The following is a 287,098-nucleotide window of genomic DNA, read 5'->3' as shown; positions in this document are numbered from 1 at the left end:
CAATTTGTTTTTTAGATGTGCGTTCATCTTTTTCTCCTATGTTTTTGCTTCAAAAATACTTAGAATCAGACTCTTGTGGAGCATCAACAAGAGAAGTGAAAGATTACATTTATTCAATACTATGGTGTCAACATTTTGATGTATGCTACTTTGACAGTTTTACACAACTACACTAGAGAAATATTTTACTTTACATTAGTAATGCAAAGATGCACAATGTATTCCTATAAGGCTAAGACTCAAATGCAGACAGCACCAGAGGCAGAGAGGTGAAGTGAAAGGTCTTTGCAAACAGGACATGGGACCAGTGTTGGAGATGGCCAGTGAATCTCATTCTTAATCCAAAGGGTTCAATATGACATCTGTTCACCCTTTGCACCAGTAACAGCCTCCACTCTTCTGGGAAGGCTGTCCGCAAGATTCTGGAGTGTTTATGGCCATTTTTGAGCTTACAGAAGCACATTTGTGAGGTCAGACACTGGTGTTGGACAAGAAGGCCTGCCTCTCAGTTTCTAATCTAATTAATCTCAAATGTGTTGGGTTGAGGTCAGGAGGTCATCCATGTCTTTATGGACCTTGATTTGTGCACGTTTAAAGAGGAAGAGAGCATCTCCCAACTGTTCCCACTTTGTTGGAAATAGGAATTGTCCAAAATCTCTGAAGACGCCAAGCCAGACAACATGTACCAGTTTCCAAAAGCTGTAGCTAACACCAGTGGCATTGATCCACAGCCCCTCAAGACTTCCACTCCAAATATGGCTTGGGTGTGCTGGTCAGCGGAACAGTCTTCTACAGCCTTGTGTGGGGATATGTACTGACTCAGACAAGAATTGAGTGGAATCTGTCCACAGTCAAAAGAGTGATGCCCAAACCATAGAGAGAGGTAGAGGAATGAAGACCCAACACGATGGACCTGGATAATAACCTTCTAATTGTGTAGATAGAGAACGATTATCTGTGTTCAGATGGTGAATTACTGTTAATTCCAACATTTTATTTTGTACAAATAAATTTATTCCAAAAAGCAATATTAAATGGATCTGATCAGTTGGTTGCTCAATGCAATTGAGCTGGCGGTTGCCTCATATATCAGGGAAATACGAAAGATCTTGGCGGCAGTTTTGGGCATGGTAAGGCTGCCAGTTTGTGAGGGGTTCAACCGGGCTGTGATCACCCAGACTCAGATGCTTAATGAACAACACCGCAAACTGGATGCTGTACTTGCACTGTATTGCAAGCCAGCTGTGGTTTGGTGGAATGCAAAGACCTAAGGGAAGTTGCTAGCTCAATTTGCAGTAGAATGTCCAAGAAATTCAGCTGTTTGTGACTTGCCATGAAGATGGACCAGCAGAGACTTGAAAGCTGACACATATTCCAAAGTCAGTCTGACACAAAAACAATCTCTTTGTTATTGAATCCGGTGCCCTGATGGCTAGCCTTGAAGCTGGCTATCTCAAATTCTCCTGGATGTTTTACAAACAAGACGCTCTATACCCGCCCGGACCTGCTCATGACACCTGTGAACTCGAACAGTGCCCTTCTTGAACTGCTGATAATATACCATCTAAGACTATGGCTGAAGCGTAGGGGGCGGCTGGAGAGTTGTATCAAACTGTCATACCATCAATGTTAAATGATAAAGGTAATATTTACATAAATGTGAGGGATGTACTCACCTTTGTGATATTGTAACTGTGTTTAATTAATAGTACTTGTAGGATGTGGGACTAAATGTAAAAAAGCTTTGAGATTGCTTTGTATCTGCTCTGAGTGCCATGGCCAAGATGTTTTATAATTTCATATAGTGTTTTTCATAATTCAGAACATTTCCCACGAATCAGGCATGTTTCAACGGATATCTAATTAGCGATGCGTTGTGTATGGTCAGGTTTTCTTCACCGCCAACAGACTGAAAAATGTGCATAATTCAAATTCAACTTGAACGTTACTTTTCTCTGTTTGTAAAATGAATGGCGTCTTTGTTAACAACGGTTGCAGTGTATTTATGGTGAAAGGATATGCAAAATCACTCTTTGCTGTTGCTCAGCAGTTGTATAACACAGTCTTTCACAAGGCCCATTATAAAGACTACTTAGAAATCTCTGTGCGGGGTTGATATGTTCAGAAATAAAAACAATTATAAATAGAAATAAAAACATAAAAACAATAAGACCAAAACTCCAAAATGATCAAAACTCATCAACACTCACCACCAGTTAAATATGAAATACTTTCACCAAACTCCATTGTTCTCATTATTTTAAACCAAAATAATATCCATTAAATAAACATCAAAAGCAAAATATACTGCACATCTGAAACTGATGGAAGTTAATTAGATGACAAAGAGTTTAACGACCCCTGACATGTTTGGTTAAACTTGGTGAGATCACTGAAGATGGGTATTCAGCAGTTTGACATTCATGGGAAATGTTTGGTCTCTGCTACATTTAAACTAATTCTTGAAGATATTTTAACAATGTTATTTCTATTCGTACAGGACATTGTCGCTTTTATGACTGTTGTATGTTGTAGCAAACATTCAGTGATGTTATTTATATAAATAAGAAGATCATATAAACTGGTCTATTCAACACAACTGGTGATAGCCATCAAGTGTAGCTGTCAGCTGAAGGGAAAAAAAATAAGTAAATGTTTGAACTATACCATAAAAACAACCGGTAGGCTTTGAAAATTACAATAGTGGCTCAGCCACTATTGTAATTTTCAGTCAGAGATATTAGAAATTAAGAACAGACTTGCAAAGTGGAATTTACCAACATAATCTGTAAAAAAAATGTTTTTGTCTGGAGCCAAAATCAAATGTGAACTAAAAAACAGATCAGGAAATACACAGCTCTACTTTACACTGTGTTCTTTGTAAGCACTGTGAGAAGACTATGGCCACGTACCGTTGCTAGCTACTAAGGCTGAAGTTGGTTTTCAGATTTGTAATTTCCAGTGTGCCCTAAGTCGGCCTTGAATGCGCTATACCAGGTAAAACACAATTTAGGCTTAATATTTGTAGCATTTATAAAGTTTTGTGTTGATTTTCTGTTGCTTGGTGGCCTTTTTATTGTACAGGATTGAGTTTTATTTTTAACAAAGGTGGAACAGTACTGAGATGAGACTCTGCCTTTGCTATAGGGGAAGCATGTAAATACTTTTAATGTCGTGTGCAAGGCGACTCAAATGTGCAGGTTATAAAATGCGCTAAATTGATTTGCTTATGAAATCCTTCACATGTAACCTGCTCCCTTTTATTCTTTTTTAATGCATTTTGATATCTGGGGTGGAATATAGGCATAAAACAAAATTACTATTTGTTTTTAACTCCTCTGCAGCACAATTTAAATAACTGGCATAAAGTGGTTCAGAAAGGACAGTGTAAGACCCATTCTTATTGGTACCACTTTACAATAAGGCTCCACTAATAGATGGCTAATAAATAGCTTGAAGATATTTTGATAATTAACATATCTATAAGCTATGTTATAAGCACTTTATTACTCATTCATAAGTGTTTATTATACATTAAAAGGGTGAACAAGAGACAAAAGTGTCAAGTTTCCTGCCAAATAGTGAGTTTAATCGGTTCAACTAAATATTTATTTTAGAGTTGCTGATATTAAACATTTCAGTCTACCACCTTGTAAACAAAACTGGTCAGTTTTGTCTCTTGCTCACCCTTACTTAATAAAAAAAAAAACACTTAGTTATGTGTTTACAGATGAATTAATAACATATCTATAAACTATTACCCATCTATAAGGGGAGCTTTATTGTAAAGTGGTACAGTTTTGTTTTAAAATGTAAGGGCACTAGCAAAGCTGCTACATTTCATCCAAGCTTTATATCAGATATAACTCACTCTTTAAACGTATACAATGTCTTTATATCTCAATACTGATGTCAGGTTGAAAGAGGGAAATGGACATGAAATGTAACACTTAGTTTCACAGCAGTTCGAGATCCATCGATATGGCAGGATAACAAAGAGTGGACAGTCATCTGATTTAACAGTCAAATTAAATCCCCACAGGAGCCATTTTAGTTTCCTGTCTGCAATAAACCCTGATCTGATCCTGGTGAGCTGGCCTGCTCACAGGGTGCCTGTCTTTAGGCAAGTTTGCTGCTGCGAAATTCCACTGATGCGCCTGGAGAGAAAAAAATAGGTGAGCTCATCTTTGTATCCTCATTTTTTATAATAAATATCAATGCAGTTATTTTCTCGTAGGTCTTCTTCATGTTGCATGTCTTTAACGTTGAAGATAGTTAACACAGAACTCACACAAAACAGTTTTGATGACACATTCAGTTTTTCCGGGTCTTTTGGAAATTTCCAATGAAACATATAAAATCTCTTACAGCTAATACCTCTGTAGCTGTTATTAAGCAAGCTTTTTAGTATAATAATTTATATAATTTAGTATAATATGAACAGAGTATATAGAAGTGTTCAATGTATTATTGTTGTTTCTACACTTTAGTAAAATCTTTTGTTTACGGCATTTTGTTCAATGCTGTCACCAGGACAGCTCAACTTTTTAAGTCGGTACATGTATCTCTACATTTTTCCTCATTTTATCTACAAAACTAAAACAATTCAGGGCTTTTCATTTATGCACTCTAAATGAGAAAAAGCCAATGGAGCCAGCTTCGCGTCCAAGTGTCTGACGGTAACTATGTGACAGACACACGAAAACATGCGAAAATTATGATCCATGGAAAAGTCACTTCATATTTTTTAAATGCATCTTTATAAGAAGCCTGTGACTCATACTAATAAAACAATAAGTTAGTTTATACTAAATAAAGGGATGTAAGATGTTTATTCTGCTTTTCATGTATTCGTTAAAAAATTGTTTTGAGCAGAGCCCCAAAAACTCTTATCAGCTTGAATGTCACATTTACTAGGGGACTTCATTAATTCTTTATTGCTTTAAAAGCAATATCAATTGTAGGGTTCTTTGGCACCGTGTTTGTATCAGAAATGCTTTCAAATGTTATTTTCCGAAACAAACGTGTCAAAGGATGTCATTTAAATGAAAGTTTTTGTTATGCCACAATGTAAAATATTTTTTGTTTAACTGTTGAGCTATTAACACACTGAAAACACCGTTCTTTAAAATTAGAAAGCATGTTTCTGTTTTTTATGTGATCTATGACCTGTAAATATTCCAATGCGTCACACCCAGCTGTCATTTAAAGGTAAACCGTGTTCAGTTATTTATATCCCAGATTTGTTCAGCCATAACAATGGTCTGTTTTGCCTCGTTCTACAATATTTAATTACCATAGTAGTTCTTGAAACAAAGGTAGAGTCTGCAATTTTTTCAGAAGTTTCCCCAAGTCCCTTTTTGAATAACTGCGCATGAGCAAGACCGTCTTACCTTGCTCTTTTGCTCCTCTGGGGGATCACATGAAAAAAAAATCTTCCAAATCCACTCTGGTCTTATTTCTTTCTACTGAGACCTTCCTCTTCTTCCCATAAAGTTGTACGCATTTTGCTTCTTGTGATTCTCAGCCATGTTCAAAGTATATGGTGTGAGCAGCGGAGCTACAATGAACGGCTAACACCGAAGCTAACTGCCAAGCTATAGAAATGCGCAGCCAGCAAGAGAAATCTAAGAAGGAACGAACACGCACACTGGCGTTACGTGAACGCATCAGAATGATTGGCACGTGGGACAACCAATAGATAAGGTGATCCCCCTGGAATTTGAAGGAACAATCATCTAACCCAGGGGTGTCCAAAGTTTTTGGTATATTGGCCAAAATTGTTAAGTCAAATTCACACAATTTTTTTCAAACCCAAAGAATTATGTTAATGTTTTACCTGATCTACAAAATATGATTCATCCATCAGTTTTCTGACATGCTTATCCCTCATGGGGTCGCGAGGTATGCTGGTGCCTATCTCCAACGTTCACTGGGCGAGGGGCGGGGTACACCCTGGACAGGTCGCCAGTCCATCGCAGGGCAACACAGAGACAGACAGGACAAACAGCCATTCACACACACACACACACACACACACACACACACACACACACACACACACACACACACACACACACACACACACACACACACACACACACACACACACCTAAGGAGAATTTAGAGATGCCAATTAACCTAACAGTCATGTTTTTTGGACTGTGGGAGGAAGCCGGAGTACCCAAATAGAACCCACACATGCACAAGGAGAACATGCAAACTCCATGCAGAAAGACCCAGGGTTGGAGTTGAACACAGGCCCTTCTTGCTGCGTCACTGTGCAGCCCTCAAAATGTCATCATTTTAAGTAAATAAATTAGTCAGATTTTTTTTGTAGGAAATGAATGTGTAAATCATTGTACATCCAACATTTAAAGAAGGGCTTTGCTCATTTGTTGTATTAAAAGATGGTCATCCAGTTTGCAAATTATTTTGAATAATTTCATTTGACTCTTTAACAATAATAAACATTGCTCTTTTTGGTCTAGCAATATAAGAACAGTATTTGGCTCAGTTGTTCTTTGAAACACTTGCTGTAATTAGCCAATTTTAATAATTGAATTCAAATCAGATTTTAAAGCACCAAAGTCTGCATTTGAGTAATTAAATGTCATTGGATAGATGTTACTATGAAGTTAAAGAGAATGTCAAAAGTGTGTTTATTAAAAGATGAATACTTTGTGTTGTACTTAACATTTTCAATTGTAGGATTTTAATTTTTCTGTAATAAATTTTCCGAAGTTAAAAACTAAAATCTTCCATCTCCATCAGCACAGGTGGCTGATGGACCAAATCTTTCTTGAAATGCAGTTGGGAAGGGGGGAGGGGGGCACCCAAAATAAGTACAGGGGCCACAAATGCCCCCGGGCCGCACTTTGGACATACCTGATCTAACCAATCCCTGGACCGAACGGCAGGGATCGGTCAGAGTTTTTACTGGCCTACAGCTCGCAGATATCGTGATCCTTTTTCTGAATACACAGCACATGCACAGAAACATAATACAAACAGGCAACCAGGCACAACGTTTTGCTTGGTGAATTATAGCAAGCCAGTGAACTGAGTCAAACAGTTTTGGTGCTATTAATTATTTGGTTACAGGGGCAAGATGTGGATCTTCATGTTGCTCTTCGTGCTGACCTTAAACATCTGTCAGGTTTGTCTTATTCTAATAGAATGTACTAAAATTCAAAGGCAAAACATCAGATCGAATTAATGTGTTTGTTTTTCCTTTACAGACTGCTGCAACAGGTAAAGAGGGTTCCTTTTGAGTTGCAGTCACACTGTTCATTATCTGGCTAGATATGTTGCTGTATTTAATGATCTGCACATGAAGAAATTACCAAAATGAAGTCATAGCACATCACATTCTGTGTCACGTACGATGCACCACTTATGTATAATGTGTGTGTTGGGATAACTGGTGTAAATTTGAGTGTTCAAGTGTGACAGGGTAAGCCCATTACTTTTTTCCATATCACTCTCACCTTAAATATTTGTCCTTATTCAATAATCACCTGACAATCTTGGGATGATGAGGATAATTCAGCTAATTACTAACTGCCATGCTTCTGGCAAGCTGGGGTAAATAAATGTTCCTTAGTGCAGACGTAGCGTCTGCATAGTTTAAGATGATAATAAGCAATGTTGTCCTGGCGTCACTGCTGCAACAGTTGTGTAGCGCTAAGGTGCATTCTGTTGCAATAATATATATGTGTAGTATACAGCATTTGGCATCAATAAGGTGAAGCATGTTTGGCAGAATTTTTTTATAAATGTTCAAAAAAACATTAGCAGTCTGGCTTAGCCGCAACTCAAAATACATTTGGGTGTGCTTCGGTGGCGCAGTGGTTAGCGCGCATGACCCAAGTATGGAGGCCTTAGTCCTTTGCCGCATGTCTCTCCCCCTCTCTTCTACCCCCTTTCCTGTCAGCCCACTGTAGGAAAAGCAAGTCACTAGTGCAGTGAAAACCTAAAAATAAAATAAATAAATGCATGTGCTGCTGCATCAGTCACATAAAGGCATTTTCATTGGGGTTCACTTAAAGGGACCTGTCTTCATATACTACTGGAATACAAGGTGTTATGGGGATATTCTTATTTATTTGAGCATCAGTGTTTCTAATGTGTCAGTATCTCATTTGTATGTTTCAGAGAACTCAACGCAGATGTATTACGTCACACTGATAATAGACAGAAGTGCAATTAAGAGACTCAATGAGAATCTAAACTTTGCAGTGAACGACAGAAACGTGAGCATCGAGGACATTAGGATGACAACAGGTATAAAGAATCAAAGGAGGTTTCCAATTACTGTACTTTCAGATTTCATATGAAAACATTACTAATTCCCTTCAGTTTTACATTTTTTTTAATCTTTTTTTCCCCCCTTCACCCACCCCCATAAGTGTGTGAAACCAGTACCTCTAACAGATCATGTGAGTGCAGAGAAGGCCACAGATGGAGTGATGAAGTCTGCCTCCAGCAGTCTTGCTGTGGTACGGCTTCGTGTCCCCAGCCAGCAACATCAGATCAGATGTGCATTTTAAACACCACAGGCATGAGAACTTTTATTGTTTTTACCCAAACCTTTTTACTGTACATATGTGTCCTGTCTAGAATAAAGGCTGCGATAGACTTTAACGTTGAACTTTTTGTCTCAATAGTTGGTGTCACAGGGAAATTCACACTGAAAGGAGATAATTATATAAACTGTCTGAAAGTTCACACATCTCCTCATTACACGAAATGCCATGGCGACCTAAAAACAACGGTAAATAAATGTCTATAAATAAACAGTAAATATATTCATCTGACTCGTTTAGAAATCCTTAAATTAATTCAGTTGATGTCTTTTTAGATGAAAGAAGAATACAGTAAAATAAAAGGATTCGACAGTCTTAGCATAACAGGATTCAGGTACTTCCTTTGTACATTAATAAACAGAAAATCTACAGGCATTTATTTTGTAAATGTTTAAGAGAAATCTCTTTTTTGTTTTGTTTTTCAGTGTTGGAAGCGTTGTGGCCAGCTTTGCAATGAAGGTCGTTTCTGCCAGCATTTCGAAAGAACTGATTAACAAATCCATAAGCCTGGGTAACAGACTGAACGGTTCGCTAGTTTTGGAGACGACAGGTAATTACTGTGGATCTTGCTGGATGGATTCATATTAGTGGTATTTCACAACGGCTTTCCTGCTTCCCCAAACATAAACAGTAAAAAGCCTTTTCTACCAAATATTTATCATGACTAAGGGTTGACAATATAAAAATATAACATGGTCATAAGTTATTTAAAAAGGCTTTTCCACTTTTAATGTGATATTGATTCTGCACATTTTAGCTAAAAAGAAAATACAAAATTTGAAGGTGCAATAACCAGCCTGCATAAGAGTGCACATCCTGAAATCACTACTTACTTGAAGCATCTCTTGAGACCGTTATTTGATTTGGTTTTCCTTGGAATCAGTGCATTAGCATTACCTTGGCCTGCTAATATTTTCCCACTTTGCTCTGTAGAGGTTCACATCAGGTCAGGTCTTGCAGGAACTGGGGGAAATACCGTCCAGTTAACAATACCAAGTCCAACTAAAAACATAACCCCACAGCATGATGCTGCCACTACCATGTTTCACTATAGCTGTGCTGTGCTGTTAATATTCTCTTCTAAGAAATAACTTATCCCTGGTAACCCAAACCCTTTGTCCTGACATGCAGAGGAGATTCTCATCACATGTGGAACTCAACCTGTCCTGGTTGAGTTCCCAGGCCTTTAATGTTGCTCTCAGCCCCTTGGCCGCTATTCTCAACAACTTTCCATCTAGTTTTTTGTAATAAATTTTGTAGAAACTTAAATTTTTTGGATGCTTTGTAACTTCTTTGCAAACTCTGGTTTTAGCTAAAGGCCACCTGAACTTTATTTCAGGTAAATCGGGTTCTATTAAACCAATGATAATTCTGAAATCAAATACAGAGATCCCCCCCCCCCCCAAAAAAAAAGAGTTCCACATTTTCCATCTAGCAGATTCATGTGTTATTTAATGAGAAATACAAAGAATTATTGTGCTATTATTAAGTATGCCAAGGTCTCAATTTTTAAAATTGACAATCCCCTATCATGTGTACACTTTTAAACCCTTTAGCGTTCTGCTCAACAAACTGGTAGAGCATATTTTGAAGCTTTATATCTAGCTCAGGCATACACTGAAATTGACATACCTTATTAAGTCTTTTCTACCAATTGGTTTAGACTTGTAATACTCAAAAGCTCCACTAGAATGCACTGTGTAATTGAAATTTTGACCTGTTTAAAAAACGTCCACACAGGAGGTTAGGAGTGGGATGAAAATGCTAAAAAAAGAAAGCTCTTTTTGTCAAATATTTTAAAGATAGGCAAACTTTCTCAACATGGAACAATGTCAAAGGCTTTATTGAACATTCTAAAGTAATATTATATTGAAAGGCAAATCTTATGAGGGTTAAATAATTTTCTAAAAACACATGTTACCAAACGGTTGATTTATCCATTTATAATAGGGGCAGAGACACAAAACTAATGTAGTTGGAAAACACTTTCTTTTGTAAAGTACAGTGATTGGATCACATATACATGCATTTTATTAATTGTTACATCCCTTATTGACTTATTCTTATGCTGACATATTACAACCACTTTATTGATGCATGGATTTACATCTTTTATATTTGTATATATATTTTCCCTTTTATCAAAATTCTAGATGGACAGCAAAACTTTTTATGCTGCAAGGACAAACTATTTCCAGGCTCTGACACCTCTTAGGTGTCTTCTGTAACAACTACTCCACAAGCTTTGACTTAATACAAAACCTCCATGCAAATCTGGGGGTCAAATGCATTAGCACCGTCAGATCAAACCCAATGGGCGAAGCTTCACTGATATCAGACAAAGAACTGATGAAAAACGATCGTGGGGCATTTGATTTCAGTTCTTCTGAAGGAGTGCTTGCTATGAAATGGTTTGACAATAAATGTGTCAACATTCTAAGCAATTCATGTGGGATCATGCCTGTTGGAAGTGTTAAACAACGGAGTAAATACACCCACACAAAGACTGATGTTCCATGCCCATTACTTCTTCATGCCTACAATCAACACATGGGAGGCATTGATCTCTCGGACATACTGGTACACATGTACGAGACCCCAGCAAAATCAAGGCAATGGTATTTTCCACAGTTTGGCTACGTTCTTGACCAGTGTATCTCAAATGACTGGCCCACTCATAAGAGAGACAGCGCCCTACTGAATGAGAAACTGCTCTTTTTTAAAAGGTTTTGTCTGGCAGTTGCTCAAAGTTTGATGCAAGTCAACAAGCCACCATCTTCTTCTCTACCACAAATGTTCCATCCAAAGAAACGTTACACTCCAAGACCTACTCAGCCCCAGCCAGATGTGCATTATGATAACGTTGGACAAATGCCACTTCACTGTGACAAACGAGGCCGGTCCAACCTCTGTCCAACAGGAGGGTCAAGGTGGAAGTGTCAAAAGTGCAACGTTTCTTCTGCCTGAATGCCCACCAGCAGAGCTTTATTGCATATCACCAAAAATAATAATAATAATTGATACTAAATAAGGGTGATCCAATACCTCAAAACTGCAGTTATATTTGGTTATGATGCATTACAACTATTTTTTGTCTGTTCTTCCTACTCTGTTACTAGAATAAAGAAGATTATAAGAGTTTTAATAATTATTTGTTATTAGTAATTTTATGCGAAGTTTTACCATAAATGGAATTCTCAACCGTTTGGTAGAGGCCTGTGATTTAAAAACTATGAAGATGTTTGAAAAAAAAGTTTTTGTACTTTGATATTGATGTTCCAAATGAATGAAAAATGCAAAGAAATTTTTTTTTCATTGGAGTTTTCTTGGTGTGGACCTCAAAGGGTTAAAATCCATCATATCCTTTATTTTCGCAGGTATTGTCAATTTGGAAGTACCAGATTACGAAGTGCCGTATGAAAACAATGCTGTTGTGAAGTGTACAACCACGGAAGACCTTAACGCTGATCCAAAGTGGAATCTGAAAAGAGATAAAGAAGTTTTTATCATAACTAATGGCAGAATCTCAACGGTGACCAACATAGACCACAGAGAAAGCAACATCAACCTGACTGCCGTTGATGAACTCTGGGAAGGTGCGTTTGTTCCATCCACAATATTTCAGATGTTTTGCTCCTCAAGTCATTCTAAATGATTGATGATGATGAATAAATTGATTTTGTTTGATTAAAGAAATTGAAAAGTGGTATGGTACTCAATAATCCACTACATTATTTTTTACATGTAGAACTATTGTCTTCCAGTTCTCTGAGACTTCTTTATTTATAAATGGAACAAAACACATTCATCTCTGTCCAGTCAGCGGTCCAGTAATCGAGTGGCAGGCATTCAGTGTCTTGCAAAACTGGAAAATGTCTCCAATTTTGCACATTACAATCACAAACCTCTTTTTTAGGACCTTATGTGATAAATCAACACAATATATTGCAGAATTACATTGTTAAAGGGAAATTACAACCTTTTAAATCCAGCCACTGGAGTGAATCCTGTGTTCGGATAATTTTTAGCTGCAGATATAAATGAAAATCTACACACTGAAATTTTGCTCAATTTTCTTTGTAAATTAACTTGAAGGAGAAGGTGTGCAAACATTATTTTTTGAAGTCTTTCCACAAATTCTCAATTGTGTTTATTTTTTAACTTTGACTTGACAATATTAACAAATAAATGTTCTTTGATTTATAACATTTCATCATAGCTCCCTTCTGTTTTCAAGTCTTTGTAAGTCTCTCTCAGGTGACTTATATTTAGCTCAGTGCCTGTCCCCATCAACTCTGAATCCTTCTGCTGTTGCTTTTAGCAGAAATGCTTCCCAGCATTCCCTGTTAGTTTAGGTGAACATTCATGTCAAGGCTGGTTTGCAGCTACGCTGTAATCATTGTTTTCAGATGATGAACTGAGTTCAGTGATACTTCATAAGTATCATAACTCGGCCTCAGACTCACTGGATTAAGGGACTTCTGAAAGTTTCCTGCTGCACTGGGATTTACTTAGGACCATCAGTGTAAAGAGGGCTGTTTTTAGACTTCTATATGAAAACCACATTAAAAACCACTTTCATTTTCCTTCCACTTCACAATTATGTACTACATCATGTTGGTCTACCACACAACATAAAAAAAAAAAAAAAAAAAAAAAACACTGTTTATGGTTGCAATGGGACAAATGAGGGAAAGGTTTAAGGGGTTCAAGAACATTAGCACGGTAGATCTCTTGATATGACAAAAAAAAAAAAAAAAAAACTTCAATAGAGGGAGTATAAATCCCAAGGATTTACTTGTATTTTGCACCCAAGCAGCACAATTTTGCACCCAAGCAGCACATATATTTTACAACATGTAAAATATATGATACGACTTTGTGGACTAAAGCAGTACTTTCCAAACCTTTCAGCTTCTGAGTCAGACCAATGTATGATTATACAGGCAGTTCTACTCAGTCAAACTTTAATGGCAGCACAAATGACATCAATCAATGATCAGCTTTGTTGTGTAGTTTCATTTCTCTAGAGGATCTCCAGAGCATAAACTTATTAATCCACTGCCCAGACCCAAAATAATACATAAATAAATACAAATGCAATTTTCAATAATATATTACTTTAATTAGATTGTTCTCAACTATAATAGTTTAGGAGGAGTCATTCCTTGTGTAATATGGAAACTTAAACCTTGAGTCTACGTTGCAAAAAAAAGCTGTAAAACAAACATTTGGGATTTATAACAATGCTCCAATAATTAGGAATCAGTTTTACTAGTGAAATGTAGGTAAACCCATAAAAAAGTCACTGAATCCAGTGAAAAGATAAGACCCATCTGTTTTTGTTCATGTGTGGCGGTGTAAAGCTTCAACTCATTGTCAGTGTTTAGCAAAATCGGCTGTTTTTGGACCATAGAATAAAGGTTTGGAATAAAATGGAAATGTTGGTACAAGAAAGGTGTGTTAAATTTTTTTTCTGTCCTTTGCTTTGGTGAAGAAATTAATAGCACATCCCAGGCACCACTATGAAGAAGCTTTTTACTGAAAACTAATCACATAAGTGTTGTTTAATCCCACCTCATTGTTTTTTCCTCAGGAGAGTACATATGTCTCTTCGAACAAAAACAAGGCGATATAACCATTAATCACAAAGCCAACGCTTCGATGGATATATGCCTCAAACCAAAGATTGACATTTCTGCAGACCCAGCATTCCCCCTGTGTGTAAAAGAAACAGATGTTTTTCTTGTAAAACTGAGTTGTCAGATAAAGAAAAGCAGTGAAAATTACGCAGTGAGCTGGGATAGTGATGTCACTCCAAATCCCATCAGTGAAGGTTAGTAAATCTGATTCACGTTGTTCATGCTTGCTTGTTATTTTTTTTGCAATACTTACCTACTCTTATTTCTGTTACTTTAGAAAAGGAAGACAAACTTATTTATACAGCTCAAAAAGCAATCGACTGTAGGAAAGACAAGACAAATCCTTTGGCGGGTGTAAATACATCATGTTTCTTTAATAATTCCTGCAATCAAACTCAAAAGCAAACAACAATGGTCAATGTCATTTATGGTACGTATCAATATTTTATTTGTCCTGCATAATAATCTCATTTCCATTAGCTGTAAGTCAAAATCAACATTAACACTAATAAACACCAGAAATATATTACTCTATTTGTACTTTATCTTTGTTTCATGTTTTGGGAGAAAAACATTCTTACAAGAAATCATTTAATTCAAATGACACAGCAGTTGAAAAGTTAATCCAACAGTGTTTGCACACATCGCTCTAACATGGTTGAACTTATGTACTGTTGTGTACTAAATAATAATAAAAAAGCTATTTTGTCATTGTATTTTTATTTCTAATGAACAGTTGGGGATTTGTACTGCCCAGCGGAAGGTGACTGGGGAAACACCAAGGTTGATTTCACTGCAGTGAAGAAATGCAGTAAACAGGCTGGAATAAGAAGGCGAAAGTGTATAGAGGAAGATGGGTGAGATTTGACTTCTTTCACCATCAGATAATGCTTTCTTGCTTTCCTAAACTTTGAAAGAATTAGAATTTCTTTCTGGTAAAAACGAGCCTTGTGAAACTTGTAGTTTTCAATGTGACATTTAATTGTTTGTGTTGATCAGTTCCACTAACCTTCAGTTAATCCTTTCAAAAGGAAAGGGGTTTGGAAAGACGAAGTGTCAGAATGTGTTGAACAGGAGCTCAGCAATGTGCTGGAATCTGCTGAAGTATGTGGACTTTATTATCTTACACACTTTCTCTTACTGGACAGAAAAGCTAGTTTACAAGTAACCAACTTAATATAGCAGAACCTTAAGTTAGAAATTAAGCAGCCTTTTGTAGTAAGTATGTATATACCTAAATAATATTTTTGATCGCCTTTAGGGTTATTTTACTCTGACATTTACTTAAACATGTAAAATTAACATTCCTTTTTACAAAAAGATTGTTTTTTACTTTAGATGTAATAATGTGCCTCAGCTTGCTGGCTGAGTGAGTTGCTGTAAGCTTAGATAACATAATAATAATAATAACCACTCATCTTTATTGTTCTTACAGATTAGTGACATTGGACTCGGTGAATTGGCTTCAAATGCTGCAATTGTATTTAACCGCTTTGAGAGTGTCACCAAGACATCAAAATTACCTGGTTATGCCAACATAAACATATCAGTCAATGTACTTAGCACCATGAAGGAGAAGTTATCGAGAACAAATCTGACAAATCAATCAGCAATTGAAGTGAGTATCAAAGAGTCTTAAGGATCTCTAAATGATTCAACAGCATCCAGATTTTGCTGGAATAGAACATACTATAATGCTTTATTTAAAGTACTACTGTACGCTCCTTTTCAGCAAGATTGTACTGTAATATTTTTTTTACATGGCAATTCTTAAGAACTTATTAAAAGAAGGTGTAATTAGTAAGCTTTCTATTAACGTCATATATTAATTTCATTACAAACTGACCTTGCTTACATAGTGATGAGTTAGATTTTTTTTAACATTTTTATTTAAAAAGTTTTTACATTTTTTAATATACTACAAATAAAGCAGATTTACAAAAAGTGAGCTGAGAAAGCTTAAATCTTGAATTCCTCTGGTGGAGCCTGGTGCCTATCTTCAGTGGTCAATGGGTGAGAGGCGGGGTAAACCCTGGACAGATCTATGTTATTATTTTGTTTAAATAGTTATTACTTCCAACGACCGGAGTTTTTTTTTTTTCAGTCGACGGAGGCTAGAGAAGCTCTGCTCAGCTGTCGCTTTTGACATGGGCATCATCGTTGATACAAGAACTGGCAGAATATTGATCAACAAGGGTGTTTTCATTGCCTAATTTGTCAGCTGTAGTATTTTCTTATTAAACTTTGAAAAATAGAAATAAAGTAAAAATGTTGTCTTCCGTTTTGCATGATGTAGTTAAACAGTTTTTGCAGAACTTCTGCTGACAAAACAACCATTTTGCCTTTTAGTTTTTATAATAATTATCAATATTATCTTTAATAAAAGAAAAAGTGCAAGACGAGAAGTTTTCATCTCAATAAAAAATGGTTTTGTGCCTCCTGGGTGTCTGGAGAGATTATGTGACAGCCGTTTCTGCCTTGCATCCAGAAATAAAAACATTGCCTCGAATGTTATCTTTCTTTTATGGCAGCTTCCAAACTGCCAGTGATACACACACAGTTTACTAATTTAAATCTGGTGGACCAAACCGGTATTGCACATCTTATCCATTGCAGACGCAATCTTTGAAGATCACCCGCAACACGGGCACTTACTTTACCTGCAATTTTTTTTCCCCATGCAATTTAACACTCTTTTTTTGGAAACTAAAAGAAACTAAAAAAACTCAGAAACAGTTGTGTTCCAAAAGCTGTAAGGGTTATCGCTCTCTGCTGAGAAGCATGTGGTCAATCACATGTTACATTCACCCAACTGGTAATGTCTATTTGCACATTTCTGTAAGATTACTGCACAAAAAATTACTGCGGGAATGAACGCATCAGTGAAAGAGGGCTAATTCATGTAACATCACAGTAATTCATAACGTTCGCAAAGTGACTGATAAGCCCCCCCCCCCCACCCAATTATTTTTTTTTTTTTATAAAGTCTGTGTTTATGTGTGTTATGTTATCTGTGTACATTGAACTAACTTGGATGTATGTTACATCAAAATCCTTAAAATTACTTAACTTTACATTTCTTATGATGCCAATGAATCTGTATAAGTCTTTTATATAGATTGACAATTCAATACTAACACTAGTTATACGTTTCAACTATCTTCTAGAAGATGACCTGCAATTCTGCTTTTTTTTTCAGGATTTTCTGTTCTCCTCCAGTCATCTGCTGAACGAGAGTCTTGCAAGCTCATGGAACGCAACGACTCCTGAGGGCAACTCGTCTTTTCTGGCTGAGAATTACTTGCTTGCGGTGGAGAAATTGATTGAAAGATCAGAGATCATAGGAAATCCTAGAAGGAAAAATCTGGAAGTGGATGTGTGCAATACCACCAAATGTAACATGACTGTTTTTGATGCCAAAGTTTCTCTTAAAGAGAAAGGGGTAGTGAAAACAGCTGGATTCCAAAACCTGCAAAACTATTTGCCCTACGACAACAAATCAATTCTCAACAGTATCATTGTGTCTACAACTGCAGAAACCAAAACCAACATTTCGATTACGATTGACTTTACGCTGCTCAAGCCAAGGCCTCGCAATGTTATGTTACACTGTGTGTTTTGGAACACCAACATTAAAAACTGGTCAACAGATGGATGTGAATGGCAAGGTGCTGACGAGGTGGGCCGCTGCGTTTGTACACATCTCTCCTCGTTTTCCATTCTGATGTCCAAGGAGCCCATTGAAGTCCCTGGTTTAACTTACTTAACCTATGCAGCTCTGTCAGTATCAGTGGTGTCACTCATCATTTCACTTGTGATAGAACTGATTGTCTGGAGCGAAGTGGTCAAGACGAGCACTTTATATTTACGCCACACTGCCCATGTGAATATTTCTCTGTGCTTGCTGATCGCTGACCTCTGCTTTTTGGCGTCTTCCCAACCGAAGGGTATTTCAGAGCTCTGGTGTCGAACCTCCGCCGTGTTGAAGCATTTCTGCTACCTGGCCATGTTCTTTTGGATGTTTTGTTTGAGCGCCACACTTCTTCACCAGGCAGTCTTTTTGTTCCACAAGGTGAGCAAGAAAAACTACCTGAGGTTCTCCTTGGTCATAGGCTACGTTTGCCCCCTGCTCATAGTTTTCATCACGTTCGTTACTAACGACGGCGGAAGTGAGGGGAAGTACTTCTTAAAAGAGTCCTGCTGGCTGGTTTACGACGGAATGTTCAAGGGCACCATTTTTACGTTCATCATTCCAGTTGGAGCCATTGTCTTCATCAATGTGTTCTCGATGCTCGTGGTTATCATGAAGCTCATAAGCCACCACAGTATCAGTGAAGTACACAAGAAAAATGACATCTCACCAGAGAAGGAGAAAACAGCGGCCAAAATTGTCGTGAGGTCAGTTATCCTCCTGACCCCCATCTTCGGTGTGACGTGGATCTTTGGATTTGCCATTTTGATCATTGATCTTACAGAAGGAACAATAGCTTTAGCCGTCAATTACATCTTTACCGCGCTCAACGGATTCCAGGTAGGGCCAAAAGGATTTTTGCAATTTGACAAATAAACAAGTTGGCGTATTTTTGATACAACTCTCTTTTGATTCCAGGGTTTTTTCATTTTGTTGACAACATGCCTTGGCGACAGAATGGTAAGGCAATGACAAATGAGCCAGATAATGATGTTGCTTAATTATGTTACACTGTCTGAGTGGCAAATGTTCCAATTTGTATAATTATAGCTACTTTAAAAGGTGTATAGACTGGTGTTGAAATATCAGGTGTTTTTTACTTTTTTTAATCTATAATGTGACAGATTTCCTGTTTTATTCATCTGAAAAGATAACTTGCTTAAGGGAAAGGGAGGAAAAGGCTGAGATGGTCCGGCTGCATGTGTGCACACCCTGAACTTGATTGTTCAAGAACCTTCTGAATTAATTACAGCATTCAGAGCTCTTGGGTTTATCTCTACAGTCAATTATGTTTAGCTATCCCCATAAGACGATTGCTCAATTGCATATTTAGCAAACAAAACATTTTTTAGATCAAAATGATCTCATTGTACAAAGGTATCAACCAGGAGTAGAGTATCAAAAATCCAAAGCTTTTTTTTCCTTCCAAGCAACACCTCCAGACAACACCAAAATATCCCAAAACATGTGGCAGAATGTTTTTATGGTCCGAGTAAACCAAAGTTGAACTTTTGACCACAAGGCCAGCAAGCAATACAAAAACACAGCACACCAAAATAACAAACACCATATTCAAAGTAAAACATGGTGGCGACAGGATCATGCTAGTGTCATGAGTTACTTATATCTTTATGGAACTGGGATGTTTGTCAAGGAGTAGGATTTTATTTAACCAGTCAGGTTTGACCCAAAACCTTCAGAGGTCTGCCTGAAAGTTAAAGGCTGATGGGGGATTTTATGTGGGTTTGAAAATATCTCAAAACAAACAGAAATATGGCTTAGCTAAAGAAAGTTTGACGTTTTGGAATGGCCCTATCCAGAGTTCAGAGTTAAATCTGACAACAAATCATTGGGGTCCCTAATAAGGGCAATCTGTTATTTTGGCGAACATTGGCGAGGTAAAGTGGGCAAACATTGCCAAGCCCAGTTCTCCTACCAAAGAAAACTGAATTCAAATGTTGGTCAACCACAGTATTGGTTTAAAGGTGTGCACACTTCTGCAATCAGGTTGTTGCAGCATTTTTGTTCTAAAGGTTTGTTTATTATGTCGTTAAATTGTACAGGATATGTGTCACATTGAATGTGAAAAAAGATTTGAAATAATTTATTATGTCCTCAACTTTTTAAGTCTCCAAAACCTGGCTTTCTAATAGGGTTGTGTACACTGTTGAAAGCAGTTATAGATAACTGCCACTTTTCATCATGGTTAATCTTAAAGATTTTCGTGCCATTTGATCAATTTAATAACTTCCTACTATCATTCATTTCTACAGACCCGTGAGGCTCTACGGAAGTACTTACGGAAGAAAGTAGGTGCACAAGCACTAGAATTACATGTTTGTACATGACTGTGGCTATTTGTTCCCATCACATTTTTTCTTCTTCTGATCTCCAGGCTCCAGCATCCAGTGTCAGCGAGAGCACCACCAAATCGGAGTTAACATGGAAGAAATAAAACCACCTTCATCGTGTAAAGCTAGTTTCACATTTGTGCATCACTAAAGATAACTTCATAAGAGCACATTGACCTTTTCATGTGAATGGTTATTACGATTTGTACATACAGTATATAAATGTATCACTGAGCCTTATGATTGTTTGTGTTATCCTTTGCATCAGCTGTATATTTGTTTCGGTCTTGATAGGTTAGCTTAGTTTACACAAATACCAAGTGTGATCAGAATAACATTGCAGGGCATGTTTTAGCTGGTATGATAGAAGCGAAACATTAGGGCAAAAGGCTTTTCACACGTGGATAGATTTTGTTAAAAGAGATGTTTTGGTTAAACCAGATTGCAGTCTACGTCTTATTGCAGCTCTTAGCAACAATATTTTCTTCGTGTTCTTTGTCTTGCTGTATCCACTCCTCATCTGTGTCATCTACTGAAACTCCTGCTTGAGCCGCTTTCTTGCGGTAGGCCTGGCCCTCAGGCTCTGCTCTGCAACATATATATACATATACGAATGCATAAAAAATTGCGGCATTAAATCATGAACATGTGTAATGGTTGCCAATAATAAAGCGAGAATGGGTTAAAAGTGGGCTTTGTGTCATACTTTTTAAGGAATCGAACACAGTCTTGGTGTCCATATATTTCGGCTATCCTTACAGGTTTGTCTCCACAGCAGTCCTCCTTGTCTATGGGCGCATGGAGCGAGTGCAGCAGCCGCAGCGCAGCCAGCCGACCGGACTCTGCAGCGAAGTGGGCAGGAGTCCACCCGTGCTCAGTCCTCAGACACGGCCTGGCTCCGTGCTCTATGAGGATCCTGATGATCTCTGTATCTCCTGTGAAAAGGTGCAATACAAAGTGATTTGAAACTAACCCTGCATCAAAGCACTTTGCATTGTCTTTGTACTGAATTGTGCTATATAAATAAATTTGCCTTGCCTTGCCTTGAAACATGAAATAAATTTAAAAAAAGAAACAATAGGTTTTCTATTCAAGGATTTTTTTATGGTAAATGTCATGACTCCTCAAGCAGGTGGAGAAGCAATTTTGAACAAATAAAATGGGAGACCCGCAGTTATTTTATACAACTCTAATAGCCAGTGTTGGAATATTCTACTTACCAATGATGACTCCTTTCACCAAAGTTATACTGACTGGCCATCAAAGCACTGATTGTATAAATCAGAGCACATTAGAACAAATGGCTTTTCAGCATACAGCTGGGTCAGCCAGAGCATAGGATAGCATTATATAGGCTCATGATGTGATCATATTCTTAAACCTGTCAGTCTATTTAATTCCATACATTAGACTGCTTTATTTGGAAAGGTTCTGGGCTTTTAGCAAATCAAAGTCACCAACGTTAGATTAAAAAGAAAGCTGATACCATTAAACCACAGGTCTCTAGGCTGCTTCTTGTGGATGAGGAATTATTTGATAAAAGCAAAGTCCTTTTCAGTTATCTATCAATTTTACCATATCATCACATAAGGTGGAACTAACTCAGTCGTCAAATAGTAGGACGTGTGAAGGCATGTTGCGGGGGCATTTGATTAGCCTTGCCTGTTTTGTCCAAGGCAAGTTTATTTATGCAACACGTTTCAATAACAAGACGATTCACAGAGCTGTACATAAACAGAAAAATATTACATAGGAAGTAAACATTACATTAACAAAGGAAAGAAAACATTACTAGACTTCTTTAGTTTCATTGTAGGTAACAAGCTTTATCACTAACATTCAAAGCTTAATTCAATCTGAAAAACTCACACAGAAAGAAAAGGCAATTAGAAGAATTTTATTGATACAATATTTTAAGAGTTTGGCGCTCAGACCTCAGCAGGAAAAATTCACGCTGAATTATACTTCAATATGCATAAGCAGGCGTATGAGAATAGGGATGTTTCCCCCTAGGCCTGAAACTGGTGGTGGACTGGAGATAAACAAAGTTTGTTCAGTCCATATGATGTCCAACTTGATAAACACAGGTTTGCATGAACTGTCCATGATGAGCAAGCATGAAGCGACTGTGGAGAGGAAAAACTCCCCTTTGGGAAGAAACCTCTGGCAGAACCAGGCTCAACATGGCGGTCTTCTGCCGGACCGATTTAAGGAGTGACAGGGAATTCCATAAGAGAAAATGACACTGTGATAGGGACGAGGTTGAAGGAGGACCGTAGGAAAGACAGGCGGAGCTTGCTACGATGGTGGAGAAGGGGATGGAGGTGGGTTGAATCCGGTCATCAGAGTCCAAACCAGACACGCGCAGCCACCGCTTGCTCGCTGAGCAGAAGGCCGATACGAGGATGTGGAGTTCTTTTAAGATGAACCCAGGATGCTGATTGGCTTCGAGGAGGAGCAGTTCAAAGCTGATTGGCTTGTGTCGGAGGCGGATGAGTCCCTGATTGATGGAGGTAGGCAATAGAGTTTCTTCAGTCTGAATTTTCGCCTAAGCTCCATTTGTTTCTATTCACTGCATTGATATAAACAGCGCTCTGGTTGCCTGTAGATGAATAATATTAATAAACTTCTGAAAGAGTATAAACCTTAGTGAGAACCACTACAGAGCAAAGCTGAAACTCAGACATTTACCATCAGGGTTGATTAAGGCCTCCCTGATGAAGGCTTTTGTACAGATCAACCCGTTTCAACGGCCAGCTCTCGCAAGACATCCCCAGATGTGTGCCTTACCACAGTTCCACCAGCTTCATGCTTTGTTTGTGCTACTACATGCACGGTGGACTGTTGGAGCTTATCAGAGGCAATGTGGGCATTGGGGGCAACGTATGATTGTGACTGCTTGCCTCTGACTGTGTGCTAGTTTATTTGTCATGCTTGGTTTTGGGCTGCCCTCTGTTCCTAGAACATCTCAGGTTTCCATTAACTGTGAGGCCCATCTGACCAGTCAGGCTCCCTGCCGGTGGCGGGTGCCTTCTCCCGCTGGTGGGTTGGTGGTTTTCGGTGTCCGGGGCCGAGTTATTTTGTATTCACATTTTTTCCTCTACTCTATTTTTTTGTCACTTTCTCACCCTTTTACCCTCCCTGTTTTTTTTCTTTTCGTTTGCATTTGTTTCCATAGAATTGTGAAATAATCCGAAAATAATCTCCAATAAAGTTTTTGAATGAATGTGGGGCGGTGCATTATAGCGAAACTATATATAGTTGCACTCTTTTGGCACTAACAATTCAGTGCTACACTACCAGAAAAGGCACCTTAAAAAGGCAGTCTACCTTTATCTAGTGGTGCTTTGCAGTTTATTTTTTATTTTTTTGACGGGACGAACGGACCTTAAAACAAAAGAATGGCAGCCGTAAGGATTAAACTGAAATTTATTTTACAAAAAAAAAAAAAAAAAAAAGTCAAGGCAGAACAGAAACATTTTGCAATTCTTCTGTTGTAGGAGCAAATTAGAGCAAGGACGACATGTGAGACAGCAGGGACGGAGAGGACCGGAATAATGGAGTTCCTCCTAACACGCTCACCATTAGCTGCTGCCCAGTGCAAAGGTGTCTTGGAGCTCCAGTCGATGTCTTTCTGATTGGGACAGCATCTCTGCAGAGTCAGAATCTCTTTCACCTTCTCCGTATCTCCCGCTGCTACGGCCTGGTGCAGCTCTGTCATTGCTCTAAAGTTGCTTAGCAACGGCTTCCAAATTCAAAATGGCCGAGTCTTCACCTGAACCCGTGAAAAGGGAAGGCTGCCACCTGCTGGATAAACCAGAGCAGCGCCGTATCTAGATTAGAATAATAATATCTAATTTATAAGACTATGGGCCAAAGGAAACAGGGAGTTTACAAAAATAATACCCACCCCCAGCTTTGTTCAGGAGACCATGGCGTCCTCTGCTATGACATGTCGCAAAAAATTCAGGGTAACCCACCCCCAAATAAATTTGTTTTGCCAATAAACTAAACATGATTGTCTTATAGTACTGTCTACATATCCTGGTCACTATTTTTGGGATATCTGGGAAACTCTGGCTTAATGGATCATCTTGTGTTTGTGAAACAGCCCTCAGGTCTAAAGACTTGAGTCTTAAGTTTTCATCTCATGTAATGAAGAGATAAAGGAAGTCAGTATGTGAGCTACAGACTGCAGCTACTGTGTATGTTTTACTGTGGAAGGATAAGTTTGATTATTAGCCAGTGTTGATGGATTAATATGTGATGTTAATGGCTCAATCATTTTATACCTGCAGCTTCAAACAATGATCTCATGAATGCATCTCCAAATTATCACTGTATTGATGACTTTGGATCTTTTAGGGGAAAAAATACATAACTTGCCTTTAGCTAAAGAGATGCAGGGTTAGAAATGCACTAGACGTCATGGATTTGATGAGAAACTGTTTAATTCAGTCAGACTTGAATCAGAATTGGAGCAGACTTGACTTGGGGGGGGGGGGGGGGAATGACATGAACCTCTCTGGTAGGGGACAAACATGTGGAAGAAACCCCAATTAGAATATTTACTTAGTGTGGCTGCAAGCACATCCCTGTCGCATAACTTAGGAATTGATTGTGGATCCATGCAACTAAAAAAGGCCAGCGGTGAGTTATTCTGTAATCTTTACCAGATTTTATACAAGCAAAATGATGCAAAAAATATAATTTAGGTAAAGTTAGGGTCTTTCAAAAGAAAAATGCCACCATGAGTGGAAAAGCAACTTTTGCAGTTTTAGCTACACAGCAAGTATGTCATTTTCTAGATTAAAAACAAAATGCACATAATTAGTATATAGAAGCTAATTAACCATTTAAAAACATTTTTGCACAATAAAAAAAAAAGGAAAAAAAAAAGTGAATTACTGTTGCCTTTCTAATGTCACCTGAATGTCATCTCTCGAAAGCAAAAAGTTTGTTTAGATCAATTACCAAATCTGACTCATAAGATCTGACCAAATCAGAGGGGGGACCCACACAACCACAGACGTTTCAATTCAGTTTTCCATGAAGAGCTTTATTTCATTTTGCTAAATTTCTGAAAGACAAGAATGACAGCAATGAGCAATCCTCAGACATTTCCATGAGTCTCTTTTTAGAAGTGATTGCGAGTCATGACCCATTTAGATCTTCGATGTTGACAAACACCAGAAATATGAGGTTCATCCTCAAATTTCCTCATTTTACTCCTCAGTCGTTTTCTGAACATTTTTGTGTCCGTGAATACACGTCTTTCATTCCTCTTGAAACTGGGGGAATGTTTGACTGAGCGGGACCACCTTAGGATCAGTTGATTGGAGGTTCTCAGTCACAACAGCACATTCTTCAGTAAACAGTTTCCAGTGTTGCTGCATGGATGCATTTATTGACACACCCTCACATTCAACTTGCACTGAATACTGAGGAACTGGGAGGTCTGAATGGCTCTCCACACTGAATACCATCAGTTTCAAGGGTTTATCAACCAGAAGATTGTAGAAAAAATCATAAGCTTGGTCAACCCAGTAGCCCTTTGACTCATCAAATCCAATCAAACGACAAAGAAATGCCTGAGGCACCATCTCCAGAAGACTCTGAGGCAAAGGTCTTATGTCTTGGATGTCAACGTCTGATTCGTTTCCATAGTCAACAAACAGGACGTGCCGTGTTGTGTCGCCTTTTTGAACTACCAACGCCCTGTACCACAGCTTGTCATCAGGAAACAAAGCAAGACAATGGCTGCCTGCTTCAAAACTCTGAGGGAAAGTCATAGCCTGTTGTCCTTTACCAGCCTCCTGGGCTAGCTGGGACACTTTGGATAAATCCTCTGCGCTGGCGAATTGACACCAGAAGAAATTTGGCTCTACAATACAAGACGCATAAACCATTTCGGCCTCACTTCTGAAGAGTTCTGGTCGCTTATATGCATATGTGATTGCATTCTCTTTGAAAGCCTGAAGGTTTTGGATGTTGCAGGTGCTTTCAAAATATTTGATTGAAGTTTTAGTTTGTGCCGAAACATCCACAGAAAGCACAGTAGGAAGTGACTTTTTTTTCTGAATGACTTTATGTGCCACCATATTGTCACACTCTACTATTACTGTATGTTGAGGAACTGCAATCTCTGAACAACTCTGCATGGCCACAACTGTCACTTTAAGCGGTTTGTCGACAATGAGATTGTAGAACTCATCATAGACCTCTTCATCCCAAGAGCCACCGGAATCCACAAACCCGTGCAAACCACACAGAAAAGCCTGAGGAGCCATCTCTAGCAGGGTCTTGGACAGTTTTCTTACGTACTTTGTCTCAACGTCACACTCATTTCCATAATCAACAAAGATGACGTGGACCGTTTTTTCTGCTTTCCCAGTTACTTGAGCCCTGTACCACTGGTTGTCCTCTGAAAACAGAGCAAGACATGGACTACCAGGTTCAAGATGTTCAGGTGAAATGATGTCTTGCTCTGCCGCAGCCTCTTGAGCAAGTATTATCACCTTGTCAAGGTCTTCTGTGTTGGCACGTTGACACCAAAAGTAATGTGGTCCAGCAATGCTAGAAGCATATACATCCACAGTCCTGTTCTGGGAAATATTTGGCCACTTGTACATGCAGTACACTGCCTTTTGCTCTGGGTAAGAGTGAGAGGAAAGCAGAGTCATTTCTAAGTTGCTGTGAGAGTTCTGAGTTTCTGTCCCGCTATCAATGTTCTCAAGAATGGTGTTGATTGCCTTTACTTGTGCCGCCTGTGGCATAAAGGCATATGTGGGACACTTCTCATAGTTGAGGTCAGCTTCTTGTCCATTTGTCTTTGACACTGGTGTTCTTGGGAGTTCAGGTGGGGAACAGTTCTTATTTTGCACAGTAGCCTTTTGAGAGACAGAGAATTGATCGGCAGTATTGGAGCTCATAGCAGTCGTCTTGGTCTGTCCGATTTTTTTCACTTTCGCCTCAACTATAGCATTTACATTTAGGGATCCATCAAACAGTTGTACCAGCAGCTTCCCATTTTTCTCCTTGTCCATGACTGAAATGGTAAAAGTGCTCCCCACAGCGAGGTCTGCAAACCACTTGTTGACTCCTTGTGGTACAATTGCAGGAACATTGTGCAGTCCAAGTGGGACAGCCTGGACAGGGACAGACCTGGCGATACTTGCTTCAGGAGGCAAAGGGCGGATATCAGTTTCAAGAACAGCAAGAGTGTCCCCATAGTCGACAAAGTTAACCTTGAGATTTGGGGATCTTTGTACTATTAGACCTCTGTACCACTGATTATCAGTATACTTAACTAAGCAAGTGCTATTCAGCTTAAGTGGAGAATCTGAGCTTTGAGGCTCATCAAGCAGCCTTGTGACACTTTTCGAGATTTTGTCCAACATGTGAAGATTCCTGTACAACTGGCCGTAGAAATGATTGACAGACTCAGAAAATGTCACCAGGACCTTCTCTTCTTCACCCACTTCAATATTATGTGTGGAATAGATATATCCATTTACTGGGCCTTCAGGGTGAATTTTCTTCCCAGCTTTAGACCAATAACAAGACTCAGCCAGGTGCTTAGGCAGACTCTCAGATCCTGATAGGATGTCTGCCATGTTAGAATTTAGACCATCTTCGGATGATACAGCCTTTTCACGATATTGCAATCCAGTGCCAGATGAAGAGCCCACATCCATGACGTTCTGGAAGTCCTTTCTTGTAGTATCATACAATTTGACAGCAGTGGGATCGGTGGGATTTTGCAAGTTAAACAGGCAATACTGAAATGCATGCCCATTCCGCCACAGGAAAGCTGGATCATTGGGATCCCCTTCAGGCTTTAAAGATGGACTGAATCCTGTTGATACAAGAAAATTGTTTTTGTAAGGTATGCAGAAATAGCAGCACAGATTGGATTCAATAAGCAATAGGAGCAGACACTTTCTGTATTAAGCCTATTTTTTAATTAAGTGGATTGAAAGATTTTGGTGAACCACAAAGCATCGTTATTGTGTTGTACCTAACATTTTCAATGTTAAGATGATTTTAACTTGTCTGTTATAATTTTGTTCTGACTGCACTTTGGACAACAGTTTACCAATATAATAAACAAAACAGAAGAATCTCCTAGTTTTAATGAGCACATTTCTCATTCCAGTTTGTTCAGTTTATTTTTCTAAAATAAGAGCAATTTTGTGTTGCAAAGACTGAATGCAAGATAGGTCAAAAGAAACGCAACTGATTGGGCTATAAAATAAAAACACTTTGATAATTTATCACTTTCATCATTTCCAATTTCCACTCCACCTGGAACATTACCACTTTAAATGTAATTCTTTTAAATGGCCTATTGCTGCATCTGCCATATTCAACAGTCCAGATTGTAACTTTCATCCAAACCGGCCATAGCATAATTGCAGCAGAAAATAGTAAAACTAAAATGTGACAAAAAGGTGGCACTGAAAAAAAGTCTAATTTTTTATACCGCATCCATCCACACAAAGATTAGCGTTCCATTAATCGATAACCCATCTCAGGGTCATTTGACGTTTGTCTTATTCTAAAAAGAATAACGAAAATGTAATTTAGAGAAACACTTTAGTATCGTTACCTCTCAATAAAGATAAGATCCATGTAGGCATTCTGCCATTTCTTTTTAAACTAAACCTTTATTTAACCAGATAAAAACCCCATTAAGGTAAAGACCTCATTTTAAAAAGAGAAATTTTTAAGCTAAGGTTGTTCAAATAAGATGACTTTATAAAACTGGAAACTAAATTAAAAAGCATTTTTAGGAAAGCTGATATTTTCTATCCTTAAGACAGATACAATTTGTATTGTTAAGTCTTTTGTAGGTATTTTAGGCATACTTTTCTTTCCTTACCACAGGTGTGTCCAATGTGTGGCCTGGGGGCCATTTACAGCCCTTGGAACAATTTTCTGCAGCCTCCAAATACTGTTCTAAAATGACACAAATGTGGCCCACCTGCAGGATGATTCATGTAAGTGAACACTTTTTCAAGTTTTAGGTGTTAATTCTTGTCAAAATCTTCTTGGAAAAAGTTTAGAAACAACAAAAAGCTTATTTAAAAGCAGACAGGGACACACCTATCATTTAAACTTGGCTAAATACAGCAAGCTTTTCTGAAGATGACGATCAATGTTCTGGATTGATGCCTTTTAAAGAATAATTACCATTTTTCCATCAGACCACTTTGCTCTTTTCAGTAAAACATGTGTTTATTTTAGGTAAAAAAATAAAATTTAACATTCTCATTTCTCATTCATTTTACTTTTATAGTTTTTTAAATGATCATTTTAAAAGGAAAACATGTGGTGGCCTTCGAGTACTTTAAGCTTGACAACATTGGCCCACATGGCAAAACATAAATAAAATACGGCCACCTTTGACTCACCGTTTCTGCTGCTGGCTGTACGTCTCATCTCGCTCCTTCTCGTTGGACTGGGCTTGTAACGTAACGTGCTCACGTGACTTTTTAAAGGCTTCGGTTGATGACGCCTGCCGAAACACAAACATCGCGTTAACAGCGGGGGGTCACTTTCTATATATTATAACACCCCGCTTATTTGAAATGTTATTGTTTCACAACTTCTTTTTTTAGCGGAACGCTATCAATTAATAAAGCCACACTGCTCTATTTTTTGAAGCGCGCGCGCTCGCGCAGGTGGGCCGCGGGCCAATCAGAGGCCGCGCTCTGAGTTCCGTGTTGCTGTGGTTTCCTTCGAACAGTCCGAGCAGGAAGTGCGAGACATTCCCCTCTGGCCCCATGTTATCGTGGACGTCTGCTGTTCTCTCAGGCTAGCGAATCATGGTAAGTGGGCTGCTGCTACTGCCGCTGCCTGTTTGTGAGCCACGGAATGGCTGAAGCTGTGGAAAAGCTGTTCCGTGTCGTGACTATGCTTTGCTTTATGACTGTTACGCTGATTGTTTCTGCGCTTAAAAACAATTGAGCTGTGTGGTGGAAAAACAACACAGGTTCACCTGCAAAGTGTTAATACTGTATAACCGGCTTAGCAAATGAAGTTTTTAAAGGTTCATAAGTTATATTTCATTGCGGTGAAGCTTTAGGAAGCAGTGGCTTCCTGCTTTATAGCAGAATGTTCGTTTTACCTTTCTTCACAGTTTCACTGTCTGGAAGACTGGCTTTTGTTACTAATTATAGGCAAGAGTACGTTGTTGCTTGTTTAGTTACATTTTAGCATGTAACAGATCTAAAGTAGAGGTGTGAACTACTCAGAACACAAATTTACTTGAAATGTTACCCTTTTACTGTCTTACTTTATTTTTCTTTTTAATCCAGTAAAAATACTGCTACTAGAATTATGACATGAAAGAAATATTAGCTTTTTTATGAGCTTGCTGCGGTTGTTCTTTTTAAATATATTATTATACTGGAATTGCAAAAAAAGTGAAGCGTAAATGTTTTCTATTTTTATTTTTGTCACAATAAAGGTCAATATATTTTGGCGGATTCAGTGTAACATGTCATCACAGAATCGCTCACGCGTGTGTGGGAGTAGCAAAAAAAAGATAATTCAAATGTCACCTAATTTGTAGCTAAGACTCCACCTGTGTGTGGTCTTATCCAAATATGAATGCAGCTGTTCAGTGAAGGCTTTAAGAGGTCCGCAGCAGAACACGAGTAAACCAACAGCGCCATAAAGACCAAGGAACACAGCAGACAGGTCAGGGTTCAAGTGTTGGAGGAGTTAAAAGCAGAGTTCAGGTACAAAACAGTGTCCCAAACTGTGAACACCTCACATAAACATCTCATTATTGTTAATGCCAGATTTGAGAGATTTAGCAAAGACATCCCCACAAGTGTTCTCTGTAACATTGAGTTCTCGGCTCTACAGCTCACAAAGATCCCACGAGTTCTGAAATAGGTGGGTCCCTAAAAGGCAGTGTTTCGCCCACAGTCCTAAATGATTGTGCAGAACAGGTGTAGTATACAGACATCTTCAGCTCCATGTTAAAACAGACACAGGAACCAAGGATATTCAAGACATCTATTGATCTAGTCCTTAAGACACCACTGGCATTCCCTTCAAGGGACTTCCACTAGTTGCCATGAGCCGTTTGGAAGTGTTAGTACTCAAATACTGTTGTTCTTGAAACGGTGTCAACCCATTACAGTTAGCTTGTTATCCAAATGGGTCAGTTAGCAAGTCAGCAAAGCACCTTGCAACACCAGGACTGCAGCAGATCGTATGTCCGGATGCTTTCTCTTGACTGCATTTCTGCTTTTAATACCCTACGTCCAGGAAAGCTTATTGATCCGGGGACCCCGACTGTCACCTGCAACAGAGTCCTGGATTTCCTTTCTGGCAGTCTGTAAGGGTGAGAGAGGAAATGTGTCCATCCGGATTACAACCAGCACAGGGCCTCCACAGGTTAAGCTTCAGTCCCGAGCTCTTTCTTTGCCTTAACACCAATAACTGTTGTCTCAAACAGGGATGACACAGCCGCCCTGGGCCTCGTCAGGTTGGGAGGGTGGAGACTGGGTACAATGCGGTGGTGGAAAACATATTGGCCTACAGAGAGAAGAATGACCTTTTCCTCAATGTAGGGAGAAACAAGGTAGCTTGTTATCGATCCCCGTAGAAAGACACATAAATTGCATGCCCTCACCATCAGTGGGGTCGAAGGAGAGAGGATGGACACACACAAATTCCTCAGCCTTCAATGTTGAGCTGCGGACACTATAGTGACAGGGAGAAAGGCTGTGGAGCAACTACATTTCTTCGGACTGCTAGGGAAGGCCGAGCTAAGCTGCCACCCCTTTATTTTGACTTATAGATCACAATACCTGGACTTCCATCCAGACACATAATATACGTACACAGATGCAAAAAGACGCCACACCACATCATAATAGCCATGCTGTACCCTGCTCACTTTATCTTTAATCACATACTCCCTTTATACAATCTAGGGAAAAGCAGAGCAGACAATATCATCTTACACACACAACTAGGGATAATTAAAAGTTTAGTTTTTCTGCCACAGTTGGACTGATGGGAAAGATCTAACTGACCAGTGTTGTCGTCAGATGTGCAATCTTCTGCGTGTGCAATTTATACCGCAATAGCCAATAATTTACCTTGGTATGTCCAATAATCTTTGTAGAATGTTCCATAAGAGATGTTTGTTATTGCTTTCAATGTAAAATAGCTTTGGGTTTAATGTAAAATGTTGCTTACTTTTAATGTTTTATACTTTGTGCTTTTATTGTATTTTCTAAGTCTTTTTAAATTTTTGGTCTTTCTCATTTTATATACGAAGCCAGTGTGAAAGTCTTGAACATGTACACAAACCTGTCGGTGCACCAAAACTGGCAGGCCAGGCAAGGAGAGTATTAATCACAGGAACTCTGGACATCCAAAGCTCACGGGGAAGGATTCCTTGATGCACAGCTATTTATTTTGAGCTCCCCAAAGTCTGGCCTATATTGAATGACAGCAAATAGAAAGTAATTGTTGAAAGAAGGCCATAAGATGTCATAAAGTGTAGGGGCCATGGCAAACGAGGAAGAAAGCGCTCTGGTCAGATTGGGCCCAGAGTTGGAACTCTTTGGCCCACTTTAAAACATTAAGTGTGTAAGGAAAATAACACAGCACGTCACGTTGAACATGCCATCATCGTGCCGACACATAGTTATAATGGCAGCAAAATAAATTGTGCACAATACTTTTCTTTATATGGATTCATAGAGTTCATAGAATCTTATAAAAGGCAGTGAAATTTATTGCAATGTCATAAGATGAGGAAAAAGTTCTGGGAGTGTGAATGCTTTTGTGAGGCACCGTTAGTAGTGGCTAGGGGGGAGAATGATCAAGAACTTTGTTGTTTACCTGTCCTCTTTGGAAAATAAATCTTTAGAACTGTAAAGTCTGAAGGCTGAGCTGAAATCTAGGGGCCCAAGCAATAACCATTATTCTGTGTAATCTGCAGTGGGAACAATATGACCCTCCTCTTTGGGCTCATTTCACTCTTTTTACTCTGATTTGCAGGTTCTCCCATACTCTGCCAAGTTTCAGTTATTCAGTTAAACACACAAATGCACCTCTGGGTGTAATAATAAACAGACGATTTCTTGAGATTGAAGAGCAGGCATTATCTTTATATCCTTGTGCAGTAATCCACACCATGTAAAAATCAATGACTTGCTCCGATGTGCTTCAGTGACCCTTTCACAATGAGTAAGCGAAAAGCCGGCGTGATCATTGATGCGACGGCTTTGAAGAGTCGGCGAGTGACAGCTGCGGGTGCCGAAAATGCAACGGACAAAAATCACCAGGGATTATCGTCAAACCTCTTCACTCCCTCCACTTCGGTAGGCGGCTTTGTTTTATTTTCTAAATCTCAAGTCATGTTTTGCTAGCCTCGTGAGACCATCCTGATCTCGCGAGCTTTCAAGGTTTCACTCGCAGATCAGTCTGGATACTCTCCGTTGAAGAAAATTTGGAGCCGTTCACCAAACGAACGTCCAATCAGCGTTGGCTTTGAGGCGGGTTGAGGTGTGACGCAACGGGAAGCGCGTCAGTTCAGTCTAAACAACATGGCGGCTTCAGCCGATGAAACTAGCGTTAGCGTGGCTATCGAGCAAGTTTTATCGGAATTACAGAGTATTTCTTTGCTGAGCTAACGAGCCTTTACCTGCAGCAGCAAGAGTAGCTTGGCTTGTGGTTGTGTTTTCGTCGTCGCTCTGTTACGAGCGACGACGAATCTGATTGGTTCATTTGGCCCGTCTATCACCAACATAGGCCAATCAGCTAACCAGTATTTTCGCCCCTTCCCAACATTACTTCAACGGAAGGTTTCCAGATGGATATGCGGAGCAAATCTATCTGGCGGAGTCAGGTAAATGTTTTGCATCTTTGCTTCTCAACATCTCATCAGCTGTTCGCTATCTGGTCTTTTTCTCTGCCTGTAGGGGGACATTGGGCTGATTGAGAGCATCACTTTAAAAAACTTCATGTGTCACCACTCTCTGGGACCGGTTCAGTTTGGGCCCCATGTGAATTTTATTGTGGGCAACAATGGGAGTAAGTGCATCTTTAACATCCTTTGAACTGTTGTTAACTTTAACATTCAGACACATTCGAGTTCCAGGTAGGTCTATCTTTGAATAAATACAGCATGAATCATTTAGCCGCATGATATCATAAATGGAAACATTGTACGTAACAACTGCTTTTCTCTTACATTAACCAGTGCATTATTTGTTGTATAACTGACCAATAAAATACGTGAGTACACTCAGGTTGGCTATGAATTAGATCTATTTAAATATCATCATACGGTTTCTATGATTTGAAAGTTTTAGTGTCTTGCAAATAACGGTCACAGTGCTAGGCACACTTATTTTCTTACGCACTCCCACGTGTTGGTAATTTGGGATGATTTGCATGCTGCGTTCCAGTACGTCCTGTAGGTGTGTGCATAACTGCGTCATGCTTTACCTGCACTGATTTAATAGGTGTTGGCGGTCTTGTTTCCCAGGTGGCAAAAGTGCCATTCTTACCGCCTTGATTGTGGGCCTTGGTGGAAAGGCCACCATGACAAACAGAGGGGTGTCGCTGAAGGATTTTGTGAAAACCGGAGAAAAGTAAGTCGGTGATAATTCTCGTTAGTTTGTCTGTAGAAATGCTGCAGGTTTCTTAGCATCCAGAAAATCATGGTGGTATCTTTTGTCTGCTTAGCATTGCAGATGTAACCGTAAAACTGAGAAACAGAGGAGCAGATGCTTATAGAAAGGATCTGTACGGTGACTACATCATTGTTGAACAGCGCATCTCTAGCGATGGATCTCGGAGCTACAAACTTAAGAACAAATCAGGTGATTTTTTATTTTTTTTTCTTCACAGATGCAGAGAGTTTTTGCAACGTAGTAAATGTATTTAATCCATCAAGTCTTGGATCTGTCAACACTACGTCCTGCAGTATAACTCATTAGTAATTCCTGATACCTTTTGGCAGAATTCTCCCCCTGCTGAGCTGCAGATATGCTGTATGCTTGGCACCATCTGTCTGTTTTGAAGTGATGAGTTGGGCATGTGAACATTTATTTTCTGAATGGAAAAAAAAAACAACCTGTCTTCACTGACCTTAATTGTTATTATGAATTTGTTGGAGTTTATCAGAAAGAAAAAATGTTCTTCATTTTTGACTTATCTGCAATTTATTCGTAACATTTTTTTTTATTTTTCTTTGCTAAAGAGCTTCAGATACAGAATAAGTCACACTTAGAGGCTAGAACCAGAGAAAATGTAACTTCTTTGCTTTAAAGGCGTATGAAGTTTCTTTCTGTTAAAGTTTAGTTGGTTCTTACCACTGTTACTACATGGTCACTCAGGATGAGGAATTGCTTCAAAGTAGAGCTGCATAATACACTGACTTGCAATAGTCATTGCAATTTTACAAACTCAGAGGACTGTTTGGATGCATTCAATTGCACGAAGCAAACACATTCATATATCTACTTGGCAATAGTTTATTCCTTGATTTGAATGGACTTTCCTGTTCAAATAATGAAAAACAAGACTGAAACTGGTCAGAGAGCGTGCCAAAAGTAGAACCAAATGAGCTCCATGAGTTTCCAACATGTACTAGTTGAGTCCTACATGTTATGACAGTCCTCTGTTTTCTCCATATGTCTGGACTAAGGATGCGCAGGACAAAATTCTTTGCTCTCAGGGGTGTGGCTTCTCACTTCATGATAAAAACCAGCACAAAGCATGTCCCGTCTGCCGGGTCCACACCACAAAACGTGTTGACAGAGCAGAATGCATGCGTGTTTGTTCAGATAGTGCCGGTAGAGTCTACCGTGTCACAGCAAGACCCCCTGCTCCCCGGTTTCGTCCAAGTCCACCGAGAGAGGCTTTTTGGTCAAAGTCCTCCCTTCCTGCTGGGCAGGCCATATGGACTATATGAATGGGTTAGCCAAGATGGAGCAGGAGGCCACTCCGTCTCAGTATCACCTAGAGCCACATGATATTGACGTGCTGGACCTCTGCCTGGAAGGCTGTGGTCTATCTGAGGACAATGACGAGTTTTCAGCGGGTCAGTGTATGGTTGCGGCTGCTTCTTCTCTGTAGGACCAGGAGGACACTTTGTCTCTCGGTCTTTGTCTAAGTGCAGCTGAAAAGGCCCACTCCTCAGAGCCGACTACAGTTAAAATCCTCCTCCCCTTGTTCCCGGATCTTCTCTGATTTAATGTCGTCCTCGAACAAGCCGCTGTTCAGGTGAGTTACAGAGACTGGCTGCAGACTGGAAATTCATTTCTCAGCATTACTGTGAGTCCAAGTACCCTAACCTGATTCACAATGGACAAAAGCATGGCTTGATGAGAAGGTGTTTTGGAATGACCTAGCCACAGTCGAGACTTACAGTCATTTATTTACATGGTTAGTTATGGGTACTAGTGGCCTTTATTTGACAGAAGGTTGACAGTAAAGTGGTGTCGAGAAAGAGGGTGAAGACATGTAGCAACAGGTCCACGGGCCAGGACTCTAACTCGGGACTGCTGCCTAGAGGACTGAGGCCTCCAAAAGTGCTGCCTGTTCTACCTCAGCAACACCACCGTGCCCGTCCAGACCTGCATTTTATGGAAAATCTGTGGGGTCCCCCAAAGATTGATACGGAAAGGAGATGTCCTCACAGTCTTCACTGATTATTGAGAACTTTAGTAAAGTAGGGAAGGCAAATATTACCAAGTCACGATGGCAGATGCTTAAGGTCTCCTACCAAAGAGGATTTAATCATGAAATTTAATCAAGCGTTGCTGCAGATAAATATCAGTTCAAGGGTATTCACACTCACTTTAATCAGGTTATTGAAGCTTTTCTAACAAAGTGATTTGTTTTATTAGTTACATGAATAGTACAGGACAAATGCCACACTATAGATACTAAGTTTAACAAAGAAATTAGCATGGTTTCATTAGTGACTAAGATCCTAAAGCTCAGGGTTAGTGGTGGGAACATGGTGATGATGGAATGAAACCAGAAAAGTGAGGAAAATATTGATTAAAGGCAACTCAGTTTGGTTTTTCTATATTCTACAAAATCTCGTAGTGATATGTTATTTTAATGTGCAGCCTACTCTAAAGTCAACGATTTGATGCAGTCGGCAGAGCTTCCTTAGAGCGAGAACTATATTACAATCAATAGAATGTGACACCTCTGAGATTTGGACAGAATTGGTTCTGAATATTCCTGCTGGATTGGTTTATATTCAAATGGAATGGATATTTCATTCACTTATTTATTCAACTCTATATATTATATACTGTACTGTGTAAAGATAAATCCTGAATCTGTCTTTGCAGACATTAGGTCACTGCTATTTCTATGTTAGATTCTTGTACTTAAGAGTGTTTTTTTTTTTTTATATGTCTTAAATCTGTTTTTTTCTAAATGTCTTCTGATGCTATTGTAACTCAAGAATTTCTTCAGGGCATAAATAAAGTACTTATATCTAATTTAATTGATTTGAATTGGAAATGGACTACATATATGATTTGGAGCTGCTTGTTTTCTGAAATGCCTTGATACGGCATTTGTGACGAGTTAGTGGCATAAAAATAAAATAAACTGAACTTAATTCAATTATATTGAGTTAATGAAGGCTGAGATGTTGAAACTGGCAATCGTCAATTAGCATTTCATGAGCTTTTCTTCATTTTAAAAGGGACATTATTTGTCTTTTCAACATTCAGGTCAACTTGTCTCAAACAAAAAAGAAGAATTAATAGCTGTTTTGGACCACTTTAACATCCAGGTAACAATTATAAATCTGTTCCTAAAATCATCTAAGGATCCTCTGATGTTTCCATAAATTTAAGCAATGGGGGACGTTGTTCTGTGTGTTCCAGCTGGATAACCCAGTATCCATCCTCAGCCAAGAAATGAGTAAACAGTTCCTGCATTCAAAAAATGAATCCGACAAATATAAGGTAGTATTACACCCTGTTCATCAAGAGGTCAGATTTCACTTTTGTGTTGGTTAGCGTTGTTTTTGCTTCCACTTCTATTAACTGAAGTTGTGTTGTTTTATGATTTCCAGTTCTTCATGAAGGCAACTTTACTGGAGCAGATGAAGACAGATTACATCCACATCAAGCACACTGAAACAATCACACGGCAACAGGTTGAGAGGCAAGAAGAGGTATAGAGCTGCATTTATTGCCTAAAGCTTTTAGTCTTGAGTTGTTAAGTCTGCCAGAAATGATGGATGGATGTTCTGATTTCCCAAGCTTCTTAAAATTATATTGTGAAGTTATTCTATAGTTTAAAAATGTGGTAAAATCTACTCACGGATGTCTATTTGTGGGAATAAGCAACATTTCCCCTATAGAAAATGAACTGAATTTTCCTTCTAAACATAATGCAGTGTTGAAAATCATTTTTATTTTAGTTATATATTTCAATTTAATGTCTTGCTTTTGTTAATCCTCACAGTCGAGCGTGGTTTGGTACACTGCCACATATTTAACTTAAATTAGTTCAGTTCATTTAGTGATGGCACAATTAATCAGAAATAGTTAAGTTAATTTTAGTCTTATCCCATCATACTTTCATATTCATGGCCAGGTATATGCAGTCTAATTGAATCTTAATTATAATACATTACAATCAGATTCAGTGGGTTTTAGGAAACCCAGCTGATTCCATAAAGTATTGAACTAAATCAGGTCAAGTAGACAAAATTGTTTTAGAAGCAAACCTCTGATCCTTCTTAACAAAGAGGGCTAAAATCTAGAAGCTCAACTGATTATGCCATATACTATACAGCTGAGTATGTACCCAGTGTTTGCTTTGTCTGTTAAATCACCTTTTGGTTGATGTGTAGCAGCCCCCATTTTCTAATTCTCCCTTGTTAATGGAAGCACTGCTTCAAGTTGACAGAGCTATGTATATAATGTATGACTGCAATAAAAGGATCTCTAATTATTTGTCTCATTACCCCTTTCTACTCAAGTCATTTTTTATTGGCAATATATTAAGCTATATTTAATTATTTACAAAAATGTTCTGCCCTGCTGCTTCTACTTATTGTCTTTAACTCTGTTTTAAAAAGGTGTTTGAGAGACAAAATTGTTGCTTGCTGCTGATACTTAACCATGTCAATGACATTTCTACAAAAAAAAAAGTATTTATCTTTGTTTTGTGTTCAGTGTCTCAAGGACTTAAGGCAGGAGTTCCTGCAGAAGAAAGAGCGATACGAAAGCTTGTCATCGTTCAGTGATTTGAAGGAGAATTTGGAGAACCTGAAGAAAAAGATGGCATGGTGTTTGGTAAGAGGTTATCCTACGTCGATGTCTTCAGCAGACTACTTTTATTTCGGTTGCTTTTGGGCTGGTTGCTCATGATAGTTATATAGATTTCCCATCTGAAGCCGATAGTGCATAAAGAAAGCTTGACAGAAACCAAGAGCAAGGCAGCAGAGCATGAAGATTTTGATTGTATTGAAACAGCAGCAGCTGTGGATGGAAGCAGCTGAAAGTCTTTACTCTCTACACATTCTGTACTACAGTCATTTAGCTACCCACTCTGAGGACACTGCCTGTCACACCACCTAAACTCTTAAAACCTGCCTGCAGTTAAAAAAAAAAAAAAACACTTCAAGCAAGAACTTTATTTGTGATGTATGGAAACGAAGTTATAATACCGTTAGACAACCATTTGGCAGCTGCAGTCAAACTCTCTCTAATTGATTTGGCTCAGAAACTAAGGCCCTGTGCACACGACAACCATCAATTGAGAAAAGGGATAGTTTTCCTGTTTCTCTTTACACGTCTTAAAAACATTTGAATTATGATCTCCGTGCACGCAGCACCTGTAGAATCATTAAAATGGTGTCATTTCCATGCCACGCTACTAGTTGGCGGTATGTTCTTTGAAACTCAACGACCTGCGTATGCGTACAAACACTTCCAGCTTAAAAAGGTGCCAACTAAGCACTATTCCCTTGACATCACACACTGCATCTGGATTCAGCGCGCTCAGAAAATAGAATCCAAGCTGTACTGCAAACAAAATAATAATAACCTAATAAGTTATTTTGTACCATTTTGCAACTCTGGTGAGACGGTGTCCCACGTTCCCACTCTGTGAGCGCCAGGTGCTGATCGGAGCGCACCACTGATTGATTGGTGGGCCAGACGCCTTCATTGGTGAAGGCAGGCGGCGGTGTGCGTCTTGTTACTCCTGCTGCATGTCAGCTGTTTGTCTGACTGTGTTTTTGGGATCTGCTTATCTGGGATCGTAAGCGCCATTTTTCAACCAGTTTGGTTGGTTTGTGAGCGCTACAGCTGCTGTTTGTTTCTGGAGCGCTGCTGCTCCGCTGGTGTTATCAGCTGCAGATGGAGTCCTTTGCAGTGCATGGCTTCTGCTGCTTCTGACCAGCCTCGTTGTTCTACCACCGTTTTTGAAAAGCAACTCGGGTTTGTACGTTTCGTATTTTATGAGCGCATGCCTGAGGACTACAACTATATATATAAATGGCTTGGTAAATGGCTTGTACTTGTATAGAGCTTTATCAAGTCCATTGACCCCAAAGTGCTTTAAGCTTGGTTCATACTCGGCGCATTGAACAGGGTGGGAGGGTGCGTATGGCAATCATGCTGTCCCCACCCCCGAGCTGCCTCGGTGTGAGATCGTGCACCTCTGAATTTTTGTAACTTGGTGCTTGCATGGGCAAGCCTAATTCAAAATGGGAGGGATTCAAAGGAGCCCTCACCAAACCTGTGTTGTTTTTTTTTTTGTATAATTAGCCTTTACAACATAATCAGTCATTCACGCACACATTCACAACAACTGGAAAGGTTGCTCTAATCTGTTTCCGTTTTCTATTAAGAGGCGGAAACATCCACTGACATATTTTCTGTTCAACAGGTCTGTTTTCTCTAGAAATTCTTTTTTTCTTTGCAACAAAAGTTAATGGTAGTAGCATCGTCTCCCTGTTTTAAAGCATTATGACTCCATAGGCTATTTTTTCTTTTCGTCTGAACGTAAGTTGCCTAGTAAACCTAACTATCCTATGAAGACACAAAAGAGAGTCTGACTGGGATTAGTTAACTTCATAGATTACTGAAAGTATAATTGAGTCTACTTTTAAAAAAATTGAGACAAATGATTCTCTATCTGCTGTTTTGAATGAAAGCGGACAATAAACTAACTTAAATGAGATAAAACAGAAGGTTGCCTGTCCTTCTCACTGGGCTCTCTAATGCTTAACAAGCTGTACCTTAACACTGAATGTTTATCCCCTTTAGGTCAGGGACAAGGAGCAGTCCGTACAGCAGCTGAAGGAGGAAATTAAGAAAGAAGAAAAAAACAAAAGACATCAGGAAAACCTCCAGCTCTGTCAGGTATGTCCAAGTCTGTTTATTAATGTACAGAGCCTTTACAGCCAAGTGTTCTGACTCTCACATTAATTTGTAATTTGGTGACACAATGGTCTTAAGGGAGCTTTTTCTCCTGTTTTTTTTTCTCCACTTTTTGCAGTCAAAGCTCGTACAAACAGAGAAAATGCTGCAGGTCATTAAAAAGAGGACGGACAGTCTACGAGAGGAGCAGAAGTCCCTCAGAGAGGATAATCTCAACTTCAAACAGCAAGCAAAAATAACTAACAAAGCTCACAAGGAGCAAGAGGTATTATTTGCACCCTCTCTATTTATAAATGATTCTGTCAAATAGATGTGATTCTTTTTTCTTTTTCTTTTTTTTTTTTTTAATGGCTATTTTTGTTTCTCAGCTTGTTTATTTCCGGGCTCTTAACAAACTTAAACAAACGGAGCGAGAACAGAACCTTTTCCAGGAGAAAATGAACAAGGCCAAATTGAGGTGCGGATGTGTTCAAACATTTCATTTTTCTTTTGGCTTAGATTTATAAAAGTCCACACAGCAACTTGAAAGCTTTCTTTTGCCATCAGTGAGAGACTGAACAACAGTGAAAGAACCAAACGCTCGAAGCAGCAGGCGACCTTGGGCGAGCTCAAAGAGCAGCTGGCAGAGCTTCAGAGGAGCTGCTCACAGCTGAATGAAGACATCAAGAAGAGACATCAGGCACTTCTGAAAGGAAAAGAAGAACGGGACAGGCTGAGGTACAAGACGTAGTTCCTTCTTTCATCAAACCTCCTTACTTAGCATACAATGTTTGTTTTTTTTCGTGGCAAGTGAAGCTTCATCACTAGAGCACCCTTCCTTTCTACTAGAGTTGAAGCAAAGAGCGTGCAGTTTGCTTACGAGTCCAAGCTGAAGAGAAAGAACCAGCTCCTCGCCAGTCGATCCAACAAGCTCAAGCGGTTTGGAGATCTTGTACCTGACCTGATCGCTGCAATCAATGATGCAAGTGCTGAAGGACGCTTCATCAAGAAACCTATTGGACCAATAGGTAACTAACCCTTTTCACATTTTACTGACTTAATATTTGCCTTTTGAAGTAGTTTGTACTATTTCCTTTTCGCAAGACTCCAATGTATAAAATAAATTTACTTGTAGAGCTGAAATATTGCGCCTTGCAAAGCCATTCATACCTTTGCCATGTTACCACCATAGACTGCAATGTATTTTAGATAGATTTTAAGTTATAAAACAACACAGAAAAAGCTTTTTGGATAAGAAAATTTTCAAAAGTGTCTGGGTGATATTTAATCTGACTATAAAGCCAGTTGTTTTTTACAGAGGTTTGTTAGAGAACATCTGTGAACAAATGCCATTTATAGGACAAAGGAACACAGTGGAGATGTGGAGAAGTTTAAAGCAGAGTTAGAGTTTAAAATAATATCCCAAGCTTTGATCGTCTCACAGAGTACTGCTAAATTTGTTGTTTGCAAATAAAACAACACCAATGCAAACCTACTAAAACACGGCGGTCTGGTGTTAATGAAAAATGGCCATAAGAAGTGTTATAAGCAGTTTCAGATAATCCCAGTAGGGGATAGAGGTGAAAGAAGCTTCTCTGATCAGGTGAGACTAAAATGCACAACGCCGTGTGTGGCGGACAAATAAAAGTACACGTCTCACACAATTTCCATGGTTAAACATGGTGGTGGAAGAATCATGCTATGGGCATGCTTTTTTTTAGCAGGGACAAGTAAGTCGGTCAGTGTTGATGGGAAGATGAATGGAGCACAATGCAGGGAAGTCCACAGGGAAACACAGTTGGTCTGCAAAAAAAACAACAACACAATATAGACTGGTGTGGATCAGATCAAAAGCGTATTCATGCATTAGAATAGCCCAGTCCCACCAAAAACTGTATGCATGCTCATCGACTACGGCCGAGTAGCAGCAAGCGGTGGCTCGACAAATATTGGCTTAGAAAGTTTCATACAAATGCACACAACAAAATAGTGATTGAAAGATGCTTAATGCACTCCACATTTTTTCCGTTGTATTTGTAAAAAACTCATGAAATCCTAATAAAACACATTTATGTGTAGTTTGATGCAGAACTAGTGGCAGCACTTTTCTCCCAAAGGTCCCATCAGATGGTCTCTTATAGTCACAGATGATTATGGTTGTAAAAGAGGAGAAACAGTGGTTAATAAAGTAAATTCTTTCTATTAACACAAGAAAATGTTACTGTTTGTCCTCGAGAAAGGAATAATGAGAAGATTTATCTATTTTTATGTCATCGTCATCATGAGCTGTCAATTAATCAGCTAGTACAACAAATCTGCTTTTGAGCTTTGGATTTAAATAATTTCCTGTTGTGATACCAAGTTTAGATAGTCGGTAGCTTCAGTACGTTCACACTGATGGTAAACATATATAATTTCAAAGCTGTAAGCATTTTAGTTAGCTCGTACTTTTTGCAAAAGTCTTCACATCCATGAGATGTTTTCGTTTTGTGATGCTGCAAACACAAACTCTGATGTTTTTTTAGTAGGATTTAAGGCACAAAGTAGTGCATAGTTGTGAAGTGGAAGAAAAGTGATTCAGGTTTTTACAAATAAAAATCTGAAAAGTGTGGAGTGCATGTATATTTAACAATGCTGAGCTAACTCTTTTGGGTGATGTTTCTACCAGCCAAGGGACAGACAATTACGGCCATGCTTCTTTGCAAAATAGCAAATGCAGACCAAATGTTGAAAGCCATGCATTAATGTCCTTCTATTTCACATAATAAAAATAAAAATATAAAAAATGCACCAAGGTTTGTCGATTTGATGTGTAGAAACATGTGTGGATATATTTGCAAAGCAGCTTATGGTTGATTTGAGCACATGTGCTTGGTCTCAGGGGCGTGCATCAGCTTAAAGGATCCCACGCTGGCTGTGGCTGTGGAGTGCTGCTTGCGGAGCTTCATGAAGGCGTTCTGCTGTGACAACTACAAAGATGAGTCGGTCCTCCAGGGGCTGATGTCACGCTTTTATCCTAAGGGCAACAGGCCGCAGATCATCGTTTCCCCGTTCTCTGATAAACTCTACAACGTTCATGGGCGGTGAGAAATCTTTTGTTTTCCTGTACGCTTTGGCTCTCCCACATTGGAACTCCATGACACCTGTTAAACATAGTCTTTAAACGTAGTTTTCTGACTGGTTTACAGAAAGGCATGTCACCCAGATTACCCCACGGTGTTGGACACAATCACAGCAACAACTCCGGACATCATCAACTGCCTGGTTGATATGAGGGGGATAGAAACCATCCTCGTAATCAAAGTTAGTCTCTGTCTGAGTCCCGTTTGGGGGCTGCTGCTGCTGTCACTTTTTGTTTCTTCACCCTCTGGCTCACAATGTGCGTTGACATCTGCTCCCAGGAGAAAGACAAGGCGAGGAGGATCATGCAAAGAGGCCGGCCCCCAAAAAACTGCCGTGAAGCTTTCACTGCTGAGGGAGATCAGGTGTTTCCGAACCGCTACTACACCTCCGAATTCAGCATGGCTAAATACCTCGGTGGAGATATGGAGACTGAAATAAAGTGAGTACTGCGAGCTTTATTCATGCCAGAGGATTTGCATAACATTTACAGTTTGTAACAGAAGCCAGTCTCGGTCATAGATGGGCCTATAACCTTAAAAAAATGCTCTATGCTGTTTAGTCTTCTTCATATCAAACTGGAATGAGTTACAGAGTAGCTTTACGTTATTTTGGAGCTTCAAAAACTGACTGTTCTGCAAACTCACTGGGCAGAGAGCTCAGTTTGTCAACGAAATATGAGGTTGGGAAGACAGCATGACTGACCTGGCTTGCTGAATGTGACTGAGCCTCACCCAGACCTACAAGGAGCTGACGTGGTATACAACCGGATTTGTACTGTAATTTTCATTAGCGCTATTATTAATAGTATGCCATTAATAATATCCATCCGTCCATTATCTATACCTGCTTATCCTTGCAGGGTCACATTGGGGGGGTCGTTGCCTATCTCCAGCAGTCACTGGGTGTGAGGCAGAGTTCACTTTGGACAGATTGTCATTCCATTACAGAGCAACATAGAGACACGTAGCCAATATCCACAGGGTACACACACACATAGAATATGCAAACTCCATGCAGACATACCCCAGACTGGGATTCAAACCCAGGACCCAGTGCTACTAACTTCTCCTTTTGCCCAGCTCACCATTAATAACAGATATATGAAAGTATCTCGCGTGCCGGATGTGGTTGGGAAATGGCTGATCAAGAAAGAAAGCTGAAAATTGCAGCTGTCCACAAATGTCTTCTGAACAAATATTTTGCAGTCAGATGGAGCGAACACTGAGCTGTTTGGTTGCAATAATGAGAATAATTTCAGGAACCCTTCAGAACACAAAAGAATTGCCAAGCATGGTGATGGCAGCATTGTGTTGGGGTCTCATTTGCTACCATTGATGGATGGATGGATGGATGGATGGATGGATGGATGGATGGATGGATGGATGGATGGCATGAAGGAAAAGGACTTCCACCAGATTCTTCAACTTCACCTGAGATGAACCGATAGATGATGGAAACTTTGACAAAACTGTCTACTCTAATAGGACAATGGTCCCAAATAAACATCAAAACTGTTTTTTTAAATTTTGAAGTGAACACATTATGAATTTTGTCAGAACTTGGTGGAGTGTTGGACTGAGAGAAAATCCTCTATGTGTGTCGTAGTTTGCTGGAGTCAGAACTGGAGAATCTCAAAGCTCACCTGTCCAGGTTTCAGCTTCAGGTTAACTCCGTCACTGAGGATATAGTAAGCATGGAGAACAGCCTGAACAACACCATCAAGACTCTGAAGAAGACTCAGGTCAGTGTGAAGCAACGTCACATTTTCAAGTCTGGATTTACTTTGTACCCAGTTGCCTGTTTTTGTTTCCTTTTGTGGATTTACAATCTTTTTTTCTTATCTATTTTCTGTTTTGACTGGATCACAGGCCTCTATGAATCAGGCCAAAGCAGCTATAAGTGAGCTGGAGACTGCTAATGAGGAGCAAAGTGATGACTTCACCTCCTTGGTGACCCTCAACTTTTAATCACTTTCTAAATCAGACTTAATCTTTGTGTTGTGCTGTAATAACGTCTTCAATCCCACTGTGCAGGAAGAAGTTGCCCAGGAGAACCAGCAGAAGATTGATGCGGAAAAACGAGCCGTTCAGGAGGCAAAGGCAGAATTGGACAAGAAACGGCAAACTTCAGAAGAGGCCGAATCTAAGTACTCCTCTGTCAGAGATAAAATTGATCAGCTGTCAGAGGAAATGGAGCCACTGAAGGTAAGAAAACTGCTTTAAAACTAAGACATATTTGACATTTTCCCTCCCGTGGGTTCCTTTCCTCAGTCTGTCCTCTGCTGCTCTTTAGTTCCTGTATGTCAGATCGCTGTATTGTCCAGTTTTTAAACACGTGGGTCTCCTGATAGTTAAAAAGATTCTTCTTTTGTTCTTGTCATCCAGGACGAGCAGCTGAAACTGGAGACAGAGCGTCTAAAACATGAGCGTAACCTCAAAGTGTTAGAAAAAAAACTGAAGACGCACATGGACAACATCCAAGCCATGAAAAGTGTACTTTCAGAAAAAGAAGAAGAGTTACAGGTAACAAGACCTCTGTTCGTTTTATTTTTCCGCGTTTATGCTTTTTATTTACTTTTTTCAATCTGTTTTGAGGTACACCAAGTTTCTGCACTTCAGCGTTTCAGGGCATTGCATATCTACCTATAAAGGGCAGAATTTTACCAGACCTTGATGTGTTGACAGGAAATCGTGGAGAAAGCTACACAGATCAGCCCTGAGCGGCAGAACGTCACCTGTAGCACCAATAGCATCGACACAGAAATCACACGGCTAAAGAAGAAGCTCAAGGTGTATGAGAGCAACCACGGCGAGCAAGAGCAGGTGATCAGGTGAGAGGCAGCATGGTAGCTGGTGCACCCACGCTTCCACTGTCATTGTCTCATTGACAGCAGCTACAGACAGACTATTATTGTACATACCAAAAATGCAATTACTTTGCTCTTGCTTTAAAGGTATATAGCCATGTAATATGCTTATTAAAAATACCAAAAACCGTTTGATCATGATAAAATAAGGTGGAGGCCTGGTGTTATCACCATTTTTGCTGTTGGGCACAGTAAACAGATGTAAACAGATGTGACGACATCTAGTGGCAGTAGCGCAGAACTATCATAATGCCGGTTTGCTTAATTTATAAATCAATTGTAAATAATGCCAACCCAAGCTTGACTCTCTGCAATGCGTCGCAATAAAGCGGCAGCTCATCGTGACCAAAGACCACCAGTTATTAATTAAATACACCAATCAATAAAACTTTAAGCTCCTCATATCAGAACATTTACTCAGGTCAATGAACTCTGCGATCACATCTGAGCAATCAGCAGGTTTAGCGTCCGCTTCAGTGAACACCAACGTTCATACTGCATTCATAGAGATTCCGTCTTGGAATCTTTTTTTTTTTTTTTTTTTTTTTTTTTGCGCTCCCCCCCCCCCCCCCCCCCCCCCCCCCATATGTAGGACCATTCTTCATTGTTTCACTGGGAGATGCTAATAGCCGTTAGCCGCTACCTTGTTTTATCCCCCCTGTGCACGTGCAGTACGTACTTCTGCTAAAAACATAAATAAACAAGAAAGGCTTTATGTACTAACAAACTGAGCAAAAATGAAGTATAAATCACCAAAATAACAACTAATACACCACCAGGGTGTGATAATATTTCATGAAAAATTTGTATGCAACCAAAGTGAGCTACTGACGTTTAAATTTAAAAAATGTCAAATAACGTGGCTATGCACCTTTAATGTCCACCAAAGTGGCACAGAAAATACCTACAGCAATAGCTTTAGCTTTGTTAAAAGATAATGCAAATGATGCTGTGTGAAGAGAGAGGCCGAGAGGTTTTTCTAGCCTTAGATGACGACTGCCCCATCGGCCACTTCAGATTTGCAAGGGATTCGCTTTTGCCAACGACATTACAAGGAGCCCTGGTCTGCCCGGACCCATACGGCTGCTGGCCACTCTGGGGTTCCTAGCACCAGAGACATTTCAAAGGGAGCGGAGCCATTACCTGTTTGTCAGTTGTTTATTCCCATAAAAAGCAGTTTAACAAACCAGAGCTATACAGTTTACAGAAAGAGCTGTTTTTTCAAATTTAATTAGAGCTGTTAGCTGCACACAAATTGCTATAAAACAACCATGACAGGATGTTTATGTGTAGAGAAAGTATTTTCATTCAGTCAGTGAAACAATTTTGTGTGTTGCACAAATGTAACTACTCAACACCGAGGTGGGGGGGGGGGGGGGGGGGGGGTTCGACAGTGGATTCATTCATTCTAATAATTAGCACTGCTGGGAGCAAACTGAAAGCATGCACGGTGCAGGATGGGTGGCCTCTAGTGAGTAGATTCACCTAATTGTCCCAGTTTTCATGCTGATTTCAGTCTGTCTCTTAGGTTGGAGCTCTAGGTGGTGATAACATGTTATATTAGCAAGTCGGAAACATGCCCTAACAATATATTTTTGTACTTTTTATGTGTTCAAACACTAAAGAAACATATTCACAAATGGATTTTAGATGTACCAAGTAGATGTGCTTGGATTAATGAAAACCAACATTTTCATTCATTTGGACGTTTGTAGCTTCAGTTTTCTTTAATGTTTCTGTTGGAAATCCAGAGAAGTCTTTGTACATAAGGTTTAAGGTGGAATAGAACAAATATATATGGAGCTGGATTATCCAAAACACGTCAGACCTGGACAGGAAAATGAAGACTTGGTGGGGAAGCTATGAGCCTTGATCCTTTGAATGATGTACAAATAAAGGTGTTAATGCTCTGCCAGTATGTTTCAATGTATGTTTCAATGACAATAAAGATGATATTACTATATTACTATCAAAAAGAGGAAACAAAAAGAAGTCATACAGGAGCAAAAAGGCCACATGGTTTTATTAACCATCACATTAGTGATTGACTGCTATGTTTATATCCTCTAATATGCCCTCTTTTATTTCAGTGTGTGGCCTTGCAGAACGTTTACACCTTTATTTGTTCATCATTCAAAGGATCAAAGCTCGCAGCTTCCCCACCAAGTCTTCATTTACCGCATTCCTCTCTCCTCCAGGTGCCTTTTAGGAAATAGGACTTCCTTGAAGATTCTGGGCTCAGACCCATTTCTGGGTCACAGGCAGTAGGAAAGAGAGAAATGAGAGAAGCCCCAGAAAAAGATCACCGGGGGTAAAAAAAAAAAAAAAAATAACAACAGCAAAAACCAGAAAAGGAAGCTGCTGCAACGCACACATAGACAAAACAAAGACAGTCAAACTGGGGTACGCAAGAGAAAAAGCTAAACTAAGAAGGAGAATTAATAGAAGCAGCAGTCTGATTGGATAGGCTGGACCTCTGCTGAGTCTCTTTTATACCTTAATCAGATCTGCCTCTTGGCTATTCCTAAATCATCTCCTGCCCTGGTTTCATGTAGTTCAAGTCAGAAATATTTACGCCATGCCAACTTCTTCCCTCCGACCTCATTATAGAGAGTACGCTGAGGCCCTCGCTCTCTACAAGGAGAAAACCAACCAAGTGAGGGATCTGCGCAAGTTCATCGATCGGCTCAACAACATCATGTCAGACAGGCAGAACAGATACAAAATCATGCGCAGGTAAATAACCAACCTGACCTTTTTTTTTTTAAATGAGGACATTTATACTCATGGAACAGTTTTCACATTTTGTTATGTTACTTCCATAAATGTCAGTTTACTCTGTTGGGATTTTATGCGACAGAACAACACAAAGTGGTGCATAATTGTGAAGTGTAAGGGATAGATGCATGCCAACATTATCTGGAAAGTTTAATACACATTTATATTTAGCCACCCCTCTCAGTAAATACTTTCTAGAAGCGCCTTTCACTGAAATCTTTTCACTTAAGTTTCACACATCTGCAGAACTTTTTTTTCCTCTTCTATGCAAAAAAGTTCAAGTATATTGGATGGAGAGTGTCTGTAAACAATCAGTTTCCAAGGTTTGCCAGACTCTAAGTTGGATTTAGGTCTGGGCTTTGACTAGGCCATCATGACACATAAAGATGCTTTGATCCCAACCATTTCATTCCAGCTCTGGTTGTGTTTTTCTTCTGCGATTGGCCTGTTTTTAGCTCCGTCCATCAGAGTGAGTTCAGGGCGATTATCAGTGTTGGTTTTCCACCCCTCAGAGTTCTGCATGTTCTGCAGGGGAAAAAAAGCAAATGGGACTGTTTGCAGCTATTTTTTAACAATCACGTTCTTTTGCCACTCTTGGAGAAAGGCATCGTTTGTAGAGTGCATGGTAGTCCTGTCAACTGATTCTCCCTCCTGAGCTGCCATGAGCTTATTGGCTGCTCCCCTCTCCAATGCTCTCCTATCTATTTATGTGGACGGCCATATCTTGGGGGGCTTGCAGTGACGTGAGGAACAGTGCTCAGTGGCCTTTACTGATTGCTTCTGAAAGCGATTATTGCACTGAATCTTACGCAGGAATATTAAACCCTTTACTTTGATACCCCCAAATGAAAGCAAAAGCACACCAGATGTTTTAGAATCTTATTTCTAGAAATCTTTATTATTTTTCCTCTCACAATTACACACCGCCTTGTTTAAGTCCATCACATAAAATCTCAGCTAAATACTCCCAATGATTGTGGTTGACCATTTGCACACCGACAGGGGAGTCATGCCTTCATTTCATGTTTTTCTTTCCACCTATTAGGTCCCTCTCAGTGAGGTGTAAGCTGTACTTCAATAACTTCTTGATCAAGATGAACTGTTGTGGCTCCATGATCTTTGATCACAACAACGAGACGCTTTCCATCTCAGTACGTGTCTTTAAAGCTGCTTGTTCCTCATCATATATAGTTGTGTTTGGCTTTGTTTTATCATGTTTAACTGCTCCTTGCTTAATAGTTTGCTGGTCTGAGCCATATTTAAGTTGAAATGTTTTACCAAATCCAGTTATACAGAATAAAAGACGCCTGCTTGCAGTATATCTCTTAAGTAACTGACTGATATTCAAGAATAATTCATGCTTTGATTTAAATGCTTTAAGAAGGGCTCTGTTAAAGTATCCTGGTTGGTAAAGCTTCCAAGATAAGGAATTGGCTTGCAATAAATCTTTAAAAAAAAAAAAATTTGAAATCTATTTAGAGTAATAGCCAAACCTGTCTGTCACAAAGGTGAAGCCTCCAGGCAGGGACAAAGATGGTGCGAGGGACATGAGGTCTCTGTCCGGTGGGGAGCGCTCCTTCTCCACCGTGTGCTTCATGCTCTCCCTTTGGGAGATCACAGAGTCTCCGTTCAGATGTCTCGATGAGTTCGACGTCTACATGGTGAGTGCACTAAAATCTGCCGACGCAAGCAGACTCATGTATATGCAGGAGAGGGAAGGAAAAGAACAGCGTGATCAGTTGGCTGACTTCAAGCCTTTTCTGCAGGACATGCACAATCGCAGGATCTGTCTGGACCTCCTCTTGGAGCTCACAGAGCGGCAGCACCTTCGGCAGTTCATCTTCATTACTCCCCTGAACACCAGGTGATGCCTGATTTCATACATACTGCCTGTTAGATTTAGTGAATCATTTTTTTTTTTTATTTTCTAATATTGTCATTTATCAGCTGGATAAGATGTATTTTTGTGGCACCAGGGATTCTTGTAAGAATTCAGATTTCAGATTTGAGTTTTTGACTTTCTAAATGTATATAATTTCAGGTAGGACTTAGATATCAAGCTAAAAGGCCTGATATTTCATCAGTTCTTGTGTATCTGTTTAATGGGACTGAAGGGATTGTTTTACATTTGAAAATCCCTCCAAAAATAACAGCTGTGGACCACTTTAATGTTTTGCACCATAAATCTCTTATTTACAGTTATGTGTTCAATTGTAGAACTGTCTCCTTAGAAAAGACAGTTTCCTTTTTAGAAAGACTTTCTCACCTATTGTGCTTCATCTGACTTCCTTTGAAACAACTTACTCCAGGTTGTTTTTGTACAGCCCTTTCAGTTCGACACACACCTGTACCAGATGAACGCGTCTTGTTTTAAACGTTTATCTGGAGGAAAGAGCAGAGTCCCCAGTCCACCACGCAACATTAAGAATGGAAACCAAGACATAGTAGCGTGAACTCGCGGCTGTCAATAAAGTCCGCTGTTTGGAAGCGTTACGTTTTGTAATCAGCTACAAGTCACGACGGAGAAAGAAGTGTGAGCCAAACCAAAACTTGGTCATTATTTTTCTACAGCAATAAGGTGCAGAGCTCCTGGTACGCTAAGCGTAATTTCTCACCAGGAACAATGTCTAGCGGCTACACACGGTGTCAAGTTGGCTTTCCTTACCAGATGTGCTTATGTGCTGCATTCAGGTGCAGCTGGTACTATCAAAAATGTCTATATCAAAATATGTGTTGGTAAAATCAGATTATTATCACTGATTTTTTTTAAACTAGTTATTCATTGTTGAATAAAGTACAGAAATAATCAGCTATTTTAATTCATTTCCCTTGGTAGGAACGTACTAAAAACATATCAATCCTTTACTCTAAAACCAAGGTACACACTGAACAGAGATTTTTTTGTGTCTTTAATTTGAACTAACTAACAAGTGGCTAGCTAAGAGTCATACTTGTCTAGTAACAACTTCTAAGCGTCACTAAACAATTTTCTTTACTTTCAAAGCTTCTTTATTTCTGTCATTGTAGATGTTTAGCGTTATAAATTTTTTTGGCACCACCATTTACGTCCCCACTGAGGAAATAGATTTCTCTTTTCCTGGTGCAGATGAGTGTCAACTGGTTCTTCAAACCTGGCCCACCCTTGTTTATATCATCAGCCTTTATTGATGTAACCGTAACGTTTGATAACCAATTAAAACTGTCGGTTCTCTTTCAGCAACCTTCCCAGAACAGCCCTCATCAAAATCCACCATCTGCGAAATGCTGAACGAGAAGATGGCCACACCAGAAATAAAGATATGTAACACATGAGACCAGTGCTTTTAAAGCAGAAAAGGAACCTACCAATAGTTTGTGCTAAAACTTTTCAACGTCATTTTAACTGCAGGCGTTTTCAGAAATGGATCATTTCATGTAACTTAAACAAGTAGAATTTAGATATCAGGTGTGTGATGTCGTTTAAATTTTCTCTATTTTTCTTTGTATGTAAATTATAAATATTTAGATGGAAAACTAGACTTGGAGTTTTTAAAGCGAGTACTGTATTTCTGTGGTTTTACACGTGTGGTGTTTCAGAGAAGTGTTTTTAAAAGGCCGTGCACCTGACAAGTGCGGCTTCAACGTGTGTTTAAATGTTTATTTATAAAAATCTAGTTTTGCTGAATTATGTCTTATATCTAAGCGAAGCAAAGACCGTAAGTGACCTTAGTGTTGAAGTTTGGAATGTGTTTGTGTACAAGTTTTGCAGAATTTTACATTGTAGTAGCTTTATGAACAATCTAATCAGAATGATATACTCAGAGGGATTATTGTGTGATTTGTATTTCTTTCTGCTATACAGTATTTGAAACTGAGTCCGGTTTGTTATGTATCACGTCCCACCTCATTCTCCACAGAGGCGTCTCACATACTCCAGTGTATTGTAGATGAGTCAGCATTTCTGTTGCTTAGAAAAATAATGCATTTTCCTTACCTTCAGTATCTGCTACTCATTCATGTTCTTTTATCTGCCTGTTCGACCCCTCCTTTGGGCTGGCGCTGAGGAAGGGCAGGTGGTCTCAACTTGGTCTTGGACAGATTTCCTGTTTTTTCCTGGCTTCTTTTGTTTGTCTTAAAAATGTAACGGTTTTATTCCTCTCATAGTTTAAACTCAAATAAATGTAATTCATTTATTAAAGAAGAACGTGGTAGCCTTTATTCCGTAAGCTGACTGGCAGTGTGCAGCAGCAGGTAGGGGAGAGTCAGCACCATGCTACTCTATGCTCCATGCAGCATAGAGTAACATCCAAAAGTTTTAAAACTACATTTTAGTAGTTTTGAAACAATAACCAGCCCATGTGTATTACATTTTCAAAAGTCCAGGTTACAAAGTAAAACTTTGGATTTTAAGGGGCCTAGTCACATTTTTGACCATAAAAACAAAACACCAAAAAACATATATTCATCTTCAAATAAAACGGTATATGTTACACGAAGATGCCGTTTGTCCTGATGGTGTTTAGTCTTTTTGTAGCGCAATTAGCAGATATAAACAACAGAGTTTCCCTCACTGTATTTTAAGCCTGGCGGGCCGCAGGCTTTACAAGCGTCAGTTGTTTATTTATTTCAATTGCATTTTTATACACCAGTGATACAAAGATGGTATATAATAGGGAGGATTTTCAAAATTGTTTGATTCCTCAATATTCGAGAGAAACATGAATTGGTCAGTAAAGCTCCTGTATCTGCAATAGTTTAGTAGTAAGCCTTCCGGACAACATAAGGTAACGCTAGCTGTTATTAGCTAGACGGACAGCCCAATGAGGGGGAACGTACTGTTGGTCTATGATCCCCCTTTCAAGCTGTGCTGCACCACACAATGCGGTGTATTCCCTCTATCCGCTCAACTTGGTCAAACACCAACGGGATCTACAGGATTAGCGGTACTTAACGTAGAAGTAAAATATCATAAACCAACAGGGTGCAATAATCTAATTGGAAAACCTTTGTATGCAACCAGAGTGAGATACTAGCGTAGAAATTTGTAAAGTCGTAAGTGACTAGGCCCTTTTAATGAGGGAACTCTATAACAGAGCGATAAATCTTTTTTCCCCCACAAATTTCATGTAAAATTTTCAATATATTTTATAATTGTGTTATTAAAGACAAGAGGATATATCCCAGTCAGATTTACTGTATCACTGCTAAACCTCTTTGATCTGATTATTCTGAGTTAACATCCAGAGCAATGTTGCAAAAATGCTTGCGACTTTTTACAAATTGGAGAGACTTTTGTGAAACCTAAAATAAATATTTCAAGAAATTCTATAAATCTGCATCACTTTAATGTGTGTATTTTGCTTTCCACAGAGAGTTATCCATTCACGTAGTTCTTCCAGTGGAACATTTTGCATCCAGACGAATGACAAATCGAAAAAAAGAAAAAACAACCACCTTGACACACTTGGAGGTGTAAACATTTTTTTTCTCTTCACCTAACTTTGTGTTCAGACAAAAAAAAAAACATAATTTCAGATTTTTATGATTACACTTTGCCTTGCAAAAGTATTCACATCCCCTTGATTATTTTCATATATGAACATGTGAAAAGTTCAGCCACTGCAACTTAATTAGCAAATAAGAGTCAACCCTATACTGTAACCTCAGTATCTGTGTCTGCGAAGGCCTAAGAGGATTGTTAGAGAACATTTGTCAACAACATCATGACAGGCCATCCAGCTGCCAAATTGTAAGCATATGGCTGTCCACAAAAAACTGACAGGCCAAGAAAGGGTTGCATTATTCAGAGAAGTGGCCAAGAGGCCCATAGAGCTCCACCACAGCTCTGGTGGGCGAATCTGGTAACCCTCTTTGAACCTGACCTTTAGGAAAGAGTTGCAAAATTTTTGACCAGAAATTGCCTGCAAAACAAACACCCTGAACAATAAAATATGGTGTTGGCAGCGTAATGTTGGGGGAATGCCTCCCTTTGGCTGGGACCAGGGAGCTGATCAGAGTTGACTGGAAGCTGTTGTCAGAAAAAAGGTGATTCTACATGGGGGCTGATTAACTATGCACCCCATTTGTTAATTTTACTGCATTTTACTTGCATTCCACAATTATGCTCTACCTTGTGTTTGTCTATCTCAACACCAAACCCAATAAAATACATTTACGTTTATGATCGTAACTTGACAAAATGTAAAAAAGATAGAGGGTTAGGAACATTTCTGCAAGTCACTGCGAATCTCTTAGGAATATTGCTTTTACAGTCTTCGTTTCTCAACTGAGCTGAACACCTAGGGTGTACTTTCAGACTGATCTGCTCTGACAGAGCAGCACAAACACGAAGAAGTCATTTTAGGGGACAGAGAAGAAATCCGCACTATAGCTGGTGGCCTAAAGCAATCCACATAGGCGTTGTTGTTCTTTCTTTTTTTCCTTAAACTTGTCATTTCTGTGCAGTCAGGTCTGATCCATTAAACTCCACCTGCCAGCCTGTGTGTTTCCAAAAAGCCTGTCGATGGTTTATTCATTTTAAACACTACAGAACTGAGTTTGGGTGCAACACATGCCACGTGTATAAAAGAATACAGTCAGTTGTATAATGACTTTTCAGATCTGATAGAAACATTTACTTGACAAAAAGAAGAAAAAAAATAATAATCTGACCTGGTGTCTGGACTAAAATGTAGGAATAACGTGGTCACTGAAGATGTGAGGGTGGGCTTCATTTATGCTCCAGACAAAAAAAACAAAAAAAACAAACAATGGAAAGCTTCTTCTGCAACTTCCACTTGTGCAAGTGGACGACAAGCGTACTCTCCGTCCGTGCTTGCATAGCCTACACATGAGAGGAGGAGGGCTGGGAGAGGAGGGGGGGTGGGGGGGGGGTGGTTCAAACTATCGAAAAGAAAAAATATTTCTGCAGTAACCTAACGCGACCGTCTCACAGTGTAAGAAACGTCATCATGCGCCTCTTTGAGGTTCCCGCGTCCTTACTGATCGCTGCGAACGGCTCAAATACAAGATGAGACCTTTTTCGATTAAAGGCGTTCTCCTTACAAAAAAGTTCTACACAAAGGAATGCAGTAGGTCCAGTAAACATAGATGAGGCTTTTGTCGTCGTCGTCGTCGTTAGCTGCATCGAACGTGGAGCCGCCCTCACAAGCTCCCTAAGCCTTGAGAGCGAGCTCCCTGCAGCGGACCCAAAAGCCGAGAATTTCGCAGTGCTCTTTGTTTCTGTAAACATGTTGATATGTAAGTTGGTTAAAGTTATACCCCCTTTTTTTTCCTTTTTTTATGTTTTTTAAATCATTATTATTTCTTCAAGTTTAAATCAAAACACGCAGCCTGAAAGAGAAGCCAATTATCGGTGTAATGAGGGCGGGGACTTTGACCTTTCTTGTGAAAGGGCAGCAGTAGGCCTGTGATGTGATCAAAAGGAAAAATCATGTCCGCACGAGAACATTTTTATGCTCAACGCCGCGAGTCACCGAAGCCGAAACACGGCGCAGCGTGTCGACGTGAAACCTCTTCAACCCACGGCTACGGCCTGAACACCTTTCCGACAACTCTACTGTCACAAACGCTTTTCGGATGGAAGGAGGGGTGGGTGGGTGGGTGGGTTTTGGGGGAGGGGGGCGGGGGGTGGAAAGCATGCTCCCACGTTACCGGGGGTGAACTAATGATATAATGCGTCACATACTGTACAGCCCATGCAACAATACTAAATGAGTTTTCGATTTGTCTTTTTATAGCCACCTAAAGATGCAAAAAAAAAAAAAAAAAAAAAGTTAAGAGATTATATATATATTATTTTTTTTTTCCGACACGTAATATATGCATGCAAAGAACCTACTCTTCTTGGTTCCACTGAGTGAGAACATCTGGAACAGACAGGAGTCTTTTTCTATTCTCCGAGAGCTCAACAAGTCTGGATAGTAGAGACAGTTACAATTATCATAGGAATTATCGATTCGTTACTATCATGTAAAGCATACAGTAGTTGCAGCAGTGAACACTGGGGGGGAGGGAGGGAGGGAGGGAGGGGGGGTCTAAATACTGCAGAAACAAAACCGAATGCAGTGCTCCACTGTTATACAAGCTAAAGGTTGGATGAGAATGTACAGGGTTATTGTGCACGAATCACATTGGCATGTCTGGAAATAGAAATCTGTGATATAGCTATTTTTCAAAATTATTCTGCATTTGACATTCTCATGCATACGACCACAAGAAGCAAGTCCATTGAAAAATAGTCCAAGCATTTTGTTTTTCTTATTATGTTGGGATCTTTTTTTTTTTTTTTACTTCTTCCCCTCCCCCTGTGGAAATGGCAGAGAACCTAATGAGACATTAAAACGTGTGCTGCTGTCCAGAGAGTGTGGATACAGACGGTGGGGTGGAGAGAAAGAGGCGCAAGCAGGAGGGGGTGGGGGGAGTGAGTATGGTAGGGGGGGGGGGGGGCTTCACTTCTGCATGTCACACTGCAGCAGGAGCACGATGGACGGGTCGCTCTTCGCCGCCTCCTTGAACTCCTCCAGCGTGATCTGGTCGTCGTTGTTCTTATCCATTTTGCTGAAGATCTTGTCGACCCTCTGCTCCGGTGTCAGGCCGTCCTCGTTCATCTTCATCATGATCACCGTGCCCACCATTTTGTAGATCGCCTGCGGGTGCGAGGGAGTGAGAAATTAGCCGAGGAGTGAAGCTTTGTTATCTAATGCAAGCGAGGCCTACGTGCTTCCAGAGTTGCTCCGGATGAATGTGTGCGGTTTTTAACAAGCGGTGTGATGTAACTGCAGAACCGGAGCGCGCCCTCATTCTCTAAATCCCCCAAAACGGGCTGACTGTGTACATGAAGACGTCGCTTGACTTTAAGATCACAAGTCATTTGCTTACACACACACACACACACACACACACACACACACACACACACACACACACACACACACACACACACAGTCCCAAGCGATACTATGAATGATTTTTTTTTATTGCAGTAGTATAAAACTAACCTGACTCCGCCAGATGGATTTGCTCCGCATATCCATCTGGAAACCTTCCGTTGAAGTAATTTTGGGAAGGGGCGAAAATACTGGTTAGCTGATTGGCCTATGTTGGTGATAGACGGGCCAAATAAACCAATCAGATCAACGAAGCATACGAAGCATACAAGCCAAGCTACTCTTGGTAAAGGCTCGTTAGCTCAGCAAAGAAATACTCTGTAATTCCGATAAAACTTGCTCGATAGCCACGCTATCACTAGTTTCATCGGCTGAAGCCGCCATGTTCTTTAGACTGAACTGTCGCGCTTCTCGTTGCGTCACACCTCAACCCGCCTCAAAGCCAACGCTAATTGGACGTTCGTTTGGTGAACTGCTCCAAATTTTCTTTAACGGAGAGTAGCCAGACTGATCTGCGAGTGAAACCTTGAAAGCTCGCGAGATCAGGATGGTCTCACGAGGCTAGTATAAAACGTCCAATGGTAGGAAATAATCATTTTTTAGCAAAGCCGTTGTTGACTCAATGCCTTTAAAATAAAAGTATTGGAAGCTTTTCTAATTTCCCGTTTGACGTCGCAGGAATCAGTAAAGCATGACTTTATGTTTCCCTGGGGAATAAATATCATGCAACGGCAAGTATTTTCCATTTATTTCTTGCAGGCGGAACTAATGTAAACTCTTCGCCTGTTGCAGCCGGGACTTGTTTCGCCGTTTGCATATTGATCAAACCTGTTTTCAAATGGCGACAGGAAGAACGCCTGGTTTTAATTGCAGTGTGCTCTAATCAGGTGATTCTGTTGAGCCGCCGTCCACGACACACGGTGCAGGAGGAGATTATTTCACCAATAGTTTTGACACAAACTTAAAAAAAAAACAATGCAGCAACATTCAAAGCAACAATGACCTCGGGTCTACTCTGACGACAGTATGTCTCAAACGCACCAAGAGAGAAGAACTGGAAGAGATGAGAAGGGAAGCGGGTGGACTCGCTGATAAAGTTACAATGAATGGTGACAAATTAACCGGACGTTTCCCTGGAAGAACGACGCCGAACTCTTCCAACTGGTTCAAACTGGTCGTTTGGGAGGGAAACCTAGCAAAAACGGTTTCTGGCCTGCTATCCCAAACAAACACATGTCGGCTCTTCCAAACTTCACTGCAACTTTAACTGGAGCTGTGTTCTTTGGTCAGATGAGCCAACGATTGAGCATTTTAATAACGAACACATTCCAGGTTATTTTAGTGCGAAACACACAATTAAAATATGGAAACGCCCCTCGTACCCACTGTTGAGTATAGTGCAGGATTTAGTGGTGCTGTGGGCCTGCTTCTCTTCCCAAAGCTCTGAAAGGGTGAGATCTCCTGCTGCGCTTATCCCTCACATCCACAAGCGTCCAAAAGTGGCCATTTTTAAAATCAAAGTGGTGAGACCCGGGTTTGAATCCCAGTCAGGGCCTTCCTGCATTTAGTTTTAATGTTTTTCCTGTGCATGTGTGGATTCTCACTGGGTACTCTGTACAAAAACACGTTAATTGTCACTTTGAATTGCATTCATGCTAGAATGTGAGTGTGCTTGTTGGCCCAGGGGCCTTCTGGCATTTTAAAGACTGAAAAGGAGCTACAATAGTTTGGGAAGAAGCGTTAGCATAGCGTTGCTTTTGCCACGTTCAGGATTTCAATGTTATTAAAGCCGACATTGCTGACACCTGTCAGCGTGGTGGTAACCTCATTTTTGAACAGAATCCCACAGACAAATGCAGGTGCAGATATTTTTCAAAAGGGAGAAAAGAACGTCCATTTAAAAAAAAGAAAAAGAAAAATCCAGTGCAGTGTTGCTGAGGCCTTCGATTCCATGGCATCACGAGGCATTTGAAATACCAGGAGGTTTGACATTAAGAATCCGGTGGGCTCTTCCAGTAAACTGAAAATGGGTCGTCGCTGGGTCTTTTGGCAGGATAATGATTCAAACCATCTGTCAAGATCTACAGAGGAATATTTCGGTTGACAAAAAATCTGCCTTGTTTCATGGCAGTCACCGTCCCCAGACCTAAATCTTGTAGAAAGCTGTGGGTTGAGCTGAAGAGAGGAGAGCCAAGAGGACCCAAGAAGAATGGTCAAAGTGTTGATTTTTTTTTTTACCATTTTTTTGTGTAAAATTATTCTATTACAGTAAAATATGATGCAATTTTAAATTTTATTTTATTTTATTTTTTTACCAGTAGCGCCATTCATGCGACTCCAATTGGAAAAGAAAACTTTCAGCATTAGTCTCACCAAGCTCTTAGATGGGAAAAAAAAAAACTTCTTACTCGTTGTTTTTTTGTTTTTTCCTCCCTCTGGTGTTGTATTTGTATTTACATTTCAATAAAACTGCATTTTCTGCATCACTGTGTTCTGGTTCAGCCGCCCGACTTTCTTCAGACCTCCGGTTCATATATTACCATCGGCAAATGTTCAGGGAGGTTCTGACATGCTAACAAAAAATTAAATGAAAGGTTGATGTCAAAGCAGAGTCGCAAAAAAAAATAGGAGCCATAGACAATGGACAATATGCAACAATTCAGTTTGTGAAAACAGATGCAGTCCTTCCAATAGAGCCGTGTGGCAAGGGCCCAAAGATCAGGCGCATTTGATATGACTGGAAAACAGAAAAACACGGCATATTTATCTAAGCTGGTCAATATTGTCAATATTCTCCAGTATCACCAACACAGATCAGATTCGTCTTATAGATTGTGTTCCCTGAAATAGCGTTAAGATATCCAATACAGCTGCAGCTTTGTCGCTGTGAGGCGGTGTGTGTATAGCGTTGCTGCTCTGCAGGTGTGCGGCAGAGCGACGCACAGAACGCAGCCGGTACCCTGACGAGCAAAGGCTTAATGACTCGATAATCCCTCACCTCGATTATCTCCAGCATCTCCACTCTGGTGATTTTGCCGTCGCCGTCCAGGTCGTACATGTTGAAGGCCCAGTTGAGTTTCTGCTCGAAGCTGCCGCGGGAGGTGATGGACAGGGCGCAGATGAACTCTCGGAAGTCGATGGTGCCGTCTCCGTTTTTGTCGAAGGTCCTGAAGGCGTGCTCTGCGAATTTCGACGCGTCGCCGTACGGGAAGAACTGGAAAAACAAAAGGGGGTTGTGGAGATTTAACCGGCGTAGATTTTGTGTGAGCTAAAGGGGAGAGGGGGGGGGGGGGCAGACGGGGCACACAAACCTTGACATAAAGCTGCTGGAACTCGTCCAGGTTCAGCCGGCCGCTGGGGCAGTCTTTCAGGAAGCCTTTGTACCACTGTTTCAGCTCGTGTTCGTTAAACTCTGTGTTCTTCACCAGGTCCTCCATCACCTCCGGAGTCAGCTTGCTGTTTTGCTTTCCCATGATTCCTGCGGTGAAAGAGCGTGTCAATAATTCATCTCGCCGTGTTTGAGAGAGAACTGCGCAAACATCTCGCCAATTATTTATGTCGGAGTTGAGTTTAGTCCTTAATTTTCTTTTTCTTAAAGCGGCACTCCTGCTGCAATGTGGCAGACAGGAGGGCCGTGCAGAGGAAAGCGAGGGGAACCAGAATGTTCCTCTCATTTGTCCGCGGTCTGTTTCAGAGCCGCTGCAGGGACAGGGCTCTGCGCCCCGTCAGACACTCAGAGTTCACCCTCCCCGTTAACTCCTTGAGCCGCAGCCATCAGACAGACTGCAGCAGGACCACCAGCTGCTAAAATGCTGAGCCGCTGTTAAGGTTAGGCGCTACGCTGCGTTGCAAAAGTCTTCACTCCACTTGATCTCGCTGACAATTGGTCATGTTACAACCACAAAGGTCAATGTGTTTTATCAGGATTTCTGTGGACCAACACAAACCAGTGCATCCCCTGTAGATCCGCCCTTTTGCTGCAGTGACACCCGCCAGTCCCTCAGGGTCTGCCTCTACCAGGCTTGCTCATCAGGAAACTGAAGTTCCTGCCCGTTCCTTAATGGAAAGTAGCTCAGACTCAGTAACAACCTTTCAGTTGTTGCAACAGATTCCCAGTTTGATTTGTCTGGACTTGGACTAGACTATTCTAACATTTACTTTGATCTTTTTGGGTTGTTGCAATGCTGGAAGGGGAACCTTTGCTCCGGTGTCAGGTCTTAAACACCAGTTGTGATGGACGGGTGTCCTTCAACTCGTAGATCCCTCCTCGGTCCGAATGGCTCAATGTCTTCCTCAGCATGCCATCAGGCATGTCTGCAGTGCCTCTTAAAAGGCTTATAACAAACTACTTGAGAATTTCTTATACTTTTTTTTATCATCAATGATTTCCTTCTTGCTACTTTTCCATTAAGGTCGGATTTGTGGAGCGCACAACAAGTAGTTGTCAAGTCCTGCTAGCGGGCTAATCCTCTGATTCAGGCATGCTGAAGACTAACCTGACGCCGCCAGATAGATTTGCTCCGCATATCCATCTGGAAACCTTCCAATGAAGTAATTTTGGGAAGGGGCGAAAATACTGGTTAGCTGATTGGCCTATGTTGGTGATAGACGGGCCAAATAAACCAATCAGATTCGTCGTCGCTCGTAACAGAACGACGACAAAAACACAACCACAAGCCAAGCTACTCTTGCTGCTGCAGGTAAAGGCTCGTTAGCTCAGCAAAGAAATACTCTGTAATTCCGATAAAACTTGCTCGATAGCCACGCTAACGCTAGTTTCATCGGCTGAAGCCGCCATGTTCTTTAGACTGAACTGTCGCGCTTCTCGTTGCGTCACACCTCAACCCGCCTCAAAGCCAACGCTGATTGGACGTTCGTTTGGTGAACGGCTCCAAATTTTCTTTAACGGAGGGTAGCCAGGCTGATCTGCGAGTGAAACCTTGATAGCTCGCGAGATCAGGATGGTCTCACGAGGCTAGCTGAAGACATAGAGATCTAAAAATTGCGTAACCCTAAAGAACTTGTGTGTTAGACCCCTGCTCTAACTGGACCGGCCCGTATTTAGCTCCATCCGTCTTCCCGTCAACTCTGGCTTTCCTGAATTGGCTGGAGAAGAGCAGCCCTGCAGCATGGTGCAGTGAGAAGAGCCGTCATCTTACAATTAGAAAATGTGGGGTTTGATTCCGGCTTCCTCTCCCCAGCGCTCTTGAGCAAGGCATTTCACGTGGACTGGTGCCGGCATGTTTGCGAGTGCAGCTGGGTGAATGTGGCTTTTGTGCTTTAAGTGGTAATTTTGACTGGAATAGGACCACATTTTGTCCGTTCCCCCTTCACTGGACCAGAACACCTTCTTCCGTATGCGGCTTGTGGAAATCTGTGAATACGACGTCTCGCGTCAACAGATTCTCCCACCTGGGTTGCAGATTTCTGCAGCTCCTCCAGAGTTACCTCACACCTCTTGGCTGCCTGTTTTGGCGGTACTCTGTGAGACGTTGGACACTTGCAATCTAGTTTTAGAAGCTTTTATACCTTATCTCTGACCTGTGCTCCCTGGTCCCCAGCTGGATTTACACCCACATAACCATTTTACCAGATATTCCTGTGAGATAAAATGAATTTTAAACTGTGCTAAAACACACTTTTTACAGAAATCTGTTTTCCACAGAGCAATTCAGGAATGGAATAAAAAATATCACAGAATTAAATTGTATACCTTCTTTTAAAAGAGCACTGAAATCTCTTTTTTTAAATGTGATGTCTGACTAATGTTTTGCAAATAATGTCAATAATAATAGAATCATAAAATTTTCATATTCTGTATTTATATTTTTTGTATTTCATTAATTGGACCCCAGGAAGATTAGTAATCACTTTAATGGAAACTGTGGGATAATTAGGTGACTTTTGAAGGCGTTGTTTCATAATAAATTTTTGTTTAAGGGTATCAGAATTTAGGGGGATACAAATGCATTCCACACTTTCAGTTTTATTAATCTATAGATTTAAAAAAATAAATAAACAAAACCCGTCTGACTTCCTGTCCGCTCAGCTGCAGATGTGCAGAACTGAACCCAACGCAGTTTGTGGCTACAATGACGTAACATGAATGTGGAGGGACTGTTTATATTTTAGGTTCTTATCTATTTTGTGTTTTCATCTCTTATCAAATTTCACATTAATCAGTAGAAGATCTCAGATGAAACAGTCCTGTTCTGCTTTTTTTGCTACTAGTTATAGAAAAAAAAAGAAAAGAAATGACAACAAACTGATTTGATTTGATCTTCTTCTTGGAGGGCAGCACAAATACGCCCGTGATGCTCGCGTTCTATTTCTGTGGCGCCTGTCGGTGCCAGGCTGCGGGCCCCTGGTCAGCTTTGACCTGGATCCTCGCTGTCAAAGCAGATCCAGTTCACCAAACGTTCGATCGGCGCTATCAGCTTTCCACTGCAAACACCGTCCCATGCTGACGACAATCACAACAAAGCCCGCGCTTTGCTCGTGAGCGAGACAAAGCTGCAGCGGGTCCACGCAGCGGAGCGCTCAGCGGGCTCGGCTGTAATCTGGATCAGCGGGGAATGTGGTTTTTAACGGAGCGCCCTGTGAGTAATGTTGTGCTTAAAACCAGCTGTGGACAGTCCGGTGTGCCAGAAGCTTTGGATTATTTCGTTACCCACATGATGAAGGCACTCAGCAGCGGTTATGGCAATTCCGTCCTCTCCGGAGCCCCACGTTCATGAATTATTCACTCATGATGTGGCAAATGGCATAAGAAGGCCAAAAACAGGCAGATTTTCTGATACATAATCAAACTAACGAGACAGGCAGCTATTCTGCGGCTGTAGGAATGCAGGGGTCAGTGATGGGGATGTCAAGCCCATGAATACCTTTGCATGGTATCTGTCTCTTATTGGGATTTTTGTACCATAGACCAACACAAAAATGCTTGATTGTGAGGTGGAAGGAAAAAAAATATATATATATATATATATATATATTTTTTTTTTCCATGTTGTAAAAAATACCCCAAAATTCTGGTGTCCATTTGTACCCAGATCCTTTAGTGCAAACACCTCAAAATAAAATCCAACACAACCAATCAGAGGACACCTACTTAGTAAACAGGGCGCCCCTGTATGTAATCCGATCTCAGTAGTGACACAGCTTTGACCGTCTCACAGAGCATCGTTCAGTCCAACCTGACAGGGCATCACCCTGTGAAGCAGCCCGCCAGCTTCCGCTTACTCTGGAGGAGCTGTAGAGATCTGTAGCTCAGGTGTGAGATTGTTCTGACAGAGTCAGAGTTGGTGGGAAGGCAGTGGGAGCTAAATAACGAGCAATCCCGGACACTGGAGTGGAGGTTGGCCTTGCAGCAGAACAACAAAAAGCAACATAATCGTTAGTTTAGATGAGAGCACACTCAGGTGTCTCAGGCCCGGCAAACTGTCATTGATTGGAAGGTTTTAAAGACAGGGTGTGGCGTGTAAGACAGTACATGCATATTCAACGATGTTGCTGGAGTATGGCTGCTTTGTCTCTTCTTCTTAACTTCTCTTTTTTTCATCTCTCCATCCCATCTCACTGCGCTTGAGCTGTTTTGCACAGAAGAATTGGTCTTGACATGTGCAGAGCTAGTGGAGCCATACCCCCAACAGACCTTCGGCTGTGATTGGAGCAAAGAGCGGATCTACAGATCATCGACTCAGGTGGGCTGCGTGTAAACGCATGCCACACTTATGTGATTTTTTTTTTTATTGGCACAATTTCCTGCCGCTTCAGTATGGTCCATATCTCTGCAGCAGCAGCAGCAGCAGCAGCACAGCAGGCTGGACAGCCTCCACCACACGCTGCACTGCGTTGCGCTCGGGCCTTCCACAGCAAGCAGCAGCACAAATGTGCGCCGCAGCCAGAAATCAGTGCAAAGCCCTGCGTTTTGACGCTCAGCCCCCTCCCCGGGTCTCGCAGCGCCAGTCCCAGCCCGCATGACTGGCCACCGCAGCCGCGGCTCGGTGGCTCGAACTGCACGCCGGTGCTGCCGTGGATGACCTTGAGGACGAACCGTTTGCAGGTGGAGGACGGGGAGATTGGGCCGGAGCGTCTGCCGCCACTGCGGCGTATTTAAATCATCGGAGTGGGAAAAATAAAAAAAACGCCCAAATCTTGACTGATCACGCGTCGGTTGGGAACGTTTTCTGTCAGACAGGGTGCCAGAAGATGCCGTATGCACCCCCCCCCCCCTCCCTCCTCCACCCCCTTTTGGCGCTTTGGGCAAAAACAAATGAGTTAATGGTATTAGAGCAGTCCGCCTCCTGTGTGAGCGGAGAGGGGGACGCTGCTGCATTCCGATGGAAACGACGCAGTGAGAGCGTCCCCCCCCCCCTACCCCCCACCAGATCCCCTCCATCCTGCACCCAGTCACTGTTTTGCTCTGCTCATCTAGGGCGACAGACACGTGAAAAGGCGATAATCTGACGCACCTTTTTTTTTTTTTTTTTTTTTTAAAGAAGCTACTAAATATTTTACGTCTAAAAGCACAGTCCATCTCCCTCGCTGCCTCCGCAGAGATGCGCCTAAAGGCCAATCATCCCGCCTTAATCCGAGTGACATTTTATTGTTTCATAATAAGTCGCATATCTGTCTTGTTTCTGCGCTTTCGGCTGATTCCAGGCGGAGCGCAGAGGCTTTAGTTTCATGGATGCGCAGGTGCCTCGGAGCCAGCCTTCTCCTCCATTCCCATTCATCATGTAACACATCATGCGCTCACACAGAAACCACACACACACACACACACACACACCCCGACGACTGCATGCAAGAAGAATAAAACAACACGACATGCACACACGCAGACGGCCGCCTCTTACCTGATTAAAGCCTAGATTCGGTGGTTCTCTGTCGGATTTGAGCAGCTCTGCCTTCAGCAAAGTCCAGGAACCAACCCCTCTCCTTCCTCCGATGGAAACGTTCACCTTAAAAACGGATTAGTCTCAACAACGATCGCCTGAAAAAATAAAAAAATAAAAATTCCCGAGCACACACACTCTCTCTCTCTCTCTTTCTCTCGCACACACACACGCACTCGCACACGGACGGCAGTCGCTTATGAAATTGCGGGCTTTTCCCCGACGCTGTTCCAGATGAGGCGCAGCAGGCAGGCAGGGACCGATCCCACGTCTTCGCCTTGTGTGCGGACTACAGGAGCGCGGCGTCACCCGTGCGCATCACAGCCTGGTGGGATGAGGAGCTCGCCTGTGCGCCGCCGCTCTGTTTGGCTCCAGCTGCCTGCTGTCACGTTATGACCGCAGCCTTTACCCGGCTGTGGATGGAGGGGGGGAGGTGTGTGTGTGTGGGGGGGTGTCGTTAAACAGGTGGTGTTAGTGAGGGCCAGGTGAGCGCTGCTGCAAGATTGCCCATTAAGCCGTTCCTCGGATCAATCAACTGCTTTTTTTTGGTTCCTTCATCCTTAAGGTGAATGTTTCATGCCGGCTGCGAACGCAACATTGATTTTTGGAGCAATATCATATATTGCCGTGCTAAAGTATTCAAACCAAGTTTTTCACATTTTTTCCCACAATTAAAAAAAAAAAAAAAAAACTTTAATGCAATTTGCTTGGATTTCAGCAGAGCGCCTCCTCAGCTGCAGCCTCTTTAATGGTTAGTTCTTGTGATTCTTACCCTTCTAGCCACTGAAATTTAAAGGACAGGTTAAGTTTTCTCAAAAACTCTCAATGCGATTTGGGTCTGGACTTTGACTAGGCCATTCTCACACATTAGTGTGATTTTGTGCAGGATTACCCTGTATTTAGTCGGGGTGTAGAGCAGCGGTTTTATCGCTGTACGGTGTCATATTGATTTGTTCGGATGATAATACGATGTTTGCCGATTTCCCAAAGTCTGTTACGATACAGTTTCTATTACATTCAATTAAGTCTGGGATCGATATGACGTGATATCATCTGCTCATCTACCATTGATATCAACTCACAAAAATAACTCAGAATATGATTAGACTATTTAATTTCTAAGCTTTTACAGCTTAGAAATCAAAAACTATTAATCTAATTATAAAATACAATAATAATAATAATAATAATAATAATAATAATAATAATAATAATAATAGATCACCTGTTCAGCATAGTCTGTTGTCTTGTGAATTTCAAAATAAAGGCGTATGTTAAAAATTCTGACAATATGGGTCAATGTTTTAATTTTCTCATCCATGTAATTAGATTGTTAATCACTGAATCGATATATCGATGTGGATCGATGTATTGTTACACCCCCAGTATTTAGCTCCATCCATCTTCCCGTCATCTCTGATCATGCTCTGTGTCCATGAAGGAAAGCAGCCCCACAGCATGATGCTGCCACCACCGTTTATTACCATGGGAACAGTGTGTTCAGGATGTGGTGCAGAGATAGTTTTTCATTACACAAATGGTTGTGCATCTCGGGTAAAATGTGTTCTCATCTCTCAGATGAGCACCTTCTTCGTCATGTCTGCAGTGCCTCTTACATGGTTTATAACAAACTGCTTGAGAATTTCTTATACTTTTTTTATCAGCAACGATTTCCTTCTTGTTACTTTTGTATAAAGGTCGGATTTGTGGAGCGCACAACAAGTAGTCGTCCTGTTAACATCCACTTGAGCTGTGGATCTCAGTAGCTTCAGCGTGAGACACTAAACAAAAGCACCTTAAGTCCTTTTGGGTCATGATTATTGGAATCCTAACTCCTCTAAACAATGAAATTAAATACAATAAAATAATTAATATTTATAAGCTTTGGGTTTTCCGATGCCAAATCAGGTAAATTATCAGACATTCTAACCTCATGTGTTGGTATTTCCAAAATCCATCTCCATATTCAAACATTCATTTTAGCATTTCCCTTTTTTGTTGAGAAATGGTGAAAAGGAGATCTCCCCAAAGTGTCAAAGTTCAAAGATTTCATTTCCACGTGTGGATGCAGAGAAATAGTGGTTGCAGTTGTGTTTTCTCTGGTTCTGGCTCTGGAATAAAAAGGCTTTCTGCAGGTTTTATTTCTTACTGTTGTCAAGCTACTTGATCCATTCGTTCACACAGAAGTGAGTGTAAATGGAAATCCAGGCAGTAACTGGATTTTTCCTGCAGGTTAACTGTCCATTTTGCGTGTTTTTTCCCCCTGAACATTTATACTGTTTATGTCATGGAGAAGACTTGATGCAGTCCTGAACTTCTCAGTCTTTAACACATTTCATGGTGCATGTTTCAAACTATCTATTCACTTAAAATGTCAATGTATAAAATTGGAGCCAGGAAATGCAATTCACTATCCTAATTCTGGCCATGATGTGAGCGATAAGGGCTTTAAAAAAAAACAGTGTTCGGATTGACTCTTTTCTTAGCTTGGTGCTGGTATAGTTCAGCACAGTTGGAGGAAAATATAAATTTTTTCCTGTAGTTATCCTGTGTGTTTCTGGAGAAACGTGATTGATTATTAAGAGATGACTTTGTGCATCTCCTCTTTAGTTTTATGAAGAAAACAGCATGCTATGCTTCTGATTTAGGGAAAACATGTTTTATACATCAAACTAGTATAAAAATAATGGAATGGGCCAAATACCAATATCAAGGTGTGTGGAGCTACGGTTTCACACACTTCAACCATAATTTTTCTACAACATAAAATCTGCTTGATTAAATGCAAGTGCCGGAGATACCAACTGTATTTATGCTGTTTGGAGTATAAGGTAGTGCAGCACCCCTCCCCCACCTATTGCTCCCATTTCCTGTGAGCTGGCTGAAACAAGGGGACTGCACATTACAACAAAAACACAGTAAAGCCCAGAATTATTCATACACCTGGCAGATTTAGGTTGAAAGGAATCCTTTCATTTCACAAACACATTTCTTCTGACTGAAAATAATGTTTGAAGTCACAAGCCAGCATCCCCAATACAATCTGTGAATCTGTGGAGGGAGCTAAAGATTAGGATGATGGTGAAGAGACCTTCCCGCTTTAAAGATGTAGACCTCACCCACCCAAAGAAATCTGGTGGAAACAGGCAAAATCCAGGTTAGCAATTGGAAGAAGGCGTTGATTGCTGTGACAAGATTTTACCAATTATTGGGAGAGGCATAAATGATTTTTCTAACACTGCTATTTTTATAAAATGTAAACACAAACAGATGAACTGTTTTACCAAAATGTATACACCTGTTACATCATGTTTATGAACTTTTGAGAGATGCCTACCATGTCTAATAGAAATCTTGGTTAAATAAGTTCATTTTTTATTTAAATTTAAAGGAGCATAGCGTAAGTTCCAGAGTTTTTGCAGACGTCTGCCTCCGCTGGCGACAAGTTGAAATGACACCAGTGTTGTGAACGAGCATGGGAGAATAGGAAATACATCTGCTGCCACGACTGCACAAGGTCTTTTGTTTAGAGATGTGATGTCTTTTGAGGTAAGAAAGCTATAAATACCGAAGTTAGCCCGTGTTCTCTCGCTAATGCATCGATTACGGTGAAGACTAAACAATGTAGCCAGGTGAACGAGAACACACAGCGTGTCACACCCACACGCTCGCCCACAGAATAAGACCCGAATTACTCTTATGAACTGAACATCCAGCCTATAGAGGCAACTGCAGTAAATAGAAGATAACTTATTTCACGTGTTAAACAATTGTAAGGGCCTGTAAGGGAAACAAAGAAAAATTAACCTTTAAACTTGCGCAATGCTCCTTTAAGGGGTATGAATAATTTTTGGCTTAACTGTAAATCCGACCTTAAACAATCATTGTGTGGAAAGTAAAGGATGGCCACCCAACAAGCTTATTAAGAGAACCCTGTTTAAAACAGATAGAGTTAGCAAGCTAAGAAAGACATGACTGTCAAGCAGTTGACTGCAGGCTAGCTGACAAGCACAGACAAGCCGAACTCTGACACGACGGGAGTTATGTCACGTCTGAAGTGGGTGTGTTTTCATCGCGGGTCAGAAAAACTGTGGGACTTGCTCAATGTCGTGGTATTAACTGTTTTTAGTAAAAGAAATCGATGACATATCTTTCCTGATTTTGCGTTTTCAAACACAAAAGAAGAAACTTCACAAAAAGAAGTTGGACAGCGCTATATGCTTCTTCCTAAAGGAGGTACAAACTGTTAAAGGTAGAAACAAAAACAAGTTCTGATGCAACTTTAGTAACGTGAAATGGGTTGGGCTGTCACATTGGATAGATAGAGGACACCATAAGCAGCTGATATGAGCTTTTTGTACTGGAGTCACTCTGAAAGTTGAAAATTTAATCGATGTGTAGGGTCTATATTTTTTTACTTAAATCTGTGCATCAAAATAACAATAAATAAATGCTGCATTTACCCATCTGTAATAATCAATACATTATTTTAGCAGCAATCGCATTGACAGCTACTCTATTGCAACAGTGACAGAAATAGGTTTATTTCGTACTATCCATCATAGAATCTCTTCCCAACCCATGCTTAAACCCAATATGCGTGAGTCAGATTCTGAGAAGAAAATGATGACCTAAATGGTTGCTAATGGTTGTTACCCGCTCTGAAGGTGCATACTCATAGTTAGGAAAGAAGTGATCAGTGGTGAGGGGTCTTAGGTTTGACAGTTTTGGCTTAACTCCTCCAAACATACGTCTTGCTCTTGCAGCCAAATGGACATCCTAACAATTAAGAAAGAATTAGAATCTGCATTTTGATGCCTATTTTAGAGCAGGCCAGGGCTGGTTTATTTTTTAGTAAAAGGGGGTCTTTGATATGAAAATCCTTTGTAGAAAAAGGATTGTCACGCTACAACCATCAACATTAGTGAAATCTATTGGGATTTTATGGGACAGACCCACACACAACATGCTTGTCCAAACGTTTAAGTAATAAAACTCTGAGAGAGGTGGCCTGCAGATCTGTGATCCTCTTCAAATATGTTAACGTGCTGTAGGTAAAACAGCTGAGAGACGAACCTGCTTCTGATTAATCGAGACCCTTGAGAGGCCTACAAGGAACCCCGAATGGTCCCCGGACGACATTTAGAGTGCCGTAAAAATAGGTCACCTTTGTTAATCCCCGAGTGTTGAGGAACAGATGAGGCTCTGAGCCGAAATCGCTCTCAGACGAGAGGTCCCAGAATACAAACCTGAGTCTATGCAGCGTCCTAAAAAAGAAATGATGAAGAGAAGTACTGCTCCACACAAGCGCGTTTGGGCTCTTGATTGAGTTTTAATGCTCACATACAGTACAGCACAGTCAGAAGATCCTCTGGAGATCTCACAAACACAAAAGCAAACAGTTAAATACGTAGATAAAGTGTAGCACCAGCAGAGTCCCGACGGACTCCACTAAAACTCTTCCTCGTGGTGGTTTTCAAAGTAAAACACCTTGGTTTGAGCTCACTAGACATGATTCGCCTGCAATATCTCACAGCAGCATTCACTTACAAACGTTACCGAGTTAGAAAAGGATGCATAATGTACACCGAAAGTGGCATACAAAAGCAATACTAAATTATGAATGCATCTACACAACAAAGGTAGACCTCTGGGGGTTTCAGGTGTTTTGGCAACTTTCTGTATCAATGCTAGTATTTAAATAATAAAAAAAAAATAGGGGAAAAAAACCCATAAACATTGTCTGAGAGTATATGAAGCAGAGATAACTGGCACGTAACAACCTTGCATTCTAAAACCATAGATATGTCACACAGACAGGGCCGCCATCTTCTTTATATACTGTGTTTATACAAGAGAGCTGCAATCTGTTAACGTTTTGCTTTGTTATACTGTTTAAATATCAAAGTTATAGACAAAAAAAAACAAAACAATGACAAATCCATTCATATTTTTGTACGACAGTAATGTGAAAAAATAGTATCAAAGAGATTTTCTAAACCTGTGACTCAAATGCAGCTCTGTGTTTAATGCACCATTTTTTCAGGACTGGTATAGATATGTATTCAGCCTGCTAAGCACTAGTAGACAACATGATAACTTTGCAATTATCTTTCTGTTGGTGATTTATGATTGTTGAGACACAAAACCCCTCAAGAAGCAGCTTTTCTAAAAAACTTATTGGGCTACATATGGTGTGAAAGATGAGTTTCAGAACCAAAATGGCAGTTCTACTCAGACCACACCCATCCTAGGCATAAATAATAACTTGTAGTGTTATTATCATATTCATTTTGAGCATTTAACATCGCATTTGAATAATTTTATTTTCCAAGATATACATATTATACGGAACTGAACTTCAGGGAATCAGTGATAGAACAGCAACCAGGTAGACAACCTTGAATTTACTGTGGATTTTCTCTAATCAGGCTCAAATATGTAGCTACATACACCCTCACTAATATTTGGTTAAATGTATCAAAGCAGAGACGTTTTTATAGCGACAAGGCAAGCTCCTGGCTTAATTCTGGGTTTTTGTGTGTGGCAAGAAGCCAACTTTTAACCCCAGTTTATGACGATTCAATAAATTTTAAATCATTGTTAAAAAAAGTTGAAAGTCAGTCATCTTTATCCAATTTAGATGTCTTTGATAGAGCTGTAGAATATATCGCTGTGTCACAATCGCATATGTGACAAAATATTTGGTAGGATATTATATTTCAAGTGTGATGCATGCAAATTACGTGTGCCAATAACAATTAGCCTTTTGGATAGACTTTTATTAGCCTCAAACCCCACATTTGATGCATATTATTGGAGATCGAGAGGCTGAAGCTCAGGATGAGTGGTGGGGACACTGGGGTTAGGCAAAAGAAAGGGAAGAATTATCAAATTATGGGTTAGGGAGTTCGTTCTGCAATTGGCGCTTTGCTGGTTTTATCCCCTGCTTCGACCATCTCAGTTGTTGTGTCCTTGGGCAAGACACTTCACCCAGTCCAGTGGCGCTGGTGTATGGCAGCCTCACTCTGTCAGTCTGCTCCAGGGCAGCTGTGGCTACTAACAGCTCACCACCGTCAGGGTGTGAATGGCTGAATGAATGATTGTAGTGTAAAGCACTTTGGGGTTGTTGGAGTTGATAAAGTGCTATACAAGTACAAGCTATGTACCATTAATCAGAGTTCATATAGGCGTCGCAATTTTCAGGATGTTTTTTTAGTGTCCGGATGGAACACCCAGTTGTCTCTTAATGTTCAAGCCTGACCTGAACTGTCAGCTGTTGGTAAAAGGAAATTATGGTGAGGCAATCAGCCCTGAGAACCCCGACCTAAATGTCAAGAACAGTGGTGGCAGCACCCCCAGTTTTAGCACTGTTTGAACAAAATGGGCTTGTTTTTGAAAAATGACGGACTTCCTCAAGATTCTTTACCTGAAATCATCGGCTAGCTGGACAAAACGGGATGTTCCAACAGGAAAATGATCCCCCAACCGCATCAAAACCAGGTCCATGCCAGTAAAGAAACCAACTGAAATCAATTCTTCCATTTCTGATAAGAACAGAAAATATCCTGCTGGAATAAAACCAGGACCTTGTTGATGGCTACAAAAACTGCGGCTGTGGTGAAGCATTTATTAGAAAAATTTGAGGGAAGGTGGACATATAATGTTGCCCGTAAAGCTAAAAAAATTTGTTTTCAGATGCTTTCTTCTTTTTGTTTTGGTTTATTAGACACTCTGTCTGACAATAATGATTCAGTGTATTTGAGCCTTTATGTGAAAGATTTGAAACTATGTGAAGAAAAGATAAAATCCACAATAAATTCAAACTTGAGTTTCAAATTGTTCAAATAATAAAGATGGACCAATCGGTTTCTTCTGGCCAGTACCGACAACTGATTCTCTTTGAAGGCCTGACCTACTGATCCCTGACGCTGATCAACTTGCATCCTTTTTCTCTCTAAGGTAAATCACGCTCGAGAGTGGAAAGAATGTGCTGCAGATTCTTCGATATAGGCAGCAGGTGTGAATCCATCACAACGATGTGCCCTGGTTTTATGTTGAAAGTCCAAAATCAATATGAAATTCACGCCAGGGATGGGTGACCGCTGGCTGGAACTGAACATCTGGATCAGGTAGGAGGAGGAAGAGAGGCAAATTTGTGATAATCACGCGCGACATCATGAAATTATTGGCAAACTGGTTCAAAAAGAGCGTTCTGGGCTGTGAGCCTCTGGGAATAGTGTGTGTGTGTGTGTGGTTGTCCACAAATGTTTGATCAGACTCTTTGGCCGTCCAGCTGTTTGAATTTGCTCTGTTGCTTTTAATTTTTCTATATGTTTTTCCCTCCTAACGGCGAATGTTTCATGTTTTATTCTCTCCCAGGATAAATGTATAACTGTCTGCAGGATTTGGTCCACCAATACGCCGTCTTACTCCAAATCGCACGGGTGGCAGCATTTAATGCTACATATTAAGTGAGAACTTTTGATAAAACGTTACTGTGTCAAACATATTTCTGAAAGAGTGAATATGTAAAGTAGAAGTCAGAGACAGATCTTTATCCTAAATTAAAAGGAGGCTTTTTTTCCCCAGTGGATCACAGACCTGCCTTCCAAAGAACCGACCCTCTCTTGAGTGTTCTACCGGACCCGGAGCTTGGCACAGTGTTCAGAACTTGGTCTGCTTTAGTTTGTCGATGTGAAAGCACAGCTTCAAGGCCGGCCCGAGCTTCAGTCCAAGGTACTTCATGATCATGTCGCTCTTCAGGAGCAGCAAAGCGTTTCCGTCTATCTCCTGGAAGAAGCAGAAGTTTATGTGGAAATCAGTGAGGATCCTTCTGGACTCGCACCGAGAGGCGACGTGCCACAGAAACCACTGTGAGGAAAATAAAAACGGCTACGTAATAACGTTTGTGTGTCAAAACTCCTACTGGGCATAAATGTCTCATACGTTAGTCAAATGGAGGAAATTATTTTCCCTAACCAGGGACCTTTCATTGCATCTTTGCCAACAAATGGAAAATAAAAAAGACAATATATTCATTTTGAGAATCCCAATGTTGACACTTGCACTGAAATTGAATAGTTATTGAAGAAGCAGTCATAAATAAATAGATTCAAGAAATTACCTATCAGTAATCACAATTATACATATTCTTTACTTTAGACTTCGGAAACTGAATTGCTAACAGTGAAAGCAGCAGTCCTGCTGTCTAAGTTACGTTTAGTCTCCGCTGCAGGTGCATGAAGGCAAAACAAAACTAAGCTGGCTGGAACTTTAACGATTAAGCATGGGCGAAACAATTGTGCAACCGAATCCTAAAACAACGCAGTGAGGTTTCTCTTTTGATTCTGATCGGGGTACTTCCTGGTTTGGTGTTTTCTGAGACTGTCTCAGCAGTCGAAAGCTCAAAGGAGCTACCCGCCGTGATGTCATCAGGTGCTGATCAGGGAAAGGGTTCAAAAACTCTAGATGATATATTTTTTCTATGCAAAACTGAAATGAAATAACTGCTTATAATTTTACGATGAAGTCCTTCTACGAAGCTCTTAGTGCAAAAACCCAGATATCTGAGGCTTCATTTCGCTACACGACTGACTCACGTGTTTCCTGAAAATGTCCGCATGAGGGCCCAGAGCCTGGGGATCTGCGTCTCTGATGAACCAAACGACATCGTCCACAGACCATGTGGTCGGGTCCTTATTGGCTGGAGCTTTGGATTCCTGGGATTCTGGAGACGCATTATATCCTCCTGAGAGGAAAGAGTGACGACTTTAACACTTCTAGGGGGGAATGAGGGACTCTGTGAGGACACGTTTGTGTTTGGACCACCTCTCACCTGTCCTGTTGCCATCTGGAAACATGTTGGGGCTGGAGGCCGGCTGCCTGCATATACTGATGGAGCCCGGGCCGCTGGAGAACTGCTGCGAAGAGCGGAACCCGTAGGAGGACTTTGACGAGTAGGACGAGCTTATGGAGCCGAAGGCAGAATCGCCATGGTCGACGGAGTAGCGCTTGACCTCTGGCTGGTCTCCATGATAGTCCTCAGTCACGGATGTCTCCGCTAACGCCAAGACAGAGAGTCATGTCAAGACAGAATCGGTGCGGAGACAGTGTGTCTCGTTTACGACTTCCACTCTTGGAGGCGGATCCAATACCGTCCGAGTGATAGGATCCACCGCTGCGCTGGCTAATGGGCTGATCACTGAAGAGGTTTTCACAGTGCAGACTGCGACAGAGCTTCTTGAGGAAACGGAGCACATAGTCGATGCTGTTCACCACAGGGAGGCTCAAAAGATGCTGCTTCCCGTCAAATGTGGCTGGAAGAGCAAAACGACACGACATTACACTTTATTTCTTAACGAATCCGACCATTAAACCTCTACCAAGCGTATTTCCCCGCCCCCGTCAACCCAATCTCAAATCAAGTAGTAAAAAAAGTCAAGTAAACAAGCAGAGAACAACACCTGGTCGAGGTCTTGGTACAGCACCTGATATTTTTTCTCCTCCGTAGCCTTGTGTGAGGAGAGTGAACACGGTTTTTTGCTGGAAGGCGCTGTCGATGCAGCCCTGGACGGCCTGCTGCAGCACCACGGACGGTCTGTCGGGTCCAAAGTGATCGGGAAGCTGCTGGATCTTCTTCCTGTCCAGGTTGGGGCCGGTGTTGGCCTGCTTGTTGATGTAGATGCAAACTGAAAGGGGAAAATGAAAAACAGAGGAAAGATGACACCTTGGATGTTTTAGGGTTTGTTTGTTTTGTGTTTTTTTTTATTAGTTATGGTGTTTTTGTCTTTTGAGGTTGTGTATGTACAGAACCATGGAAAAGGCACTTTTCACCTTTTGCATTGTTGACAAGTTGCTCGATAAAATCCCAATAAAGAATATTAAGGTTTGTGTTTATAAGCTGACAGAATGCGGGGAAACTTCAAATTGCACGTGTACTTCTTCGAGGTGTCTACCTTCTTTTTTCCGTTACCTGTTAGCACCTGGGCTGTGGCAGAATGGGGAATGGTGGCAGCGTCCTGAGGGATGGAGCTCATGTCAGGCTCAGGTGTGCTGCTGGGTGGAGAAATTGCCAAAGGGGTCATCACCATCCGGGGTTTGAGCTGTAGAAGAGCAGGTTTTAAAATGCGTTCTCGATCAGGCGGCGAGAGGTATAGCGGGACTTCTTTGCGTGTTTTCGCTTTGTCTGCAGCTGAACAAATTCACCCAAATGCTAAGTTCCTGTTTTACACAGGGGCACCACTAGCTAGGAGCCAGTTACCTGTATAAAGGCACGCTGCTGGTCAGCCAGCTAAAAAAAAAGCTGCTACTACGCATCACCTTTTTTTAATGTAACGCTGCCTCTATCACAAATTTGACTTGCTGAGATCATTGTGCAGCTTTAAGCAAAATGCAACCGGCTTCCTGTCAGGTAAAACACTGATTTTCAGATTTTATTGATGTTTTTTTCGGGGGCTTTTTACAATCTGGTACTGACTTATTTGCAAAATCTTTTAACAAACATGTAGTTTCTTTTAGAACAACGAGGTCAAAAAGCAAAATGTTTTCACATGTTTTAAGAAATAAAAGAAGAGCTGATTGTGCCGTTGCTTCTCTATATCTATAGAATCATTTGTCTTCCCACCTTGAAAGCCTTTTGATGGACTTACTCTTACTTTGTGTTTTTTTTTAAACCTCATGTCCCTCTTGAAAATAAAATTGTGGCTCTGAACAAGGCTAACCTGTGTAAATAAAGGAGAAATATATAAAAACAAATATTTATTAATTTCATGACTTGTTTTTATCAGATCCTTTCTGGTTCCCACTTTGTAGTTTCTTAAAGTTGTGTCTGATTCTTAATAGACTCAAAAAAGAGAAGCACAAAGAGATGCATTTTAGATTGGGGGACCTCTATCTGAGTTTAACTTTAAGGTTATTGGACACAAAGTTGTTTTTGGAGTTGTAAAAGATAAATTGTTCAAGCTGGAGGAGGTTTAAAAAAAGATTTACTTGAGCTTCTGTCAATCCGGGATTGCTTTTACTAAAAATAAACATAAATCTTGTCTGTTAAACTGGCTGCAGAGGCTTTGTCTTTTCTCTTATCATTAATAGAGTGATTATTATTTTTGGGTCTTTTGTTCAGTTATTTATTAAGTTGTCATTTAAAAAAAAAAACGAATCCCTTTGTTCACAGTTTTTTCTTTGAATCCAATGTTTAACCTTTCTCTAACTAAAAATGTTGCGGGATTGTGGGATTTAGTAAGAATTATATGACAGGATTGTGATTTTCTTTCATGTGTTGAAAATAAAAATAAAACATATTGAATCGGTTAATGACTGGCTCTGGCTGATAACCAATCAGAGTCAATCAAAGAATATTTTGCAGATTTTAATATCTAGCCGTTGGCTGAACACTGGGGCACTGTGTGTTTTTTTTCCTTTTAACTCATGGAAAAATGAACAAAAATATTCAGAAACACACCAGTCAAATCAGAAATGCACCACAGGCTCTCTGGCCAGCTCCCTGTGTACACGTCCATTTATAAACAACCACCCAGCACAGTCCCAACCCCTCTTTCCTCCCCATCCGGCTGACCTTGAAGCCTGGCTTCCTCCCCCTCTTCTTTGCCACTTTGAGCGGCGGGAGCGACTCTGGGTACCGGCTGGGGAAATCCATCTTAGCCACGCTGCGGAGGGGGGGCCTCCCCCTCTTCCTGCCCGGTATCTTCCCCGGCTGGCTGGGGATGAAGGAGGGAGCCACCGAGGCTGACTGCATGTCACCGTTGTTGTTGCTGCTGCCTGACTTTTGTGCCGCTGCAGCAATTACACTCATCTGGAGCTGCAGACAAAAGAGAAAGGCGTTCAGACCTGCACTTTGGCTTGCACATTGATCCTCCTCTGCTCCTCAGCAGCTGGCGGGTTCTAAGGAGCAGCATTAGCATCCATTAGAAGCAAGGAGGGGATTGCAAAGGGAAACATGGTTTGCAGCAACATATGAACAGTAAAACGCTCTCCCCACCCCACTTAAAGAAGCAGCACTTAGCCGGGCACTGCAACAATTAAACAACACAAAGAGTAGCCATGCATGATCTGTAAGGGAAGACCACCTCCACTCTGCCCTGATAACAACACATAAATAAACCTGATAGGCAAAAGGGGAGGGGGACTATTACCTGCTGTCCTCTACTGCGAAAGCCCAGGAGCAGAAACCTTTTGTTTTATATCCCGCAGGCCTGAGGGTGACAATAAAGCTAAATCCCTCACAAGGCAGGAAAAGCCATCAAGCTTTTTCCGTATGCGGCTTTTCCCCCCCGTCTCCTCTTTGGTGAACACACTGCTGCTGCTACTGCTCGGCGCACAGGCTGCAGACATCTCATTAGACTAATGCATTCAGCACTACCAGAGAGAGGGAGGGAGGATGGGGAGGGAGGGGGTTGAAATTGACTTCACCATGGCTACCCAGCTATGAATTACCATTAAGATGACAGCGTCCAGCCTAGCCTTACAAGAAGAAGGGGAGAAAGAGAAAAAACAGACAAGGAATGTGGCTCATCTTCCCTGCAGCAGCACACATAAACCGCAGACAATAAGCCTGCTGCAAGCACGTCCTACATATCTAATGCTTAGGAGATCAGTCAAAAGATGAGGCAGGTAAACAAAACAAGGATCGATCATCGGCTGCACTCACCATCCAAACAGCTGTGGAGATGTGGAGTATCCCTTCGCTGCGAGCTGGTGCTGGCTTTCCTCCCTGCCTCCACGAGCAGAGCGCCTATATGGAAGCAAGGCGGATTCCACTGTAACACTGTGTGTGTGTGTGTGTGTGTGTGTGTGTACAGCAGACACTGACAGACAGTGAGCGAGTGACAATATGTGTGTGTGTGTGTGCATTAAAGAGACAGGGAGGGAGAGGGGGGGGGGCACCGCTGTTGTCATGACAACAAGCCTGTAAGCCCTGCCGGTTGTCTGCCATGTTTTGTCAGGGACTCTGGCTCGGTGCAGCTGTGGAGGTGCAACCATGCACGGTTTCAGCTTTTCCTGCACCAGAAGACTTTCCTGCTGGTTACGATCCATTATGGATTAAAGGTTCCGGTGGTCTGTTGGGCAATCACTAGTGTGTTGTTTTTTTTAGACGTTTTATGATAAACAAAAGTGTTTCAGCGAGAATGCAAGAAATGTGACCATCTTGGCTAAACAAATGGAATCAGTTAGTGTCTTTTTTTTTGTTATGGATCATAACACAGTGAATGTGTTTTAATAGTTAAAGGTTGTAAAACAAACCAACCTAAGTGTAAGAGCTGTGGAAAAACTGCCAGAAAGAGCTTTCCAAACCTTTTGGTTAATTAAAGTTTGGTAAAGAAATAATCCGAAGAAACTAATAGTCAGCTAAGGCATGTTTAAAGCCAAAACTACCCTTTCAGACAATTAGAAATGCACCAAGAAATCTGCTGGTGACCGGAATCAGAATACTTTTTTCGGTATATTGTGTCAGATGTTAAAGTTCAGCTGTAAGCCTCCACCATCTCAAACCCTTTCCAGTTCATGATTAACGTCACTTCTGGTTAGGTTATGCACATCGGAAATCTTTTGGAAATTTCTCTATTAACCCTACACGTACACACCGGGACTGTTTTTCGCAGTAACGCTGAGCATGCTATCTGCTTTTTAATATATTAGACTTATTAACATATCAGACTAAAGACAATTAAAAAGTCACCCCTGTAATCTTTTTTAATGTTTGGATTGAAATTACACTGAAATTCTGCTTATCTGCAGAGCTGTTTAGCTGTGACTGCTCTCTCTCACACACACACACATACACACACACGGTGTGACTCCTCTGGCCCCAATGTAAATGAGGGCTTATCACAACAGAAAAGCTACTTAAGGCGTTTGCATAGTTACAATAATTAAATAAATAATTTTACAACCTAACTGTAAATCGGAGATTTTTACTCTCAAACCTGAAGTTGGACACCTCTGTTATTTGTTCTGAAATTATTTGGAAGAAAAATGATTAACATCTGCACATTCCATTTACAGATGTGCAAAAAAGTTGTGTAATGGAGTAAAGGAAATATGCTGTAATTCCTTTTTATGCGGTTAAACAGCATTATATCACTATAAACATTTATTGTGTAATTGCAGATATGGTTGTGAATGAGACAAAACTTTTAAATAAATAAAGTTTTGTCAAAAGCTTTGACTTTTGTCATATTTTTTTGTGACACGTTGCCAGAACATTATAGTACCTTTCTTAAACTCAAAACCCCATGGTGGAGCAGTATATTATGTTTTTCCAGCAGAAACTACAACTGTGACAAAATATGTCCCTTTGCAAAATGGATAATGAAGCAACCTGAACGTCATTAGTCAGCGTGTGAATTCAAACACAACCACAATACTAAATACAAAACTACAAAACTGTGTACAAGTGATGAAGTGTACTGTTATTTTACTATGCTAGACAAAGCCACTGACTTTGTCTAGCATTTATATGGCACAAATTTCATTAATGCTAAATGGCCATTGGTCTCAGACACTATATGACTTATATGAGTGACTGAATGACTTATGTTGGTTTTGGGGACAACAATTGTTGATTGATTTCAGTCATTAATTCACTTTAGCCAAATTCACATTATAATAAAATGTAATGTAAAAAACGATTTTAGTAGATGCCTGACCTTTGACTTTTGTGACTTACATAAATGTGAATATTTTAAATGTATATTTCCCTATAACTGTGTCATTCATGACATATTTCTTTCTTAAAATCTAACATTTTCCCTGTGTGACTTAGCTCATATAGTTTGACCTACAAAAGTATCTACACTCTTTGAACAATTTCATATTTTTATACCTTCCAAACACAAATAATAATACAAAGCTTAATCAATTGTATTATTAGCACATTATTGTGAAGTGGAAGAAAAGGGCACGATTTTCAAAACTTTTTCACAAATAAAAATCTGTATTGCTTGCTCTGAAAGCCCCATATAAAATCAAATATATTGTCAAATGTGCATTTCATCAGGATTGAACGTTTGGTGGTTGTAGCGTGATAATAAAAATGTAAATATGTCGCAATATTATTCCCGCGGCACTGGTTCGCTGTCGCCCTCTGCAGGATGTAATGGGAACTCACCACTGTTCCTCTGTTCGGCGCGCTTTTGCCAATAAAGTTTCGCTGTCAACCTTTGACCCCAAGATGTCGGCCTACATGCCGCGGTCTGTGAAGATGTCACCGTCAGCCTTGGCGGGCATAAAGTCCGTTGTTTGCTCTAGAAAGTTTTTAAAATCTCTGACAGAGCTCTGCCGGCGAGGTGAGACGCGTTGGCCGCGGGTTCGGAAATGTTTTAACCTAATTAGTCTTTCTTTTATTGAACAATATGGCTGTGAATGTGTCATTCTCCCTCGTTAACTGCACGTTAGTGTTTTCTCTTTGTTTTTACAAACTAACAGTGACGCTTTTTACCGTCTAAAATTGGCTTGCGTTTACAATTACGGCGGCGGGTTCTGGAGCATTGCTGTGACGGTGAGGAAAAGGAGCTGACCTGCTGGCTTTGTTTCGGTCTGATGTGCGGAAGGTTATTCGGTGACAGCTGGTCAGGCGGCGGCTGCGGCGGCGGAGGAGAGCGGTGTGAGCGCCGCCGGGTTCAGCGGTCCTTTGGATCACTATAATGGGCTGATCCGAGCCGGGAGCCTGCGGCAGGACGAGCACCAGGGAGCGGTGCTGCAGAAGCTGGACGAGCTGCACAGAGCGCTGAGAGGATACTCCAACAGACCCACGTCCATCTTCTCAAGGGTAAACCTGCACGTCCACCGTTTAATGAAAGCCTAAAAATGTTACTTCTTTTTTTATTAGATAAGCGTGGAAGACAATGTCAGTTTATTTTCTGAAGTGTAATAGCCAAATGTGCCAAAAAATGTTTAAACTCTGAGGTAAACATGTATGTCTGGGCAACTAGCAGCTGCTGATTAATGTATTGGCTTTATGAATTTATAATTAAACAAGACATTTGATATTTTTGGTTCTATTGTCTCATTACCTTGTACCGATTCTTGCAGTTAGTCTCCCCCTCCCGTTGATTGTTGTTGGATAGCGTTGTTCTGATTCACTATTTTTGACCCTGTTATGTCCCAATGTTGTGACTTACTCTCTCTATATATTCTCTAGTTATTTATTTATTTATTTATTTATTTTATTTTTTGACAGTCATACCTGATATCATCAAACTAAATCAATTGGATAACTGCTGGAAAAGCAAAACATAAAAATCTCATTTAAAATATTGACTTATAGAAATGGCCGTTTCTCATTTGTCCAGTCAGTTCAGCAATATGTTGGGGTCTCATGATATCTGTGTGAAGTAGAGGCTTAAAAATCACACTGGAATAGGTACTGCTTGATCAACTATTCAATAGTTGATGATCAAACATTCTTTGGACAGATGTTTGATTTATACAATTGGGGTGATGTTGATTTTTTAAAAAAAGTGGCTTTCAAATCTTTTTAATCGGTTAACTTTGAGTAAATCTTTTATTTTAATTCTTTGTTTTCCTCCAGTCACTTCTAAATAATGAAACTTTGTGACAGCAGTGGTGAATTGCTTTACTCAACTGGATGCTTGGCTCTTAAGGCACCAATTTAAAATGGAAAAAGGAGTGATTTTATTGCCTCCCTAATTTTTTAATTAAACATTCTCATTAGATTTTGGATTCTTTTTCCACTAGTTTCCAAATTGATAAAGTGATACATCTTAATGTATCAGCATGGTAAATAGCACAGCAAAACACACTGAACAGCACAAGGAGAGGACATGTTTACTGGGTCACTCACCGAATCAGAACAACAAATCAAACACTGTTTAAAGGGAACATCTTAGAGGTACATCACCAAAATTCAGTGTCACAGAGAATTGGACAATTATGATCAAGTTATAAATATTGGAAACTCTTGGTTTGGTGCTCTAATCCTGTAATTAACTTAAAACACCTGCGATGGTTTCCTGAGCCTCTAAATGGTCTCAGTGTGGGTCGGTAGGCGACACAGTCATGGGGCAGACTGCTGACCAGACAGGTGTACAGAAGACAGGAGGGTAAGCTGCAAAGGTCATTGCTAAAGAAGGTGGTTGTTCACAGAATTCTGTATCCAAAGATATCCTAAACCACAGATCATCTGCTGCCCTGTCTGCTGTGTTTTCTGAAGTCTACAGTCGACACAAGCATCTATCAGGAAACTTTAATCCTTCTCCTGACATGCTATATAGAGCTGCTGATTTCTTTTTCCAACAAGATGTGGTATCTGCCCACACCGCCAAAGGTACCAAAAGCTGGTTCACTGTATCGCCTCTGTGCCACGCTGCATTGACGCAGTAATTCATGCAAAAGGATCCCAGACCAAGCATTGAGCACAAAGAAATCAACTTTTCAGAAGTTTAACATTTATTTTAAAATTATCTGTTTTTATTGAACTTATGGAAGATAAAAATTTTCTGTGACACAGAATTTTGTGTTTTCATTGTCTGCAATTCATAAAAGTCCAAATGGCTGGAAATAAAAGCTTGAAATATTTCTCTCTGTGCGAAAAGATTCTAGATATGTTTTTCACTTCTGAAATGGGTGACAAAAATATTGAACTCGGATTATAATACAATTTTTAGCTGTACCTGTATATGCCTCAGGTACAGCAGTGTGGACTGAAACAGAAACATTTTTTGCAGGTGTAAAATATGGCGGTCCAAAAAGTGGTTTTGTAACAGCAGAGCCACTTATAGTTGCATAGAAATACACAAATGGTTAGTAGACATATACAGTCATTTATAAATAGCTACCAACAATTTGGGCACATTTTTGGAACCCCATACGAAGAAACCAGTTTTTGATCACAAGGTACCCCTGCATTCATAATTTTAATCACAGTAGCGACTATAATGTCCTTTGTTTTCTATTTTAATAACCTGTTTACACATTTACCTTCTTTGTTTTGCCATTTTCCATATAGATTATTTTAGTTGTATATGTAGGTAATCACATAAAATGCTACAATTTAGAGAACTACGTGTGGTGCAAAGTTGAAAAAGGTGTTCTTATAATTCTGCATTCCTGGTATCCATGAACTTCAAATGAAGGTCTTAGAAACGTTAAAATACCGTCAGCTCATATAGCGCCATATTGTGAGGTATTTAAAAAAAAAATACTGTTATATTACTATATAATATGAGTCAGTATATTTAAACCCACGAATGCTTTTTTTGTTATTGCCATACGCTGCCCAGTGTCAGACACATTGATAGCATCCCTAGTAAAGATGTGAAAAAAAAAATCCTTAAAGTTATTATTTTATCGTATTTCAACCTTTTAGATGAAATACGATAATCCTTTTTTTTTTTTTTAGGAAAACATCCTACCTACAATTTAAGTACATTTATTCAAATAGGGGAGAAAATCAGACGTTAAGCAATTATTGCTTTTGACAAAACCACCACCAGCGAGGCAGTTGGTGACATCCCTAACAGTCCTTTTAAAATCAATGTATCAGAATTTTTTATTTAATTTTTTTTATTTATACTTTACCTTCTTAATTGGATTTCTAGGCATTGTTGATTATTAATCCAAGACTTTCTGGCCTTCGGGGTATAAATATGACATGGACCTAAACGGGGATGGACAAAGCTTTAACAGCAGAGGAACCAACAACTGTGTCGACAGTGATTTTGCTTAAAGGAAATAATTCTTTGCATTGGATTTTTTTCCCACACCAAATACATGCGCTCAAACTAAAGGTTAGATTTTTCTCAAACGTATTTCCCATTCAAGATCTTAGTTTTAAAAATGAAACCTGGCCTTGCCAATTGAATTTTTTCTTTACATTTAATCTGTTCACAAAATTTTTCTTACTAAAAATAGCAACTGCCGTGTATATATATATATATATATATATATATATATATATATATATATATATATATATATATATATATATATATATATATATATATATATATATATATAATTTTGATGTAATATTCACATCTTAAATGTCTTGTTTTTAATATATGAATGTATATATGTATGCATGTATGTAATATGTGTGTATGTATGTAATATCTTTCTAAATTGAACTTAAAAATCCTGTTGCTGACATTTGTTTGACGTTTGTTTTTGTGTTCTCTAGTTTTTCAGTAAACCGAAGCCTCCAAAAGGCTGCTACATCTATGGCGACGTTGGTAAGAGAACTGAAGCACGAGGCCCGATCATCCGGATTTGATGCGCTTTATTTATTCATTCGACTCTAACTGTTACGTTTTTGTTTCAGGCACGGGGAAAACTATGGTGATGGACATGTTTTATTCATATGTGGAAACAGAAAGAAAAAAGAGGGTTCATTTCCACGGTTTTATGTTGGACGTGCATAAAAGTGAGTTCAGCTCCTGGTGCAGCAGTGCGTTAGGGGTCCTGTCTTTGGGGGTTTTAGTGTGGTCCACAGGGCTGTGGGATGCTGCAGAATAATTCATGAATCAGCTCAGGATACGTCAAGAACAAATACATTCTCCTCCTCCATCAGGAGACATTTTCAAAAACCACACAAGGATGTTTCTCTTTTCCCAACTTTTAAAGAGCGTCTAGTTCAGCTGCGTCGGCGCTTCTGATTGGTCAGATCTTATTCACCAAACCTCGCTGCTTCCTTTCAGGAATCCATCGGCTGAAACAGAGCATGCCCAAAAGGAAAGCAGGGAAAATGGCCAAATCTTATGACCCCATCGCTCCAGTTGCCGAGGAGATCAGCGAGGAGGCCTGTCTGCTGTGCTTTGATGAGTTTCAGGTACGTTAAAGGGCCTTTTGAAGGAAGCAGAACCCCCAAACGTTTAGTGTCTGAAGCACATGACCTCAACGGGATTATTCCATCGCCGTTTAAACGGTTGATTTATCACCAACTCTCATTCCAGGTTACAGATATAGCAGACGCCATGATTCTAAAGCAGCTTTTTGAAAATCTGTTTCTGAAAGGCGTGGTAGTCGTGGCGACGTCTAACCGTCCACCTCAAGGTAATTAGAGATGAAATAAAAAATTGTTCTAAAGTTATTTCATTTTTTTTTTTTTCAAAATGACTAAGATGGTAACATAAACAGATCTGGTATCTTCACTCTCTTTTATTCAATGAATTGTTTTAAACATTTATTGTGTGGTATCACTATAATATGACTCTATGTTGTGTGTCAGCACATTTACTGGCACCCCTGATAAAGATATGTGGGGGTAAAAAACTTAAATAGCCCGTTAATAAACCTTAAAAAATCCTCTTTATTTATTACAGCCACAACATTTCACGATGACCATCTTAGAGAACCTTAACCTTATAGAAGCAATAAGCTAAATTTCATTATTTTACATACAAAAAAAATTAAAAATAGTGATGTGAAGAACTAAAGGTAATATTTCACATGGACTATGGTACGGTATGTTCTCTCTTCTCCAGTCTCTTGTTTACATAGCTACAGACAGTGTTCAAGTACCACCTAGAGGTGAAATATTGCTCATTTCTCCTTTAAATTTAAGTATATATATATATATATATATATATATATATATATATATATATATATATATATATATATATATATATATATATATATATATTCACAGGGTAAACAAAGTCTCTGTTTAAAAATTATTGTTTTTAACAAAATCACTAGTGACACATCTATTGGTTCAGACTGTTGAGCAATAAACTGGACTCTGCATCACACATGCACAGAACTGAACTTTATGGCCATGTCGCATCATTATTTTGCACTGCCAACGTTGCTGAACTTTTATAATCAATTTAAATTTAAAAGTACACAACTGAACATTTACTGCATTTCTGCACCATTATTATTTTGCACTGCCAACATTGGACTTTTCAATGAATGCCTTTTTGCACCACTATTTTTGCATTATAAACATTGTGGAACATTGTTCTGCACACTTTTTTTAAAAACTGTTTTTCTCCTGCACTGTACATTCTTATCACTGCTGCACTTTATATTGTAATATTTTATTTCAGTTGCATTCTCATTACATTGTCGTAACCTGTAGGCAACAAAATTTTGTCTTGAATGCACTCTGTACATACAAAATGACAATAAAGTTTGTCTAAGTCCTTCAGACAGCCCCCTTTTGCCAGCAGCACAGCACTTAGCTCCTCTGAATAAGGTTACAGCCTCCAGAGGGAAGCATCTCTTCTGCTCATCCCTTTAGAGTATCTTTAGATTTGCGGTCTACTGAATACTTTCACGTGCTTTGGATTATTTAGCTGAAAGACCCCATAATGACAGATTTTCAGGTTATTTATAAAAGGTTTCTGGTATTTCGGAGATTTCAAAGATTCCCAGGACCTTTGGACAACAAAGCAGGCCCACAGCATCATGGATCCTTCACTGTAACTGGGCAGGAGGTGCTTTTCAACAGAAGTTCAGAGCAAATCTTATCAATTTAGAAAAAATGCTTCAGCTGCATACATTTTAAGCCGATTGATTGGAGTACCACTAACAAGCAATTTTGTTTAAAAAAATTATTTATTTATGTAATATGTAATGTGAGCTACAGCTAATATTTTAAATACCTTTACTTTCCATCAGATTTGTATAAAAATGGACTGCAGAGAGTCAACTTTGTGCCTTTTATTGCAGTGTTGCAGGTAAGTACTGTAATAAAACCTTAAATCGTGTTTCTGCTGCATGCAGAAGTCCCTTTAAACGTAAAAAAAATAAAATAAAAAACTCTTTCCCCACCTGCAGAAGCATTGCCAAACTCTTCGCCTCGATTCAGGGATCGACTACCGCAAACAGAACAGACCTTCTGCTGGGAAACTTTACTTTCTGTAAGTCTCGCCTGAATCAAACCAGGAAGGAGGAAGAAGCGCTGCTTTTTTAAATAATTATTTTCATTGTGTGTAGCTCCAGTGAACCGGATGCAGAGGCAACGCTGGATAAGATGTTCGACGAGCTGGCTTTCAAACAGAACGACAGTGAGTGAGCATTTAACGAGCGTCCTGCTGAACTCTGTCGCCTGCTATACAGCCCGGCTAAAGCTTATTTTTCCTTTAAATGTTTAGTAACGCGACCGCGACTTCTAAATGTTCACAACCGGAAAGTGCGTCTGAACAAAGCGTGCGGGACCATAGCAGACTGTACGTTTGAGGAGCTGTGTGACAGGGTGAGTCTGTGTTTTTATGCCCTCACTGACGCTAGATTGTTTGTCCTGACATGTATCCATGAACACAGCACGCCCCTTCCATTTCTCACATTTTGTCAGGTTACTGCCATGTTAATCTATGTTTTGGGGGATTTTATAGACCAAAACAAAGGAGTGCATAGTTGTGAAGGGGAAAGAAAATTGTATCTTTTTAGGCAAAATAAAAAATAAACACGTTTCATGTGTTTATATCACAGCTTTTCCTGGAATTACAGCTTTTAGTGTCTATCTACCACATCTGCACATCTACAGATTAAATGTTTTAACCATTTTTTCGTCTTAAGTTTGCTCAATCTCAGGCAGTTTGGATGGAGAAAGCCTTGTCACTGATTCTCAATTGGATTTAGGTCTGGACTTTGACTGGGCCATTCTTACACATCAATGTGCTTTGATGTAAATCGTCCCATTGTACCTCTGGCTGATTGTTTAGGGCAGTTTTCCTGCTGGAAGATGAACGTTTTTTTTCCAGATGTGTTTTAGCTCCATCTATCTCCCCATGCACTCTGAGCAGCTAACCTGTCGCCACATGTTTCACAGTGAGGATGGTGCGCTGAGGATGATGTGCAGGGCTGATCTTCCTCCACACACAGTGTTTTGCATGTTGGTCAAAAAGTTCAGTTTTGGTTTCAGCAGCGTTTTGGTCATGCATGGTCTTTCACCTTCACCTCAAAGATGGGGGGGGGGGGCGTAATGTGAGAAATAAAAGTATAAAAGGTGTGAATACCTCTAATTTTTTAATGTAAATTAGCATTTGTTTAGTTTTACTTCATATAAATCATTTAATGGAGGGACGTCAGTCAATCGAAACTGTTCTTGTTTGTATAAAGTGTTTGAAGTGACTTAGACTTAGACAACTTTATTTGTCATTTTGTATGCACAGAGTGCGTACATAACGAAATTTCGTTGCATACAGATTTGTAAATTGCAGTAAAAGTTAGATTACAGTTTTAGGTGCAGCAGAGATTTAAAAGTAGACATAGATTTAAAATACACTATAAAAACAATTGAAATGTAAACAATGTAAACCACTGAATGTGCAGAATTGGGTTGTGCAAGGGCATTTGTGCAAGGATGCTTTTAAGGACTAAGAGTTCGGTAGCATTTATAATGCTAGATGGAGGTGCAATGATGCAAAGTGTGCAAATATGCAAATGTTGTGCAGAGTTTATGGGTTGTAGTTCAGCCATTCAGCAGCAGTTCATCAGTCTGATGGCAGCAGGGAAAAAGCTTTTGCAGACTGAATCATAAGAAGAAAAGTTGCACCTCAACCAAATCCCAATCAAAACATTGCTTTCTGTTAATTGTTCAGGGCTAGAATCTGATTTGATTCTAAACACGATAATAAGTCAGAACAAGTCCATGCAGTATTTTGACACGTATAAAATCTCTCTTTCAGCCTTTAGGGGCTAGTGACTACCTGGAAATATCCCGGCTGTTTGACACGCTCTTTATCCGCAACATTCCTCTGCTGACGCTCAACAAGAAAACTCAAGCCAGGCGGCTCATAACGCTCGTGGACGCCCTCTACGACCATAAGGTACGCCGCGGTCGTTGTTTGGCCCTCTTAACCTTAAGAGTGAGACGTAAGCATCGAGTCTTCCCCTGGCTCAGGTGCGGGTGGTGATCCTTGCAGAACGCCCGCTGGAGGATATTTTTGTACATGATGGGGATCACAGTCACGACGAGAGCCACATTCTGATGGACGACCTGGGGCTGAAAAGGGTGAGAACTGGAACCGCTGTTTTTACAGTAAAACTGCTTTTTTTTTTGTTTTTTTCATTCATAGTCTGTGCTGTCAGTACAAAACATCAGTAATTACAGAGGCCGTCACTCAGCTGAGCTTAAACCCATCATGTGATCTGTAAAACCACTGCAACATGTACTTCAGAGTCTTCAGGGACAGTTTGTAGCCTTTTCAACAAAGCTGCACCTTTCTCCTAAATTTAGATGGAAATTAATAAACTGTCATGTGTAGAAATTAGGAGACCCTATGATGGTTTGTAAATATTTTTTTAAATAGTTTAAAATTCTGAAGAAGATTTGCCCTGTTTGAACCTCCTGAGTGTGGTGTGCTCCTGACTGAAGAGAGTGTGAACAACATGGTGAGATCCAATGAGCTGTCTGAGACCCTCAGAGAGACGATTGTAGCAGCTTATCAGTTTAAAGAGGTCTCAAAACAACAAAGATGTTGGCAAATAGATTTAAAAACAGCTTTTTTCACAAAGCTGTGAAGGCAATCGTCCCCTGCTGAAAATCACATAAACACCCTGCTTCCACAGGCTCTTAATATTAAACCGTCTCTTATATACCAATGCTTATTTGCAAACTTTTTAGCTTTTTGCTTACGATTTCTTTAGCTGTTTGTACATTCATGCATATTGCACAGTTGTTGTTTTTATTAGATGGTTCTTTTTGAATTGACTGCTTTTTATCTTTCTTTTTAACTTGAACGTTTCAATTTTATCAGATGCTAATGACTATTTGCTCACTTTGACCGTCTCGGGGAGTGTTTGTCTGGGACATTCATGCAAATTACATAGTCTCTTACATCGTGTTTAATCTGAATATGCGTTATTATCTATCAATAATTGCATTTCCGCTTTTGGTAGGTCTTTCTCTTCTGCTGCACAGGTTAACTTTAAATTTAGCTTTTTTCATTATCGGATTTTACTTTTTTTTTTTTTTTTTACGTGTCTCCTCAAGGAATTCTCATTCTTTGTTTTTCCACGGACGCATTTAATTTGTGTCTGTGTGTTATATATATGCATCCTAACCCATTGTCTTATCAAAATTTCATTATGGTTACATAAAGATAATAAAGATTCTTGATTCTAACAAGAAGTTTTCAAAACCCATAAAATGCCATCATGGGACCCACTGCAGGCCAGCACTACTGTTGATATGGGAGTGCATGCTTCTAAAATCAGAAAGAAAGCAGATGTTTAATTTTTATTTGCAATGAGGAAACCTTTGCTCTCTAAACATGAAGCCCAGACTGAAGTTTGCCAGAGAGAACTTGGATAAAGATTAGGATTTCTGGAATAATGTTCTATGGAGAGATGAGTCTAACTCTGTTATCTGGAGACCAGAATAGAAGGAAATATTGGGCAAAAATTAAATACAGCATTCCAGACAAAGAACCTTATATCGACTGTGACTCACGGTGGTGGAAGTGTCATGGTTTGGAGACAACCCTCGGCCGGCTCGCCATGCTGCAATCCACCAGGAATCCCACTCTGTTTTATTACGTACCGGAGGAAAACGTTAGACCACCTTTAAATAACATTTGAGGTGAAGCACAACAGGGCCCTGCAACGTGACGACGACCCAAAACCTGCCATTAAAGCCACTAAAGACAGGCTGACAACTAGGACGGTTAGAGGTTTAAGTGCAATTAAATCACTTTCTTTTCCACAGCCAGAACAAAAATTAAATTAGACATTGATGTGTGAACATTTCTTGACAAACAACTGAATATTTCGTGAAAACGTCCTAATTTTGTCACCTGGCTACATTTTTAGTGCTTTATATTTAAGTCAGATTATCAATGTTAGTGGAAATTTTACCTGGTATTTTGCCACCGTCTTCTTGTCCAATCCAGATAGGAGATCCATCTCTGAATATCTCTCTAATCTCATCATTCACAGTCAAAGACTGCTTCCCTTTTCATATTTAAAGAGTTTTTAGCTCCTAAAATTAAAATTATGCTGTAATTGTTAATCAATGCCAAAATCCACAGTGTGGACTGAATATCACCAAAACTTGAAGTATTTCCCACTGATATTTTATGGTGGATGGATTTCATTAAAGCATTGCCTGTTAGCATAAAGCCTTTCTGTTTCAGTAAATGTGACCTTTTTCTCTGCGACAGGAAGAGGCCAGCAGTCTGTCCATCTTCAGCGGGGAGGAGGAGAGGTTTGCCTTTCAAAGGACCGTTTCTCGCCTCACAGAGATGCAGACAGAAGACTATTGGCTGGAGGGGGACAGAAGCTTAAAAGCGAAGGTGTAACAAGTGGGAGAAGTGGGACATGCTGGCTACTCCATGAACTACACTCATATATGCCAAAAACACTACATTACTCCAGCACAAAGCCAGGGGGACTGTTTTAACAGTGTTTGTGCAAATGTACATTCTATATTTATTAGTATCTGAAAACGTTTTACCATTTAAATGCTAATTTGCACTTTGACGATAATTTGAAGATGAACTTTGGGGTGTTGTATTGTTTTTAATCCAATTGTTATATAATAAGCCAAGTTTTTAATTTTCTGTTTGGGAAAAAGAGGAAAATAAAACCAACATGGACACTTTATAGAATACTATACAATACTTTACTGGAGGTTGATGGTCCATTTTACTCTGCTCTAAGTATTTTGTTGAGATGATTATCTTAATTAACATTAAATCAATGAAAACAGGAATGACTTTTTGAGATACGAGATGATTTTTATTGGTGCTGCTTGGGAAATGTTTGCTGTAGACGGATCAGTCCAGTGTGCGTTGATCAGCTTTGATTTTTACTGAAGGAAAGATAATATAAACGTATCTACGCTAAATCTCCATTTTATTGGTATTTGCGAGGCGACATACTTTAATTTCCATTATTTTTATACTATTCATACCCCTTCTTGACATATTGTCACGTTACATCCACAGGCCTCCATGTAGTTTACTGGGATTCTCTAGATAGACCAACACCAAGTAGTGCATATTTGTGAAGTGGAAGGAAAGGGATACATGGTTGACTAGTACATTTTTAAGTCTCGCAGCAGGTTTTCTTCCAGTAACGGCCTGTATTTACAGTAATATTTATCCTTCCACCAACTCTGAACAGCTTCCCTATTGCTCCTAAAGAAAAGTGTCCCCATCGTCTAATGCTGCTGCCACCATGGTTTGATTTTGATTAAGGGTAAAGAAAGTTAGGTTTATGCTAAACAGTGTTTTGCATGAAAAAGTTCAACTTTAGGGTCATCTGAACTGAGAACCATTTTTACCAGTTTGTTTCCCTCACATCGCTTGGGTCCAACTTTATAAGGAGCTTCCTGTTTGTAGCTTTCTAAAGTTTCTTCTTGCCATTCTTCAATAAAGGAAAGATTTGGGGAGCGCACAACTGATAGTTGTCCTATGTTCAGATTCTTCTGCTTGAGCCGTGGATCTCTGGCGCTCCCCTAGAGTAACCATGGGCCCCTCTACTGTTTTTTTTTAATTAAAACAATTAATCACTTTTCATACATTCAAGTGTAGCAAAAAAGCTTTAGAAGTTAAACTTAGACTAAATTGCTGGAGACAAACACCATGATGATAAAATCAAGTAAACAGATGGATAAAACAATAATTATTGCTGATGAAACAAAAAGGAATCAAAGGTGAGAGAAATCAATCAGTTATAGACAATGAAGAACTGAGGAAATGCACTTGTGTAGATTAGATTGAAAAGGAACCACTTGAGATAAAGGTGAAGTGATTAGCTTATTAAAAAAAACACTGAAGTTAGGTGTGAATAAAATAGAGGTTGTTAGGATTAAAACAAAATAATCTACAAGAGATTAAAAAATAGCTTTAATCTTCAACTAAAAACCAGACTGAATACACTCATCTTTAGTTTGCTTTTAAATGACCCGTACCGACCTGTCTGTTTTGGTGAATAGCCATCCCTTGTTGGGTTTTCAGTTGAGTTGTGCAATACTCTACATTTTCCAATGGATTGAACGTCTTTAAAACTGCCTCCCTGACCTGTCTGCTGTGTCCCTTGGTCCTCACAATGCTGCTTGTTGGCAGATGTTCTTTAACAAACCTCTGAGGCCTTCACAGAACATCTGGAATCATACGGTGATGATATTACATACCCATGCACTCAGCATCATCCATCTTGTTTCATACAATTTGTGAAATGTGTAGTTATTTTTATTTCTTAATTTAAATTATCTTAAATTCTTAATGCCTTATAAGTTTTATTCCCATCTTTGAAACAAACTTCTGATAAAATGTGAGCTTTTTTTCCCCCCGCAGAGGTAACACTTGGTTGGTTGACATTTAATTGCCTACATGTCGGCATTAATAGTGATACGTAAGAGCTTCTGAAAACAAAAGGCTGCAGTGTGTGGGAAGTGAAAGTGAGACAACACTTAAGAATTTAATTTCCTGTACAGTGTTTGTTTGGTGCAAACAGATGGCTTTTGTCCTTAAACTGAAGCGTTTCATTGGTATTAATTGATATAACCCCCTCCCCACTCAAAAAATTAATAAGGAAAACATCAGTAAATATTGAGAACTTTGAAAAATTCTAAATAAAAATGTTTAAATATCACATATGCCAAATTGTTCCCCAGACCTGATGGGACGGGATTAGACTTTACTGATATTCAAAACATCTACAAGCAAAGTAAGTTCTCAAAAAAGTGTTTTGTGAATGTCCCCAATGCTAACTTTTTTTTTAGAGTTATGGCAAGGGAAGAGTGTTGTTTGGGGGAGCTGGTGCTCATGATGCAAAAATAGCACTTCACTGTGCAAACATGGCGGAGGCAGTGTCGTAGAGTGGGTGTTTATGGCAGCCAAAGGTCCTGCAGTATCTGATGCAGGTTTCACTGATGATGTGAATACCACTGCATCTACTACTAAGAAATAGTAATAAGACAGCTCTAGATACTGGTGATTTTCTCACACTTCACCTGCATTGCCTACTGCCGGTGGTCAGAGGGCCAGGTGGCGCCGATATATGTCAGCCTCTATCAGTCTGCCCCAAGGCAGCTGTGGCTACAAACACAGCTCACCACCGTCAGGGTGTGAATGTGTGTGTGAATGACTGTGTAAAGTGAATTGGGGTCGTTGGACTTAATAAAGCGCTATACAAGTACAAGCCATTTATATTGGAGCCTGATCGGGGTTTTGGTAATCTCGTACAAAACCTCTCTTACAGTAAGTAATCCAGCCAGTTCAGAACAAGAAGGAATGACCCAGTCAATCGGAGATATTCAAAGTCTGCAATGTTTTTCAGGCAGGGGGAAAAAAGTTAGCCTCGTGAGACCATCCTGATCTCGCGAGGTTTCAAGGTTTCACTCGCAGATCAGTCTGGCTACTCTCCGTTAAAGAAAATTTGGAGCCGTTCACCAAACAAACGTCCAATCAGCGTTGGCTTTGAGGCGGGTTGAGGTGTGACGCAACGGGAAGCGCGTCAGTTCAGTCTAAACAACATGGCGGCTTCAGCCGATGAAACTAGCGTTAGCGCGGCTATCGAGCAAGTTTTATCGGAATTACAGAGTATTTCTCTGCTGAGCTAACGAGCCTTTACCTGCAGCAGCAAGAGTAGCTTGGCTTGTGGTTGTGTTTTCGTCGTCGCTCGTAACAGAGCGACGACGAATCTGATTGGTTTATTTGGCCCGTCTATCACCAACATAGGCCAATCAGCTAACCAGTATTTTCGCCCCTTCCCAAAATTACTTCAACGGAAGGTTTCCAGATGGATATGCGGAGCAAATCTATCTGGCGGAGTCAGGTAAGAAAAAAGTTGCCTTCTGTCACATTTTGTTTTAGCTGGTCTGTTCAGAATGACACCCACGTTGCAAACATCTTGGGGTGGTAAGAGGTGGTAAAAATCAACGTTAATTAGTAGATCTCCTTCTTTTCTGGAGTAGGGCAGACCAAAACTTCTGTTTTCACACAGTTGAGCTCAAGTCGGTTAGACGACTTATCCATGTTATGTTATCCATTCAGCTGACAAGTGATTGTGTGTGTGGGGACGGGGGGGGGGGGGGGGGGGGGGGCTTGGTAGAGGTTTTGGCAGAGAGATACAGATGTATGGTGCCAGCATAGACATAAAGGCCAAGACCCTGGGGGCAGACCAAAGGGAAGCATGTAGATGGTAAACAGAAGGGGTCTGAGAAGTGAGCCTTGAGGTTCACCATGGTTAACCGGGGGAGAGGCACTTTGTTAACCTTTCATGGTGACAATCAGTTGAAGAGGCAGTAATAAACCAGCAGATCTGTGCCCTATTGAGACCAATGTGTCTGGAGAGCCAGGACAGGAAGATGTGTGAGAAAAACTTAATTATTTAGAAGTTATGCTCAGTTTGCGTCAAGGGACATAACTTTCTATGTTTAGTGATGACAAATAAGGATTCAGAACATGCATAAAAATTGTTAAAAGGCCTTTTGAGGCAGATGGATCCAATGCTGCTGCCTCGATACACGGCTTTGAAGAGGGAAGAAACACTCGCACTGTCCGCCACAGACATGCAGGAGATTACGCAATGTCTCGCTGCAAGCACTGAAGGATCTACCCTTCCTCTAGAAGTACAATCTGCTCTCTCCTATTTTTGTAACCGGCTTCAGCATTTTACTCATCAGATCTGTTGTTCGGGTACCCCGATACTTGCTGTCCACTTCTTCTCCAGGGACGGATACAGAGTACTTCTTTGGCCTCTGCTAAATTTGACAAATCAACTCTGGACTTATTCTTTTTCCCTGAATTATTCCCTCTATGCAGACTGACATAGAGGTAATTGATGCTGCTGAGGTGTTAATGAAGCCCAGGTTACTGGCTTCTCTACCCTGCTGCCTCATCTTGCTTCTCAGCTAAGGGAAGCTTAAATGCTCTAAAATTTTCCTGTAGATGGCTTTATCAACTTTGGACTTGATAAAACCAGATGGACCAACACCAACAGGTGTCACAACCCCCCAGATTATCACTAACTGTACGATCTTCACACTAAAATCTGAAGCAACCTGGATTCTGAGTCTCTCTCTGCCTACAAATTCCAGGACCTTTAAATTAGATGCAAAGTGTGCTTTTATCTGAGACGTCTTTAGACTACGGAGCAACAGTCCAGACATTTTTGTCTGTAGCCACATGGACTGAGACCGCTGCAGCCCATGTCTTGGATGTGTCTGTGTGTGTTGCCGACTCCGGCTGCAGCTCTTACATGATCGCTTCACAATTCTCTCAAGGCAGTCAATCATGTTGCTGGTGCACCTTGTTTACCACACTTTTCCCTCCACTTAACTTTCCATTAAAACACTCTGAGCAGCCAGGCTCTTTAGCAATGACCCTGTGAGCCTTTCATTCCTCATGGTTACATGTTTACATTTTGGGTCGCCGTGGGATGCAAGCTATATTCATCAAAATTAAAAATGGGGAATACTCTTTGTTTAATGAATCTTTGTATTACGAGTTGAACTTTTTGAATTCATTTACTGAAATAATGTTTTGATTGGTTGGAAATTCATTTCAGAGCTTCTGTGTCTTTTCTGAACATCGGGACACGGAGATTATTTAACAAGGTTTTTATGTTCACAGAAATGAGTTTAAGATCTAAGAAATGAGGGAAAATTAACCCTGGCCTAATTTCATAAACATAAGGATCAATCCATTTGATCTATCAGACCGGGGAGAGTTTAGGGATGGCTGGAGGGAAATAAAATATATTTCATTGAAGCTTTCCTGCCTTCCTTTGTTAACACTGTGAGGTTTTAAAAGGTGATGTCACCGGCCAGCGGACCGCTCCGCACTGTCTCTTTAATTCCAGCGCAGTGGGGGCAGGATGGCGTTTTTTTTTTTCCGCCCCTTCTCCACTCGTAGTGTTTGCGCCAACCGCAGCTGCAGCAGCAGCAGACTGAATGAGGAGTCTCTGCAGGCTGCTGTGGCCGCACGGAGGACACTGCGCTGGCTATAACCCGAGATGCCAGGGACGTACAGCCAGAATGCATCAGTATTTCTCAGCTCCTCGTAAGGCGGATTGTCTGAGCCTCGCCGCGTCCCTTCCAGCCCACCTTCCAGCAGCCCGGGGGCCCTGAGGAACCCTCCTCTCCGCCTTGATGGTATCTGGAGAGAGGCGCACCGCTCCAGCGACTGGCAGCTCAGCTCTGTGGGCTTCTGATTAGGACCTTGAGGTGGAGCGGGAGGAGGAGGAGGAGGGAGGCGGTCAAGATGGCAGCTGTGCACGGGGTGATGGAGCTGTGATGCGGGGGGGCTCGTTTCCTCTTGCCACTCGGGACGGGAGTGCGGGACGCGCGTAAGGGAACGCCGCTCGGATTCCTTTAAGACTCCGCGCTGCCTTGCTCGCGTCTTTCTCTCCAGATTTAGCTGGGCTGCGGCGCACGCTGGTCAGGGTGTGGGCTGTGCACGACAAAAGGCGATGTTTTGTTGAGGCTGGTCAGCGCAGTGGGCTCTGTGTGTGCTGCGGATCGAGGCTGATAGGCAGGCGGACACGTGTCGGGACTGGGCTGCGGGGCCAGATTTGCATACCGCGTTGCATAGTAAATAAACTGCCCCCCCCCCCCCCCCCCCCCAAAAAAAAAAAAAGCCAGCACACAACATTGATGGAATGCGAGCCGAGTGATTTGGAGATCTCCTGCGCCGCGACCGAGACATTGCAATTAACATGGCCGAGGCGGCGCTCAACCGCGACGAGCCCCCCTCCAACGTTGAGATAGATCCGGACTTCGAGCCCCAGAAGCGGCCGCGGTCCTGCACCTGGCCGCTGCCCCGTCCGGAGTCCGGAGCGGGCAAGCCCGGGGCGAATGACGCTGACGTAATCCCCGAGGAGGAGGACGACGAGGGTGCGAGCGCGGAGAGCGGCTCTGCGCAGAAAGACGGCGGCTCGGCCGAAGAGCCGAGGAGCGGCGGCGGCGGCTCCATCTCCCGGCCGGTGGCGGTCCAGCGCGGCCCCTGCAGGGAGGAGGCCGCCGACGGATCCCCTTCCTCCGCACACATCCCCGGAGCGGCTCTCTGCGGCTCCGCTTCCCAGCAGCTGAGGAAGTCCTCCGCCCGCAGGAACGCCTGGGGCAACTACTCCTATGCAGACCTCATTACCCAGGCGATCGAGAGCTCCCCGGAGAAGAGGCTGACCTTGTCCCAGATCTATGACTGGATGGTGAGGTCTGTGCCATATTTCAAGGACAAAGGCGACAGCAACAGCTCTGCTGGCTGGAAGGTGAGCACATGACGGGGCTGTCATCACAACAAAGACCACACTGTGGTCGTTTTAGTACACAATACACACACACACACACACACACACACACACACACACACACACACACACACACACACACACACACACACACACACAGCTATTGTTGAAGCAATTAGCCAGGCTTCTCTGTAAAACCAAGCAGTCACTTCAGATATAGTTTTCTACCTATAGAACATATCATGGGCAGTTTTCCTATTTGGTTTGGGGTTTTGTTTTAAGCCATTACCACTATGGGCATGTGGGCGTCTACGCCTACATGCCCATAGTGACATCATGTGAGGTGTAACTTAGGCATCCATTCACATTTCTCTGTTTTCCCTTCTTGATTCACAGTTTAAAAAAAAAATCTATCTATCTATCTATCTATCTATCTATCTATCTATCTATCTATCTATCTATCTATCTATCTATCTATCTATCTATCTATCTATAATTGCATATTGCCTATGGCTGCAGCAGGTAGTTTAAGGTGGAAGAACACTGAAAGGATTTTAGAGCAGATTGACAAATAAGCATAGGGGTGCATAATATTAGGATGAAACTTATTGTGATGTTATTGAGGAATATTGCGTTGATGTTGGTATCCTTAGATTAACCTCCATTTTCCTCTATATTTTCTTTCTTGTCCATTATCCCTCTTGTCTGCCAGTGAGTGTTTCTTGAAGCGTCCCAAGTATTCTGCACATTGTGCCAACACCTGTCTCAGGTCCTCAACCTCTTTTTAAATGCAACACGTAGTGGGTGCGAGAAATATAGGAATACCTTAGATAGAAGGAGAACACACAAAATCTCTGGGTCATTGATGTCACACACCTCAGAAGGACTCATATTTAATCTGTCAGGTGACCTCAACTAAGCAAATTGGATTCCAGCTTTCCATTCAGTGAGGTCTTACTTCACTTTGGTGAAGCAAGCTCAGTAGCCTCTTTATGGTCCGCTCAGCACTGATTCCCACCACTTTTGGTGAACGCTAACATTTCTGTAGCCTCGTGAGACCATCCTGATCTCGCGAGCTTTCAAGTTTCACTCGCAGATCAGTCTGGCTACTCTCCGTTAAAGAAAATTTGGAGCCGTTCACCAAACGAACGTCCAATCAGCGTTGGCTTTGAGGCGGGTTGAGGTGTGACGCAACGAGAAGCGCGACAGTTCAGTCTAAAGAACATGGCGGCTTCAGCCGATGAAACTAGCGTTAGCGTGGCTATCGAGCAAGTTTTATCGGAATTACAGAGTATTTCTTTGCTGAGCTAACGAGCCTTTACCTGCAGCAGCAAGAGTAGCTTGGCTTGTGGTTGTGTTTTCGTCGTCGCTCTGAGCAACGACAAAGCATGTTGACGAGTACGTCATATGCTTCGTTGATCTGATTGGTTTATTTGGCCCGTCTATCACCAACATAGGCCAATCAGCTAACCAGTATTTTCGCCCCTTCCCAAAATTACTTCAACGGAAGGTTTCCAGATGGATATGCGGAGCAAATCTATCTGGCGGAGTCAGGTAAACATTTCTGTCCCTGTAATCTAGACCACTTGTAGGAATCAAGAGCAGTGAAAGTACATACAGCTAGCCAAATGTTTTATTGGCTTGCAGCGTATGAATGCATAGCATTATATTAACCTACCAAATATCACACTGAACGATATATCCCTTTGTGTTTTTTACACACATGGATTTTTGCAGTGAAGATCAAGGTTTCATACATGCAGCTCTAAATGAAAACATGGTTTCAGTTACTGGAGAGAACCAGAACAGACTAGGTTCTTCAGCGCTCAGAAGCAGGCGAGTACACAAGAGTGATTGACACTGTGAACAACCAATCAGAGCCAGACATTCCCCCTGGCTCTGATTGGTTGTTTCTGACCGGGAGCGGTGTATTTCTGCAGATGGCTGTAGGATCATCAGTGGAGCTTGGTATTTATTTACTTTTTTCCCCCCACAGATTATCTGTCTCATATTTTACTGTGAGGACATAGTGACAGGTGTAACCGATATGTAGAAAATACATTTATGCAAAAGTTACCTACTGCATCTTTAATGTCCTTTCAGGCTTTCAACGCTAGCTGCAGTTCCCATTTTGACCTGAAGATGTCCAACATGCAGCAGTAGAGGAAGAATCTAGACCATGTGGATTTTTTCAAATACAACTACACTGTTTGACCTGGTTACTTTTAGGCGTTTTAGTTGTAATTTATTCTAGAATAACTTTCTTGTGTAGTCCTATTCAATCGTGCGTATGCTTGTAACAATGAATGTGCTTACAGCTCACACAGGCCAGCTTTTCCTGTTTGGTTACGCTTGTGAAAAGTTAGAAAATTGGCAATTCTACATCAACCTGTCTCCCGACAGGGTCTGTGGTCATTTCTCCTGCTAGACGCTGTTCAACAGGTCAGAAATGGCAGGCGTGGATTAGGGATTGTTGTAAGCCCAATAACGCCACTTTACACTTTGTTCACCAATCAACACCAGAGGGAAAAAGTAAGAAATAAAGTTGTTCATTCAGCTGAGGCAGTATGTCTGAAGACCACCGTAATTATTTAGGGTGATAAAAGCAGAACTTATCGTTTACGCATATCTGGCTGAAAATGCAATTAATGTAAAAAAATATATAAAATCCAGTCCGTTTTTTTTTTTTTTTTTTTTCATTTGGAGCCAATCAAGAAACACCAACAGGGATGTTACCAGTATAGCACCAGTTACTGTCATTGTCACGGTTTGCTTGGGGGGGCTTATCGGAGTCAAACACTTACTCAGACATTTAAAGCCGCCTTTCTTGCTACGTTTCAGACTCTACATCGAAATCTGGTGAAATGTGTTTGAGCTGATCAACTCAATTTGGGTGTTGTTCATTTCGCTGTCACGTCGCTGTGCACTCTTGGTGGTTGCCTCGCTGACCATTTCAGGCACAACACTATGCCGATTGTCTTCGGGATGACGCTTCACATCTGCATCGGCAACTGCTAAATAAATTTTCTATGATCTAGTCATAGTTTTACTCTGAGAAAATCTGGTTACGTGATTTAAATGAATTTTTGCCAGCAGGGGATTGGTCATAACTAATTTGGAACGGTCAGGGGTCAAAATCTGTCACATTTTAGTAGACAACTGGCCCAAACAGGGACCAGAACAAAAATGAATGAAGTGTAATCAAAGTTTTCATATAATATTATATAGTTAGATTTGAGCATTCGTATCCTTATATAATTGCATAAATTCATTACAATACTAAGCTACAACCAATACTGAATGTTGTATTGTTTGCCAGTATAGGGTGAGTGGTGGCCTAGTGGTTAGAGCACAGAGCTTTGGTCCCAGAGGTTCTGAGTTCAACTCCCACAAGCTGCCATTTTGGGTCCCTGAGCAAGACCCTTAACCCCCAATTGCTCCCCAGGCGCCGCACAGTGGCAGCCCACTGCTCACCAAGGGGATGGGTTAAGATGCAGAAGTGAATTTATCCATTGTGAGATCAATAAAGTTCAATTATTATTATTATTATTATTATTATTATTATAAAAGTTACAAAATAGGAGGGAGGGGGTGAATTAGCAGAGAGGCTAATTGACCTAGAGCCACTTGGTTCTTGTGCCTCTCGTAATGGCATTGTCCTAAAACTTTACAAAATATAATTAGCATCTTTTGACATGCGTTAGTGGAAGTGAATAATTCGTTACTGAGATGTGTTTTTATTATGTGTGCATTTATTAAGGAGCAAAAATACCTTCCTGTGTTCTATCTTTAATAGAACACAAAATGGTATATTAACAAGCAAATCTTTTCAGTATAAATCTGATTTTTTTTTTCTGATCTTTTACATCTACTATCATATACAGTGACTACATAAGAGACACATTTTTGAAGCAAATGTTATATAGGCGTACCTCACCGGAGTTAGAAAAGGAGTGTGGATTTGTCAGTGACTCAGGTAACACCACTACACCTTCAAAAATAAAGGGGGGGGGGGGGGGGGGGGTAGTGGGGTTGCATGATACCCCACTGAAGACAAACGGGTCTGAAAGTCGTGGGTGAAAAACAGGCAATGCAAAGTTGATTTCACTTTCAGAGAAACTGCTCACGCTGCAGTGAAACGGCCTCGCTGCTGGGCCCCTCTGCAACGGTTTGATTTGTCAGGATTAGTTTATGCCGGACCGAACCAATTCATCTGACATGGAATCAAGTCAGATGAAAGCTTTGAGCTTTCTGCAGGATTTAGATAGAGGGGAGGGGAAATAGGTTTGTAATCCCGCGCAACCGTGGCGAGCAGGCCGGCCGCTCTCTGGGCTGAATATATGCCGATTGTGTGAAACGCTGATGAAAATCCGGCTACGACACACAAGCGCCACACAAATGGATGCTAATCACTGATTAGTCTGCACAGACTCATCTGGTTAGTTAATGCCTCAGATTAGAGGTGGTCAGTTTTCATTCATCTTCCACCACATGTGTTTGGCGACGGCGGCCGGGCCAGCAAAGGGTTAATGCTGCGGTTTGAGTTGTGCTGACATCAGCGTTTCTTAGGAGATGCTTTGTCTCTCGTTGCATTCAGCAACCCGTCCGAGGTAGCTCATCTTCGTGTGTCATCAGCATGTCGGGGATGTAACGACTCAGACCTGACACGCGTATCATAACGATCACAGTGGTAACGTCTCATCGTTCGGATCCGGTCTAAAAATAAACCCTCCTCAGACGTACACATTGCAGCCCGGCCCCACTGTGTGCCACCCTCTCTCTGAATGTGGCCCGGGCTCACGAATCAATTGACTGACTATAAATTATGTAGGTCAATGTGTAACAGTGTGAGGGAGCAGCTGAGTGTTTCCCTTTGGTCGTGGCGCTGGCTGAACTGGCGCGGCTCCAGTCCCGGCTCAGTGCAAGGCTTTGCTCAAACTGTGCTGCTGTGACCGCGTGGTGGGGGGAGGCGCTTTTTGTGACTTATCTTTTAAATACCATTTGGCTCGTGCCTGTATGCAACTGAGCATCCCTTCCTGAAGCCTAAAGAGATAGTTCTGGATTCTGTTACCTGCAGTACAAGGCTCCCCTGGTGTCTTCAGCTTATATAAATCCAGACTTAGAATTGGCCCCGCGACCCATGAATATGGATTCAAAGGAAAATAATAATTTAATGTGTTGGCACATTTATTTTATTCTTATTCATTTATTGATTCGCTTATACTTATGACATGTAATGCTAATTGTGTCGTAGCGCACCACGTTTAAGTTCCTCTGTAACTCCTGGCCCTGACCCCACTTTCGCTCCCCTTATAAGACAACTATATAACAAAACTCCTGAAATTCTTTGGCTTTTAAGTTTGATTGTGCCAGGGTTAGGTATGTTAGGTTTTATGTCAGCTCTATTTCATGACTCTTTTAACTGTTGTCACATTTGCATCTGGTGATTATTTACACACACACACACATAATGGAAACAGGAGGAAATGCACCACCAGTGATCTTCCTGTGTGAAACATTGACTGAGAATGGCACATGTAAAGATGGGTTTTCAATCAAAGTAACACAAAGGTTTCACAATGGGGGGGGAAAAGGAGTCAAACTGAGTTAGCTTAAATCGCTATATGTTTGTCTACAACAGTTTTCTATTAGTTACTATAACTAGAAATGTCACATCCTTCAAATATGTTTCGCATAAACCTCGTTAAAGCAATGTTTTTGATACAGGAGGTGCTTTAAGATGTGAGAAATTTACTTTTCACCATGCCCATTTGGGAATAGCTGTTAGCTTAAAATGTTAGCATAAAATAGTGTAAAAACTTAACCTAGACATTTGTAGTAATGCTAGTTTTTTCCCTATAGTTACTTTGACCTGAATTTTTTTTAATGTTTGCAGGACATGTTTCAGACAGGAAGATTATTGTGATGGCTCACTTACTTACGGTTTCCTTTTTCTGCTCATATAATACAAATAATTTAAGTCAAGGTATGACAGTTTTTAAAAGTCACACTTCTTCTACCCTTTTTAATTCCTTTTAAAGCTTCTGGACTAATCTTTCCAAACAAATAATAGCTTGTTTATTTTGCTTCTTTATGACAAAAAGATTTCATATTCTGCTCAATATGTAGCCCTTAAAAAACACTAACTTCAGTAGCTGCTCAGGGCTATGCATTTAAACCAGACTATGAATATATATGTTGTTCTAACAGTATCATAACTGTTATAAATAATGTAATTCAGCAATATAAATAATTGTTCTGTTTTTTTTTTTCTTTTTTAAAAGCTATCAAATATGTTTGTTTTAATTATGTTCAGTGTGATACCAGGAAACTTAGCTTTTTAAGCTAATGTTATACCTTGAGAACCACTTACTGGTCAATCACTGCAGCTAAGATACTGAACTACTTCTTTAAGACATCCAATATCTTGTTAGTTGTAAAAAGAAATCAGATCAGCTGGTTTAAAACAAGTAGGATTGAGTGAGTGACACTCATGTGAACTGTATATGACCAAAACCAGTCCTCCTTTGGTGAATCGCTGCCTCTTTTTGAATCTTTTATGTTCCAGTTTCTTTGCGTCAGAATTGTTGGGATTTAGTGCTTTGGCCTTTGTTTGTGGTTGTACATCTGCCTGCTGTATTATAATACAGTCCAATTCTTCACCCCCACAAATTGCAGCGTGGTAAAAGACCACAAAGCTGAATCACAACAGCCTCTGTCAAAAATGGTCATAAAGGTTCATTTATTTACTGCTTTGCTGTTGTACTGGATTGCAGCGGACTGAACAGAACTTACAGAATGAGCAACATGTTGGGATGTGTCTTTTTAGATGCTTCCTTTTGACAAGTGTGAAATGGTTGAAGTGGTTTGAGTAAAAAAAAAAAACAACAACAACCAAGCAAAGGCTATAAATTTACTCTTTGTGATTAACCAGAAATGTTTAAAGCTGAGATGAAGTTAGTTTTGGCCACATTTGTCCCAGTAGGCTTATTTCAATTTTGATTTTTTTGCTATAAACTGCTCTGTAATTACATCAGCAGTTTTTTTTATTTTTATTTTTTAATATGTGCAATATGGCTCACTCCCCTGGGTGGCGTTGTCCTCTGGGTAGCAGGAGCCCTAAAGTTTGCTGTTGAAATTTTAGCTTTCCTTTTTTGCAAGGTATACATTGCACTTAATGGGAAGTAGAGCCCTTCTATGACGTGCTAATGTCAATGAAGCATATAAATGTGATGTTAGATTGAAGGTCTATGTTGTAGTTTTTTTTTAAATCAATCTAGACTGCATGTAATCACCTCCAGTTCAAAATCTGTAATATTGAGGTGTGCTGGTCAAACCTCGACTGAATTATTCTGCACCAAGCTGAAATTGCCTACGATGATTTAAGACTAGTCAACCCTTTTAATACTGTTTGTGAAACACACAATTTATTTTATTGGTCTGAACTGGACTGGATTATTGTGCACAGATTAGTTGTTTTTTAAAACCTGGTCTGGATTTGAAAAACCTAACAAAATCATATTTGTGAAAACTCTGTTAATATTGAGCTTTTCCAGGTGTTTGTGTACTTATATATTTATTTTTTGGGCTATAATCACTTAAGCGCTGTCGTATTGCAACAGACACAGCATTTTTATGGTTTGGGCTAAAACATGAATTAGGGTTAGGAATGTACTGGAATGGATAGAAAACAGAAATGCAAATATTATAGGCATATAATAAACAAATGTTTTAAACAGTTGATTGGACCGATAGATCAGAGGCTATCAGTTATCAGCAAACAAGACTGTTTTCATTCCTGATTTCAGGGAACCAACAGCTTATGCACATCTCAGGTTTTCAGGGAGTTAGATCCAGAGCCGAGGAGCTTAGAAAAGTCAGCGCTGCCTCAACCTGCTTAGTTCTGGGAACATTGCATAAACAGGTCTCTGAAGACCTGAGTAGTCTATATGGTTCATACTTGACAAACGACTCAGAAATGTATTTAAGCCAAAGACCATACTTGAAAGACCAACAGCAGGATTTTATACTGTATACACTATTCTTCGACAAACTGTTGTGATATCCAATTTCCTGGTGTTGGCTACGACTCTGGTGGCAGCTTTTTTGGATAAACTGCTGCTTATTCTCTGTTTTTAAGATTATATTCTCTGTTTTTAAGATTATAGTGTGCTGATTTAGTAACACTTTATGTGGTTGTCAAATTTTAGATCCAAGTCCAAAACTACACCCATGTGCCTGGCATGCTCATTGGTCTTTTGCTCCAGTGTGTATAGCTGTGATGATCTCGATCCTTGCGTTTTAGGACCAAAAACTATGCTTTCTGTCGAATCTGCAACAGGCTGGAGAAAAGTCCGACCCATCCACTCATTGATATTATGGTTACACTGACTCAGTGAGGGTAGTGGACTAAGGTGACATGGAGATATAAAGTTGTATGTCATCTGCATACATACCATAGAAGACGCTGAAGTACTCCTTAATCTGAGCCAGGGGGATTATATAAATGTTGAAGAAACTTGCCCAGAGAATGGACCCTTGAGGAACGCCATGTCATTTTCTGTGCACAGATTTATGATTGGTATATGGTGATCAGTCTGTCACTGACATTTGTTTGAGTATTGAGATGTTAGTCAATACAAAGTCTGAATATGGTTAAAATTATTCACGTATGTGTGTGTGTGTGTGTGTGTGTGTGTTTGTTTAGTTGTGTATTGGACACTGTGGGTTGAGAGTTGTATGGGCTGTAAAAAACAAAAAAAAAACAAATGGCCATGCCCAGGCCATCACTCCTGAAAGAGTTACCTCTGATTTCTAATGTATTTGTCAACTTTTAGTCTCGTTAGACCCCAAAATAAATTCTGCTTCCACAGTTCATGGTTTGAATTTGACTTTAAATTTTAATTGTTTTTAATTTAAAAACATTAACAGTTTCATTCATGGTGAGAGTGCAGAACTTTATTGATAAGATAAAGAACCGGTTTTATTCAAGAGCAACAGGCCTGTGGCTTTTTTTAAAACTACATAGTGAAAAGCTGAAATGAAACTGTGCCCGAGTGTTCAGCAGTGTATCTAACTGATGTAAAATTTTAGTTGGAGCAAATTAGAACATTACAAATCTTGGAAAATATCCCTTTTAGAACAGATACAGGTTTATGAAACTATTACCTTTTTGCCAAAAGTATTGGGTCACCCTTCTAAATCTTTGAATTTAGATATTTCAACCGCTTGCTTAGTAACATATGTATAAAATCAAGCCTCCACACATGCAGATATTTCCTAATAGTGGAAGAATAGATTGCTGTCAAGATCTCTGCGTTCTGCTGTAAAAAATCCAACTAAATACTCCACAGCCAACTAAGTGATGGGGACAAACAGCAACTCAGCCGCAGGGTGGTTGGCCACTTAAAATCACACCACGGGGTCAGCAGATGGTGAGGACCAGGGTGCACAGAGGTCACTTTCTGCAGAGTCGACCGCTACAGAACTCCAAAATGTATGTTGCCTTCAGATTAGCTCAAGAACAGTATGTGGAGAGCAGCTGCATCCAAGATATACATCAGAGTGTTCTGCAAAGTGTTGGATGCAGTGGTGTGAAGCATGTCCCCACTGGACTCTAATGCATCACCACTTAACAGTGGTGATGCATTCTTTGTAATGTTATAGATAAGATAAAAAATCCCTTTATTGTCCTACAATGGGGAAATTTGGGCATGACAGTGGCAAAGACAGAGTTGCATGCAATGTTTTTTTATAATGAAAAAACAATCTTATTTAACATTGGTTCCAAAGCAGCAGTGAAATAACTTACCAGAAATGCCGAAGTAAAAAGTAAAAATAAATATTGGAGTAAATATTGCACAGTTATTGATAATATAGCATATTCGGGTAAAAAGAAGAAATATTCAAGCTAAACAGTGGAAAAACACCTGCCTGTTTACAGGATAACGAGATATATAACATATCTCTGTTCGGTAATCCAGTAGACAAGTCTGGATTTGGTAGTTGCCAAGAAAATGGCACTTTGATTTAACTACATTGTCTTGGATGTAAAGTTTGGTGCATAAGACATTTATTGTGTGATGCTATTTTTCAGAAATTGGCCCCATTGTTCCAATGAAAGAAACTGGGGATGCAAACAAATAATCGATTTACGATTAATTGTGGAATAATTGTTTATTAGATTAAAATTAATTCAATGCGATTAACTGTCAGTGCCCGCCTAGACGGACCTTCTTTCAGTGTTGTAGTCTGACTGCCATCCAGAAGAGGCCGTGACCATTATGGTTGTAAGAGAAATAATCATGGTTGAGGCATTCCAGGAAAGGGACGTGAAATGGCCCGGTATCCGATGTGGAATTCCTTTACGCTGTTTAATGACGACAAGAATACAAAATGCACTTTATGCGCTTCTGTTTTCAAATAGAAACATTTGACATGCTCCTTAAGTTACCGCCTAGATAGCATCCATTCAGCCGTGCTGCATGGCGGAGCAGCGTCAGCTTCTCAACCAAAACTTACTGATGTGCTTGGAAGGTGAGGATGTAATGACAGAAAAGCGGAGGTTGTTACACAAAAACATTTGTAATATGATAGACCAAGACATGCTGCCAAAAGCATGGTTAATGGTGAGAGCTTTTGTGAGAATTATAAGTGTTTCGCATATTTTATTATATTCATCTGATTTGTTTCTGATCAGTAACTTAATAGGTTCCTGGTTTGTTTTATTTTGTAAATGTCTTAAGTTTAATAATGTGTGAGAAGACAACCTTTTTTTTTTGTTCAATTCAGTCAGTATTTAATACAGCTAAATTGTTCAATATATGATGTGCTTGTTTTAAATCCAGCACGTTGGAAAACAAATTAGCCCTTCGTGTTATGAAAAGACCTTCTTGATACAAGAGAAAACTCAATTAATGGTTAGTTTGTCGATAAGATCAATCAACTTTAGATTAACTCATTAATCAACAACTTGCATCCCTAAGAGGAATTTTTAATGCTTCATCATAGAAAGACATTTTGGACAATGTCATGCTCCCAATCTTGGGGGACCAGTTTGGGAATAGCCCCTTCCTGTTCTAAGATGACTGCACAACGCAAGGTCCATAAACACATGGTTGGAAGAACCTAGCAGGCCTCCTCAGTCTTCCCTCAAACCGATAGAACACCTTCGGGACAGGTTAGAACGGAGAGTGTTGCCAAGGCCTTCTGGTCCAACATTAATGTCTGACCTCACCGTTGCACATCTGGAGGAAGGGATAGAAATTCCCATCAACATACGCCTAAACCTTGTGGAAAGTCTTCTCAGAACAGGTGAAGCTGTTATAGCTCCAAAGGATGGCCCAGCATCATATTAAACACACTGGATTAAGAATGGGCTGTCATTCAGGCCCGTGTGTGTAAAGGCAAGTGACCCAATACTTTAGACACTATAGTGTATAAATTAGCTAAAAAAATCAACTCAACCCCACTAACAGTGATATAAATAACAAATCAATTCACCTGATTGTGACCTGGTGCTACAACTATAATTCTTGAGTTTTTTTAAGTCAATATACACCCATTTATGAATTCTTCATACACCTCATTTTAGCAATCTTTAACACTCCCATCCTGTTTAGTCAACGCCTTTAAAGGAACTGCTGTGGTCTTGACGCCTTGGGGTGTTTCATTAAAACCTGCACCGCTGTGATATTTGCACTGTCCTCGCTATCTCTAACTAATCTTTGCTCTCCTTTCTCCCTATGCTCACTCATCTAAATGCATATAGTGTGAGGAAATGTACCCATTTGAGCTGGTCTTAACATGTGCAGCCAGAGGATAAGGGGTGTGATATACAGGGAGGGACAAAATTGGTAACTCCGGTAAAGATATGTAAAAGGCTTCAACATAAAAAAATGTTTTAATTTCCTTAGCATCATCTCACGTTGAAAAGTGCATGAAAAAGGAATTTTAAACCATGGGCCCTCTGCTTTTGCAAATAGGACAGAACTTGGTTCCCCTATAACACCTCACAAAGTTGGAACGTACAAAGAGGGTTCCTTTATCGTTAATCTTTCCTCAAGCTATCTCTGTCTCAGGTTTTTTTTTTTTTTTTTGTTGGGTTTAGGTCTGAGATAAAAGAGGTTGGTTTTGTGTCAAGTGAACCATTTCCATGTTGAATCCCCCATGTTCCGGATCATTAGCCTACTATTTTGAAGAGTTCATGATGCTTGGCCCACAGCATGACGAGTCCTCTTCCGACCTTAGCACTGGGCATGGGTTGCTTTCCTGCATACTGGTTTTCTGTTTTATACCAAACCCACCTGGGCCATTTATCACCAAAAAAAAGCTCATTCTTAGTCTGATGAGGTGCCTTTGCTACGAAGCAGGATTAGTGGCTCATTGAGCCAACTTCAGGTGCACTTTTATCTGGTACCTCGTGTTAAAAAGCCAACCTGCTCTGGGGAAGGTCAGGCTTCCAGATTAGAGGTCAGGACCAAGAGAGTAGCAGTTCTCCGAGAAGATTAGTTCAATAGGAAACCTTTGTGATGGACATCACAGCAGAATTGACTCTTGGGTAACTAAACAGAGATTAGTTATTCTTAAATGTATTGCTGGTGGGAACTGGACATTAGAAATGATTGATTGTATTCCTTAAGGAAAAGGCCTTCACCTAAGATGCTCTTGACTTGTTTCTTATTGAGAGGGCAGATTACACTCTGCAGACTGCTACAAATCTTCTGTATGTTTTTCTCCACACTCGCATCATATTGCATAACTTTTTTCTAAAGACTGAATCATGAACTGACCCAAGCATGTTTTAACTGGAACATTTTTAGGTTTTCCACGTGCCGCTTTAGTGCAAAGAAGGTTTCAGACTGTTGGGATTCTTGCACCAAGCTTATAAAGTTATTAATGAGAAAATGTTTGCTAGATTCATGCTTTCATAAGATGGCTGCAATATTGATCAACGTATGAATTTGCACATTTGCTGTTCAATTTCTTTAGTCGGATCAACCTAAAGCAAGTGTATTTATTGGAAAAGATGGGTAGGATAACTGCACTCAAATTAAAGGTTCGGTTTTTCCAAAAACGTGTTGGAATGTAAGAAAGCATCTAAGGCTTTGACTTGGCATAGATAAGAAACTAAAATGAACATTTCCACCTTTGTTTTTAGATGCATGTTAATTGTGAACAGAGTATTTTGAACTAGTGCATTAGGGAACCAGAAATGTAATGTCAGCAAAAACGTGACGACAACATCCAGGGTCCATGTGGGTGAAGGTTCTAGTTGATGTACCGCCTTGCTTAGCGTATTGATGCCAAGTCAACAAAATACCTAAAGCTATGACAAAGTCAACAGAAAAGAAATGGCTAAGAGCCCGGAGCGCTGCGGCACGTCACCAGCTTTTTCTTCTTCTTCAGTCCAGTAACGGTATTCTCATCACATTTCAACTTATTTTCATTCCGCAACATCGTGCATCTCTTGCCATGTTACACATGTGCAGCTTTGGGCCTGTTCTGTTGTCCCTGCTCAGGCCTGTGCTGTATAGTTATCACTAAAGTCTAAAAATCAGTGATAAATACAATTCTACAGGAATAAAAATGGTGATCTTAATGTGTCAAGTGAAGCAGTCCGGAAGAGCGGACTGCGGGCTGCAGAGTCTCTTCTTTCTGTGAGGTGTGACTGGGCTGGGTATGCAGGCTCCAACTGTTTAATTTTGTACATGCTTGGGAAGATCTCCAGAGAAAACCTGCAGACCTTTCCGAGCAGCCAGAAATAGGACAGAGTGTGAGGTGCAAAGCAGTCTGTTAGGCTGCAGTGTTGGAGCTGTTCACACAGCGTTCATATGCACACACAAAAAAAACCCTACACATCCTGCTTTGAAATGTTTCCACGACTGGTTATTTCTCATTTTTTGGATGTTCAGAGGCACATTTGTGGTTGGATTTATGACTAGATATGTACACGTTTTGGACAATTTAACACTCAGGTTGACTCATTTCTGGAATGTTCTTTGGAGCATCGCTATGGATGTCCATATGTCTACTTCTTATCCTTATCTACTTTTGAATTAACGTTTTACTCCAACATACCTGATCGTTGGTTGCTGGAGGTTTTGTGGCAAAGTGTAAATAATTCTCACAAAAATATTGCCAAAGGTAGTCCTGCTTCTCTACATTTCCTACATAAAAAAAACTTGTGGCGTGTACATGCATTAAGCCCCTTCTACTCTGCTACGCAAAATGAGTGGAGCTAATTCCCTTCGGGAGTCGCCAGATGAGTAAATACAGGTCATCTTTGTGTAAAAGAAAATCTTGTTATGAATCCAAGTGTTCTGTGAAAGCCTCAGAGGTTTGTTTGAGAACATTTGTGAAGAAACTGCATCATGAAGAACGAGGAGCACGGGAGACGCGTTCAGGGATGACGTTGAGAAGTTTAACGCGGAGCTGTGCTATAAAACAATATCCCCTGCTTTGAACGTCTCGCGGGACACTGTTGTACGGCACAGCTGCAGACCGGCATGTTCGTCTACTTCGATCGACGTGGCATTATTCCGAGCAGTAGCCTAGAGGCTGACAATAACTCTGGAGAAACTGCAGAGATCCACAGCTCAGGTGGGAGATTATGTTGTTGGTGCATTCCCGTAATCTGGTCCAAGGTAAACCAAGGTCTAAATGCAAATCGCGATGCGTGACAAAAATACTAACGCTGCACATCACCCTGAACACACCACCCCCGGCTGTAGAATATCATCATGCTGGTTTCCTGCAGAAGAAAAGCGTCCTGGCAGCATGATGCTGTTACTGTGAAATGTGGTGGTGGTAGTGCTGGCGGCAGCATCATGATGTGGGGTAGTTTTTTTTAATTTCTGTGGGGGGCAGGAAAGTCATATTGGATGAAGTTAAATACAGAGCAATCCTGGACGAAAACTTCTGAAAGGCTCCAAAAATACTGGAGACTGAGGTGACTGTTCACCTTCTAGATGGACAACAGGACTGAACATACAGCCACAGCATATCCATGTGTTAAAATTACCCAGTCAAAGTCTGATTAAGTTAAAAACGTATTATTTTTCTCCAACTTTACAGTGATGTACTACATTGTGTCGGTCTGCCATGAAATCCTAATAAAATACACTGACATGTGTGGTTGTAACAAGGAAGAAAGAGTAATGGTCAGATAAACGCCGATCTGAACCTTTTGGCTCAGATCCCAAAATCCCAGATGCTGTTTGTGGCGGAAAACTAACTTTTCCCATGTTCCTGAATGCACCATCCACATTGTAAGACTTGGTGGTGGCAGCATCACGCTGTGAGGACCTTTTACTTCACCAGCACTTTGTCTTGGTGTTTTATATAAAACCCCAAGGAAATACTCTAAGGCTTGCGTTTATGACGTAACAGAATGTGGAAGAGGTTTTAAGGGGTGTGAATACTTTTGCGAGGCACTTTAGGTTTACATAATCGTCATGGCAGCCTTAGCCAAGCCAACTTTATTCATAAAACACTTTAAAAACTGCAGGCACTGACCAAAGTGCCGAACAAAAAGAATGATTAAAATAAATCAATAAAACATTAAAAAAAAAATAGACATAATTTGGAAATAATCCAAGTAAAGATGGCTACATGAAAATGTAAAATAGATGAGAAGAAATTAAAAACTGATTAATACCTTTTAACGGTTCAAAAGCCAAAGGAACACGGCGGGTCTTAAGAGCAGATTTAAGGCTTTTTTTTTAATGGCAAATCAACTGGATCAACTAATTGGATTATTTACATACATATATTTTTATTGATGAGAAAATAGACAAAATGAATCTAAGCAAATTAAATACATTATTATGGTATGCAGCAAATTAACTGCTTAGGTAGAGAACCTTTTAACCAACCTGCATGATTAGATTGATTCTCTCTGTAAAGTGCCTTGAGATGACGTGTTGTAAACAGGAGCTGTATAGTTAAACTGACTGAAGCCGAGTTGTCTTGGCATTAAAATTAAATGCTAACATTATCTAAACCTTACAATGTTTTCTTGTCCTTCCTTCCTTTCTTTCAGAATTCCATCCGACACAATCTGTCCCTCCATAGCCGCTTTGTGAAAGTCCAGAATGAAGGAACCGGGAAAAGCTCCTGGTGGATGGTCAACCCAGAAGGCGGGAAGGGAGGCAAAGCTCCCCGCCGCCGGGCCGTGTCCATGGACAACAGTAAGTACATCAAGGGGGCCCGAGGACGGGCCACCAAGAAGAAGGCCTCCCTGCAGGCCGCACAGGACGGCAGCTCTGAGAGCTCGTCCAGCCTCTCCAAATGGACCGGGAGCCCGACGTCCCGCAGCAGCGACGAGCTGGACGCCTGGACGGACTTCCGCTCCCGGACCAATTCCAACGCCAGCACGCTCAGCGGCCGTCTGTCCCCGATCCTGGCTAACCTGGAGCTGGACGAGGTGCCCGACGACGACTCGCCCCTCTCCCCCATGCTGTACTCCAGCCCCAGCAGCATGTCCCCGTCCACGGGGCCCACGGGACTCTCCGACCTGGCCGGCACAATGAACCTCAACGACGGGCTTTCGGACAACCTGATGGATGACCTTTTGGACAACATCAGCCTGACGGCCACCCAGCAGCCTCCTCCTGGAGAGGAAGACCCCGGGGCCATCAGTCAGGGCGGCTCGGTGTTTACCTTCAGCTGCTCCGGTAGCGGGCTGGCCAGCCCCTCTGGAAGCTACGGGCCGAACCCCCTCTTCAGCCCCACGTCCATCACGAGCCTGCGGCAGTCACCTATGCAGACCATCCAGGAGAACAAGCAGACCACCTTCACCTCCGTCTCGCATTTTGGCGACCACCAGACCCTGCAGGACCTGCTGAGCCTGGACTCCCACAGCCACAACAACGTCATGCTCACCCAGTCCGATCCCCTGATGTCGCAGGCCAGCACCGCCATCGCCCTGCAGAACTCCCGCCGGAACGCTATGCTGCTCCGCAAGGACCCCATGATGGCGAACGCCGGCGGCGCGGGCCAGGCCCAGAGCGCTTCAGGGCCCGGTTGGCAAGCCGGCTTGTCAACCCCCGACAACGACGGAGGCGGCCAGGCGGACGCCAAGCCGCCGCACCTGAAGTCTCCCGGCAAGAACGCCTCGGTGCCGGACCGCTTCCCCGGGGACCTGGACCTGGACGTGTTCAACGGCAGCCTGGAGTGCGACATGGACTCGATCATCCGCAACGAGCTGATGGAAGCGGACTGCCTGGACCTGAGCTTCGACGCCAGCTCCGCCCAGAATGCGAACAGGAACTCGGGAAGCTTCTCCGGCTCCAAACAGACATCCCCTCAGAGCTGGGTGCCGAGCTGAGGAGCAGCCGAGCGAGGGGGGGGAGGGGGAGGATGTAAATTTGGGTTCATCGTCCTGCATTGTGCACCTAGAAGGGGAAACAAAGTGTATTTATGTAGTATTTTCTTCCAATGTTTTTAATGTGAGGCATTTAGTTTAGTGCGGTACTGTATTTTAAGTGTCTGAGACACACAGCGGTGTCTTCGCAGCGAAGAAGAAGAATGAAAAAAAAAAATAAGCGATCAACGCCAGGAGGCTGGGAGGAACAGCGTTGACGTAAATCTCTACGGAAAGCATCAACTCATGTTAGTCTCAGGGAATCACTCATATCACCAAGTGATAGGTGAAACTGAAGATGAATTGTGTTTTCCACCTGCTTTCTCTCCCCTTTTCACCTCCTTTCACACGTACACCAACAGTTTTTGCCAAACCAGCCGTCCGCCTCCTGCCGACGGCCTGTTTACAAGAAGGAGAAGGGGAAAAAAAAAAAAAAAAAAGCTGCGGAGAATGTTACATTATTACTTTCAAGTGGAGAATACTTGATAACGCTTTATTTCCTAAGCTTTCCTCCAGAGACATTCCCAGAATGGGCTGTAAGTTTGAAAGTTTAACCCCCTAACCCCCCGTTAAGGGATAAAATCTTATCAAGACGGAAACAGGTCTGCGTTGTGTGGGTTTTTTGTACTTTTTTTTTTTTTTTTTTGTAACATTACTGTGAATTATTTTCCTCCTGGAGAGGCTCATCACTGCAGCAGATCCCTGTTCACCGTTTTCCATCCTCCTCGGAAGTGATCCTCCATCTTTAGGACAGGGACCGAGGAAAGGGGGGGAAAAAACCCGACCGTCTGCATTTGCAAACACAGCTATTAGAATCAGCGTAACCACTTTTAGACACCCTAAAGCCCTTGGTTACAACATGCCAGTGTTGTATTGGAAGGAGTTCTTGGTGCTATTTCACTGAAGATGGCAGGGAGTGGCTGCAGATGGAGCAGCCGCTCGCTCGTTATCAGCACTACACCGGGTGCTCGGGGAAAATGGTTTCTACCCTGCGAGACGAGGGTGTGTATAGTTTTAGCGTGTCTTCTTTGCCAATGAGAGAAAGAAGGAACCACAGTATTTATAATATTGCCAAACTTTCTGCATATGATTAAGTGGATATATGAGAAACTACAGTGAATTCAAATAAAAATTCAGTGTTCTTAAATGATTCAGTTTTCAGCTTAATTATTTTTCTTTCGGTAGGAACCAGATTGATTTAAAAACGAAAGTCGAACTGTTGGGTCTAAATGCAAAACGCTAAAATAACAATCCTGCACAAAGCCCCATCCCCACTGTGAAACATGATGGTGGTGGTGGTAGCATCATGATGTTCTATTCTTAATCTAATTATCGACTCCCATCACACTTTTCAGAGTTAAATTAGCAAAAATTGAAAGTTCTAAATTGAAAACTATATATCTTTTTATGTCACAGTAATAAATAAAAGCCGGATAAATTAAAAGGAAGTTTGTGGTTGTAACCTGACAAAATATGAGAAGGTTCAAAAGGTGTGAATACGTTTTCAGGCGACTGGTTTATAATTCTCTTTGCATATAGAGTGAGCTATATCAGAACACTACTTTTCAAACCAGCCTTCCTTTTGATGTAGTTAAGGTGATTTAAAATGCAAAGGTTTGACTCTGGTCTCCATACGCTGAACATTTAAAGGGGACATATCATGCTTTTAATGCCTTTCTTTTCACACTGAAATCATTAATTTGTGGTCTATATACAAAAGGGAACTGCAAGGCTTTGCTCCGAATTCCTCGTTATCGTTGCCCCTGTTCTGAGGTGGGTCTGAGAGCAACTCATTTTGGTGCTGTCTCTTTAAATGCAAAAAAGGCACTTCACACCTCGCCCCCCCTCCAGGTCGCAGAGCGTTCCACTCCACCCGTTCGTTCATTTTTGTGGTATGCTGGGAGACGGCGTAATGAGCAACCGAACATTTTGACACCACTTGTAACATTTGTGTCCTTGAGCTTGAAGTACAAACCTGTGTTGAAGAAAAAGCCAGAAGTCCATGACCTTTTTAGCAGCTCTGCAGCAAATACTGACATTATTCAAAAATAATAATGAAAAACTGAACCTCTTGAATAGTATGACACAAACAGATTAGAAGATATCTACGCAGCTTCTGGACAGAATAAAATAAAGTTTTTTTGCGCTCCTAGAGTCTCCAAGTAAACAACAAAATGTGTTTAAGGGCTAATAAAAAGTCGATTCTGCATGATATTTCCCCTTTAAATCAAACAAAAATTCATTCTGTGAAACTATTCATTAAATTTGTTCACCAAGTGGAAAGAATGCAAGTGTAATAGGAATTCTAAGTGATTTTCTTTTTTTTTTTTTACTACCTACATGCATTCTTTATTCATCTTGCTCCTACAAAAAAGGGGAGAGGAGAAAAAGGTCCGATGCAATTCTTGTTTCCAGTTTTTCGAAGAAGGTGTGTGTAAATAAAGGTGAAGAACTACTGAAAATCTGGAGGTTTGTACCTTTTGTTTCAGATTTTCTTGTAAAGGAATTGCACACAGCTGCTGACTTCACTCTGCAGGGGCACTGTGAAGGTGAATTGCTATTGGATGGGCCCTGCAAGAGCCGAGGACCAATCGCACGCTGTATCCAGGAGGAACGGAGCTGCTTAGATCGAGATGTGTTGCTGAGGAAGGTGCCCCTCATCAGCTGAAGCACAGAGGCTGATGTCACATTTTTACACTACATATGGCAAATCATTGTGTTCTCTGGCAGGCGACTAAAAAGCCTCACTAAAACACTCTGACTCCAGTGGGAAACTAGAGCCCCCTACTGGTCACAGGCAGGTACTGAGTACGTGTGAAGGGCAGGGAGAACAGAAAAGGAGAGATTAACCTGGACAAAAGGAAATGTATTGCATGTTTTTGTATAGTCATAAATGACAGGAAAGGTATCCTTTAAGGGCTGGCTTCCCAGACAAGTTTAAATAAGCCAACAGTAAGCTTTAAAACTAGAGTAATTAATCTAGGTATGTACATTTGCTTCATAAAACATGGAACACAACATGCACAAAAGGGCAAAAGTTATGTTTTAAAACACTATCCCAAGCTATGAGCATCTCACAGATCTCATCCATCATCTGAAAATGAAAAGGTGTAGCACATCTACTGGCACATGACCATCCACCTAAACTGACAGTCCAGCCATGGTCGGCATTTATGAGAGGAGCAGCCAAAAAGGTCTGAAAGGGCTGCAGAGATCCATGACGCGGGTGGGGGATTCTGTCAACGAGACAAGTGCTTAATGATCTGGCCTTGATGGAAGACTTACAAGACAACAGGCATTGCTGGAAGAAAGCCTTATGAAGCGCAGGTCGCCACAAACCAGGAGCACAAACGTGCTCTTAACAGATGAGAACGGATATAAACGACATCAAAAATTCAATGTGTGGCAGAAAACCCCATCCTCACTATAAAACGTGGTGGCAGTATCATGCTGTGGGGATGCTTGTCGTGTAGGCATAAGAAAGATGATTGGAGCTAAATACAGGGCAATGCTGGAGGAAAACCTTTCAAGAGGCCGCAATAGATTTTAGACAGGGGACGAGGACAGCAACCCTAAACGTGCTGTCAGAGAGGGAATGGTTTAGATCAAAGAATATCCATGTGTTTGCATGGCCTAGTCAAACTGATATGCTTGATTAAAATTCAAATAATTAATAATAATTAAAAACCCTTCAGATTTCCTTTTGACAGTATGTCCCACCTAATCACATTCTAAACATGGACAGAGAAACCTGTGAGCTCTCCACACAAAAAGGGCTTTTGCCCATCTAAAGGGAGCGATGCAGCAAATTTCTCGGGACGATTTCTGAAGTTTAGTTATTTCTTTTCCGTGTTTCTTATTGCTTGAAATACCTTCATTAACTCCGAATACCGGCGTTACCTGAGGCAAGAAACCACAGCCTGAAGTGTTTGTTTTTGTCTGAGCGCAGCTCTCCGCTCCTCCTGGAGGATGTCCTGCACATTGGATGAGAGGTGGAGCCTGACTGTCTCCATGGCAACAAAGATGACCTTGACCAAGATGTCAAATCTAATGAACTCATTTACCGCGGCAGACATTTAATGGTTACTCAGGCAAAAAGGACATGGAATAACACGCCGTACAAGCGGATCTCTTCAATCATAGCTGCTGTACTATCTAAAACAAAACGGTGCTTCTCACCGGAATCCAGTAAGGATCCAGTTTGAGGTGAAGCTAATGGATCAGCATGATGTCTTTGGGAAGAGTATGGCGTGAAGCCAGGCTGGGAAACCTTTTTGCTGAGTTCGCTGTTTGCTGTTGCCCATCTGCAGGGGTGCCTTCAAAAGATTTTTTAAAGCTGATAATCATTGGGTGGCATAATGAAAACCAGAAAGCCGTATCAAAATCATCATACCGTGCCATCATAGCGGGGTCGGCTGTAGGCGTCCAAAAGCGATACACTATAAAGGCCATAAAAAGCGGCATAGGGACAGATAAATGACGTACATAGGCTATGGATTATGGTTGTGAAGAATAAAAATAAAAACAACCAGGCCTGGCAAAAATCTCCCAAAATCCTTGTGGGAAAACTGTGACCTGATGAAAGCAGGCTTCAAAGCTTGAGCAACAATGTCAAAAACCTCTCAGGGCTCCCATGAAGAGCGCAGTAAACAAGAGATGCCATCATTACGATCTGGAGAACGTTTGGAGCCAGACGGGTAGTTAGTACAGCTTCCTGCTGAAGAAGACTCAGATGTTCAATAAGCATTAGTTGACAGGAGGTTCAAAGAATAAGGCCTCATGAATGGTGAACCGTGACGTGTAACAAATGACAAACTACATAATTACGTTCATGTATCAAAAGCCTGTCAGTAATGTAAAATTTTCCTGATCAGTCTCATATCTGATAGAAATCTATCCAGAAAGGCAGATTTTCTTTCTAAGGAGCCTTGATTACATATGGAATGGAATAAGGTGAATAGAGTACTGCGTAACAATATATTTATTCCCAATATTGACACAAAATCCAGCGATCAATGTAGATCTAGCGGCTAATAGAACATATTATTTAATTAATAACTTAACGATGTTGTTTTAATGATTGATTAAATGAGGAAATAAAACTTAAACATTGACAGAAAAATAGAAGAAATTCTGAAGGGAGGTGAAAATAAACATCCAGAGTGTCATGAGGTGATTAAAGTTGTCAAAATGCCGCTGTCTCTCTGAAAGGTAAACTCTGGGTTTTTGGAGTGGACTCCAAACTATGCATGAAAGAGTGAACCATTGGGCCATCAGCTTTGGCAACCCTGAACTATCACAACACCGGGCTGCTTGTGTTTGGTTCCCATATCACACTGTAGGAATCCTATTTGGACCTCAGATGGTGCAGTTTCAACACCACCTCTCTGACATGGCTCATTGGGAGTCTTCTAACGCAGCTGTTCTGGATGGGAAGGTCATGTTCTTGAATCCTAATGTGGTTATTCCTGGTTTTAAAAAAGGATGATAATACTAAAGGTCACCCTCAGACTGTCGGTTTCTCTCCTGTCTCTGGCCTTGCATGGCGTTTGTGCCCCTTAATTCAAACTGTAATCACTCCCACTGGATACGCTGGACTGGGTCTCTACTGCAAGTGCAAGAATTATTTATTTTTTTACTCAGTGGAAAAAATATATTGCAGCACTACTCATTTTAACCACCAGAGGCTGAAATGATCCACTGTGAGTCTGGGTTGTTCTCATTTGGACCAAACCATCTTGCTGCGATTCTAGCAGCAAGCCTGTTTGTTGTGTGTCTCTACCGGCTTTGCACATCTATAGACCGATATGTTTGTCAAAGTCGCTCAAACCATGTGCGACTGGATGCAGTGTGTGTGTGTGTGTGTGTGTGTGTGTGTGTGTGTGTGTGTGTGTGTGTGTGTGTGTGTGTGTGTGTGACCTCGAAAATTCAAGTCTTGGCACAGATTCATAATTGGATGCAGTTCTCTAAACACTTTGAAGGGGGCGGAGCTTGGTTCCTGGGTCTGCATTGTGATTGGTTGGGAGGATGTAATGACTGCAATTAATGACTATTAACCTACATGATAGGCTAGAATGCAAAAAGGAAGTAAAACTGTTATTTTATTGAACTTTTTATTGACCTTTCTTTCCTATCATCGATATCCGTCTATTGACCGATATATATTGTTATTGAATTATCATCCAGCCCTGGGATATCATGTACATGATTGTAGGACATCATAATCACTCAGACGAAAAACATCTATTTTAATTTTCATTGCTAAAGCACTGATGGGCAGGTTACGTATTAATCTGAAGGTCGGATACAGAATAAAGACAAAATATATATTCCTCCTTGCGTATGGGATGACCTCCAGAACATACGTATCATGGACCCATTACCTTCTCTGAGAACGTTTCAACGACTTTTATAGCCAGCTTCAAGTTAAAACAGTGTCCCTGCTTTAACTTGGGTTTTAACCAAGGTGGTTGCATTGGGCATTTTTATTTTTGTTTCATGTCAAACGATCACTGAACTTTTCTTTCAGTCTTGTGTTTCCAGTTTTTGTATCTATGTATAAAATCTTTGCTGCTCATCATAACCAGAACTCCCTGGCTGAAGATATTGTATTAAAGCAAAGAAACTACACAAGTAGGCCAAACATCCCAGTTTGAAGATTATGTTTTGATGTTTTGTTTTGTGTCTGTGTCTTATGTGTGAATTATGACTCGGTGTCTCATCAAAATTTCATTGTGGTTACACAATAACAATAAAGACTCTTGATAATTGCGCTTTCTCAAGACTCAAATTCACAGCGGAAACTATCAATCCAAAACTTTAAGGGACTAATTAGGCTTTTAATTAGCAAAAATCAAGTATTACTTTTAAAAATTCATATTCTGGCAAAGTCTAATAACCTCGCATAAAAAATGAACGCATTCTCATAACTTATAATTAGTAGTTTATAAATACATAGGTGGCTATACACCCACTAGGAGACGCCATGTTGTGTTGCCATTTCTGATTTCAGCAGCCGAAAGGGGCCAAACCTGTCAGCCATACACATTTTAACTATCTGTCTCCTATATGAAGACGTACTGTCAGTGGAGGAGTATAAACAAGCAAAGATGACCGTAGATCTGTTTTCTGTTGAAACGGAGGACCAGCCATCCTCTTTGCCCAGCGAGAGGGAAGAGAAAGTAACCAAGAAAAGAAAAAGTAGTAATAACCAGGAGAAAACGAGAGTCTTTATCGGCTATTATTACCAGGTGGAGATAATTCATGAGGGAGCGGAGATTTAAAATGGATGTGGAGGTTGTAGGCTTTCAGCTGGACAGGTAAGTTACTTCAGTAAAACAATGAAGTTTATTTTGGCTTTATGTTAGAAACAGGGTAGTGTGATTCAGCAGCTACTAGACTCTCTCTCCCTCTCTGTACATTCAGAGCTTCTAGAGGGGAACCGGAGTGATAATAAAGTTCCCGTATCACCCAATCACGCTGAAACCCCTGAAGGATTTTTCTATTCCTTCATTGTTTCAATAGATTTTTGCTCAGCAGTGAAGCTCGGCCCCGGTTCTATTTCTGTCTCTGGTCTACACAGGACCTTTTGGCCGTACCAGCAGTCGACCCTGGAGCTTGGCAGCATAACAGAGTCAACAGCACTTCATGAGTCTTCAGCACAGCCAAGATCCCAGAGAGCAGAAACAGCAAGCGGAGAGCCACATCCAAGAACAGACAGACCGCCTGCTCTCTCTGTGCAGGGCTGTGAAAACGGATTTTCCTCCTTCCATATTTCTTCTCTTGTTCCTTTTCTTTTGTTGTCCCAATTACATGTTTCAAATGATGATTTCGTTGCTAAGCAGAGAATGCTATCCAAACCTACCAGGACTCTATGTAAAAAAGGAAGTGGCCCCTAAACCTAATTAATAATTGTTCGCACCACTCTTGGCAGCAACAGCTGCCATCAAGCAGTTATGAAAACTGTCAGGGTCTTTTAGATCACTTTGAGGAATTGCGGTCCATTCTTCTTTGTCAAATTATTTTCTAGTTCAGCAGAAACAGAAAATATTGGAGGGTTCCTGAGCAGGAGGAGCCTTGTGAAGGCTCTTCTTCAACACCCCAATCCAGTGCAGACTTTGACTAGGCCACTCCTAAATCTCCATTTAGTTTGGGTGTTTAGCTGTGCAGAGGTGAAGCTGCTAGTGGGCTTTGGATGACTGTCCTGCTGCATAACCCATGTGCACTTGAGCTTAAGGTCACATCACTAACTGATTTATGAGTACTCCACTTTGGGATTTTTCGCTAGAAAAGTAATTTTCCTATTAACTGCAACGAGTTGTCAAGGTCTTAAAGCGACAACGTAGCACCAGGCCATCAAACCACGACCACCACCACGTTTGATGTTATTTTCTGGAAATGCCGTTTTAGCTCCTTCCAAAAATGTCCACTTCCTCATCTGCCTGCAGAAGCTCCCCTGACAAACCAAAAATTAATTACAGTTCCCCTGTAATTAATTTTCAGCATATATGCCACCGTTCACTGAACTCATCATCAACAAATGGCAAAACTGGCCTTTCCACGCCTAAACAGCCAGAACAGGGAGAGCAATCATAAAAAAAAGGTGCATGAGGAGCTGCAGAGATCCACAGCTGGGGTGTAGGAGCGTGCCGCTATGACAGCTATTAGTTGTGCACGCCAGAAACCTAGCCTTTATCAGAGAGTTGCACAAATCGCTGTGTGTCATAAACGCCCATTCCCACTGGGAAACTTGGTGGTGGCAGTATTATGCTGGGAGGATCTCAAAAAGCGACAGGAGGGTGGATGGAGCTGAATACAGGGCAAAGAAAAGCTGTTGGAGGCTGAAGAAGACTTCAGAGTGAGGCGGAGATTCACCTTGCAGCAGGGCGACGCCCTCAATCACGTGGGCAGAGCTACGATGGAAGGGCTAAGACGAAAGCATATTCATGTGTGAGAATGGCCTAGTCAAAGCCCACACCAAAATCTAACTGAGTGTGTGGTCAGACTTGAAAGTTGTTGGCAGATGCTAGACTGAACTCCAGCTGTCCAACAAAAAACATCAGCCTCTAAATCTGAAGCTAGCAGACAAAGAGCCAAGAGGCCGGCGGTTGTAAATGCAGCGACAGACGGCTTCACTACGTTTTGACTCGGTGAGAACAAATGCACAACACACTTTTCAGATTTTTATTTGCATTAATTTTGGGTGATCGACCCCAAAAACTCCAACAAATACAGTGAGGATTGTGGTAGCAGCGTGACAAACTGTAAAAAAAAAAAAAAAACACTAGAAGAGGAATGAATGCTTCTGTAAGGCACTGTATTTAGATTCCACTCAAGTGTTGTTGCTGTAACCTGCACTCCCCTAGCTTTGCACCACCACTTTTATATTATTGTTCTTTTTCAGACTACATATTTCTTTCTACATACGCTATAGAGTTTTTTTTAACTTTAAATAAGCAGCATTTTAATATAAATGTGCATTTGTGCATCTAACTTACAGCTTTGCTATTTTTCTACACAGACGCTCCCCGTTCTCCTTCCCTGCGATTTGCAAATCACATCCTTGCATCTGATACCTTTCTCACAACAAGTCACCGTCTTATTTCCACGCAACGGGGCTTCTCGCTTGAGGACATGCGTCATTTGCGCTGAGAGGCAAGCTTCGTGTTAGCGACTGTGGAAATGCCTGCGTGTTACAGGCAAACCAAGGACAGCCCCTTTACAACACATCAAACTGAATTAGGACATAATGCACGCCGTTAGCTGCTAGAAGGATGCGTGATCCCAACCTAAAATACGCAACATTCTGGGTCATAACCGTTTTATTTCTATCACAAATGTGAGTGTTGAGGCGGAACTGGTCAGATGACATAATGCTTAATAATAATAACAATAATAATAATAATCATCATCATCCACATTATTAGTATGATTGAGTTAAAAGTTGAATGTGTTGTTTTATTCTTAAAATTTAGCGTTAAAACCCCAGCAGCAGTTCAGATGTTTGCGTGGGGCGAGCGGCCCGCTCAGCTGTCCTGAGGAAGGCCCGTGGTGTACAGGTACGACACCGTTCCAGCCTGGATTTGGAAAGTCTGTCCCTGGATGTGGTGGCTGGAGAGCTGCTCGCTGGTCTGGCTGATGGAGATGGGCTGGCTAACCTGGCTGCTGATGTGGATGGCCTGGCTGTGCTGCTGCGAGCCCTCCTGGGCGGCGCCCGGCGGCTGCTGCATCACCTGGACGGGGCGGGCTATCTGGAGAGGATGCGGCGGGCCGTGGTGCGCCTGCAGCTGCTCCATGGCTTCTTTACTCAGGGTGATGACGTGCATCTGCTCCGGCTGGTGGCTCTCCAGCACGCCGCCGGGATGGAGCTGCGGCGTCGGGGCCGCGCCGTCACCCTGGGCGACCAGCGCCAGGTTGTGTATCTGTCCCAGCGGCTGGGTGAGGAGGGTGAGCCTGGGGTGGGCCGACTGGGCCGCTTGGCCGCCCGCGGCGACGAGGCTGATCTCCTGATCCGGACTCGGAACAAAGTTGATGTTGTTCACGCCCTCCGGCACCACCAGCTGGATCTCCTGCTGAGAGCCGAGGGCTGGCTGGTACGGCTGCAGCTGCAGGACGTCCCGCGGCTCGCCCTGCGCCGCCACCGGCGGGGCGTCTGTCGCGGCGGGTCTCTCCTTGTTGTGGGATTTGGTGTGAGTCTTCAGGTTGTCCAGACGGGTGAACGACAGGCCGCAGAGGGAGCAGGTGAACAGCTTCTGGCCGGAGTGAGAGGCGGTGTGGCGTCGCTTGGCGCTGGGGTCTGAGAAAGACTTCTCGCAGAGGGGACATTTATACGGCTTCTCGCCGCTAAACAAGAACGTAAAAAAAAAAGAGTTTGATCAGGAACACGGTGTTTAAAATGGATTACTGCACATGAAGCGTTGCTTATTTAGGCCAAACTGGTCTGATTTGGTGGCCTGCAAAACAATTCGAACCTTTTTCCTATTTTGTCACATCTGACACACTTTAAGATTTTCATGTTGGGATTTATTCTGATTGAACATAACTTAGTCCTTATTTGTGACAAGGAAGGAAAATAATACGTGGGTTTTAAGTTCCTTCGGCAAATATCTCTGGTGTTTATTCGTATTCAGCCCCCCTGAGGCGAGGCTTTGTCGAACCACTTTTTGCTGAAGTTCCAGCAGCCAGTCTTTTACTCCTCAGAAGAATTGGCAAAAGGTTTCCTGTCTGGATATAAGAAGCTGTCAAATAAAACAGCTCAGGCTCAGTTGGACTGGATTAGCGAGATCTGTACATATGTTTTTTTTAAGTCATGCTGCAGATTCTCGGTTATTTTTGGGTCTGGGCTTTGACTAGACCACTCCAATAAAAGAATGTCCTTTGATCTAAACCTTTCTATTGCAGCTCTGGCTGATGGTTTCGAGTCATTGTTGATCGCCCAATTAATTATAAATGAAAAGTACCCCCACAGCATGTGGCTGCCACTGCCATGTTTCACAATGACAATGGGGCGTTCAGGGTATTACACAGTGACAGTTTCCTGCCACACACGGCGTTTTCGCATACAGGTCGAGAAGTTCAGTTTTTGTCTTGTCTGAACTGAGGACTTGCCTCCATGTGTCCCCTACACATGAAGGCGTATGCTCTGTTTGCCAGATTAGTGGGTTTCACCATTAACCGATCTACTTTTGCCAGATTCTCTAACCTGTCTGGAAAGCTGTGGATCTCTGCAGCTCCTCCAGAGTTGCCATCGGCCTTTTTCCTTCTTCTCTTCCAAATGGTTTCTCATATCAATATCAAGTTTCTTGGTAGGTTTTCCGCCGGGGTAAGTAGTATGTTGTTGAATGATGGGTTGAAAGGCGCTCGCTGAGATTTTCCAAATCTTTCGGGGTTATTTGACAACTAAAGTGTGCTTTGAACTTCTCTGACTATGTTGTTCATCAGCGGGGTAGGAATGCATTTGCAAGGCACTGCATGCAGAGTGTAACGGCTGGAGATCTGTGGTTGTGTCAACCTGAGAAACGACAACCTTTCTCCCTCACCTGTGGATTCTGATGTGGGTCTGCAGCGTGCTCTTGGCCGTGAAACATTTGCCGCAAATCTCGCAGGTGAAAGGCTTCTCTCCTGTCCAAATATCACAGAAACGCTGCAATGATGCCGCTTAGTATACGGACAGAAGCTGAAATCGTTCGGATTTGTTTTTTTTGTTTTTTTTTTACCTGTGTGAGTCCTGAGGTGCTTCTTCAGTTGAGCTGCATCCATGAACTTGTGATGACACAGAGCGCATTCTGGTAACGATTTACCTTTAGTCAAAGAATAAAGGGAAAAAATGCTATATTAGTCTGAAAAGTGATAATAGTTTTTAGTGGAGGGGTTTTCTTACCTGTGTGAACCCTGTAGTGGCTTTTGAGTTGCTTCTTCTGAGTAAAGCTCTTTCCACATTTATCGCAGTCAAAGGATTTCTCTGGGGAAACAAGGAAATTGTTTCAAATGGAGAACAAGACGCTGATGGAAAAGAGATTTTAATAAATCACTGGATTAAAAAAAATATCTAACCAGATGGGTAATAATCAAATTTTCATCATGCTTGATAAAATGTTTTCCCTGAGTGACCAAACGTTTTAAGCTGGACAGTGCAATGCAGATGGGACTATTATAATCTGGCAGTTGTTATTGAGATTTTGGATTTTTACAACCATCACTTTAACAGTGTAAATGATGGGGTTTATGGCTTTTAGGATAAACTGAACTGATGCACTGCAAAAAGGAACTAAAAGTAAGTATAATTTTCTTGAAATTAGTGTATTTTTCTTTGATTCGAGCAGCTAAATAAGACTATTTGCCAGTGGGATGAGTATTTTTACTCCTAAAATAAAATAATTAGATAACCTGCACTTGAAATAAGACGGTGGAGATGAATTGTTCTTATTTTAAGTGCGAAAATCTTATTCCATTGGCAAATAGTCTTATTTACCTGCTCAAATCAAGGAAAAATACCCAAATTTCAAGAAAATTTTACTTACTTTGAGTTCCCTTTTTACAGTGTGTGTGTCTACCTTGGTGAAGGTTCATGTGCTCCTGCAGGGAGTGCTTGGTGGAGAGTGCTTTTGAGCAAACGCTGCACACGAACGGCTTCTCCCCCGTGTGAATGCGCTGGTGGGCCAGCAGGGTGTGCTTCTGGCTGAAGCTCCTCCCACAAACCGAGCAGTGGAAAGGCTTCTCTCCTGAGGAGGGGGGGGGGGAAAGAAACGTCGATGAGGTCAAAAACGTGCGGCCTCCGGGTCATGACCTGCTCGAGCGGAAACCTTAAATCACCGGTGTGAGTTCTTTGGTGAATCTTTAAAAAGAGATGGTGCTTGAACACTTTGCCGCAGTCCTCGCACCGCGCCTCGGCGTTGGGGTACTTCCTCTTACAGCCCCTCTTCCCGGGCTCTTTGCCTCCTGCGCCGTCGCCGCCTATCCTGTAGCCCTTGTACTTCACCGGCGTCCGTATCTTGCGTTTGCTGTGGCATCTCTGCTCCGCTTCCTCCTCGGCGGCCTCAGCGGCCCGGGTTGTGTCCGAGCTCTCGCGGGGTCCGCCCACGTCTTTCCGTGGCCGTCCTCTTTTGCGTTTGGACAGGTCCACCACCTCGGCTCTCTCCGACCCAGCCCCGTCCTTCCCGCCTCCCGGCTTGACGTCCACGAGCCGAGCGAGGGCGTCGACGAGCTCGCCCACCTTGACCCTGTGGGCGGCGGCCAGGAGCAGCTCCGCGGAGCTCTCCTCCACGGACACCTGGGCGCTGTAGATGAAGTCCAGCACGGCGGCGAACATCTTGGCCGCCATGCCGTCCAGCCTGTAGGTGGAGCCGGGGGCCTGCGGCTCTGCGGCGAACATGAGGGAGAAGTACTCGCTGCTCGCCGCCAGCAGAGCCCTGTGCGCCTTGAAGTGGACGTCCTCCACAACGAGGGTGATGTCGCAGAGGAGGTCCTTTTTACGCAGCCGGTCGAATTTGCTCAGGATGGTCTGCCGGTGTTCGTCGGAGCGCAGGGGGATGAGGGAGGACGACGGAGCCGCTTCTGTCTGAGACATCTTCTCCCTCAGGAAGGCAGGCGTCTGGCAGAGGGAACCGGAAAAACATTAAAGAATGAGGGACATAGATATCTTCCTTTGCTCTGCTTTTTTAAATTTTGTATTATGGGTGATAAGGTAAAAAGTCAAAATTACGACTTTGCCACATTTTTTCTGCAGAAATAAAAAGACCCAGAGAGAAAACGCTGCACAGGGTTTATGCAGGGTTGCCGCCTTGTGTTAAATACATTAAATAGTTCAGGCTTGTAGCACAGTCACTCTCAGCCTAATTCCTGAGCTGTGTTTTAATTTGAAAGATAAGAGGATAGTTGTTGTTCAGGCAGAGCGCACTCTCATTGAATAAAAGCTGGTTTATAAAACTAAAGGAAAGGAACTAAATGAAAATGACGTACTATATCTGCAGAAGAACAAGGAACAGCAACGGACAGTCTGCCTTATAAAAGGCCCCATAAAGCTCATTTTTTTTTACTTAAGTTGAATTTCACTATTAACCCCTCCGACCCATTTCCTTTTTCATATTAGATTATGAAGATAATATAATTTCAAATTAAATGTAGTTTTATAATTTTGCATAACAGCAGCGTTAAAGTCTGTTAATATAAAATAATATGGAGAACTTTTGGTTTTGATAAACTTCTGCTCATGAATCCTCCTCAGGAAAACACAACGTGTTATGATCGTTTGGGCTCGTTTCCTTCCTCCTCTGTAAAGTCAGGCCTTTTTGATGAGTTTTGGGGGGCTTGTGTCAAACAGATGCAACACGGGAAAACGTCACAAAGAAACAGGCCTTATTCTAAGAACAATTCATAGGACGAGTAAGGACGGGGTGATAAATTGATTTAATCTATTATTTCGGATTCTATTTTTTTAAGATTTAATTTTTGAAAATCTGGATTTAATTTCCACTGCACTCATAGGACTTCTATGAAGAGAATAGCAAGCAATGAATACATGTTTAGGAAAATATATTGTCAAACTATTGTAAAGTGAAGCCTGTTCTGAGCTCATTGTGTAAAACCACCAGCAGCAAACATTTTGTTAGATTTTCATTGTTCACAATGGCCGGGCCGCCATGTTGTTTTACCAGCTCCTTTCACAGCTTCTCTTTAGTTGTACTTTGAATTCAGGTCAACACCCAGATGAAATGCTTGACATAAAACCAAGTTTTTTTGACGTTTAACACCATCATCTCTCAACATCTGGTGGGAAAAGTAGAACATCTGGGCTTCAGCACACCCCTTCGCAACTGGCTGCTAGACTTCCTCGCCAACAGACCTCAGTCGGTCCGGGTCGGACAGAACACCTCTGATGTCATCACCCTCAGCACGGGCTCCCCTCAGGGCTGCGTCCTGAGCCCCCTGCTGTTCACCCTGATGACACACGACTGCGTCCCCAGGTTCACCACCAATCACATCGTGAAGTTTGCAGACGACACAACGGTGGTGGGCCTGATTAGAGAGGGCACAGAAGCGATTGTACTTCCTGAGGAGGATGAGGAGAGCCCGCCTGCCCCCGCCCATCCTCACGACCTTCTACAGAAGCACCATAGAGAGCATTCTGACCAGCTGTCTCTCTGTGTGGTGTGGAGGCTGCAGTGCTTCCAACCGGAGGAACGTGAGGACAGCAGAAGGGATCATCAGGTTCCTCTTCCTTTCATCAAGGACCTTTCATCCCAGCGCTGCGTGTCTCGAGCCCATAACCTCATCAGTGACCCCTCACACCCCCACCATGGACTGTTCTCCCTGCTGCCCTCTGGGAAGAGGTTCCACAGCATCCACTGCAGGTCCACCAGGTTCTCCAACAGCTTTTTCCCTGCTGCCATCAGACTGTTGAACTTTGATAATTTGCACCTTTGGTTTGCTCTACAAACATTGCTGAACTTTCATTATCCATTTGCCTTTTTGCACCATTATATTTTGCACATAAAGAATGGACGAACATTCTTCTGTATACTGTTCTTGCACACTGTTTTTCTCTTGTAGTGTTACATTCCGATCACTGCTGCACTTTATATTGTAATGCTGCCTTATTCCACCTGCAATCCCATTACACTGTCGTAAGCTGTATGCAACGAAATTTCGGTCTGTATGCACTCTGTACATAAAAAATTACAATAAAGTTGTCTAAGTCATTTCATTGTCAAACTGTGAAAGAAAGTCCTGACTGTGTTGATTCAAGATCTGTTTTTAGGACATTTGTTCTTGTCCTCCACTTGTCTCTTGTACACACACACACACACACACACACACACACACACACACACACACACACACACACACACACACACACACACACACTACAATGACTGCGCAGCACCTGTGTGAACACCTGAATGCTAATAGAAGGAATTGAAAAACTTTGAAATACCTTGACTGTAAGGGAAAACACTCAGTTGAAGAGTAAACATTGCGTTTGCGCTATTAGCCTTATACTAATTTGTTTTTACGCTTATTTTTTGGCAGTGTCCAAACGCTTGGCCTTGGAAATGTTAAAGGATAAATAGACGCATTGAAAGTTAGCAAACAAGCTAACCGTTTGAACTCAGCTCATCCCAGGCTGACGCACAAAAATAGCCACAACTGGTTAAAACTATTGTGTAAATGTGCCACTAATGCATGACCGCCAGCAACTCATCCGTCTGGCTACAAGCCTCTGAGAGCCGCAGCGTAATTAAAAGTAGTGAGCTGTAAGGACCTTACCTTCGACAGAGAACGTGAACGCGACTCGCTTATCGCGAGATGACGTAAAGCGGGACGTGCGCTGCGCTGATCTACACATCATCGTCTGTAGCTGCGAGGGTTTTCCTGTGCACATGCGCAGCTAGCGCACAAGTCAATGGTTTGTAGATCAACAAAGACGTTTTTTCTGTACCGTGTTGGCGTTAACCTGTGTGACTGCGACTTTTTAAATAAATAAGATTTTTTAAATTTTAAATAAATAAGAAAATAACACGTTGGACAAGGATGCTGTTAAACAAAACGTTTCCGTTTTATCCTTTAAATGTTACATTTTAGAGATCCAATGTATTTGCTAGGAAGATCTTTAGGTCCTGTACTTATTCGGTCATGTGGTGCAAGAAGGGAGACGATGCTGAAGTTTGCATCCGATTTACTCCTCCAGTCCCGATTCGGCGCTTGACTGTTGAATCTGGACTCCTTTTGATCCGCTCTGGTAAAAACACGTATAATGGTCAAACTTGGACTGGGTTATTTTATGCTATTTACAAATAACCCAAAACTCGGTTTTTGATTTGTTCTATTTTGTGCTTTTCATTATTCCGTTATTTTGTTTGGAAATATTGGGAAAGGGTAGCCTGGGTGGGTGCCATTCCTAACTTAGTCCCGTCCACAACGTTTTAGGTCGGGAAGTTCAAATTCTGACTAGAATTGAGTATGACCATGTCAGGCTAGGGAAAGGGTCGATTTTAGGGATTTTTGTTGGTTTAAATCCACATTACAAGGGGTCCATGAAGAAAACCCACATCACATGGACAACTCATACCTCGGAACAATTGTTATATAGCTACTAATGACAGATTATAGAAAACAAAGTTTGGGATTAAAGTAATCTTTATCTAATTTGCAAAAAATCAGAAAAGGCAGATTTTATGTTTTTAACGATTTATTTTATTTTATTTTTTACCTCAGAAATTAGTGAGAACTATATCACACAAACACAGAAACAAGCAAACTAAGCCACTGCTCTTAGGCCCCACAAAGCATCAGGAGCCATAAAGGCTTGGAGTTTTACCAAGCAGCATAGAAAGATGTCTAACTGTGAAAAACACGGACAGGCGTGGAACCGTCTGGGCCACCCATTTTTATAAAGATTTATTGAGGATGAGAATGCTGTTAAATTAATGCTATTAAATACCTAAACTGGCCCCTTTCTACGTTTTTAAAAGTAAAATAAAAGTTTCAAAAACACAAACCCCAGTGTGTTTTATTTAATCTGTAATTAACAAAAAGAAAGGTTTGACCGTCCTAAATGTTTTAGATCTCGAGCTAGAGAGGAGTGAAGTCCAGATCCCTTAAATGTGGCGGAATAGGCCTTTACCGGAACCTTCGAATCGGACGCCAACTTCAGATTCCTAGACGGGTGGACAAATATATCACACAAGGCCTGTAGTTTATTTTCTCAGTCCAGTGTTGGGGGATCTGTCTGGATCAGATCTGTTTGGATCAGATCTGTCTGGATCAGATCTGTCTGGATCAGATCTGTTTGGATCAGATCTGATGCGCCTGAAATCGCCCCGCATGCGCCCCGGACGCGTCCCCGCAGCAGGTGCTCTGCAGGCTGGTGTCCGTCCATATGAGATGGACAGCAGGACGCTGCCTTTTATGGCCCCGTTGTTAAATGGCTGTTACGCAACACGTGGATGTGTTTTGGTTATTGATTCCTGGAGCCCATCTGCTACAGCGCATCTCCTGGTTTGGCATTAACCCTGGCAGGTAAAGGTCGCGTTCAAAGGGCTGTCTTCCAGCGGTCTGAGGCGCCTCCGCTGCGGCTGTCAGAGATATGAAACGTGTCCGGGTGGTCGTGCTGGGGGCCGGGGTGGTAGGGTTCTCTACTGCAGTCTGCATCGCCGAGGCTCTCCCTCTCTGCTCGGTCACTGTTCTGGCGGAGCGGTTCAGCCCGGACACCACCAGTGATGGAGCTGCTGGGATCGCGTTTGCCGCCGAATTCCCAGGTGCGAAACACCCTCTCTGTCCTTCACCGCGCCCTGAACTGTTCCACCTGTGCTCACATTGCGAACACGACCTTCTATATCATTGGAAATGTTGATGCCATGCGCGCTTTACTGTAAAGTGGAAGGAAAATGATCTGTCATGGTCGTTTAGAATTTCTTTTTCAAATACAAATCAAACAACTGCGGTTAATATTAAAACCCCTTCGACTTTACAGCACCTTAATAAATCAAAGTTATTAGTGTAACCTGTTCACGCATCAGGAATGGTGGTCTTTATTGTAATGGGAAAGCAGGTCAGCACTGCTGGGAAGACACTAAATCAAGGGCCATCCCTGGAAAAAGGTCCCGTAGGCTGAGGAAGACTTGATTTTGGGGCGGGGGGACAACGAGCTGCACATTAGAATGGCCTAGTCAAAGCCCAGGTCTAAATCTAATTTAGAATATTTTGCTTGGGAATTGGTGTTTGTATGCACTGTCCATTTAACCTGACTGAGTGTGTTTGGAAAGAAGAATAGATAAAAAAAAAAAAAATCATCTAGATCCAGGTAGAAACATACCCCAAAAGACTCCCACCTGCAGTTGCAGCTACGGGTGGTTCTACAAATTAGTGACCGAGGGAAGCTGAAGAAGTTATATTGTGTAAATAATTAGCATTTTCATTCTACAATAAAGTTAAATATTGTATCTTGTTAATGTGTAAACATTCAAGGGTTGGGAATACTTTGGCAAGGCACGGTACTGCATGGCTGTCACATTTCATATTTGTGTGCATTTCTATGAGACAGACTCGCAGACAGAGAGATCAGAGATGTTTTGGATGCCTGAGCTGCTGATTTCACTGCATTTCTCTCTCAGACATTCCTCTGGAAAGACAACGCCGCTGGTTCAAGGACAGCTTTGATCACCTGCTGGCTATTGCCCAGTCTCAGGACTCACCAGATGCTGGCATAATGCTGAGCTCTGGGTAACGTCGCATAGATCTACAATGAAAGAAGAGACCACTCCGTCCTATTTGCTTTCATGGACTTTTGCTTTTGTTTCGCTCACAGCTGGCAGATTTTTAAGGAGGTTCCAGCCAGAAAGAAACCGTTCTGGTCCGACTTTGTGATCGGCTTTAGAACCATGACCGACGGCGAACTGAAACGTTTTCCTGATCACAGGTTCGGACAAGCGTTCACTACTGTAAAATGCGAATGCTCCAGCTACCTTCCCTGGCTCGAGGAAAGGTTTGTCCTCGTCATTAAAGCTTTTAGACTTCTTTAGATTTCAAATCTCTCTGACTCGCTACACTCTAAACTTTGTGCACTATTGTTTTTTTGTTTTTTTTTGTTTGTTACAGATTTAGAAAAGCCGGAGGCCAGGTGGAGCAGAGGAAAGTTAACAGCCTCCAGGAGTTAAGCAATAGTTTTGACGTCATTGTCAACTGTTCTGGTCTTGGCTCCAAAGTCCTGGCTGGTGACACCAGCGTGTACCCGGTCAGGGGCCAGGTCCTCAAGGTGGAGGCCCCCTGGTTGACCCACTTCATCAGAGATGGAGACGGGAAGACCTACATCTACCCCGGCATGCACAGCGTCACCGTAGGCGGGACGAGACAGGAGGGAGACTGGCGACTCCGCGTGGACCAAGGAGACACCGAGAGCATCCTGGAGCGCTGCAGCAGCCTGGAGCCATCCCTGAAGAAAGCAAAGGTTCTTAGCCAGTGGGTCGGTCTGAGGCCGAGCAGGAGGAACCCCAGGGTGGAGAGGGAGACGGTGCAGCTGCAGGGACGCACGCTGCCGGTTGTTCACAATTATGGCCACGGGGGCTGGGGGGTGACCATCGCCTGGGGCACGGCTTTGGACGCCCTGGGGTTGGTCAGGCAGTGCCTTAAAGAAATGCCTCACCAGGCTAAACTGTGAAATAATGAGGGCGTTGTTAAACCCACCTGAGAAATTTGACCCGAGGCTATTCCTCATTGTTAGATTTAACCCGTGGGTGCTTTGGTTAATCAGCTGATTCTGAAAGACCCAGCAGTTGACTTCTTCTCCAGAGATTTTACATACGCTAGGTAGACATTAATCCCAATAAAGCTTTCTAGAATGGGTGCTACTCTAAGGTTTAGACCCTCCAATGTATGAAAAGTGGGAAGAAAAAGCAAAACCTTAAGATTAGAGCCAGAATACCATCAAGGGGAACTCTGTATCTTTATTTGGGAGAGACAGCTTATCCCAGATCGTCTCGCAACACACTCTGATGTCCTTACAGAAAGTCTGCTTTTGTCCCCAATGGGGACCTACAGTGACCCCAGGGGGGGGTGGGGGTGGCTGTTTAGCCTTAAAACCTCAGCACATGCTTTTTAATATCTACTCAGTCAAGAACCTGAAACTTATTATTAGAACACACTTACCAGACAAAAACTCCCCGAACCCTCAACGCCAAGTACTCTAAGCTCACTGTGTGAACACGAGCAGATGAGCATGACTAACATACAGGGAGGGAATAAAATAGAATAAATAGTGGTTGATTCTTTTAAATGTACCTGAAACAGAAGCTCCTAGGATCGTGTTTAAATCACTTAGAGTTACTGCTGAGCTAACTTAGCACATAGGCTGACTAATTAACCACCTTTTCATTGATTTACTCTGTAAAGTGCAGCAAAAGGTGTGGTAATCTGTGCGATAAGCAATTCAAAAATTACTTCTTCTTTCCCCTAAACATTTTATTAATATCCTTGGATCCAGCTCTCTGAACAACCATCTTCTTTACCAATGACCTTTGGTGGCTCAGCCTGCTAGGGGAGAATGTTAAAGACGGTCTGATCAGACTGTTCAGTTAAGCTTCTTCGCCATGATTATATCAGCCATATCATCACATTTTTGGATTAAAAATATACTTTTAAAAATATCTTATGTAAGATACACATTTCTGGGCTTAGTTTTATTTTATAAAAATGAAGAGAAACAGATTTTGAAATCGATCACTGTGTGTGTAATAAAGCTATATAATGCATACAAACTATTGCATATTAATACATTTTTGATGTACTTTGATTGAAACATACCTATATAGTTTGAGTACTGAAATCAAAATAGTTTTTCTACATGTAATCAATGTTTAGCAGTTATATATTTTTGTTCTAATCTTCCCATACTACTTTATTTCTAAAGAACTACTGTTTCATGATCATGTAAAACTATGGTCTTACTGAAGGTTATCATACTGTGAAACTCTCATACCAGACCATACCTAGCAGTAAATAGTTTATTTTCACAGCAATACTTTATGGAGAAAAAAACATTTTAATTCAGTCTCTTTCCAAATCATTAAGACAGACTTTACACAATGTCAGAAATACCATTTTAATATACTTAGACTTGTACAAAGAATAATTCTAATGAATTTTAATAAAGAAAATGTGGCTTAAATTAATGAACAGGCACACATTTTTAGACATGCCATTTACAATAGCAAAACTGCTTTAATTGTGGTGAACAGATGGGAAATATGTCATGTTAATGGGTGAAATGCTGTAGTTTACATGTAGAAATTCTGTAAGAAAAATACATTAAATTTCTATAAATCTTACATGAGTTCTCACTGTAATCCTTTCATGCATCTTTGGATATCTTTACACAAATTCTAGCACTGAAGTTTCTTTTGGACAGTATAGAGATATTTAGTTGAAATGAACCGACGGTTTTGTTCTGATGAAACGGCCCCTTTGCTGCTGGGCTCTGGTCAGAACGTCTGCAGAGCCTCTTGAAATTAGCCGGATGGAGGAAACTATAACCGGGAACAGAAGGGCCGCATTTTACCATGATCTTGTTCATGTTTTCACCTCACACAAGACAAACCGCACCATCTTCCATTACATTTTTCCACCTGATCAGACAAAGAAAAGCCGCATCCAGATACAGCGGCGGTAAAAAGCCAAAAAAACAGTCTCCTCATTGTATGCTTGAAATCACAACTGTAGCTGAAGCAGGTTCCGGTTTTAGGTCACCAGTCTGGAAATGGAGTCTTTTTTCTCCACGTTAGGCCCCTGATTTACTGAATCCGTGGAAATCTTTGCACTTCTTCTCATTTTTAGCCGCCGAGCTTCTAGAGCAGCCGAAACCGAGCGCTTCGTCTTATCCACTGCAGGGATTTGATCGTTGCAGCCGTGCCTGCAGGTGGCTTCTGTCAGGAAGAAATCTCGCCGCACGTCCGGCTGACCGGACGTTTCTGCAGCTTGCTGCAACTCGACGGGTCTGCTCTCCGTGCTTTCTGTCTGTTTAGAGGTAAACACATTCTTTTTGTCTGGGCTAGGAGCTCTACACACAGGATGAGGAGGTGCAGCTTGCTGTGAGGCCTGAACAGACTTTCTGGCGGTCGGATCCCAGTCTTTAGGGTCTTGCCCTTTGTGCAGAGCCTTTAGGGAGATGCAACGCTGCGACAGGACAGGTGCCGGGTTCCTTCTCAGGTCTGTGCAGCTGACGCTTCGACTAATGACTTTCCCCGAGTTTACGAGTGCAAAGCAGTTCTGGGGTGTAAGAGGGGGCTGGGTGGAGGGCAGGGGAGCTTTATTTTGGACAGTGGTCTTGGAAACGGAGACGGGGTGATCTGGGGATGGGATGTGGCCGGACTCAAATCCAGAGGACGACCTGCTGACGGATCCAGCAGACTTTTTGTGCCTTCCTGAAATAACAAGGGAAGTGTGTGTGTGAATCACGCATTTCTTTACGCATTTCGTCTACAGTGGCTCGCGACCTTTTCCCCGTTTTCGTCACTTTACAGCCACCACTGTATGCGTTTTGATGCGATTTTGATGCAACACACCAACACAAGGTAGTGAGGGCATCGTTGCGAGGTAGATCTACTACACACAGCCCAGTGAAATATGCGGTTACAGTAAAATGTGAGAAACTTCGAGGAGTTGTGAGTGTTTTTGAGAGACGCTGCAGACAGAGCAACGGCAGAGCTGGAATACGGAGAGGCTGCGAAAGGAAGAAAGCTGGAATGGGTAAAAGAAAGGCAAGCGGCACCCAGTGTGGTTAAAGCATGGGTTTGTTTATTCTTCACGCTCAACCATGACAGGAGTCCACTTCAGGACCCGCGGGGAACCTGAGCTGCTTCTGTCCGACACTTCCAACTTTCACTTAAACATCATATCCTCTGCATTTTAGTGCATTTACAGTTAGTTATACAAAATGCCACGTTTTAACAGGTAGACTTTAAAGTAAATACTCTTAATTCCACTGCAGGATGCAGCTTTCAGGCACATGATAAAATATTGTGCAACATTACATTTTACCGGACTAGAAAAATATCCACACAAACAGCAGAATCTGAACAGAGCCAAGCTGACGAGGTGACACGTTGACATTCAGAGCGCTCATTTACAAGACATACAAGCGTTTGTGCTTTAACAGTTAGCAAACTCCAGGAAATGACCCCAGTAAGCACGCTACACAGCTCAGAAGTTTACACACACCTTCATGCCACAAGCATTTCATTAATTCAGGGCTTTTAATGATGCATTTTAACCTGTCTAGGGTGAAACGATAAGGTATCTTCAACTGACTGCACAATTCTGAAGTTATTGTGAGTTTTCTATAATCCACACTGGATCAATATTATACATGCTTTTATATAAGCTCAAATATATGTACTGACCCTGCGTAATGTTTGGTTAAATGTCCCTTGAGAAGCTCTATTGAGACTAAACACTTCTTCAGCCATCAACAAGCTGTTAGCATTTCAAAGCCAGTTTTTGCTACGCGTCTCTATTCGATTTGTCTATAATGACTGGAAACATGTTTGGAGGAGTCAATGTGAGGCTTTTGTAGTTACAGCATCACGATGTGGGTGGAATAATTAAGGACGACGAGCTCCAAATTCACCAACCGCACTTCAAATAAAAATCTAACATTGTTGAAACATGGAGAGAGTTGATTGCCCCAACAGGATGAGGATGTCAAACAAAACTGGTATGCGAAAAGATGAAGCAAGCTAATAATACATTTTTGGAATGCCGTCAACTATATTAAAGCTTGGTGGACTATGCAAAAGAAAATCTGGTCTGTAAGCAAGAAACCAACTTGGATAAACTACCATTTCTGCCAAGAAGAGGCAAATATCCAGTCAGATTTACACCAGAAGCTTGTTGGAAAAACTTGTTTTTCTTAAACTCCTAAGGATAATTTATCTAAATATTAGTGTAGATTCAGGTATATATTTAACCCAGAGATGCACAATGAGAAGAAAATATTAAAATATGAGATCAGTATCATTAACCCTCATTTTCCTCAATCTTGGCTTGACTCCCTTCCTTGAGCTTTAGCAACTTGGTCACCATGATATATATATATATATATATATATATATATATATATATATATATATATATATATATATATATATATATATATATATATATATATATATATATATATATATATATATATATATCCATCTGACATATATATCCATCTCAGGATGCTGAGCTTGACACCTGACATATCGTAGCCTACTCACTATTGTATGCAAGCGGTTTGTTTCAATTATGATTATGCACACAATGAAGCTGCAACAGTCTCTAATTTGAGCCGATATGCATGATTTCGATCATGTGTAGAGTAGAGAAAGCCCACAAGAAAATCTATTCTTGTCTCCAGTTCGTTGATCTGTTATATTTGAGTCAGATAATCATTTCAACCTGAAAGAAGAACAGTTAAAAAAGGCCTTATTCAAAAAACTCTGAATTAACGGGCCTCTTGTCAGCGGTGGCTGTATGAAAACTTCTGACCTGCGCTGTCGCTCTAAGTAGGCCAAGCATTCACGTTATGTACTGCAATTACCAGAAAAGTAAGTTTAGAGTTTGATTAAGCACTCTTCTCACACAACAGTTCGAATGTCACTATTTGCAGCGAAAGCAGAAAAGAAACCACCGCACGAGTTCAGACCGTGGATCGGTCTGCCAGCAAACCTGCAAGCTGCTCCACATATAGATTGTTTTGAAGGTTTTGAGGGTTTCGCTGTGAGCTTGAACTTCCAGCCTCATTAAAAAAAAAAAAAAAAACAGATATCTGTCACGTCTGTTCTGTTGTCGAGTCTTTAGTTTTTGTTCAGATACGCCTGAAAACACAGCAACAACAAAGTGATGCAGCAACAGAAAGCTGGCTGGCTGGGCATGGGGGGGGGGGGAGCATCAGTGGGAAATGTGATGATGACATAGTCTTTCCAGAAGAGCATGAAAGCTGAAGCTGGTGGGTTGGAATGCTTGAGCTTCGAGGAGGAAAAGAGCCCCCCACCCCCCCGAGAGTCTTTAGAGATGAGCCAGAGGAGGCCTGAAAATGACGACGGTGCTCACAGGCGAGACAGGCTGTCATTACCGTTCTCCAGGTTCTCGTTGCTCTCGTAGCAGCCGGAGTCCCGCGGGGAGTCGCCCAGGACCCCGCGTCTGTCCAGAAGCAGCTTCTCCTGCGAGGATCCGGACTGACCGCCGCGCTCAGGGTCGCTGCTACCTGCAATGCACACCACCACCAACAGGGGAGCCAACGGTCACATTTATGTCACGCATTTTATGTATGGGGGCCAAGAATTTATCCACAGTTGCTGCAGATTTTTATATGTAAACATCTTCCATACTTTTCCAGTCATTTGGCTTTTTTTTTTTTTTTTACATAAACACAATTCCAATACTTAACAACAGGTTAAGTATTGGATGAAAGCCATATTAAGCCAATCGCCGTAGGAAACCCTGTTTATCTGGGTCTTCTGTGCAGATTAGGACCCTGGCGTTGAGCAGACCCACCTTCATACTCCTGGAGCAGCTCCACAGCAGTGAGCAGCACAGCTCTGTGCTGAGGGTCTGTGATGTTCAGCTCATCCAGGTCCTCCTCCTCCAGCAGCTGGAACGTGTCCAGATCCTCGTACCCATTAAAAAGGAAGGTGGGGAGATGCTCCTGTTGAGAGGCGAGGAGAGATGGTTTTTAGAAAATCAGCAAGTAAGAAAAAAATAAAACCAAATTCTTCCCAAACAGAGATTTCAAGAAGCTTTCATCCATCCATCTGGAAGAATTCTAATGCATCTTATTTTTTTTATTTTGATTTATTTTATACATTTCTCAGCAAGCTCTTTAACGTAATTATAGGAAATGAGAGAAGTGGACATGCTCGAACAATATCTTAGTTTTTTTATGATTAGAAAACAGAAATATAAGGGATGGGTGGATAGATGGAGGCGATGTTTTGATAAGAAAAGGAATAAAGTATATGCAGTGCTTTCAGTTGATCTAACGGGACGGTCCACGTGGAAACTGAAGTTTCCACGTGTACAAAATAAATAGAAGTACAAGATAAATGCAAAATATTCTGGCTGTGCGACTGTGTACCTTCAGATTAATGCGCTCAAGCAGCTCCTCCACAGATGTGGGTTTGGGATGCCGGGCCTTTCTCCTCCTGCGTGTCTTTTTGGGCTTCACCTCCTCATTCAGAACGTCCACATAAATGAACTTGAAGGTGCCGACTTTACCGTTGAGCATTCCCATCCAGGTGCCCATCGGGGGCTTACTGATGATATCGATCACATCTCCACACTGCAGAAAGAGGCTTGGAATGAGCTTCTTTGAAAATATAAGGTGTTCTGTACGTACCGTGCGGATCATAGGGCGGCACCTTAAGTTTGAGGGAGTCTGTGTCGTAGGGACTCGGGGTGAAGTCCGTATGAACCAGCGCTCGTCCGCAGAAAGGTCCACGGTAAGGCAACTCGTCTTCTTCCCCATCCTCCGACTTCACGCTCTCTCTGTTGCTGTTGGACGAGTCGGTGGTGCCGACTGTCTGGCCGCCTAAGCAAATAACAAAAGTTAAACATCAAGATCACAACATTTTTCATCTGCTTTCTAAGCACACCGAAGCGGTGGAAGCGACCCTTTTCATCAGCGTTTAAACAGCGAAACCAGAACGTTTAGACTGTCTCAAAGGCGATTTAAATCACAGCACACCTGGTGCCCCGGGGCCAAGTTGAAAGCAAAGCTGGCAAATCATCCGCACCTACACCCACATCAGAAAACCTGCCGACTTACTCATGGAGCTCTGCCCACTGATGGAGCTCCTCAGGCTCTCCACAGAGCCTCCCGGCTTTAGTTTGGGCTTCTCCAGGGAGTCAGAGTCCGTCTGAGGCGAGTGAGGGCGGCTGGTTACTCTGTCTGGACTCGACTATGGCACAGAAGAACAAAAACAAGCGAGTTATTAACAGTGTTTTGCAGCGGGCACGATGATGAGCATACCTCAGCACCCCATACCTGCTCAGAGAGAGAACATTGGTATCTCTTGGAAATGTGTTTTCTCATCGTTTCCCTCACAGACTTGACTTTTTTACCCAGAGAAATCCGCGACGTCGAGGGAGACTTCACCTCGCCTCTCAAACCGCCCTCTCCAGCTTTCGTCTGTTAAAAAAAACAAATAAGAAAAAAATGTAAGCACAGTGCCTTGAAAAGTATTTCCAGACTTCAAACTCTCTCATTTTGTTGCATTTCACCCCCAAACGGCAACATATTTGACCCAGTTTACTCTGATACCCCTAAAAAAATTCAGGTGCATTATATATCCAGTATTTCAGTGACTGTGGTTGTAAAATGTGAAACAAACCTATTCATGTTTTTGAAGGCATTACAGAAGCTGGAAATTTGTTAATATTTCATTGAACTTGATTTTAGTAACGTACAGTGTTGTCGTTGTCCGAAGTGACTGCTTGAACTGAGCGACTGGTCAGGTCAAATCCTCCAAAGCTGCAAGCTCTCTGCAAGAAAGCCCAGAACAAACGAGCAAAAGTTGAGAGTTTTGAAATGAGGACAAAGACTCTGCACTTTACTCATGCAGATCACTGATCTTCAGAGAGCTCAAACTGATGGACCATGGATCTATCCCACATTGAGGTTGATGAAGCAAAGTAAATAAATTAGTTGCTGATGAGGTAAAAGGCCAAGCAGAAGCTCAAAAATACAATGTTTTCATGACCTGTGAATGCATCATACATTCAGTTAAGTCCCACCAGGAAACACTGGACAGCATAAAGTCCTCTGACCTCTCCTGGACTGAGAACACCTCCCACCTGGTGAAGAAGGCCCAACAACGGCTCTTCTTTCTCATGAGACTGAAACGGACCCGACTTTCTACTCAGCTGCTCATAAACTTCTACAGGACAACAATTCAAAGCATCTTGTGTCTTAGTGTGACAGTTTGGTATAGGAGCTGCAAAGCACAGGAGAGGAAGGATTTAGCGTGGCTAAACGCACAAGGGATTGTGGGATGCCGTCTACAGGATCTAGACTGTGTTTATGCTGCATGAGTCCAAAAAAGGGCCAGACGTATTGACACGGATCCCGCTCACCCAGGCAATACCCTGTTTGTCCCCCTTCCATCAGGAAAACGAATCAAGAACATTAGATCAAAAACTAATAGACTTGAAAACAGCTTCTGTCCTATAGCTGTGAAGGCTATCGCCTCCAGCTGAGAATCAAATAAACCAGTTCATAATCTGTTATATGTTTACAAACTCAGTACTGGTTCCACAGGTTCTTGATCAGAGTGAGAATTATTAATCTGCCTCTCATATGCTAATGTCCATTTGCAGACTTTTAGTTTCTTAGGGAGTGTCTGTCTGGTAGAGTCATGCAAATTGCACTTTTTTTTTTTTTTTATTACACGTTGCTCTGTGATTTGACGGCTTCTGAATCAGTCAGCAAAGTAGTTTATGTTTTTAAATTTTTCACCTCCATCTGTAATGGGACATTCTGGTTTGAGAAACGTTGGGAGCCTTTTAAAAATCTGAAGAGTTAAAGTAAGGGCCCACTATCTCTAGGGATATACATAGATAAGGATGTCTACAGTTAGCAATGCTAACTGCTCTAATTGAGCTAATTGCACAAGTAAGATTGCATTTTACAACCAACCGCTCGCTCTCACACAGTGTGACGTAGCCTCTCCTTTTAATATGGATAAGCAATGATTGCTCATGGCAGGAAAGGTAGGTAGAAATGTTTTGATTGTTGTTCATAAATATAACCGGAATCATCTAAAATTGATACCGGAAGGTCAGAGTTTTTAGAAATCTGTCACAAATCTGTGGTCAGTGCCTTTCTAAATTAGACCCATGTGATGTGACTCCTGCACAGGGCTTTCCCGCTTAACCCCCCCACCATATTTCACTTGCAAAGCCCCCAGTACTCACTCCATGATGGCTAAGCGAGGCCAGTGCCCGGTGACGGAGCTCTCCGTCGGTCGCAGAGCGTGCCATTTTGGGCTCCTCTTCGCTGCACCCCTCCGTTTCAGAGATGGAGGAGCCCTCGCCTGCCTCCCTCACCTCCTCTGCCATGCTGGCCTCCTGGTGAACGGGGCTCCCGCTGCACTTCCCGTAGGTCTGGAGCATCTTCTGGCTGCTGCATGTCTCCAGGCTGCTGGAGGACGGGGAGGTGGTCAGGCTGTCCGAGTCCCTGTCAGCGGTGAGCTGCTTCTGCAGAGCTGAAGCCAGGGAGTCCACGGGACAAGCCAACGGTTTTCTCTGCACACCTGGATGCAGGGAGATGCTGCCATCACCGCAGGGTAGGCCATCTACCTTTAGACTCTCTGGGAAGGCAAAGAAATGTATAACTCACATGAATATTGGTTAGGATAAATTCCTGTTTACTCAGTGTAAACAGGAATTTATGTAGATCTGGCACAATTATAAATAACTATGTTCTGTCAACTCTGCATGAATTCAGTCAGGAAATATTCTTCTTGTTAAATACTTTCTGGTTTACATGGGATTTAAACTGCTATCTTCGATGGATTTAGCTAAGATTTTACGAGATAGAGAAGTTTTTTAACAAATGTAAACCTGAAAAGTGTGATATGCCTTTGAACTAAGACCCCCTGATACCTCTAAATACAATCGACTGCAACCGACATCAGGAAACAAACGGTATCAGGAAGACCAAATGTCACAGTAGACAGACTCTTGGTGTGAGAGAGAAAGTTGTTAAGAAGTTTAATGCAGCGTTATGTTATTTAAAACATCTGAAGCTTTGAACGTCTCACAGAGCTCTGTTCAGGCCATCTTCTGAAAATAAAGAGACAGCCCATCTGAACTAATGCCCACCCCGCTCCCCCCAACAGTGGCGAGAAGAAAGCCATTTGTGAAAGAAAGCAATAACAAATCCAGCTTGCAGTTTGCTACAAACTGCGTAGGAACACAGCCTGTGACAGAAGGTGTTTTGCTGTGAGCAACACCCTAGTGAAGTGCTGTTTGTGGCCAAAATCCGACACGACACATTAAACTGAACCCACGACCACATTTGTTAAACATGGTGGTGGCAGCATCACACCGTTATCGTCGGGGGCTTTTTTTTTTTCCATCAGCAGGGACAGTAAAGCTGGTCAGAAATTACCCGAACATGGATGACGTTAAATACAAAGCAATCCTCAGACAAAACTAAGCTCTTTTAGATGCAGCAAAATACCTAATACTGTTGCAGAAGTTTGTGTACTTGCAGGAAAACAACCCTGAAATACAGCAAGAGCTACAAAAAGGACCGTACAAATTTTACATTTACATTAAAATGACCTACTTAGAGTTCAGACCTAAATCCAGTTGAGAATCTTTATTAAGAGTTATAAATTACTTAAAAATGCTCATTGGCTATTCATTTTAAAAGGAAAGTGGACAGAACTTTCAGCTTATAGATGCACAAAGCTGGTAAAGACAAACCCCAGAAAGACATGCTGATGAAAAGCTGAAAGCTTGGTTTTACAAGCTTCCAGATGGGCCTGGATCACATCACACTTTCTAGATTTACAGTTGAAAGGTTCAAGTGGGAGTAATGATTTTGACAAGGTACTGTAAACCTATATATATACACACACACACACACACCATATTTTTCGGACCATAAGCCGCACTGGGTTATAAGGTGCATCAAATATTCTTCTCAAGTGTGTAATATCACTCCGCCCCTCCGCGTACACAACTCTCTTCAGAGAGAGGGAGAGAGAGCTATCCGTTTGTCGGGAGGACAGAGTAGTTGGATTACACTGCCCTGTTTGTAACATAAGGCCAAAATAAAAGTAACTTTTTGATAGGATTATTCTTACTATGTCTACATATTTTATGTTATTTACTATTTTCATTGCATTTATCATATATATATTTACTCTTTACTACTAAGAAGTTTTAAGGTTTTAGATCTCTCTCTCTTATGGTTGCAGAAGGCCTGCAGAAAGCAGAGAAAAATGTTGTGACTATGATAAGTGTTTTATCAAATTAACTTACTAGGTTTATTGTTGCTAGCGCGTACTCTGGGCGCAGGCTGCCTTGCATGAATGCACTTCTACTTTAGACTTTACAGTCAGGCAGTCTTGTAGACAGCTTAGGGGTCTGATCAGGTAGTGACACAGTGTACCATAATGCTTCAAATATCCATTGAGCGGAGCGGCCATTGCAAACCAAAGTTGAACTTATACATTTTGACAGTTTTTTACCACATAAAATCAGTCAGTAAGCAGAGCAAGAACGGTTATCATATGTAAGGCGCACCAGATTACAAGGAAAATTTAAGGATTTTGAGTGCGTGCGCCTTATAGTCCGAAAGATACTAATATATATATATATATATATACATACACACACACACACAAGCTGAGAGTTCAGTACCATCCGTTGTGAGCCTTTTGGACTCATCTATTCTGATCAGCTTCTTTTTCACTTTGCGAGTGGAGTTGACCAATTTGTGGAGCCTTTTGAACGTCTGAGATTCCTCTTCATTATCAGACAGCTCAGCAGGCTGAAAAAAAAAGAAAAGGAGAAATCTGAAATAAAATCTATTTCTAACAAACATCTTTATTTTATTGAATTTTACTGTGCTACAAAAGATTTCCTTATTTTTCCCTAATTTTGTTCAAAAATACTCCATTAAACACAGACAGATATTAAACAATCTGACATTTTGGACAGCAACAAACATAATAATGCTGGATATTGACACTTTGGCTGAGTTTATTAGTTTCTAAACACAAAAACAGCAACGCATAACCCGTACATCCAAAATGCTGCTTCTACTTCCTGTTGCAGAACATGCTTGTATATTAATATGTTGGAGGAAACCACACTGATATTACTGTGACAGACAGCAAACCAACAAGCTACGTGGGGGAGCAGATTAAAAAAAGGTGCGAAAAAAGGCTCGGCTAGTTGCTTGGAAATACCCTCCTCCACCGTTTGATCTGGAAAGTCAGCGGTTAATCTGTAGTCTGACAAAAACGAAAGCAGCACATATGCCCCAGAATACACATCTGGAGACAAAATGACAGCTGATCATAAACAGAAAGTTCAACGTGGGAGGAAATTAGTTAAATAATAAAAGAAGTGCATTAGAAAAAGACAGGAGATCCAGACGAATCTGAAAAATGTGCCCCGAACCCGAGCCCCCCTAATCGCCCCAGCCTTGCATAAAAGAGCTGCGGCGGGCACAACAGCAGCCCTGCGCTGAATCCGCCCGCTCGTCGCAGCACAATAGGGGGTTAGCGCTTTGACAGCCATGAATAGAAGTCCGCCCGGAGCGCTGCAGTTGGGAACGGGCCCCGAGCTGCAGAGCTTTAGAGGGGCCCCGGTTCATCGCCGGGACATGGGCAGCGCCAAAGAGGGAAGCACTGTCAACAGCTCAGCGGCCTTGGCACGGGTAAAGCCGAGGCCCCTCAAGCACAACGTGCAGCCTGGTTTAGTGCTTCAGGAGCAAGCAAGAACTAAGAGGCCCACGGAGCGGACAGACTCACGTTGCAGCTGAACGAGCAGTTTGGACCGGCACCGGAGGGATCTGGCGACTCGGGGGGATCACATCTGCTTGCTGGTCTATTTTGGGTCTCGAACTCTTTCAGCTGCAAAGGAAAAGAATAAAAAAAAAAGCTTTTTGGTAAATTAAGTACAGCAAGACATGTTTGTGTAGCACCACTCATACAGGAGAACGGGGTTTACGTGTCGATTGTGGTAGATAAAAAGGAAACCCATTTAATTATTTTAGTCAAATAAACATACTTTGACCATATAGCTGTGTCCCAATAAATTAGAAGTTGAGTAATTAAATTTAAAACATTAAACACATTTAGATTCATTCCACACAGACCTATACTGAGACACAAGATGCTTTCAATTGTTGTCCTATAGAAGTTTATGAGCAGCTGAGTAGAACGTCGGATCCGTTTCAGTCTCATGAAAAAGAAGAGCCGTTGTTGGGCCTTCTTCACCAGGTGGGAGGTGTTCTCAATATAGACCTATAATTAGTTTCTTGTAATTTTGAGGACTGTGGCTTATTAAAGCATCATATATTTTGAATACTGCACAAGATGAACAACAACATGCGATATTTAAGACAAATGTTATGTCATGACAAGGTAAAGAGTGCTGACTCAGCAGTTTTCCAGCAGACAGCCATTGATGTCCTCCCCAAAAAGCTTAAGCCACAATAAGGCATTGCAGAAAAAGCTGGCTGTTTATAAGATGCTGTATTAAAGGTCCTCCAGAAACACAAGAATCCACGTGATGGTTTGGGGCGCCATGTCATCTGCTGGTGTCGGTCCAGGTGTTTTCCAAAGCCCACAGTCGGCAACCAGAACATTTTTGAGCATGTTGTCCTTTCCTCTAGACTGAAACTTTTTGAAAATGCGGATTTCATATTCCAGCAGAACTTTGACACATTGTCAAAGGAACCACAAGCTGGTCCAATGACAACGGTGATACTGTGCTTGGTTAGCAGGTAAACTGGTCTAACCTGAACCCCACAGAGAATCTAAGGAGTGTCGTCAAGATGAAGATGAGCGACACCAGACCCAACAATGCAGACGACCTGAAGACTGCTATCAAAACAACCTTGGCTTCCTGAACACCTCAGCAGAACCACAGGCTGATCAGCTCCATGTCACGCTGCATGGATGCATTAATCATGCAGAAATAACCAGATACCAGCACACGGGCATCTTTTTTATTGGTCTAATAAGAATAAACTTCTCTGGTAACAGTATTTTGGGTTTTGGTCACCTCTGGAAGCTATTACCATCAAACTTTACATGGACATTTGAAATGCATCATTGTGTCTTATGAAAACAAAGTACGAGTTTTGTTTTTGAAATAAATTACTCAAATAAACTTGTTTTAAATTATTCAGATCCACCTGACCACCGATTTCAAAATATAAGAATTATGACACCATACCCGTGCGAGGGCTTCCTCTATCGAGATCATGTTCTCCTTCACCATCATCATCAGTTGAATACGTTCTTCATCACTCATTGTGACCTCGCTGGCAACGAAACCAACATCATCACCTGAAGGAAACAAGCACAAATAATATATATAAAAACTGAGCTACATTGTTGCAAAATCTGCATGGATCAAAAGTTTGAATTTCTTTTTGTACCCTTTGAAGTCTGACGCATGACTCCCTTCTGAGGCTTGCGGAAATTCTGCCATAAAGACTTGCCCTTCTTCTTCGCTTCCCATTTCCCTAAGTGCGACATGAACTTTCTTTAATGCACAAGGAAACTCATAAACAGAAACAATTTTTATATTTGGACAATAGAAATTAAATATCAACATTAGGCAAATCATTTGTGGAGAAGCAGAAATTGTGGTTGGATCTGGGAAGTATTTCAAGTTCATCTTACCTCCTGATCCATCATCTGAGCTGGATTTGTGCACAGGAAACCTTTAAACAAATACATGAGATGTTTAGCTTCAAATTCTTCAAATTCAATTTCAAAGCCCCAAACAGAACAATACCTTTGATCCAAAACTACTCTCTTCATTCTCACTGCTCTTTGACCATTTCCCCCTATCAAGTCTTTCTATCTTCTTGACTTGCGTCAGATTCACGAAAACAAACACATAAAAAAAAAAAAAAAGGAATCACAAAAGCACACTGTGCCTCATGACAACAAGCACGATGGTGAAGGCAAATCCAACTGGTGAAAACGGATGAAACAGACGGGCTGCTCTGGGCTGATGAACAGAGGTCACAGCTCTGCGGCCATCGCTGGAACAATAGAGGCTTTTTCTTGTTCGCTTGGGGTTTTGTGGCAGCAGTAGCAGCAGCGGAGTGGCCTCCGCATTCCCCGCACACTTTCGCACTCCCTCTCTGTCTGTCTGTCTCTGGGCTGTTTGTTGTGCATGACTGCTGGCCTCACAGTCCCTCCCTAAGCTGACTTCTGTTGACTGTGTTGTTTCAGAGCATTAGTCTGCAAACAGATCAGACCCATGCTTTGTGGAGGATAAAGCAGTGGTTAGACCATTCTCCTGACAGAATACACGCAGGATCATGCAATAAATAATTATTTTTACTATAAAGCAATATGGAATTATATGTTATCGTAATGCATTGTTATAACATACCATGTTATAGATGTTCAATTTATCAAAGCAGGGTCAACATCGCAGTATCTGAGCTCCTTCTCTGAGGACTGCTTGCAATATTTGGGAGGTTGTTATATCTCATGGGACATGCAAAAATGCTCTGCATGCAAATAAATAATCTGGGTGGTTGCAATGGCTTTCACTGCCCTTAGTGCACCAACTTGACATTGATTTTATCCCACAAACTGTTAAGCTCACATGAAATGGTGGGGAAATTGTGATGAAGGGGGAAAAAAAAACCAAAATACCAGAGAACCACATGGGTTAACCACAATCGATGTCATCGCAAATAATCAACAGCTGTATCACCACTATTAATTTTCCTAATATTGCACAACCATATATCATTGTAAAAGAAACATAATACATCATAAAAGCTGCATTTAACACAACTTGAAATATGAAAACAACAGCAACAAGCTATGAACCGACGTTGCCACATGAGGTACTGCCTAATTAGAATTTATAACGTTTTATAACGTTTGTGGCTGATTTCTAATCTCCAGTTTTGTAAAGCTTTAATACCGGCTTTAGTCAGGTACAAGTAGTAAAAAACAACTATAATAAAGGAACTTTTTTAAAAAAGCATTTACTTAATTTTTTCTAGTGTTCCTGCCATGACCAGGCAGATAATTAAATTAGGCGCAGAGGCGACGTCACACTGTGTGTGTCAGACAGAGCACTCACTATACAACAGGAGTGAAATTTAGAAGTGACAAAATTATCATGAAGTTAACATTTTAAATTGGCTTTAGCATTTTAGATTAGCCTTTAGCATGGTTAATGTTGCTAGCATAACTAAAACGGCAGCCTCTGTGTATTCTCCGGAGAACATAAATCCTTATTACACATCTAAGATTTTAAATAGGCTGCAAACATTTCCAAATCCAGTACAGTCCATAACAGAGGTTGAAAACAATGCTCCAACCACTGGGCCACCACTCCCCAACCTGTACACTCAGTGGGCATGTCTACTACTTTATTTACACTTAAAATTATTTTAATTCAACCAAGACGTTTGTTTCTGATGTCAAGTGAGACAGGCATCTCTCAAATGCAAATATAACAATGTAAAAGCGTTTAATCTCTTTTTAAAAAATTATTTATACTTCATTAAAAAAGACCGACATGCCAACTTTTGTATACTTCTTAATAATCAACGGAAACATCTCGATCAACATTAGAGCAAACTTACAGTTTCTTACAGTTTCTGACCAGCTGGTTGCATTTTTTTGTTGGTATTTTGATGATTTATCTTCGCTGATGAGCTCTAAAGTGTTTGTGGTTGGAAGGCCTCCTGGCCATCACCCTAATCTTTACCTCCCAACATATAGTCTTGATCAGGTTCATGTGGTAAATTTAAGACCTGTTGTCACGGCAACAGCTTCCACAATGAAGAGGATTGTTACCAGTGTGACTGCCGACTGGATTGTTGGATTGTTGGAGATAGGCACCAGCAACCCTTGGGACCCCATGAGGGATAAATAAAGCGTGTAGGAAAATGGATGGATGGATGGATGGATGGATGGATGAATTAGTTCTTTATTAGAAATGTTTAACTTTATTATTCCCTGCTTGAAAAAAAGGATGCTTTGTTTATATTACATGATATATTACAACATTCCTAATCACTGGTCCAAAAGGGCTGCTTTCTAGCTCTACAGCACATTACATTTACACACTAAATAGTTTTATTTTAGCCCGAGATAAACATTTATAGTTGAGGAAAGGAGACGGACAACTATAGATCTAATTATCCTGCCCAGCTACTTATGACTACTAAAATTTCAAATATGTCACACATTTATCACAGGAAATTGTTTCACTTGATTTATTATACAAGTAAGAAAACTGTGGTGAATTAAATCGATTTTTTACTATAATTTGCGAAAGAAGAGAGAAAACAAATACACTGTAAAAGAAAAGATTTTTGACCTTATATAAAAAAAAAAAAAAGAGAAGTTATTTTTGAGGCGTATGTGCTTTTTGCAAAAAAAAACCTTTAACCCACTAGAGGGCAGTATGAGGTTTTCTGGTGGTGGAAACCTCAATAACAGAAATACACTTTGGTGTCCTATAACCCTTTCCAGAAACAGGCACCTAATAATAGACAGAATAATGTGTGAAAAAAACGAATATTTATTGGACTTTTTGGGAAATGCTTTCTCCGTTTAACAATCCTAATCCATTCATCATGCTGATTTGGCATTAGTCATCACCTATATCATTTTTATTTATCTGATTCACCTTTCAAATGACAAAATATGAGTAATCCATTAAAGCCTTCGAAAGACACAATAGCGGGAAGGAAGGAAGTGTGAGGGTTACACAGAAATGCTTTCTAAGTGTGACTGGGGGTCACCAGGAAGTGGAGGAAGTGCATGTGGCAGGAAGGCCAATCAGGCCTCAGCCTAAAGAAGTAGATTCAAACTATACATTACATTTTTGAATCACTATTTACTGAGAGAACAATTTGTTTTTTTGTTTTTTTTTACCTTCTCTCAGTCTCTGGAGTCGATGTGCCACTGCTGAGTCCAAGAGATTCCTAAAGAGAGGAGAATCAATGGAGTAGCACACAAATATTAAATGCAACACTCAGTTAAAGATCTGTGCACGGTTTAAAGTCTTTCCTGAATCCTGGAAACGTAAGGCCACCAGGAGATAATAAAAGTAGTGTTTGCGTCATAGGTTGTTATTTGAACCAGCAGCAATCTCCAGCCACAGACAGCAAATGTGCTGCTCTGGCAGCAATGAAATCGTAATTCTTACATTCCTCCTTATTTTTAGCATCTGTAACAGTGCGAAAGCCCAGTTTCAAGGACAGTTTTTCGGCATCCCGGTCAGTCAGCTGTTACTTTGTGGCTTATCGCATTGCTTTCCTCTGTGATAATCATGACTAAGCGCATGCTCCCAGCCTCATATCAAGGCTTTTTTGCTGACGCACAGAACAGGAAGCGGCTTCCTCCTGGGGTCTGGCACACTGCGAGCCGGACACTCACCTGGATCTGAGAGCGGAGGTGTGGCGATGTGGCCGCTGAGTCAAGCTTTCCCTGAAACACAGTGGAAGCGGAGGAGTAAATGACAGCGTCCTCGTAATGAAATGCTTGGTATAAGGTTCATCGGGCTGACATGGCCGGTCATCATATTCAGAGCGTTGCTTTAAAGACTGTTTATTTGCTCCTGAGCTTTAACAGAGACCTTTGAAGCTTTTTGTTTTACTTCAACATGTGTGGGCAGTTGGTGTGGTGAAAAGGTTTTTAACCTAATGCTACAATTACAGTGGTCATGGAAAGAGTATGTGTGTCTGATAAAAGGCCAGTTTTATGTCCCTTTTTCCACCTTAAGTTGGCACTTGTCTACAGTTAAAGCAGAAAATAAAATACTTTTGGGGAAAAATGTCTGATTTTATAAATGTGCATGCTCTTAAGTACTTTTGAGCCATTTAGCGTTCAGTGTTCTTTAGTTAATGCCTGTTGACACAGTGAAGTGTAGCAGGATTTTCTTTCTTTGTTAGTATTTGTTCCTTTTGGATCATTTTACTAAAACCATAATTCGGGGATAGTTTACCAAGGATAAAAATGATCTCACCGTACTATGGTATCAGTCAGGGGAAGGATACCCCTGCCTCATACTGTTTTTTTGTATTTACTGAGGGACAGTAAAGACTTTCATCGATATTTTAAGACAGAAGACGTTTGTGATTTTGTGAATAAGTGTTCTGGTTGCGTTCTTTGTCTGCCTTCTTTTCTTTTATAGAAATCCTGCAGTCCCGTCTAAAATCTGCCCAACCCTAGTTGGAAATTATGTCGGTGTCTTGAACCTTTGGGCCACAAGGCCTATATTTGAGACAAAAAAACGTTTTCATTACAAAACATGTTGTGAAACATGGCCAGGGAGCGGCATCACGTCGTGGGGTTACGGATCTGAGGATGGAATTGAGGATATTGTCAAAAGTGATTAACTAAAAACCTTAAGGTGTCTTCTGGAAAGCTGAAGAGGGATTTCACCTTCAGCATAAAAATCATTCAAAGCATGCATCCTAATTAAAAACTAAATGGCTTCAATGGACAAAAACTAAAAGTTTTGGAACGGCCTAGTCCAAGTTCAGAACTTAATCTGACAGAATTACTGTGGGGCCACCTGAAATGGGCTTTGGACAAGAGATGTCCTCACAAGCCGATGGGGTTGGAAAACTTTAGCGAGCTAGAGTGGGTAAATATTACAACCATTGTTAAGGTATTCTAAAGGACATTAAATGTTATTTAATGAAAAGCTGCTTCAACAGTATTAGTTTAAGACTGCACACAATGATCAGAGAAAAAAATATTTCAAGTGTTTTTTTTTTACATTTGCCTCTCTGAAAGATTTAGTTATTTAAAACATACAGGCTAAATGCCACAACGAAGATGGAAAAGGGTTTAAATTGTTTTATTCTGATTTACTTTTGCATAAAAAACCCCCAACACATTTTAAACAGGATTGTGCCCACGTTTTTGAGTCACTGCACGTGAGAAAAATAAACACCACTCTCGAGTTTCTAGGTGAACCCTGGATACACAAAACATGTGATTGAGGCTTCTGGTGTTTACAATAAGCTGCAGATTTCTGCTTTAGGCTGTATATTTATACTGAGAAGGACATTTAATCTTCTTGGCTACCAAAGCATACCTTCCAGTGATGTCAAACTTAAAAACAAAACACTATATTAAAGCATGCTGTAGCAAACGGCTGCCTGTTCCTCACCAGCTCCATCTCTTGCACTAATTTGCGTTTCCGTAGCTCCTCCATCCTCTCGCACACGTCGCTGAGGGAGGTGCCGTAGTACTGGGAGTACTCCTGAGCGAGGTTATCAAGGTTCCCCACAGAGCCATCCTGCAAGAGATACCGGCACAGATGTCACGACAGAAAACACAGAGACATACAGAGGAACAAAGCGTCCTGTGAACGCTGAGCAGGGTCCCGAAAACAGCAGGGAGACCCCTCTCAGCCACGCGCATGATAAGCCATTGTTTGAGATTTCTCGCACCGTCAGTGACAACACAAACAAGCAGGAAGCAGGAGAGATAAAGCACCAGGAGAGCAAAAGCCCCCCGGGGGGGGGGCATCCAGCTGTGACACTGCCTGTGTTTTCACCAGCCTGTCATCTTCCTGCTCTAGTGATCCCTTCCCTCCTCAGAGGTGACCCCTGCGGGGGCAGGAGAGGCACCGTGTGACGCAGGTTCCATGCTCAACTCCGCTCTCCAAGTCATCGAGACTGGACTCCAGAGGCCACGGATTAGTCTACCGGAAATCACGAGAGGTTGGAGGCACTCGGCCAGTTTGGTCCTGGTACAGAACACGTACTCCTGGATGTAACCTCCGTTCAGCTTCCTTCAACTCACCGTTTTTTTAAGGAGAGCACTGCGTGAGAATTGTTTAATCTAGCAGTGCTGTGAAAATGTTTTCATTAATATCAATGTGTATCTTAACAGGCCAAAATTCTAATTTCATAAAATAAAATGTTTATCTTCTTTAGAACATGCTCATTCCGGTTGATGCATAAAATACGGTATTTATGGCATCACGGTTTTTAAAACTCCCATTAATGAAAAATGTCACTGGTTGATACGGATTTCCAGTTTTTCTTACAATTCTGATTTCATTTCCATCCGGCTGCTCTTGATCCGACTGTAAAAATCAACTTTTTTTTATTCAACTCCTGAAACCTTTTGTGGATGGACGGTCTGCAATTTCATGTTGGTCACACCCTCAGCAAGATGCGTAACCAGAATTTGGGTAGCCAATTTCAACAAATCTATTATTATCATTTGCACGTCATGAAATACCGTAATACAGGACACCCAGTTTATTTTGCCGGTTTAACAAATCTAGGCCTTCCTCGTCTGATTTTTCTCCTTCTAAAACGACGTCCAGCTCCTGTCTATATGCTGTCCTCAGATGGCTGTCAGTGGGGGGAAAGCTGTGCAGACAGCAGCTGAAACACAAGCCATTAAATTTCATGGCTTTTAAAGAAAAATTATAAGGTTACAGAGGAGCTAGCCTGTTGGACAAGTGTCTGCACTAAAATATGTTATGAACATATCAACAAGTCATATCAAAACTGCTCCGAGTTTAAGAATGTTTAACGCCAAAATCAGCTGGATGGTTTGTTACTGAAAAGCTTAGTTTTATCTCATCGTAGCACACCGTTCCAGTTAATGTCAGCAAACTGCACATGTTTACATTTATGATGGTAGGACAGAAAAATGCTTTGTTCTGGCATCCCTCCCAAACAACCGGTTGGTCTCCGTCCAGTCTACCCCCCCCCCACCACACACACACACGCACACACGCTGCTGTTTTCTAACAGAGAGCTTTGGAGACATTTTTACAACCTTAAACATCCTGCTTGTTGTTCTCGGTGACAAGATGAACCAGTAGCTAGAGGAAATTATCATCTGTATCACATCACATTTATACCTTAGGACAACAGAAATTTCTCGGTTACTAGTGTTTCTAGAAGCTTTCATCGACTTAAAATAAGTATAAATCAAAGGAAACACTTCTGCAAGAGAATGCCGGGGGTATCACTAACTCTCCACACACTCAGATTACAAGTTGGAACTTTTAAAGCAATTTTCAGTGTAAGATTAAGTCATTGTGATAATAAACTGATTCATTTTTGGCCTATTTTAAACATTTTATTAGAAATGCCAATACTTGTGGATGCGAGGTTTGATGCCAGGAAGGAAGAAAGGAAGGACAGAAGTAAGGAACTTTTAGAAAATGGGATGAAGTACAAATATTTTCCCATGCTTCATTTTCTTCATTCATACTGATTCAAGCCTGAAATTAAAAGTTAAACAATTATCCTAATCAGTGCATCCACACATCTGTCCCAAACCTTTATTTTAAATTTAAAGTTAAAAAAAGGTGCATCGAAGTACATTCTGGTGATTGATGACTTTACAGTCTGAAGTTCATAGTTTTGATGCATTCAATGAAACGGATACTTTTTCTATTTGACCTGCTGACCACTTTCTAAACTTGAAAGTTTTCAAGGGAAAACTTTCAATTTTCTGCTGAAAAATATAACAAAACGGGAGGCTCATAAGTTGAAATGAGGTCAAACACCAAAAAAAAAAAAAGAAAAAAAGAAAGGGAAAATAAAATAAAAACTTCCCTTCCCTCGTGCAGTTAGAGCTGAGCACACAAACATGCTGGGTCTGTAATAAGCAGCTACTATGCTCATAAACCGCTGCACAGTTTATCATGGTGCATCTCCCGTGCCTTACCCTGACGTTATGCAAATCTTCCTGCCGAGAACGGCCCTCTGCAGTGAAAAGCGACACTCTGGACACCCTCGCCCCGTGTCATGTCAATCTGTGACTGGTCCAACTGTCCAGATAAGGGGGCCCATTCATTACAGTAGCATGAACCCTGGTTTGAAATGGCCTGAAAAATCCTGGCTGCCTCTCATGCTCTCAATAAATAAGACCCGAGAGCGAGGAAGAAGCTGTGCCTGGCTGCAGCCACTCTTCTGCCTCCAGCTGCCACCGCTTCACATAAACAGCCCCTTGTACCACAGCCACATGATATCGCAGCAGCCACGGTGCCTATTGGACATGGCTTGGGAGTGTATACCCCCCCCCCATTACAGATGGATGTGCATACAGAAAAACAAACAACGGGGCCCGAACTCCGGCTTTGACTGCTCCTTTCAGTCCGAGCCTTCTTTTTTTCCGCCTCCCGTCTGCAAACAATCGGTGTTTTGGGCCAAGGCTGCAGCGTGACACTTCAAAAACAGAGGCTTGAAGAGAGGAGCGCGGTGTCACATTTCTCAGCATCACACAGAGAAACAAAAGATCCGCGTGCCCCGGGGGTCCAGGGCGTGAGTGTTTTTACAGCTCATCTGACTCGTCTTCAGCAAACCAGGCCAAAGCATCAGCAAATCCTTTTACCCTTGTTAGAGTCTCCGTTCCTGGGTTCAGTTTAAAAAGAAGGTTTAGACTGAATATGGACACCAAGAGGGACCAAAACTAAAAGTTAAGATTCGTCATAAGAAACGTAAGGAATGCCACGTCTGGACACATGCAGGGCCGGCTTTTTCGATTTTTGCTTGATCCCCTCCTTCGTCAAAGATGTCTCAAAGTGAAAGAGCTCCTGTACTGGAGCGGATTATGACTTTTATTACTAGAGAGTGATGTTAAATAAGTTCCTTAGCGAATTATTTTACAAGACAACCCTTTGACAACTAAGACAGAATCAAATCCACACATAAAGGTCAGAAATCACACACACGTCCCGCTCTGTAACACACTGTTATAAGAATCCACATCTCTTCAAAGACTCCCCTGACCACACCGTATAGGGCACATTCCAGCGCAAACATAAAAAAGATGCACTCACCACAAACAGGCTTCTGGCAGCCAACAACAGCGATCCAGCAGCGTCTCTTTAGTCCCCCCACAGCTCTGTTAAGCGAAGGGCTCCTTTTGGAAACTTAACTCAGTTTGGAGAGCGGAGGACAATGCATCCTGCAAGCCAGGGGAGGGGAGGAGAGGGGAGCCCAGTACGCATAAATTAGACAGTCTGGCTGTGGGGAGGTTGGGGAATTTGCAACCACAAATGACGCTGGTTGCAGCTGGGTGGAGCCCTCGACTCGCTCCAGCTGCGGCCCACGAGGGAACTGGCTGACTCACGGATCTGCTCTTCAAATAAACTACCACCTTTCAGTGTACGAGAAGTGTTACTGCGCCTTTATGTCTGCAGCGGAGAAGCGGGCAGAGGTTTTATGTTGTGTTAATCACTGATGTTTCTCCCTTTACCTCACTGTAGAACCTTGACGATGATGAGGTACGATATACAGCATGCCAAAAGGTATGTAGGCTTGAATTTTTGAGACAGATAATTTTTTTTCTCTATCTAAAATAAGGATAAAATGCAAGAGCAGCACGTCAGAGACTAAACTAGACAAAACCTATAAATTGTCAATGTATGAAAGAGAACTAAATCACACTTGTTGAGGAGATAAGTCATTTCAAAACAACGTTTGGATTCATAAGGAGCCTTTGACTGAACCTAAGACTGAACGGCACAGCCATATACGGAGGACAATGTCGTCTGGAACCGCAGGATTGAGTGAGAAGCCTTATTTTCCCAAAATACGATTTACGCAAGTGGATGAGATTCCCAAAAGTAAACAGATGAACAGGAACTCAACCAAAAAACACTTCTCTCAAGGTAAAGCCGTTTTCTCCCCAGGATTATGAAACAATCGGAAACTTTTCTTCAACAGAAAGAACAACTGAAGCCTAAGGGATGAGGACACAACACAATGCTGACAGATGGCTACAGTGGCTCGACAGCCAGACCATGGAGGCGTTGTTTGTGAGCATGAAGCTATTCAGATAACTAAATAAATAAATGTTTTTTTTCCCTTTTTGTTGTCAGTGATAAAACATCTGCTGCTGTCTGTGGATCTGTCTGCAGCAGCTTGTTTCTTCAGTGTCTCAGCTAAATAAATTGTGGATCAGTATTATGGTTCCACCCAATACATAACGAGCTAGAAAATTATTCTTAGGGTGAAATTACATCTTCTTGGCAGAAAGATACAGATGGACGTATAGAGTTAAAGTGGCATGACAGATTGTGCCCTCGAAATAATGCTTTATAAGCTACATTACTGCAGTGCGCTTAAACTGTTTAAACTGAGACTTTCAGCTACTTCCATTCACTACAGTTAGGCTTCATACAACCACTGCATGGTTCACTAATTTACATCGGTTTGGTGAGATGGTTGTTAATAGAAAAAGGCCCCTGCCCAGACCAGAGTTACGATACTGGTCGGAACAGGACCAGAACCTGCATGCTGCCAGAATTATGTTTAATTACAGTTTTTGACACAAGCAGACATTTTTTACTGTGGTGAATTACACACTGGGCTCATGATGCACTTTTAAGCCTGTGTAGTGAGTCTATTAAGTCTGCAAGCTTCTGCTCTCAGACAATATTTCTCCTGACTTCCTGCCCCTCACTGGACAAATCCCTATATGAATCTTTACCTTGTGAACGCAAATTGAAGTCAGAGGTGTTGCTCCTGAGTTTGGCGTTCCAAACACAACATAACCACTCTTCAGCAACTTTCGGCTCCCATCACAGCTGCTCTAAAGCGGCCTTATTTTTTTTTTTTTTAACCACATATTTCACAATTTAGGACACAAAAGTGAATGCAGCTATAAGCCAGCAGACAACTGAAAAGGACAGGTTGTAAAATGACAATATTAATCCCTTTATCCATCCTGTGTAGAGGAATTGTATCCACTTACTTTTACAATTCTGCTGCAGTTTATTGAAGTTTTGAAGTCTTTTCTGTCCGGTTTTCTTAAGGTCTCTGGCAAAGTCTTAATTTGGTTAGTAGGTGAACCTTTACTGCATCATGGGAAACATATCTTCTGTTTACATGTTTTTTTCTGTGCTTGGCGTAGTGACAAGATTTACACCAAGCTTCAGCTGGCAGACAGATGGCTTCACATCTAACCCAGTAACACTTTGGTAAAAAGACGAGTTTGTGGTCAACTGATTGACTGGAGAGTACCCAGGCACAAATGCTTCTAAGCCGGTCCAAAGAATAATCCCTTGCAGCCATCATTCTAAACTATTATAAAAAGTCATTGTTTTTTGTCTTTGTATTCTCTGAGATTGCTCGCTCAGCGCTGAGGAGCGTTGAGCAACAAGTTGACATAGTGTCGCCATGTCCACTTTCAGAAAGACTGTCAACGCTCTTGAACGTTTCCCTTTTGTGAATCATGTGTTTCATCGTAGCCTGATTGACTCTTGCCGTTTTGGGAATACACACCTAGGTGCTTGCAATAGTGTCGTGAGATTTTGATGTACCCTCTTAGAGGATGTGCAACCAGCGGATGACCTTATTTTTGGACTAACATTATTCATGTATTTTTTTTTATCAAATATTGAATGAATTGTATAATCCACCACAAATTTCTGACCTGGTGTTAAATCAGATGTCATAAATTCCATAAACCGTTACAAAATGTATTTCTATTTTATCCTGCCTGTATTTAACACTGACATTAACACAGGTCCTATACAACAGCTACCAGACAAACCCCATCCTACTTCTCTTTCTTTAACCCCCACCTCAGAGGAAACAACCATGAATAAAAGATACAGTTTCAAAGAAACAGGCCAGCAGTATGTAATCCGAATGTCTGGATGCTGAGTACTGACCTGCATACATTTACATGAATAAAAACCACCAGTAGATGGTAGCAAATAGTTACCTACATGCCCCCTCCCAGGTTACAGAGTGCACAGGGATGAGGGAAGGAGGCGATGATTGTGTGGTGAAAGTAAAGCAGACACTTAGGATTGAGGTGAAAGTGAATGCTCTGAGACTAAAGCTGTGGGATCTTCTTCCAGTGTTAACATTAGGTGCAAGTCCTCATGTGAAAAAGGGCCCTTTAACACATCCTTAAGGCATACGTTATGTTTCAGGGTGGCGACCTTGTTTCCTCGCAGTATTAGCGAGAGATTAAGGGGTGAGATGTAACAATTCTAATTGTTTTTCTTCAGCAAGCGTATCCTGACCCCGGTCTGAACGAGAAGCTCGATCTCCAGCTGGGCGCTGAGCTAGAGACGCGTGGAGGAGGAGACGGTGGAGGGCCACGTTCGATGCACAGTGCCAAAGGGCCGAGGCAGCCCGTGCCAGAAAGGTCAGTTTTCCGCCTGGCTACACAGCAGCGAGCTGCTCGTCACCTCCGTGCACAGGAAGGGCTGGAGATGGATGCCAATCCTCTCTGTCAGCCGGCTCCGTTTTTATTGTCACAGTCAAGTCTCCTGAATCGGCCTGTGCCAAAGTAAGCACTCATCCGAGCTTTGATCCCAGAGGAGGCCGCGCTCGGCAGCCGAGGGACCAGGAGGCATTCGTCTGTCCGGGTCTAGTTATAAAGCCAAACCTGTAATAATACTGTTGGTGAGTGAATACGTGTCAGAAAGGGCCGATATAAGGTTGTGTGCACATCACGTTTTTGCAGGGGAAAGTATTTAAAAAAGCATAGAACATTATTTTTTTTCTTCACATGTCCTTTCACAGGCATTTCAGGGAGCCTGGTTGCCAACACGTTCCAGGGCTCCACTAAAAGGATTTTTCCAAGATAATATTTTCTAATCATAATTGCATGACTGACTTTATTTAATACAGGTTAATATGATAGTGACCCGTGTTTGTATGACCTTCAACCATTTGGATTATTGGTGTGGGTGGGGGCGGGGCGCACAAGTGCAGAAACAAGTGTGTTTTGTGTTGGGTGCAGTGGACCTGCCTCCAGAAGGCCGCACCAGTCCCAGGCAGACAGAAACAAGGCATCACCTCAGGGCAGCCATATGCCCCGCACAGAGTTAGGTTGTCAGCGAGGCACGGGAGCAGTGCCCCATCCCCCCCCCCAGGCCAAAGAGGCACACGGTGAGTGGGCCGGGGCCCACAACAACCTCCAGTGTCCAAGCTCCAGGTAAAATCCAGGTGCAGAACAAGGCCCAAACCAGGACTTGTGGCTGCAGAGAAGTATTGAGGTAAATGCTGGCAATTAAACACCTGCCACACTTTTCAGATTTTTAATTAGATTTAAGTTTTATCCCTTTTCTTCCACTTCAACATTATGCATCATTTGTGTATTTACATTAATGTCGGTGGTTATAATATGATCACATCTGAAGCTTTAACTATCTCAAGTCAGAATCTGTGTTTAATCTGAATAATTTCTTTGCCTTCTTGAACAGTTAGGCTTTTCTAAAGCCTCTACATGAATGTGATTATTATACAGTCAGTCAGCAGTTTAAAACGACGGCAGTGATACGGGACACTGAAAGACTTTACTTCTATTCCAAAGCACCGAGGGCCAAGACCGCCAGGATCCCCTGGAGGGGAAAAAAAGAGGATCAGTGGAGGAGCTCAACCATTCATGTCTGAGTGGTTAAGTGGATTCTGACAAGCCCCAAATGCAGGTTTGATGAGAGGGGTCGCACTGTAACATGCACACCAGCGCTGAAAGATGCACAGATGGCACAGAGAACAACTGGCCTTGTATGAACTGCATTAGTAAGGTCCACATCAATCAGTTGTCCTCCCACCGTCATCCTGTCAAAAACACAAAATCTCCCTCAGCGAGAAAAAAAGACTGTGTTCCATTTAAGGGCTCAGGGAATCAAGATGTATGAATGGGGAAAAAAAATTACAAAATGGCAAAAAAGATACCAAATGCTGTTTAAAAAAAAAAAGTACTTTTTTGCAGAAAGATGCATAAAACAGACAGTTCAAAAAGCTGATTATATAGATTCTCATTGTTTTCTGGCATGCTACAAACTATAGAGATCATACCACCAACAGAGACCAGCGAGGGAGCAGATTAACAACAGACGGGAGTGAAACTCCTAAGAAGATTAAAAGGGCAGACAGGAGGCAGATTAAAAACAAAAAAAAAAACCTTTTGTCTTCAGTATTCAATCAGCAGGCTTGATGGAGATTTTACACATTAGCTGGAAACACAGGACTGATGTAAATAAGAGAAACTTATCATGATGCACAATTTTGCTTTTGCCAGTTGTATCTTTTAGGAATTGTGCCAGTTATATCAGACCCAGGGGGCTGAACCCAGGACCTTCTTGCTGCAAGGCAGCAGTGCGACCAACTGTGCTGCTGTGCAGCTAAAAAAAACACAACAGAAAATACAACTCCTCTCATTCACATAAATGTCCTACATTACATATTTTCTTTAAAGGAGCTATAACTAGAACTGAGACCTTGTGGCTCAAACCGGTACAACAGCTTGCCAATCACAACAATCTAATTGTGCTGTTTTTAAATTAGGTGTTGTGAAGTTTTGCTTCCACAGGATCGGTCTATGATGTTTTATCCTGTTCTATTTCTGGTCTGCTTCTCTTACTGGCTTCCATGTTTGCAGGCTGCTGCTCTTTTGCCAAGATAAAATACCAAATGTTGCGCTTTGTGTTGGGAACCCTGGGAACTCTCATGTGATTGGCTCAGGAACCAGGAAGTAAACACGGGCTGCACTCTGAACCAAAGTTGTTCCAGACCGTACCTCTAGGTTTGAAACGAGAAAAAAACATGACTAAGACATTGTTGATGGATGATAAGGACTGATTGTTTATAGGGAATGTTACTTCCAACCCGGGTGATAAATGACAATGATTAAGGTTGATTTTACAGGAAATATCTTACTTATAGCTCCTTTAAGCTTTGCTCTTCCCTGAATCCATGATGACACAATAACATTGACCTCTTGTTCACGTTTATCCTGACTCTCATTGCCTGGCAAGAGGGATAAGCTGCACTCCAGCTTTACCGTAACCTTAACTGTGATTCAATCTGGCAAATTTGGCTTTAATAGATTAATTAAAAATAGATCTTAGTGAATCAGTAGTTGAGGCTACAAATGCTTTTCTATCATTTCTTTCCTCTCAGTGTGGCAAAGGGAAGAAGCGGGGCTGTGGCGTAGATGTGGGCTGTGCCAACAGGCGAACACAGAGGTAAGTGAATATTTTCTCAAAAAGGTATTTTTCGAAACAAAAAACAACAAAAAATCTTGCAAACTGCAGTTGAAATGAGAACCTTGACGGATCAGTCAAGTCAGGCAGAAGAGCCGCGCGGTCGCCACTCCTGTCCTTCTCCCCGGACCAGAAATATGGTGAATACAACGGACCTCTTATGCAGAACTTGACCTGGACTCTTTCAGTGGTCCACAGCCGTGGATCTCTTGGCAACCTCCCTGCTCGGTTTCCGCTTTATCTTAGTTATGGCAAAACTACCCAGTTCCTTTAACGTCACCATTTTCTCACTTTTTTCCTTTCAGTGCATGTTCCCTTATACACATGGTCTACATCAGGGGCTCCCAGAGTGGGGAACGCCTTTGAGTCACGAGATGATTTGTTGCTGATGTGCTAAAAGATTCAGTATTTCCTTATTTATGAAATTGATACCAAAGTATGACTTTACAAGGTGCTCAACATTCCTTATACCACAGGGGGAAGGCTGCGCTTTTTGCAAAAATATAAAATACACATATAACTATATTGTGGTAATTTTACAACTTTTTCCTAGTGATATGACTTTATTCTCACCCCTCCCCCACAAAATAAAAAAAACTCCCACCTGCCAAAAGGGGACACCTGTCAGTCTCTGTCACTATTATTTTGGGGGTCGCAGGCTGATAATTTTGGGAAACCCTGGTCTATATAACGGTGTAGAATCTTAGTTTGGGTAGATTTTCTGAATGATACCCTTCCACCATGAGACTTTTCTATACTTTTTCTGTTTTTTTGTGGCACTAGTGGCTCATTTTTACTAAGTAGGCTGACGGGTACCTGCAGTAAAGGACCTCAGGCTGGAATCGAACCCGGATCAGCCACATCAAGAACCGCATGCCTCCATACATGGGTTGTGCTCACTACCCCTGCGCCATCGGAGCACGCCCTCTGTGAGACCAGTTTTGATACATTGTTACCCCTATGCAAGCTATAGCTTTAGCAGATGACCAACTGGAAAAAAAAAAAACAATCCAGAAGGACAACTAAACTTTAATTCAGGTTAATGAATGCCAGAATGTATTGGGGGTGCCGCATGTCTCTTGAAATGTACATTTTCCCATATTCTGATGATTAAATTGTGCAGATTTTGACGCAAATGTTTCGGAGTCATCTTGAACGCAGCATCATCTTGACGGTAAATTGGATGAATGCACAGATGAATAAATTTATTGTATTCTAAAGTGTTGGTGTGTCACTTATGTGGTGGTGACTGTCCCATATAGGAGACTGAAAGTTAAAAGTGAATTAAAAAGGAGCTTCTACAAAGTAATATTTTAACGGTGAGGCCAGGTTACATGTTCTTCTCCTCAGATATTTGTTTGGTAGTACAGGACAAACGTCACATAAAAAGTGGAAAATTTTTAAATGATTTGTGTAATTTTTCAGAATCTGAAGCTTTTTTTAAAGGGTCTGTACACTTCTGAGAGCTACAACAGAATCGTGAAGGTCTCAGCTGTAACAGGCATCACGTTCAGTACCTGAAGAATATGTGGAGCCGCTTCCATCAATCAGCCTGTAGATTGTTTTGAAGCTGCTTTGAAATGTCTCCAATGCCTTGAAGCATGCTTAATTCAAAGATCAAATGGTAAATTGAATTCAAATGGCACAGACTGAAATCCTCCGTAAGCTAAATCCCCTCTGGATGGCAGTGTTTGCAGTCTGGGTGGCATGCAGATTGTTCCAATTCCTTGGAGCATGTTTAATTTAGCAAGGCTGGAAACAAACCCAGAGACCCCGTCCTCCTCTAAATTCAACACAATTCACACCTAGAAACCAAACGGCGTCTTTACTTTTGAAAGGCTCTATGAATAGCACGGGGCTTGAAGTGAAGCAGCCTGTGGATTGTTCATAGTCCGTGGACCGTGTTTAATTCGGAGGTGCTGAAATCGCTTCATGTGCCCCTCACCCCAGTGCTCGGGTAATTACCCTTGTGTGACTGTGCCGCGATCCCCCGAGACACGCCTGGCAGCTCGCAGCGTTTCTGACTGCATCGGAGTGGCAGCCTGGCTCACCCCTCGCAAGGCCGCAACATCCAGTGATCCTGCGCCGAGGCGAGGGGAGCTGTCAATCATGAAATGCAAGCTGGTGGGGGTGGGGGTCAGTCGGGGAGGTGAGAGAACATGTGAATTGGCGAGAGATGTGAATTGGCCCAATCAGGGAGAGAAGTCTTGTGGAGTCTTCTCTTTTGAAACATTATTGGGGGTAAAACACGCAAAGGATAAACTGACTGGATTTGAGAGGCCAGAAGCAAAAGATACCAACACTTTGCATCAGGAGGAATGGCGAAGAGGCCATTCTATGACCGGGGAGGTGGGAAGTGAATGCTTTGAAGTTAATTCAATAAAAATCAAGCTCAAGGTCAGAGCCCTTTCTCGCCTAACTTTACTGGCATGTCAAGGTCTAAGAATGAATCCAGTTTAACAACTGAACCCAAACTCCAGGATTTAAAAGCACTACAAGGGCACCATGGCTTAACAACTAGGAGGAGCCTTACCAACCTGCAAATCTTCAGGCCTCATCGCCTTCCAAAAGAACTCAGACCTCTTCACTGTTTTTCCCCCACATTTTGTCACGTTACCACCACAAACCTCAAGGTGTTTTTTTTATTTGGACTAACGCGAAGTAGTGCATAATTGTGAAATGAATAGAAAAGGATCTGCGGTTTTCTTCATATATCTTTCCGGGTGTCTCTACCAGCTTTGCTCATTACAAGACAAAGAATTTGCAGGTTCTTTACAAAAGGCCCACAGCGGGATGCTGCTGCCACCATGCTGCGTCAGCTACATGGCTAGTGGCAAACAGCAAATGAGACTTCTACCTTTCTTTGAGCAGCAGCTTGTTCTCTTGCCACTCTTCCCTAAAAGCCAGATTTAGGCCGAGACACACCAAACCTGAATCAGCGTTTGGTGTGCGTTTAGAAACTGCACAGAATTTCCAGCCATATAGGTTCGTGTGGAAACACACAGCTCAAGAAATGATCAGTAAAGCATTTGAATAAACGGTGTACGTACCCATGGTAAGAGCTCAGAAGTACAGAAAACAGGTAAAGCGAAACGGCGATCTAGTTTGAGTTTGTTCGAGCGACCACTGTCAGCACTGTCTTTTGCTTTTGTCATAGAACTGAGCAGTGATTTGATATTTAAAAAGGCAATAAGAAAGGCTGTTATGTAACATCTGTAGAGTATTATAGTTAGAAAACAATAATAAAGCCACAAGGATTATTCTTTTGGCTCTGAATTTTTTTTATCCTTATTCAGACCGTGTGGTCGCTTTTTAACCCAACCATGACCCCTGCTTCACTGAGGGTGACATTTACTTGAAGATCTATTTCTCGGTGTGCTCCATCTTCACGCTGCAGTGATGAACTCTGAACGTTCAGAGCACACGGCCCTTTTCACATCCACAGACATCCCAAAAGAGCTGCTGACATGAGTTCCTGTCCAGTTCAATTTACTTCTCTCTAACAAACTCTCCGTTCATCTGCCCTTGGATGTCACTTTAAGGGCAATCACCTTAGCACCACAACATCTTTTGAGGGACTAACTGCAGCCGGCCATGCATGATCTACGACTAGGAGAAAACAGCACGAGGAAATATCTCGTTTAAATCCAGTTCAGTTACACTTTAGGTTTTCAGTACCTCGCATCATGAGACAGATGGGATTTTTCATACACAGTGCTTTGGAAGTGTTTACCTCCTTAGCAATTTCTTCTTTTGTGCTTTTTTGTCACATTTGCAGGTTTCAGAACAAATAAATGTAAGTATCGGATAAAGATGGCATAAGTAAATAGCAAAAAGCTATTTTCAAATGATGATTTCATTCATTGATGGAAAAAAAAGCTAGCCAAATCAACCTGGCCATGTGCCAAATATAGACAGAATCAAGAGTTTGTGATCACTAGTAATGAGTCTTTAACATTACCACTGGGTGATTTTGGCCCTTTATTTCAGACACAAAGGGTTTTTGAGTAGAACAATGTATTTAAGGTCACACCAAACACTGTCTGTGTTGGATTTAAGTCTAGACTCTGGCTAAGCTAACATATTTCTCTTTTTTCCAGTCATTCAGAGGCATCATTGTTCTGCAGCACAACCAAAGGATGACTGGGCTTAATTTCCTGTACTAATGGCTGCACATTCTCCTGCAGGACCTTCTAACAGGAGAGCAACATTCTTATTTCCGTTATTTAAGGCCAGTCGTCCAGCCCTCACACTACCACCACCATGTTTGACTGTCACACTGATGGTCTGTTTCTGAAATACCACGTTAGTTTAGGTTTGAATGAAAAGAGACTCACGCCTTCCAACAGTCTTGAGGATCATGAAGAGGTTTATTGGCAAAATGAGATGGACCATTGTATTCCTATTGGGTCAGCACTGGTTCTCTCCTTAAAACTCCCACATGGAGGCCATGTTTGCCCAGTCTCGCTTTCTCTCTCTCTTATTATGTTACGAACTCTGACCTTAACCAAGGCAGTGAAGCCTGCAGGGCCTTAGATGCTGTTCTGGGTCGTTTTGTGACCTTCTGGCTGAATCGTTGATGCGCTGTTGGATTAATTTTGGTTGACTGGCCTTTCCTGGGAAAGCTTCACCACTGCTGCATTTTTTCTCCAGTTGTGGATTATGCCTCTAACTTTGGTCCTCCGTGACATCCAGTTACATTCAATAAGATTCAGGACTGGAGTTTGCCTGGACCTTTTTAACGCATGAACAGATTTTCATCTGCGTCATTCCACAAAAGCTCTGGCTGTATGTTTAGGCCTGTTGTCCTGCTGGAAGGTGAACCTACACCCCAGTTTTGAAAACTCAAACAGTTTATTTTCCTCCCATCTTCTCCAACCTGCTTCCCTGTCTCTGCTAAAGAAAAGAGTTTCCCACAGCATGATGCTGCCACCGTCATGTTTCACAATGGAGACTATGTGGTCAGATTGATGTGTAGTGTTAAGCCTGGTTCACACGGCAGGATAATTAGACCTATTGTTGCCCCGTTCTTCCCCTTCAGACATGTCCTGATTATTAGGATGGCTCTTATGGTTCGCTGGGAAGCACGTCTTGACTGCTCTGACCTCAAATCACGAATATTCAACATGGATTGTCTTGGCCCGATACCCTTAGCATGTTTGGTGAACATAACAATAAAATAAACTTCAATCTTCTTTAAATCACAAAACTACCACTTTTAAAGGGTAATCGTCTCAAGTTTAAATGTCTATTTCACTGTGTAATTGAATTCAACATGGCCATCAATAGATCTTTTTTAAATAACTTCTCAAAATTTGTAACATTTCCACTTCTACCATGCCCGCCCCCCCCCACAATTACACTATGCCCCCTACTGTGGGAACCACTGGTTTAGGGTATTATAACCTAAACCTACTTTAAACTTCACCACAACTTTCTGACCCGTCTGCTGTGTTCCTTGTTCTTCATGATGCTGTTTATTCACTAATGTTCTCTAACAAACCCATGAGGCCTTCACAGAACAGCTGCATTTATGCTGAGATTAGATTACACAGAGCTAATCTCCATTTACTAATTAAGTGACTGCTGAAAGCACCTGGTTTTACTTTGAGTAGTATCTGAGCAAACGAGACTGAATACAAATACATGCCATACTTTTCAGATTTTTCATCCATAAAAAGCGTTGAAAACCATGAATTTACTTCCACTTTATAATGCACAACTTTGTTTCAGTTTATCACAGAATCCCAAATAAAATACACTCAAGTTTATGGTTGTAATGTGAAAAAATGTGGAAAAAGGTTCAAAAGGTATGACTATTGTAACAAGGTGATGTAGCTGCTATATAGAGTAGCTATTAAAGCTATATTTCTTAGGTTCAAACATTTCTGCACAAGTAATGATGTTGGACAACCTATTAATCCTTTAATAAGCCCACCCTTCTTTCTAGCAGCCTAAAACATTTTTACTCTTGAGATTACAACAGCAGGGGTCAAGAAAGTAGCTTATGGGATGTGCTTGAGAAAAATCTTACAGTCACATCAATGACCTGCCTAAAATCTGCCATTACCTTGCTTATCATCACCAACAAATAATCACAGTGAATGTCTGTCTATTAGAAAAACAACAGTGGTTGAAATACTAATAGAGTTATTTCTGAGGATTTCCGATTTTACAATCAGGTAAAATGGTGCTACACTAACAGTAGGCATGTTGCAGAAAGGTTAGGAATATTTCTGTGGAAAACACGATGAAGCAGTGAAGGGGAAGCGTACGCACTGAAAGTGCTATATATAATATGCATTTCTAAGAAGTTTTTGGTCCTTAAAATCCACAAAAGGGGGAGGTCTGTTTTTACACCATTATGCCAAAGCTGAATTGAAGGTAATCCAATCAAGAGTTTCTAGGGCACAAAATCCACTTAATGCATTTCTGATCATCGTTGGAGATTTCAATCACGCTTCTCTCAAAAGCTCCATGGAGGGGGAAAAAAGGGTCAATTTTGTTACATTTATAGTTCTCATAAGTTTACATACCCTGGCGGAATGAATGATTATTGGTCTCTTTTCATAGAATATGCACGATAACACAAAAACCTTTTTCCAGTCATGGTTAGTGGTTGTTTGAAGCCATTTGTTTTCTAGTCAAATGACTCTGATCAAAAGTCTACATACCACAGTTCGTAGAACAATGTATTCCCCCCTTTAACGTCAATGACAGCTTGGAGTCTTGAGTCTGATGGTTGATGTGACTCTTTATTTTCTCTGATGGTTACGGCTGGAGTGGGACTCATTTTCAGCCCTGGAGTTTCATGCCTCAGACCAGCCAACTTAAGAGACCTATTATTATTTAAATAATAATAATAATAATAATAATAATAATGCAAATTTATTTCATATTTCATTCTATTCCCTTTCACTTGTGGGCTTTGTGTATTTACTATCTTTTAATGACTAAAAACATATATAACGGGTCACTGATATTGTTTGGGTATAGAAAGCAGCTATAGAAGGCTTGTTTGTTCACGCTCTGGTACAACAGCTCATCTGTTTCTTCCATACTAACAGCAACAATCCCCTCATCACTACTGGCTCTGCTTCTGACACCAAATCACATTCTAAAATAGGGCTGGGCCTTTACCGCATCGTTTTATCATTATCGTCAAAAATTCCTTATCGTGATTAGTTGGATTTTTATCATTGTCAAGATAAATCCAAATTCTTGTGTCTGAAACCCCCCCCCCAAAACAGCCAGTATGATCAGGATTGTTATTTTTGCCATTCTAACATTGTTGGTTTGTTGTTTATACAGTTACTGTGTACCGTTTGGTAATAAATAAAAATCTCACTTCTTTATGTAACTAGAGTCCTGATGAAACATATTTTGAATTTTGTTTTAATATGTTACATTTTTAAATATTTTTAAGGACAGTATTAGTGCTTGTTGGGTAATAATTGACATGCAGCCACAGCCACAAAGTAACCTGAAGAAGACTGCAAGTGCAAGAAGCTGTAAATAGTCTTTTATTACTATCACAACATTACCACAGTAAATTTAAATAGTGATAAAATTTAAAGTCCATATTGTTCACCACTCTTTTGAAAACGTTCATAATTCTCAGGACAAATTAAATCACTCCTTATTACAAAAACATCAGATAAACTCAGGTCAGTTTCATGAATCTGAATCATCTAACATCTCAGGCCACCATTCATACAGATCAGCACCATACTCTTTGTTATATTGATACTAATATTCACTTAATGCCCACTCAGGACTGGTGGGCTCATGGCTGGTACTTGGTGCTGCTGGAACTTGCTTCTGACTCTGAGGGGCTTCAAGACAAAAACTCCCAATTATGTGGCGTTGCATCACACTATCATTTAAACTATATAACATTACATTATACACTACAGCATAACAAAATTCAATAACTTGATAATTTATTTGTAAGAGGGTTTGCAGGCAGAGTTCCACATCTTTCCTTACCCATTTTATTGTTTTCATCTCATTGTATTGAAAAAGTTGCCATTTTTTGCACATTTAGCAGCAGCTGTTTTCTACGGTGGCCCTGAGGTGCAAAGCGCTACAACAATAAGGAAAGCGCTACAACATTTAGGAAAGCGCTACAACATTAACAAACCGGAAGAGGTACGTCCCAGTGGGAGACCTAAGAAATCGCTGATTGGACTACAGCTCGTTTTTACTTTTGAACCGAAAGTTATTCTGGCTTTACTGTGTTTTTAAAAACCATGAATGTTCTCGGTGATCCAAACCGTAAGATGCAGTCTAAAACGCCACTTAGTCTGTTTATAAGTTTCGCTTTTATTAATTATGCTTTTTTTTTTACTACGTGCGCTGTGTTTCTGTACCTCAACGCTCTGGTCTGCTCCTCTCCCCTCCTTCCCCTCGGACCCAGGGGCTTTTATCAGCGGCAGCCTTATCACTACGTTTAATGTCTCTCCACTCCTACCAAAATGTCCTAATTAAAATCAATAGGAGAGTCCGTAGCTGTGTTTAATGCTATTTTCTTTTTAACGACACAGAACCAGAGGCGCTTCGGTGGGCATGCTGCCTTGGCTTGAATTCAGGTGCGCAAAATTACGTTACATATAATTTAGGTGTGCACTTTTAAGGGTCATTTCAACAAGCTTGTAACATCGGAGCTTCAGTTCAGACCGAATATTCATTCTCTTCCCTCTAAAGGAGCCCTATACAGTCTTTATTTATGCTTTCCCCCCACTGTTATCCCTCGCGCGCAGCGCACCAGGGTAAAATAGAGCAGCTGCGGATCATGCGTAAAGACGCAGCGTGAACGACGCAGCCCTGCATGCTTTAAGGGTTACAGCTGAGGGGAAAATGTTGGACCTTTTAGGCTTGATCAAACTCCGCCTCATTCACAAATGAGACCAACATGGATAGATTAATGATAAGCTGTAGTTTCATTATCAACTATGATAACATACAATCTGCTTCTGGGGGGGGGGGGGGGGGGGGGGGGGGGGGTTGTTGGGCGTCTTTACGCATGATCCGCAGCTGCTCTATTTTACCCTGGTGCGCTGCGCGCGAGGGATACCAGTGGGGGAAAAGCATAAATAAAGACTGTATAGGGCTCCTTTAGAGGGAAGAGAATGAATATTGGGTCTGAACTGAAGCTCCGATGTTACAAGCTTGTTGAAATGACCCTTAAAAGTGCACACCTAAATTGTAACGTAATTTTGCGCACCTGAATTCAAGCCAAGGCAGCACGCCCACCGAAGCGCCACTGGTTCTGTGTCGTTAAAAAGAAAATAGCATTAAACACAGCTACGGACTCTCCTATTGATTTTAATTAGGACATTTTGGTAGGAGTGGAAAGACATTAAACGTAGTGATAAGGCTGCCGCTGATAAAAGCCCCTGGGTCCGAGGGGAGGGAGGGGAGAGGAGCAGACCAGAGCGTTGAGGTACAGAAACACAGCGCACGTAGTAAAAAAAAAAAGCATAATTAATAAAAGCGAAACTTATAAACAGACTAAGTGGCGTTTTAGACTGCATCTTACGGTTTGGATCACCGAGAACATTCATGGTTTTAAAAAACACAGTAAAGTCAGAATAACTTTCGGTTCAAAAGTAAAAACGAGCTGTAGTCCAATCAGCGATTTCTTAGGTCTCCCACTGGGACGTACCTCTTCCGGTTTGTTAATGTTGTAGCGCTTTCCTAAATGTTGCAGCGCTTTCCTAAATGTTGTAGCGCTTTCGTTAATGTTGAAGTGATTTTGTTAATGTTGTAATATTTTTGTTAATGTTGGAGTGCTTTCCTTAAAGTTGGAGTGCTTTCCTTATTGTTGTAGCGCTTTCATTAATGTTGGAGTGCTTTCCTTAAAGTTGTAGCGCTTTGCACCTCAGGGCCACCGTAGTTTTCAGACCTTTCCTCTTTAATTTTAGTGCCACCTTGCTCCTTGTACACCTTTCAAACACCGTTGACCAAAAGCTCTGACGTTACGTCAAGAAAAACAAAAATAACTGCCAGTGGAGGCGGAGGCAGCCCAGGGATAGCGGTGACAGCGAAGCGTACGGGATCCACTCTACAGTGTCATGAAGGAACAGTGGCCCAAAAAAAGAAAAAAGGGAACAATGGCCCCTGTGGCCCAAATATTAGACTAGCCCACCGGGAATTGTCCCTGTCCTCCTGATTAGCCACTCCTGGTCTGCTGATGGTAAAGCTGCTCATTGTTCGCTAGTTCCTGTAATTTCCTAGGCTGTCTTGCATAAACTGCACGTTTGAGAACTCCCCAGAGTGGCTCAGTGATATTGAGGTCAGGAGACTGAGATGGCCACTCCAGAACCTTCACTTTGTGCTGACGGAGCCAATGAGAGGTCGGTTGACTTGGCCTCGGGTTTTGGATCGTTGTCAATTTTGACCAGGTTACTCTGCTTTTGTAGCTCACACATCCCCCCAAAAATCAGCAATCCACCTCAGTGTGTACCTTTCATTGATTCCTCTCTAGATTCTGGTCTCATCTTTCCAAACTTTGTTGAGGCATGTCTCTATGCTGTTTGGCATATCGTCAGCAGGATACTTTGTGGCATTTGCATAGTATTCACTTTCTTCTAGCAACTTGACCATGCAACCCATTATTCTCTAAGGGCTTCCTTATTGACCATCTTGAAACAGCCACACCTATCCCCCCCAGAGAGTTCTGCATTTCACCTGAAGCTATTTGTGGGTTTTTCTTTGCATCACGAATAATCTTCCTGGCAGTTGATGCTTATATTTTTGTTGGTCTACCTGACCGTGATTTGGTTTAAACAGAATCCTTCATTTTCAACTTCTAAATTTGAGTTTGAACACTGCTGATTAAGTTTCTTAGTTCCTCGGATATCTTTTTATATCCAGCACAGGAAAAACGGAAGGCCCGTGAAGGGGGCTTCAATTTAGCCCCGCCCCCGACGGCAGATGGTACCTGAAGGAACTCTGCAGTGACAATGAAAACATCTCTCATTAAAAAAAAAAGATGCAGCATAAAATGAGAATATCATAAGTTTTTACTTTCTAACAATGTTTGACTTTTCATTGTTTGTATTTTTCAATGTTTGAATTTTCAATATTCGATATTACGATGCCAAATCTCTTTTCAATATCGCTGCAAGCCGTCTCTGATTTGGCTCCATATGCGTGCACCGGTTAAAAGACAGGCAGCAGCGTTCTGAACAAAAATCTCTAGCTTTAATTCACCTATTTAAGAATTAGATAGCAACATATAAATGGGTCAGTTTCCAAGTACTCCTTTCATAATGGACATCCTTGCCTGATAAAATGTTACAGGAAGGTCATCTGTTCCTGAAGCAATAGGTCATAGGTGTTTGTTTTGTATTTTTTTTGTCCATCCTGCAGGTCGAACACGTACAATACCTGTCGCGCAGCTTCCCGTCATTTCTCACCGATCTGCACCGTCTGCAATTCTCTGGAGTTTCCCTATCACAGCCATCACCAGGACACCTACATCCTCTTTCTCATGTTTGCCATGTTTCAACAGCAGAGTTGAAGTAAAACAGCAGTCATCCCAAAAGCACAGCGTTGTTTGTCACGCGTGAAACATTTCCATGTTCTAGTGGGAAACCCCTGTTTCAGGTTTAAAATAGAACTGCACTGCTTAGGTTTTGTTATACGGAGCTAAGAGACTTCAAAACAACACAATTGTTCAGCGTTATGTCAACATGTTCTAGAAAAATAAAAGCCTTTTTCAATTCCATCGTTTTGTGTTTCAGAAAAGAGCAAGAATGATTCACTTTTAGTGACGCTTTAAAACTATTTAAATGTATAACTATAGCATAGCAACATACACAACAGGCTCATTGCATTATTGCTCAAAGATGAACCAAAAAGAGAAAAACTGCAGAGAAAAAGTAAGTAACCCCTATGGTTTAATACTGTATGGAACGACCTTTAGTAGTAATAGCCTAAAGTATTTACTTTCTGTAAGACGGTCCATCACACCACCGTAGGGGAGTTTTGACCTTGCTCCTGAAGTCTTGTGCTTGATTCAGATCCAGCAAACATAAATTGTGCTGTTATGCTCTTTTCAGGGAGAAGACAGGAGGCTATCTCTTGGCAACCTTTCCACATTAGCCACACTGTTCTGTACATTTCCAAACCCTTTCTGTCGTAAACTTTAAGTTTTAACATGCTAACTGAAGCTTCTAGAGTTTTGATTGAGCTCTTGCATTTTTTGCAATTTCCCTGAAAATAGCAAGGTCTGAGCAGGGGGTGAACTTGATCCAAAACTGAGAAGATTGGTGGTTTGTTTTAAATGTTTTCCATTTCTTTCTCACAGCCTCAGTCCTTGACGTGGCCATCCCGAGTTCGAGTCCCGACCCGTGGAGCTTTCCTGCATGTCTTCCCCCTCTCTCTGAACCCCATTTCTTGTCAGCCTACTTTCCAATAAAGACTACTAGTGCCACAAAAAGGACTAGATTTTTATTATGCTGAGTCACATAAAACTCAAAAGTTTAATGAGGCTTTTCTTCATGTTTCATCATGACTGCATATAACAGAAATATTAAAAATACTTTTTTCTCAGAAATGCCCAAATGAGGGTTTTTTTATGGATAAATTTCAATTTCTGTAATGCTCTGCTCAACCGACTCTAGCAGTGAATATTTATCTTTAAGAAGAAGAATTAAAAGTATTTCTTCTAGCCTACCTTCCCTTATTTATATTACAGGCGACTCCACACTGTGAGAGTGCAGTCACCATGGACTCGACTGGTTTAAATCCTACTTAAAAGGACAGGGAAGTTTTGTGTGAGTAGGTATTTTTAATTCAGAAACCACATCATAAATTCCTCCTATTCAATATCTACATGCTCCCACCAGCTCAGATCATAAAAAGCATCATAAGTTACGATAACTATGCAGACGAGACACAGATCTACATCACCACTCATTTTTGGACCAATAGCTGAGAGATCAAAAGTTAACCCACAGCTTAAGTTGCTTCAGCTAGGAACCACTGATCAGACCCGAAATCTGGGAGTAGTGATAGACTCCAGAACGCTGCTGCCCACGTCCTCACTAAGACTAAGAAAGTAGAGCACATCACCCCAGTTCTAAAGTCCTTACACTGGCTCCCATGTATCTCAGATAATAGACTTTAAAATACTTCTGTTAGTCTATAAATCAACGATTGGCTTAGCACCTAAATACATCACAGACTTGTCATCATTTTATCAACCATCCAGACCATCGGGTCTTCTGCATACCCAGAACCAGTACCAAATGCGGAGAAGCAGCATTTAGTTCCTATGCTCCATTTATCTGGAACAAGCTCCCACAAGACTTAAAGTGCTAAAACCCTGAGTTCCTTTAAATCAAGATTAAACACCTACTTGTTTAGAGTTGCCTTTGAATGTTAATGTTTTAGTTTGTAGTCCAACTTGTCTTATATCTTGACCTGATGCTACTATTCCACTGCAATGTACTTTCCTCTGTAATGTTTTTTATTTCTCCTTTCTTCTGTTCATGTATAGCACTTTGAATTGTCTTGTTACGGAAATTTGCTACACAAATAACTTGCCTTTTTCTTAAACTACAGCATCTGATATTAGTGATAAGCTTTGTTAGCATAAAACAGCAGTCTCTATGTGTATATTCAACAGAGTATAGATTCTTATCTTACCTCTGGGATTTCCAGAAGGGAACGAACATTTCCAAACCCAGCAAGTTCCATATATGAGAGGGGCTTAAAGGTCAAAGGATAAAGCAAAACAACTTGGCTGTACTCTGCTCAGCCTTCCCGTTATCTGCCAAAAGTCTTGCTCTCTCCCCATCTCATAGCTTCAATGAACTGCAGACATGTCTTGACATGTTAGTAGTTTCCATTTGAATAGCTTCTGTGCTTCCTCCAAAAACAACACTGTAAATAGCCAACTCAGTTTTCATCCCTCAGCTTTTCCATCACAGTCAGAGTTGTGGAATAAATTACTGATGCTGTTCTCAAAATCTTACTCACATGAACAGATCAAGAATCCTCATTGTCACAATGTGTTACCATAGTGAATATTTTTTATGAAACAGACACGGGCTCAGGTTATACACATAACATGGAGACACAACAGACATAATATTTCCACCTTTTAGAAAGAAAAAAAAAGATATCCTAATACATGGAATTAGGAAAGACATCAATGGGGTAAATATAATTCTAAGGAGAAATAATGCTGAATTGGTCAAATTTTCCAAAAGATAATCAGCCAATTATGCATGCAGATTTTGCGCTTGCTGTCCTTTGATTGGTGGTTAAAAAATAAAGGAAACATAGATCTGGCATCTTTCTAAGCAGCCATTTATGCATTTCAACATATGAAATCTGAAAAAAGTGTGAGACAAATGATGACAGATTAGTTATTTGCCAGTGAAGCTGAACATAAAATGCACTTTGTCCAGTGGGGCTTCATTGGCTCATAGACTGAAGGAGACTGCCGCAGATGTTATTCAGATGTTTACCTCCAAGCTGCACTGTCTCTAGCTGATTATATCAGTTGAACAGTCAGTGGCAGTCACACAGGGAGCCAGGTTTAAAGTCACTGCACATGAAAGGAGATTTAGGCCAAGAAATCTTTTAAAACAGTGGATTTTATCTGTGGACAACAATGGAGAATGAGTAGAAGCTCCACCTAAAGATTATTAATGGGATATATGGATGCTGTTTGAAGGTGGCAATGTTCTGAATCTGGGATTATCAGTACAAGGAGAGTAACATTTGGATGCAATACTCATAGAAACTTGATCAATATATTATTGGGCTTTTTTTTTTTTATATAGCTAAGAACATCCCATAGCTAAAATTAAACAAGAGGTTTTAAAGCTGGGTTTGCAACATATGTTTTATTCCAGTTTTTTCTGTAATATTATATACCAGATTTGTAATTTTAGCGCAGTTTCAGCAGCTTTAGAGAGCATGTGGAAAGCCTAACCTCTGACGTTTTAAGCCGGCCACTCTCAGAGAGCTCTAGAGACGAGTCTCTTTACGTTGGCTTCAACTGCCAGATCTGCTCAACTAAAAACCTTTTCCATCAGACAAACGGGGAGATGAAAAAAAACAAAAACCTGATAGACACAAGGTTTATTTTTTAGGATAAAAAAACAAATAGGTTCTTCCCTGGAAGTTAAATGTCAGCACAGATCTACTGCAGACCTTCAGGTGCGATCACATGGAAAAGAGTACAAGAGAAGAGGCGCCTTCTGCTTTCAAAAGGGCAAAAGGAAGACGAGAGAAGTCATGCTTAAGACCAGCTCAGTGCACAATAGCAAATACTCTTCGTCTGGTTGAGATCTTCATCTTTTTCATACTGAACAGAAACATACAAACCAGACCAGATTAGTGCTGCTCTGCACATAAGGGACGTGTTTAATTTTAAAGGCATTAAAATGAAGGCCATGTGACCACTTGAAGCCGTTAAAAAACGCTGATATTAGAAAGAAAGCAATTTTTACACCTTAGGAACACTTTGTGTGTTAATATCCAATATAATAATATAACTCGTAAACATGTAATTTGTAAAGCTTACAGGATAATGAGAGCTTTGGTTCTTCTTCATAAAAACCTTATTGATCATCACGGAATCCATAATGAGATTCCATATTTACATATTTATATAGACTATACCCTCCCCCATTGCAATACATCTGCATCAAATCAACCAGGAATAATGCACGTATAAATATCTGCCACGTTGTTCTTCTTCTGCAAATAGTTGTTATTCTTACCTATTCTTCTTATACAACTTGCATGTTTTTATTCCATAGTATACATTTCTACATTTACTTATGTCACCTGTATGTTTGATGGTGTGTAGAACCTTATCACCAAAGCTAATTCCTCATATGTGTAAAATACTACTTGACAATAAAGCTCAATCTGATTCTGATTACGTAAATTGATCTGAGATGAAGGAATAATAAATACAGTATTGTGAGTGGCTATATCCTTGATTGGGAGATCAGGACAAAAAAAATGTTTCTGTAAGATGTAGACATTTGTTAAAACATTTTTGAAAGAAAGATGGCTTTTAATCGAGGTAGCATAATCAAACTAAAAAGGTTTGGGTACTGTTATTGTCTTCCACTTCTCCGAGGTAGGAGCATAGACGACCAGTACAGCGCTAGCTGTTATTAACTTGACGTGTTATGTAATGGGCTGCGCCCCTCCTTCGAGCTGCATCGCGCAACTCTCCCCGCCGCTAGAGGTAGACAACTACCGCCAGGATTACCACATTTTCTGGGGAAACTCTGCTCCATCTTACTTAACAGTGGGCATGAGGTGCTCTATTACATATTCGTTGCTTGTTTCACACCAAACCAGATAAAATTATTTTTTATTTCATGGTTTATGTCTATACACACTTATACGCTTGCAGTGTAATTCAGAACCATTCTGAAAAACCTTGTGAAAATGTTGTTATCAGTTTTGTGAGTTTCACAAGCCAGAAGCTGTCAGCGGGAGTTTTAGTGAGAGACTGAGACGAGAGAGTAATGCGGCAAACCTCATCAACTTGTTCTACTACTGGCCAATTACAAGATTTATGTAATGGTAAAAATATGTTAATGTTAATTAACAAGGTTAACATTGTTGAGTACTTATGCAGCTTGTTCAAGAGAGGTGTTTGAAATGGTTATTTCATTATTCTCCATGATTTTGAGGAAAGAAATACTGATTTTTGTGACCATCCAGGCAACAACTGGTCTGCATGTAGTTGTGTCCAATGGTTGTTATGGTGACTTGGTGCAGATACCAATCTTTGCTGCCACACACACACACACACACACACACACACACACACACACACACACACACACACACACACACACACACACACACACACACACACACACACACACCTGGAGGCCACATAAATACGAATCCCTGTCCAGCCTTGTAGCAAATGGCTAAATGACACAGGCCTCTGTGTCTCTTCATATTTATTCTCCAGAGAAACAGAAAGTCAAAGATTACAAGCTAGAAGTTCTTAGAAAGGATTATTAATTCTAATAATTCTCCGATGGAGGCAAGGAGTCTGGGGCCTGGAGGAGGTGCGGGCCACTGTGTCCGGGGTCTTGGCGGGGGGCTGCGGTGTGCAGTCAGCGGCCTACCAGGTCTGGGGCTGATGCCTCCGCTCCCCCCAGGGGGCGGGGGGCAGGGATGGCAAGGGTAAGGTGGGGGGAGGGAGTGGGTTTATTAGGTATTTAGGGGGAGGGGGGGGCTCTGGCCGGGTGGCTCGTGCGGGTCGTGTTGGCCCGCCCTCTTGGGGGGGCCCGGTCCGGGGGGCGTCTGGTCGGGGGCCGGGGCCGGGGGTCGGGCACAAGCAGTCGTATAGTCGATTTGGGGTGTCCCCCCCCCCTTTGGTCAGTGTTGGATGTGAGTGTTATGTGGGAATGTGTGTACAGCGTCTTTTTTTTTTTTTTTTTTTTTTCTGTGTGTGGCGAGTGGGGCACAAGGGAGGGATGGGGTGAATGAGTTTTTTTTTTTTTCAGGTATGGGTGTGGTCCGCTCCCTCTCCCAAGAACATCTCAAGTCTCCGATAGGTGCGGAGCCCATCCCCCCACGTCCTGCCCTCCTCCACTTCGTTGGCGGGCGCCTTGGCCCCCTGGCGCATTAGTTGGCTTCGGGTTTGGGGCGGGTTCCCGGGCGTGCGCCGGCCCGCTCCTGGCGGCCTCTTCGCGGGGCCTGGCCCCCCGGGGGGCGGCCGGGGCCCTCGTCGCGGGGGCGGGGCGCCCCTGGGGCCTCTGGCCCTCAGGGCCCATGGCCGGGACCACTTCAGCGGGGCTGGCTGCCGGCGGAGCCCACGGGCTCGTCTCCGCGGCTCTTGAGGGCGTCGACATTGCGGTGGCTGGGGGATTTCCTCGGGGTCGTCTCTGCTCCTTCCTTGGGGGGGGGGGTTGCAGATATCCTGTGTCGGCCCCTCCTGGGCGACCTGCTTTAGGGACCCCTTTGGGAGTCCGGGGTTACGGGTCCCCTGACGCCTGCCTCTGTGCTCGGGGAAGGTGGGTCTTGGGTTCTCCACAATCACTATCAAGCTATTTCTGGATAATCTTCACCTAAACTAGTGCACTTTCACATCTCCCACTGGTGCTGGGTCCCAGGTATTAAGTGTTCACTTATATACAGTAATCTTATAATTTATTTATTTATTTATTTATGTTGTGTCACTTTCTTTTTTCAAATATCACATTACACATGTCAGCTTACATAATAATATATATGATTTAGCAATGGCATCTAGGTGTTATTAGAGTGTATCTGTTGCTTTATGTCTGTTGGTTGTGCTGTTCTTTTTGTGTCTCTTTCCAGGTGATGGAGCAGACAGAGGACATTTTATCATTCTCTTCCTTTTATCTCCTCTTTCTTTCACCTCTACTCTTTTTTTTTTTTTTTTTTCTTTTCTTTCACTTTTTGTTCTTCCTTTACTCTCCCATTGTCATGTCCATATAATTTGAAATTCTCCTTGCAGGAATCATAATAAAGCTATTTACAAGCATAAATCAAGTGGAGCACTATGGCGAAAGCTGTTTGCTCCACTTGTAAAAGCAAAATCTGTCGAGCTCCATCTGGCATTGAGATATCAATTCCTATTGCCATAGTGCTAGACAGGACACTGGGAAAAAAAAAAAAAAAAAAAAAAAAAAAAAAAAGAAAGGATTATTAATAAAAATATTTTTTACATTTATTTTAAAGGTGATTTAGCTACTAAATAAATCTGTGAGTCTGTGTAAGATTATTAATATTCTACTGTGGATGCTTTGAAACACTGATTTGTATTCAACCATGCCCAATGAGGTCACAAAGACCTAATAGATAAAGTTTTTTTTAAACTATGGAACAAGTCTTTCTATATTAAAATCAACTACAAAAAGATGAAATAATAAAGGCGTTCCAAAAGCCAAGAAGCTTTCCCCCCCACTTCATTATTTACATCCATGGTTGAACCTGTACGGGTCTGTCTGTGTGCAAAATGTCTTGCACTTTCAATCAATGTTTCTGCAAGGATGGTTCCAGGGAGCAACTTTGAAGAGCTCAAAGTTAAATGTCAGCGGCTATGAGCATTCTCTTGGTTAGTCTACTGCAAAGTCTTTCCTGAAACTAAATCAAGCAGTCTATCTGAAAGGAAATATTCCCATACGGCTGAGTAACACACTCACAGACACATCAGAACATCGAAACCAAACAGGAAAGCACGACAAACGTTCAGTGCCGTGGTTTTAAGACACAAGGCGATGCCGCTTCCCTCCGGGCAAACAAACGCACAGACAAGACTTCTCTTGGGGATCGCCGCTAAGTCAGGTCATGCGAGGCATTTGATGAATCGCAAAAGACGCAGGAGTGGGAGCTTCTGGGCATCAGGCTGTACACCGAGCTTTAACATATGGTGTCAAAACCACAGAGTCACACAGCAATGCCCGGCATGTCTTTGTTCAGGTTTACCTAGGACCCCTTATCAGAACCGAGACAAAAAGGGAGAGCTGAAAGTGAGGCTTAAAAAACTAATATTAGAATATAAATGTCGTGTGAATCAAGTGTTGAATCATTTACTCATTAGCTTCCTATTTTGTACCTGTCAAATGTTTTAAATTAAGTATTTTGGTAAATTATGGACATAAAGTCTCTTACAAGTGCTCAAATCTTACATATAATTTGATTGCAGTTTTTTCCCCCTGAAGACTTTTAAAACATTCCGTTTCGACTGACCCTGATGTGATCCCCGTTTGGACCAGCTGACCCTTATGAAGCATGACAGATTATGACCTCTGCCAGAAACAAAATAGCAGAGCATCCTCCTGCTGGTAGATGATATTTCATTTCTGATCTATGAGTAGGTCAAAGAAAATCACTTCAACTCGTTGGTCGTCAAAGCAGGTATGAAACATCACCTAGATGGTATCAGTAGGAAATGTCCTGTGGGGGTGGCAGCTCCGATTCCCCCAAAAAGTCTGATTAAAAAAACAACCAAAACAACAGAAGAAGGTAGAAAATGGTGAAGTGACCTCAACCCATCGGTCTGAGACCACCACAGTATGATAACCTAGAGAAAAGCACTATGGCTTTATGGGATTTACACCAAAATTAAATAAGAAGGTTAAAACATTATTGAACTGAATTGATTAAAAAACAGAAATGTTGTTACAATTACTGCAAAAACCATTAAGAAATTGAGTATTATGGCTATAACAAAGTTATTAAAAATATAAATACCTGCTAAATTAAGCAGTGGTTTTTCATTAAATATTCTAATTGTGCTGAATACCATAGCTTTTTCCTGCGAGTTCAACGCAGCGTTAAAGTGATGGGTGGCCCTCCTTTAGTTTTGCAGACAAAACTTTTTCCACACAGCTGAAACTGTCTTGCTTATAATAGAGAGAACATTTTTGGAGTCTTATTTTAGTCATTAAGCAGTAAAACCCTTTCCATTAGGCTCCTATGACTGAAACTTTCAATTAGCTTCTGACTTTTAATCAGTTAATTACCTGTGTTCAAGTGTTTGTCCTGATTGGTGTTAGTAGTTTGTTCGTTACTAGTTTGGGTTCATTTGTTTGGTTTTCAGTAGTAGTAAATAGACTTGAATGAAATACAATAGAAATTTCCTTTATTGTCCCTCAGTGGGTAAATTCAGCGGTATCAGAGCATGCAGATTCACGCAAAGGTTAAATAATAAAAAAAAGAAAGAAAAAAAGACCTATTTACAACATAAATTAATTTACTTTACAAAATGTGCTTTTAAACAAAATGTGCTTGCAATAGATGTTGGCTGATTAATTAAATTGTGGATTTTGGTTCCATGGATTACTAGTTCTTGTTGATTCTCGGTGCTTCCTTGATTTTTTTGTGTCCGTCTTCTCAAAACCTCAAGTCACTTACAGCAGATTGGGTTCTACTGGAGGTTTATTCATGTTAAAGGGAACTTTTCCTTCTCATTGTCGCCACAAGCCTCTAAACCTAATTGACGTAATAAATTAACCTTGACTGCATTGTATCATAACGACTATCCAATTGTAATGTATGTGATAGAAACTGAATCTACCTGGATGATTGTGTTGAATTGGCTCTGTGTGTATGTAACCTGGATCTTTTTGTCTACTGTCGTGAGATGACTTGTCATAAATTGGCACTATATAAACTTAACTGAACTGAATTAACATTTAACTATAGAGTTTATTTACATTGATGTAAATAATGACGATTGCACAGAAATTTCCCAATTCTACTTTTATCATGTAATTGCGATCGTTTCCAGGTAAGCTAAAGAAGTCCTGCTTTAGAGTGTGAAACTTATCGGTTTGAAAACATTAAAGGGGGCATTTCATGCAAAATCAACTTTAACATTTTGTTGTGTACTTTGAGTCTACAGGAGTGCACAAAAGTTTAATGTAGTCTGTCAGGGAACTGCATAGAAATCTTTATATTCTGTTTGGGTCATATTTTTCAAGCAGTTCAGTTTTCTCTGTGTTCTATTATGCTTTTTGAACAATTACGTCCCGGTATTTGCTGCAGAGCTGCTAATCAAGGCCATGGACTTCCGGCTTACCATTCACACATTATCGACATTTTTATATTCTCCGCTGTGATTTTCTAATCCAAGCTGAAGGATGCATCTCAGAACAGGAGCAACAAGGAATTCAGACCAAAGTATTGCAGTTCCACTTTATATAGACCACAACTGAAAGATTCAAATGTGAAAAGCAGGGCATTAAAAGCATAATATGTCCTATTTAATATAATTTAACACAGCTTAATATTGTCTCTGGTCCTTTTTGACATCAAGGCGACCGAACCCAAAGTGACATTTTATAGTTATCTAGAGGACAATTTGTTTGCCTCCAAACCATGCCACCATTCACACCCCTGACTGAACCTAAAATCTAAATGCCAACAAATGTTGGCATGACTCATTACTGTGACATAATATTTATGTGACATTTGGAAAAAAAAAATTCTCCAGATGTATACTGTCTACTTGGATAAAAGTCAACAAGTGGTACAAAAAGAAGAGGGAAAAAAAAAACAGGACCTTGATGTGTCTCCATTTCCAAATCCATCATCTTAACATTCATTAGATTCATGGCTCCGGGGACCACCACTCTTGTTTGTGAATCACCCCAATGAGAATCCGCGAGACACTGGGGCCAGAGGTCCGGGTTCAATGCGCTGGCCTCATTGTGCCATATGGAATCGGAGGGAGAATCAGACACACACCAACAGACATGCCAGCTACCGTGACCTGCTGTAGCAAAGGTGAACCACGGGGCCTCGGTCTCTCGCACAGCTGTCACGTCCGGGAGCATGACAGAGGGAGCCCGTGGCGGAGTCGACACGCAGTCAGTCTGAGGTCAGTCCTGGATGCATTAGCTAATGACGTGCTGGCAGCCCGCATGACCTGACTCCGCGGAGTGGCACCTACGCTCGCAGACTCCACCCACGAGGCGTTATGGAGCTAATGAACAGCAGTAATGGAGGTAAATGAAAACAGCAGTATCAATCAGTAACTCTTTATGTCGTTAACGTTGCCATGATTTTTATTTATAGCATTTCTGACCCAAATGGGTGCGTGATCCCAATTATGCCCCGCAATGCTTATCAAAATCCCTCAGGGGCTTTTTATCATTAGTAAGAGGTCAGGCAGGGGCTAGAATGGATTTAACCTGCTACGACAGCATTGATTTTGATATAATACTTCTGACATTTCCAATTTTTTTTACTAATCTCAGATGAAAATATTGGCAAAATCTAAAATAGTGAGGTTATATCCTGTTATAATAGATCATGTTATTTGTATTTTTTTTGTGCAGGCAGCTGAAAATCTAGAAAGCCGCTTGTGTATTTGGACTACAAGATGCTGCAGGCCCTAAGTGATGCACCTCATGACCCAGTCATTAGAGCATAAACAAACGCACATCCTACATGAATGGAGGCTCTGCTCAGCATAGGATCCATCTATAGCAGTAGCAGGGCAAACATTAAAGCTTTGCACTCTCTCACCATGCACCCCCTACGAGACATTATCGCACTCGATTTCTGATAAAGACAAACATCGATTGAACTCTGACAGTCTCTGCAGCTCCCGGGAGGAGACCTTTTGGACCCAAATAGACAGCAAATTCTACCTAGAACTAAAATATTATATTCACACACTTGCAAAGTAACATTTCTCATTATTAGACGTCTTATGGTTTACCAAGTAGAGCGGCCATCCGTCTACGGGTGGGTTTGAATCTCCAGTCCATATGTCAAAGTTCCCCCAGGCAGGGAGCTGAACCTTTGACTCCGATGCACTCGTCAGCACGAGTTTATATATATATGACAGAAAAATGTGCTCGGGTTGGATTATTCTACATTGAATACATATTGCTTCAACGCAATTTGTGAAACCTTTATTTTTAAGACCATCCAAGACATTTTCTTCCCCGCGAATTGTAAAAACGTAGAGGTCTCTCATTCACATGAACTCAATGTTGCCCATCTCAATTTTAAACGTATTAATAACAAGCCGTAGATAAAAACAAGAAAGAATATAAGAATATTAAATATTATTTATTTTCTTTAACACACATGCCCTTACAATTGCCCGACGTGTAAAATTAGTTATCCTCTATTTACCGCACATGCCTCCATAGACATGCGATTTGGGTTGTGTTCTCTGAGCATGGTTGCTTGCTCTCGTTCACATGGCTGCTTTGAAGAGTCTCAACCAAAACTGATGCATTAGCTAACTTCAATGTTTATAGCTTTCTTACCTCAGAGGAAATTACGCCTCTAAACAAAAAGACCTGTGCAGTCGCAGCGGCAGATGCTTTTCCTCTCCTCCCATGTACGTGCACAACACCGGTGTCATTTCAACTCGTCGCCAGAGGGGGCAAACTTGCGCAAAAACTTACGCTACGCTCCTTTAATATTCTTAAAACACAAAAGCAATCTTCTGAGAGAGATTCACAAACCGTGTGCAAATAGTCCCAAAGAGCTGCGGATAGGGCTTGCTAACTACATACTACACTATTGACAATTAAAGCGGCTGATCATGCTGTTAAAACATGTCAATAAATAAATGGTTAGGAAGTAATAGTGAAAAGCACATGCGCAAATGGGTTGGACTGTGCCCAAAAGATATTACATAACTGTTTTATCAATTTGTCTTTCAATAGATTTGTCCCTGCTCCAAATAAGAGCAGTATGAGGAAAAAAAAACCTGTACAAACAGACATAAGGGCTACAGCTATGGATAGCTAATTGTTTTCATATAATTACATCGCTGAAAATTATTCACAGATAATGACCGACTTCGTTCAGGTAACTCCAACTTTACTTCAACATTGCTGTGGTACAGAGGAGCGACGTGTGAGTAAAACACAAAGCAGTTAAAAATAATTTAAAAACCAAGATTTCTATATCTTCTGTGTGCCATCTACTTTTCAACACGACCTTAGAAAAATGTAAATAACTCCCAAATTGTGGCTCCATCAAGTTTCTGCATACAGTGAGAAGAATGTCTTCTGTATACAGCCATGAGCTGTATTATACCACCCCGTTGGCAGCGGGGAACAGGGATTTAACCAAGCTGCCGTGTTTGGCCTACTTGAGTGCCAAGCAGCATGGGTCCATTCCACCATAATATATCTCATTTAACGTTTCACTAAGCCACTTGGCAGAAACACCAGAGGATGTTTATGACACAGCTCGTCTGACTCTGTGGGTTCATTAAAAAACACAAGCCCAGCACATGGCCCCTGTGGTCGCTGGAATCAAGATGTAGTGGAACAGTGATTTAGGACCAGATGAGAATGCACATTTCAACATGAAAAAAATCCTGATAATGTGCAGATGGAGACATATTCAGAAAATATATCAAGGGAGAGTTTCCTACTTGCTACTCTTGGATGTCCACTCATAACTGTGTCTGTTTCCACATTTGTTGAAGTTTAAAAAGTTCCTCAAATCTACTGAAATTTACACCTTAGTGGCTATGTTGACCATCTGCACATAAATGTTTTGCTCCCTCTGTATCTGATTTTTTGCCAAAAATTTCTTGCAGTCAGCAAACAGTTAATTAGGATTCTGTAAAGTGATGTTCTGTGAAGTTAGCATCCGTAGTCGTTTCCTTTAGGGGTGAAATCACCTTTGTTGGAAGTGATTTAGACATTGATGATTGTATGTTGGGTTGAGGGGACAGCACATTTACACTGTTATACAAGCTGTAAACCAAATGCAATATATTGTATCAAAGTTTCATATGTTCCACAAAAAGATATAATAAAATATTTACAAAAATGTGAGGGATGTACTCAACTCTCAGATATTGTTAAAAAAAAAGCATTGTTTAAAAAAACTTATTTAATCCTCTAGACAATAATATAATGTCCAATATGCAGCTTGATATTAACAGAAGTTTTTTGGTGTTAATGCTACCTTAGATTGAGACGAGAATGAAAGCTGCATTATTCACACACACACACCCAACCTAGACTGCTTTATTCTACACTGAACAGCCTGTAATCTGGGAAATACTTGAGGTTTTTTGCAGAAAAAAGTGGGTTTGTAGTTTTCCTAAAAGTATTGCTAAAACCTTTTCTTGTATCATTCTTATGAGCCTAGTATTGTATTACATTGTCATTTGAGCCAGACGTAGCGTCACATCCCTGGAACTTGAAGCATCTGCAAAGATTTTTCCCTGTGAAATAAACAAAACAAAACAACAAATGGAGGATATTTTTGTCACCTTTTCTCAAATGCTTCCATTTTCAGTGTGATACCCCACCAGAAACATCACAGATAATTTACTATATTGCACGTTTTGATATTTAATAACTCTGAGCGTGCACAAGAGTTTTGTATGGTACTTTTTCTTTAACTATCCATCATTATTCAAGACAAAATCTGTCTTAAATGTATATTTAGTTGTACGGGGGAGGATAAATCTTCCAATATGTGACAGAGATCTGTGGGGTTATCCCCAATGGCTCACACTCCCCATTCAATTAGCTTCTATAAAATAATATAAAAAAAAAAAAAAGAGTGGAAATTTTAGGCCTGGAAAGTATTTTCTTTCTGGTAGGTTTACTGAAACGGCTCTAAAATGTGTTTACAAATTAAAAGAGATGATAACAACTGCACTGCTTGCTAAAGGAGGAGTGAAAAGATGAGGTCAAATGGCTCATAGTGTAGACATAGTGAAACAGAAAAAGTAGACAATATTAAGTACAGATGCTTTTGCATGTGAACACAGCGGCACAAAGAGGATTAAGTGGCAGCCATGGATTGAGAAAGAGTCATTATTGTAGCTAATGTTGACATGTTTACATGCCTTATTTAGGTATTTATTTGGTACCGGAACGTACTGGCAGAAAAGCTGCAGTGCATTTGTGAAACTGGTCCACTTGCACATAATGACATAACCTTCATTTCTGTGATGTGGGCCTGAGTATGACCGCCAAAACCAACGAATCACTTATACCTCCAAGACCTTATGATCCAATCATCTGTTCGGTTTCAGGTTGAATATATGAGATTAATAATAAAAGCAACTGTTCTTTGAGGCCATCTTGTTTCTATTGCCACCCATATATATTTTTAATAAATTGTTCTAAAAGGTACAATTTACTGAACATTTGATAACATTTCACAACAGATGATTCATGTTTTGCTATAGACAACAGAGGCAAAATCTTTTATTAAGTTCTCCTTGAACATTTATGAAGTGTACACACACACACACACACACACACACACACACACACACACACACACACACACACACACACACACACACACACACACACACACACACACACACACACACAACAGTCCCATTTTCCGCCTTGGGAATTGTAATCCTTTCCCCTAGCAAAGGCAGTTGGTAAACCCACTGATATGAGCGCGCACACACACACAGACAAGGATTAAACACTAAGCTCATAAACAGAAACACCCCTTTCACTAAGCCCCACCAACAAAGTACTCGGCAATAATGTGATTCTAATAGACAAAGCCATATTAGACTGGAAGCCTGTGAATACAGGAACACTAAAATAGTCAAGCAGGCACCACTATTAAATAGGAATATTAAATTTACAGGTTCTAAAGGCTATATGCCCTCAACTGTTCCAATTATCTATATAATTGTCAGAAAGGCATTTCCCCCCTCCCCAGTCTCAGCAGTTTTTCAGACCAGATGCATCTCTACATCTCTTAGTTTTTGCTTTTTAAGAACATCTAAACAAGGTTGCTATTGCCCTTTTCAAAAGAGCTTCTCAATTTCTAAGAACCTTTTAAACAACATAGTACAAGCAAAACTCACAATGACAACATTAAGTCTTTTGGTGTCGTCTCTTACCGGCTTTGCACACCTAGAGGCCAAAGAACTCAAGCTCCGTCAGACTGGATTGATAACAAGTGTGAAAATCAGTTTCCATGTCCTGCCACATCTTCTCAACTGGATTTTGGTCTGGACCAATCTAAAGATCTCCGTGTTCATCTAAACTATTCCATTGTAGATCTGGGCGAACGCTTAGGGCTGTTATACTGTCTCAAGTCTTCATGATTTCTGTTTTTCTCTAACAGGAGTAATTGGATTAGATTAGACACAAGTGGGCTCCATTAAGTATTCCCGTTTCTTCTGAAGATGGTTAGTTATTATATTTCAAGTGTTCAAGGTTTTCACTCTGTGCATATTGATATGTTTGGCCAGCTGGATGGACTCTACCTGCTGTTCATATCCAAACCTGAAGTGTATTTTTAGTGGCTGAGATACCAAACCTCATTAAAAATTGTGTGGACCTTGTTTATGGATAAGGATGAAAAAAAAAAAGATAAGATAAAAACTTTATTGTCCATAAAAACGGAAATTAGGTTTACATAATCTGTCAGATGTAAACAAAGGGGGTTAATTGTTTGCAATGACGACATAGAGTACAATCAACTGTAAACTGTATATAACCTTGTGTTTTGTTTTTAATGTAGATATTTAATAAAGTGCCAGAATATTTTGGAGCCCCCTCCTATGAGGAGAGATCCCCTACCTTTCCCGTTTCTGCACACTACTAGTACTGGACACTCCAACACAGGACTAAATGTCAGCTGTTTGCAAAGTAATCACATAGAAATGTAAAGGACATCCAGTGACTTTATAGCATCAGTCAGCACGTGTTTGTTCCACATTATTCTGTACTCTTCCCCCAATGTGTACATTTTTAGTTAATAATTATAGTTATCAGTATATAATTTTATTTTTTAAATAAAAACCCATTAAGTCATGTTACATTTTTCAGTTTTGGATAGATGCTTTAATGCTTTGAAACTGTGGTTCAGTTTTCCTTTCGGCTACACAAATATTCAGTCAATTAGGTGGTTGAAAAGAAGGCAGACCTAAAATAGCCCAACGTATGAAAAGCCTCAAGATTTTTACAAAGAAAAGTGAGCAAAGCTTTCACAGCCGATCTCCATCACAGATCTGTACAGTCATAAAAAGTGAGAATCAATATTTTACAGCGGCATTACTTCTTATGTGGATATGCATAGCTGCACAGAGTGCACCTATTTGGTTTGCCCTAATTCTTTCAGCTGATAACACAACACCCACCCTAATGGTTTCCAAAACATACTCTTACACGGCTATCGCTTTCTCTGAGCTTCCCAGAAAGGACCTGGGGGAAACGTCGAACTCTTACGGTGAACATGATTTATGCCATCTACTGTCCCAGGAAACTTTTTTTTTTTTTTGAGGAACAGGTCTCTACATAGTCACTGAAATAGGACAAACATCCGTAGCCCATATTCAAAGAGCTGCCAAAAATACTCAGGTGAGATGTAGAAGGTACAGAGCATAGGCACATTTTCATGAGACAGATCAAAGAATAAAGTTCTATTTAGGTCTAATGGGAGGAAAGCAGTGAAGTACTGAGAGTCTTCCACATAATGGAATTGCAGTAGACTGTATTAAAGCCACATAAATGTAGAGTATAAAGTTTAGACACTTATGGAAAAGTAAACACCTGCAAGTTACTATTAACGGTACTTAACATGCAAAATATAACTACAACTGTGGTTTGGACTGATTGGTTTCAACTCATCGCACCCTTTCTGAGTTAAAAAAAAAGAAAGAAAACCTATGTCTACAACAGTATTACTTGGTCTAGTTCTTTTCCCTTCGACCTATTTTGAAGCGCATACAGAAAAGTAATCCATTTTTTATGAGGGGCACCAGAGGTGAAACAGAACGCATTGGCACTTCTTCACAGCACTTTTCTATTCAGGCAGCTTAAAGGTTATAGTTACAGCTTTTTCGTTCATGCACAATAAAAGAAGAATAAATATATAGTATAAGAAAAAAATTGTTTTATTCATTTTCACTTGTCCAAGATATATATATTTACCTCTAGTTACGATGCCAACGTCGAAGCGAAAGGATTCTGCACGAATAGAAACAGTAGGTGGAAGTCATGTGAGATGGAGCTCCGTTGTTGTCACAGTAGCTCTGTGAGCTATTGAGAATTGGCTTCTTCTTGGCATTACATTTCTCAGATGCAAGTGGACTTGGGATGCAAGTTATCGATTAATGAGGTAATCTAAAGTTGACTGGTTTTATTGATTAACTAACGATTAATTGATAACCGGCCGTTTCATAAAAGTTCTCACTTAAATGGTCCCTAGTTTTCTCTTGTATCAAGACGGTCTTTCCATAACATGGAGGACTAATTTGTTTACAATGAGCAGAATTTTAAAAGAGGCACATCATTATTTTAACAGCTTATTGTGCCACAAGTTTTAAATACTGACTGAATAAACAGAAATTTTTGTTTTCTCCCACATTATAAAACTTGAAAACTTTATAAACAATACAGTAACAATCAGATTCTAAATGATGGATTTATGCTTTCCCTTCACATTTCTAGGACTACCAGCTTTACAATAGTAGGGTCTGCCTATCCTCTAAGGGATCTTTTCAACTTGCATCTCGTCTTGGGTTAGAGTCTAACCCAAGACGAGATGCAAGTTGAAAAGAGGTCTACTTTTTCAACTGCAATAACAGCAGATGAATGAGACAATTTTTGGCAAACCCTCACAATGACAGACTTAAAAGAGCAATAAGTAAGAAATATGCTGCAAAATTAACCAAAATCATTCACACTTTTTCTCCTTTCACCCAGAGGGACCGTCCAGAACTACTTTGGTTCAGGATGTAGCCTGTATTTACTTCGTGGTTTCTGAGCCAGTCATAGGAAAATTCTCAGGGTTCCCAAAACAGAGCGCAGCATTTGGTATTTTATGTTGGCAAAGGAGAAGCAGTCTGCTAACATGGAAGCCAGTAAGAGAAGCGGCCCAGAAATGGAACAAAATACAATATCATAGACCTGTCCGGTGTTAGTAAAAATTCAGTGGGAGTTCACATCATTGAGAAATGGCAGTTCTCTGTGAAGGTGTTGTGTATGTGTTGTTCCTATCTGCAACACTAGGTGTCAGTATTACTTACTGCTCCTTTAAATGAAAAAGGTTTATAGCCACGTTATTTGACTTTTTTCAAATTTACACACCAGTAGCTCACTCTGGTCGCATACAAAGTTTTAATGAAACAAAGAGGAATGGTCCAAGATCCAGTGAAAAAAAAAATGCAAAAAAGAAAGATTCCAAGAGGGAAAAGACTGGAATGCCGCTGGTAACACAGTATGAACGTTGGTGTTCACTGAAGCGGACGCTAAACCTACCGATTGCTCAGATATGACCACAGAATTGATTGATGTGAGTACATTTTCTGATACGGGGCTCTTAAAGTTGCTGTAGATTGGTGTATTTAATTAATGACGGGTGTTCTTTGATCACGCTGAGCTGCCGCTTTACTGTGAGGCATTGCAGAGGGTCAGGCTCAGTCCGGCATTATTTTATTAAGTGCTTTATGAATCAAGCAAACCAGCATTATGATAGTTCTGCAATACTGCCAGTAGATGGCGCCACATGTGTTTAAATCTGCTCATTGCGGTCGGTGCTGGATTCTATTTAACTTCAAAAAGGACCATCAAAACACTATCAATGGAATCGATGGAGGCTTGGTGTATATAACTTTATTTATTTTTCATGATCAGTTTTTGGTCATTTTTATAAGCATATAACACAGCTATTTACCTTTAAGGATGCATATTTCACAGTAAACTTCAAATAATATATTTTAAAGCTAAATAAACAGCTTACACCATCCTCTTTGCTCATAAAAACACACTGTGCGTTCCAGGTGTTTGTCTTTTTTTTTTATAAAACAGTTGTCACTTTATTAGTTTCTGCTTGTTCCCATTATACCAGGTGTAAAGAGAGTGAAGATGAACTTATGCAGTTCCATATTTATATTTAATTTAAAGCAACTGTTGGCCTCTTTTCAAGTATAGAACCATCTTTTGCACAGATCTGTCCTTTTGTGTTTGGAGTAGATTTTTAGTATTGTCATAACTTTCTTCAACAGCAAAAACAAATAGAAATGTAGCAAAACCAGAGTTATTTTAATTTTTCCGGATTACCTTTAATACTAAAGGCAAATCTAATTTTATAGTTAAAAACAGACAAAATGTTATATAGTATGGATTATCTTTGTGTTGGTTAAGAGCTCAAATGTGAAATATTACTCCTACAAGTAATAATTGTAGTAAAATCTGTACTTGTCACCATTGTTTCTGCAGAAATGCTAAATAATGCCTTACGCTTCATTGAAATATTAAAAATTGCAGTACTTGTATATCAAATAGCCTATATTTGTAGATTTGAAGAAAACCATAATAATATTGATAACCGTTTCCTCATACAAGATTTTCCTATTGTTACATCCCTAGTCAGCTATCCACCTAAATTAACACTATAGGTTTTGGATTTATACCACTAACATGAGTCAAGTGTCGTAATACCCCAAACTGGAAAAGTTGTGAGGACCTCAAGTTTACTCCAAGGGAATTATAGCTAAATAAATCTGAAACCTGAAGGGGGCGGATCAAATTTCCTCTAAAAGGTTTGTCTACGTCCATAACGTTCCATGCTTTCAGTCAGACTTCCCTGAGACCTGTATAAGCAGTAATGTATAGTCTGATGGATATCACTTACACTCCACTTTTACATTTTTACCTTTTTCCAGTAAACACTCGTGTTTCAAACCTTGACCTAAATATAGAAGGGTTCTTTATGAAAGACACATGGAGAGACAGTTTTTCTTACATTTGCAAATCCTTAGTTACATTGTTTGGACAAGTTTTATTTTTACTCCTTTGTGTAAAAAAACCCACTACTTTTCTTAAATTCCTTAAACCGCTTTTGTTCTTTAATGTGCCCTCCTCATCACAGAATAAGCAATGACTTACGCTGGTAATACTACACTAGGAGGGTAAAGGGTCAACGTAAGGAAACATTGAGCGCAAAGCACTCCTGCATCTCAATTTTTGGGGGATTTCTTAATGTGAATGCGCGACATGTTCTGGGACTGGGGTATTTGGTAGATGAAATAGAGAAAACTAAATGATGTGATGGACTGGGGACCTCTTCAGGGTGTACCCCGCCTCTCGCCAATGACCACTAGATGGGCACCAACCCCCCCGCAGCCCTGCAGGGATAAGCAGAGGCTGGATGGACAGAGAAAGCGAAATGCATGTTAATGTGGATAATTGTAGGAATTGCTGTTGTCCCAATTTGACGCAACACTGATATCAAGACCTGACAGAACTGGATGCAAGCGGAACAGCAGGGAATCAACTCGGCTTACACTTTCTTCCGGTTGGATCTATGAGCACACATCAGATGAATTGTCATCTGGAATTTACAAGGGGAGGAAGGTCTTTGCTGCTGCAGAAACGAGCAGAAAATGGGTCATTATCTGAACAGATAGTGTTTGCTGTGCTGCAGAACTCCGTCCCCTTGGCTTGTTTTTGATTTGAACAACCATAGCTTCTCTAAAAGGTCAAGTACAGTGTTGTCTCTGTAGTCTGAAGGCTCACTTGCAAGGACAGGTCTTAGATGTGGGGCAGACCATGTACTCTTTGTCTGCAGACTGGCCTAATACGGGCAGCAATAGGATCTGAGGGGAAACCCACCACACTCTGCGTTCAACGGCTAGATGTGCAAACTAGACCCTCGACGGCCTGAGGGATTATCCTTCGATCATATGTGAGCAGCGAGGCTGACACTAGAAACAGAGTTACTGATTTTCCAACCTCTGCTGCTCTCATTGGAATGCAGTGAATACAAAGTTTCACTTTAGAAAAGCAGTAATAATCTTACAAACGCACGAAGGAAAAACAAAGAAATGTTTTTTAAAGCCATCCATCTGAAATTTGTCAAATTTGCAAAGGTCTTTAGACAGTGGAGGGAAATGTAAGAAATTAAAGAAAGAAAAATCCTTTGCTATTACGTCTGCATATCACAATTGTTTAGGATTTCCGAATGCATTCAAAGCTTCAAATACACATAAATCCATTATTTTTAGTAGATGGATTATCATAATCAGCCACATAAATTGCAAAAGTGTAACCCTTTGGCTCTGGAAGTAAAATAAGGCCTAAAACAAATGCCAGGTGAATCCAGAGACCAGCTATAAGCAGAGACCATCCCTCTGCTGTTCAGTGATGGGGTTAGAACGTTAGAAATATACATACAGGTCACTTTCAGCAGCAAGAGCCTAAAATAAATTAGCATTTAAGTATATTTTTACCAAATATTACACAACCAGTGGAGTAACGGCAGCATCACTGACTAAAGGTGTTATACTTTATAGCAGCAGTTCCCAACTCCAGTTCTTAAGAACTACTGTCCTGCAACTTTTTTGATCTGTTTAATATCTCAGCGTTATTACAGTCATTCTGTGAATGTTCACATGCAGTCTACATCTAATTTGACTTTGCCTGAACTAGTTTACAAACAATGAGGTTCTACAAAATATTGGCTCAGGGGATCTGAGGACAAATGCATGCTAAACTTTGGATATTTTGCTAGTAAAATAATGTTGAAATCCGTGTATTGTTTTCGTCCTCTTTCTTCTTAGTCTCACCATTGCTGCCACCAACATTTTGAACACATCACTGGTTAGGTACAGAATGCTAAGTTATCTTCAATATGAACTATAGTTGCCCTCATTCTTGTCTGCTATCCCCCCCTGTTGTTTTTTCCCCTAGTAAATTAGAGAGCACAATAAGGTCAAGCAGATGCCAAATGAGTCAGACAGCAAGCACACACTGACCTTTGATTACCCCCAAAACAAAAAGGCTGAAAATAACAGTAAAACTGAACAGATAATAGAAAGGTGTGACAAAAATGTCAGGATAGATTTCATTTCTGTTGTTTTTTTTTGTTTTGTTTTTTAGCCACTAGCAGCCTTTATTTGAAAGTAGGCTGACAGGTAATGGGGTTGAGAGAGAGAGAGAAGAGGTGCAGACAGCCCCGTTGAGAAACGAGGCCTCCGTACATGGGTCACACACACTCTCTCTGCGCTGCTACCACGCCCTGGGTTTATTTTCTTTAGCTAAATGTAAGATATGAAAAATAGAGAAGCCTCTCATCTGAGGTATTCGTTAGCTGGTTATTACAACTGTGAGATAATAAGAAGAGATATACTGAATATGAATAAATATACAAGAAGAGATGGACCTTTAACAGTTTAAGTAAATTAATCTGAGATTTAGTCCCTTTTCCTCTGTCCGGAAAAATAAAAAAATAAAAAATAAAAATAAAAAATACCAAACGATGACATGTCTCTTTTTAAAGCCTGAGTCACATGCATAAAGCAAAAGTCACCGTTTACTAATTGTGGTATGTTAGATCATTTGCAAAGAGACTGAGCGTGTAAACAGCCATAAGCTTTAACATGTGACCTATATTTTGAAAAGTAAATCAGGACTAATAGGCTGTAATATCGCTGGTGATTAATGGAAAAAGCTACATCTCTGCCTCTGGTGCCCAAAACCTGTTCGAACTGACTCACTAATGGGTTCATTAAAGTTGGCAAATGTAATAACAAACGACAGTATCTTGCTTTGCTTCTGAAAAAAAAAACCTTTAAATTATTTTTTAGCTAATTTTTTCCTCCAATGAAAACTACAAATGGGGAGGAGGGTGACTTCATGTCCTTCTAAATTAAACATTACCATAACAACATTGTGATTTACTACATGCAGTCATACAAAATGTAAAACTTGATGCATAAATAAACAGTAAAAGAAAAATGCAAACCTGTTAAAATAATTGGTGCATCTCCTGGCCGCTGCCATAGCCTTCTTTTTCACCAAGTGTATGATCCACATACAGTCGTCACAAAAGGAAAGCACATCCTGTAGCAATTCAACAGTTTTAATAATCTGGCCTTTACCGGGTTCTGAAATTGTTTGAATCTAACATCAAGTGTAGAACGTCTATGGGTGCAAAGCAGCGGTCTCAAACATCAGTCCTCGAGGGTCGGTGTCTGCCAACTTTTGGATGCATCTCTGCTTCAACAATATGAGTTCATTAGCAGACCTTGGCTACATCCTGGTCTAGGTCTAGGGACACACCTAAAAGCTGCAGGACACCGCCCCTTGAGGATTTGAGTTTGAGACCACTCATGTAAAGAAATCTTGCACCACATATTTCTCAAGTCTGAAGACTGTCTCACCGATCCAGCTGCTGTCAGCCCGACTTTTTCATGTTAATAATAATAATAATAACAATAATAATAATAATAATAATAATACATTTAGTTTATACTACACTTTCCATCAAAAAATCTCCAAGTGCTCCAGGTAAAAAAAGAAAAAAAAAAAGCATAAAAAGTTTAAAAAAGCTATTTTAGAAGAGAAAAACAAAACATCTAAAGGGGACCAAAAGCTTTGCGAAAAAGAAATGTTTTAAGGCCTTTAAGTATGTTAAGTAGGATTTGAGTGTCTTGAGACTCTTATTTTGAAGTAAGAAAGGAAATAATTCTTGTTAACACTCTTTCTTAGTGTTAACAGAGACCACTAAGAAAGACTTCCTGTTGGGATAGGTGACAACAAATTGGTACAAAACTTGAGTTTCACTACTTTTAAATTATTTGTGTAAATGTTTGAATGCTGTGTAGAAAAGAAATGTGACTGACGGGATGAAATTCATTTGTGAGCATTACACAACTTTTACTGCATTCTGGGTAATCTTGTTTGTGAGTGTGCAACTTTTATACAGTTTACGGTACAGGCAGCAACAGTCTCTGGGCAGAAAGGTTAGCCTGCAGAGAAGTCCAAATATAACCAAAAAACTGTATGCTAAACAACAACCTCTGTACAGAATCCACATTCTTTCTATGTAGAGTTTAAAGGTTTAAAGCCCGTTTGTCATATTTTCAGAGGCCAAAGAGTGAATTTTGCAAGTGTAATGTTAGTGCAACAATAAAATCTAAACCAAGAGAAAATCCTCTTTCCATACACAAACACTATATTTTCAAAAACCAAGCCAAACCCCCTGGACATCATGCCCTACAATTAATTTGTAGCTCTATTGTTTTATGTGACATTTCAGCCAAGGAGATATGAAATACTGTAATAATACAGTTAAGGACAATGCTAGCTGCTTTCATCCTGAACTAACATCTGCAACTTCTAGTCATGAAACCCGGTTAACTCTGCCAATACTTGACAAAGGAATGTGAAATTTGACCGCTAGTGAAGACAGACTGCAACTAATCACTAAATCTGGGGTAATTTTTGGAGCACCATTAAGATCCTCATTAGGTTTCAGACAAATCCGGATTGCGCCAACTGTCAAAGAGCCTTGAGCCTTGGTCTGCTGCTGCATTTTGCTCTTGCACATCCATTTACCTTGGATGTGGGATGTAAGAAATCCCAAATTTTGATGTGTACAGCAAAAGTAGGAAAAGATGCTGCTTTCAGGTAAAAATGCTAATAAGAGTAAATTTACTATCAACGGGTTAATAATTCTTTACAAGTACTTTGTCTGATGTATTAAAAAACAGCACAAAACAAGGGTTTGAATTTTACCCTCTCTTTCTAGGGACAATGAAAACAACCCAGTCATCTTTAGCAGATGTTCTCAAAGTTACCAACTAGCACACCCTTCTAAAACTAAATAAACTAAGTAGTGGAAATTATTGCACTTGCTTTCTATGGTTAAATCATAGCTCAAAATAAGGTGTCAGCAACACCGTTGCAGTAATCGATTTGACTAAAAATAAACACATGGATTAGTTTTTCCAGATCCTGCTGAGACATCAGTCCTTTAATCCTGGAAATGTTCTTCAGGTGATAGAAAGCCGACCTTGTAATTGCCTTTAGATGCTTTTGAAGGTTCAGGTCTGAGTCCATCACTACACTCAGATTTCGGGCCTGATTAGTGGTTTTTAGCTGAAGCAGCTGAAGCTGTGTGCTAACTTTTGATCTCTCCTCTATTGGTCCAAAGATTATTACTTCAGTTTTGTTTTTATTCAATTTAAGAAACTTTTTGCACATACATGCATTGATTTCTCCTAGGCATTTACTTAGTGCCTGAACTGGTTCATAGTCACCAGGCGACATGGTGATGTAGATCTGTGTGTCATCTGCATAGTTGTGGTGACTGATGTTATTTTGTTATGATCTGAGCTAGAGGGAGCATGTAGATATTGAATAGGAGGGGACCCAGGATGGACCCTTGGGGAACCCCACATGTGATTTTTGTCATCTCTGATGTAAAGTTACCTACTGATACAAAAAATTCCCTGTCTTTTAAGTAGGATTTAAACCAGTTGAGAGCTGTACCAGAGAGGCCGACCCAGTTTTCCAGGCGTTCTAACAGAATGGAGTGATCAACAGTATCAAATGCTGCACTGAGGTCCAATAGAACCAGCATGGTGGTTCTTCCACAGTCTGTATTTATATGGATGTCATTAAACACCTTGATAAGGGTGGTCTCTGTACTGTGGTGAGCACGGAAACCTGACTGGAAAACGTCAAAGCAGCTGGTCGTTGTTAAGAAGGTGTTTAATTGTTGAAATACAGCTTTTTCAATAATCTTACTGATAAAGGGGAGGTTTGAGATGGGCCTATAGTTCTGGATTAGAGGTTTGTCTAAATTGTTCTTTTTCAGCAGTGGTTTGATAATTGCTGTATTTAGTGACTGGGGGAAACACCTGACAGAAGGTTAGACGCGTTTATTATCTGAGTCAAATCAGACGCTATGACAGTCTTAAGGCGCTGACTCATCGATGCACAAAGCCGGCGCTTCCCTGGCTTTCAGTTAAATATTGAGGACATTTTAATATTTCGGCTAAATGGTGGCAAAGTTGTTAGTATGATCGCCTTGCAGCAGGAAGATCAAGGGTTCAAATTCTGCCCTGGGCTCTTTCTGTGCGGAGTATGCATGGGTTGTCTCTGTGGCCTCCAGCCTCCTCACAGTCCAAAAACATGTATGTTAATTTAATTGGTTATTCTAAATTGGCCTTAGGTATGAGTGATTGTTTGTTCTCAATTTATCTCTTGCTCTGTGATGCACTTCTGGCCTCCCCACCACCAACCTTTTATCCTGCATGGATAAGTGGGCATAGAAAATGGATGAATAAATTTTATTAGCATAATTTCTACACAGTGCCTTGCAAAAGTATTCACTCCCTTGGCTTTTTATCCATTTTGTTACATTCCTACCTATAATTTCATTGTTTTTTAAATGTTATTACAAGTGATGGATCTGCACAAAATAGTCTAAGTGAAATACCCTCACACTTTTCTATGAAGCCCATAAACAAAAGGTTCTAGTGCAACCAATTACCTTCAAAAATCACATAATTAATGAAATGAAGTCCACATATGTGCAATCCAAGTATCACATGGTCAGTACAAATACTTTTGCTGAGAGGCCCTCAGAGGCTGCAGCACCACTAAGTAAGAGGCATTACACCAAGTCAGGAATAACGGCTATCACAATGTCATGATGACCATGTTTACATGCGCAAAATTCTTTGATCGGTCTAAGAAAAGAAAAATTATTTAAAATACATTTATACGACATCAATCATTCCGATCATTATACTTACATGTACCAAGTTTTTTCAGAATAGAAACAATCTTAGATGTGCAAAGTTGTTAATTTTCTCTAAAACAACAACAAAAGAAAAAACACAGAGGAAGTTGTAAAATAAAAACAAACGGGGAAGTGCGTTTGTTTTGTGTCTTCTTAGTGCCCTGAAAGGACCTGTGCCAAGTTCTTAAAATGGTCGAAACCTTACTGCACTCCCCAATTAAGCTACAGGCTCAGGAGCACATGCTGTTGGTCTTCCTCCATTACAGGAAGAGTCAGCCTGAGGAAATTAGCATTTTTCTTCTCTGACATACCGCCTAGCCACTGATGGCAGAAATACGTCATGTTGACACATATGGGCACATATGCCCCAATCTGAATGACCTGATCGGAAAGCTTGTTCCGTGTTTGATTTGAGACTGGAATGAAACATTTAACTATGTTGGAATGGCCTAGTCAAAGTCCTGACGTCAATCTAAATCAGTGGTTAGACCTTATGATCACTGTTCACAAGCGAAAACCATCCAACATGACAGAGCTGGAGCAGCTTAGCCCTGAGGAAGGGGTAAAAATCCCAGCGGCCAGATAGCTTGAGAGCCCTGTTTGGAAACGTAAGACAACACTTGAGGCAACAAAGAAATAAAATCTAAAAAGAAATAAAAGCTAAAGCATCACGGGTGAAAAAAAAAAAACAGAGGCTGCTTAGAGAAATCTGAGTGTAGAGAACACATACCCTCCCCTTCTTGAACAACATACTGATTTCTAGCTAGGCTTGATAAATAGAGTGTTTCTAGTCAGATTAAATATGTCATGCACTTCGCTCAGTTTGCCACATGCTCCTCTGAATCATTTCCACTCAAAAAGGAAAAGACAGCAGTGGGTCATTTACAAGGATAATTAACTGGATGAAAGGATATGCAGGGAATAGGTCATGCTGGACAACTCTAATCTTAAATTCACAGATATAGGTCAGAGATATTGCCCTGCTTTACACAGTGGTGTATATTATGCATCAGACTTATGTGGGACAAACATATGTAGTAATAAAAGAGCTCAGCAGGATGACCCGGGAATAGTCCGAGTAGCTAAATGACGCTAAAATGACGCTAAACGACAGCGGTCCATATACAGATGTTTCTATTCTTCATCTTAATATGGACTTCATGAGCAGCATGTACAGAACAGCAGCAGGCCAGGAGTTTTCTGAAAGCCAAACCATTTATGACAAGCACGTTCGTGTGACAAGTTAAGCTTTTAAGTGCTCCCCGCCCACGGTCCCCGCCACCCACCCATCCATCCGCCCCCCTCGGCACAATCAGAGCAATAATCCAGCAACATTCCTGTAATTGTCTACTGGTTTGACCTAATGTACCCCGACATAACATCAATAAACTCCATAAGTAGGCCTACCCTACAGTGCACTGCCAGGCAAGCAGGGATAATGGATATAGAACATGCCTATAGAAGACAACACCAAAATGTGACCAGGTTGCTTATTAGTGAATTACGATGTACTGCACTGTGTGTGATGACTATTTTCAGACAGGCAAAGGGAGAGAGACAACTGAACAGTGTAAAATTTGCTCAGTTTTTTTTTTTTAAATCACAGGTTCTGTGTGATAAATAGCAGAAATAAAGCAGCCTAATATTGTGCATATGTTTGGCAGCTGAAACGGGCTGTGATCTGAATTTTGCATTTTTAGTAAATAAAATATATTAAATGTTGACAAATGGCCCCACCACAACTGGTTGCACAAAGTTTTCTTTTGTTTTGAGAAAAATTACCAAAATTACACTAAAACGATATGCTGGCAAGGTATACATCGATGTAAGCTATAATGTATGTAATAATGCAGCCTCTCTGTGTAAAAAAAAAAAAAAGAAGAAAAAAAACAATGCCGGGAACTTTGTTCTTTCTCATCGCTGGAAGGGACTAACTCATATATTAGTAATAAAAAATGAAAATAATCTAATTCTGTCTTGATTCATGAAATGAGTGAGTGCATTTTCTTTCTTCTCAGATCCCATTTTATTACTTGTCAAATTTGAATAGAGAAACGTTGTTGTTTTTTTACAACAGCAGAGATACACAGAGAATGTGAGCTGTTTAGTGGACGGGTTTGTTATTTTCAGCTTCGTCTGCCAAGATTCTTAACGGTGTGTTCACGTCGAACGGGAATGGCGCCACAGTGTCGCCACTTTTGCTTGCTGTCGCTCGCCTGACATCATCGGTGGCCGTTTGCACTGCAGGCGAGAGCAGTTACACAGCGGTCGACAAGCCAGAGATACATTAGTAAATTAGCACAATCTAGTGAAGCTGGACTTGTCTTGGTAGTAATAATTGGTCGAGTCATACAACTCAGGCCGACCGCAGATATTGGTTTTTCTTCCATGTTGAATGAAAACTGCTTTGTCTCCGCTGCAGTCCTTCACCCCACGTCATGCCACATCCAGTTCCCTATTGGTTGCCGTGGCATGACAAGACACAAAAGTTCAGCTTTTCTAACTCCAGCAACTGTCGCTTCGCATCCATCGCAGGTGTCATGTCGCTCTGGCTTTGCTTTATGACCAAAATCGCATGTTTTACATCCCTAGAACTGCCTCTGTGGTTTATAAGCACCAAGGAAATACTGTTTCTGGCTAACGGCATTAGCGACTAATGACAGTAAAGTTAGCATCTGCTCCATAACGTCTTAAACTGAAGGCCTATTAAAGTTTTTTTATGAAAAAAAATTTAACTAAACAACACAGACCAACCCTAAACTGTATGATTCTACATTAAAGAAATAAAATAATAATAATAAAAAAAAAACAGATGGAGATATATAAAAAAATAAAAAATAAATAACTTTATTGGAGAAAAAGCTGGAAAAAAAAAAAAAGAAAAAGCTGGGCTGGATTAGACCATACATTTGCAAATATTTTCAAACAGTGATTTTTGAAACCTCTACTCTCCTGATTGGCTCCTGCTATTGCTGAAATCTTGTTTCATACCCGTCAAACCAATACTGTGCATCATCTCTTGTCCGGGATGCATCATTACACTCGTGATTTTCTGTTTAAGGAGCACAATAAGCACGTCTTGAAAACTATTAGCGGTTTTCATTTGGTCATGTTCTGTGACCATATCCATAACGTGCGACTGGTGAACGCCATGTTCCTTCTTTAACTATTTGACACCCATGTTTTAAACATTATTTGACCTTCATGTTTGTCTGAGTAACACCTTTGTTGGTCGCTGATCTGTAATAGTAGTGACAATCCCTGAATCGTTGCTCTACATTGACGTTACCAGTAGCTTACAGCCGTCTCCGTCTTTCATTTACATTTCCTCTTTCTTTCAGCGCCACATAATGTACATGTTCACAGTTGGTGGTTCTGGTATTTAAAACCTACTAAGTTTAACAAAAACAGCCCTATTCAGTCTCTGGTTGGCAGAGACAGCTGTCAGCTGCAGACCTTGTTTTTGTCAGGTCCTATTCAGACCCTCCTTTCTTGTATTAAAAAGGGGCCTGCTGGTCCTTCTTGTCCTCTGATACTTTGGCAGAGCAGCGACAACAAAAGCTGAGATTTATTCACCATTCTGTTGAATTTGTTTAGGCAATGTACTGGACAGAGGCCTTCTGGTGGGTTTGAAGCCCATTGTTAAAAAGGCGGCTAATTAAAACACCCTTAAGAGAAAATGTTGCAAACACAGCTTGCTAGGATTTTTGTTTTTTTACAAGTTGATACCAAATTACCAACTGCCGAGGAAAGACTCCCATCAACACAAACAGAAACTGCTAACGATAGTTTTGGAGGGCACCAAATCGTAACAATCTGTCAACAGACCCTCTGTCGGGAGAAACATGCTTGCTCCCAATGGAACTGAAGATCCTGCGGTGTGTTTTTCGAAGTGTTACGTTACACGCGTTTACATGTGCCTGCGTAAGAAATCCAAAGCAAAGCAATTAGTGAACCGAAGGCAACAGCTGAGGACAAGACACAGCCATACAGATGTAGGACAGATATGCAATAAATTAGTCATGTAGCTTGTAGGTAGGGCAGATGGTACCTGATCAGAGAAGGAGCACTTCTTTTTCTTAAACTGGACAGTTAAACTTTAAGAAAAAGTACGCTTTTATACATCTGAAGTCAACCAGGACATGGCAATCCTCCTTAAAGGGAAAGGCAGCTGGACTTCTCTCGTTTCTCACCTCTCATCCAAAAGACTTGTTTATGTCTGAACCCGGTGGGAAGCAACAGCCATTAAAGTTGTAGTCAGAACAATCACAGAAATGGGGCCATTAAGGTCCCTCGCCCTACCCACTGTTCAGCTAAATGGGTCATTGTTACTTCACGACCCAAACATGTGCCTACCAACGCCATGCTAGTTGGTAGGTAGAACTGCTTGAAGATAGCAGTGTGCACATTTCGGACAGGGAAGATGGAGTTTGAGAATGGAGGGAAAGAAGCGATCAATGTTAAATCTAAAACACCATCATGTAACAGAGGAGGGGGCCTCAGATTTAAGATGTCTAACACCTGCCTCGTCTCCCCAGGCCCTTTTTTTTTTTTTAAAGAAATTCACACCTTGGTGGGATATTTAACCAAAACAACTTGCAAAGCATTATTAGGGACATGTTTGGATGATCCATCAAAGACAAGCCAAAAATTGAGCCGAATAGAGGGTAGGTCGAGTGACTCATCTGCTCTTATTACCCCATTAGTGACCTTAATGGCCCAGTTAGTGTGATTGTTCTGGCTACAACCCATTTCCAACCATGTTCAGAACTAAAAGTCTCCAAGAAAGAGAAGAAGTCCAGTGGCTGTCTGTTTAAGCACTTGGCATTTAGGAGAAGGCCATTCAACAACTTACAGGTACTGATGAGACATGGGTCTGCTGTAAGTATCAAGAAAAAATGTTTTTACAAAGTTTTGGATTCAAAGAACTAAATACATTTGTCCTTCTGTTGCTTTTAAGTAATCCTATAACTCCAAAGGTAGCATTTTTGATACAAATATTTCTGAGACCTCTGCTTCTTCAACAAAGTCAGTATTTTTCTGAACATACAATTAACAACATACAAATGAATATTTTTTACACACACTACATAAAAATGCAGAAAACATGAAGAAAATGCATTTTTTGGGTCTAAAGTATCAATTACGATACAAAGAAAATCTGAAAGCCTGTTGTTTTTTTTTTTAAAGCAAACAAAAATTATTATTATTTTTATGTGAAGTTTCCTCACAATTACCTGTATCAGACTTTAAAAGGTGTTTTTCATTAACCTGACTCCGCCAGATAGATTTGCTTCGTATATCCATCTGGAAACCTTCCGTTGAAGTAATTTTGGGAAGGGGCGAAAATACTGGCTAGCTGATTGGCCTGTGTTGGTGATAGACGGGCCAAATAAACCAATCAGATCAACGAAGCATATGACGTACTCGTCAACATGCTTCGTCGTCGCTCGTAACAGAGCGACGACGAAGCCAAGCTACTCTTGCTGCTGTAGGTAAAGGCTCGTTAGCTCAGCAAAGAAATACTCTGTAATTCCGATAAAACTTGCTCGATAGCCACGCTAACGCTAGTTTCATCGGCTGAAGCCGCCATGTTCTTTAGACTGAACTGTCGCGCTTCTCGTTGCGTCACACCTCAACCCGCCTCAAAGCCAACGCTGATTGGACGTTCGTTTGGTGAACGGCTCCAAATTTTCTTTAACGGAGAGTAGCCAGACTGATCTGCGAGTGAAACCTTGAAAGCTCGCGAGATCAGGATGGTCTCACGAGGCTAGTTTTTCATAAGATAGCAGAGAAACTTTCAATCACCAGAGTTCTCCCTACCTATGTCTGATAGAGTAACACATTACCTTGCCCCCGCCTGCTGCTGTGCACTGCTGGCCAGCTAACTGAAAGAGGCCCTACACTCTTCCCTCATATTAGAGAAAGACAAATTCAGCCATTACAAATATGGTCACACGCACATACAAAAAGACAAAATAAAATAATAACCACCACTGCATCCATTTCTCTGTGTGATGTGCTCAGTGACTTAAAGATTTCACAGCAATGACAAGAGCCATTTTGAAAAAAAAATGAAGAAAAACACATATGTTAGCACACTTAGAACATTGCAGAGGTTTGAGTTCTCAACTGAAGAGTTTTACTTTAAAATTGAACTAGTGCTAATATTTCAGTGGAGTTTTATTTTCTCTCACTGGGAATTATCCAATTAACCCCGTTAGATTTTAGTTATTGGTTAATGGAATTGATTTGATGTTGTTTAGGTTAAAATTGTGTTTACTTAATAAAATATGAAATTCAAAGTAATAAATTAGGGAAGGGACTCTTAGAGAGAAGTGAAATGGATTTAGCCAAATCCTATATAAAACACAGATTCTGTCCATTTCTGTACTATGCTCTTCCACTTAATTATGAGTTTTATTTTCCTTAAACGTTTTACAATAACTAATCAAGTGTTTTTTTTTTTTTTTTTTAAGTATACCCTTTAATCTACTCTACCGATCAAATGTTTGCGGTCACTTTAAAATGTCTGTATATTTTTAATAAAAAGCAAATTAATTTAAGTTAAAATAATTAACATTAAACAGGATCATTACAGTCTAGACATTATCAATGTGCTATTCTGTCTATAATGCAGTGGCCAGCACAGTCCCCAGATCTCAACCCTCCTGAGCTGTTGCGGGAGCAGCTTGGCCGTACGGTGCGTATAGTGCCCATCAAGCCAATCCAGCTAGTGGGAGGTGCTACGGGAAGCCTGGGGGGACATTTCCTCAGATTACCTCAACAAACTGACAAAGAACGAACAAGAACGACAAAGGTCTGCAAGGCAGTAATTGGAAGAGTCTTTGATGAAAGCAAAGTTTGAAGGACAAAATTGTTATTTCAAATACAAATCAGTATTTATGTCCAAGTCAATGTCTATGTCTGTCAATGTCTTGCCTGGATTTTCTATCAATTTTGCAACTGATTCGATTAATAAAATTTGTGTTTTCTTGGAAAAACATTAGATGAGACATGAACAGTTTATGTATTAAAATCAAAATTATATTGTAACAATATTGCAATTCTAATAAAACACATCATTATTTTTTTTCACAGTTGTAGGAAAATGCTTTACTTTCCTGTTTTATACCAAAACCATTAAGTTGTATTACACATTTTACAAGATTCGCAAACACCTTGTTTTTTTTTTTAAGGTTACCACATTGTGATAACCTCATGCAAATCAAAGTAAAAAATATTGTCTCAAGAGTCTTGACTCAGCCTGAAGCTACAGTACTCACATTGGGGAGGGGGTAGCAGTACTGGCCTACATACCTGCAGTCTGTTTAATGGACTAAATGTGGTGAACCAGAAAAGCCAAACTGCCCCAAAATGCCGTTTACATGCAGCCAACCGGTCCCAGCTGATGGGTTCCAATCACTCCTCACTGATGACAGACTCCCACGCTCGGCCCAATTTTCGTCACACTGAAGATTAATGAAATGCCCGCACGTGTCTTCTCAGCGGACGCACTAAACGGGGTCAATTTAATGTGTCAAAAAGTCTGGCCCGTGTCCAGCTGGAATGACGCATGAGTGATGACCCAACACTAAACGTTGTGAGCAGAGGTGAAAGCAGGAGAACCACAGCTGAACCATCAATAATTTGTTAGTGATGATACTGAACAGTCAAAAAAAAAAAAAAAAAGTGCGGCAAACAGCAACTGCTTTAACGCCTATTGCACCGGAGATGAAAATTAGATTTTCCATTTTCAAAACAAAGGCCAACATGCCAAAGCGGGTAATCTTCAATAAATGCAAACAAGAGCATTTGGCATTCGACTTGAGGATTGTGTTTGCAGGCACTAAAATGATTGTCTATGGTTTGAAGCGATGCTAAAAACCATTTCAGATCAGACAGGAAGGCAACATCTGGCTTGACAGGTCCGAATGCACAAACAGCTGTCTGACATTAAATCAGAGTCAGACTAAACCTTCCCAGTTTTAAGTCAGTTAGGATTACCAAAAGCATTTCCCCTTGCTAGATGCCAGACTACTGAGAGCATTTTAGAGACTTTTCTTTTTACCTTCTTCATATTCAGAACTTTATATGCATTTCCATAGTATTTGATAGAGCTGCCTTTTAACCTGTAAATGTTTAAACTTGTATACTGTAACAGAACCGCTGGAACTGAATAACGTTTGGTGACCTTGGTTTCTCAGCTCTTCCCACAACCTAAGATCAGGCCTTCATGATGGCCTCTCCAAAGCATTGGCTTTGCTGTCCTTACATCACTTTGCACCTATTGTGGTGGTATGATTACGGGCATTAGCCTTTCAAGTACACTCAGTGCCCTAGCTTCAGCTTTCTGGATGATGTGACAACGGTCATTATGGCCAAAACACTTTATTTTTTAGTTTAACCAGAACACCCGACGGGTCTTAAAAAAATTAAAGGTCCTTGTCGCTTTGTTCATTTGCAACCTGTCAATGTTGTGTTTGTTGTAATGGCTTCTTCCTTGCTGAGTGGCCTTGTCAGAACAGGATTCATTACACTTTGGATCACTACTGTCTCTTACCAGCTTCAGTCAGCATCTTGAGAAGCCCTTTGGTTTTGATCTACGGTTCATACGCACATTTTTCACCAAAACATGTTTATCTTTAGAACACAGAACCAGTCTGGTTCCTGAACAGTATGATGGCCGGGCAAATGATTCATTCGGATATTCAGTTACAATACACCACAAATCTACACTGCGATACATTTCAACCATAATTGCGATTTCATTTTCTCTGCATTAACCACAAGCAACAAAAATGCCCTGTAGATAAAGATGTTTCTAAACAAGGACTGTTTAAAACAAGACATTTTACTGTTTTTATTAAATCAGAATATTATTATTCAAGAGAATAGCTTGTTGAGTTGGACATCAATCCTTGTTGAACGTAAAGTGCAACCTACAAACAAGTGTATGTATTAAACTGATTGACCAGGACTTAATGCTATGGAGAGATTCCTGAAAGTTTCTGGTAAAAAAAGTATTGATTATATAAACTCTAAAACAAATAAAATTAGATTATCTCACTGCTGCAACTCTCTTCTGTTCCATGTGGAGGCAAACCCACTTTAAAACATTACGGACACCTAAAGTACGCGTCTGATCCATTAATTGTTACATAGGCAAAAATTGCAGAACTCTGCGATTTTGAAATTGCGTTATTTAAAATTGCGATTATATTGCATATGTGATTAATGGTCCAGCCTTAGTTCCCAGTGGACAGATTAATGCTGAAAACAAACCAAATGTATGACTCCACTTTTCACCTGGCTGACCAAAGACCCTCCACTGAGTGGAATAACCATCCTCCACAGCAACGTGAACCAACTAGTCCTGCAGGGAGTGGGAAACATGAGACACACTTTCAGTACATGGTCCACGTAGACTAAACATCTGCCGTGTTCAGAGCCATTTTAAATTACTGCTGGGTTTGCTTTAAGCGTATAGTGTTAGGCTTATGTCTGCAATGGATTATAGCATTTTTCCTCAGGCTAAGCTGTCTATGCATTTTTCTATACTAGATGCAACCTGTTCCAGGTCACAGAAGGGATAAAAAAACAAAAAACAAAAAAAAAAAAAACAATCCCAGCTGTCAGAAGGGGACAAGTAGGCTACACCCTGGACAGGTCACAAGTTCATCAGAGGGCCAACAACGACAGACAAGACAAACAAACATGCACATTTTCAGGCTCCCCCTCAAAATGGGTCAAAAATTTAACTATTTTGAACAGTTTTCTGTTTTAATGCATTATAGCTGTTATTCTGAAAATGACCCAGAATCCCTTTTAAAATCTATACCATATATATGGGTTCATTAACAACATAACAATGGTTTCTAACAACAAGAATGCTTTAACATTGGCACAGTACTTTTAACTATATAATTTTAACAACAATATCACTGGCTTTTAGTCCGAGTTGTACCTGCACTCAACCTTTAACTAGCTATGAACCCATATGGCAAAAATAATATCAAGCCATTGATATTAAAGATAAACTTCAGTTACATTAAGTTTAATAGGATTCATCACTGTAGATGCAGTAAGATAGATTGTAATTGCGGCAATTTAGTTTGTTGAGAAATATTTAAAAGAAAGGACTCGTAATCTTATTGCATTTAAACGGTGAATATCAGAGTTTGCAATGTGATTTTTGGTACAGTCATAGTATTTTATTTATGTTGAATAGCAAAGTGGACACAAGAGCTTGCAGCTATAATTGGAGTTGATGATTGGGCACGGGGAGAGAGCTGCATGGAGGAGCGTACGGTTTTTCTGACCGCGTTAAGAAAGGTGAGGAAGTGGAAAGTTTATTGAACATGTTTGGCAAGAAAGCTTAAACCTGTGGAATACTTTGTAAATTTTTATTTGTTGAGGTCTCTTTTTTTAATAAACGGAAAAAAGAAGAGTTTGGCTAAACACCAGATTTTTAGTTGGAAACAGGCGTCAGCCATAAGCCCCAGTTACACTACCCTTTTTTAATCGATCCATGCCGAGCTCAGACCGAGCTTGGATCAGTTAACCGTGCCGAGCTTGGTTCTGACGACTATTTACACATCACGCTAGCACGGTTCCTTGCCTCCTAGTGACGATCTGCGGTACTACTACTCTCTAGGATTGAAGGAGGGAATCAAGCAAATCGAAATGGCGGCGCCCGTAACATTCTGGAAATTATACTTGGTTATAGTTGTGATATTTCATTGTTTGCGGAGAATCAGACATCTAATCAGGGCTTACAGACGCAGGAAACAATGACAGACGCTGAGGTTCATCACTGGAAACCGTGTGTCACGGTAGGGAAGCTAGTATTTTTATGAATGTCTGAAACCGCAAAATTAGCGGTCAGCTGACTGTAAGGAGATGACGCGGTCTGCTCATGCGCTCTTTGTTATCTGAGAACCGAACCACTGAAAAACCGTGCCAAGCCCACCCATCGAACTGGTCTAGATTTAGCGCGGTCCGGTTGTGTCTGGCACGGTTCAGTTCAGTTTGCGTCCCATTTACACTCGATAGTTATCTCAGTTACCGAGCTCGGAAACTGAGATCGTTCTCGGCACGGTTAAAAAAGGGTAGTGTAAATGGAGCTATACACTCCCAAGAACAGTTTTATGAAAACGAAATATTCATGCTTCTGACCGCAGGGACAGACCAAACAGCAGGGGGTGCTGTTGTCACATTTAGAATGATCCCTTTTATCTCCTGTTTCTTTCACCTTTTCTCACTTTATTTCTTTTCTCTTCCTCTTCTACTTTCTCATTGTGGTGTCCATATGACATGAAATACTCCCTGCATGAATTATAATAAAACCATTTACATGTATAAATCAAGCGGAGCACTATGGCGGAAGCCGTACTGCTCCACTTGTGAAAGTAAAATCTGTTGGCTTCTTTTTGGCATTAAGACAACAATTCTTATTGCCACATTGCCAGACAGGACACTGTATAAAAAATAAAAATAAAATAAAAAGAACGATTTGGAAGAAAACAGGCAAAGGCTGTTGTGCCGCCCCCATTTGAGAAGCACTGCACTACAGTCAGTTATTAAAAGTCAATCAGCCTACACTGCATTGGTGTGATCTGCACTGAGCAACCTTTTTTTTTCTCCATATATTGTTACATTAAAACTTCAATTTCTATGTCTTGCCCACAGTTCTCAAATGGACTTTGGTCTGAAATGTGACTGAGCCATTCTGATACATGAAGAAACATTGTCCAAACTATTCCAGTGTAGTTCTGGCTGGATATTATAGGCCAGTTGTCCAGCAAGAAGGTGACCCTCTGTTCCAGTCTGGAGTCCTCTGCAGCCTGTATCAGGCTTTCTTTCAGTATTCCACATCCTTCTTCCCATCGACTCTGACCAGCTCGTCCGTCGCTGCTGCAAAAACCCTGCCTTTCCACAACATAATCCAGCCACCATCATGCAACACACGGTTTGTTCAGGGCGGTGTGCAGTGTTAGTTATCTTGACATAGTGCTCTAAATGTAGACTAGAAAGTGTTGTTTTCTAATCATCTGACCAGAGTCCCAGTGTGCTCTTCTTCTGTATGTATGCTGCGTCCCCCGCTTTGTGTTGGCTGACCATATAAAATCCCTTCGCTATAATCGTGTGCCCCCCACGCCAGTTCAAGAATGGTACAAATTTGGCCCTCCAGCAAATGGAGCCAATACAGACGGAAAGTCTCAGTAAATTTTGCCTCCCGCATTCAAATTGATATTTTCTTAAATGGAAAATGTTAGATAAAACATGAAGTATTGTTCTTTTATCAGCCATGTTTCTATGCTTTCACCTTCATTTTGAAGCAAGACGGGCCACAAACATCCAGTGAATTTCACTCCAGACCAGATTTGGGTACACGCATTCATTACACCCTCCCTACAACACGCAGCAGCGGGTTTTGAAAAAAAGTTCTTGTTGTTGCTGAGAATAGACAAAAAACCTTTTCTGGACCAACAAAATAAAAAAACATTTGATGCAAAAGGCTAGGAAACTACTAAAGGCAAACATCAGCGACTCATTTTCAGAGCTACAACATTTTTCAACCGTTCTACTGAAAATCAAAAAACTTTGTTTCATTTAATTTCAAGATTTTAAGACACATGCAGGCAGTTCTCAGAATGTCTTGCAAAAAAAGAAAGAAAAAACAAGCTAAAACTTAAATTGATGCCAGCTTGTGTGCGCTTTGTGCGTTAGGTTTAAATTTTGCAGGAAAGATCAGAAGGCGGTGGAAATTTCCAATTAAATCATGTCGGCAAAGCCTAATTTAAAAAGACTGAGTACGTTAAGAGTGCAGCGAATCCCTGCAGACCTCGGCCTAAGACACCAACGCATCCCCAGAGCCTTAAAGAGGGATCAATGGACGTCAGCGACATCAAAGGAATTCGTCACCCCCTTCATCACGCACGCAGCAAAGTGAGCATATTAAACTCAAAGGGACAGCTCGAGACGAGCCAGCATTCAGCCTCAAACTCGGAGCAAAACACTCAAGGTGACAGCTTCCTACCTTGTGGGTGTAAGGTGCTTGTCCCAGGTTGATGCCATCCTTTGCCAGTTTGTCCCGTATCAGCACTTTCAGCTTCAGTTTGGGATAAGTCACAAAGTCGTCGCAGTCTGTGAATCTCGGGTTGTGGTTTCCAGGACAGGAGGCCTGGTGTGCGCCTGCGGCCTGCGCGTGTGACCCCAGTGACCCGGGGCCACCGAGTCTGTCAGGGAGGCCCGGGTGGTGACAGGCAGGAGCGTCCAGAGGCTCCAAGGTGAAATAGTAGCCGGGTGCCTTCCTCCTGTCCTCCTCCTTGAGCTCCTCCACGGCTGTGAGCAGCCTGTGTCTGTGGTACTGGATGCGAACGCCGATCGCGTCCAGATCTGGCTCTCCGATCTGCTTGCACACTTCTAGATCGTCATAGCCGTTGTCGAGGAAGGACTCCACGTACTGGGCCAGGTGGAGCTTCGAGAGCCACTGGAGGACGAGGTTTGGCCCCTGGCTCATCTTAGAAGAGTATTAACCTGGGCTAAACTAGTTCATCATCTTCATCCCCTTCACACGGGAGCTGAGTGGACCATGCAACACCAACAGATCCAGGTTCAGCTCTCCAGATTAAGCACATCTGCTGGTGAGCCTGAGGAGAGTCAGATAACTCATATTTGGAGCAGTTTGGGGGGGAGAGAAACACGTGTTACCTTCAATGATCAGAGGTCTTAGACCCCTGGATGTTAAATGCACTCAGCTGGGGGGCTCACACTTTGATGACCTTAAGCTCTGACGTCACGTAAAAAGCCTACAAATCAAGTAAATTCACAGCATGAGAATGAGCAAGAGAGCGCATCTCAGGCGTAAATGGTCCATCTTCGCGCGGCTCGTTCACTTCCAGACTTTTTAAATACAAAACCAATCGGTCACCTCTTGAAGTTGACACTTTTCTCTCCACCCCGAGAGCAAAGCGTTTAAACAGAGAAGAAACAACGTGAAAACGTCCCGCAGAATGCACGCATCCTCTTTGTTTCAGTCATCGCAGCGGAGACCAGACGCGGAGCTCCATCAAACATTTATCCGGAGCGGAGTGCGGAGGCGGCAGCCCCCAAACAAGCCACTCACATCGGACTACTGTCACTAACGGGGCGTTAAAAAAAGAAAAGAAAAAAGAAGAAGAAACAACAATGTCTGCAGATGAGCAGAGCGCACTTGACGTAATTCGGTCTGCTCTCCACATGCGCCGTATTTAAAGTTTCCTGTCCCTCCGCTTCTCTGCACAGGTCAGCCGGAGTGAGGATGCGGCTGCCCGGCTTCTCTGTTGTGGTTGTCTGCCCGCCTCCGGAGGACGAGCGCACAGCGAGCACTGCTGCCACCTGCAGGGCGGTCCGGGAAGTGCAGGTCCACAGGATGGAAGGAAATGCCCAAGACACAACCGGTTTTGTTGTGTTGTGGATGTTTGTAACCCTGCTGGAAGACCAAGCCTGTCCACATTTGGACCCTCCAACCAACAGTTGTCTCCCTCAAATGAAATGAAATTGGTTATGATGATCACCAGAAGGACACCGGTGTCTCTGTCCCAAAACAAATAAACATGAGCTGGCAAGAACAAGAGCTCCTGCTTCAAAAGAATGGATGGTGGCTGGACAGGATAGATGGGGCTTTTTGGCTTTAGTGGCAAGAATAATGTCTGAACGAGTGAAGGTGAGGCTCAGGGAAAGATCCAAACCTCAATCCTTCAAAAGTACGGGTCCATACCTGGAAAATAACTCTACCAGGAACAGTGATTAAATATTCAGCCAGATTCTGGCCAGGGAGTTGTCAATGACAACAAAAACAGTGTGGTTCCTCTGAAAATTGCTGAGGGGCATTGATTTAAATACAGTTTAGCTCCTAATTATTCTTATCCCTGGTAGATTTGTATTAGAAATTACAAACAAAGAAAAGTGTTTGTGATATGAGACAGACATTTGTCGAAAGATGATAAAACCACATAAAAGAAGGCCGTAAGGCCCCCTTGTCATGATTCTAATCTTTGGCTGCCCAGCAATTTACTATCTGAACCTAGAATGATTCATTTTAGTCTCTCTCTCTCTTATATATATATATATATATATATATATATATATATATATATATATATATATATATATATATATATATATGTGGAACACTAGAATAACAAATCCTAGATCTGAATGAAATATTGTTTTTAAATACTTAAATGCATAAACAACAAAATCACACAAATTATCAATGGAAATCAAGTTTATTAAGCCATGGAGATCAGGCGGATCCATCTTTGATGTAATGTCCTTAAAACAAGTCAAAATGAGGCTCAGTAGCGTGTATAACCTCCCTACAACGGAACAAGCGGGCCGGTTCATAGCATCAATGCCTTCATGTTGCAGGAACTGCTGATACACTCCAGCCACATGACGTCTAGCATTGTCTTGCATTAGGAGGAACCCAGGGCCAACTGCTCCAGCATATGGTCTCACAATGAGTCTTAGGATCTCTTCTCTGTACCTAATGGCAGTCAGACTACCGCTGGTGAGCTCATGGAGGGCTGTGTAGCCCCCCACACCATGACTGACCCACTGCTAAACCGGTCATGCTGGAGGATGTTGCAGCAGCAGAACGTTCTCCACAGTGTCTCCAGACTGTCACATCTATCACATGTGCTCAGTGTGAATCTGCTTTCTTCTGTGAAGATCACAGGGAGCCAGTGACCAATTTGCCACTCTTGGTGTTCTCTGGCAAATGTCAAACGTCCTTGTTGGGCTGTAAGCATAACCCTCACCTCTGGACATCGGGCCCTCATACCACCCTCATGGAGTCAGTTTCTGAACGTTTGAGCAGACACATGTCGCTACATCAAGCCTCCTCCACGTCACCTGATGTACTGGCCTGTCTCCTGGTAGCTCCATGCTCTGGACACTACGCTGACAGACACAGCTAACCTTCTTGCCACAGCTCGCATTGATGTGCCATTCTGGATGAGCTGCACTACCTGACTCCGTCTCATGCTGCTACTAGAGTAAAAGCACCGCCAGAGTTCAAACGTGACCAAAACATCAGGCACAAAACAGAGGAACTGAGAAGTGGTCTGTAGTCACCACCTGCAGAACCACTCCTTTATGGTGTCTGTTCCATGGTGTATATACCATTTGCACAACAGCAGGTGAAACTGGTTATGAATCAGTGCTGCTTCTTAAGTGGACAGTTTGATTTCACAGAAGTGTTCCTTTTATTTTTTTGAGCAGTGTATATATTTTATATAGTCCATCATTAGGAGGGAACAATAGATGCTTTAACGTTTCTATAACCTGCTTGCCGTAGCTCAACATTCACAAGAATACTTAGTAAATATATAGAGTTGCATAATATATCGGCATTAGCATCGTATCGGCCCGATAAGTAAAACGGGGACAATATTAACAACTGATGATAATTTCCGTGTAGCTGTCCTTTGTGTCTGTGTTTCAAGAGGTGAAATGGGTTGGTCATGCGTTTTTTTGTTCGGTCATGTGATGGTGATGCATCGCAGGCAGAATTGTGTTTTTTTTAAATGAAAGATTAAAAACTTGGGTTATAGTCTAGACTTACACACTGCTTTTCTTTTTCAGTCTGTACAAAATCAGAAACGTAAATGTGTGTGTATACATACACACACCGGTAAATAGTGGTTATTGGACATATCTGCTTGCTCTTGTTATTCAGCTGGTAACGGCCAATCAGTGGCCAGCAGTCTGCTTACATCACGTTTCAGCCCCAGTCGCACTAGTTCATAGCAAGCCAGCTTGGTATGAGAAAAAAAATGAGAAGAAATGATTGCAAATCAGGAAAGAAGAGTAGAGCGAAGCAAAGTGGAGCCTGTGAAAAAGAGTAATTTATGGATTCCTGTCTAAATACGAAACCTGACAGTTCTTAAAGGCAACACCTAAAAAGCCTTATATCAAGGAAGTGCATTTCCAAACTAGCTTCTGACCACACGAAAAGTGAGGATGAATAAAATGTAATTTTGCTTCGAAATGGAACATTTTGTAGATTTGTAAAAAAAAAAAAAAAAAATGTCAGGTCAGAGGTCAGATGATACTGACCTCTGACCTGAAGAACATGTCAAAAAATCTCTTGTCAATAACACTTTTAAAAACATAAATGGAAAGCAGAGAAGACAGGACAAAAGTTATGCTGGGTTTTACATTTATTTTTTTTACATTGCACAATAATATCTATATATACTGTATCTACAGTCTAAATTGTTTGTGGCGGCAGATTAAGTCAGACATCCATGGGAAATTGATTTTAATAAAACTGTACAAAAGAATTGCCAAACAGAATACTGCAACTCCACAGATGTTCATCCCAGGAGATGGATGGAAGTATGGCGAGAGCTCTCCTGCACAATGCTCGACTCGGGACACGTTTCTACAGCACGGGGGAGACCGAGAGGTTCTCTGAAGCAAACAGTGACATTAATACACCAGAAAGAACACCCCCCTCCCCCATCCACCCACCTCGCACCTGTACACGACTGGCATGATTTGATGACAGCAGGGGGTGAAATGGGAACTTCGGGTTTTGTTCAACGTGGTGCTAAGTACAAATATGCCAGAACAGACGATCTCTAAGAGGGATAATACATGGTCGTTTCAAGTTTGTAAACACTTAATATCATGCATCCTTCAATGTGCAATAAGAGACCATTCAGGACGTACAGGCTGCAAACTGAAGCACTTCAAAGTCAGGCCACACCTTTGTAGTAAGACCCAGCAGCCCAGCAGGAGGAGGTGATCCTGCCGCAGTAGCAAAGCTTTAAAATCTGAGGAGCACTAGGATACATACAGCAGAATGTTTACTGCCATGTCTGAATGACGGCGAGTTATGAAGAGCTACTTGATGGACATAAATGTCAATTCCTCTATCTCAAAATTACATAAAGGTACTTATTTTAATAGATTGTTGTTATTGTATATATTTATAGATATATTTTCTTTTCAAATATAAATATTTTTATAGTTTCTTTAATCTGACATGGAAAACAAATCTGAGAATGAAGAAATCATCATAATCAGCAAGTGGCATAAATAAGCACAGGTTATCTGATGTTTTGGTCCTTCAAAGAACTAAGAACAATGGGACACAGGAAACACATTAAAAATCATAACAAAATTTTACAAAGTACAAAAAATAGTGCAAAACCCACACATTTTGCTCTTCCACGTGGGTTTATCTCAGTAGTATAGAGTGGAGTAGATCAAAATCAGCTGTCTAAAAGTGAAGGGTTTCATTCAAAGCTGCTGCGTATCCACCGTGGGCGAAGACATTTGGTGACTGAGCTCGCAGCTTTTACTTTCTAGCATCAGTCGGTTTTCTTTACCACTCGATCGTGCTGGCTTTTCTCCGGTGGATATCTCAGCTCGGAATGAAACTCTTCCGACTCGCGCCGCTCGTCTTTTCAGACCAGAAAAAGCAGGTTGCGACGGTGTGAAAAGTGTAACGCTCAGAAAAGAAAAAAAAAAAAAGTCAAATGTGCTCTCCTTCAAGTACACAGTAGACTTTGACAAAATATGCTCTTACCATTTTGGAGGGCAAAACACAAATAAATAAAAACTTTGGGAAATAAGGGAAACTCTTTGGTGTCAGAAAAGAACATTAGCGTACAGTGGGTCACGTTGCCTAAGCCTGCACGGTCAGATTCGTGTCAAACCGTCCTGCTGTGGCGGCAATCCGGCCTGACAGAGTCTACCTTCTCCTTGCAAAACAAAAAGCCGCTCCTATATTAACACAGCCAGCAGCAGATCCTTGCAGCTTAGAAAGGGAACAAGAAGATCTAACCCTGTTTGAAAAACACTCTAGCATAATGAATAAAACCTCTGAACATCTGATGTACGCATGTACACAAGCACCTATACGGCGCTTAGCCACCGTATTCAGAACCCTCAGAACTGTCTTTTTGTACTTTGTTAAAACCGAAAACCTCAGCGTCTTCAATAACCATATTTTGTTGGGATTTTGTCATACGTGGTTTTTAACTCTTTTTCACTTGTAAAAAAATAAACAAAAATCCAACAACTGTGGCATGCATGTCTGTTCAGCCCCCGTTTCCTCTGATGCCTCTGAATGAAAAGCGCAACCTAAGTCAGCTAATGTGCAAATAAGAGTGCAATTGTGTGCAGATTAAATACAGCTGCTCTGTGAAGGAGAACATTAGTGAACAGGGACCTCAGCAGGCAGGTCTGGGACACAGTTGTGGAGAAGGTCAAAGCAGAGGTGGGTTATGAAATAATGTCCTGAGCTTTAAACGTCTCACAGAACGCTGGAGACAAAAAAACTAACATTGCACGTCACCCTAAATGCACCATGTCAACATTGAAACATGGCAGTGGGAGCGTCATGCTGTGGGCATTCCCGTCTTCGCCGCAGACATGGGAGCTGGTAGCTGGATGGAGGCCGAAAAAAAGACTTCAAACTGTGGCGAAGGGTGATGATGACCCAAGGCGTGCAGCCTTTAAAACTTCATCATTGTCAGAATGGATATAAACATCAATTTTAAACGGGCGACAGTTTCAATCTCTAGACGCGCAAACCTGTGATTGTTGGGTGTGGGTCCGGTGGGGGCCGGAAATCAACGCATGCCACAATTAACAGATTTTTGTTTGAAAAAAAAAAAAAAAAAAGTGAAAAAAAACATGTATAATTTTCCCTCACCACTTCACAATTATGCACCGCTTTGTGTTAACGGATATGAAACAGCTCACGAGGGATGAATGCTTCTGCAAGTTACAGAAGCACACGTATAGCTAGAGGTTAGCGTGAGGCAAAGGCAAACAAAACAAACAAACAAAAAAGAGAGAGACCGCGCGTAAAAGAGCAGTTCATAAAGAGACGAGCTGTGGCACTGTGTGCAGCACTTCGCTGTGCTCGGTCATGTCTACCGGCAGCTACGGATACGGACATCATCACTTCCACTGTGCTGTAAGAGACGTTACAGCGCCTCTTCCTCCGTGTGCGTCGACATACAAGACGAAAATCTACTTCAGCTACAACAGGATTCAAAAATAAGTTTGATTTTTATCCTGGAAAAAGTCCAAGCAACATACATGTTCATCCCTATTAAGCCCATGACAATCTTTGTTTGGCCTGTCAGCACATGACCTGACTAAAACACCCCCTTTAAAGCCAGAGAGCGTAAGACCCTCACGAGGTTTCCAGTGTAACAACCCATTAGTTAGAGAGAACAATGTAAACGCTTCATCGGGGGGTAAACATTTTTAGCACTTTTTTTTTGCTCATTCACCTTTTAATGCCCGACACATGACCGTCCTTTGTAATCTACAATGCCAAAATACGTCTATATCTTAAGTAAAAACCAAAGTGACTCAGAAAACATTCTCGCCAAAAGCGACTTGGCAGCTGTAAAAAGGTTGGAGACAAACTACTGAACTACCAGCCCTTGTTCAGGTAAGAGGCAACAGATTCCTAATTTCTTCATCCAATTTCTGTTTTACTAATCTAAGTGCTTAAAGGCCCGTTCTAGATGAACAAAAAAAATATAGATAATTATGGTCAAAAGGAAGAGAAGGAAGAAAAAGCAGGGTTCAGAACAGAAGTCCGTCACAATCACTCCTGAAGGAACCGTCACGCATTCCCGCACTTGATTCGTGTCGTAGGATCAGACTTTTCTCCTCGTTTAGGTTCACTGTGTTTGGCAGACACCATAAAGGGCTTAGAAAGGAAAAACAAAAAAGTGCAGCCAGGCCAGCCCGAGTACATTATTTCTGCAGAATTGTCCTTCCTTCTTCATTTGAACAGCAACATATGTCTGTATGTGTGTGTGTGTGTGTGTGTGTGTGTGTGTGTGTGTGTGTGTGAGACGTTTTCAATGGCGGATGTGAAGGGCTCCATCTCTGCAGGACTGTAGACTGATCTATTGCTCTCAGGTGGAACGGAGGAAGAGAGCTTTTGGTTGCAACGAGTTTACTCCTCATCTCTGTTGACTGGAGGAATGGAGGGTGAGGATATTGTGCTGAGAGAACGAGCATGATTGTGTTGAGTGGAGCAACCCCCCCCCATGGAAAAAAGCAGAAGAGAAGGAACGTCAGCTCCCCCGGTGATACTGGTGTGCATGATAACAGAGTCCATAGCTCGCCCCGCTGTCATCAGAGCTGGTACCACTTTTTATCTCTGTACTTCACCATCATCTGAGGAGAAAAGGATAAAAAAAAAAAAAAGTTCAAGATTAATTGCAGGGCTGAAATTCAGTTAAAAGAAAAAAAAGTGTGTGGAAATGGAGGCTGTTCCATACGTTGTGGGCGTGTTTTGAGAAGGAGTCTGCGCTGGCCATCATGGCTGCCGTCCTCTCGTCCAGTTCTCCCAGTTTCTGCCCTCTCTCGTCCAGCGCCACCCTGGCGCGGGCGAGGTCGCCCACCACGCCGGAGGCCGCTCCCTTCATGCCCTCCATGCTGCCCGGGCCTGGGATGTGCTGGGCCAGGCTGCGAGACGCCTTACCAGACGCCGTTTCGCCGACTAGCAAACAACAATAAAAGGAACCAAGAAATAAAATCAACTAAAGATGAGCGATTTGAACAAAAAAAAAACACATAAAAAAATGTAAGAGCTGGTCCTGCCTTGTTGTGTGTTGCTTTCACAGACAAATGTACACTGATGATAAAAGCACTGATGATTATTTCATTCACACCCCCAAACTACTCTCTTTTGAACATTTTTACAGCTTCAGTACCACGAGGCCCAATATAACACGCTGAGTCGGTGCTCCTCCTTTGTGTGTGCGTAGCTTGCTTTCAAAGCACCCACTGCCTCTCTCCTAATCACCTGTGATTGGCTACTTTTCAGGAAATCCTACCTCTAGAGACTGTGCTGTTTTCTTCATATATGCCTGATGGACCCCATTATATTCTATTACTGTTCACCCCACAAAAAATATTGAAATACACTGAATCCTGCGTCTTTATACATGCGGCTGTGACAGCTGTATGTCTCCTGATTTGCAGCGAATGAAGCGTGAAAATGAACGCTGATACAACATTGCGCCTGCCAAACAACTACAGGAGTGGAGCAGGCGACCTTTCCAAGATGGCGGTCCCACGGCACTTCAGGTGCATTCTCACGTGGCAGAATTTCCTGAAAGGTAGCCAGTCACAGGCGGTTTACTTTGTCTGGTGGGTATCACCCTCAAAGTTCACACGAGCAAGCAGATAGAGCTCCACTTGTGAGTAGGAGAGGCAACGGGTGCTTGGAAAACTAACCATGAGCACACAGAGATGGAGCGTGCACTCAGCGCGTGTTATAAGGGGGCCTGAAGCTGCACGCATAAAACTTTCAAAATGCATGTGGAGAGAAGTTCATGCACGTGTGAATTAAAATAAAAAAAGCTTGTACGAGTATCAAATACGCATGTTCCCTTTTGGCAGAAATCTAACTCAATAAAAGGTTTCTAGAATGTTCCCAGATGCTCCACTGAGCTTACCTGACTCCGCCAGATGGATTTGCTCCGCATATCCATCTGGAAACCTTCCGTTGAAGTAATTTTGGGAAGGGGCGAAAATACTGGTTAGCTGATTGGCCTATGTTGGTGATAGACGGGCCAAATAAACCAATCAGATCAACGAAGCTTATGACGTACTCGCGACGACGAAAACACAACCACAAGCCAAGCTACTCTTGCTGCTGCAGGTAAAGGCTTGTTAGCTCAGCAAAGAAATACTCTGTAATTCCGATAAAACTTGCTCGATAGCCACGCTAACGCTAGTTTCATCGGCTGAAGCCGCCATGTTCTTTAGACTGAACTGACGCGCTTCCCGTTGCGTCACACCTCAACCCGCCTCAAAGCCAACGCTGATTGGACGTTCGTTTGGTGAACGGCTCCAAATTTTCTTTAACGGAGAGTAGCCAGACTGATCTGCGTGTGAAACCTTGAAAACTCGCGAGATCAGGATGGTCTCACGAGGCTACCACTGAGCGCCACAGGAAATCATTCCTGCCTGTGGCTATCAATCTCTACAACGCCTCCCTCAGTTATCCTAACACCCCCCTCTGTAACTGTTTTTAATGCATTTTCTGCACTGTTCTTTGCACAGGTCACCATTGCTTTACAGGGATTCCCAAGGTGAAGTGACATGACTATTGTGATATGGTATTACCTTATGGGGAATGTTGTAAATATATATATATAACAATGTGTGTATTCTGAGCATGTAACAAAGGTAATTTCCCCCTGGGATCATTAAAGTATGTGTGAGTCTGAGTAGAAACGGCGCAGAAGAAAGAAAAAAAACAAACAAGCAAATTCTACTTTTATCATTTGGGGGTGATGACGTCACAAGAGGCACATTTATCACTTGAAAAGTCAAACTAGGACTTGAAATAATATATACATAAAAACAAATGGATCAGAATATAGAGTTTTTATATCAACTTGACTTAAAATGATCGCTAAAAACCCTTGATAATGAAATGTTCTGCTTCTTGAGTTTGTTTCTTGAAATTCACAGTCATAAGACTCAAATGTTTTCCTACAGTATGCAAGTACACATCCTTAAAGCTGGAAACATGAATAAACAAGAAAAAAAAGATTACAAAGTTACTGAGAAGGACTCAGCTGACCTCTGTGATGTCACCAGATACATGGAGGCTTAAATGTTAGAGGTTTTATTTTGATTAAACCAAAAACAAAATAGGGACACAATAATAAAAAAAATTAAATAACTGATGTTGATTAAACAAACTTTATGTAACTTGAGTTTGGGGAAAAGTCTTGGAAGTAGCTTTAAACAGAAGGCCTATCAGTGGTCTACTGAGAAACCAAAGAGCAGTAAAAGCATCCTAGGGACACTGATGGAAAACTCTGTTGAAAACAGAGTGGAGGCATTATGTAAATGTGATGTAAAAGGTTAGAAGAGCCCTTATGTAACACTGAAGGACGTTGTGCACTCACAGAGGTCTTCCCTGTCCAGAGACTGAGCTCCTCCGCCAAAAAGGCCTTTGAAAAAGCCTCTGTTTGGAGCCTCCGGCGTCTCCACGGGGGTAAATAACTCACTGAGCATTTCCTGAGGAGGACAAAAGCGTCAGCGCGTCCGTTTCAATAGATCCGCCCTTAAGATATTGAGCCTGAGCAATAAATGTCACTTTTAAAACAATGCATTTCCTATTGGGGGAATTTTTTTTAGATATTACTCAAAAACCTCGATAATGTCTTCAAAACTTGACAAATTAACTTTACAGCCGTTTCATTTTTACTGAGCTTTTATGCAACAGGCCAACCCAAAGCAGTGCATATTTGTGACTTGGAAGAAAAAGGACAAGGTATTTGCACGGATTTATATTCAGCCCTCTGTACCAAAATAAAATCTAATTGCAATGAATAGGCCATCAGAACCCTTACCAGCTTCCCTGGCCCCTCTGATGCATCCCCACAGCACCACAGCATGATGCTGCCACCACAGTCATTCACGGGGGAGCTGGTGTAGTCACGGTAATGCATTTTCCATGAAAAACAGCGTTTTTCTGGACGTGTCACCAACTTCTAACTAAAGACTTTTTAAGACCCTTTATGAATGAAATGTAAGACCTATACCCTGACATACAGAAACATCCTCCTAGCTGCGCTCCAAGTCGGATGCAAATCAATGAGCCACCCGTCACCCTGCCGGGTCGTTGGAGGCCATCGCTCGGTGAGGGACGAGTACTTGGTCACCTGAATCCTGATGAGACAGCTTATGTAACCTCTTTGGAGGTAACTTCACTGAATGAACAAATAGACTTGTTTTAACCAAAAATTTACCCAAGAGACACTTGAAAATTATGCTAAAGTGATAGGTCTTGTTTATACACAAGCTTTGTTGTTTTAATGGAATGTCCTATCTTGTGAGCCGGCCGTGCCAAAGTGAGTATACCGTAAATGATAGAAATTTAGCACTGTTCTAACATTACGTACTGTAAGTACTACTTTCATAGATCCGATGTAGAAAATAATAGATTTAGAAAAGTGTTTCTTTTGCATGAATTCATTTTGGAATTAGGTTGTTTTGGCACAACTTATTTTAGTCTTTAAAAGGTATAATGGATTTTTTTTTCTGGAAATGTAGGAAAGAAACACCCAAGCAGGTTTTTTGAATAACTGCATGCGCAAGACAGTCTTACCTGCTCTATCGCTTCTCAGGAGGATCGCGTGAAAGAATCTCATAAACTTGCGAGACAGTTCAGTTCTTTCCACTCTCAGCCATTTTTAAAGTGTGCGGTGAGAGCGGTGGAGCTACAATGAACGGCTGAGACCGAAGCTGACCGGATACATAAACACTGGCAGTATGCATCCGCAGCCAGAGGAAACTAGCAAGCAAAGTGCACGCACACTGGAGTCAGGTGAGCGCGTCACAATGATCGGCACGCGGGATAAATTGTCCACTACACCTTTAAGATTCCAGAATTTGCACGTAACCTTATATTTTTGTCTGTCGGCTTATCTCATTTTTAAACACTGAATCAGATGTTATAATTCAACAGTTACTATCTGAGTAGCCTAATAAATATAATACATGTGTCTGTAATCATGCTCACTCAACTACATGTATTTACTATAAAGTGCTTAATTAAGTCAATGGCGGCTGCATGCATACGTTGGATTGCAGGTACCTGGCCTGTACCTGACAATGTCCCTCGTTGTATCGCATCGTCTGACCACACAGTTTAGGTGGGCGCCCATTTCTTTGAAGGTTTGCAGGTTCGCCAAACTTGATTTTCATATAACGGACTGAACAGTAATCTTTGAGATGTTTACAATTTGGAATATTACTATACGACCCAACTTTGCTCCGAACTTCTCCTCGCCATTACTCCTGACCAGCTGCTGAGTTGCCTGGTCTTCCTAATTGTTCTCTAACAAACCTCTGAGGCCAAAGAACTGCTGCATTTACACACAGATTCAGGTACACACAGACGGACTCTACAAAGGAGGTGACGTCTGAGGGCAACCGGCCACTTTGGAAACAGTGTAGGGGTATTAAAATAAAAAGGGAGCTGATTGCAAATATGAACCACATTCATCAGTTGTAAAACCAATTTAGAAATCTATGTATAATTTTGCACTACTTTTGTTGTTCTATTGCATAAAAGAGCGTCAGCATACAGGGATTTTGTGGTCAAAAAGGGACCATATAAAACCAGCTTCCGTTCACATTCATCTTTAAAAATTGCCTGCATGGGTAACTCAATGATTGCCCAACATCTGCAGTTGCATTAACTAATTTCTTTGCCGTCTGACCTGAAGGTTGTCACAAGTCTCCTGGCTGTAGGTAATCCTCTGGATCTCAGTGGGGGAGGTCATGTAGAGAGCCTGGCCCAGGTTAGAGAAGCAAAACGTTCTGGCTATCCGCATGTCTGTGAGCGGCAGGTAGTTCACGTCCAGCAGAGGTCGCAGGCTGGGCAAACTATAAAACGTTAGACAAAAGGTATTAGAGGCACCAGGGACTTTTACGAGTTCTAAAAACAGCTTCATTAACCGCAGTCTCATACCACATATCACACTTTGACAGGAAATGTGCTGTTCGAACAGAGGTGTGATGGTTTGATCAGATATACTAAAACTACAAAGTAGAAGCAGCTGCAGCAAGCAAAGGAGGTACCTCAGAGTCATAATGTGACCGTTGGCACAGAAACAGGCGAGGCAGTAAGACCCGGCCATCTGCACCACATCGGCGCGCAGCACAAAAGAGCTCTCTGTGATGTTGTGTTTGTAGATGCTGGTATGGGAGGGCATGGCCACCACCTTGGCCTGCTTCTCTGAACACAGAACAGCAAACTGAGTGTCCTGGCCTTCCTGTGAAGACGGAGGGGTGGCCGGCCTTCGCCTCCGGACCTTCTCTTTCTCCTTCTCTTCGTCCGAGGCGTTTGGGTCGTACCACGGCTCGTAGGAAGGGGGCAGCAGAGTTCCAGCAGCGTCCAGCAGGGCCATGGTCAGGATGCCTCCTTTGAGGCTGACCAGGGTGCCTGCAGTTTGGATCAGGAACAACGAAAGCTTTACCACAGAGCACATCATAAAAAAAAAAAAAAAAACTAGATGCTCATAATATTAACTTTCAAGATATTCAGCCCTCTAACTTTTTCACATTTTGTTAAATTACAACCACATAAAGTGTATTTTATTGGAACTTTATGTGAAAGACTAACACAAAGTAGTGCATATTACACAGGGAATGCAACCAAAGCTTTCAGCTTCTTAAGGAGGACCATATAATCCATTACAACTTCAAACCTAAGACAAGCAATAAAAGAAAAAGCCAAAAGGCACACTGGTTGCTCTGGAGGAGCTGCAGAAACCCATAGCTTAGGTGAGAGAATCCATTGCCACAACAACTTCTAGCTGTGCTCTCCACAAATGTGGCCGTCATGGAAGAGTGGCAACAAGTAAAGGAAGGAAGGAAGGAAGAACCAAAGTCTTACGAAAAGGAAGTCTTGTTAAAGGTTTGCCAGAAGATATTTGCAAGATGCTCTGGTAAATGAGGCCAAGATCTACCCCACACGATTTGTGGCAGAAAGCTAAAAGCCTGAACACACTGTCCTCATAGTGAAACAAGGTGGCGGCAGCATCATGCTGTGGGGATGCTTTTCTTCAGCAGGGTCAGGGAAGCTGGTCAGAGTAGATTGGGAGATGGATGGAGCCAAGTACATGGCAACCCTGGAAGAAAACCTGTTAAAGGCTGCAGAGGACCTGGGCCTTGGCTGTATGTTCACTTTCTAGCAGAACAAAAACCCAAAGCATAAAGCCACAGCTATAATAGGAGGGCTTAAATAAAAGAAAATGCATGTGTTAGAATGGCCTAGTCAAACTTCAGACCTAAAAGTAATTGAAATCTGCAGCTAGACTTGACATTTTGTAATATTTTCGATTTGCAAAGCAGGTGGAGAGACTAATCTCCATCACAGTTAAAACCTTTACTCTTTTCCTTTCTTTCCATCACACAAACACACATTACTTCGCCTGGGTCAGATCACATAAAGTCCCAATAAAAACGTATTAAAGTGAGAGGGTTTTGAATGGTGCTGCATGTGGTGTTTCTTACCACAGGAGGCAAAGCTGACTGGCTGCTGGGGCTTGTGGTCGGCGCCTGGCGGCGGGCTGAGAGCCGCCATCATCACAGAGCCCTGGGTGGTCCCCACCAACAGACAGGGGCTGATCAGGCTGTCGGACTTCCTGGGGAAACTCTCACAGAAGTAAAAGGAGGAGATGACCTCTCGGGATTCTCTGTCTATGCTGGTTACACTTGAGCTACGTGAGCGCGTGAATGCGTTGTCCTTTCCATCTGGACAGCAGGTTTGCAGACAAAGAAGAAGACGACAAAAAAAAGCAGAGATAAAAATTAGGAAAAAGATTCAAATTGAGTGACAAAGTACAGTTTTTAGGTGTTCCCAAGCAAACAGGAAACTCATTCCCCAGGTTAGAGCCATGTTCCGTAACAACACCCCTCCCGTCTCATTTGGAAACAACCAGGCAGACAGCACAAAGCAAGACCTTTGTTAAGGACAGACCAGAATGCTTTCTGACATTGAGATGTGTTCATGTAAGCAGGTGTTTTAGAGTTTATTGTTCCAATTGGCTTTGGTAGGAATAAATGTGACAACAACCTCAATGTGAAAGACTGCAGTCAAAGCACAAGTTTGATCTTCTTCAAAAAGTTACCAAGGGGATCGCCACCGAAATGAACTAACGCGAGGGGGAAAGCCAATACATCGCCCTTCCCCAGAGTTCTTCTCAAGGGAGAAACTGGAAACAGGAAAAGCAAGATTTTGGACGCCAAGTGCGCTCGAGCAAGACCGGCTTCCTCAAAAAGAAAAAGGACGCGATCATTGTGAGAGGATTAGTGTCACATGTTACCCGGTTTTCAGAATTACAGCCCTTGTTGTGGGGGATTAGTACGAGTTATCCCACTTCAGCCGAAGCCGTGCAACGACTGGACCACTCACATCTGTTGGGGTCTGACTTAGTTCTATGTATATGCAACTTCTGGGTGATCCTGGCTGCCATCTTGCCATTTGTCACACTACAAAAGTGCTTTTTACACGACCGAGGGGACCACCGCTGGGACCTCTCCTCTGCGCCCAGGGCAGACACAGACAGTGTTCGTCTCAAGTTACGGTGCAAAGACAGCAGCACTTTTAAATTCACACAAAACACCTAGCTCAGCAACTGGCAAAACTTTTATTTATGCATTTTTTACAGATTTTAAAGTTAATACAAGAAGTCAAAGTCAATTCCTGTGAAAATGAGGGAGGACAAAAAGAAGTTAAAACAGCACAAATTCTTAAATTCATTTCTTGGCTTACCCAGCTCTGGCTTTTGCTCACCAGACGAGCTAATTTTCCGTGACATCTTGGCTGCAACAGAAACAAATACCGCTATTTTTTTTAGGGAGAGATGTTCGAGCACCTGCTCAGATAAATTACAACGATCATTTCAGGAACAGGAGGCATATATCCAACAGTTACAGCGTCAAACATTCAGGAAAACTATCATTTCGCTTTAAGAGGGATGATCCAAACTGCAGAACAACTGTTGAGGCTTATGTACATATAAGTACTCGGGGCCCCTTTCACTTCTGCACAATTTTGTATTTTACGGCCCCCAGATTTAAGATTTAGAATTGGGATTTTAGGAAACCAACACAAAATAGTGCATAAATGTCGAGAGAGCCATGTCTAGGTAGTTTTGCAGTTGCACCACATCCAATTCTGAAATAGTAAACATTCTGCTTTATAATTAATTATGCACTACAATTTTGTTGGTCAATAACACACTAAAATGATCCAATGTGAAGAACGGATTTAATTCTACAGTGCATTCAGATTATGCCGACCTGTTTTGAGCGTAACAAGATTCTGCACATAAATGTTTATATTCCAAAAAAGTAAAAATAATAATAAAATAAAGTAACCATTGTTCTTTTTGCTTTGCTACCAGGAGTGTTGCCATTCCAAAACATGAATACCCAAAAGTTGCCTGTAGCAGCCTACGATCACCCTCAAAACCACCACAAGAATACAGATGAAGCAGAGAAGCATCGCAGAGGAGCCCGCACTGTCAAAGGAAGCGGCAAGCAGCTGAGAAATAAGATAATTATAATTCAGTGAACATTGTTATGCACAGAGAGTAGGTGGGAAGGGAAAGAAAATGACGAGAGGATAGCCAAAAGATTGCACTGAGTCGAAGCCCTGGAAAGGGAAGTACAGCAAGTATTGACAATCAAAGGGAATTTGGTTACAAAATTCAAGTGGTTAGTGGTACAAATATCGAGGCAGCGCGGCAGATTTTCTATGCTTTATTTTAGGGAGGGAAGTTAAAACGCATCAGGTTATATTTCCCCAAGCAATATTCCATGGAGAGTTGCGTAACAAAAGTCTGCAGTGTTTTGTTAAAAATAATAATTTGCATAGAAAATCTGAAAAAAAAAAAAAAAGAAAAAATCTGAAAGGTACCCTGTCATGCAATCGAGAAAGTAGCATGATTATTTTGATATCAGCCATGTGATCAGTAAAAATCCACGTCTGGACGGAAAATCTGCCTTTAATTGGCACATTATGCACAGACTGGCAGAAGATCAATGCACGATGTGGTTAGAGCGCCGTCATTCATAGAAAGAAAGAAAGTGAGTAGCTACAAAGAATGCAGGGGAAAGATACAGTACCAAAGTCATTGGCAACCGTCTTGGAAAAGCGTCTGCTTTTGAGCTTCACTGGAAATAGGGTTTGGGGGAAAAAAGAGACAAATCAGGTGTCTTCAGCCCTTTAATGATTTGCTGGAATTAAGGAGGCCGCATGCACTGAAAGATACGGTACCCTTCTCTATGAAGTTCTGTTTTCGCTCATCATCTGAATTGCATGGTGAGGTAGATCCTGGATGATAAATAGCAGCATTTGGAAAAAAAAATGCTTAATTTTTTTTTTTTTTTGGGAGGGGGGTTGGTTTCGGCAAAGAGGCTTACCTGACGTGGGTGATTTGCATCGGTCCTCTGCATTGTTAGACCCGTCATTGGAATCGCAAAGTCCTGCAGAAAATAATGATTAAAAAAAGCAAAGTGAGTCCATCAACTCCCCAGCAAACCCCAAAGACCTATTTCCTACGCTGATGCAACTGATGAGAGGGTCAACTATCAGAAAAGTTGCAGGGATGGCTACTATTACAATATACCAAATAAGCACAAATGTAGATCAAATCCTACGAACCATCTTTGCACTGAAAGCTACATTGAAAGATACACTACCTGATTTCGTTTCATTGGCCTCAAGTCTAGTAAAATCCCCCCCCCCCCCTCCACATTCAGCTGCTGAAAACATAATTGTAAGTTTTGTAGATTTGAGGGTGAACCGCTCTACACCAGAACCAGGGAGTGTATCTTAATGAGAGAAAGGGAAAGCTTTCGAGAGCAAAACAGTCATGTGGGAAGGGGGGGGGGGGGGGTGAAAATCTGACACAGTGGGACTTACTGAAGTGAGAGGAGCGCAGTTTTTTCACAGACTGAGAATACAAGTTAGAAAGTCTGGACATGTGAGACGTAGCAGTTGGAATGTCTTTAGCAAAAAATCACACAAAGAGACCAACAAAAACAGTGAAAACCATTGAGACAGAACAAAAATGAGTGAAAGATAGAAGTGTAAAAAGAAAAAAAGAAAAAACAACAACAATTGCACAAATTTTCTGGGGCCTGCTGCGAAATTTGACTGAACAGAAAAAGGGATGCACTAGTGTCAGATGATATTGGTACTATAGCAATTAGCTAAAAATGTCAAACCCTACATCTGAGATGCGCCAAGAGCTCATGTGGTGATTGGACCGGCCTGTTTTTGTTTTGTTTTTCGATCAGTGAAAGAACCGTCTCTGGTGTAAAAGTTGTCACGCAAAGTTCGTCTTTTTCTGTATCTGCTGGGTGTTTAAAATTCAGAAGCGGTACAGAGATGTGAGATGCTGTTTAAAGGAAACTGTATCTTGCATGATACGTTGAGCCTAGTGATTACTTCATTGAGTCTTCCTGTTATCTGGTCAAGCCTGAATGAACTGAAGTTGCTCTGTTTTATCCATCCGGGCTTTCAATCCCTAATCAATTTTAAGACGTTTAAAAATCTCCTAAATCTAAATTCTTAAGAGAATACACACAGAGACTGCTGTTTTGGGAATGCTGGTCACAAAAACTGTCAATATAAGGTTTCAATCTGTAATCTGCTCAAAAACTCTGATCGGAGCAACTCTATATTACTGTGGTTAGCATTAGCTAACAATACTTTTTCTGACGAGAAAATTAACTGATGTATAATCCTGAATCTAGCACAAAGTCTCAGAATAAAGGGAAGGAAGACGCTATTCCCCAACATTATGATATAATACACAAAAAGACAAAACGGGTTTTAACAGGAAATAAACAAAGCTTGCGTAATATTTTGTCACTCAAAGGACTCAATAGATAACTCAGCGACAGCAGAATTATGGAGCAGCATTACTGACATGCACAGGCTCTGCTATCTTTGCACTATCCTACTCAACAGATGGAGAACCTGTAAGTGATGCCCCCTGTTGAGGGGGAGAAGCTACTGCAGGGGGCGGTGCACATGGTGTGAAGTCAGAGCAGCTGCCAAGTGTCAGCTCTGCCCATCCGACACCACCTCAAGCATCCTGATCAAGTCTAGCTTTAGAAAGAGACATCAGGGCTGCAGCAAAACAAGCAGCTTATTGCCTGCATTTCACAAAGGTCAATGTTAGTCGCCGCACTGGGAGCAGCTCTGCTGCAGTACTTAGGGAGGCACAGAGCAGGAGAAAAATGAGAGAGGTGTAATTGGTGGAGAGCAACTCGCCTCCAGAAGGCTGTCGTGGTTTGCGCGGGGAGCAGGGCTGCTTCTGATAGTGGTCCGATGGGCTGTACAGCTCCGAAATGGCCAGGTTGAGGAGGAGGGTCTTCTGTTCGTAGTCCACTACAGCCAGACCATTACTGTTTCCGAACACCACACTGAGAGACAAAAGGAACAAGGTGTAAAATGCCACACAGAAATTCGTACAGCTTCAGATTCCAAAATGCAATGAGCCCTTCCCCATTTTGTCCTTCAACAACCACAACCTTCAAGTATTTTACTGGAATTATACAAGATAGACCAACACAAAGCAGAGCATGATTGTGGAAAGGAAGGAGAATATACCATACTGTAATGTGCCACTGAATTAAGAAGTACTTTTTTTTATTAAAATGCTTTCAGGCTGTCTGCTCTGTAATACAATTGGTGACACTTGCTGGGTAATGCATCATTAAAGAGTTTAGAGGATAACGAGGTAGTAAGGTGGTCATGTTAAGAAACTTCAAAACGTGTTTAGAACCAAGAAAACAATGTGTAATAATTAATAATGAAAAGTCATCTCTCTTTAAACATTAAAAACAGGTGTCCCTCAGGGATCAATACACGGTCCACTGCTTTTCACACATTGACAACATGCCAAAAACATGTCCCAGGGGGTGGTTTTCTAAACGTATGCAGATGATATGGTTGTTTATGTGGCCGGTAAAAGTACTGAAACCATAACTGCTCAGCTGCAGCTCCATTTAGATGCTGTGTCAGTCTGGTTTCAAAACTCACGGCTTATTTTAAATGTCAGCAAAACAATGTCAGTTTGTTTTGCTTCCAGGTTTCGTCCTCCAGAAAAATTGCCTCTGACAAAATAAATGGTCAGCGTATTACACAACTTAAAGAGATGAAATACATTGGCCTGGTTCTCGACTCATTTATCATTGACAGCCACATTAACAGGATTATAGGAACAGCCAAAGCAAAATGGTTCAACTCTAAAATCATAAGAGATTGTTGATCCTTCCATGCAGCAAATGATTTTTTCTCATCTCAGTTACTGTGTGACCTCCTGGTCTCTGGCAACAACAATAATTAGTTGTTGTGTGAATGATTTACAATAGAGCATTAAAATAATTGCCAGAAAATCCATTCCAACACACCGTTGTGAAGTTTTGCAGAGGCTTTTTTGCAGAGATTTTAAGTTTAGTTTAGAAAACTTTGTAAAGTTTTCCAAAATAAAATTAATGTATAAATGTGGACAAAATTTGGCCCCTGACGTCCTCAGACAGTTCATAGTCCCTCCTTTGGGCAGTCAGCCTTCTCTGTCCAGGGAGCCAAACTGTGGCTCCTGAACTGAAACAGGACCTTGATTTTGTAGTTTTTAAAAATAAATTGAAACGCAGGCATATTTAATCCTTTATGAACTGACTTTAAATTTGACTTTTAGATGATGTCGATTTTGTGAACTCCTGTAAAGTTTTTCTTTGTTTGCTCTTTTATGTTGTTTCTAAAAGCCCTACTAGGGACGGACATTGCAAATTAGCCGTGGCTTTAAATGTTGTAGTGTTTACATGTTTAATGCATACACATGTTCCTGTCAAATAAATAAAACTAAACTAAACTAAAAGTTGTTTCAATACCAAAACAGGAAACATCAACTGGACGCAACTTTTATAATAAAGCCTTGTTGTTGAGATGGAAATAGGGAATTTCATTATATTTCCACTGGCTAGAGAGACGTCTTATTATCTGGTCTCTGTTTGCAACGAGCCCAAAGCATACAGACAATAGCACTGTTTATTTACTTATATTAACACAAAGTTATTGCAACATTCAACAGTATTGCGCTTTTTTTTCTCCAATATTCCACCCCCTAGGTAAAATTTTATTTTCCTATTTTTTGCAATTACAAATTCAAATTGGGAGACTTCTGTTGCCAACTGGTTAAACTGTGAAAACAGATTTTTTTGTTTATTTTGTAAAGCATTGTCTTTTCACTTCCCTAACATGCAATAAATTGTATGTCTTCATCATAGAAAATCCTATTAAACACGTTGAAGATTGCTTTCATGATGTGAAAAAAAATATCTGAATACTATTGTTGAATGATTTGGGAGCAGCTAACGATCTCAGGAGGATCAAGTCTAAAGTCCAGCAACAAAGTTTAAAATCCCACATGACCAGCCAACCGGTGGTTAAAAGCCCTCAGATTCAGCTCTTTAACTTGTGGTGTGGTTTGATTTATAAAAGGTTAAAAAAATAATTTAAAGGAAGTAATAAGTGTTTAAAAAGAACTTTAAAAACCCTTTAAAACAACCAGGACGGAGAGTAAAACTAAAGCAGACGCGTATCTGCGGCCAACTTGGATCTACAGGCCAAAACAAATGTAATGGTTCGTTCTTTGGTTGCTGTTGAAGTGTTTACTTGTTAGTAACAGTAAAATTAAAATAATCAGTGAGTGGGACAAAAACAGGCTGTGATAATCAACATCAGGATCATGATTTAAATATGAAAATATAAATCAATGCACCCCCTTTTTCCCCCCTTTAAATTATGGGATAAGAAATAACACCTGGTAACCATTTCTAGAACTTGATTTAGATTTGTTGCACCAGAATGGAGGACTTTTAAAGACGTACCCAGGAACCCCTGTACAGAGGTGTGGCCTGGAGTCAGAATACCAAGAGGAAACTTACAGGCCAGAGGAGGAGTTGACTGCCAGGCTGGTGATCTGCTGAGGCGGCTCCCCACTCACCCACACCAGCTGGACCACCAGCTCCACCTGGTAGCCCGGAGACTGCTTCAGCGGGGAGCTCCGCACCCTGCATCAAACACACAGCAGGAGGAGACAGCAGGCTGCGCTTTACACCAGCATGGATTACCACCCTCAGGGTAGGCCACACACTGACAGACGAAATCTCTTTTCTGACGTTATTCCCCTTCCATCCTTTACTGTCAAGCCAGTTTTATCATTTGGAAAATGTTTCTATAGCTGGCATCGTTTCACCACTAAGCTCCAGGGGGAGTAAACTGATGACTACATCACTTACATTAGTTGGTCCACATCATTTACTTTTTCATAAATAGCTTCACAAAGACATCAACCATGTAGCGAAAATGAACATTTTTCTCCCCCAAAACAAATAAAACACAAATTGATCATACTGTAGGCATGGTATATTGTCTCTGGGTCCTTCAGAGGAGTTGGTGCCTGCAGAGAGCTGATTTGGAGGCTCGGTCTCCTGAGGGCTGGAGGGAGCTGCGGAGGCTGGCTGGGTGGGGGTCTGCTCTCCTCCCAGATCCGGGGAGTCTACCTCGCTAAACTCGCACTGCATCCGTACCTCAAGCAGCTAAACACAAGACAGGAGAAGATGACACGCTGGAAAAAAAATCTCTCTTGAAGAAAGTTCTGGCTTTGTGATGCCTGCCTAAAATACTTTAGTAATCATTTTAGTAATAAGAATCATGACCGTAACACATCATTAAAATAATAATATAGAAAATGCTGGAAGTGCTTTTAATTAAAACAGCAACGAATGTCTCTTTAAAATCTGAATGAGCGTCCGCAGTCAGTTTGGTATTTGAAGTACAGGAGCTGCTGCAAGCCAGAAACATAAAGTAATAATAAAGGATTGATTTCCCTTCAGGCTCTAATGTATCTACCTGAACAGCTTCGGTGGTGACTTCCTGTTTGCTGAACCTGTAGATGATGACGTGAGCAGAAACTCCAGCCACGCAGAGCATCCTGCTCTCCGGACACCAGAACAAGGTCTGGATGGCGAACGGGTCTTCGTCCACGATGTCGGTGTTCGGCTTCTCCTCCTTACCTCGGGCCCTCTCAAACACCTTGGCAGTCTTCAGCTTGTACAGCACTTGGAGCATTACTTTGAAAAAACAGACAGAATATATCAGTTTCAGAAAAAGCAGATGAGCTTAATGGTGCAAAGGAAAAAAGGTTTTGCTTTAAGATTAGTTGGGACTTTAGTTGTTTGAGAACAGAACTTGGCCTCAATGTGACCTTTATAAGTGACCTCCTTAAAAACCCAATACCTCTAATAAAATAAAATAAATAAATAAAGATTTTACCATAACATGTAACATGATTGTGGCTCTACTCTGAGTCTGGAATATTTGAGTCTCTGGAGTTGGAAACTTAATTTGGAGCTCAAGTTTCAAACAGATTCAAATGGATTCTTGAAGATCTTGTTTCCCTGACCATTGAGCCGCCGTCTTTTGTTATGATGCAGTTCAATTTTAAAGATTTAGTCATTTCCAAAATAAAAGTTCTCACGTGGGGATGCAAAGCTCAAAATAATTATTTTTCTCCACAATGCTTGACAGCGAGTGAAAGCCAGAGCACTTAGTTCAGCGTTTCCTCCTGATCTTTCCATAGCAGAGTCTACTTTTTCCATTTCAGCTTTTGCAGCGTCAAAATAAGAGTTGTGTGGCAGACTTGGAGGAGTGGAGAGCAGCTGCGTCTTTATAACAGAGTCTGGAGGCTTGTGAATGGCGAGAAAGCCTCTGCCAATGATTTTATTTAAGGGATATAAATAAGTTCACAGCTTACATTTTTGTGAAAAGATGAACACTAGACTAAAACAAAAGAAAACAAACACAGGATAAAATATTACATCAACAATAAACATGTTAACATGTTATTAACAAGAACTTTGCTTCAAAAGTCATTTTCCCCAAGTTAAGTTTCAAGTCTCTGACTGAAATAAACATTTTCTGCCTGTGGTTAATCATTGCTGCAGTGCTTGAATTTATATCCCGTTCCAATTATCCTTTGGGCTAATTTAACATATTCATAATAAATCATATTAACAATTATATTGACTTTTTTTTTTTACATTTATACATATTTTTTATTTAACATTTAATAAAACATGAAAGAAAAGTTACATGCTGCTTTGAATTATTTTGAAAAAGCATTAAAGCTTAAAATTTATTAAATAGTGTTGCGCCGATGCCATTTTTTTTGGCCCTGATACCGATACCCGATACCTGGCTGTGCAGTATCGGCCGATACAGATACCATACCGATACCATTACTTTGAAAATTATATGTGTGTGTGTGTGTGTGTGTATATATATGAAGAACAGCATACTACTTGGATGTAAAATAATTGCGATCATGGCTTTGTCAAGCTGCTACCTTATTAAAGCAGGAAAAAGACTAATACAAAGTGAATCCAGTAGAACTAGTGAGTGTCGGGAGAGAGAAGGCTGCTTTCAAGTGACATACAAACATCAAAATGCTATCTGTGACCTATTTGTTGGTACTCGCCGATACCGATACCACCATTTTAGTGCGGTATTGGCGCCCCGGCCGATACTGGTATCGGTGCGACACTAAAAATAAATACACATTTATGATTAAAAAAAGAATAGCAGAATATAACATGTTATTGTTAAATCACTAAATGAATCAAAGTGCTTCCTTTTTCTGTTTTTGCAATGACTTAGTTGGCGGCTGTTAATCCCTGTGTTCAGACTTGGAGTTAGCAGGGTTTATGACAACTTTAGGAAGTTTCAAGATTTCTACCTCTATTGTCAACAATAAACAGTGAACATCTTCCAAGACACTATTACAGCCCAAACTGCATCATGTCTCCAACATGCCGGCGATTGTAGGAGACGACCCTCTGGCCTCGCCCACAGGTACAGGAAATGCTCTTTAATTCACAAAGCATCATCTGTCTGGCAACCTTCACTCACTGATCTGACCTGACTGTTGGGTGCACCAGCAACTGCCTGCATCACATCACATAACTTTTTATGCCGCCACTTCTGCACTCTAGTGCTTGTCTTACAGCTGTCAACAGCTCACACAGTCATTAACAAACCGATCACTGGTCTGGATACGTATCAAAACATGTCCTAATGGGACTTTTCCTTCTACGTGCTTCAGGTGCTACTTTATTTTCTATTTTGAAAGTTCATAACCAACGAGAAAAGAAAGACTTACATCCAGAAGCATCCCAAAATTTGATTGATCCGTCAGCATGTCTGTTTTGGAAGAGAACAGAAAAAAGATTAATGCAACATTAGGCGCAAGTACAGAAGCCCAGTAATGTCTTATGTCATTTACTCAATAATTACAGACCCTGTGATGATAATCTCTGGGTAAGTCTGTGAGCCTTGGCCCCAGTTTCCACCACTAATGGGCCATTCCTGTAAAAAGAGGAAAACTGATTAAATTACGAACGTTGACCGTCTGACTCGGGGCCCAATTATTTACTGCATCTGCCACAAGCTCGGCTCTCCCTGCTTTCACGTGAGACGCCGTGGCTCCAAACAGGCAAACGCTTAAAGGGCCGGCACGATTTAACGGAGAGGAATCGCCAATCACCTTCTTGCTGTAGCCTTGTCGTTTCTGCCGGCTGCCGACAGAGTAAAGTGCAGGAATGAGTTCAGAGGGGCAGTCAGCAAAATACTCGCAACACGTCACCGGTGACTCGTGGATAGCAAGAGGATAGGGGCTCTCAAATATTGGATACCTGTCATGACAAACAAAAACTGGTGAGATTCGGGAATAACTGAATTAAGATGATATGTTACATTTCAAGATACTTTAAGAATTCGTGTGCCGTCATTTAATGTTGTTTGGGCTTGTTGACCATTAAATTTTTTTCAAAGATGTAATACATTTTTTAATTTGTGTAGGGAAACCCTGTTTTAACTGCAGTTACTAAAACAATATTATCTTTAAATGAGAATGGATTAAAAAAAAAAAAGTGTCACCAGAGATGCAATGATCCGAATCTTCCGTCCAATTTCCAAATTCATTTGTTTTTTGAAACGTTAAATCTGCTGAAATTGATTTCTCATTAAGAACTATAAAATCTGCAAAGAGGTCCAACTAGTCAAAATAAAAACTATTTTTTCTGACCTTTCTTCCTCTAGCAGTCGATCAATATCAGGAACAAGAAACACACTCAATTTATGTCACTCTGAGAGCAGCTGGTGTAAAAAATAGGGGTTTATTAATGTGTTAAAACAAAAGCAAAGTGATTATCAGTTTAACATCTTAAACTGGCTTTAACCTCGTGGCAATTGTTGCAGTAAGCATTACTAAAACAGCAGATTTCTTGTGTATTAACTAGAGAGATACTAAATTATTGAATTACGTTAAATCTAAGATTTCCAAAACGCTGCCAAAAAAATGTAATTTTACATGACAGAAGACATATTTGCTTCATTCGGTTCAGCCTTCCTGTTACTTATTGACTCAACATGTCATAGTAAATACAGCTTCATCTTAAAAATGTTCCTAGATCTCTGTGTGTTTCTTCTGATCGCTTTGAACACCTTATCGATATGGTAAGACTAAAAAAAAAAAAAGCTATTTCTGAGTCTTCTTGTCCCAGTGACAACTTCCACAACCAAAAGTATTACAGCCACATCAGCACAACCTGACGGCCCTTAGAACGGTGCGTCCACTTTTTGGTAAAATAATACATTTTGGAACAGATAAGAGCTGGAAATCATCTGATTCTCATCCCCAGCTGTGCAGCTCCAGTTATTATAGGCATGTTTCTCTGCAGAACCTTTTCCACGGGGCCATTATTACACGCTAGCATTGCTGCACGCTTGGGTTTCCACTGGAGTCATCAACTAAAAACCAGATTACCTGGTTAGAAACACTTAAACCATGCACTCTTTAAAACAGTCTAAAGTTCATTCTCTGTCACCTTTAAGTCTAGCAGATTTGAAATAATCAACATCTGTTTATACCAATCCTTGGTAAAGGAGGACTATTTCCTTCAAACAAAACAGAACCTTTTACTATTTGCATGAAAGCCTACATAAAAACAAACACAAGCCCCAGTGTTTACAATCCAGTTTACCAGTGTAAACGCTGTTAAATGACCGCAGGTTTAAGGTTCAAACACCGGGTTTTACTCCTGACAAGAGCTGCTACACCTTATCAGAAGTGCTAAACACCAGTTTTAATCAACCAAACCCCTTTAAAATGAGTTGCAGCTTTCTGATGAGTTTGTAGTGACTCTATATAAGCTATATATATATATATATATATATATATATATATATATATATATATATAAGTGTATGACAAAAATCGTTACTTTTAGTCTTGTTGCTGAAAATCTGCAGCTGCAACAGCCCCTTTAAAACTGGGTTTCATAGTCTAAACATGGCTAACGTATTTTCAAACCAGGAGAGAGAAATCCATCGCATTCCTAGGACACATTGATTTCTTAACATTGAAAAGAGTGAATAATTACCCAATCTGTCCGAGATCTATTACAACTAAATCCTTCTCCAGGAGGACCACCACAGCGTACGGCTCCTGGAAGTCTGGCGAGCAAGAAACGAACATGAACATAGGTGACTTCCATCTCATGACTCTTGGAGGCAGCTTGAAGCGTGCTGGCTAGTGACTATTTTCCCGCCTCACCACTTGGATATGGAGTTTCGCAGAGTGTTAGGAAATCTACAATGGGATAGTCCATCTCCAGGACGGCAGTGCTCTTTCCGTGCATCACGGTCAGACAGGCTCTCCTCCCCACCGTGTCGTACGACAGGCCTCCAGACAGGACCATGAACGGATCCCTGATGAAGGCAAACACAGACACAGATAAACTGATGGCGCTCTCAGTCACTCTGGATTTTTGTCGATATCAAAGCGGCTTGGTCCAGTCAGCGGTAAATGGGTGAAACGGGACACCCATAGAGAGCATTTGGCCCCCTTTTTCCATGAGAATCCTACTTTTTAATCACGACAACTAATTAATCCCTGTCCTCAAATACCTGAGGAAAAAAAGTGAGGAAAAACTGGATCAGTTTCTGCAAAGACGCTCATTTTTCTGACATAATTTTACTGGAGGAGTTCTCTCCTTTTTACTTTTTGACCTTGATGTAACAAAGCTTCTCCCGTCTCTTTATTCAAACAGCCGCTGCCATGAAGCCGATCAAAACGTGTTGAACATGTAGACAAGTGATCATAAAGAGACGACGCTCATAATCAGAGCAAAGCGCAACCGCTGAGAGCACAAACACTAATGATAGGCACCTCTCCAGCTTTCCATCTAACAATAAGGATGCTGTCAACAACACTGACGCGTTTGGTTTATGTAGAACAACAGGAAAGGCGCCTCTGAACACAGGATATGGATCCAGGCGCGAGCAGACACAGGAAGGGTGGGAGCTTTCTGCCATCACACTTACCCAGCTCTTGTAGTTTTGTACTCCACTTTCAGGATAGGCTTGCATGGCTCTGGCTTTTTTCCATCCTTAGGCTGTTTTCCTGTAAGAAGCCAAGAGCAGCTCTGGTTCTTCTTTATGCATAAACCAAGCCGTGAACATTGAAGAATCTACTTTTCTTTTTTTCTTTTTTTACACGTGACTTTGCGTCGCTGTAAAACACAACAACTGCGTGTGTGTGCGTGTGTGTGTGTGCAAACAGCTCCTACCATGTGGCGTGATGATCTGTGCAGGCTTGGCTGGGACTCGTATATTCCACGTGGTCAGAGTGCCATCAGAGTGGCTGCAGACAAACTGCTTCCCCTCGTGGTGCCAAGCAACCGAGTGGATCGCCTGAGAGACGCAGAGACACAATCATTAGGATGTGTAACATTGTGCACCGCCAACTGGAAAAAAAAAATCAGAACGAGGCTTCCTAAGGGCACCTTTTATTTCATTATTATTCCTAGTTATCATCCTCTTAGGTGTGGTGAACTTTTTCACATTACGCAACGCTGCTTCCACAAAAAAGTGTATTTAGAGGTGTTTTATGTGACCCGCACAAAGAGCATTATTTTAAATGTTAGGGTTTCTATATTAGTAATCAACCAATCAAAGCTTGGGATTTTAACCTACTTTAAGATACATCACAGACGTACCCTTCTCCGACTTTTTAGGCCAGAAACAGAAAAGCTGGATTTATACTGAGATTTAATTACATTGAGGTAAACTCTTAACTATTCATGTGACTCCTGAAGGAAATAGGTGAACTAGATTTTATTTAGAGGTATCAGAGGACAGGGGGCTAAATACAAATGCACAGCACACTAGAAATTTTACAAATTTTACTAAAAAACTAAAAATCATGTATCGTTTCCTTTTCATAGCGCTATATGAACAGTTTTGTACTGATGTATCTCACAAAATACACCGAAGATAGATAAAGTAATGTTACAAAATGTTTAAAACGTCAAGGTGTGAATACTTTAATGTAAACAGATGTTGGTCTTTACAAAGGGAGTTAAACTGGAAGCAGAAATATTTGGCCTTGCTATGTTTTTAAACCCCCATGCAGTTTGCTCAGTGACTTCCAAACTTGTTTTATTTGCTTTACCCATTCCCCAGGAGCCGAGGGGCCTGACAGGCAGCTATTTCAGGTCTAGTGACAGAAACAATTTGGGAGCTGCTGTTCTGACCGAAATCAAACAAGCCCAAACAGGCTCTGGAGACATCAGGAAGGCAGAACGCTGACCAAACCGGTTCCCTCACCGAGGAGGAAAAAAATAAAAATCAAATCAAAACCAGGTCTTACCTCATCGTAACTGTAGCGGAAGTCAGCTTTCTTGGATTTTAAATCCCACAACACCACCACCCCACACTCGAATCCGATGAGAAGCTGGAATGGCAAGAAAAGCAACGCTCAGTCTGGAGTTAAACTGGTTTTGGTCCCTGATGAGACGCACCATTAAGGCTCGATGACATACTTTATTACACGAGTAACTGGTCAGAATAGTTTGTTAAAGTTTTTATTTTTAGGAAAGTGTATTGATAGATTTTATGATTTACAAAAGATTTTCTGAAGACTACCAAAGGTTGGTTTTAGCCATTCACGGAAAATAAAAAAGGCACAAACATCTTTGCCATCTGAAAAATGCACAAAGTCTTTCTTGTTCTTAAAAAGAAATCTTGGATTCTGAGAGAACAGATGTCACAGCAGCAGCTACGCGTGCGTCCTCCTGTGCCACAGTGTTTATTTTGGTGCCGCTGTGGGTTCGGCAGCTCTTGCTTTTGCTACAGCTGGTATGTCCCGCCTTAAAGCATGATACAGCAGCGTGATTGGCAGAATCATGCTTGGTCGGTTCTCAAACGGTTGGTATTTGTACGTTTTTTTGAACGCACAAATACCACAGGAATAAAACAGAAACTCCCATTAGTTTCCTTGAAGCAGCTGACTCTCCTTTACAAAAACTGAAGAGCAGAAAAAGAGCACAACACTGATAGGTGCACCTCTGCATATGCCCAGAAAACTGGTTTAATCCAGATGTTTTAAAAAGACTATGCACATCATATTTTAAATGATGAGGTATTTTGTAAATACTCATTGTTTAATTATAAGTTACCTTGCCCTCGTCCATGGGGTTGTCACTAATGTGCACAACCGGCCCTGGGTGTGTCTTGGAGGATCTGCAAGAGAACAGCGACAGACATTTTAAAAAGGAACCTGAGAACATCTGGAGCAAGGTCAGATATGACGTCTATCTTACATTTTAGGTATAGACACTGAGAGAAATGCATCGCTTTCGTAAGCCTCGTTCAGATAACGGGGCAAGTTATCCGTAAAGGGAAAAAATTAACAAGCCACACAGTCTGCCTTGCACAAAAGGTAAAACAAAATATTCTAGTAAGAACAAAAAAAAAATGCATCAGTGCAGAACAGAAAGAGACAGGACATTTGAGAGAGAAAGAGCGAGAGCGAGAGCACGGGGGTCTACGAGAGATTATGGTGCGTGGAGACAGGATCACCGAGGCAACAGAGTGAGGGGCATGGAGGAGGCGAGGAGCTGGCCTAAAGAAAGTGTCGCTGCCTCTGAATGTGGTCTGGCTCTGGTGGCTAATGATCTCATTGCTGCTGATGAGTCAATACAGAACAGAGTCGCATGTCGCAGAGAGTAAAAACAAGAGAGAGACCTGAAGATGAACTCCAGCCGCCGCCGCCACCTAATGAGGACTGGGTATAAATAAGCAACTGACACAATGAAGGCATGCAGACTGCGAACGCTGCCTGGATAAAAGCATGGGTTGGGTCATTTTGCTTCTATGCACCATCACAAATGATTCCAAACTGCACTCAAGGCATGACTGCTTCTAAGTTTCTAACCAAAAAGGATGCTTTTCAGGCTTGGCTGAGTATCAGTTATTAATCAGAGGCTGTGGTGTTCACTGATGATAAGATTATTTTATGAAAGGCTTCAGCCAACCACAGTGCCTGCGTGCTTTTAGCTTTTTGTGCCTTCAGTTCTCTGTAAGCAACCTCAGCTGTACGTTTACTAAAACAGCTGCTGATTGAAGGCTCTAACAATGACAAGCCTACCTCTGGAGATGTAATGATTTAGACAGATACACATGGAGGCTTTGTCAGTCTGAGAAGTCTCACATAAGTAGCAAATACAGAGACTAAAATATCCACACTTGACTTGGACTGGTTGCTTGGCCCAAAGCAATCGTTAACTCCTATAATTAGTGGTAAAAAGGGTAGGTAATCTACATAGCACGACTCTGATATGCATTCCCTGTAAAAAAAATAAAAAATAAAATAAAAAAGGGAAAGGCTGTTTTTGATTTTTGAGCCAGAAGTGTTTCAGAACTATGTTTTATTAACGGGTCATGACAAACTTTTTTTTTGTAGCATCATAATAATAACTTCAAAAAAGTCCCCAAAAATGAAGTGTGTAGTAAATGAATAAAGTTAAATTTCAGGACCAAACAAGCTGAACCCCCCAACACTTTATTTTCTCTCTTTTGAGAAATTGCTTCATTACAAGCAAAGGTGGTTCCGATAAAAAAAAAAAAGAAAAGTCAGAAAAATAGCAATAGTAAATAAACAAAAATAATAAAAGCACTGTTTTTTGTGTTCATAAAAAGATTCAAAATTAAACCAAGCTTCCAGTTTACTCTTGACCCAGACTATAGAGAGTGCTTATAGTGTGCTTTATGTCTAAGGAGCACACCGTGTGGACATGCATTAAACAGCTACAAAGACACTGGTCTACAAAACAAAGGACTTGTTGTTGGTTTACTTCAGAAATAAAATGTCTAGTGGTGTTAACCCATTTCTATTGACCTTTGCGAATAAATGCACATTTACGTATCCAATAGTGTTAATACTACTCAAAGAATTTAAGGAAAAATTGAAAAATACATCAGATACATATTAGAAGAAGAATTCATGCTGGACATTCATGCTAATGTGAAACGGGTTGTGTTTCCCGTTGTTCATTTCATTAACACCAGAACAGCCGACACCGATCAACAACCCACTTTACTACTGAACTGACCAGATCGCACTTGATACCACTCCGATTAAAAAGAGTTTCTTAAATTAATTTGAGCAGCAGTGAATTATGCCTTATCCATTTTTAAAATATTTCACAGCAGTTCATAACGGTTCATTGCCATGTTGAAATAAATGTTCTGGATTACAGAATTGGTAAATGTTTATGTGCCAAATTAGACCAAAGAATTAAAAAAAAAAAGCATGATTTAATTGATTTAAAGAGCCTTGCAAAAGTCTTCACCCCGTGACTTTTTAACTATTTTGTCACAAGTGATTTAAGTGTTTTATTATCTTACTTTATATGATGGATCTGCACAAAATTGTCCAAGTTGGTGACGTGAAATTAGAAAAGTATACACAAAAAGAAAAGATAAATAACTGTAATTTGGCATGTGCATATGCATTCACCCCATTTGCCCCTAAAAAGTTCTGGTGCAACCAATTTTCAAAAGTCATATATGTAGTGAATTGAAGTCCACCTGTGTACAATCCAAGTGTCACATGACCTGTGAGTATAAAGAACTTTTATGTCGCAGTGAGAAGCTGCAGCACCACTTAGCAAGAGGCATCATACCATAAAGACCAGGGAGCTCTCCAAACATGTCAGGGACAAAGTTGTTGAGAAGTACAAGTCAGGATGGGGTTAAAAATTTCAAAATCTTTGATGTTCCCCTGGAGCATCATCAAATCCATCGTCTTCAAATGGAAAGTACCTGGTACCACAACAAGCTTGCCAAGAGGGGGCTGCCCACCAGAACTCAGGCTGGGCCAGGAGGGCATTAATCAGAGAGGAAGCACAGAGATCAAAGGTCCTCAGCAGAGACCAGAGGATCTGTCCATATGACCACCATAAGCGGTACACTCCATAGAGCTGGGATTTATGGAAGAGTGGCCAGAAAAAAAGCCATTAATTAATGTTAAAAATAAGATGACACAGTTTGAGTTTGCCAAAAGGCATGTAGGCGACTCATCAAATGTATAGAGGAAGGTGCTCTGGTCAGACAAACTAAAACTAAACTTAGCCACCAAAAGTAACACCTTGTCTTGCACAAACCCAACACATCCCATCACCCTCAGAACACCAGCCCCACAGTGAAACATGGTGGTGGCAGCATCATGCTGTGGGGATGCTTTTCAGCAGCAGGGACTGTGAAACTGGTCTGAAAGGTGGATGGTGCTAATATGGGGACGTTCTGGAGCAAAATCTCTGGTCAGTTTGGCTGTGATCTGAGGACAGACGTTCACCTTCCACAAGGACAATAACCCAAAGCATACTGCTAAAGCAACACTCGAGTTGTTTAGGGGGAAACATTTAGATGTGTCAGAAAGGCCTAGTCAAAGTCCAGACTTCAAGCCAGTTGAGGTTCTGTGGGTAGACTTGAAGATCACTGTTCATAAGTGAAAACCATCCAACATGAAGGAGCTGGAGCAGTTAAGCCTTGAGGAATGGGTAGAAATCTCAGGGGCCAGATGTGACAAGCTTCCCAATAAAGAAATACTACATCTTCAAAGCTGTAGGCATGTTCTGTAAATGAGATGGTTCAAAATCTCAAACAATCCAAGTTTCAATTCCAGGTTGCAAAGGAAACAAAACATGGAAAATGGCAATGGCTTGAATACCTTTCTAAGGCTCTGTGCAACAGCAAAGCAGGTAAGCACATGAGGCCCAATAGAATAATGCAAGATGTGCAAAAAAAAATTATTAATAGAAAACTTAAATTGTACGAATTATTGGAGCAGCATACACGTACAATGATTTGCTTGTCAATTCCAAAAATGTGCAAAGTCTCTGGATTATTCCATCCATCCATCCTCTTCCTTATCCGGGGTCGGGTCGCGGGGGTAGCAGCTTCAGTAGGGAGGCCCAGACGTCCCTCTCCCCAGCCACTTGGGCCAGCTCCTCAGGAGGAATCCCAAGGCGTTCCCAGGCCAGCAGAGAGACATAGTCCCTCCAGCGTGTCCTGGGTCTTCCCCTGGGCCTCCTCCCGGTGGGACGTGCCCGGAACACCTCACCAGGGAGGCGTCCAGGAGGCATCCTGACCAGATGCCCACCTCAACTGGCTCCTCTCGACGTGGAGGAACAGCGGCTCTACTCTGAGTCCTCCCCGGATGACTGAGCTCCTCATCTCTAAGGGAGAGCCCAGACACACTATGGAGAAAACTCATTTCAGCCGCTTGTATCCGGGATCTGGTTCTTTCGGTCACGACCCAAAGCTCGTGACCATAGATGAGGGTAGGAACGTAGATCGACCGGTAAATCGAGAGCTTCGCCTTTTGGCTCAGCTCTCTCTTCACCACAACGGATCGGTACAGCGCCCGCTTCACAGACGCTGCACCAATCCGGCTGTCGATCTCCAATATAACAAATCCAACAAAAACATTTATACTTCAACTTTATAAGTGTCTAGAAACTTAGAACTAGTTATCCTTCCTGTTTCCCAGTAGCATAAATAATAAGCGACAAAGGCCCATTTTTCTCAGCTACTCTTTAAAATGGGCCTATACACGTGGACATACCATTCCAGTCACAAACGTGTGTTTTGGTCTTTATAAGAGCTGGACTTTGTGATAGACAAGGCTAGACAAGGACCCAAGTTCAAAAAATAGAAATGAAAGTCAAATCTCAAGAACTCACTGTTAGAGAAATGCCAAAGAGTAGCAAATTATATTCCCAAAAACAATATAACTGAAGGCTTTTGTATAGAACTTTACCAGGGTTGCCAAAACCTTGGAGACCTCTTAACATTTTAAAAGAAATGTAAATGTGTAGACATTGTGAAGCAAAATCTAAAAAACCCACGATGGATAATTCTTACTTAATGCAATATTTTAATTGACCCTCTTTATATAAACTCACAGCTCCACTCTTTAAATGTAAGTCAGCAGTGGGATTCCAAGTCAAATGTAATGATGCACAGAGGCAAAACAGCAAATCTATGTCACAACTGTCAACTTTCTCAAAGAAGAAGAGACGTTATAACTTTGTAATTGTTTTACTAACAGAAAATTCAGGGTTGCTTCACCTAATAAGCAGCAGCATAAGAAAAGAAAGGCAGGCTACGGAGCTAAGTAGTATAGAAAAAGACATTTCTGTCTGATCTGGCAAGCCTTTTACAAAGAAATGCCTGAATTATCTTTCCGATTTCACACAACATCTCCGCTTTTCCATTTTCACAAGCGGCGAGGCAAAAATCATTTCCTATCTTCAGCGGCTGTTTCCTTCACGGATGGCACACTTTGCTCCGACACTTTCAACGCCGAGATCTAAAGCAGCAATTTATCGGATTTCACCTGCAGCCTGGCGCTCAAACACACACGCGCACACACACACCTCGGCGTCTGCTACTCATTTCAGCTGCCAGTCAGAGTCTAAAAATCTATTCTTTTTTAGCTCGCTTGTGGGCACGCTGGAAAAAAAAAGAAGGAAATAGTTGAAAAGAGATTCCAACAGCTCAAGTTGTCATTTCTCAAGAACTACGCTGCACACATTTTCATTGCAATTCAATGCATAGCTTCAGCCGCTGCATCGCTGCTACGACCCAAGTTTTCCCGACCAAGATCAACCTTTACCTACGTCTTGTCCAAAGTTCTGCTGTCCCCGGTGAGTAAGTCACAGGGGTTATCATGTGGGCACTTCCTGCGATAGAGGTTCTGTTGAACCAGGCAGCGAACACCTCCAGAAGGCTCCACAACAAGTCCCCGGCGTTGTAAAATCACCACCGCCGTGCCGCCTTTACACTGATCACAGCTACAGCACTATCAGCTTACAGGACGCAATTATCAGCAGCGGCACAGGCAGTCGCATTCCTCTGCATTTTGGAGTTTCCTGGTTGGGTGTCAGCTGCACCGGTGCACAAGCAAGATATGCAATTAAGACAGAGGAGGACGACGGGAAAGAGGGGAGAAAGGTGGGGAAACACAGACTCACAATTCGATGGCTTTGTTCCACATAATAACATAGCCTGAGAGGGTGAAGGACTCCACGTTGACGATGTGGATGTTTCCTCGCTCCGAGCCGATGTACAGCCATTTGCTCTGGAAGGGCAGGTGGCAGTATGTGATTCTGCAAGAGATCAGGATGCATCAGCAGCAGGCTTTTCATTATCCCGTGAGTCAGACCCATCAAAAGGCCCCCGCTCGTCCCTAATCATACTGGTCCAACTGCAAGGAGCGTTGAATGACTAGAATTTAATTACAGAGGCCTTGCACTATGTCACACTAATGAACCCGTTCTATTTATAACAGCGGGGGAGAAGGAGCAGAAGAATAAATACTGCCGTCTTAACTGTGCGGAGGACACACTGGGCCGTACATCACTGTTACAGTAGCTATAGGATCTACTTATTGTACAGAGGAGTTTTTTTTTTTTTTTTTTTAAACACACGTCTGTTTCCATCTCACAGGACTTTCAAAGAATGAACAAGGAGATGCACCGAGAAACGGTCTGGTGACCAGAATCTGATGATTTTCAGCTGGATCGTGGCCGACCAGCGATCGTTTGGTTGGGTCTTCTATCCGTCGGTGAACATGCCGCCATCTAAGCTGCTACCAGGGCAAAGTCAAATCAACGGTCTTTGGAGGTGGTATTTGTTTCTGTGGGAACATGTGAGCTACTTTCAGGATCAGGGAGCTTTTTAAAAATGAAGTCAGAGGGGAGGGGTTGGCAGAAATGGTGAAAAGAGCAAGCAGACCTGGAGCCAACTTCAACAGCTCCCAGGAATTACAAAGACGTTTCTCTGATCTTTTGAGCTTTCAACCCATCTCTCTTGGAACACGTTCAATTTAGAAATATTGGCTCCTTTAAGAAATCTTAAAATTAAGGCAAAGATCTACGATCGTTAGAGGAAGCTCACCACGCTACTTCGGGCTAAAGACGTTTTAAAATGTTAACTGCTATCCTTTTGTCCTTGTTTTACGATGTTTACGTCTTACAGCGTCCGCGCTCTCGCACACAGTTTGATGTCGCCCGTGCTTCTACTATAAATAACGAGAGACCGGCCAGGGCAGGAAGGGTAGAAATCAATTAGATTCAGTTAATTATATTTGCTACAGAGAAATGTGAATGGTCAGGTCAAAACTTTATAAAAAAAAAAAAAAGCAAGGATCGAAACCCAGTGTCAAAACTCTGATTGGGGAGGGAATCTTAAACATTAAAATAAAAATACTTTGTACAATCGGTACAGCTATACAGTATCTAAATCTGTTGCAACCAGGTGGTGAGATATTGTTGAGTGTGTTTGCAAAGAACATTTCTCAAAGAAGTTGGGTTTTTAGGGTCCCTTTCTTTGTCATTTTCTATTTAACCAAAACTTAAAAAGGCAGTACTTTAATGACTGTGGGAAAAAAAACTAAGGTTGTAGGTAAATACTTCTAAAGGAAAATAACTACCCAGAATATCCAGCGTGTTTATATCTGCGTCTACAGACGGTTTTGTCTCCACGTAGCTTACATAAATATTTAAAGCTCTGTGGTAAATGTCCCTGTTTCTCCCAGAATGCCACAGAGTGATGGAAATTCAGATACTCATAAACCCGCAAGGGCCAAAAAGGTCCCCGAGAATCAGGTTCATGGGTTTAAAGGTTCCGGGTACCTATGGGAGAAACCCAGCTATTTATTTTTTAGGGTTGCTATTTTTTTTATGTAATAAATTGTTTGAAAATATAAGATTTGGAAAAAGAGCCTCAAGCTACAAACTGAAAAGCCTAACATTGAGCTAAACTAATAAATAATACAAAGAAGCAGAGTTAAAGGCCCCTCATTATATAAGTATCAATATCACTGCATCTTGAAAGTTCACAACTTCTAACAAGAAAATGATTGGGTCGTTTTTTTTTTTTTTTTTACATTTATCACTAATATTGGACATGGGTAGCAACGGGTCGCAAAGTGGCCGACTGTGAAGTTTTGTTCCCGTATGGCAGAGCGGTGGCTGCGTTGTCACTGCAAACACAGAGGAGGATAGGGGAACATATGTCTGTACCTCTCCCGGTTAAACTTGAGAGAATGCAGGATTGCCGGGATCTTTTGCCTCAGGTTCCACAGATGGATGCTGTCATCAGCTAAGGCACTCACCAGCGCCCCCTGTGGAGACGGCGATAAACAGAGGCACAGTCAGCATTCAGTTGCAGTTTCACTTCCACAAAATATAAGACGAGAGATGCGGGTCACATCGGTAGCATTACTGATTAATTAGGGTGTAAGAGCACCATCACTGCTACCAAAATAAAAATCTGATGATAGATCAAAGAGATGGATGGAGAGGCAGAGCACAAAGGGCAGAGGAGCAATGACTAGAATGCAGAGGAGATGAGAACGCACCTCGTTGACGAGGAACTGGAGCTGGATGACAGCAGAACCGCTCTCATGCTGACAGTAGCACTCCACACCCGCACCGCCGAACCTAAAAGTCGGCTCAGTCAAAGAAAAATAAGGAGCATTTGCCAGCAGAGGTTATGCAGGGGTAGGAGTGAATGGATGTTGAATACAAAAAGAGGCAATGTTTTAAGTTTGCACTTCCTGAAGCGGCCTGTAAAGATCCAGGAAGACTAGCAATAAATCCAGAGGGAGCACTGCTAGCTCCTACCTGCTTCTTTCACAAGTGGGAAGACGTGGGGTTTCTGCTTCAATTGTGTAAACTAAAGAGGCCGGAAAAGAAGACTTAAGCTTTTCCAAAAGAAAAAGTAAACACAACTAGATTACATTCTATAAAGAAACTCTGGACTGCTATGATTGTAAAAATGAATTAAGCAACTTGTCTGTGTGTTGATCTTTGGAAAAAAAACAAAATTTTTGTTCAGAATTTGTGTTCCATCAAAGGCCAAACAACTCCAACAAACCCAATAAATAAGCCATTGATAAAAATAGATACTTGACAATTTAACACAAAATAAAAAAAAAAAACAGATGTACAGACGTAAGTGTAATTATTGACATTTAGCAATAATTTATTAAACACATAAACAAATATCCAAACCAGTACTTGAATTTTGAATTTCTAAGACGTATTAATATGTGGTTATGAGTAAATGTTTAAATATTTGCATTTATGGTTCCTTTGCTACACTTGCTGATTTTCCTTGAATGCACCTCAACATTTGATTGGTTATTAATTTGCACTGTATGCACAATCAAGGAACTTGACTTTTACAGTTACAGTGCTCAGACATTAAGCATGAACACACTGTATTTTTTCATATGCAAGGAAAAGAAAAAGGGGAAGCTGCGCATTGTGTAAGTGCAACATACATGACAGCCTAGGGAGAAAAGCTGACTTGGTGGCGGCTGGTTTTAGCAAATAGCGCGGTGCAATGCCGGACCAAAAGTAAAAGTTTAGTTTGTGTGCAGGAGCCGTCCAATTCCTGACCCTAGATCTGTACAAGACCTGGCTGGAGGGAAAGTCAGCCCCTATGATCCTCACTGCAGACCTAACTGTCAGTTGCCGTTTTGTGGATGAGTCAAACCACACGGCGAAGGACGAACACAGGTCAGACTGTATAACGGCACAGTAGAAGATGACCAGCAGCTCTGGTGGAAGGTTTTTGAGGTGCCATAAAAGTAGTCTCTGCTGGGTCTTCTTTCAAACAGTGTTAATGTACGAGGACCAGCTCAGGTCCAGATAAAGGGTTTTTCCTAGGAAGCAGAAGTGACCCGCAGCAAAGTCCTGTTGAGGATGGGAGGCAGTGTGCAGGAAGTTCTCCTGGGGTCCACCATCATCACCACAGTCTTAAGCAAGTTAAGCTTCACTCTACTGGATCAGACCAATGACAGCGGTGTCATCTGCAATCTTTAAGAGTTTCACAGATGGATCCAATGAAGGTCAAAGAACAAAATCACGTGTATTACTAAGAAGAATTATAATTGTCTGAAAATGTAAACAGTTCTTCAGTTGTTTCTGCAGGACAGCAGAAATGTACTTTTTCTGTCAGCCCTACGAATCAAAGTGACTGGATGAAGCTAGAACTGCTATAGCCAAGGTCGTCCTTGGTTAACCTACCGGTTAACAAAATGTGTGATTATTTAACAGCGAAAGGTTCAATTATGTCACGGTAGACACAGAAACCTCTAACTAAATAAATTAAAACACACATCAAGAAAAAAATACAAATATTTGTCACACTGCGTTCCTCCAAGGATATGTGGGATGGATGGATGGATGCCATTACAAGGTGTGTATATGTTATCATTCCTCCATAAAATATATGTAAAGTTAACAAGAGCATATAAAAGAATGTGCATTTAAAATTTTGATGAGTTTGAAAAAAAAATGGGTATCTAAAAAAAACATTTAAAACACCAATCCCTACCGTAAACAGGAAATTATGTCACAGAATGAAGCACACAGTGAGGTCTAGAGGACTGCTAGAGGTTTTCTTAAGGGAATAGTGTGGACTTTTGTGAAGTCAAGCTGTTATCAATAACAGTTCTCTTTTCTATGGTAGAAAGATTTTATGAGAACTATTTGGAGATAAAATAAATCCTCTGTGTTGCGGAAGCTAAATTGAGATTTATTCCTATTCATAGTCGTTATTGTAAAGCACTTAGTGGTTTTGACCTGAGAAATGCGTTATACAAATAAGCTTTCATACTAATGATAACATGTCCCTGCCCTTTAAGCTTCTCCCGAAACATTTTTTGCACATATATGCAGAGATATCACTAAAACAATATCTATGATATGCATTGAGGGTTTGGGTTCTAAGTATTCACTTTTAGTCGGTTTTAATGTGTTTACTACACTTTAAAATATTTGCAGTTTTACTTAAATTTTCTTGAACAATGTTCCTCTTTAAGCAAGAGTTTAAGGAGGCCTAGCTGGGCTGCGATCAAACAACCCGGCAGCTCCTTAAACAAACTAAGGTGGGGTTTGCAGGGGACGGTTGCAGAACACGCTCAGCGGAGGCCATGTCTTCTGCACAAGTAGAGAGGCAAACACAGACTATTAAGCTGGCGCCAGCTTAGAGCTGCTGCCCGTAGCTCTCACAGTGACCATTGACCTTTCTGTCCAGTTTTAGCTCCCCGTTTGCTGTCGGGATTATTAATGGGAATTATGCCGCATCTCGTCCACAGTAGAGAAGGACAGAGTCATGATGAGCATTTCGTATCATCTGGCTGTGTTTAAATGAAAGCAGAGGAGCAGTCTAAATAACGAGGTTGGTTTGTTGATAGCGCGAAGGATTCCTCATAAGCGAACAATACAGGGCAATGTCAGCCTTACTTTTACGCACCAAACGCATGTCTTGTACCAGTTTAACCGGTTTCTGTTTTAATGTAGGTTAATAGTGCTGCAGAGCTAAGCCACTTTCTAGGCGAGCAGGAAATTACTAAGACAAACCTCAAAACTAGATTTTATCACCCTGGTGAGCAAGAGGAGCACTCGTTTCAAACTTCCTCCAACGGTATGATCATTTAAAGCCACAGTACACACAGTGTGTAATAGTTTTAACGTTAAAAACATCAAAGAACACAACTATGGATCACACTATAAAAATGTTAACTTCACATTTAACATACTATCTTTGTGCAAGGAAAGCAAAATGTGAGCTTTAAGAAACTAAAGTCCTGTCACTAAGTGCTCTATGATGTATTGCTGGATTGAGCAGACATATTTGGATATGTTCCACTTTTCACAAATGGTGAACACAAAGTAAATTCCAAATAAGTTGCAAAGGTAAAGCGTTGGTCATCCCGAACAGCTTTGACTCCCAGCAGTATTAATTTTATACAAGGACCCTATGGATTTAGTGCCTGGAGGGAACAAAATCCTTTCGAAGCCAGTTACCCAGTTAGTTGAGTTAATGAGGGTACTGTTAGAGTAATACATTAATCCAAAATCTCCTATCTTTGTTGCGTCGGGTAAAAATTGCAGCAAGCATCAAAGCTCTCATGCGTTTGACCTCATGTCGATGCTGACGTAGCATCTAAACCTATGATCTGTTTCATCACACTAGGATCTGAAACGCTCTACAGCTACAGTTGCTGTCAGAAGTTTACATACACTCAGCTTAAACAGTTTTTAAAAACCATCCCTTTTCAACAGGATGGCATTATGCTACATTATTTTAAATACATGTATAAGGCGCAGAAATCTGAATTAAATGTACCTTTTCTCCAGTTCACACAGGGTCTGAATTATAAATATAAAAACATGTAACAGGCATGGACTGGTATGGAAATCTCACTGTATGATAACCTTGAGTAAAAATACTAGTTTTCCCTTATCAGAGTTAACACAAACATTTAAAATAATCCAACTACTTTCAAAACAAATAAATGAAAAAAAAAAAAGTTGTTAAAGGGCTGCAGCTAAAATACAATTGATTACTCCAGATATATTAATGTTGTCTCGGATGGGGCGGCGTACTATTAGGAAAACATGCGATAATGTTGGCGCAAGCCGAGATATTAAGATATGACTTGCGGAAAGTAAACAGATACTTAACCAAACAGAGTTAATGCCTTTCTGCTTAGGGTTCTTGCAAACATAGAATCCAGATAGACTATTCAGCTACTGGAAAAAAATTCAGTTTTCCATTCCAACAAGATTTTTATTCTTTTTTTTTTTTTGCATAATGTGGATCTGTCAACATCTGCTACTAAGCTGTGTCATTCTGGCAATGACACAGCTTAGTAGCAGTTTCTCAATTATTTAACCAAAACATCTTAACAATTCTCCCACAATTTTTTCTGCTGCATTAAACAAGAATCACCAAACATAGCAGGGTGATTATTTAATTAGCTAATATTTAACGCAGTCCTTAACAGTGTTTTAGTTGTACTGATGAAGTGATATTGTGAAATTTATAAATTGAGAATCAACGGATATACACACCGGTGGATCACTTGAGTAAAATATGAAATAAGCACCAGCTGAAGTAGTTAGAAGCATTTAAATAAACATGCTTATTGCCGTTCAGCTCTTTACGAATCAACACTCAAAGCTAATATCAGCTAATTCTGGCTAATTAGCCAGGCTAATTAGGTTAGCTAGCCTGTACTCTGGTTAACAAGCATATGCTTAGACTCTTAGTATTACAAACATTACCTTAACAGTAATGATAACAGCTTTCGAAAGAACCTGCCATTTTTCTGCTAATCAAGAGAACTGAGAGTTACCAAAACCGTAGCGCGTTAAAACTACAAACTGGAGGGATGACTGGAGAGGAACAAACTTTGGTCCCTCCAGAACATTCTCTGGCATTTCATAGAAAAAATCTCAAAACTGTAGGAGGGTATGGAGCAAGATGAAGGGAAGACTTCAAAAAAAAAAAAAGAAGTAGAAAAAGATGGGTTCAAATCCATTAACTGTGGTAAACCGTGATAGCAGTAAAGTGCCAATGTCACTTAACAAGTTGCTCCTTAAGCAACTTGGTCAACAAGGTCCTGACAAATCTGGCTGGATAGTTGCCAACCATTCTAAGCAAAATAGGTAAAGCTTATCTTAACTGCTTGTCTTCTTGGCATGGACATGGCTTGTTAGCATATTTCACGAGTTTGCAGTGCGTTTGAGGACAAGAGATTTAGCTAGGCCATTCCACAAGCTAACACTAAGGCTGCTTCCTCCATTCCAAAAGCAGCTTTGATGTGTGTCTGGGATTATTTTCCTGTTTGTTCTATGTTGTGTCCACGTTTTAACCATCTAGCTGGTGATTTGAGTCGTAGTCCTTTTTCTTGATTGTGCCATTCAAATTTAGACATCATTCAATCCACCAACACCACTGGCAGCAGAACAGCCCCGCTGCCTGATGCTCCCAAGGCAAAGCTTAACATTTGGTCCATACATCATCTTTTATACCATCACTGTTTTCAAAAAGCTCAATCTGTGACCATTGTGGAGCACAGGTTACTTTGCTGTATACTTCTTCCCCACTTAAACCATGGCGACATAAAACTTGCTTGACTAAATGTGATGCTGGTGTTTCTACAGTTTCTGGGTTGTGGCAAATCAGAGCCTTGTTCTTTTTCCTGTTTTTGGTTGTAAATCCTAAACATATCTAATTTAACTTAAGGGTAGGGCCGGATGATATAGAAAAAAAAAGCATATCGATAAAATAGAAATAATATTGATCGATTTCGACAATTATCAGCCCTGACCATTTGATGCTGTTGCTTAGCGACCTATTTTTGATACAAAACACAGAAACACTGAATTCACACTCAACCCTTTATTCAACCAACTTTTTACCAAAACAGCAAGTTTTAAAAAAAATTGAAATAGAACGCCTGCTCTCTGAACTCTTTGAAGGGGGCGGAGTTTGGTGGTGGAGCGTTCCTGGGTCAAAAAGAAGGAAAACTGTTCTATTGAACTTTTTATTTACCCTTTTTTTTCTATTATCGATATACGTCTATCGATCAATATATATCGTTATTGAATTATCATCCAGCCCTACTTAAGGGTTATTACAATAACAACCTACATAGGTGCACTTGCTTGATTTCCTTAAACTTCTACATTGTTCTAAGGTCCAGTCAAATAAATGCCCTTTTTAATTTTTATGGTGATAAAAGGAAAGTACCAGCTGCACTTTGGCCTTGTCAAGTACATACTGGTCAGTACCAGTATGTCATACAAAGACATACTGGAACGTTCAGCACTGCTTAATAAATTATGTTCATGCATTTACATATATTTGAGCTCGTATGTGCACCTAGGTATGTCTTGTTTTCAAAAATCATGGCAGCTTTATGTTGCATAATTAAATCCTAGAAAAAGGACAAAGACATTTTTAGACATCTAAATGTAACATGGAATTGATGGCCATGATGAATGGATGTCATCTTCTGATGGCAGATCAGAAGATGGCATTGGGGAGTATTACAGAGCATAAAAAGGACTCCTGGTTTTCATTGAAATTTCACCCACATATAAATGGAAAATGACAAAATTACCATCTACAGCCCTAATTTGTAAATATAATCATTCAATCATATCTTTAAGCACATATTACAAAGTCAGACTGCATAAATGAATTGCTAACAAGGAACTCTGTCGAGATGTAAATTAATTTAATCTCTGTTCCCAAGAACCTTGAGGACTTCACACGACATTGAACATAAAGACTTCTCCATTTGGTAGACTAAAGTTTTCACCGTCAGCTGCTTTCCTTGGGAAGTCAAATTATTTTCATATGAGGGGGAAGATTTCTTTATTGCGCAAACAAAGTGATTTTAAAAGCACCTAGGATCCAAATGAGGACACAGCAGCAAAGAAGTCGGCTGATAATGTGACACATTTCCTAAGTTGACTTGAAAGTCTTGAGTTTTAGCATGACCGGTCACCTGACCCAGAACAAACTTGCAAAATACAGGCTTTTCTGCACTCATTACTAAGCATGGGCCTGTGGGAAATTTCCACATTATGAGAACACAAGAGTAAAAATACCACAGTATCATTCCGAATAAAAACGTACAAAATTATCTAACTGGCCATATTTGAAAGGAAAGTATGCCTTCTCCAGTTAAAGTTTTTTATAATGTTACCTATAAACATATTTAGATTTTTTTATACAATGAATTAAGCAGGATCATAGAATAAACAAAGGCTAAATAAAGTAGAAGCTTTAAGATTTTATTGTGCAGAAAAGGCAGGACGATAATTCAATAATGATATATATTGATCGATAAATGTGTGAAGAAAAAAAAAAGGGTCAATAAGAAGTTCAATAAAAGAAACGTCGTTTTCCTTCTTTTTGTATTCCAGCCAATCAAGTAGGCCAATACTACAGTCACTACCTCCTCCCAATCAGTCACAAACACAGACCCAGGAATGCTGCGTCCCCTTCAAAGAGTTCAGAAAGCATGCATTCTTTTTATTAAATTTTTTTTTAAGAACTTGCAGTTTTGCAAAAAAGTTGGCTGAATAAATGGTTAAGTTTGAATTCAGTATTTGTGTCTTTATCTAAAAATAGGTCACTAAGCAACAGCATAAAATGGCCAGGGCTGCACTTAAATATGTTTAGATTTTTTTTTTTACATTTATTCATATAGAGCAATGTGATTTCCATTTTGTCGATATATTTTTCTATATTGTTCAGCCCTAGTGCAAAATATCATCCCTTTTTGCCTTTCTGTTCCTTATAAAGCAACACAAACTGGATATCAGCTAGGTAGATTAGTCACGCAAGTATCACTTTAAAACTGCTTCACCTTCGTAAGCAAAACAGGATTTTGTTCTTTTTCTATTAATATGTGCATGATAACGTTTTAAGTACACTCTCCGTGCACAACATTCAAGCAGAAATTTTAGAATGGTGCAATGTCCCTGCCACGCCACTAGAAGGCGATGTGTTCTGTGAAACGCAACAACATGCATGTGTGTACAAGCACTCCCTGCTTAAAGTAAATAAAGTTTCAGAATGGCGAGGCGCAGCTGTTGCTGTGACTACATCCCCTGCAGTGTTTTTTTTGAACAGCTTGGCAATTGTTAATAACCTGGCCAGCCAGATTGATAATGTGTAGCACTCTCCATTCTGCACATTATCAATGTGGGACTGCTCCCATCGAATCCGTTCGGGGATTCGATGGGACGGACGTTTAGCCGAACCTTTCGAGCTGATTGGGCGAAGCCACACCTAGTGCTTGCTTCCCAAAGTTGGTTTTAGCCAATCACGGTATCAAGTGAAAATGTAAGCAGCAGGCGTCATGAAAAACCACAAGAAGGTAAGCTAGTCAAGGCGCTTCTTGCTGTTCTTCTTTCGAAGAAGAAATCGTGGATTCTGACAAAACAGTTGTGGTGACAGCAGCTGCTACACGTTCCCCTGCCATGTTTATTTTGGTTTCACTGTGGGCTCAACAGCTCTTGCTTTCGTCACAGTGGTATGTCCCGCCTTAAACCATAATACTGCGACGCGATTGGCCCAAACCGTTTTTGATTCGATGTCAAACGGTTGGAGTGGGAGCGGTACAAGATGGATCCTCGTGGGTTTGTGAACGCACAAATCACGCGAGAATTCAGCTTTGAGGCAAGGTTAATTCGTCATGCTGAGCACATTAATTTCCACTGATCAAATTGCGCACGTGCCATGGCTTCCCCATGCAGACAGATTCTGTTTTACCTGTCAACACGACAACGGAGAGCGGGGTGTTTTTGAATCCCTCAGCTGTGGAACCAGTTGTCACGTCATTAATTTGTCAGAGAAACTTTGCGACGTTATGGTCTAACATAAACAGAAAAAACACACAGGGCCTTTTCAGAGCAGCACCAACCAACCAGCCAGAGTTTATAATTGGCCTTTTTTTCCCCCCTTGTTCGTTTGGATGGGCGACTCGCAAATCAAATACTGACACTTTTTTCGACTATTGGGTAACAAGAACTCTCACTGCTTTCAGTCTAAAAACACAGCCACCAGTATGCACTTCTTTCTTCCATTGTTTGTTGGATTTAAAACTACTATCTGGAAAGCATTCTCCTCTTTCATGTGTTATAATCCTTAGAAACACAATGTGAATTGGCAGATCAGAAAAATCGGTATCAGGCACGAAGAGCCTCCAAAAACATCCTCAGTTTTAAAACAACGACTGTTTAAACCTTGGTATACCTGCATAGCGGTAACCAGTCCATGCCTTCTGTCTATAAATAAAATGTGTACAGAAAAAAACAAAACAAGAAAAAAAAAAACACAGTTTACTGCCACTACCGACATGGCCAAAAACAAACATTGTACGGTGCAGGAAACCCATCTACAGTAACCCGTCTCCAGTAACACGCTGATTAAAACGCCGTAGCACAGACAGATCTTGTAAAAGCAGACATTTATTGCTTGAAGATGCCTCGTTGGGCTCATGTCTTCTGAGCCGTGCAAGCCTTTCCAAACTCCAGCGCCGACGAGGCCGATCGATAAAGCGCGTCTTTTTGATAAATGGACCAATTGCCTGAGTGACAGTAATCCCATCAGCTTCACCTTGCACCAAGAGGGGCAACATAGTAGCAGTGGTTGTGTGTGTGTGTGTGTGTGTGTGTGTGTGTGTGTGTGTGTGTGTGTGTGTACTGTGTACGAGCAAAAACAAAACACCTTCTTAATCTGATGAGAGGATAAAGACCAGGATGGAGCCAAGTCTAATGAAAATCTAAACTAAGCAGATGGGCCTCCCCCAAGTAGGCTATCATCACAAAGGGAAGCCCGAAGTGAATGGGCTAACAGGTCGACCCTGAGGACAGGCGACAATTGGTCAACTGGAAAAACAAATAGAATTCCTCAAAAAAACAAACAAATACAAAACTGACTCGACCGATTGCCTGAGGAAAGGGGAGGGGGCAGCACCGCACAGCGACAGCTTGATTGTGTGTGTGTGTGTGTGTGTGTGTGTGTTGTGCAAGTCTAGGTCTGTTTACAGCACGTATGAAGTGGCATCCTGGCACCGACCGGGCATCATGGCCGCCTGCAACATATGGCGGTGATGGTGGCGGGGGCTGTTCATGCAACTGCAGAGATGCCACTAATGAGGCTACCAGCTGCAGAGCAACACAACCAAGCATGTGTGGGATCTTTTTTTTTTTTTTTTTTAATAACATTCCATCAAGCAGCACTTCCTCGTGCGAGCACTCCAGGAACTTAGACCTCACTCCACTGTGTGTTCTCCGTCGCGTTTGTGTTCACGCGTAACGTTCAACAGAGGGGAATACTGTTCTTCGAGCTGAACTGCCCGAGCTTCTGTAGCCCTTTTCGTTCCCACATGAAAAAAAATAATAAAATAAATAAATAAAAGGATACAGCCTCAAAGCTCCGGTCTGAGTCCCGACGGCCAGGATTTTCTGCACGGGGTCAAAAGCCATCGAGCATGGTTGGTATGGGAAGCCATGACGCACAGTCTGCAGGAGAGAGCACAGCTTATATCAGACAACTAGTCAGGCTAATCCATCTTCTCCCACAGAGTCGGGCTGGTTTGTAGAGAAAATAAAATATCATGACCACCCCCAAGAGAAAAATAATCCATCAACGTGCACAGTTTGTCTCATTTGTCTAACAAATGAGATCAGATTGAAACCTTGACGCTAAAGAGGGACTGAACCATTCGTGTCGGGTCATTTTGGTACGGCAACAACATCACTTGAAACGGCTTTTTATCTCTTCTAGGACCTTGCAGCGGCCCGGCCACTAAAATATGATCATGACCGGGCACCTGTAACACAGTTCTTTCAGGCCGAGAAGCTTCCTCGGTGATCTGTGCGGCCTGCAGCAGGGTTACGCGACAGGTGATGTCGTGGCCTCCTAACCTGGGGAGCTGACCCGCTCCTTCTCCCAGCTGAGGAAGGAGCCGGCCGGTGGGCTCGCCAGTCGGTTAGCCCCACTTCCCCCAAACTGCTCCAAAATAAAACCACACCCTAACCACACCTCAGAGGAAACCTTCCACGCTGAGCTGAGAGTTGTTTGTTCATCCTGTGGAACAATCCCGGCGTCTACAGCGCCTTGCAAAAAGTCTTTGCACCCCACAAACTTTTACTCATATTACAGCCATGTGAGCCGGCGAGTTTTACTGGGATTTTAATGCGACTGCCATACCTTTAACGAATAAAATACGCACAAAGTGTTGGCCATTTGCAGTAATCAGAGTTCGGTTCAACCAGCTGCATTCAGAAGTCACCTTATAGGGTAAATAGATCCCAACTGCGAGCGTAAATCCAGCTGCTCTGTTAGGTTTGTTGGAGGACATCGTTAAACAAAACGGCATCGTGCAGACCAAAGTGCCCGTCAGTCAGGGGATTAGGTTGTGGAGAGGTGTAAAGGAGGATATTCAGAGACTCCAACATCTCCCAGAACACTCTTTACGCTATTATCCAAAAACAAAAAAGGAAAAGCATGTACCACAAGAGCAAGGAAAGGAGATCGTAGATAAAAGAAGATAAAAGGCAACACTTGAGGAGCTGCAGAGCTCCACGGCTCAGGTGGGAGAATGCATCAGTAGATATTAGTCGTGTACGGCCCATTCCTGTCCATTATGGAGGAGTGTTGAATGAAGCCCAAGGAAGACACATGTACGGGTCAAAAGGGAAGCCGTGGTCAGATGAGACCCGAGCGGAACGTTTTTTTAGTCATCTTGCAAAAGGCTACGTGGGGTTCAGAGCTTATGCTACACATTACAGCCCCACTGGTGAAACATGGTGGCGGCAGCATCATGCTGCGGGGAATGCTTTTCTTCGGCGGGGACATGGAAGATGACACGAGTTCACTGGGAGATGGACGGAGCTAAAGACAGGGCAACTCTGGATGCAGACCCGTTAGAGGCGGCAGTAGACTTAATAAAAAGGGGCGAAGGTTCACTCTGCAGCATCCCAGCTGCACGAAATACAGAACCCCGGTCACTAAGTCACTAACGAAGGGTTAAAATGAAGCGTATCCGTGTGTTAGGATGACCCAGTCAAGGTCCAGATCTAAATCCAACAGAGAGTCTGTAGAAAGGCTTGAAAACTGATCAAAATAATAAGATTTTTTCCTTACACCTCACAATCTGTTTTGTGTTGGTCGGTCAGGTGAAAATCCCAGTGAAACACATGGAGGTTTGTTTGTGGTAGCTACGTAATGAACTGTGAAACAGGCAAAATAAAAATAATAATAAAAAAGAACAGGAAAGCTTTGCAAGGGAAAGACGCTTTATCGTTGCTAAAATGCAGCAGGCATTTAATACCAGCGTGGGTTTAACACATGACAAGGACTCTCACTTTACGGACAGTGTGTCTTACAGTCACTGGAAACAAGATCCCTACTGCAGCTCGGATAAAAGCCGTTCTTTATGAGAACACAAAAAAGACTGCTGAACTAGTCTGTGAGGGGGGATTTAACAATAAGAACTCCCCACAGCCATACAGGGCCAGCCATGAGGACGGCTAAAGCAGTGGCGTAAAAGGCTGGCCAGCTCATTTACAGACAATATAAAGAGAGAGAAAATGAGGGGGGAATTTGATGTTAAGAACGCGGGGAAGCAGCTCGGGCGAAGGAAAAACACCGATTCCCCATGAATGCCTCCGTAGCTCACACCAAACCCTGACTCCGACCCTGTTTGCACACTTTGGTTTTCCAGCCAGCGATGAAAGCAGCGCACACGTTTGGTCACGCCGCGGTCATCTGACAAGCCCGTCTATGGCAGCTCGCGCCGACGGGAGACCTTACCTTGCACAGCTGAAAATGTTCCGACTGGAGAGTCTCCTGGACCACCTCGTTTTCCCTGGGAGTACCCGGCTGAGCGGTGTTGGAGGAGGAGGAGGAGGAGGAAGACGCCGCTGTCAAGCCGTCCAGCACCTTCCTTATGTTAAACTTCTTCATTTTGTTGCCCCCTCTACAGACGCGACGCTTGGAGAAAAACAGACCGAGTGAGCTACCATTAATTGGATTGAGAAGGGGGGGTAGCCGCTAGCTAGTTAGCCGAAATAACGCACAGTTAAATGTCTGTTCTGTGCACATCTCACATGTTACGGAGGGTGTTGCCAGCGCACTCCCCCAAAAACAGCCGAGCCACAAGCATTGGTTTGGAGTGTCCCTTCCGGTACCTGTGTCAATCCGCCATTTAGGAGCCCAGCGTTGACGTTATTCGGTCGGGATCAATCGTTTCGGCGAGCTGTCTCTCACCAGCCAGCGCTCAGCGGGTAGCGAGCTGGCTACGGAAACGCAGTGAACTGCAGCGAGGACTGCGCATGCGCGTTAGAAGCCAGCGCGTTCTCAGGCTCGGGGGGCTTTATTTCTGCACAACACCGGTGTTACGGCCGGTTCTGCGACTCTGTGGGCCATAATGCATAGTTGTCAGTATCACGGCATGCCCATTACAGACATTTTAAAAACAATTTAACAGCACCCTAACAGGAAGTGGATTCAGGAAGTGGATTCAGTTTCTTGTGTTTCATCGTGGAAATAAAAACACATTTTTTTTTTCTTTACTACAAACATTAGCATTAACATGTATTAGTAAATTGTTGTCTAACATTTTCTCAAGAGTAAAAATATCCACACAGTGTTGGAAAAAAGCTAAAGTTTTTAGAAACCCAAACCTCAAAATCCAATATGGCTGCCATACTTTAGATTTTTTTTTTTTTTTAATCAACAAAAATCTCAATATTGGGTGTACCATCTCCAGGTACTGTAATGCTGCCTTCAGTTTATTGGATCTTAGAGAAAGAAGGAGCACCACACCCAAAATGAGCGTTTTTTTGCAAAACTGGGATGTACCATATTGGGACTATCATTGACAAGAGAAGCTGTGATCAATCAATCTAGCTGTGATTCTCTCCATTTTATGCACTCCAAACATCCAACTATTAGGTGCAAAGATAATGCTGTTATGGGTCTGTATTTACTCTCCAATAACGAAGAATGTTGTTATTTCACATGAGGGTGTCAAGAACAAGAGCAAGGTTATTTCTGATCAAGCCATTTCATGTGGTACAGGAGCTCAGGTGCAGAACTTCAGGAAAGTACTCATTAGTCCTCCTTGCAGAAACAGATGACAGTGACCAGAAAAGTGCCTGTAAGTCCTTACATTATGTTCCTGTCTTTAGCTCCTGTGTCACAAATTGAAACTGGGGAATAACTTCAAATCCAGTTTAACCACATACTTGTCAGAAAACCTGTGCGGGATCTGCTGGTTTTTGTATTCAGGGACTCCAGTCTTGTTACAGCAATGAATATTTAGGTCAGGTTTAGAGAGAAACACATCCTTTCCTTGTGGATGACTTTGGGGTCTTGTTCTTTTTATTTGAAACCTGGAAATGTTTCTTGTAAACATGCATTGGAAGTGCATAACATATTTATTTGTGCATTTATTAATATTTTTCTGTGACGGATAATGAAAACAATGTTCATGTTTCTTGACAGTGTAGTGGTATTTAAAATAGCATTTGGGTGATTATTAGGTTGACAGCACTTGTACTAAAATGCTTCAATAACTTTGTAAAAAATTGTTAAAGAATTTGTGGGTGGAATACAAATGGTCTGTCAAGCAGGCTTTCCCATCTAAAATGGAAAACACATAGGACAAAAACATTTATTAAAGTACAAGGATGACAAGTCAGAGAATTTTTTTAAAGACTTGTGTATATTCTTAAACTTTACATATATTTTGTTTACTTACTGAAGTTCTCATATTCGTCTTATGGCTTTTTCTGTAAGCATGAACACAAACATATGCATATAAAATATATTATTATTATTATTATTATTATTATTATTATTATTATTATTATTATTATTATTATTATTATTATTATTATTATTATTATTATTTCTGATCCCAATGATTGTCTGTGAGCACTTGTGGCTAAGTCGTTTGCACATAGTCTTGGTGCCCCCTAGTGGCTGAGAGGCCCCTGGTGTTTGAAGCTGCAGATACATAAAGCTTCCTAAAGCATCCACCGAACCACCCTTTGTCTATATCCGCTTTTATGTCAAAGTAGTGGTGTAAAGGTCAAGAATAAAAAGTTTCTGCATAGGATATCAGAAACTTTGGTTGTCCCTTCCAAACTGCATGCATGCACGCGAAATGGGCAAGGGTTCATTGTTTTCTCAACAGCTAAAATTGGGTTATTTACCCTCCATGGAGATTTACATAAAACTAAAAAAACAGGTTAAATGATCACATTTCTGTTATGTCACATTCTTTTTCAGCCTTGCCACACACAATGAATAGCAACGTTTCGCTAGAACTCAACCGACTAGCTTATTAGCTCAATTACACATCTGACAGCTAAATAGAGGAAATGAAAGGCAATGGCTTGTAGTGTTTTTTTTTTTTTTTTGATAAAGTGATCCATATGGCCTTAAACCAATATGCATTATTTACTGTGCGAGGCATACATGTCCTTTCCCACTCCTCCTCCTCATAGCGGCAAACAACAACACAGGTTTTTAGAACACCCACATTAACCAATCGTTTCCCAGCAATGTCCCAAAGGATATTTACAGATTTCAATGCTCATGAATCTATCATGAATTTCTCACATTTTTACCTTTTTATCGATGTACAAAATCTAGTTTCAATATGTGCATTTAATAAAAGTTTTCTAATGTTTCACTTTATTTGCATTAACTTTTTTAAAGTCAGTGCTTGTGTCATTTCCTGTGCCAAATCACAACTACATTTCTCCCCTGAAAAACTCATCACCAGAGTTTATCACTGGTCCCACTTCTCTGTCCAACTCAGGACAACTCCCCTTGCCCTCAGCACAAAAAAACGCCAGAAATAGGTAAACTTCTTAAAAGAAACAAGGATCAAATAATTACCACAACTAGCTGTGCCACCCCTAGTGTCAGCCACACCTGGACCTGTAGTCCTCCTCCAGCCCTGGTAATAGTCCCAGTCCAGGGAAGGGTAGAATCTAAAAAGGCAAGGAAAAATGTAACTGCAGCAAAAACCGAAGCAGCAGAAAGGATTGAATGAGCGGCAATAAATTATGACAGTTAACTATCAGCGAGTGAGCATTTTCCTGTTTCATCACAGCGAGGGGTTGAGGCTGTTTACAGCAAAAAAAAGTCCTGAGTTTGAATCCCAGACTGGAGTCTTTCTGCTGGAGTATGCATGTTTTCCCTGTGCCTGTGTGGGTACTCTGACTTCCTTTTACCTACCAGAAACAAAAAATATTATTAAAAAATATTCATTTTATAAACTTAAGACTTCTTTTATTTTCTTTAAATAAAATAATTTTCTTTTTAATCATAAAGTTTTAAAGTAAATTTAAATGTATTTTGATAAATGGAACCATAACTGTAACATCCTGAGTAAGTGCTATCCGAGTTTTTGTGTTGGCGTGCGGACCTTAATCATCAGCTTTAGACCGATTCAACCAATGATGTTTTCATCCCTAAACTTCTACAGAATCTTTTGTTTTATTTTGCAATGTTTTTATGTATTTTTTACTTTTTTATTTTTTTTGCTGTCAGCCATGGAACAGGGCTGTTCATAAACTTACAGCAGTGTGAAAAAGTAACTGACACTTACAGGTTTCTTTTGTTTTTCTTTTGTTCACATTTAAATATTTTCAAATCCTCAAATACCTTTTTTTAATAAACAAATATAACCTTAGTAAATATTTAAATAAAATGCAGCTTTTAAAAAAGGAATCTGAAAAGAGCTATGAAAATCATTCTGGCTCTATGTGATAAAATAAGTGCCTCTTAAACCTAATAACAGTTTGGGCCACCTTGGCAGTAATAACCACCTTCAAGTATTGCAATATAATAACCTTGACTCTGACCTTGACAAGGCTGGACCAAAATTATTCATAATTCAGTTAATTAAAGCAAGTTCTCTAACGTTGAAGCAGCGAAGCAGCCCCAGACCATCACACTACCACCACCATGTTTGACTGCAGGTACAATGTTCCTTTCGTGAAATCCCATAAATGTTATGCCAGATTTAACTGGCCACAAAACTTCCAAAATGCTCCACTTCTATCTCTTTCATCCACAGAGTACTTCACCAGAACTCTTATTGATTATCAAGATTTTTTGTTTGGCAAATGATAGATTGGTTCTGTTTGTGGTTTTTATAAGAAGTAGGTATATTGCGATCACATTATCATTGCAGTTTTCAGCACATTTAACACACATGCTCTCTTGATGTCCTGCAGACCTAGTTATGACCAGATTATATTATTTTTGCCGTAGTTTCATTCTGTTGCATGCAACGACACAAAAGAGCGGATCATTTAGTATTATCATTCTGAATGATAACCGTCTTTCGCACATGCATTTTTTTCTGCACTAGATGGCAGCATCTACCAAAATCGTGTCATCCTCCAATCTGCCAGCATGCCCTGAATGAAATCTTTTCAAACCTTTTTCAAAACCATGGACAGCGACATAAAGATCTACAGGCATGAATATCTACCCTTCAGTCTCAGGATGCTATGTGGTTCTTATCATTTAGTTAAATAATTTTCAGCCTCTGTTTTCCATCTGCTGCCTATTTTCCGACAACAAATGGTACAACACGACTGTGCGGGAGAAGAACCCCAGGCTGGTATTTCTATCACTGCTTTCCACAGATAAGGAATGCTGAATTTACTCTAAAGGGCGTTTGTAAATGGGTCACTCAAGGCACATTATCAGTCAAAAAGAGGAACAGCAAGACTATTGACATGGCTTTTTTTTGTTTTGTTTTTTTACAAGTTAGATTGTCTTTAAATTTTCATGCAGCCATGCATATGTGAACAAAGTTGCCAGAGAAAATCCTCACTGGGGGGCAGATAAAATAAGGCGTATTAATAATGTACAAGCAAAAGGATCCTCAAACAGAGAGCTCTTCAGACAGTCATATTTTCATACAACAAAACAAGAAGGGACGTTTTTTTGTGTACGATGTCAGAAAAAGGACCGGGGCTGGCAGTTTCGTTTGACTCCTGAATGCAGGTCTGTACTGTAGTATGTGGGGCACGCAGAATACCTCAAACTAGCAGTTATGTTTTGCTGCAGGCCTAGTTGTCACAGGAGATAAACTTCTATGTTTCCTGGCACCGACCTGGCTTTTAGGCACAGCACATGCATTTTTAACAGGGTTCAGGAGGGGGACCCGTTCCAGAAGCTTAATGTTTGCCTGCTTTATCTATTTAAAGCCAGTTTAGATGTTTTTAGGGTTATTGTATAATCAGAAGGAAGCAAAATACCTCAATCTCTGTCTTTTTGGGCCATGAAACTTTTCTCCTAAGGAAATTGAGTTTGTACATTTGGCCAGCTGCATGTTTCAGTGGAGATTGAAAGTGTTGGTTTTTAGGAATCATGACTTCTGTTTTGGTTGTCAGCCTGTCAGTCTAAGTTTAGGTTAGACAAGCTGCTTGTATGAAAATCAAATATCTATGTTCTCTGTGCGTTCATATATTTATTTTTCTTTTATTTTCTTTGCTGTCATTTGTCCTCTGTTTCTGCTCCAGCTGCGGATACACATTTCGGAAGCAATATCACCCTTGGGAAAGTCTTGCATCTTAAGTTTCTGGATTACGTCTGCTCAGTCAGACTCTGTATGATAAAGCTAAACCGGACTTCGGTATATAAATACATTCTTCCAAGTAAAAACATATATGCTGTTCACGCTCAGCTCGAACGGCAGTTCCTCCCGCCATTCTTGTAAGCATCAAAGAAACACTCAGCTGTGGGCCGTGACAGTGGTGCTCCAGTATCTTCCCGCTTAAAGCACGCAGAAACCATAGCGGATCCTGTTTTTTTGTTTGTTTGTTTTTTCTTTTACCATCCTAACCAATTTCAGTTTACAAGTGCAGCTACTTCGGAATTCTTTGAAGTTGTATTTTGAATTATAACATCTCCCCTAACGGACCCCTATTGAATCAAATCGAAGTGGCGCTGTGGAAAAGGGGCATAAGCGTCCCAAATTAAGAGAACATTGCAGATGATGATGAGTGTATGTAAGCTGGGTTTGGACAAAACCTGATGTGCAAAATAGAACAACAGGAGGATGATAGACAGATACTTTGTTGTGTGTAGGGATATACGTATATAAAAAAAATAAAACAACTGTGCAAGAGACTGTTTAATAAAATAAATATTTATTTTTTTTTTTTTTTCTAAGACCTGTACCAATGCACTTGTTTGTATGTCTAAACCCACAGACTGAATCCCCTTGCTTTTTATTTTGATTGCAATGAATTGCATCAGAAATAATTTACTGTAGAAGGAAGTATTTCACCCACGTGTTTTGTGCTTGTAGAATCCCAGCAAAATTATTAGGGTACCAAAAAAAGAAAAACGTGATCAAAATGGACCAACTGACCATGACTTCACCTCAGTATTTTCCTTTGTTTGAAATGATAAGAATGCAGCCAAGTGCAAAATACAAATGCATCCACAATTCATGTTACACCTCCATCACTTTTTTGTAGTCATTAATGTACTTTTGGCATAACTTCAGACTATATAACTGACCACACTCACAAGCGGGTATAGGCAATGGATGAATGGATGGATGGAAGGATGGATGGATGGATAATTGACCGCTAATGTTGGCATAATTGGCAGAACTCATTTAAATAGCTTGATGCCATTAGCCTGCTTTTTCCATTCCAAACCTGGTTTTCATAGATGTTCGGGATCATTTGTCTTGTTAAAAGACCCAAATGTGTAAAAATGTCCCCTTTTGAGCCAAATTGTCTCCCTCAGATGAAGCAAAATTATTTAGAATGTTTAAAAAACAACAACCCAGGAACCACCAAGGGATGACACGGTTAAAAAACGAGAGCCAACCGGAAAAGAAGAGAGGACCTTGTAAATAGATGCAAAAAGCACATGGTTTTTATTTGCAGCAAGCTGAGGGATGTTTATTGACTTCAGTCGTCAAAGGCAATGACAATAATCAGGCTGTTTTCTGATGTGTCATCAAATTTTATGCCAATGATATTCAGCTCTACTGTTCTTTTAAGCCAGCTGAATATTTGACGTTGTCCTCCTAGATGTACTGTTTTGGTATTATCAAACAATGACTCTTTTACAACTACTTGCAGGTGAATTCTGATAAGACTGAAACCCCAATTGTTGCCCCTCAGAACCAAATAATTACAATCAAGCAAGACCTTACTATACTGGCCTCTTCTGTTCAACCTAACCTGAGAAACTTTGGTGTTGTCTTTTATAATTTCATTGAAGTACTGTTTCATTTTTTTTAACTAAGAAATATTTTCATGCCTCCAACTCCGGTGTCGAAAGCCAAATTAGAGATGATTGTTCATGCTTTTATTTCCTCTCGTCTTGATTTTTGTAACAGTCTTTTTATGCCTTTGAATAATAAATAGCTCCACCCTCCCCAGTCAGCCCAAAATGCTGCTGCGAGGCTTTTAACCAACACAAGAAAGAGACAGCGCAGTTTTAATCTCTTGACATTGGCTACCTGTAGATTTTAGAGTTCCTTTTAAAATTTCAGGCTTTACTATAAGAGCCTTGCCCGGTCAAGCCCCAGCCTCTATCTCTGACCTTCTAGAAATGTACACCTCTTCTCACAGTCTCATATCTTCCAGTCACAGGCTGTTAATGGTTCCATGAACACATTTTAAGACTAGAAGGGATAAATCCTTTCGAGCAGTGGCCTCCAGGATGTGGAAAATGTTTCTTCCATCTCTGCACCGTCTTGATTCTGCTGATTCCTTTGTGAAACAGTTGAATATTTGCTTATTTAGGCAGGCTTTTAAGTAGATTTATCCTGTACGATGTTACATATGTACTGCTTTTATCTTTTCTTGTGTGTTTTTTGTCCTCTGTGTTTTATGCTTGATTTTATTGCAAAGCACTTTGTGGTGTCTGACCCGTGAAAGGTGCCTCCAGCTGTTTAAATCTCACGGCTTATGCTCTGGTCTTGGTTTGTCTCTCGGTGTAAGTAATAAACCAATAATGACGTGTAAGAGTTGAAAAAGTGGCGTCTTAATGATGAACGCCTAAAATCTACTGCATCTCTGCCCTCCCTTGGGATCTTTATGAGATGTGAGAGATTGCTAGTTTGCCAGCTTCTGGTCGATCAGGCACGCATCTTGCTTGTGCAGGGAACGTCTTTTCCCCGCAGGGTGTGTGTGTCATGCTGATCTGTTTAATATCCTGACTGTATGAGTGGTTTATCACTGAAATGAGCTCTACTGTCTCCACAGAGGTGTTTATTAGGCAGCCCACACACGGCACACGTTGGCGAGGCTAAAACAGGAATATAAATCTCATGCCAGGATGTAACTCGATGACCTTCGGCAGCAGAACCCGTGGTGGCTGCGGGCCCACGACTCTGTGTGATAAACAGGTTTTGTGTTAACCAGCCGCAGGTTCAGTTTGACTCCGTGCTTCGCAGTGTTGATCCCCAAACGCAGCGATTACTGGCCGTCACGCTTCCTGTGAGCCTGGCTCATCCCAGTGGCGCTCACCATTGGACGGGACGGTGTCGCAACACATAATTTGTCTGACAAGGAGGACACCTGCCTCATCAATATTTTATACCGCCCAATGGGGACGGGGGGGTGGGAGACGGGGGTTAGAACATTGTGCATGCGTCGGTTGGACGAAGTTCAAAACTGGGCTGTGGGTCTTTCCTGGGCTTTAATATTTGAACACATTTTGTGAGCAGACTAAATACTGTAGCAGCACTCTTACAGTTCACATGCTGTGCTAGTTAACTTCATGCATGTTTTATTGTGGGCCACCGCATCCAGCAGCAGCTTTAAGCATTGCTAAATCAAACTGGTTGAATTACAAATGAAGGAAAGAGGCAAAAAGACATATTGTAACTGCTTCTAAACAGCCATGGCTGACTAGGAGAAATGTCCTTTATTGTAGAGGTTTAAGCCATAATCTCTACCTATCAGGACCCAATTAATCGCAACAAACTGGATGTCCACCAGTGCATCCACCTGTTGTCTTCAGCTTATACAACAGGGGTGTCAAACTCATTTCTATATTGAGCCACTTTGGCATCATGAAGTCATTATAAGAGCCGGTTGCACCTGTATAGATGACATTTTTGATTTCATAATTTCATTTCAGTTCACATAAAAAAGTTACAAATTTGACAGTAACATCAAGGTGGCACCCTTAGGCCCACTTTACACAGTTTATCTGCAAAAAAGTTAATTTTATGGTGAGTTACACTTTAAACTCATCATTCTGCATCACTTTTTGGACATTTCTGGGTTATTTTAATGTGTTGTGGAAAAACTGACATCTTGTGGCAGTACGCTGTTACTAAACAGTTTTTTTTTTAAATCAACATTTGCTACAAGAGGCACAGTTTTAGCTACTTTATGCACTTTAAAATATGGATATGGGCCTCTACTTTGTGACATGATATGCCTTTTGTGGCAATGTGGGCCTGATAAATTGCCTTGGTGGGCTGGATTTGGCCCGCGGGCCTCAAGTTTGACACGTATAATACCAGATTAAGAGATCTGGGGGATTCCAAGATGTTACGAGGTTAAAAGGGATATAGTGTCCCACTAGTGAGTCCTGGGTCTGCCCTGGGATCTCCTCGCAGGCAGATGTGCAACACATCCAAAGGTCAGTGCAAAGGAGGCATCCAGAATCCTGTTGATATGCCTATCAAAATACCAGGAGTTTACTTTATTTTGCACTTGTACAGTTCAAATCAGAGAGAATTGTACAAACCATAAGAAAATAACTTAATAGAATTAAAGTGTTAATATGATGTAAGTATGTAATTGTATGTAAGATTAATAATTATGATAAGATCTAGTTACACATATATCTATGTATTGATCATAAATGCGCAGTAAACCAAACAAACAGTGAATATAAGGGTTAAAAAAGAACAAACAACCTACTTATGCTCATAAGACTTAAAGGGTTTCTGAATTACTGAAGGGATGTTTAGGAAATCTGTTATTAAATGGATCAAGCCCCAATCTTATCCTGAGTTCATAAAACCTTGTCTGAAACAATCTCCAATAAGTCTGACAACAACTTATCTGAACTAAAAGAAAAGGGAGGAAGGGGCTGAAAGGTCCTGATCAAGTTTGTTCTTAGGAAGATCCAGATCAACAGAAAGACAGTTGTCACCTCATGTCTGTCTAGAAATGGCAGCTACTTGCTTCCAGGATCTCAGGCTCTTAGAGGTTTCGTGGAGGGTCAATGTAGCTCCTCATCTCTCCTGAGCCAGCAGCACTACACCAGCCTGGGTCGCAGAGGAATGACAAGAGGCGAGCTGTGTGTACCCAACAGACTTGGATGCTTGGAGAGACGAGCCTTTGCGATCCCAGCCAGGACCACAGATCAATATAACAACGGACTTATTTGCCGGGTTTTGCAAACGGAGGTTCCTCGGTGGATTAAAAATGGATCACAGGCTCCTGCGTGTTTCTCAGAAAAAGATCAAGGAACGTTGAAATGAGGAAAAACATGATGATGAAAACAAAGATCCAGCTAATCCGACTGGCCCGCTCTGTTGGTACAGCTCCTGCATGAACCGAGGCTTCATAGTTTTCATCTCTAACTGGGACAGATTAGAGATGAAAGGAGGGAATATTAAAAAGAATGGAATATCATCACCCCAGCCTCAGAAAATTTCAAACTACAAAATAAAAATTAATAATAGCTTATGAATGAAAATTATTACTGTGACTATCAATATTTAAAATAATTCTAAATGTAGCATTTGTTATAATTCAAGGACATGATCTTCATTGAAAAGGGAATCACAATCCATCCATCCATCCATCCATCCATCCATTTTGAGAAAAGCAACTATGTGCGTAACAGAGAAATTCTGGCCCCCAACCTCACTGGAAACATCCCACCTGACCACAAAGTCCCATTTTTACAACTGACAAGGCTTTTAAAACAATATTAATATCACCAGTGCGCCTGGCATCTCATCTCTGTAAACTCTGGACAACAGCTAGAAGAAAAAAAAAACATTTAAATGCTTCTCCTCAAACTCAGTTACATCTGAGATGGAGATTAGCATCTTCATATCAAAAAGGCAAGTATTTGATGTAAAGATTTCCTTTTTTATGAGTTCTTTTAATTAGAGTTTTAGTTAAAACTGGCTCTGTAATTTTACATGTTCTTTTTCCTGTGTTAAGGATTCTGAGGTCAAACCTGTGCCCACAACAACACATGTCCTTTTGAACTTTCTTGTGAATCTTCGTAAAGCTTTTCTTGCTCTGGGGTTTAGTTCCAGAGTTTTTTGTGTTTCATCATTTTCTGTTTTACGGTGTTTTGACTCTATTTTTTTCCTGGTTTATCCGGCTGCTTAGGCTGGCAAGCTGTTGATCAATAGAGCTTTTTTCTCTACTCACAAGAAGCATTTTTGTCCCCATTGTCTTTATTCTGCACTTATTCTAAATATAGAAAACGGAAATTTGCTGATCCAACTCTGACGTAAAATGTCAAATTTCAAAATACAGGTAAGTGCTGGCATTTCCTCTGAGCGCAGCCGATCGAACTTTACAAAAGGCCAGAACTCTATTCTTAGATGAACATGGAGCCTTACAAAAGTATTCACACCACTTGAAAATGTGGTCAAACTGCAATGCTCTTCATTGAGATTTAGTTTGATAGACTAACATGAAGTGGGGCATAATTATGAAGAATTTTTTTTATGAAATTATGATGTGTGTTTTTTTTTCCACAAATTTGTATCTTAACATTATAATTGGTATTTAAATAGAAGAATATCCACAAGCCCTTCTATATATTTAAGTCTAGATTCAGATTTTTTTTTTTTTTTAAGAACATGAATTTGAATATACCTCAGGCTGCATGTTTGGGGTTGTTAGTCTGCTTCAAGGTGAACCTTCACCCTGGTTTCTAGTCTTTTGCAGCCTTTAACAGATTTAGTTCCACAATTGCCTCCATCCTAGCTCTTTCCATCTTCTGAATAAAAGGATCCACAACAGCATGAAGGACAAACTACCATGTTTCCACGTAGGGATGGTGAATAAATGGATAGTTGTAGTCTTAGCTTACTGACACGCAGTTTGTTCATGCTTGGTCTCATCTGGTCCCCTTCATGGCTTGTGGCAAACTGCACAGAAGACCTTTCATGGCTTTCTCTAAACAAGAACTTCCATCTTGCCACTGTACAATAAAGCTCAAACCTGGTGTGTGTGACTGATCGTTCTTCTATCGACAGATTCACCCACCTGAACT

General features: G+C 41.1%; 13 protein-coding genes and 2 long non-coding RNA genes across 33 annotated transcripts in view; 8 read left to right on the top strand and 7 right to left on the bottom strand.

Moving 5' to 3' along the window:
* Positions 1 to 14, top strand: part of slc5a6b (solute carrier family 5 member 6) — a 19,345-nt gene extending 19,331 nt beyond the window's left edge. The window contains exon 16 of the mRNA XM_036150615.1: positions 1 to 14. This exon is cut by the window's left edge and continues 1,881 nt beyond it. The gene's annotated coding sequence lies outside the window, so the exon portion shown is untranslated.
* Positions 15 to 3,832: 3,818 nt separating this feature from the next.
* On the top strand, positions 3,833 to 8,280 carry LOC105932976. Its single transcript, XR_002428730.2, has 4 exons — positions 3,833 to 4,175; positions 7,105 to 7,159; positions 7,242 to 7,254; positions 8,158 to 8,280. It is a non-coding gene; the product is annotated as an uncharacterized LOC105932976 (long non-coding RNA).
* Positions 8,281 to 8,834: 554 nt separating this feature from the next.
* LOC110369125 lies at positions 8,835 to 14,388 on the top strand. Its single transcript, XR_004933377.1, has 3 exons — positions 8,835 to 9,138; positions 11,966 to 12,184; positions 14,185 to 14,388. It is a non-coding gene; the product is annotated as an uncharacterized LOC110369125 (long non-coding RNA).
* Positions 14,389 to 14,587: 199 nt separating this feature from the next.
* On the top strand, positions 14,588 to 20,400 carry adgrf3a (adhesion G protein-coupled receptor F3a). Of its 3 annotated transcripts, none has more exons than XR_004933375.1 (7): positions 14,588 to 14,660; positions 14,967 to 15,087; positions 15,262 to 15,334; positions 15,666 to 15,848; positions 17,430 to 18,881; positions 20,195 to 20,230; positions 20,317 to 20,370. XR_004933375.1 is itself a non-coding variant. In XM_036150613.1 (7 exons), exons 1-7 carry the CDS (start codon positions 14,642 to 14,644, stop codon positions 20,374 to 20,376), a joined length of 1,683 nt encoding a protein of 560 aa, XP_036006506.1. In that variant the 5' UTR covers positions 14,590 to 14,641; the 3' UTR covers positions 20,377 to 20,400. The 3 variants fall into 3 exon arrangements, 2 of the variants coding, with proteins under 2 accessions (XP_036006506.1, XP_036006507.1); XM_036150613.1 differs by lacking the exon at positions 15,666 to 15,848 and having other exon boundaries at positions 14,590 to 14,660; positions 17,430 to 18,761; positions 18,840 to 18,881; positions 20,317 to 20,400; XM_036150614.1 differs by lacking the exons at positions 14,588 to 14,660; positions 14,967 to 15,087; positions 15,262 to 15,334 and having other exon boundaries at positions 15,390 to 15,848; positions 17,430 to 18,761; positions 18,840 to 18,881; positions 20,317 to 20,400.
* LOC105932975 (ankyrin repeat domain-containing protein 66) lies at positions 18,843 to 24,003 on the bottom strand. Its single transcript, XM_012872331.3, has 3 exons — positions 23,855 to 24,003; positions 20,979 to 21,207; positions 18,843 to 20,860 (listed from the first exon to the last, which is right to left on the bottom strand). The coding sequence occupies exons 1-3, from the start codon at positions 23,991 to 23,993 to the stop codon at positions 20,722 to 20,724; spliced, it is 507 nt and encodes a 168-aa protein (XP_012727785.2). The 5' UTR covers positions 23,994 to 24,003; the 3' UTR covers positions 18,843 to 20,721.
* Positions 24,004 to 25,297: 1,294 nt separating this feature from the next.
* Positions 25,298 to 29,819, bottom strand: LOC105932905 (tudor domain-containing protein 6). Its single transcript, XM_021321374.2, has 2 exons — positions 29,689 to 29,819; positions 25,298 to 28,130 (listed from the first exon to the last, which is right to left on the bottom strand). Exons 1-2 carry the CDS (start codon positions 29,714 to 29,716, stop codon positions 25,549 to 25,551), a joined length of 2,610 nt encoding a protein of 869 aa, XP_021177049.2. The 5' UTR covers positions 29,717 to 29,819; the 3' UTR covers positions 25,298 to 25,548.
* Positions 29,256 to 55,852, top strand: smc6 (structural maintenance of chromosomes 6). Of its 3 annotated transcripts, XM_021321372.2 has the most exons (28): positions 30,023 to 30,105; positions 30,896 to 31,020; positions 33,480 to 33,630; positions 34,231 to 34,342; positions 34,800 to 34,905; positions 35,000 to 35,136; positions 38,017 to 38,078; positions 38,173 to 38,253; positions 38,364 to 38,465; positions 39,475 to 39,594; positions 41,575 to 41,670; positions 41,807 to 41,953; positions 42,057 to 42,145; positions 42,235 to 42,405; positions 42,517 to 42,695; positions 44,549 to 44,750; positions 44,856 to 44,970; positions 45,069 to 45,229; positions 46,396 to 46,531; positions 46,659 to 46,739; positions 46,824 to 46,994; positions 47,175 to 47,312; positions 47,475 to 47,620; positions 50,267 to 50,392; positions 51,480 to 51,585; positions 51,943 to 52,095; positions 52,201 to 52,298; positions 53,652 to 55,852. In XM_021321372.2, exons 3-28 carry the CDS (start codon positions 33,493 to 33,495, stop codon positions 53,737 to 53,739), a joined length of 3,261 nt encoding a protein of 1,086 aa, XP_021177047.2. In that variant the 5' UTR covers positions 30,023 to 30,105; positions 30,896 to 31,020; positions 33,480 to 33,492; the 3' UTR covers positions 53,740 to 55,852. The 3 variants fall into 3 exon arrangements, with proteins under 3 accessions (XP_021177048.2, XP_012727779.2, XP_021177047.2); XM_021321373.2 differs by lacking the exons at positions 30,023 to 30,105; positions 30,896 to 31,020 and adding an exon at positions 29,256 to 29,274; XM_012872325.3 differs by lacking the exon at positions 30,896 to 31,020 and having other exon boundaries at positions 29,966 to 30,105.
* Positions 55,853 to 56,914: 1,062 nt separating this feature from the next.
* On the bottom strand, positions 56,915 to 68,629 carry vsnl1b (visinin-like 1b). The gene is made up of 4 exons (XM_036151045.1): positions 68,184 to 68,629; positions 62,634 to 62,800; positions 62,321 to 62,536; positions 56,915 to 59,082 (listed from the first exon to the last, which is right to left on the bottom strand). The coding sequence occupies exons 2-4, from the start codon at positions 62,793 to 62,795 to the stop codon at positions 58,885 to 58,887; spliced, it is 576 nt and encodes a 191-aa protein (XP_036006938.1). The 5' UTR covers positions 62,796 to 62,800; positions 68,184 to 68,629; the 3' UTR covers positions 56,915 to 58,884.
* Positions 68,630 to 76,289: 7,660 nt separating this feature from the next.
* LOC105932385 (sex comb on midleg-like protein 4) lies at positions 76,290 to 84,825 on the bottom strand. 3 transcript variants are annotated; one of them, XM_021321024.2, is made up of 9 exons: positions 84,761 to 84,825; positions 81,892 to 81,975; positions 80,800 to 81,042; positions 79,198 to 79,327; positions 78,689 to 78,913; positions 78,380 to 78,541; positions 78,061 to 78,285; positions 77,825 to 77,973; positions 76,290 to 77,015 (listed from the first exon to the last, which is right to left on the bottom strand). In XM_021321024.2, exons 2-9 carry the CDS (start codon positions 81,892 to 81,894, stop codon positions 76,890 to 76,892), a joined length of 1,263 nt encoding a protein of 420 aa, XP_021176699.2. In that variant the 5' UTR covers positions 81,895 to 81,975; positions 84,761 to 84,825; the 3' UTR covers positions 76,290 to 76,889. The 3 variants fall into 3 exon arrangements, with proteins under 3 accessions (XP_021176699.2, XP_012726971.2, XP_021176700.2); XM_012871517.3 differs by lacking the exon at positions 84,761 to 84,825 and having other exon boundaries at positions 78,713 to 78,913; positions 81,892 to 82,036; XM_021321025.2 differs by lacking the exons at positions 81,892 to 81,975; positions 84,761 to 84,825 and adding an exon at positions 81,377 to 81,572.
* Positions 84,386 to 96,559, top strand: afg1la (AFG1 like ATPase a). The gene is made up of 13 exons (XM_036150448.1): positions 84,386 to 84,529; positions 84,794 to 85,011; positions 88,384 to 88,435; positions 88,525 to 88,626; positions 88,901 to 89,031; positions 89,156 to 89,255; positions 90,831 to 90,889; positions 90,990 to 91,072; positions 91,149 to 91,219; positions 91,307 to 91,407; positions 92,843 to 92,983; positions 93,058 to 93,168; positions 95,318 to 96,559. The coding sequence occupies exons 1-13, from the start codon at positions 84,415 to 84,417 to the stop codon at positions 95,453 to 95,455; spliced, it is 1,422 nt and encodes a 473-aa protein (XP_036006341.1). The 5' UTR covers positions 84,386 to 84,414; the 3' UTR covers positions 95,456 to 96,559.
* A 4,435-nt stretch (positions 96,560 to 100,994) lies between these two features.
* On the top strand, positions 100,995 to 120,868 carry foxo3a (forkhead box O3A). Its single transcript, XM_036150472.1, has 2 exons — positions 100,995 to 102,374; positions 118,396 to 120,868. Exons 1-2 carry the CDS (start codon positions 101,823 to 101,825, stop codon positions 119,680 to 119,682), a joined length of 1,839 nt encoding a protein of 612 aa, XP_036006365.1. The 5' UTR covers positions 100,995 to 101,822; the 3' UTR covers positions 119,683 to 120,868.
* Positions 120,869 to 128,909: 8,041 nt separating this feature from the next.
* On the bottom strand, positions 128,910 to 136,550 carry zbtb24 (zinc finger and BTB domain containing 24). Of its 4 annotated transcripts, none has more exons than XM_012871604.3 (7): positions 136,483 to 136,550; positions 133,030 to 133,807; positions 132,771 to 132,938; positions 132,098 to 132,178; positions 131,934 to 132,017; positions 131,757 to 131,838; positions 128,910 to 130,560 (listed from the first exon to the last, which is right to left on the bottom strand). In XM_012871604.3, exons 2-7 carry the CDS (start codon positions 133,781 to 133,783, stop codon positions 129,744 to 129,746), a joined length of 1,986 nt encoding a protein of 661 aa, XP_012727058.2. In that variant the 5' UTR covers positions 133,784 to 133,807; positions 136,483 to 136,550; the 3' UTR covers positions 128,910 to 129,743. The 4 variants fall into 4 exon arrangements, with proteins under 4 accessions (XP_012727058.2, XP_036007061.1, XP_021176687.2 ...); XM_036151168.1 differs by lacking the exon at positions 136,483 to 136,550 and adding an exon at positions 136,404 to 136,469; XM_021321012.2 differs by lacking the exon at positions 136,483 to 136,550 and adding an exon at positions 136,316 to 136,418.
* Positions 136,551 to 137,766: 1,216 nt separating this feature from the next.
* ddo (D-aspartate oxidase) lies at positions 137,767 to 142,037 on the top strand. Its single transcript, XM_012871535.3, has 4 exons — positions 137,767 to 138,473; positions 139,329 to 139,437; positions 139,523 to 139,699; positions 139,813 to 142,037. Exons 1-4 carry the CDS (start codon positions 138,302 to 138,304, stop codon positions 140,369 to 140,371), a joined length of 1,017 nt encoding a protein of 338 aa, XP_012726989.2. The 5' UTR covers positions 137,767 to 138,301; the 3' UTR covers positions 140,372 to 142,037.
* On the bottom strand, positions 141,793 to 223,007 carry sash1b (SAM and SH3 domain containing 1b). Of its 2 annotated transcripts, none has more exons than XM_012871531.3 (18): positions 222,473 to 223,007; positions 160,615 to 160,743; positions 158,871 to 158,921; positions 158,367 to 158,416; positions 155,127 to 155,167; positions 154,880 to 154,966; positions 154,675 to 154,787; positions 153,243 to 153,344; positions 152,125 to 152,254; positions 149,665 to 150,059; positions 148,159 to 148,233; positions 147,737 to 147,880; positions 147,518 to 147,650; positions 147,111 to 147,280; positions 146,828 to 147,031; positions 146,248 to 146,398; positions 145,826 to 145,957; positions 141,793 to 143,129 (listed from the first exon to the last, which is right to left on the bottom strand). In XM_012871531.3, exons 1-18 carry the CDS (start codon positions 222,953 to 222,955, stop codon positions 142,447 to 142,449), a joined length of 3,273 nt encoding a protein of 1,090 aa, XP_012726985.2. In that variant the 5' UTR covers positions 222,956 to 223,007; the 3' UTR covers positions 141,793 to 142,446. The 2 variants fall into 2 exon arrangements, with proteins under 2 accessions (XP_012726985.2, XP_021176666.2); XM_021320991.2 differs by lacking the exon at positions 222,473 to 223,007 and adding an exon at positions 164,260 to 164,447.
* A 3,621-nt stretch (positions 223,008 to 226,628) lies between these two features.
* stxbp5b (syntaxin binding protein 5b (tomosyn)) lies at positions 226,629 to 275,182 on the bottom strand. 9 transcript variants are annotated; one of them, XM_036151115.1, is made up of 31 exons: positions 275,017 to 275,182; positions 274,640 to 274,819; positions 272,246 to 272,343; positions 261,858 to 261,939; positions 261,520 to 261,620; positions 259,468 to 259,602; positions 253,606 to 253,669; positions 252,798 to 252,881; positions 251,716 to 251,839; positions 251,471 to 251,549; positions 250,701 to 250,855; positions 250,528 to 250,600; positions 248,631 to 248,778; positions 248,385 to 248,452; positions 248,247 to 248,287; positions 245,939 to 246,159; positions 245,441 to 245,625; positions 244,972 to 245,097; positions 242,294 to 242,445; positions 240,935 to 241,018; positions 240,433 to 240,495; positions 240,287 to 240,343; positions 240,136 to 240,183; positions 238,778 to 238,828; positions 238,418 to 238,546; positions 237,517 to 237,756; positions 236,080 to 236,443; positions 235,719 to 235,884; positions 233,397 to 233,508; positions 230,748 to 230,968; positions 226,629 to 230,643 (listed from the first exon to the last, which is right to left on the bottom strand). In XM_036151115.1, exons 2-31 carry the CDS (start codon positions 274,790 to 274,792, stop codon positions 230,602 to 230,604), a joined length of 3,666 nt encoding a protein of 1,221 aa, XP_036007008.1. In that variant the 5' UTR covers positions 274,793 to 274,819; positions 275,017 to 275,182; the 3' UTR covers positions 226,629 to 230,601. The 9 variants fall into 9 exon arrangements, with proteins under 9 accessions (XP_036007008.1, XP_036007009.1, XP_036007011.1 ...); XM_036151116.1 differs by lacking the exon at positions 240,136 to 240,183 and having other exon boundaries at positions 275,017 to 275,180; XM_036151118.1 differs by lacking the exon at positions 238,418 to 238,546 and having other exon boundaries at positions 275,017 to 275,177.
* Positions 275,183 to 287,098: the final 11,916 nt, after the last annotated feature.

This window comes from Fundulus heteroclitus, chromosome 19 (genome assembly GCF_011125445.2).
Source record: "Fundulus heteroclitus isolate FHET01 chromosome 19, MU-UCD_Fhet_4.1, whole genome shotgun sequence".
NCBI lineage: Eukaryota > Metazoa > Chordata > Actinopteri > Cyprinodontiformes > Fundulidae > Fundulus > Fundulus heteroclitus.
Note: the sequence above shows the minus strand (reverse complement) of the source record. Positions and strands in the feature narration are given on the sequence as shown.

What these genes read in the sequence shown, in the direction of transcription:
- adgrf3a (XM_036150613.1), top strand. An exon ending in ATGTGCTGGAATCTGCTGAA is followed by an intron (nt 15,335 to 17,429) that starts GTATGTGGACTT and finishes TTTTTTTTTCAG; the next exon opens with GATTTTCTGTTCTCCTCCAG. An exon ending in GGAAGTACTTACGGAAGAAA is followed by an intron (nt 20,231 to 20,316) that starts GTAGGTGCACAA and finishes TCTGATCTCCAG; the next exon opens with GCTCCAGCATCCAGTGTCAG.
- LOC105932975 (XM_012872331.3), bottom strand. Translation starts at nt 23,993, where the DNA reads ATGACAGAGCTGCACCAGGCCGTAGCAGCGGGAGATACGGAGAAGGTG. An exon ending in GCACTGGGCAGCAGCTAATG is followed by an intron (nt 21,208 to 23,854) that starts GTGAGCGTGTTA and finishes ACCTTTTCACAG; the next exon opens with GAGATACAGAGATCATCAGG. An exon ending in TGTGTTCGATTCCTTAAAAA is followed by an intron (nt 20,861 to 20,978) that starts GTATGACACAAA and finishes TATATGTTGCAG; the next exon opens with AGCAGAGCCTGAGGGCCAGG.
- LOC105932905 (XM_021321374.2), bottom strand. Translation starts at nt 29,716, where the DNA reads ATGAGACGTACAGCCAGCAGCAGAAACG. An exon ending in TACAGCCAGCAGCAGAAACG is followed by an intron (nt 28,131 to 29,688) that starts GTGAGTCAAAGG and finishes TTGTATCAACAG; the next exon opens with GATTCAGTCCATCTTTAAAG.
- smc6 (XM_021321373.2), top strand. Translation starts at nt 33,493, where the DNA reads ATGAGTAAGCGAAAAGCCGGCGTGATCATTGATGCGACGGCTTTGAAG. An exon ending in AGGTTGAGAGGCAAGAAGAG is followed by an intron (nt 38,466 to 39,474) that starts GTATAGAGCTGC and finishes TTTTGTGTTCAG; the next exon opens with TGTCTCAAGGACTTAAGGCA. An exon ending in AAGCTCACAAGGAGCAAGAG is followed by an intron (nt 41,954 to 42,056) that starts GTATTATTTGCA and finishes TTTGTTTCTCAG; the next exon opens with CTTGTTTATTTCCGGGCTCT.
- vsnl1b (XM_036151045.1), bottom strand. Translation starts at nt 62,795, where the DNA reads ATGGGAAAGCAAAACAGCAAGCTGACTCCGGAGGTGATGGAGGACCTG. An exon ending in TCCAGCAGCTTTATGTCAAG is followed by an intron (nt 62,537 to 62,633) that starts GTTTGTGTGCCC and finishes TTGTTTTTCCAG; the next exon opens with TTCTTCCCGTACGGCGACGC. An exon ending in AGATGCTGGAGATAATCGAG is followed by an intron (nt 59,083 to 62,320) that starts GTGAGGGATTAT and finishes TCGCACCCGCAG; the next exon opens with GCGATCTACAAAATGGTGGG.
- LOC105932385 (XM_021321024.2), bottom strand. An exon ending in TGTACCAAGACCTCGACCAG is followed by an intron (nt 78,542 to 78,688) that starts GTGTTGTTCTCT and finishes TTGCTCTTCCAG; the next exon opens with CCACATTTGACGGGAAGCAG. An exon ending in TCCAGATGGCAACAGGACAG is followed by an intron (nt 77,974 to 78,060) that starts GTGAGAGGTGGT and finishes CTTTCCTCTCAG; the next exon opens with GAGGATATAATGCGTCTCCA.
- afg1la (XM_036150448.1), top strand. Translation starts at nt 84,415, where the DNA reads ATGTCGGCCTACATGCCGCGGTCTGTGAAGATGTCACCGTCAGCCTTG. An exon ending in CTACATCTATGGCGACGTTG is followed by an intron (nt 88,436 to 88,524) that starts GTAAGAGAACTG and finishes TTTTTGTTTCAG; the next exon opens with GCACGGGGAAAACTATGGTG. An exon ending in ACGCCCTCTACGACCATAAG is followed by an intron (nt 92,984 to 93,057) that starts GTACGCCGCGGT and finishes CCCCTGGCTCAG; the next exon opens with GTGCGGGTGGTGATCCTTGC.
- foxo3a (XM_036150472.1), top strand. Translation starts at nt 101,823, where the DNA reads ATGGCCGAGGCGGCGCTCAACCGCGACGAGCCCCCCTCCAACGTTGAG. An exon ending in ACAGCTCTGCTGGCTGGAAG is followed by an intron (nt 102,375 to 118,395) that starts GTGAGCACATGA and finishes CCTTTCTTTCAG; the next exon opens with AATTCCATCCGACACAATCT.
- zbtb24 (XM_012871604.3), bottom strand. Translation starts at nt 133,783, where the DNA reads ATGTCTCAGACAGAAGCGGCTCCGTCGTCCTCCCTCATCCCCCTGCGC. An exon ending in CCACTACAGGGTTCACACAG is followed by an intron (nt 132,018 to 132,097) that starts GTAAGAAAACCC and finishes CTTTGACTAAAG; the next exon opens with GTAAATCGTTACCAGAATGC. An exon ending in GCACCTCAGGACTCACACAG is followed by an intron (nt 131,839 to 131,933) that starts GTAAAAAAAAAA and finishes ATATTTGGACAG; the next exon opens with GAGAGAAGCCTTTCACCTGC.
- ddo (XM_012871535.3), top strand. Translation starts at nt 138,302, where the DNA reads ATGAAACGTGTCCGGGTGGTCGTGCTGGGGGCCGGGGTGGTAGGGTTC. An exon ending in GGCATAATGCTGAGCTCTGG is followed by an intron (nt 139,438 to 139,522) that starts GTAACGTCGCAT and finishes TTTCGCTCACAG; the next exon opens with CTGGCAGATTTTTAAGGAGG. An exon ending in CTTCCCTGGCTCGAGGAAAG is followed by an intron (nt 139,700 to 139,812) that starts GTTTGTCCTCGT and finishes TGTTTGTTACAG; the next exon opens with ATTTAGAAAAGCCGGAGGCC.
- sash1b (XM_012871531.3), bottom strand. Translation starts at nt 222,955, where the DNA reads ATGAGCCAGGGGCCAAACCTCGTCCTCCAGTGGCTCTCGAAGCTCCAC. An exon ending in CTCAGATGATGGATCAGGAG is followed by an intron (nt 154,967 to 155,126) that starts GTAAGATGAACT and finishes TGTCGCACTTAG; the next exon opens with GGAAATGGGAAGCGAAGAAG. An exon ending in CAGTGGGCAGAGCTCCATGA is followed by an intron (nt 147,281 to 147,517) that starts GTAAGTCGGCAG and finishes TTATTTGCTTAG; the next exon opens with GCGGCCAGACAGTCGGCACC.
- stxbp5b (XM_036151115.1), bottom strand. Translation starts at nt 274,792, where the DNA reads ATGAAGAAGTTTAACATAAGGAAGGTGCTGGACGGCTTGACAGCGGCG. An exon ending in CCAGAGATTATCATCACAGG is followed by an intron (nt 248,288 to 248,384) that starts GTCTGTAATTAT and finishes CTTCCAAAACAG; the next exon opens with ACATGCTGACGGATCAATCA. An exon ending in AGTCAGCTTTGCCTCCTGTG is followed by an intron (nt 236,444 to 237,516) that starts GTAAGAAACACC and finishes TCCAAACTGCAG; the next exon opens with GCACCCTGGTCAGCCTCAAA.